Source organism: Vespa mandarinia, chromosome 10, assembly GCF_050613455.1.
Source record: "Vespa mandarinia isolate Hongniang chromosome 10, ASM5061345v1, whole genome shotgun sequence".
NCBI lineage: Eukaryota > Metazoa > Arthropoda > Insecta > Hymenoptera > Vespidae > Vespa > Vespa mandarinia.
In genome coordinates this window covers 1,660,004-1,932,500 of record NC_140819.1, presented here as the reverse complement: position 1 = coordinate 1,932,500, position 272,497 = coordinate 1,660,004, and the positions used below count along the sequence as shown (strand labels likewise).

The window sequence follows — 272,497 nt, the reverse complement described above, 5'->3', positions numbered from 1 at the left end:
TTGTGAATAATCGAAGAACATTTTCAAAATATCGATCAAATTTAATTGATTTATTTTATGTGCATAGAAAAAAAAAGACGAAAATATATTTCGTTGACATTCGAACGAAATAGATAACGCGCTATATTTCATCTGTTCATATCGACGGACATCAGAGAGAACGTTTCAAGATTGAATGGAAAAACAAACAGACGGATATAAAAATAGAGAGGTGCAATGGCATTTCTTCTGTCTCGATTTCGTCAAAGATTCTTCGTTTCGCCCGCTCCGTTGAACACGCTCTCGAGAGAACCGCCCACTATTACCGTTTAAATGAATTTCATTCTTTACTCCAAAAAACGATTTCACTTTGAACCGCTTGTCGTATTCCTGTGTAAATGGACTATGAGTAATATTTATTTTATAAATTTGAACAAACAAATTGTTTATCTTTCATTCGTATAATAGATAAGAGTATCTTAAGATTAAGATAAAAATGAAAAATTTTTTTAATAAATAAAAAAGATATTGAATGTATATCTTAAAAGATGTTTTACATAGATATAATAATTATTAGATAGTCAAAACTGATTGCTATTATATAAATGATATCGTAATTATGTAATACTGGCTAATAGTAGTGTAGTTTTTTTAATTCATCAAGAAAATGTAAACTGACATTTGGAAATGGATGAACGATAAAAGAATTAGCATAAATGAAGAACTTTATGACTAAACGTAGAGAAGATTCCAAATGAATTAGGATTACATCATTTTAACGGCTCTAAGAGTCTTTGAACTCGATCTAGCATAAAGTATAAAGAAAGAAACGAACGGTTACGCGATTTTTCTTGAATAAATGCAATCGATTGGAAACTATGTAAAAAAAGAATGACTCTCCATGACTCTAGATAAATCGTTTATCTTGCTCTTTGTTATAGTTTCATTCGTTTTGCTTAAAAAATAATAGCTGGATTTCATCCCAAATTCGGTTCTACGTGAATGCTACAAAAAATGGTTCTTTAATCTTGATAGTGTTAACTATATTTTTATTAAAATAGTGGAAATAAATACTTATCAGTAGTTTGATTTTAAGTGACTGAGTCATTGAAATTGTGACGAAAGTTGTAGATGACAAGCAAATTATAGGTATTATGTAACGAAATATACTTGAATGTTATAATTGCTTAGTCACGGAAGTATAAATCTATTCAAACACCTTGCGGGATTTAATAGATTGATCTGATAAATATAATATTTATATGCACATATATTCAAATCGTACATTTTTTTTAGTTTACTGAAATACATGCATTTTATCTGCGATATGTTGTAGAAATTAATTACTAAGAACTTTGAAACCATATCATTCATTCGAAAGTCGTAGTGATTAAAAAGATAGCGAGATAATAATAAAGAATAGAACTATATAAAGGTAGATAAGTGGCATTATATTCACTAATTATAAGTTAGAAGACACTTGAATATATATATCAGTTATGATTAGATTCTGAAGTAAAAACTTATTGTATGTGAACGTGCATATATGTAAAATACATAATATATATAACCAACGTATTATTCGAATGAGTTTCTTATTGTAAATAAGTGTGATTAAGCCACAGTATACTTACCTGCGTATAGGAAATACAATCGAGGAATCGTTGTTTCAAGACCGTGTGTACTTGTCGTGGACGTTTATTTTTCTTTCTTTATTCCTCTACATCGTATTGTGTTTATTTAAAAGTTAAAAAAAAAAGAGATCATGAAATCATCAATCATTACTATAGTAACATATTTTTCGATTCTCAATGTAGGACTTATTGACAGTGCAAGAATTTTGATTATCATTTCAATCCCTTCTTATAGTCATCAAATTGCCTACCAATCTATTTGGAAAACTTTGAGCTTACGAGGTCATCAAATTACCTTGTTAACTAGCGATCCAATCCCCGACAAAAACTTAACAAATTTCAGGCAAATTGACATTAGTAACAATTACAAGTATATACGAAGTATTAACTTCTTAGAAACAAAAGGCAAATACTCGTGGCAGACTATCTTGAACAAATATTTTCATGAAATTTCAAGTATTTTAGCCGAAAAAATTTTCGATCATCCTGATTTCAAGAAAATCTACGAACTTAATAGCGGGGAAAAATTCGATCTTGTGATAACCGAAGCCATTATAACGCCATCCGTTTATGTTTTTGCACACAGATTCAAAGCTCCTTTGATAGGTAAGCTTAAGAAAACTTTTTGACTAAAAGTGAAAGAAGTATACATGGTTAAATTGCAAATAAGTTAAATTATTGACAAAAGACAATCGAACGACAATTAAACGTCTTATTTTTTTGTTCAGAATACTTAATTTTTTGACTAATTATTAATTCATCGCATAATTGTGATCATATTTATAAATTACTACAACATGTAATTTGATTAACAATACGATATTTTTTTTAAACAAACCTTTGTCTCTAACAAATTAATATTTGTATGAATCAGTGTTTCTCCTATAATAATTTAGAGGAAATTTACTAATCGAGATACAAGCACGTATTACTGCGGAACTTTGTCATTAACGATATGATAAGCTATAATAAGAATGGATGAATTTTATTATAATTTCTATAAGATTTATAGGAGAATTGTATTCTGGAAGGAATTATTTTACGTTTACTAATTGCAAAATTATGTAAATAATGTTTGTATTATAGATTCTATTAAGATTAATTTCCTCTTATAGATTAGAGTTAATATTATTTTAAATAATCTTATAGAATAGAGTTAAGACTAAAATTATCTTATAGAACAATACATATATCTACTCCAACCAAAAAAATACTTTTTTTTTTATCAAAAATCTAATTTTATTACCTGTTAAATAATAAATTCAATGAAGTAAAATCTTTCAGAAAAATCTTACATATATTATCAGTTTCATCTTATATAATTCAATACGATTAGCGAATAAAATAGTAAGGTAGTAATATTATAATAAATTATTTGTTATAATTTTCTTTTATAAACAAAGGTACCGTAAAAATTATTTATTTTATTACTAATATAATTGTTAATAATAAAATCTTACAAATATTTTGAATGAGATTTTAAAAAAGAATTCTTATTATTGTGTTTCTATTCAATTTTAAATTCGTTTTCATTTTGTCTCATATCTCGGAATAAAGATCCTGTTCAGGGGATCAAAAGATTTTTTTATCTCAAATCTTTATTTTACTTTCCATCTACTAAATTTTAACAATTCTGTTGTTTATAGGTACATATTCATTAGGCCTTTTACAAATGTCTCATTTTGCCTTTGGTAATCCATTATTACCATCGCATCCTTCAACTTGGGAGATTGATGTCACTGGTTCGAATGTACCTTTTTGGACAAGAGTAAAAAATTACGTTGCAACGTTGTGGCACGTAAAAGTAGATTGTTATAACATATTCTATAAACCTCAACAAGAAATTGCAGAAAAGTATCTGGATAATATACCTTCTCTTAAAGATTTAGAAAAGAACATGAGTATCGTGCTTGTTAATCAGCAAGAAGAAATTTCGTTTATCAGGCCCAACGTTCCCAATATTATACATTTTGGTGGTTTACATATAAGAAATAAATTGAATCCTTTGCCAAAGGTAATTTTTTGTGTAATTCAACCAATACTTTCCGTAGTTATTTTAAGATCAAGTATTGATTAAATCTTTCTAGGCATTACAAGAATTCGTAGATAATGCATCGAATGGTTTCATTTATGTTAGTTTTGGAACAAACGTACATCCATCAATGTTCTCTGATAAGTTGAAAAATATATTTTTCGATACTCTTTCGAATTTATCGATAAAGGTTGTGTGGAAATTCACGGAAGATTTTCCAAAAATACCTAACAACATGCATGTCGCAGGATGGTTTCCACAACAGGAGATTTTAGGTAATATAATTTAGTAATTTAGAAATAATTTTTCAATTCCTCATTATGAACCTATATATTCTATAGATAATATTTAACATCTTTGTACTTTATCTGTTATAAAATGAAAATATAGCACATCCGAACTTGAAGCTGTTCGTTTATCAAGGTGGACTTCAAAGTACGGAAGAAGCTGTATATTCTGGTGTACCTCTTGTTGGAATACCAATATTAGCTGATCAAGACATGCAGGTTAATAAGATGGTGAGTTTAGGGGTGTGCAAGAAAATCGATATTTTAGAAATTACGAAAGAAGTTTTAAACGAAGCGATTATAGAAGTCTTAAATAACAAAAGGTAAATTTATAATTATAAAAAGTTCCCTAAAAATTAGAGAAATTTCTCTGATAATAAGCAAAGGATAAAGAATAATAATAATATTTTTTCTTCAGTTATAAAGAAAATATGTTGACCCTTAAGAAACTCATCAAAGATAAACCAATTGATATGATGGACAAGGTCATTTGGTGGATAGAATATGTTATTCGCCATAAAGGTGCGCCTCATCTGCGCTCTAGCATCGTGGACGAACCTTGGTATCAAAGATACAACACCGACGTCATCGCCTTTTTATCTGTTGCATTGTTTAACATCGCTCTCCTTAGTTTATATATCGTTCATAAAACACTAGTACTTATTATAAAATATTACTCAACATCGGTGATGGATGAAAAGAAGAAAATTAGTTAAATGAATATATATAAAAAAGTAAAATAAGATTTTAAACTGTTTAAATAAAGTTGTAAAAAAATGAGACTTGAGCCAATAAATAAATATAGAAATCAAAATTTATATATATAAAAGGCTTTAGTGTTACTTCCATATCATTTATTTGATTAAATTTAATTTTTATTTTAATAAATTTTATAAAAATTCTGTTATCATACGCAAGCGCCAAGTGTCGGTTTATCGATCGCATAGAAATTTCATGAGACACAACGTATCGAGAAAAACGAGGCCATTGTGACTATGCGAAAAAGTTATATTTGGTGAAGCATTGGAAATTGACACAAGAATGTTATCGCTTATAAGTATTCATTAAATATGATAAAGTTACAGATAGAGTCTTCAGTAAAATTTTATCGTAACTATAAAAATTTTCATAGTTATATAAGAAATGTTAAATATTAATTAATTTGCAAAGAGAGCTATAAAATTTCCATTTTGCGTCATTTATCATATTAATATTACTTATCATAATATATGCTAGTATAAATTTCATGAACTTCAAAATATTGAATTCACGTTATATTTGGTGAAACATTGGAAATTGACACAAGAATATTATCGCTTATAAATCGTATTTAAAAAAAATGATAAAGTTATAGATAGAGTCTTCGCTAAAATTTTATCGTAACTGTGAAAATTTCCATAGTTATATAAGAATATGTTAAATATTAATTAATTTGCAAAAAGAGCTATAAAATTTCCATTTTGCGTCATTTATCATATTAATATTACTTATCGTAATATATGCTGGTATAAATTTCATGAATTTCAAAATGTTGAACTCACGTTATGCTTGTAAACTTATCTGATGATTACTTTGCAATTGAATTTTTTTCTTACATACAAATGACACACAATAAACGAATCTATCTTTTGATTTATCAGATTAAGAAAATGTAAAGATCAATGAAATACAAATGAACGATTTTCTTAAGTTCTATTAAAAACTTACATTAGAAACTAAATGATTCAAGTCGATAACAAAAAAAATTACGTTTCAAATTGGACTATAAGATTATAATGCTTCAATTACTATGCTTCTTTGCCAAAGAATATTTGTATATAAGACAAAAAGATGATGGAAACGAAGAGAGAGAGAGAGAGAGAGAGAGAGAGAAAGAGGAAGAGGGAGAGAAAGAGAGTAAGAGAGAGAGAGAGAGAAAGAGGAAGAGGGAGAGAAAGAGAGTAAGAGAGAGAGAGAGAGAATGAGAGAGAGAGAATGAGAGGGAGAGAGAGAATGAGAGAGAGAGAATGAGAGAGAAGAAAAAGCAGTGAAATCTTTTCGTACAAGTAAAATTTATTTTTCCAATTTATCATCGAGGATTACGCTTCGAAAACAATTTAACCTTCCCGATAAAATTTTCTGAAGAAAGAAAGATAGATAGATAGATTGATAGAGATAGAAAGAAAGAGAGGGAGAGAGAGAGATAGAAAGAAAGAGAGAGAGAAAGAGAGAGAGAGAAAGAGAGAGACAGAGAGAGAGAGAGAGTGAGAGACAGAGAGAGAAAAAGAGAGAAAGAAAGAAAGTGTAAGTAAAAGTAAAAACGATGTAGGAAGACGCGAGGGAGATCGTCGTAACTCCAGCATCGAAGACTTTACGATGTGACAGCAACAGAGAAACGAAGAGGCGTACCAAAAGATTTCCAATGTCCGTGTCGTTTACTTTATCCTTTCGCTAGGAACTCTCCGTGCCATTATCAGTAGAAATCCTTTTTTATTCTTAATGTAGCATTCCCAAGAGGTTATCATAAAGAAAGAAAGAAAGAAAGAGAGAAAGAGAAAAACATCGAGATCAAAAAGGAAAAGGAAGATACGTATAAAGGGCTTCACTCGAAATTCATCTTCTAGAAGGATTTAATCGTTTCTTTGCTCGACAATATTCCCTTTCGCTTTTTTCTTTTTCTTATCTTTAAATCCATCTTACGAAAGATAAAAATCTTTAAAGGATTCACAATGTCATGAACCGATAATGGCACGAAAGTTATTTATTACGAAGATCAACTGAAAGATCACAAATAAAATGATGGCTGATTCGACGAAAGTATTTATGCGTGGAGAAAAGAAAATATAGAGAAAATTAAAAAAGAAAGAATAAGAAAGAATGAGAGATAAAGAAGGAAAGAACTAAAGCTATACCATGATTTCGTTTAATGCAATTTAAACGCCTGTTGTTCATGTTCGCGTGTCGTTATGGAAAAAGTTTTACAATTATTACGAGCGAAGATGATTGTGTCTTCTTCTTTCTCTTTCTTTCTTTTTTTATTTTCATTTCCCTTTTTTTATTTTTGCGGCTCACAAATAACAACTTTAATTTAATTCGGTCTAATTGTAAAACGAGAAGTTATGCCTCGAGAAAGATTGTTATTATTTTGATATTATACTAAAAAAGATAAATGATAATCGATTTTTTAGTCTTTGTTAATATTTCTTGCAAATGTTCACGAGCAACGAATATTATCATATGATCGATCTTTTCTTTTATACCAATGAACGTTACTACATGAAATCAGCCGGTGAGATACGATCGAGTAAATAAATAGACATGACAAATAATCTACATTCGACGTTGATTTCATTTATGTGGTGCGCACGATGTGGTTAGTTGATTTACAGAGATATAGAATTGTGGATATTCAATTCGTTTTCGATAACCATTTAATAGTCTATAATGTAATTATATAGATATTACATCGTAGAAATGTAATTCAATTTTGCGGCGACGATAAAAGCATTAATTTAGAATGGACGGAAAAAAAGCAAGCAGTGAACTTTCGCCTATTCGATGCACTCATCATTATTCATATAATAATTACTATAAAAATCTTACATTCTTAAAATAAGTTTCATTTAATATAAATTTTGCCATCTTTAAACGAATAAAACTATCTATCCGTTTAAGTTCAAGATTTAAAAGAAACACATTTGAGTATTTGTGAACTTGCTAGAACGTATTGTCGTATAAAATCGGTGTAATCAAAAGTACTATACTATCTTCTGTGGTGAATTTTTTGGTGGAGCGATTTTGTAGCTGTCGCCTGAGGCATCGACGAACGTGATATGGATACGCGTATAGCGTTACCCAAGATAATTACGCGAGATTTTGCTTGCCGAAGCACGATCTGTTATTTCCTAAACCCTTTTACTCTTTCTCTTTTTTCTTACCCGCCAGCTGCAACCGCAACAGAAAGCTATATAAACGAAATAGCCTCTCTTTCTCTCTCGTATTTCCGTAGACAGCTTTTGTTTAACTCCTTATTCCGTGATACGAAATTCAATCTATCTTTCTTTCTCGTGAATTCAACTATTTCTTTCGTTGATTCATCGCGCCATTTAACTTCTTCCTTGTTTAATTATTTTCATGGTCTTTTTTTTATTAAAAGATTAATTTTAATATGCAGTTATTGCTACTTACACATGTATGTACATTTCTATAATATTTATCTAAAAGATCTAAAATATATTATCCTTTTATTTTGTTATAATTATTTTTAAGAAAACTGATTGATAGTGTTGCGTCGGGAGGGGCGCAACTACTTGTTTTCAGATACTCGTCTCGCATCAGACCAGCGATGATAGCCGATTTGCACGGAGGATCTTTCTCTTCTTCCTAGTTGTCAGAGTTATAGATCTGCGATGAATAAGAACGCGGCATTAGGATACCGATGGATGAAGGTCGTCAGCAAAATGTCGCTCGTCGCTTTCCCGTAAATAAAATGAGAAAATGCACGTTCTTGTAAAGGATCCTGTGTAGCTCGTAAGATAGATGCGCGATAATAAATATTGCGCGAATTGATGTTATCATAGTATATTTATTGAAATAAGATACAATTGTTGATGCCCTTGTATGATAACGTGTAGTTAGTTGTGTTTTTGCGTTTTAAATTATGCTGGATACTTCCGATTAAGGCATAGCCAGTGATATTAGTAAAACTTGGCTGTTTTATTGGTGAATGTGAATGCTTTGATGCGACTATCTATCGATTTCTGTCGAACTATCCACGAAGGCATTGATGAATTAGGAAAGAAAAATGGAAAGAGGAGTTTAAATAAAAAATGTTCGGAAAGGAAAAGCAATATCCTTATTCGTCGTGGACCTGTCAGGATAGTTCATCCGAAATGTTGAAACATTCTCATGTGTGACCCTTTGTCTTGGTGACCGTGTGGACTCATGAATATTGCATTGATATTTAAAAGTTAAGCACCAGACAAACTCTTACCTCCTCGCACTTAGGTGTCTATTTTCACTATTTATTATATACACATATTCTTACCATATGCTCATTTTCCTCTTAAAAGTAATTGTTCACTTAAAAGTTTTTTAATAATATTTGCTTTATTTGCTCGAGAGAAAATAAATTTTATATCCATTTGAAAACCACTTCGAGTTTACTTTCAAATATTCAGTGGCATACTCATTGAGGGGCTTACTATCAAACAGAACTCACAAAACTATATTTATTTGACATTTATCCATGCTTATCTATGGTTATTTATTCTGCAATGAATTTTAAATAAGCGTGAAATAACGTCCGAATTGATCTGTGGTCGAAAAAATTGAGAAATGCATATTTGCATGTAATAGTGTACAGCGATCATTTTCGATAAACGTATATATGTGTCCATTACACTCAAAGAATTCATTCTCATATTTCCACCATTATTTTTTCACAGACATTTTCGTACTACTACTAACTTCTCTCAGAATACAAAACCGATTCATATTTCCAAAAAACTCTTTGATAGTAATATTCGTTTATTTCTATTTGAGAGCATGTTTCAACGTAATTATTCTCAGATATGTAGTTAAGATAGTTCTATATTCAAATGAATCACTGCCTTAATTTTCACTCTCAGAATAATCGTCTTTTGCGTATAACATTCTGTTGATTAATGACGAGAGCGTTTTTAAATGCGCTTTTCGCACCGAACCACCGATGATAGTCGGTTCGCACAGAGGAAATGTCCCCCGTCTTGTCCTTGTTGTCCGAGCTATAGACCCACTGGTCGCGATGAATATGGGCGACGTCACTATGCTAAGATATTGTTGTAGGCCGTCAGCAAAATACTACTCGCCGCGTTCCCGCAAATTAATGGTAGAACGCGCATTCTTTTAAAGGATCCCATGAGAAACGGAGAAATAATTGCACGATATTAAGTGATACGCGCTATGTAAATCTCTCCGTGTATTTGATTAGATAAGTTACAATTTATCGTGTGACTTATGTATGATGTGTAGTTAGTTGTAATGGTTGCTTCTGAAGGTGGCTTGAGAGCTTAGATGTTGTGAGTCTGAAAGATGTAGCTTGACTGCTTTTTGGTCTATTTTAAAGTATCCACGTAAACTTAAATGAAATTGGTAAAGGGCGGAATTTAACACATGGAAAGGGAAATAATAAATGCCTATTGGTTGGGGATAGTTCATTGGAATGTTTAAACATTTCATGTGTGCCCCTTTATTCTGGTGCTCTTGAAGATTATAGGGTGTCAATGGATATTTCTAGGCTAGGCGCCAGACAACCCTTAGCTTATCGAACTTAAGTTTCTACTTTTACTATTTATGTATTGGCCGGGTTGACATATTATAGAAACCCAGATACTTTACTAAGAATGCTTAAGCTCAGACAAAGGTGACCATGTGTTTTTTATCTATGCGTTTTATTTAGCTAATAGTCAATAGGTTCCCTATTTCCAATGGTGTTATATGATCCTTAAAAGAAAGTACCGTGAACAATGAAGAGACACACGTGTGCGTCAACACATTCTTCTTTCACATCACGCATATTACTTTTACCTATATATTTTTTATCTATACAATACATATCATTTTCATTCACATTCATTCCTTCACGCATGCTAGAATAGTGTCAGTTGAGAGGCTTACTCAATAGATATTAATGCATTCCACTTGATTAGGGTACGTTGTTAAGGAGCATGAGAGGAGAAGGAAGAGAAAGCGCTAATCGATATAGAATTTCGCGCTTACACCTATGATGACTTGTCGACGGCTATTAATTATTGTCGCCATTAGTAAGCTAATTTCCAAGTAATTATTCTAATTTCTAAGGTAATCAGACTGCGAACGATGGATAATTTTTAAGCTATCTAATTGACCATGAAAATTATTAAGGCATTTATGATAAGTGAGTTGTCAATGTGTCTTGATAAGTAGCATAGTTCTACATATATTAGTGATACCTAACTAGTGATGATAATGTTACCTATATATAGATATTACATTCGATTCTAATAATAAACAGGTGTCCGTGATTAGCATGTTCAATTTATAATCAATGATTAAGTACAAGTCACATTAATTTCTACCACACCAGTTTAATTATTATCTATGATTCGAATATGATGATTACTATTATTGTTACTGAATTGTTGTCGTAAACTATTATAAAATTAGGAGTGATGAACATCCTTAAAGTCTTCTTTAATATTAAATTACTATTTAATTAAATTTATAATCATATTCTTCATAATTTTACATGAATGCCCTTTTCCGAACATTCATGTTTCAAATTAGAAAGAGAATACGCATTTGAAATGTTTTATCGTTGTTATTCAATAGAAAGATTATATAGTAATATGTCAAAGGACAAATAAAATAATTCAATATCTTATTTCGTATTCTTGGCCTTTCTTATGAGAAATAATAATAGTTACAAAGAGCTTGTGAATACAACATGGAAAAAATCGGAAGTTACAAAGAATTGTCATTCGATTCGGCAAACATTTTCCTCGTTAATCGGAAAATCGGTATCAATTCGATTTAAAACGTTTCTTCTCAGTACGATGACGGAGATTAAATCTTTTTTGTTTCATCTTATTCCTTCACTTTTCTGTTTTTATCGGAAATCGAAGATGGGAATTTCATTTCCTAGTCGACTAACGAAGTTTACTGTCTACTTTCTCTTTTGTCACTTCTTAATGATCATATAATATACTTGAATAAAGACAATAGTATCGATAAATGAACACTCATGTAAACCATCTGATATGTACTAATTTATTTATAAATGACTGAATACACTAAATAATATATCAATGATATATTAAGATTGTCTTAAAATTCTAATTTATGTTCGCTAAAATTTCTCATCGAGCTGATTGAGTATTCTTTAACGACAGATTTTATCTTTAACGCTCAATCACGCATAAAGATGTATACTGATGCTTAAATAGGGGAAATAAATCATGTGAAACATATGCATATATACAACATTCTAAATTATTATCGGCAAATTAAATTTGATTTCTCCAAATTATAATAACTTGGAATTTTAAAGAAAAATACTTCAGAGATATTATTATGGTTTAATGAAATATACATAGCATGTCATTAAGTTTTATTAATAAATAATATAAGTATATAAGCATAATAAGTAATAAGATAAGTCAATATTTTATTATGTAACAAATATATAAGATTCTGTACCTATGTACAAACCATTTTTTTTTTGAAGTACAATATTTTCAATTTTATATATATGAATAAAATCAAACGCATATTATAGTGACAATTCATAAGAAAATACATATTTTCCTTTAACGAGCAAATACAATATTGTATTTGTTTGTATTTGGTATAAAATTAATTATTTTCCGTTGTTTGATTACATTTTTGTACCATTCCATTGACATTTTGGGAGTTCTCGTTCTGTTAGGAGATGCAAAATCAACTTGGACAAGACCGAATTTTTCACTGGAACGAAAAAGTATCGTCAGCAAACATATTTGAAAAAATACTAAAAGTAGATAACTTTTATTTTTAGTTTTAAATTAATAATAAATATTACAGGTAGCCATTTTCCCATTCAAAGTTGTCTAGCAAACTCCAAGCTGTATAACCTTTAATGTTACAACCATCTTCATATATAGCTTGCAGCATAGCCTTAAGATATTCAGAAAAATAATTAATTCTTATTTTATCCATCAAAGTACCATCGTCGGAAACACCATTTTCCGTAATAATAACTGGTGGATTATTGTATTTATTTTTTATTACATTAAGAATCTTTCTAAATCCCTCAGGAACGATCTAAAAACAAAATTTTAAATTTTTAGTATTGTACATTCATGATACTACATAATATTCAATTACGTTTAGTTCAGTATGTTTCATAAGTTTATTTAATTATAATATAATTTTTAAAAGATTAGTAGTTGTTTATTCGATTAATGGTAGAAATCAATAAAGTTTTATTGTAGTATTCATTAAAATCTTAAGCTAATAGAAAATATTAACAAAACGTTAGGTATTTTTGAAGTATGATATCCGATTATTTTTATTTTTATTTTATCGAAGAGAAAATTAAATATTCAATAAATTTATAAAGAAAAAGCTATCAGTATCGTGGCATGAAAAACCACGTAATAAAAATGATCAGGTTCGAGAATAAATGTATATATTAAAAAATATTTCATTGATTTTCCAGTATATCCTTCCGATATCAATTTTCTTTTCATGGAACATTCTCGCATTGTTTAACACAAAATCGATTGTGAGCATAGGTTTGTATAAGTTTATATCGTGGAAACTGTGTTTATGATAAGCATGCAATCATAATCAAGCTTTGAGCGTTCTTCCACGGATTAAACATTATGCATGAATTATATACTGTGTAAATTATTTATAAGAAGAGACTTCGAGCAATCGTTATACTTAATTGCCGGAGATATATATTTAAAATAAAGCAAAAGAAAAGGTGAGAAAGAAGAAAACCAAAAAAGAAATCGTTAGATGTATTCGCTTGAACAGATAATCCGATCGAAAGAAAATCTCTTTGTAATAATAAATTAGAATTACGAAGTAGTGTTTATAAAAATACTGTTTAAAGTTGACCTTTAACCACGATGATCCAGAGGATGGCCATTTTGGATCGTAGCTAAATTTAACTCCGCTCTCTGCGTACCAAGGATCGTTCGGTCCCTTTGGTACAATTTCGACCAGATTAGAAGTGTAATGATTTAAGGCGAAGAAGTCTGAAGTTCCTCTGTGTTAAAAAATATATAGAAACTTGTATTATCGTAAGTATAATATTGGATTGGCAACTAAGTGATTGCCGGATTTCAAATAAGAAGGAAACGACAACATCCGCAATCACTTAGTTGCCAACCCAATAGTATTAAATTATTGTAATATCATTTATTAGTTAAAATACATATCTACTGTATATATTCAATCCATTCTGGTGTGAATTCGGGCAATTTTGATTTGGAATATCCTTGAATCTTACTATTTTCTGCTATACGATTCTTCATAATTTCTGGATAATCACCGGTTTTCGAATAAATTGGATGACTTAACCATCCGCAAATAAATTGATAGGCTATCTCCTCCGCTTCCAAATCATTTTCATCCTTGGCGAAGTATGCGGAACACGATACGACGATAGAGATCAATCCTTTTTGTTCAGATCTGAATTCTTTGTCGTACATATGATATACCTTGGCGTGCGCTTTCAGTATATTATGCATGCATAAATAAGATCCAATTTCGGTTAAATTTTTCCCTGAAACCATCATTCAAATAATGTTTAACGTTTAATTTTATCATGCATTTGATATATAGATGTATAATGTGTACGAATTTTAATTTGATTATATTTTAGACTTACCTGGAGCTTTCATAGTTGAGCCGTAACCTTCTTCACATAATATAGCTGGTTCATTTACGGTATAGAAAACTTTTACTTTAGGACCAAGCTCTTTGAAAACGATCCTTGCGTAATCAACAAAATATTCGATGATTAATTCATTAGTCCAACCACCTAATTTTTCCAAATTTTCCGGAAGATCCCAATGATACATTGTAACATGTGGTTGAATACCCTTTGCAAGTAGTTCGTCGATAAGATTTTTATAATAATTAAGTCCTTCTTCGTTCACTACGTTAGAAAAACCGTTTGGCAAGATTCGAGACCAGCTAAGTGAGAATCGATAAAAGTCGGCCTAAAAGTAATGATAATTCTTTTATGATTCACTATTTATTTAATCGAAAGATTGAAATTAATTAAATACGTACAGCTATATCGCTAATTAACTGGACATCTTCTTTATATTTATGATACGAATCGCAGGCTACGTCACCATTGCTATGATCCCTTATTTTCGATTTATTGTCATGAGTAAATACATCCCATATATTAACACCTTTACCTGTAATTATTTCATATAATTTAATTGTTTAATTTTTACCATTTTATATTTGCATCATTAAAGAATTTACTATATTCGATTTATAATTATATGATATAGGTAGTGATTAAATTAAAAAAAAAATATTAGGATTCACGAAAATGAGTCCTTTTTCTTGCACAAGTTTGTAAGATTCACGAAAAAAAATTGAGTCTTCGGATGGTCTAAAATGGAATTCGGAGTAGTAGTTTCTTCCGCTTTCCTGGCAACTGCTCTAAATCACTAAGTTGTCCAGGCCTTTGGGTCAATCTTTTCACGAATGCCTACTTATTAGATATGAAAATGTTCATTTCTATAATACCATTAGTGTTCCAGGCTCCTTCAATTTGATAAGATGCAGTAGCAACTCCCAGTTGAAATCCTTCAGGGAATTCCATATTCATGAAAGCTTCAGTCTGTTTCAGCATTGATCTGAAATTATAGACAAACAAGACAAACGTAATTAATTTATATTATATAGAAAAATTATATATATATATTAAGAATATAGAAAATAAGTACATACTTCGCTACAAGCAACATACATACTGTCGTCTTTAAAGGAAAAAAACATTTAGTAATAGCCATTACAAAGTTTATTAGTTCGTTAACAACGTAATAATAACTCTTCGTACTATAGACTGATTGTATCCAAGGTTATATATATTTCACTGTTATCAATATGTCAATTTATCTTATACTTATCGAAGATAATAGATCTTTTCTTAAAAAAAATGCTATAATTGACTTTGCTAGAATTAAAAATTAATTTAATTAATCTCAAATAATTGTAGATATTTTAATAAAAATTTATCATAATTAATTAAAAAAATTTTATCAGAAAGATAATGATAGCAGATACATAAGTTTTCAAAATATCTGAAAATAATTTGCAATTAAAAACGAAAGCTTAATAAACGACATTTAAATTAGTCACTGTTCTTTATTAATACTGATAGAAATAATAATTATAAGTGAAAACAATATTCATAAATAATTAACTCGGAATAGTTTAATAATCTATCAAGGTGTTTTTTTCTGTATGGAGCTATTATCATGTAAGTAATTGCAGTTAATATTTTTATTTTGAAAAAATATTACAAGTTTATGTTAGTTGATAAGAATTATTAAACTGATAAGAACTTTATGATTAGTCTTTATTTAGCACTTCAATAAATTTATACAAAGAACTCTATAGTTAGATATAAGTATTAAAAAAAATAGTCTGCTTATAACATGTAGTTATGTATTCTATTATCTTATCTTACTGTAAAAATATAAATATATTTTAACATATCTATTTTGATAAATTTTGACATGTTTACCGTGAGGTATTTCTATTTCCATATCACCTTTTCTTTATCTCACTTTTCGACTTCCTGTTGTTATGTCTATGTTCTTGCGCGTTATTTTCTATTCGTCGAACCTCGTCCATTTCGACCGAATTAAAAATCTCTCTTTAAATGTCTTATGGGCTATTATATCTTTTATCATTTGTTTATCATCTTGAGCAATTTATATCGAACATCCAAATAAACAGTACATTTATATAAATGTATTATCACAAACTTTTTTTATTTTCGCATTTCTATTTAGCATTGATAAATGTTTATTTATTTGACAATTCAAAATTTTCCATAAAATAACGCAATTTCATATTCTTATTTGCTAATCCTGATAACTTTAAAATTATAAATTGAATTTAGTATTATAATATAGTATTAAATATATATAGTATTAATATATAATATATAGTATTAAATATATGAATGTATGTCGAATAGATAGTTGTCTCATTTCATGTTTCATTATAAAACAAATTTTACCAAAATATTTATAGAATTGAATGATCATGAATAGCAACTGCTACTTTTACAGATATTGTTTTAATTGCTTTGAAAAAATTATAACTAAAGAATCATAAATAATTAAAAACTATATTTTCCTTTATGAAAATTTACGTTCCAGATGTGGTATCATTTCTAAAGGAGGGTATGTTCAAGGTTCCATATTTTATTACTTCTCGCCACCAATAAGCAGATTTTTTCAACGTTCTCTTCCTTTCCGGATCAGTGAAATTGACATGAACAATTCCAAAATTTTGGCTGCAAAATAGAATGATTGTGATTCATCTTTTTTTCGGATTTCCTCGTAGAACTAATACCAATTTGTCTTTGTTTGACATCATGACATGTTCACGATAATATATTTTATTGATATAATCATATATTATTATATATTATTATTGTTAAAATATATTATCTTATGTGTACATGTTTGTATATTTTTATTTATTTAATTAACAATTAGTTCCGTCAATTTTGTTATATCTAGATTTCTATATAAATTACGTTTTATTAACTTGAACAGTCAAATTGCAGTCTAATGATTTCAATTTACCTATATCCACTTGTCCATTCGAAACTGTCTATGAAAGACCATAAGAGATAACCTTTAATATTAACTTTATAACGATTTATGGAAATAAGCATCTCTTTTAAGTATTTTTGATAATATCTCACTCTATCATCATCGTCGATGGTATTTTCGCTGGGAACACCATTTTCCGTAATATACATGAGCGGATTATTATATTCAATTGCTAATTTTCTAAGAATGAAACCAAATCCTTCTGGTACAGTCTAAATGTAAAAAATATATTAGTATTCATCTGTAAGAGTATTTTAAATTTCCAACTTGAACATTATTTATAAACAATGAAATATTCTATTAGTTGTATCATAAAATTATGCACGTTTTTCCATATAGTACGATTATGAGGATGTGATTAGATTAAATTAGGTAAATTCACCTTCAGCCACGGAATAGTATTATTTTCCCAAGTAGGATCTTGATCTTCTATTAGTCCTTGATCATTATAGAATGAAGGTTCTAATTCAACGTCTCCCCGTTCGACTCTTGCAGAAGTGTAATGGTTTATTGACAAAAAATCGGAAGCACCGCTAAAAGAATGAAGAGATTTATGAAAACAATTACAATCTGAATGTTTGATTAACATTCGATATTGTGATTAATTACCGAATATAATCCACCCAATTATCTCCAAGCTTGAGTAATCGAGATCGTGAATAACCTTGTTTTTGACTTTTCATATCTATCAAATTTTTCATTATATTAGGATAATCACCTGTTTCAGAATATATAGGATGAAGCATCCAACCTATTGAGAATTGAAATGCTATTTCTACAGATTCTGAATCATTTTCATGCTTTGGATAAAAATTCTTTACTTGAGCATTGATACCAACTAAGCCATTATAAATATCTTTGAATTCTTTCTGATACATTCGATAAACACGAGCATGAGCCTTTAACATATTCTCTCCACAAATATATTCTCCAATGCCGCGTAAAGACGATTTAGAGGGTGCATGAATTCCCGTAGTATAAACGTTAATACAATTATCCGATGGTTCGTTCAACGTTATGAATTTCTTTACTTTTGGAGCGAATTCCTTGAAAGCGACTCTAGCATAGTCTACAAACCAATCGACCACGTGTGGATTCAACCATCCTCCAGCATCTTCGATTACTTGAGGAAGATCCCAGTGATAGAGTGTTACGATAGGTTCAATGTTATTAATCAATAATTCATCGATAAGGTTATGGTAATAAGTAACACCATCTTTACTAATGTTGTTAGAAAAACCAGTTGGCAATATACGTGGCCAGCTTATGGAAAAACGATAGGCCTTCATCTATTAAGTACAATATAAATTAATCTTTTAATGATAAAATAATAATCGTGTTTCAGAGATCTTGGACTAAGAAAATCTATAATATTTGTAATTCAATCATACAACAATATTTCATACTTACCCCGACATATTTCAACAGCGATACATCTTCTCTAAATTTATGATATGAATCACTGGCGATATCACCGGTATCGTTATTGACGATAAGTCCATTTCTTTCGTGAGAGAATCGATCCCAAATACTTTCTCCTTTGTCTATGTTTTCGTATCACAAAAGAGATAGAAAGAGAAAGAAAAAAAAAGACAAGTTGGAAAAGTTTCGAAGATATAGTCACAGACTGACAGATTTGAATTTAAAAGAACTACCGCTAACGTTCCAAGCTCCTTCGATTTGGTATGCTGCAGTCGCAGCGCCCAGGAGAAAGTTCGGTGGGAACCTCAGGTATTCCTCATTCTCCTCCGACAAGTTGTTCCCCTGCGTGGATCTAAAAGAGAAAAAAGAGAGAAAGAGAAATAGATATATATATATATATATATAGAGAGAGAGAGAGAGAGAGAGAGAAAGAGAAGAAGCGTGAAAAGAAACTTTAGAGTTTCGTTGGTCGAACTAGTAAGTATTTTATCGCGTATCGATCGTACTGAAATTTCAATAAAATCCGATTTTTGAAGAAGTTTAATTTGCGGTGCTGTTTCTCTTCTTTTGTAGATTCTTCCCAAATCTAATTAATATTCAATAGGTTGAATAAAAAAGTTCAAAATAGTCATAAACGATTTTAATGTTAAATAAAATTTTAAATAACAATAATTCTTTTTGTTTGTTCCTTTCCAATTGGCAATAATATGAAACTGATAAATTTTCATTATTTTTATGATGTTAGATTTATTAAGTAAAATAATAAACTTACGCGACGAAAATAAAGAGAATAATAATTTTCCTTGACATGATGCGTTTCATATCTTTCGTGGAACTGTTACAATTACTTTAGTACCGTCTTAAATACGTGATAATCATTGAACTATATTCGTTGAGGTTATCGAAATAATTTAAAAATGTTTCCAATTTGAATAAGTGATTTTAAACACAATAACAGAATAAATTTACGAATTTAATTACTTTGCTTTCTGTATGGATTAGTATAATATTATTCCTCGTAGAAACAATTAGAAGCATCTAGAAGAATTTCATATGTTATTAAATATAATTGCTCGTAATTAATAAAAAAACCATGTAAAACATTAATTCATAATTATAAATTTCTAGGATATAATTTTTGCCGTCAGCGTAGAAAGATGATTGAAATATAAAACTCATTCGGAGACACTTCTCTCTCTCTCTCTCTTTCTCTCTTTCTCTCTTTCTCTTTCGTTTTTCATGCTCGGAAGTTGACTAAAGAAAGAAGAAAAGGTTGGAAACAAATTAAGATTCTTTATCAGAGGTAGAATACGAGATGGAACGAAGTCTCTTGGTTGTTCGGGATATCGTCACCATGCACCATCATTCCCGTTGAGTCTTTTATCGCGCCTTACATTTTGTTTCACCAGCACCCATTTACTTTCATCCTTCCTCCTCTTTTTCCGCTTCCTCATCTTCACCTTTACGAGAAATTAAAAGTGAAAAAGGATGCTGACGGCAAAGAATAATGCACTCAGTTTCTAAAAGGACTTGCCTGCCACATTGAAAGATTTTCTGGCTCCTCCCTTCCTATCTCTCTCTCTCTCTCTCTCTCTCTCTCTCTCTCTCTCTCTTTCTCTCTCTCTTTCTTTCTCTCTCTCTTTCTTACTCTCTTTCTCTCTCTCCCGTGGGAAAAATCTTCTCGCCTGTGGGAAATACGTATCCTGACAGGTAATCTGCGCGAAACATTCGGTTCAGAGGTTATATAACCCACGGATAGAGAAATACGTAGACAAGCGAGAATTTCGTTTCTACGTTTGTACGAGCGGAACGTATCTCTATCACTTTCTTTCTCTCTTTTTCTTTCATGTTCTTTCATTCTCACTATACAGTTTCTTTGTTTTCCCATACAAATGTACCATACAAAATACATCCTAACTAAATCTCGTTCATCGTGACGCTAGGCTTAAGGATGATTTCTAAGAAAATGGTTCAAAGTATATTCTATCTTTCCTATTAAATTCTATATAACGATATACGCTTCTCCATATTTATCTATCACCGTTATATCTGTTTCCTTCCGTATTTTATTCTACTTCTGCGAGAAAGAATGGTTTATCGACCTCTATAGATAAGTAAATAAACCATATTTTTGTAATAAACAGTAAGCGACCATATTTTCGTATTAAGTAGATATAAAACTTTTATTATAAGAGATTTCGTTAAAAATGAATTTATCTAAGCAGATTATTTGTAAATAGACGATCATGATTCTTAAGTTAGCGTATATGACTCAAGCGAGATTTTTATTTAATTCCATTTGAATGAACGAAAAATCTCGAGAACCATCATTGAAATTGAATTTACTTCATATTACAGTTTTAGATCTACAAATGATACAAATGATAACACTATAAATTTTTCGTGACGTTATTGTCCAGATAATAAAGTCGATATATTTTTCTATTTACCTCACCTTGATGGTTGGTGTAGTAGACACGAATAAATAGGGTTTCATTGATTGAACATCAACTACGTAATGATGAATCTAGGACATCAAATATAATTGATCTAAACATTTATTTATTAGACTTACTTTGCCCTGTCTTTTTTTTCTTCTTTCTTTCTTCTATTTTTTCAAATATCTTTTTACTACTTTAGGTTTTAACAATTTGTTCATTTGGTTTTAATTTGGAATACGACATTTGTCGAATTGGTTTGGCAGATAAAGTCGATAAGAAAAGCAAGATTACGGTGTAAAGCAGTATTTTGTTGGAAAGGACGCAATATCACAGTTTCTTTGAATTAAGAACAAACGCTAAAGTCTTATGTATAATTACGACTGTCAAAGGAGAGATAAAGGAAAGTCGTAGGAGACAGTAAATACGTCGTCTGCATTTTGAGTATCGTCGGAGACACACCAGTAAGGATTTGAGCAAGTTTAATCCGCCTGTCTGTCTTTCTATCTTCATTTCTCTTCATCTACGTATCTCTTAGAAGGAGTAAGAGGTAGAATCTCGCACGACGTAAGATTTAGATTCATTAAGGTGCTTCTTCTCACTTCTCTCATACTTTCTTCGTTTCTCTCTTTTACACTCTCTGCTTTGGCTTCTCACTAGTTTACCCCCTTATCTTAACCTAACAGGCTATTGTTCGCATAATGCTAACCCCACGAAATATTGCATCAATAAAATTGCCATGAATAAGTTTACGGTGGCATAAAATTGCTATCGTAGTTTGAGTTCTTTTGAAACGGGTACTTCCTCGATCAAATAGATTAAATCAATTATATTTGAAAAGAGGAAGAATCTATTGAGAACCATTGCACTTAGATCGACTAATTTCTAGAGTATGTATTAATTTTAAAATTTTCAAAGATAGAAGGAATGGTAACACTGGTTACCAGTTGTTTCATGAATAATACATTTACAACAATAGGACAAGAGTATTCTTATTATCGTTAAACCATGATGATTCTCTATTTGCTCGTAAATATAGCAAATTAGATTGGTCGTAAATAAATTTGTACGTATACGTACAAATTTACACATACCACACTATAGATGTACATATATCAATGATTAATGATTTCATACGAATTCCAACAAATCTAATTATGCGCAACGTTTTGTTGCTGACATTATTCATGCACTGTAGAATTAAGATTTAATTCTGTCAATTAGCTTTTTATATATAATATAATAATACAATCGAGTTATTAACACAATTTACGAATGAACCGCACATGTGGTCGAATAAACGTTAAATTAATGATCAATTGATTACGTTAAAAAAAATGTAAATTGTTCGAGTAGAAAGGAAAAGACATGTTTGCTGTTTTAAACGCACGTATATCATATAGACCAAAAAAAGAAAAAAGGAAGGGTAAACTGTAGCAGGTGACGAAGCTATAGATAAACGAAGATGTAGAATTCACGAGTAAAAAAGAGAGAGATAGAGATAGAGAGAGAAAAAGAGAAAGAGAAAAAGAGAGAGAGAGAGAGAGAGAGAAAGAGAGAGAGAGAAAGAGAGAGAGAGAGAAAGAGAGAGAGAGAAAGAGAGAGAGAGAGAGAGAGAGAGAAAGAGAGAGAGAGAGAACGATAGAAAGGGTTCGTACTGTACAATAAACCATTCTTCGGGAAGCAAAACACGACGGCCGGCGCCGGCACGGTCGAAGCCTAACGTGCTGCTTCATTATGCGGTGCGACGTGGCAAAGTGCCAGGGCCTTTGATATAGAGGGTGGCCACGTCGTACCACCAACACCACTACTATCACCACCAGCATCACCACCACTATTACAACTACTGCATTCTAGTCCTCGTTCATCTATCGACTCACCCTTCCGTCTTTCTGCCATAGCATGATCAAAGAGTATGTGTATGTGTATACGCGTTTGAGGAGGAAAGACAGAGAGAGAGAGAGAGAGAGAGACTCGAGAAGTAGTTTGTGTGCTCTGATGATGCTCACTAGACTTTCTTCGAAAGATACAAGCGAAGAAAGAGGATGGAGATGCTCACGAAAGTAATTATACGGTTCCTACGTGCGGGACGATCGGCTTCTTGGATTAGAGGAACAAAACTGGTCAAAGGGAAAAAGTCTTTTGAGTTAATTTGACGGAAATTTTGTTTCTACTATTGTTTCCTTTCTTTTTTTTTTCTCTTCGAAAGATCAGTTCTTTCCTAACTATAGTTTTGGTTTCTTGTTTGAGCCACGAAATCGCGGGCACAAAGAACAAACTCAATATAACTTGTTGCTGAACTACGGTGGTACAGTAAAAAGTCATCAGTATTAATCTTGCGCCGACTTTCTTAAGTTATCTTTTGGCCGATAATTTCATGCGAGACTTAATTAATTTTAGTCGACTTTCCGAAGAATGTTATCAAGTTCAAAGACCGTAAGACGTTAGCTTTTGCTAATCACACCACAATGACTTTGTTCAGTCGGATGGAATTGTAACAAAATTTTCATTAGATTTTATTCTTAGATTAGTTCATTCAATTAGTATTATAAAATAAGATTTACTTTCTTACATTAATAAACTAGTTTAGTTTATTAGAACTTAATTCTTATATCTATATATATAGAGTGAGAGAGAGAGAGAGGAAAGAAATACATCTCGACAATCGTTCTCGTATTCTTGAAAATAGGGCGGTGGAAATTAATAAACCTCAACGCTTATATGTTTCGAAATGTGAGGCGTTACTGAAACAAAGCGTGAAAAGAGTTCACTTAAAAGTGGCAATGGAAAGATCGTATTTTCTTGTGAGTATTAATAGTTCGTATAACTACTAGCGTATAAACGCGATACAATACATCGATATTATGAATCTTGAGGTGGAAAGCATTATTTGCCCTACTATCTCATAAAAACAATCTCGAATACGTGGATAGCCAGCGGAACTATTCTAAAATGCTTAAAAATGGACATTCAGTCAAAAATATTTCGATGATTAATGTAATGTGTTTTGGTTGGAAGTTTTCTTTTATCGTTTTTTAATTATCTTTCTATTTATACATATGTATGTATATAAACGAATCATCAGAACTTGTAAATACAGTCAAAGAGATTTTGTTATTAATTATGATAGTCAGTATCTATTAATCGTAATGAATTTTTTTGAAATATCGTAATTCTTTCAAATGCATTTAAAAAATTAAACTAAAAAGAGAACAATTATAATAGACAGGAAAATTGATCATTTTTAAATTGTTCGTTCATCATCGATAAAGTAAAACGAATATGCTCAAAAATATATTTTGATTTAATTCGCTTTTCAGTTAGCATTTATTATTTTTCCATTAATTGGACGAATCTCTGTGTAGATTATAAATTTAATAAACGTTGATTATAATTTCAAATTCTATGTAGATAGATCTATTAATGCAACACTCAAGTTTTATCGATGAAACATAGATACCGATTTACTAGTACTTTGTTATTAATCCCAATCGAATATCGCAATAGGTATGTAGGAAAAGCTCCGTTTAACCAAAACTCTCCGTTAGGATTAGAAATCGTTAGAATAATCCTCATGGCCCTCGGGGATTCATTAAGTGTCGGAAAAACGTTATCAAATGGAACACCGGAAGGTGTTTAACGTCTATCTGCAGTATATGATAATTACTATGCAATATGTGGCATATGTACATAGGATCGATAATTATCTATTTTGCGAATATTACTCGCAACACCTATTGCATTCATAGGATTGTAAATGGTATATCGATATCGGATATTGCAAAACACGCTTTTAAATTATATGCTTTTCATGCTGAAGGTACCTAGATACATTAAAATTTATTGTTTCAAATAAAATTCTCGTTGGATCTCTTTTCCCTTTTTCAATTCGATATAAAGCTTTTCCAACGAGCATTAGGACACGATGGAAAGAACCAGGCAACGATACATCGTCTTTTTTTTTATGTCGAGTAACGCGTAGGAAGTTTCACGAAATGGATGATAAAGAGAAAAGATGACATTGGATAACGAAGTTAGCCAACGTTGTCTGTGTGCTACAGAACAGAAAGAAAATTGGCGAGTGTCTTCTCGTCGACGTCTCGCGTTTTTAGAAAAAACGTTCGGAGATGCGCAAAAGGCGAATGCTTGGAAGAAGAAAAAAAGAAAAAAGAAAGTGTAAAAACGTGGATAGAGAGAAGTTGGTCAGGAAAAAGGGGAAAAGCCTTCGTTGCTTCGAACGCTATAGCAGTTGGCAACGTCGTCTAGAAAAGTCGACCGTTTATTTGGAGACTTTTATTTTCGCGAGAAAGAAAGAGGGCAAAGAGAGAGAGGAAGAGGGAGGAAGAAAGAGAAGGTAGAAGGGGCGAGTTAACAGTGGTAGATCGAGTTACCCGAGGCGCTTAAGGATGCGACGCTCATAACAAATGGTGGTTCGTCTTACGGCGAGCTACCAAGCACTTATTTTGCATACTGACGGATAACTTTAGACGAGACGATGATGGCAACGTCGTCTCCTTTTCCATACTATGTTAAAGTAGTACTCGTACAATTAATGTCAACCATCCTCGTTCTTCTTCGTGAATAAAAATCTAAATCGGTTTACGGACCGATAAAAATAGACATGATTTTTATTACTTAAATATAAATTTAAATATTACATTGAATAAGCAATAGATCAAAGACAGAAAGAAGTTAATAATAGTATAACGTATTGTATTAATATATCATTTTTTTCTTTCATTTTCTTCTTTCAGCTTGATGTTCAGTACTTTTGTAAAACTCTGATAATAGCAAAATTTTTTCGTGATATTCACAGATTTTGCAAATTACATTAGATACGCCGAGAAAAGGAAATTATATTTTATTACATTTGAAGGATTGCATGTTAAAGATTTTATTCATTTATTTATATTTACTGTACATTTTTTAGATGGATTTATAAACTTTCGAAAAAGTATACGATGATTCCATTTCTTAATATTTTAATGTTTATTTTAATAAAATAGAACGAGTCACGATGTTGCAGTTAAATGTGAGATAAATCTATCTATAAATATAACATTCAATTTATAGAAATATGATCCCGATGAATATTCTTTTTTCAACAACAATATTATTTTTTTTTGCCATATATTTAGTGATATTTCTAATATTTAATGATATTGAATGATAATTTAATATCGTAATTTAACATCGTAATTTAATATTTGATAATAATATATTTAATAATAATATATTTAATGATATTGATATTTCTAATTTCATCAACACAATTTCCATAGCTACTTCTATGATAATATCATATTTAAATATGAAATATAAATTAATTTAATATACTTGGCTTGATTTTGTAAAATTATTATATGAAATAGTTCCAATATTGATCGTATTTGTAATTAACCATTTATAAACTTAATAGGAATTTATTTGGGGATCTAGAAGCGGCATTAAGATGAATTATTTATTAGAACTCGTATTGAAAGTAAAATTAGATTAAATCCAAGAATTGTCTAGTTAATGCGAACTAATGACAGAAAGGAGACGTTATCAGAAATACACTAGGAATAATTTCCAACCGACAGATTCTCCCAAACGATCTCCCGCAGCTATAATATATCGAATGTGTTGCAATTATAAATGTGTTAGAGTTTTTGCTTGCTCATGTAAATATGGATTGCTTACTTAATGTTTAAGTTGACCAAAATTCGTACATTTAAATAAATAATAAAAAGAAAATCTTTAACAGTAATACATTAGAAAAATCAATTAAGTCTTTTGTGTCCTTTCTTCTTTAATTTCATTTGTCGAAGCGATATGAGTAGTAACGATGGTAGTAATGAAAGCACGAACGAAAGGCATAACATTGTCCGACGTTTATGATTTACGATCGACATGCGGTCGATGATACCTTTTCTTTTCTTCTCTTTCGCGTACGTGGAAAACACGTACACCCACTTTTCACTCTAATAGACTCAACCTCCATCATCATGCAACGACCTTTCAAAACGCGTCAAAGAGATTCAAGATGGAAGAAAAGAGCAACTCTCTCTCTCTTTCTCTCTCTCTTTCTCTCTCTCTCTCTCTCTCTCTCTCTGTCTCTCTCTGACTCTTTCTTTCTTTCTCTCTCTCTCTCTCTCTCTCTTTCTCTCTCTCTCTCTCTTTTTCTCTCTCTTTCTCTTTCTCTCCTCTTCATCTTTCTTTTCGTGCTTGCCGTTAGAAAATCGAGGGTGGTTTGACTGATTCTGATTTTTTATGATGAAGTGAAAGACCTCTTTCGATTTCTTTTTTTCGTGAAAAGCATTGATAGGCTCTCGCAACAAAGAAATAACCCAAGAAAGCAGGATATAAGAGCTTGAAAAATACTAAACTCTGACGGGTTTATATTCCTATCAAAATGTTCTTTTATGTATTTATGTTTTTCTGAAAAATAATAAATCGCAATCTTGGATTGATGATAATATTTATATTTTTAAATCGTATCTGCCATCTTTTTTTTTATCAAATGTTTTTATTTATTTACATATCGAATATATAATTTAATATTTCAATATAAAGTGAAACATTTTCAATAGTGAAACATTTATGACGATCATTCTTTCGTGTTCTTATATAATGTTCATATCATATTGACCTAGTTTATGAAATACGTTATGCAAAAATGTGGAATATATCAAACGGCTGATGGTCAAAGTGCGTGATGGATCAAATTCTAATCGATAACAGCAAAGCGTACTAGTGAAATACGTTTACATAATTTATTTTCATCTTGACGCATAGAAAATATTGCAATATTATTATAAAATTACATTTGAAAATTGTTTGAAATAATATTTCTAATAGAACAAATAAAATCTTGTAGAATCTTATTAAGGAAAAGCAATTTATTGATAAAATTTAGTCTTTTTAATAATAAGGAATAAATTGTTTGATTATTTAGAAAAAAAATAGAGTATGAAGTATTAGATTTATATAATTTTCTTGCAGATTTTAGTCGATAGAATTCTATCGGAAGATAATTTATTTATGAATTAAAAAAGTGAATATATTTTTTATGTATTATCGAATGGTCTAACTTTACGCACATTAAGGAATTTAAACAGATGCTTTTTTATAATATCATAAAATGATTTTCAGACGATATTCCATGATATCGTTGAAATCGTCGGTATAACGGGAATTTTTATCAAAAGCGTCGCGTCTCGTCGTGAAAATCAAGAAAACTTTTCAAGTAGCCGACCATAAAAGTAGCGGCAGTAAGAGAGAAAGAAAGAGATAAAGATAGACTAAGAAGTAAGAAAGAGAGAAGATGGTCAGAGTCGAGTTCAATACGATTCCTTTGACCTTTTTGCCTTTTACCATCGTCACTTTGGCCTCTGCATTCATCCTACGGTATATTAAAGCGATTCTTGGCTCAGCTTTTTGATACAGATCCAAGAATACTAAAATTTAATGTTTCGTGCATTCTGCTAGGATTCTAAAGCCGCTGTCTGTCTATAAAATTTCTAATGTAGAGCTGTGACGTTTGGCACCGTGAATCTCAAAATGTTATCATTATTGTCCTATTGTTCTCTGTTCAGTACCCGAGAAAATATACTTTAAGTAGATTCCAAGAAACACGTTTGAGATTCATGACATCAAGAAAATGTATCGAGTAATATAAGTACTTACATTTCCTCTTCATGTAATATCATAAATGATCTTCTCTTTAAATTCTTTTCTTAGATTTTTTTTCAAGGAAAGCAAACTCTTTGAGAAAATTTCTTTGAAAATATGATACATATTCAGTAATATCTTTCTTAAGAAATCCTTTGCAAGTTCGAAGCAATCGAAAAGAAATTCAGTGTCGCAGTGAAGTTCCTTTTTATTAAAACGAACAAATCTCTATACTTGATTCAAAGTCATGCTTCAATATCTTCTTTATTAAAAGGCAAGTATTATATATTCTTGGATTCTACAATGTTTGATCGATGAGATTTATTACTAGTAACGTTTCCATAAAAAAAAAATTCAGATCAAAAGTTTCAAGATAAATTAGAGAATTAGTGTCATTTAATATATCTAATGGATAATGCAATTCTCATTAAGATCGAAGAAATGTATTTATTAGAATATTCAACATTAGAATGTTCAAGTTTCGAAAATGGCGTTATTGCGTTTGAAAAAATTACACCAGTCCGGCAATTACTTTGACTACCTCCAAAAATAGATCAAGTACGAACACGATAGCTTGCATTCTGATGCGATAACAACCACTTTAGCATTGTTTCTCGAACACTATCGAAGTCGTCTTTTCAATGGTATAAATTATAATGTACCATTTCTTTATCTTTGATAGAAAATCTTTCATTTCTTGAATAGTCCAAGTCATTCGATCAATAGATAGATATACCTATTATAGGTAGATAGTACTCAGCTATCTATAACTATTATTTGTAAACTATTTGTTGACTATTTTGAGATATAGATTGTAACAAAATGAATGAAAAGTTAGGTACAATAAATTGTCTACAACCTAAAGTAGATTACATCTTAAACTTTAAACTAAACTTTCGAACGTAAGTATGCATCTTTTTCACAACTTCCTAACTTGTCTCGACGCTCATGGTGTTTCGTGCTTTCCAAGTTTAGATCTTATCTGAATCTGCAGTTTCGTTTTGTAATTTATTCGTTTCCACTTTCATCGAAGCACTCTCTTTGACAATAAATTAGCTAGTGGATCGTAAAACGTAAGTTTCTAACGTGCTTTCGAGCTTTGTCGAAGTGTACAATGTCGCGGTGTAGAAATGCGCATGGTTACGATGCCGCGACAAAACTTGCTAGAAAATGTATGTAAATAAGGTTTACATATTCAGATAATGCGCGAAGTACACAGTGCCGCGGTGAACAGCCGGTGAAGCCTGAACCAAATCGTAATTATGCAAAGAACTGATGAGAGAACTAGTGTGAGTCTCTGTGTAGCCGAGAACACGAAGATAGATTTATATTCGAGGGATCGCGAGTGAGTTGCTAAAATGTTTAAGTTATTCGTCGAGGTGACGCCAAGCTAGACGATTTTCGAATTAACCGATCGATTCGAAGTTCGATCGTTAATCTTCTTTAAAAACCTTTGCTCTCAAAGTTATTGCCTTCTTCATTAATGCCAGGGAGTCAGTAGTTATCGACTGACAAATGGATGGTGAACGATCGTTCATAGAGAAGAAAAGGACTTATTAAGGTACAACAAAAATTTATGATTTTTGGAATTCAACAAAAACGGAAGGATAGAAGAATTTGAATGATATATTCGGTTTTTTTTTTAAACGAGAAAGCACAAGGAGAGTAAAGTTCTTAAGTTTTTTATTCGAATTTCGAGGTCAAGATAAATAAACTTTAATAGGAACATTGTAGATTAAAACTTTCTCTCTCTTCGTATTATATCAGGAGATTCTAGCAGAAAATATACGTCGATATTTTCTTTTTCCACGTTAATGCCAAATTACCGAAAGTTCGTACTTTTCCCACGCAAGCGACTTCGCGTATTCCATTTATAAAAGAGAGAAGATTCGGTAGACCAAGAAATCTTCTGGAATCCTTTGTAGAAGAAACAAAAAACGATCGATCGACCGAGGAATCTTTGAGGATCCTTTATAGAAGAAACAAAGAACGATCAATCGATATTTTTTTAGAATGGCAGAGGTCATGGTTTCAAACTTGTTTGGAGTATAGTACCGAGAGATATCGATATAAGAGATGCTTCGTGTGAAGGGTTCGCTGCTTGGAGACAATAAGACATTTCTTCTTTCCGGAGATTAAAACGATATTTCCTCGCTTTTATTCTTCTATATTTCTTTCTCTTCTTTTGTTTCATTTTTCCACCTTCGTACAATATTTTTAGGAAATACTTGTCGGAAGAGCTTTAAAATCTCGTTTCCTTTTCAGAAACTTATAAGACAAGATCTTCCTTTACTATGTTTTACTATTTATAGAGAAACTTCGACACATATTATTGGGTTGAAATTTCTGTTGTTCTAAAAATAAGAACTATATTTCTATCTACTCTCGTAACATGACAATTACAGATAACGTGATTTCCTGTTCTTTTCAAGCTGGAAAACATGTAATCGGTGTTTCGTTCGATTCTGACGACGTTCCTTCTCCGAAAAGCAAATCACGCGCTCTCCTCCCTTCTCACTAATACTTTCTATAGCGCAGCCGGAGTCGCGAGCGGGTTGATTCGATCTACTTCCTCGTACCGTCCAAATTAATCCCGTTTTAATCAAGAACGAACAACACCCGACGATTTCGCGTAATCGTGCAAGAGAGAAGATCGGATGAGGAGTAGCGGATAGGAATGGAAAAGAGGATAGTGAGGTAGAGGAGTTTGGAGGGGGTGGTAAACCGTATCGATGAGATTTCACGTACAAACGGCACTGGAACGGATTCGTCCGATCGTACGGAATTTCCTTGTGCCGGGGCGCAACGACAGTGCAATTTTTTCGTCTATTAAACGAGAATTCGATTGCCGCTTGGCCGGGCCAGCTTTGTCGATTCCGCGATGGCGCAGAAAGCTCGCGGCCATCGCGCATTCTAACCCACCCAATACCCTTTTCACCTCTTTTTATCTCTTTCTCTCTCTCTCTCTCTCTCAATCATTCTTTTCTCTCTCTCTCTCTCTCTCTCTCTCTCTCTCTCTCCCTCTTGCGAAGCTACATTATCAGGCTTTCCTCTTCACCGTCGTCGCCCTGGCCTGCACGCAATCTCGTTTTTGCAGGCAGACAGATGGAATTTGCATTTTGGATTCCAAGAGAGATAGATAGATAGAGAGAGACACAGAGAGAGAGAGAGAGAGAGAGAGAGAGAGAGAGAGAAAACGACGAAAGCGATACGGCGGTGGCTCTCGTCGGTAATAAGATAAAGCCGCGAATGGCTCGTTCGAGCCAGCTCATTCAAAGTGTTGCCCGTCCTTCGCAGTCTCTCTCGCCCTTTCGCCGCTGCTTTTTGTGCATATAAACCGATCACGAAATTTCAAGAGGCTAGCCACCATTGACCGTGCGAACCAACTTCCTACTATTATATCGCGCTTTGTCCATTTCCTCGCTGATGGATTTTCCAAATTTTGCACATCCATTCTTTGTGTGCCCGCTCTTTCTCTCTCTCCCTCCCTCTTTCCTTCTCTTTTGAACTGTTCAATATACATAGTACCTATACACATAGTACCTATATATGTATGGAAATATATATAAAACTTTTCCGGTTTTGTATATCCACTTGATAGACTTGATATAATTTGATTATATTTTTTATTATATTTAATAAATTTATTTTAATAAATATTTTATTTAATAATTTATTTTATTAAATTTATTATATTTATATTTGATATAATTTGAGATTTTGATATAATTTGAGGGAATAATCTACAAAATTTAGAAACGCAAACTACTATTAAATTTAATTAATGAATTATTTATTTTTTAAAATATCTATTTTATATGTATAGCAAAGAAGAATGAATTTGTAAATACGGTAAAAATGGACATAATGAATAGAAACTGTTGTTATTTGCAAGAAAGCACAACACATGAATGGAAATTCCTACGAATGGGTTATATCATAAATACCGCTTAAAATGCTTTTCGATAGTACATAAACGTTTAAATAAATTATTCTAGAGCAAGCCAGGCAAGAAATAATCGTCAATCGTTAAGTGCATTTTCATGTAACCTATCTACTTCGCTTTCTCATAAGTATCATTTTCGGTGAAATAAACTTTAGGATTCAGAATACTACATAACAATGTGTGCCAAAGGGAAAAAACATAAATAAATTCTTATTTTATGAATGATTATTTTTCAAAATTTTTCAACGATTAAAGTGTAAATAAATCAATCATAAAAATTGAACGGTACGACTAAAATTTGAAAAGAACAGTAAAATGTTTAAGAATGAAAGAAAGTTAGGTACGAATTTTTACAAAATTTTAATGTCATATTTATTAAAAAGTCGTCGATTTCCTTGGATTACGAGCATTCAGCATATTCTAGAGAATTTTGCAAATCGTGAGAAAACTTACTTCGCAATTGATCACCAAAGTCGCATTCGCATCGTTACGGCAACGTCGTCGGCAACGTAGATGATCGTAGTGGCTGCGGCTTTTAATCAAACTACCTTATAGCACGTACAAATATTTGGCCAAGGAAAACTAGTCGGACGAGATTATCGGCCGAGATGGAGGCGGAAGTGGAAAGTGCAAAGTGCGCATTCGGAAGAACGCATAGATCAGACCAGATTGTTGACCAGCCCTGTACGAGTTCTTCCACTATTCACTCCACTCCTTCTAGTTTTCCATCACAAATATTCTATCATTTATTTGCAAATAATAAGAACGAAAGGAAAAAATATAATCTTCATGATTTCACTTTTCAAATAAACAAAGAGCAATGATTTTGTTCCAATTATTTAGCAAAATAAAAGATAACTGTTTGAAAGTGATCCTTTTCATTCTTTCAAAGATGTTTGTTGTCTGTGTTTGTGTGATAATAAATTTTGTACGTATTTTCAATATTATTGGGAATATTGTTTTCAAAATCAATCTAAAGCTATTTACTTTTCATTGAACTCCGTAGATTTTCTCCAAGTAAATAATCAAGGGACGAAAGAAAAAAAGATAATTTTTAAAATATCATTACTGAATTTACGATTATTTATCGTAATTGTTTTATTTTGTTTACTTTTCCATCATAAAAATGTCACATTTTATGGCTTACGTAAAAGCACGTTTTAAATATAAATAAAGGGAAAAAAGGATACCGGAGGAAACACGGCTTTGGAATTCGTCGGTAAAAGTAGACACGTGAATTCGCGACGATATACGTGCGAGAAATCCTGACTGACGTCGGAGCTCGCAATTCGAATACCAAATCGCAAAATAGTCGCATTCAGCATCAAAGAAAGATGTGCGTGGGTAGGCTGCTCTGAGAGTAAAATGAAACAGGAAAGAAAGAGTAAAGAAGAAGAATATATGAAAGAAGATAGTTTTTCGCGTGAAAGCAGAGTTATTCGTGAATTTAACACGATTTTATTATTTATTTAAAAACGAAAATCTTTCCGTACTTTCTTTTACTCTCTTTCTTTTTTCATCTTATATCATTAATCCTCTCGCTCCGTCTCAATTCAATCATGAACGTGAAGCCTGTACCAATCAAACTAGATTAATTACAGTAAAAGATCAAGGAACTGTCAATATTTATTATTAATGTTTGTTATTAATATCGGTATCGGCGATATTTAATTGTGTGTTTTTTTATATTGAAATATAGATAGATATATCAAGAAAGAAAGATTATCAAACTCATAGACAAAATTAAAAAACTGATAAGAATTCATTTGATGAATCATGTATCATTTAATTTATCTTTATTTGCAATTATTGTAATTATCTTCTTTCATTATATAAATAAATTTTATTTCATATAGATTCATGAAATGTTTGAGTAAGTCCGACTGAAAGAAAATGTTAAATCGCTTAACTCTATTTTTTCAGGTTAAGAGCAAAAAACCTCTTTGAGGAAAGGGTAAAAGTACAATTTTTCAAGGGTGAACCAGCAGACTCTACAGGTGTACCGTGTGACTCTCGTACGCATATATCATTGGCGCACACCTCTTTCGCTCTCTTTCTCGCTCTCGGTGCATAAACAAAAGAAAGTACCGCCGTAAAGAATCGGCATCTACCCTCTCCTGGCCTGACTCCACTTTCCTCCACCCTCTTCAGTTCTCTCCAATCCGCCCTAGCCCGCCCCAGTCCGCCCCAGTCCGTAACGTAACGCAGGAAACAAGACACTTCGCGCTTAAATAATGCATGAGGAAGAATATTTACTGCCTCGGAGGCCGAGTGTATAGCCATGCGTTGCACACAATGCACTTTCAGTGGCGCTTGTATCTCGTTCGTGGGTGCGAGTCGCATTCAACTGCTCGATATTGCATCGAGATAGCGTTCATGTCGCTTTTTTAGATCGGTGAACATTTTCGACGTTTTCGAAAATGAATAAATCTTTTGAAAATTTCATTTTTTCTCGAATTATCGTTTTTATTATGAAATCTTTCAATTACTTCAAATTATTTCTTAAGGCTGATAATATTATATTTATGTAATAAAAAATAAAGAAACAAAAATTCGTAGCGTCAAAAATATCCAATCAAAAAGCTTCTGACGGTCGAGAGACTCCTTAAATAAGTGACAAGCGTGTCAGAAATAATTTATCGCGCAATAGTCTTTGCCTCTAAAAAACAGGTCGAGTCAAGAAATAAATTATTCAATAGAAGGAAATGGTTCTGAAGGGTAAAAATTAGTAATCTGTTCGGTTTTCCATGGTAAATTAAGAAACATTGGGTTCGACGTTAACACGTCGAGGTTACTTTTACTTTCAATGTATTACCCTTCGTTTTTCTTTTTGCAAATAGATGAGATTTCTGAGAAGTAAGAAAAATGGGTATTATACAGGAACGATGGGTTGAAGGAACACAAAAAGGATAGAAATATCGCTCATAAGTCATCGTGTGAAAAAAGATCGATGAGGTGTCACCGAAGATATTTATGTCGATTCGGTCTCATGACGTCACAAGTGTTAAGGGAGTAATCAAATTTTAGCTCGGGATGTCGGTAAACACGTTGGATATTTAACGAACACTCAAGCGAGCCCCTTATCTTCAATGATTTTCAACTATCGGACCGAAGCGACCGAAATAAAACCTTAGATTACATTACGTTACGTTATATCATTTTCTATTTCCGAAGAAGAATTTCTACATTCATTTCTTTTACTTGCGATCTTGACGAGAATTCGTGAAAGTTGATTCAAGTGCCCAATCCCAAATAAACCGTTCCTTTTCCATCTTTGTTCTTGAAAGATTATTTAAAGTTCGTCACTATTTTTTTTTTTAATAGATTTATAATATAAGAAAAAAGAATTTAATGACTGCATTGATATAATTTTGCAACAATTTCTCGATACATCGACTTGAAGTTAAGTATGAATTTGAAAATAAACTACGACATAAAGGATATAAGTTAAACGTGAAGAACACTTATACCTTTGATCATGACGATAAATGTAAATATGAACAGCAACTATATTTGACATTAGCTATAACTCGAGTCTTTACTGACAGAGAACGATTCTCTCGGTAAATCAAAATCGAAGAATGTATGTATCTGTATTTTTAGATAAACTTATATAGATCGAAAAATAGAAATTGAATTCCGTTTAGAAATAGAGTTGGTTACGACTATCGAATGGTTTAAATTCATTTTATCAGTCTGGGGAAAGAGTACGTATTCCGAAGCTTGCAAATGCAAAAGGAGTCTGACATGAAAGAGTAAAAAGGAGAGAGATAGAAATATCTAACTTTTAACACTTTTGGCAATTTTGTATCTATGCTGCGCCGTCTCTAATGGTCTCATCTTCATAATTTTCATTTGCATTTATATTCCGTTATTATTCCGGAACGCGAAGTTTCACTGACATAATGGCATTCATGTGATTATTTTAGCCAGTGTGAGTGGAGAAGAAGAGGACTGCAACGTTACGCCAATGCATGCTCCGCCACAGCCCTGCTACCGTACAGTGACGTAAATTACGCCGAAGTTTCACGGTAAGATTAATACTCATTACGCCATTCTACGAACACTAAACGCTATGACACTTTAATCGTCTGTAGAATATACGTGAACGTCACGTAGAAAGAGAAAGAAAAAGAAAAAGATGATAGAAACGAACAAGAACGAAATTCCTAAACGAGCCATTAAATCGTCCCATTGAGGAATCGCAAAAATGCTCGAAAAAAATCTCTATTTAAAAACTTTTTGTCCTATTTTTTGTCAAGATATGTGTGTATCGCAGAAATGTTAGTATCAATTTCAAAAAATACATTTAAAATGGAACTTTACAGAAAGTAGTATAATATGCAATCGAAGAAAGAATAAAAGAAGTATTCGTAGAAATTTTTCTTTTTCTTTAGAAACTTTTTAATATTTATTTATATATATATATATTTATTTATATATATAATAATTTAAATATTTATTATCTTTCATTTTATTTTAATATATTTTATATTTTTTAACATTCTAATTTTTAACACTTATCTCATAGTTAGATAAAATATCATAAGATATACACCGTATATTTAATATCTCGAACGAGTTGAGGGAAAATGCTCAGAGATTTTCTTGGCGTAACTAAAGATTCGTACTTTTTTTGTATCTTTAACCCTTCCTTGTGAGCACGGAAAGGCGCGATAAAATTCACAAAATGGAAAAAGAAGGAAAGATAGAAAAGAAAGAGAAAGAGAGAGAGAGAGAGAGAGAGAAAGAGAGAGAAGGCAAATACGAAGGCTGCTTTTGCTATCTCTTTTTTTAGCTTTAGTTCTATCTCTATCGCAAACCCGAGACCGTTTATATTTTCTCAGCAGCGCGTTCAGACGAGGTTGCGTCCTCATTTACTTTGGAAATGAAGGTGTTACGACGAGAAGGACGCAGGACCAAGGGCTTGCTTTTTATTGGAACGTTCTACAAAGCCATTTTGCATTTTTCTTTCTTTAAAGCAGTACAGCACCCGTCATCGAGCTTTGCTCTTTCCACGTGTAGAATCCTTCTTCATACTTTCCTTTCTATATTCTTTCTTTCTTTCTCTTCTTTTTCCTATTCTCTTTCTTCGTCCTCCTTTATCCTACGTTCACTTCTGTTCGTCTGCACATCGAGCAAATTACTTTCCGAGTGGCTCCTCCAGTTCATTGCTCGTTGCTCGTTGCTCGTTCGCTTTCATTTATCTTTCCCATTCGATCCTTAGTGTGTCTCAGCCTCTTTCAGGATATCCTCTCAATGGATATCGACCATTATTAATCTCTGAAAAATCGAGTGGTAATCTCATATCGAAAAGTTTTAGCAAACTATACTTATGCTATGTGAAATATATATATATATATATGTGTGTGTGTGTTTCTTTTACATGTGTGATATTGATCGCCAATTTTTTTCAAAATACTAAATCAAATTTGTTCACTGTATACACTAAATCTAATGGTATAACTTTTGATTTGTGTAGATTTGAAATACTTAGTTATTGCTTTTTACGTAATTTCAATTTCTAGTACTTATACCAGATTTATTTGCAATAACGTTTATATAAGCTTTCAAAATATACCATAAACGGATTTTATCGATCGAGATACGTGTATTAGAACCATTAAATTCATAATTGAAAGCAATTTTCGATGAACTAAGTCGTTCAATCACAGAAACGTTTATCAAATAATATTATAATAAGAACAGAGCTAAAAGAATAGCTTAATTGTTATGTTACTATGATTATATATGATGTATCGATTTCGTATCTAAGTTTCATTTATTTTCAACTTCTTAAATCAATATGAAAAAGACTATGATATTGATTGAATGAAAATTATATTTATAATATTATATAATCGAATAAAATTATACTTTATTCTAAACATAGTAATTTTTAACGATTTACATCTATTTTTATATTGAATTTGAGCCTTAATCGTAGCAGAGTACAAAGTAATATTTTTCATATTTTATAGTCCAAGAATTATAATTATAATTTTTTTTCTTTTCTTCGAAAAATGTATTTCATGTTTTTTAAATAGATATAAATAGTAGGATATTTACCAAAACTGTTAATCATAGATTGCTAAGAAGCAAAATTTGTGATAAAAGCGATTAAAAAATGAATGTATTTCGAATTCGTCTAATTACAGATATTAATGTACATAAACTTAAACTATAACCTATTGAAATATTTATATATTTCAATATAGATGTATGTTTGATACCAAAAAAGATAAAATAATAAACTCCAAATAATAAAATTTTTGTTAACAATAGTATCAGAACCATTGAATAAAAGAGAATTATTATTGAATATTAGATATAATTATTATTATTATTGAATAAAAGAGAAATACTTGAAGTTTGTAAATTTTGAAAATGATGAATAAATGTTTTCAACGTAACAGAACATGTCGTTGTGTATATTCCTGGAGACGTTGTCGATTTCTTATTCCGAAGTAAACGATTAATTATTTATTTTCCCATTTACCGAGTGGTATACCCGGCAATATTCAACCACCTTTCTTGTTCCCTAGTCTCATGGCGGTGGATGTAGCTATGCGTTTACGTCCCATCGTGTTCGTCATATACGTTGTACTTTGGCATAGTCGGCATGGCAGACAGTCTAATGTATTCGGCGCCTTAGATATCGATATATACAGTATCATTATATAGATACATGAACATAAGTGACACATAAGTTCTTGATATGAAAAATTTATGAATAGCGACTATGTAAAGACCAAGCATGCTTCTAATAAAGCTTTTAATCCTTTGTCTGTCCACGAGGTTAATGCACATCGAATATGATATAAGTGACTAACCAACGAAAAAGTTTTCAAATAAATAGATTATTTAAGGTTTTTCGAGTTAACGAGAATTTAATTCTTTTGTAATCATAGGTGATACCAAATATGCTCACATTTCTAAAGATCTTTTTTCTTCTACAATTTTTGTTCTTATCATTAACTGATCTTTATTTGTATCTTCACGCAAAATAGTAAAAGGTAAACAATGTTCGTTGTAGTTTCAAGGAGAGTTCGATAACGTGGAAGTTTGGTTTGCTGTGTCTTTCGGCTCTGTCGAGGTTCGTTTGCTGTAGTAACTGCATCCTCGAATGAAAACAAACACGTCGTCTCGCCGTTGGATATAACCATCGTATTATGGTATCATCGTTTGGGCACAGAGAACAGCTAGCAGGTAGAAATTAGCATTCTTGCTAATTCAATGTTAATTCCAAGAGCACATGCATATACATACATGCGCCCACATACATAGACAAGCCTTAACTGTAGTGTACCTGACTGAATCTTACAGTATTTTAATCTTTATGAAGAATTTGACAGCAGACCTCGTGACTTCATCTTACGATTTTCTCGTAAATGTTTCTAAGATGAGACATGAGCGGACGTTAAACCCGTCTGTATCATATGAATTCTTCTTGGGAAGAGATTTAATAAAGAATTAAATATTAAAGATAAGTCTGATTTTACAAATGGATGGGTTTAACTCTACATTTATTAAGGGATCTGACCACCCATAGCGCTCGAAAAATGGATTTATTTTTATAAGTCTACAAACTCAAAAGTATCAAACGAACATTTTTTATTTCCGGCCACATGGTAGTTTATAGCTTAAACAATATGTCATACAAAAATTATTTTAAAGTATTAGAAAATAGTAAATAGTAAAAAAGTAAAAGTAGATCTCTGTAGTGGCATTTTTGAAAAAAAAAATTATTTTCCTATTCGTTAATATTGTGGCTATAAAGTTGTATACGGATTTTTTCTTATCTTGAGAAATGGGCTGTAAGTAAACGAAATACTGTTTATGCAGAGAAATTTGACAATAAAAGAAATTAATATTAAAAAAAGTAATTTACGTATCGCAAAAATCGTAGGCTACTTTGTAGATAATGTATCTGAAAGTATTATGTCCAAATTTCAAGTCAATCAGTCCGGTAGTTTCCGAGATTTCTTTCAGATTAAATAGAAAAACATAGTTCCGAGAAAAATGCAGAAGAAAGTCAATGTCCAGTTACTTGGGTGATAAAGTGCTTTCTTTTTGCTTACATTTAATCAGCGATTCTTGGCCCTTATAATGTTCTTTCAGCAGCAGAATGAGTATCTTGAAATCCTTTCTGAGATGATCTGCGAGCTTGGCGAGCATCTTTCATAATTTCTTGTACTCGGATCTCCGCGATATCGTAATGCTGCTTGTCGACTTTCATTCGTAACATCGATGCCCGATTTGCAGATGCATCAAGTTCATCACTGACAGAACGCTTTTATAGCCATCGTACACAAACTTTACAGTACGAAGATTTAACTATTAAATTTATCACTTTGCCCGAGTAATACTATTAATAATCGTCGATACGTAAAGCGAAGAAAATCCTTGTTTGTGTCAAGTTCCATCTTCAGAAACAGTCATACCTGAATCTTTTCTCATTTTTGCTGTCAATTTTTGTACCTCCTTCACACCATTTTCCATTGCCATCTTGCATTCTCTGCAGTAATGTGAATGTGCTCGATAACGATATCGTAAAACGACTGGTACATCGCTTTCGATAAATCCACAAAATTCCACAAAATTTTTCTATTCCTCGTGAATCAATTCTTAAAAATAATTTGTCTGTTCATGTCATACGCTTTATTTTTTATGAGAGTCCACGAATGCTCGATTCTATGAACTTCACACCGTTCTATGCCTTACACTTTACAACGTTACTGATTGCAGATAAAACAGTGACAAAGTTTAGAATTATATACACATACAAAAGGACACAATAGAACAGATATGTGAGCCAAGTACGTACGGGTCGAATCGCACGACTCACAAGTCGCAGCTGTCCAATCGTATTTAGAAACATCTATAACTCAATTTTTCAAATTTTAATATGGCTTAAATTGTTCGCTAAACTTCAAAGTTAATAAAAATGTAAACAAATAATCGATTTTTTCAAACTTCTTTGATCAAACCTCTTGAGATACATACTATCTCATTAATGGATTTAATGCTTAGAAAATTAGGAGTAATTGTAGCGATAATTTTTCTTTAGATTTTTTCGTAATATTTAATTCAATAAATGTCGCTGTGTTAGTAAGAACGAAATTCGTTCCGTCGTAAAGCTCGGAAGTGAAATGCGATAATGTCGTATAGTATCAAGAAGGAAAGAAAATTGTTCTTTAATGAAGAATTTCGAAGTACCTAATCAATTTTATTGTACGAAATCGGAGGTGCGAAACTACAGCGTAGATTCGCTCATACCGCTTACACAACTCGCACGCAACATAGATCCTTTCTAGCGATACCAAGTGGAACGATCTCTCGTGCCACTTACAATTTCCTTTCCGAGAAAGTCGGTTTTATCTTTACTCGTTGTAGATGCACACGTCGGAAAAACGATCTTTAAAAGGTTAACACGATTTTCGAGGTTTATCTCTGTCTACCTCTAATCTTTCGAGCAAGTATCATACGATACGTTGTTCTCCTTCAAGCTTACGTAAACTTTACACTATGATGTTAAGGATTTTCGGGGATTACTGTATAACGTCTCGAAAGATAAATCAAGAAAGAGAAATTCGTATTTTATAAGGAGAAATATCTGACTGAGAATTTTAGACGATGTTTTAATATGCAAAGATAGCTTTAGATTATGAACGGAATAACTTCAAATAATTTCTTATTTTGTTTATTTTTGTATCTGTATATATGTATCTATATATATGAATCAGATATTAAGTAAATTTATAGAATATATTGTATACGATGGAAAAGCTGAGTTAAAACTTTATCACATTTTAAAACTATGTAAATTAAATCCTTTCAGATTGGTGCAACATCACCGAGGGAATCATTAAGTTCTATGTGTTTTACATTGAACAAATCCTTCAGAAGAGATAAATGATATGAGAATACGTGGATGGCCTTTTGTTCGTACTCATGATATATATGTAGCTATGCGAATTTATACATAGTATTATTATGATACAATTGCACGAAAGTTTTTAATAGCTAACTTTATTTAAAATTGTTTGACTATAGAGAACGCAAGGATGAGATCTGAAAAATCATGATATTGAAAGTTCAATATAGAGGATTGTAGTTATTAAAACATATAATGGTATCAGATTTCGAAATATATTTATATCAGACGATATATACACAGATTAAATATAGTTTGTTGATAGAAAAACTAAATTTATATTCATAGATAAAAAACTAATAAAATATTTTGTCTACGAAAAAGAAACAAATACATCCACGATGATAAAATGTATAAATCATAATTGATGAAAGTACATCAATATAGACACATAATGATAAGTAAATATAATATATATTTAGCAAATGTGCTTATATATTAGAAATAACGCAAAAAATAATCAACGTACCAATTTATAGTCAAGGATCATTATAGACTTTTGGGTTCCTGGTCGTACAGGAGACATTTAATTCATGTCGTAATTTCCAAGAAAGAGAGAGAGAGAGAGAGAGAGGAAGAGGGAAAGAAATAAAAACAGAGAAAAAAAGAGCATCATCAGGAGCAGACCGGATGCTGCAATTCAATGTAAGGTACAACATTTATGACTGGGAAGGGTTTATGCTTTAAGGACGATCTACGTGGTGCTTTCCTTTCGTGATTTACGACATCGTTAAGTGGTGCACGAGTAATTTTAATTGTTTCGCCACACGAAAGCCAGCTCTCACGCATGAACACAAGCATGGAGAAGGGGTTAGCGCTACCGAGAGACAATGCTAGCCGATTAGGTCGTCGTTGTTCTTCCAGTTGAAGATCCGACACTCACAGTTTGAACGTTATCGCTGTCGTAAACGAGCTTCGAGGCCGATTTGAAAGCGAGTTTCCTGCGTTACGATTCTCTCGGCGAAGTATAAAGGAACGTTTAACGGGACGTTGGCTGAACGGCTTGGTGCGTGGCTGGGCGAACCGAAATGAAGCGCTTACTGAAATTCGGTTTCAAAGTGAGATAACAGCACTTCCGGTCAAACTGTCCCACTATTGTGGTAATTAACGAGAGTCCCTTATTTAAGCGACTTGGTTAGTTTACGTTTGCTCTAATAGCCATTGTTCTAGAAAATTCATATTGAGAATCGACCGTATTAACATCTCTTTCCAAGTAATTACAAGTCATTGAAATCACATTCTCGCAAGAAAACTTTAACGATAACAAAGATAAGATTGTTATCTTAACTTTCTTAATGTTGCCATCATGCAAGCTGTATCGTATTTATAAGTTTAAAAGAAATCGGAACTTTTTACTACTTAATTAAAATTGTATCTAAGGACTAAGATCAGTCGTGACAATTTTTTTCAAACGAATATTGATCCATCTGCCGTGTTTGAATGTATTCTCATCGAATATGAAATATAACTATTTCTATCTTTACACATTCTATCATTTCTAAATCCTATGTTACGTAATTACACAAAATTCTTCATAATTTTTCATTTATTGGAGCATCAATATTTCAATCTCGTTATTTCGAAGAATCGGGAATGATTGAGTTAATTGAATTAATTTAATTCTTATCCACAAAATTAACAAAAATATAATTTCATATTTATCTAGTAGGTATGTATTTTATGATGAAAAGAAATTCAATTAATTTATATTAATTTATATTAATTTATATTAAATCCTAAAAAAATTCGGTCTGTGAAATTCAAATAAATACGATCATTCGATTTGCTCTATTAGTTTTTCAGTTGATGCTACGATTTGTTCTTATTCTACTAGACCGACCTTCATATTCGTAAAACGTATCTTCCTTCTTATCACCGTTTCATCATTTCATCTCACAAAAAAGGTAGATGGGAGACATCATAGCTATCTCTAAAAGCACCTAACGTAATAAGATTTTTTTTCTGTGGTAACGTAGATCCATGGTCCTCTCAAATTCTTCCATCCATCGAACATCGTAGACCCTAAGATACAGGAGAAAATGAGAGGGTGAAACGGTATTCACGAGGGTGAGGGGGTGGATAAGGTCGACGGGCTTTCCTCTTCTCACGCCACTTCCACCGCTTCATGCATAATTCCAATATGTGATAGAAATTGTACGGTAAGATAGAAAGAGAAAGAGCTAGAGAGAGAGAAGAGAGGGAACAAGGGAAAGAGATGGAGTCTCTTGAATAACTTATCGGTCGCTTGTTATCGTGCGCATCCGAGGTCGAGCCGAAGGATAAAGGTAAATTATTTATTACCTTTCGAAGACAGACCTTGGACATGAAGAGGAAAAAGAAAAAGAAAAAGACCAGGCTGAGAGAAAGACTTCTTTGATACACCATATGATTACTTCAGAGAATAATGCATAATCCAAAAGAGGACAACGTTCAAATTATGAGCGCTCACGAGCACGGCGATTTCCATTTGATGCTGACTATACTAAAGAATACTCGAACAAAGAACCATTTTCCCTTTACTTTTGTCCACTTATAGATCTCGTATATGAAATATCTAGTATCCCTTTTAAATGCCATGGTCTTCTTATTTTTTTTGTTTATAAATAATAAAGTTAAAAAATTAACATCAAATTTAAGAAAAAGTTAATGATACGCTGATGGATTTAATAAATAATATGGAATTTCATTTATTTCAGAAATATTTCGAATTGTATATAATTCAACTATATATATTTTCAAATTATAGAAAGGAAGCTCCTCAAGTTGTTTATGATTTCCGGGTGGTGAAGTTGGAATTATACTAAATTAAAAGATTCGGAATAATCACCGATATACGACGATGACGTCCGTTGGATCGCTTTTTTCATCGTTAATATTCGATGGAATTTTCCATCTAACGAGACGTCAGGGGGTACCACCCCCACCTTACCCTCCTCTCCCCATTCCCAATTCGATTCCCTCGAAGAACTTTCATTCTTTGGCGAAATTCAATTTCTACTTGAATCGCAGATCCTGCCCTTTCTACCGAACGGAAGGCAGCTAATTAAAACGCCTCCGAGATTTGCATTCTTCGATGAACCAAACTTGGCCTCCTCCGTCTCATTCCCCTTTACCGATTCCTTTGCTTTCTTTTTAACGTTAAAACAATTCAGGTTTCCTCGCTAATTCTACTCATCGAGATAGTCCGCCTGGATGGAACGTTTCGATGAAAGGTGAAAATTTTTAAGAAATTTCTAATTAATCGTTTCTATTTTATTTTCTTAGGGACATATCTGTTGAGCATATTGTTTAACGAATCAAAGAAATCGTTGAATTTTGTTATTTGTAGAACATTATACGACATCTTAAATCTTCAATTTATAAATCTCATCAATAAAGATTTAGCAAGGACCTATTAATCAAATAGATACCTTTGAGATGTCGATTTTATCGAAGTAACTTTTTGGTTTGTCGATTACTTGGTATCATGAACAGTGATACATTTCTGTTAAAAGTTAAACAACGTTATCGAATGAGGATTTAAAGATTCTCTGGTAAGGTTTGGCATTGAAGCGAAAGCTAAAGGAAACGGTACGTAGTGAAGGGTCGATAGGTCGAACGTGGGTAGGATTCTGCCGGGATTCGAGAAACTGCAATCCATCTTCGTCCTATGGTCGAGCAACGGTTCAAGTAACGGACCAAGTGTTGGTCTTCAGACCGGTTCGAAGCATACTCCTCCATCATGTTCACCGATATTCTCATCTTATTCTCCCTCTTCTCCCAGGTGCACACGTACATACACGTATATGGACCTTCTTGTATTTCCTTTTACCGGTTTTCTTCCTGTGCTTTTCTCAACGATCCGCTTCTTGTTCACCGTCTGTTCCTTATCTTTAACCATTTTCCGAGTCTAAAATCTCGACTCGACTAATGATGCCCCGAAGGAAAAATAACAGCTTTAGCTTACCTACAATTCTCTCTCTCTCTCTCTCTCTCTCTCTCTCTCTTTTTCTTCTATTTTATATATTTTTTTTTATTGGTATAGACACTTGAAAAAAGATATCGAAAAAGAATATTGAGTATGTACCAAATGATATTAGCATCAAAGTGCATTTATTGGCTTAAAAAAGTTTTTATTACGTTAGTCATGTTTATTAGAATTTTGTCCTTAAGACGAAAACATGTTAATATTATTCTCTCATTCACGTAATTTTCGCGAGATAATTCACGAGATTAAACGGTCTCAGAGTGCTTGGACTCTAAAACAATTTACTCACATCACATTTTATTAGCCATGTTTGTATTTGCAGGTTCAAACGCAATAAACACATTTGTTATCCAAACAAAGACGTCCTTAAGCAAACATACTGTGCAAAACTAATTAAAGCCGAATTAGAATGGGAACCAAAGTACCATTTATCTAACAATAAAATTATTCTTTTAACTATCCATTTTCCGTTGCTAATTAGGAAAAATGTTTATAATATTCGGGAAGAATTTTCAATCGATCTGGGATCAGTCATTCCCTTCTTTCTATTTTTACACAAAGTCTGCCTACATTTCTTCTCTTTTCTCTCTTCTATTTCCAAAAATTGTCGGATGGTTTTGCAAGGTTGTAAGCTGTGACAATATACACAGTTCAATCATTGCTACGAATGAAGTAACACCTAAGATTGACGCATATCATTCATTGGAAACTAGGATTCACCAAAGATCAATCCTATAAGCATCCATCAACGATCATGACAACTAAAATCGTCAATTATAATTTAAGACTCATCAAGAATCTTAATAGCGATTAATGCAATATCGATTGTAAATCTTCTTATCATATAAATATGATAACATATAATATTCGATATTAGTGTCCAGTATTAATAATTTACTACGATCTTTGAGTGTCTTCGGCATTAAGTTACCAAAGGATAAAGCGTTGCTACTAGTGCATATCTTACAAAGGAAACACGGTAACGTGCGTACGCTAGTTGAAGTTCATTCTTGGCGTATGGATAATTATAACAAAGTATTTCGTAATCGTTCGATTCAAGTTCTATCCAGGTCAGAAGACTTAACAAGATAATCACGTTTGGCGGGCATATTTCACGAGCATTCTACTGTGTAGCCGATAAGATACGCTAAAGGATATTCAAGCATTTGGATTCATCTTGTCTTTCCACAGTTCTCCATTCCCACGAAACGTTCGAGTTCATCTTACTAATTCGATAATTATTAACGTATCACTTAACAATGTCTACTATCATGGAATGTAATATCATTTACATCGTTTCTTCTAACAAGACAGAAGACAGAAATGTATTAATCGGATGAGCGTGCACTTTTGTTTCTTTCTACGTATATTTTTCGCCCCAATAAATTTACCCCTCATCGATTATAATACATCAACCGATAGAATAAAGACAACAATTTTGGATTAATTTGTACAAAGAGAAAACTTGTGATTTGGGTAAATTTATTTCGCTTTCTAATTCTTTTCTTCTTATCGGACATTTGTTGTTTCCTTGAACTACAGAAAAGAAAAGGAAATGAAAGAATAAGTCTGCCGTTTTTCATTTTCCGGAGCAAATAGCTTGAACCAAAGTCAGAGCTGCCATCGGTATCTCTAAGCCCGTGCATTTCTTTCAAATAAACAAGATCCTTTTCTATGAGCAAACCATTAATCGCGCGTCCACGGACAAAGTGATACAATCCGTTGAGGTAGGTCGAGCAATAATAGATGCTACCGCTGTATTTCGAGTTGTTCGCTCCTTCTTTCGAAGGGTTTTTTACTCAATCTCATTTGCTGGTGCATTCGAGCGCGTCTAACGAACCTAAATACTTTTCCTCGGGTTGATTCGGGTGGCCGCGAACCAACTCGCAAAAGGTTATCGCTGTGTTTCGCCTCTCCTTCCTACTCGAAACGCTACTAACTCATTCTTTTTCTTTTTATTTTCGATCCTCTCTTTTCTCCTTCACCTTTTCTTCTTCTTCATCTTCTTCTTTCCCGCTATTTCATTCTTCATCTACCTCCTTCTCCTTCTCTTACCGATTTCTAGCCTCTACGATCCTTCATCTCCGCCCCAATAACCTCTTTCGTTCGACTCCTTTCCTGCCTTGACCAAGTATTTCCTTCGCGAACCAAACCAAGCAATCCTTCAAACCCACACCACCTATCTGAACCTCCTTTTCACCTGCACGTTTCAAAATTCTTTTTCTTTTCTACTTTCCTTGGTTTCTACAAATCCGGATATGCTCGACGAACCATAAGAATGACTATTTCCACGTTCTTGTACCGACATTCTTAGATGACTTGCTTCATATCGACGACTAAAAAGTGTTTGCATTTTCTTCTTTCCCTTCTCCGTTTCTTTTTTCTTTAAGTATTCGTCTATATTTTTATTTCTTCTAGTATACGATAGAAATCGGTTGTCTTTGTAAGTATATATTGTATTTTCGAATCTTCTTTTTTTTCTCTAGCAGATAAAAAATCGTCTATGAATATTTTAAGTAATATTACGAGTTTTATGGATCATTTTTTAGAGTTTAACTTAGAATTAAGTTATCAATCTTCAAAAAATAGTACGATAGTATTATAATATAGATTTTATTGTATCTTAAACATTCGGGGAGTGAGAACGGTATGTTCCCTTTGATGCGATATAAATCGCATCTTGCACTTTCTATGTAATATTTTTCAGAAAACATTTTCCCTCACATAACATTTATTCTTTCTTATCACAGCTTATAAAACACTTTAGTATAAAGGAAATACCGTTCTTGTCTTACGTACTGCCTATACTTATGGCGAGATACTTTAGCAATATGATATTATAAAGTCTAAGTACACGTTGTAACGATTCTATTTCGTCACCACTTAAACCAACACGATCAAGCATCAAAAACAAACTCAGATATGAGAAAAGTTAATAGTTATATTATATTCAATGAATAGAACAAAAATATGTGACAACATATCGTATTGTATAATATAGAACAGTGTAGTGTTCATATCAAGTCATCTGTAGTGTTATAAAAACTATATTTTATTATATATATAATATTTTTTATATTGTTTAACTTTATCTTTTACCTATCTTTCATTTCCTGTAATTGAAAAATTAAAAAAATTAACCGTATCAAATACGATCTAATTACAACTTAGTTTGATTTATAATACAAAGCAAATCGATTAGAAAGTGAAAAACCTTTACGTACTTTTTAAGAGTTTATAGAAAAAGAAAACCTTTACTGATACATTCAAATGATATATATTTCCTCGCAGAACTCAATCTATAACGATCTATAGAAATTTCTCGTTTTATGTAACGAGGATTTCAACTTCGTCGAATCATTTGAAAGATTTTCCCGTTCCTTTCGTAGAATCACTAGAACGTCTTCGAAAATCGCGAAAGTAGTTAAACATGGAAAAGAAAAAGAGAAGGTCGAGTTTGAAGTTCGAAGGAAGAAGGAGTTTCTCGGAAAAAGAGGATCCGTATTTGATCGATAGCATCGAAGATAAGATCTCATTTAAATTAAGTTTCTTTCGGGCCTTTTTCTCACCTTTTACCTTAGAACCTCGGAGATCCTCTTCTGTAACAAGCTTCTCCCTCGACAGAAACATTGGCTACGAGCGAGAATGGTCTTATCAGATCCGGTCTGCTTAATACTCTATTACCGAGTACAAAAGCGCGAGGAACGTTCAGTCGAATTTTAACGAAGTCGATAGCTTTTAACTTGACTTCCTCTAAATGTTAAATTCAAAATTATGAACACAAGTTTCGCATTCGTTCTGTCAACTATCAGTGGACAACTTTTGAAAGAAGTAAATCGATATGATCAATGTAAAAAGTAGAAGCTACTGAAATTTAATATCACATCATTTGACAGCTTATGTATTGATAATGAAAATTCAACGAAAATAATGTAATACAATATATTTCGTTCTAATTTTTTAATAAGAATTATATGATTTAAAACTATCGGTATCACAAATCCATTTAAAACACTTGTAAGATCGTTAAGGATCGTAAAGCGTTCTGATCTCTAATCTTGGTAATGAATCTCTGCTTGAAATCGGATCAATCTGGAAAAGACAAAGAGAAGAGTGCATTGGAAAAGGAAAGGCTAGGGTGATCTCTTTGGCGCGACCTCGATTTGCTAAACGTCAGACGTCGCATTCTCAAGAAAGAATCTTATCAGCAGTTTTTCTGTAAGAGACAGAGAGAGAGAGAGAGAGAGAGAGAGAGAGAGAGAGGAAAAAAAGGGAATATATTCTACCTTGCTACTTTTTCTCAGATTCTTTTAAAGTGCAATCTTTTGCGCAAATGAGGTAAAATTGAAGTGCTTGGAAATAAATGGGCTATCGCAACGGGCACTGCGTCTGTCTGCGACAAGGGAAAGCATATTGAACGTAGCTGCAAATTGGAAGCTCTAAAATAATCTCTGTAATCTTTCTTCCTCCGCTTTCTATCTGCCTTCCCTTTTCTTACGTTATGCCGTTCCCTTCTGTCTACTTCCTTCATCTTTCTTTTTCTATCTTTCTCTTTCTATCTGTCTATCTATTTTTACCCTACAGCACATTCTTCGTCTTCCATGTATCCTCTTCACTCCTCTTTCAGCTTTTATCGACGAGATTGCGTGCACCTGCAAGGCTTTCATCACTATACTAAATCTATGTGTGTATATATGTACCTAGCTAGCTACGTGTTGCTCACGAAAGGGCTTGCTGCTGGTTTGATCATATCTACCAGCTTAGAATATCATGGCTTCCTAGCTGGAAATGAAACAAGCGTTAGTTCTTTCCCTCCCATCAGTTTTACCGTATGGCGCGTATAAAAGAGTTGCAAGTAATAGTTGTTGTCCCGCGAAGGGAATACAAAAAGAGAACTTACGAAAGGGAAAGACTATGCACGAAATTATCTTGTAAACTACTTTGTTCTCTCTTACGACGATCTTGTTTTTCCTTGTTTTTCTTTCTCTTTTATTTTTCATTATACAAAGGAATGTATAGTCGTCTTGAGACGAGATTAAGAACATTCTATAATCCCCTTCAATTTCTTTTTTAATAAATTACATAAATTTCGATTTAATTAGCGAAGTATACGAATATAGGACACTTAGAATTTGTTCGAATATATTATCAATTATTCGTCTGAATTATTTCCAACATCAGTTGCGTTTCCTTTCTATATATATACATCATAGTCTAGTTATACGGTTTATCTTCTACTAGGAAACAGCTATAACGTTGATTCGTGAATAGGAATGATGGACTACTTTATTTACTGAGAAATGGGATACTACGAATTGCCATTGACGTCCTCGTTATGATAAGTATGTATTGACATAAGTGCTTTTATATTGTATCGTTGCACTTTAACATTTCCAATCGATTGTGAGATGTAACAAAAATTGAAAAAATTAAGATCAATTTTGTTTATTTGATTAATATAGGTTTCAAAAATGGAATAATTTATATCAATGAATTTAATCCATTTTTCGTTTTGATAACTCAATGCTTATGTAAAGTCACACTTATCGTCATAAAAATAGTAGCAGTACGTTTTCTCTTTCAAAGCTTCTCATGCAAACTGGATAATCGTCTATCGTACGCGATTTACTTAGATCGTGAATATCGATATCCTTTATCCTGTGCAGAATATCCTCTCCGTCCAGATCCCACGAGTATTTATGGAAGGTCTTGGCCAAGAACCGATGTATTATCGATAGTATGTTAGGGACACGCTCGGTGGAGATAGGATAATGATCCGATAGGATGAGAGTTGGGTTGAACTTTTGAACTTTATTTTCTGATTTCAGTGTATTATCTGTTATCGAATCTTTCCAATATCATTTTCTTCGATTTATAATAACATAATTATGAAAAAGATACGGAGAAGAACGTATTATTCTAACGTTTATATTATAAATTGTAGATTGGATAAACTAACTCTTTTTTAATAAAAACTATATGAATTTATAAAATTGAAAAAGTACAATTCAACAAACACTGTAAGTAAAAAGAAAGTTCTTAGCAATACTATCAGAATTTATGCTCGGATTATCCCATAAAATACTTATTTTATTGATTGTATTCTTGATAAATAAGAAATAGAATACAATACGGCTAGAATTTAAAAGTGAACTTCATAAAGTAATATGCTATTTTATAGAGTTTAAGTTGCATCTTTGGAATATCGTAAATATTCGTAAGCTATCACGCAGCTCGTTTCGAGAGAAAATCTTTTCTGAAACAGGGTATTCCTTGTACGGCCACATTATAACTCGATTACGTGACCGCTACGAAGAGAGTAGCTCAACGTCATTCTATCTTTGCTACAAACTTTGATTACGAAATTTACACTGATGTTAGTAACGATAATAACTCGTTATCATGCTTTCTTGAAGGAAACAATTGGATATTAAAACACTTGAATGATTGTTAATTTTTCGTCATCGTTTATAAAAATGTGTTTATTTTCTAAACAATATTATATATATTTACAATCATATTCAATATTTCTAAGTGTTTTGACCAATAAAACGATCGAACACCAATAAGAATTCCAATAAGAAAATGAAAGCTTTTCTCGTTCAAAAGTGGTGGTATGAAAGGGGAATTGGAAAGGACGGTAGAAAAATCGTTACGACGAAATCGCACCGTCCATAGTGCAATGTGTATACGTACATACACGTATAAAAGTGTATATACTCGATGGAAACGATGCTTCTTCGAATTCATTTGCTCGGGGTTAAGATCGAGCGGGAAATCTGAGCTAGAACCGCTTTTTAGATTGGAAAACCATTCGAGCCGAAGTGTGCGATAATTCGACCTGACCGGAGCTTCGAATTCACCATCGAACGAATTCAACCAAAGCTTTCGAACTTGGGAAAGAAGAAAAGATGAGGTGGAGAAACCGAGCTTTGAATTTTACACACCCGACATGTCCAATGTTCGATACGGTGTAAACGACCGTATTAGGTTGAATATATCGTACAAGAGAAAGAGAAAGAAAGAGAGAGAAAGAGAGAGAGAGAGGGAAACAAAGAAGGAGAAATAAAAAAGTTCAAGAAAAGAAAAAAGAACAAACAAGAGAAACAAGAATAAACAAGAAAAGAAGAGAATAAACAAGAAAAGAAGAGAATAAAGAAGAAAAGATGAGGACGTGTGTTCACCGTTACCTCTATATTCGCAAAACTCTAGTAGCACAATTCAAACCATTATTCTGCATTACCATTTTGTCGATACTTTTCAATAGATATTTAAATAAGACTGTGACTACTTGGAGCTGAGGCGATTTTTCAATTGCTGTAATAACCAATTCTGAATAGCTGCATGGCTCAAGCGTTAGCATATTCTAGTAGATGTAAGTAAAGGAAAGGATAGCAAAAGAGATATAAAAAGATAGCAAAGAATGAATAGGTTTTGTGAGAAAATAATCTTAAAATGGGTTATCCAAAGAAGAAAAGAATTGATCTTGCTTCTTTTTAATATTACGTAATTACGAAATCGAAAGATGTTGTGGTTTTATCTATAGCTCATCATTTTCAAGATTGTGATACTGGATGCTGATGGAAAACATATGTACTAGAAAAAGATAAAAGACGATGACAGTAAATGCATCGAGTTGGCGAAGACTACTTGGAAAGATTCGAGCCGTTTTACGATGGATTTATATCAGCCGGCATGAACCGTTAACCGCTTCTCGGTTCGTTCTTGTCAAGAGCGATTTCTTTCTAAGATCGAGAGGTTGACTCTCGATTGACCTTTGCATCGATCGTCAACGAGGTTTCGAAAGGTCGAACAGAATCCATTGAAGCTGGAAAGTCTCTTTGGAACTCGATCAAAAGAATGTGCTATGGACTTTCTTCGCGTATAATCTGTTAGACATTTTATATAGTTTCTCTCGTTGTGAAAAATTATATAAACTAACTCCAATAGCATTTTGTTTGACAATTACTTTATTACATATATCAAAAATCGATATTTATGTAATATTATTGCATGCTAAACATATAACATTTCGATAAATTAGCTAGTTTATTATTCTATTCTAATAAACGCGAAAATGAATGGTGGAAATTGAAAGATAAGTTAGATTCGAATGTAATCGATGATTAATTAAAAAGCTAACTCAATTAATTATTCAGTTAGGCGATAATACGTGGGGAAGTTGCGTGTACAGAGATCTAGGATTTTCGCGGAATTTACCAAATGGATCTCTCTCTCTCTTTCTCTTTTACTCTTACACTATTTCCTATCGAATGAAATGATCGGCGTTCCGCGGCATTGACGGTGGCGATGGTAACCTCCTGGTATGAGTCCAAGCGTGATGGAATTGGTAGATCATGGAATGGTCGCGGCAATGACACCGTGAATCCGACGTATACTGGGAAACGAGTTGTTGAATTGCCCATTGATTGCCTTCGCTTGCCATTTACACCGGATAGCATTACGTGAGATCTGGCTACGGGTGTTGGAGGAGGAATCGAACGAGGGAATAAGCTATAGCTGCATCGACACCATAAATGAAAAGCTCTCTTTGTCTGTTCTCGCTTATCCTGAATCCTGGAATTTAATCTCTTGTTTCCTCTCTCTTTCTCTCTTTCTTTCTCGTCCTTTGTTTTAGTCTTGCTCTCTCGTCCTTTGTTTCAATCTCTCGCTTTTTTTTTTTAATTCTCTCTCTTTCTGTCTCTTTCTCTCACTCAATCACACACTCACTCACTCATACACACACACACACATATCATTCTTTGTTCTGTACTCAACTTCGAAGTAATTTATAATGGATTATTTAAAAGTTCGATTTAATAAAAAATTGATCGAAAAGTTAATTTAATAAAAAAATTACATTTGTCTCAGGTTTTTGATGATTATGGATATTTATCAATTCTAGTTTTATAATGGTTATTTTAATGCTAGCGATGAATGAATAATTCTTAATGTCAAAAATTCGAAAAAACCATATCCTTGTGTAGATCTTCAACTTCAAAAATTCATTGGATTCGTTGCTGGAGTAAACACTGTTTTCGATATTTTTTGTAAAAAATAAGTTTCGTATAACAGTGCCTTTTTAAATTAGCGATAAGAAAAAGTGAAGGTTCTATCCTCACTACAAATTTTCATAAACATGCTTGAGTGATTGTTTTGTTTCCATGAATTAACCTGCTTGTTTGTAGACAAACAGTGATGCTAGGATCGTTTGGTCCATTCACAATAGAATATTTTTTTAAACGTTACATAATTCATAACATATGTTAAATATAAAATAATATTAATTAAATATTCAATACACTTAAATCTTGAACTTCGGGTTGTTGCTTGTCCAATAAAACAAACGCTCGATTTTAATGGTTATCGAGTCAGTATTATTTTATATTTCGACAAATAAACATTGAAATTCTCTCTTTTCATACAGTTAAACTTAAATAATGTACACTTTTAATTATTTTGCACTCATTTAAACAATCTATAATGTACATAGAATACAATTAACCCATTTACTGCTATGGACGCATATATGCGTCCAGCAAAGGCTATCAATGTGGCTTATGAATGCATATATGCGTCCGGCGAAGACTTTAGTTGTTTACTATTGTCTCATGTATATGTTTAGTCCTCAGCGATTGCATCTCGGGTCGCATGACACTCAAACGAAGCACTTCAATTTAGAACAACTCGCAGTCAAAGAGTTAACCAATGTTTGAACAACAGTATATACAATCGCGAAGTAGAGTCGATATCGGTCGCGATAAGAAATTCATTTACAGTTTTTTATTTTCATCTAAGTTTTTTATCATATTTTGAAACAAGATGTCTATCGTCCAAGAATCAATGAAGACTTAAAATAAATAAATTTTTGTATAAAAATTTTCTCAATAATTTCAAATGATTTTTCATTATAACAATGATATTAATAATTCTGTTCGTGGTTTTTTTTAGAATATTATTGCAATCGTGCGTGAAACAACGAAGGAATCGAATGTTGTATTGCTAAAATAGAAAGGCCAAAAACGACGAATAGAATCAATGTTGATCACCGTTTATAAACATTTCGATAATGATAAGAAACTCATCTTAGTTAGCTTTTCCTCAATTAATAATAAGTGTTATGTATAATAATAATTCATATGTAATGCGAGATACACCATGGTGATATTAGGGTTTACTCCATTCGAAAGAAACATAAATATTTATTTTCTTATATATGTATATAAATTTTGTTCTATTTAATTTTGAATTAATATCGCAGATAACTTATTTTTTTTTGTTCTTTTTTATGTTTTTGGTGTAATAACAGTTTTTCTTCCTTCCTAAGAAAAAGAAAAGGGAGTTCTTCGATGAAAGTTCTTATAAAGAAAACGAAGGAACTCTCCGATCGCGTGACTACTGTAATTGCTGTAAAGTAGGTGTGTTTTGAAGCCATACTTTAGAGAACTTCTCTAAGTAGTGAGTGAATTTTTAAGTTTCTTCTAAGATTTTGAAGTTTCTCCGATCACTCAATCATGTCAAGGACGTGGTGATTGGTTTTAATTAATTTGTATAGAAAAGCGTAGAATGAATATGAGTAATATTTCTTCGGAAACTTATTAGTGATTATTTTTTTATTTTTTTATTTATCCTATGTTATTTATTCTGTAATATTTGTTGGATAAAGTTTTCTGATTTCATACGCGTTTATAATTATTTTCATTTTTAATATTTCATTACATTGTTTTATATTTTTCCCTTACGAAATAAGTGAAGAATTTGGTATGTTAATCATGCAAATTTATCAATGATATAAAATACATGTTTTATATCGTAATTCGTAGCAAACTAATTATACACAGATACATCGGTATCCAATATTCACTAGTTTTAATAAAAAATAAATAAGAAAAAATTCACAATCGCCAGTAAGACAATCGAGTCATATCAATATCATTAGTTATGTCTCAATCGGAGATATCCAGCATAATCTAAATCACAACCACACAATTAACTATACATTATTATACAAGAACATTGACAATTGTATCTTACTAAAACAAATATGCTTTGATAATTTCAATTCGCGAAATATTTATTATCGTGCATCTACTTCATAAGCTTCACGGGATATTTTAAAAGAACGCGCGTTCTCCCATTAATTTGCGGGAACGCGGCGAGCAGTATTTTGCTGATGGCCTTTAACGGTATCCTAGCCTAGCGCCGCTGCTCTTATTCATCGCGACCAATGGATCTTAAACTCAGACGATTAAGAAGAAACTACCAGAGAAGAGATTCTTAAGAAAAGACTCCTTGCAAATCAACTACCATCGCTGATCCGATGCGAAACGCATATCTGGAAACGCTTTCGTAGTTTGAGCCTCTTTACGACATACAGTTTTTATACCTACGCAAAGCGTATATAAAAAAATACTTACATAAGCTTATACATCGATACTGTAGGCGTGTGGTTGTGACTATTTTTTCTTATTCAGCTTGTAGTTCATATTTTATTCATATCTATCGTTGAAATCACACACTTTTCAAGCAAAAGATAATGAACAACTTTAATATTTCCATTGATTTAATAATAATATCAACAGTTAAACTCTGTTTAGCATAATATTAAATATCGAGATAGAAATTAAGTCCATCATAGAGGGAAGAGCAAATCTTTACATATTTGCTTATATTCGTGATTTTCTATCTACCAATATTACTTTCATTTAACAGAAATTTATGAAAAAGACTACGTTGCAAGAAAGATATTAAATTTCTTAGCTACGAAACGGTTGAATCTCGGGTCAGGTTAAGAGAATAAGGTCGCTTAAAATCCAATATTATGTCCTGGCTATATTTAAAAGACACTTAAATTTCAAGCTACGTTGAGGATAACAAAAAGAAAGAAAGAAAATAAAAGAAGGAAAGAGAAAGAACAAAAAAAAAACGAAAGTCATAGAACAATTCCATTTATGTATGTAGCAACATCAGAATGCTTTCCGACATACCGAAAAAGGAGTAAGAGAACTAGAAGGGGTTACGTGTCTTTCAGGACAAGGATCCACCTTGCTCATCCACCCGGAAATTGGCCACATCTGTGTGGATACTCGTTACTGCCAGACTGGAGTCCATGTAGTCCGGCTTTATCGGCAGATACGAACGACGAAAAGGAAGGGCTAAGAGAAACAGAGTGAGAAGGACAGTCTAATTGAACTCGAGGAAAACTGCTTTGGAAAGCGTCCTGTTGTTTCTAAAGCATTGTTTTTCTCAAAAAATAACGACCTACTTTATCTGAGAGTATAAGCGTGATAATCGCCCTTGGCTTAGAACTATACGAAAAACAGGAAACAGAAGAAAGTAGAAAGAGTGAGAGAGAGGAGAATGAGGAGGGAGAGAGGGAGAGAGTTCTTTTTACTTCTCACCTTCGTATCGCGAAGATATTAACGTTCATAAACGAAATCAACGGATTATCTTTTATTGTTTGTCGTTTTCGTTATAACGCAAACTCTCCTCTCCTTCACCTCCCTCACTCTTCTTTATCACGAGATTCTTTTCCGAGGTGTAGCTCTTTGTTCCATTGTTCGCATAACGATTTGTGTCCCTGCTTTTTCTCACATAAAGTAATAGCCACCTTTCTCTTCTACTATGTAAAGTTTTAATAGAACGAATCGCCATATTAATTTCACTTGGTACCATAATTTCTCCGACGATTCGGTATTTTACGAGCTTTTAACTTTTTTTACGACTCTTCCATCATAACAAAAGATTTTATAAGTAAAAAAAAAGTACGATTTTTTGAAATATTTGAGAGAAAGAAAATTATTTTCAAACCGAAAAGAAAAGGAATGAACTTCTTGTAGAAGAGAGAGAGAGAGAGAGAGAGAGAGAGAAAGAGAGAGAGAGTAAAGGATTAATGTCCTGTTTCTATCTTTTTAGGAAGAGATGAAAATCTGATTGAACAAATTGTCAACGCGTTTACACACTGGCTAAAGCTGTGGACAACGTTATACCATCTTATACTACATCCAAACGTAAACTATACTAACTCTAAGCGCATTTCTCTGCAGATATTGTCTTAAACCTTTTGCCAAGGAATTGTATCCGAACGTAAGAGGAGCAGCTGTTGATGTAGCAACAGAGGAAGGTTTTCTCTTGTACACACATACATACACGAGTTTTGTTAGTTTAGGAGAGTGACTTTAATGATTGCGACGTTAATCGCGTTTCCCTTTCTTATAAGTTTCCGTGTTTTAGTGATCTATCCTCGGTGAATGAAAATATTCAAAGAAAATGGGAAATGGGAGATACTACATAGTCCTTTTCGTGATTTATCGAAGAAAAAATATTATCTGTTTCAAATAGAAATTATTTAAAAATATATTGTGTCAATTGTATATATATATATATTATTTAAAGAAACATTTTAATATACGCATATCATTTATTTATATATCAGTACAAACGTATTAATAAGTTATATATTTCTGACTCGTGAAAATCTTTAAACAATTATCATTTAATATGATCTATAATTTTTCAATACTAATATCATAGATATTAAAGATTTAAAGAACGTTCTTCATAATTAGTCAAATGCATCTTATTACTTTTTCATATATATATAACCTTTTTAATTCTCTACTAAATTTAAAATCTTCGTTCTCAAAAATATTTTACAATCGATAGGAATCGAGCACGTTTAATGTCTACTAGTCGTTCGTGATTAACATAAAGGTCGACGATTCGGAGAGATACGTGGAAAGTTCAGAAGCTCGAGATTATAGAGTTACGCTTAAGTGCACTGATCGTATTATTGATAGTAGATCGGACGATAGTAAATAATATTCACCAGTCAATATATTTATTGTGTTTATACAGGCCACGGTAAATTGATATCGACAGATATTCATATTGTAACGAAGGAAGAACTGTAAGAACGATATTTTGTTAGCTCAAAAAAGGAAAGAGAAAGAATACGTGGATTAAACGTCTCTTATATCATACGTTAATTATGTATTTACATGTACGTAAATATGTACTAGAATTTGTCATTTACATTACATGGAAACATTCTCTCTCTCTCTCTCTCTCTCTCTCTCTCTCTCTCTCTCATCCTATTTCGTTAACTCGTCAAATGGAGAAGTTAGAACACAAAATATGAGTGAAACACATGAAATGAGTGAATTATGATGTAAAACACGAAAGGAGAGAGAGAATACAAATATATATTTGGTTTATGTGCTTACTACTCATTAGAACAAGTTATGCATGAAAACATTTACTTCTTAATTTTCATTTATTTAACTATGAATCACTTTACCATTGCAACAGAATCTAGAATTGTTTTTGTTCTAATATCGAAACTCGCAATTTTTGTTTTACTTCCTATTAAATCGTTGAGTTTTAGTTCACAAACTATTCAATTAAACAATCATAATAGAATTTTTATGTAATAGTAGATATAGATCGATTCAGTTATAACCAAAAAAAATGGCGAGTTTCAATGTGTTTTAATACGTTTTAATTACACTTCATTAACATCGAAGAAAATTAATTTTTATTTGTTGACATAGTTTTCTTTCGTTTATTTTTTTCTTAATACGAAAGATACTTTTGCAAGAACAACTAAATTATATTCGTTGAACTGAAATTTTTCTATCGGTACGTGAACATATGTGTGTTGGAGTACGTAGGTAGTCAACATGGAGTACGATTACTACTCAGCTTTATATCGCTCGTGACACTCGAACGTGTCGACTTAACGAAGCTTTTGCACGTAAACTAGTCGGTTAACACGAGCAACGATCTGGCGGACTTTTGCTGGCGCTGTTACCAGTATAGATAGCATCGAATTTGGCGTCTGGTAGCACGACTCCATTTTTTCCCCTCGATATGGGGGTTATTTTGCCAGTTCGGACGGTTAAAACGCATTTGCTCGTAGAATCTAAAAAATTCCAACACAGGCCGTAAATGAAACGCAAAAAGCGTTATGCTGGCTCGTTCCCCGAGGAAATCACTTTACTAATTCGTATCTACAATTTTCATTCAAGCTCACGAGTTTGTTTTTCATTTTCGTTTCTTCTGTTTTTCACAATACAATTGAAATTCTATTTAACATAGTTGCAGTCATTGCTTTCAGAATTCAACAATAATCGTTATAATAGAATAAAGAAGATATCAATGATTTATTTTTTTTTTAATTGTCTTTCTCTTTATTGGCCTCTTTCTCTCTCTTTCTCTCTCTCTCCCTCTCTCTCTCCCTCTTTTTCATTTTAAAAATTCCTCGAAGATTTTAATTATACGTTAGCATAATTTAAATATAATAGAGAATACGTGCCTAAAAATAATGAGCAAACTTTTTTAATATACAATAAACAAATGAAGCTTACATCATCATTCACTCCTTTCTAAAATATTCCGTCGCCTATAAAGAGAGTAAATTTTTCGAATATATTTTTCAATTATTGACGTTTGAGTGAAATACTTGGCGTGAAGGGAAATTTCCCAACAGAAAGAGAAAAAGTGAGAAAGAGAGAGGGGGAGGGAAGAAAGAGGGGGAGGAGAGAGAAAGAGAAAGAGGGAGAAAGTAGACCGTTCACCATTTCTGTAACAAAAAATCCGACTAGTCGAACGATGCAGCTTAAGTGGGATTGTGGTTGATATGTATTTCAAGGAATAGAAATAGGTAGATCCAATAAACATTATTGACATTGCGTCGTAGGAAAAACAGTTAAAGAAATTAAATTATCTTATATTCGTTATAAAAAATATACGTAAATACTATTTCTGTATTAATATAATTATAAAGAGAACAATCTTATTAATATATTTTATTTGCAAATGGTTCGATATTAACATTAAAACATTAAGTAGTTTATACGATTATTAGAGTTGCTTATTTTTCACAACAACGTTCAGATTTAATTCATATAAATTCATCAGATACCGATATTTATACGAGATTACATGACAATACCTTAATAAATTAAAATAGATAAATTGAATGGAACAATTAAAGAAGACACTGAACTGATTAAGAGATTTAAGTAATCGTAGAAAAAGAAAAAAAAGCATATATAACGGGTGTTATGATTACGCTTGACATTTTATAGGTGAAATCGTAGGTTGGTATGAATACTACCAACGGAGAGACAAACAACCTGACGGGATTTTAATGTTCGCCATAAGGGTACCTGATTGATTATCGAGAAGTTCGATCATTTCCGTTCGAACTTCGTTCGAATACCTAAATTGGCGATCGTTGTAATCTGACTGACATTGATGGATGGAATATTTTATTCGGTTATAAGCCATGAATTATAGGCATTTCACCCTCTATTTCCCTCTCGCTCTTTCTCTCTTTCCTGTATGCGCATACGCCTTGTTTCCTCGCATGAATCTGTCATCAGGTATGACGACTTTATTGTGATGAAATATCCGAGCGATGAAACGGAAAACGCGAGCGTATTTTAGCGAACAAAAGTGCAGTCCCGATATCGACGTTGATTGGGCTATCATATTTTACTAAGTAAATATTAATTTCGATATAAATAAACCACCTGGGTAAAGGTAGACAGATATCATATAGAAATAAGTCAACTTTCAAAAGAATCTTTTTGTGTAATATTTGCACATATTTGAATCATTAATTCTACGCTGAATGAATTTTTATATTTTATTGAAAAATATCCTATCAGAAAGAAAATTACCTTCTAAAGATAATAAAAATTACCATCAGAAAAAAAAGAAAAAAGAAAATAGAAAAATCAGAAACAAAAGTTATAATAAAAGATTTTCATATGCATAATACCATGCGTTTAAATTTATTTACAAAAAAAAAATATATGAACAAGTTATATAACAATAGAATGTTATTTACTTATAAATACATTAATTATTGCTAAAATTAAATAGTACTTCTTTTTTTTCTCGAAAATGTAAAACCTACAACTAATTTTGGTCTAACACTCGTAACAGTTTCACCAAAACGACTTTTAAAAACTGAGCTTACAATACAAAAGTAAGTCGATTATTTTAGTAGGATTTTCTTTTTTATTATATAAATAAAATCAATAAAGTGTATATAAATAAATATTTAGCGAGAGTTGAAGAGGAACAATTAATTATTATAACAATTATTATAAGAATTATGTATCACCATTAATACGTTTTAAAGTGTAGGGTTAAATTTATGACAAATCAACTTCTAATAAATTTCTCTTTATTTAATATTTTTAGAAGCAGTAAATAAAATTTAATAAGTGTTGCTAAAGACGTAGTTTGAAATTTAATGCAACGTAAATAGTTTATTAATAAACTTTTACACCAATATAGCTTATCAAATCTATGTTGTAATTAAAGTTTAGTCATTTTACTGTTATTTCAATTTAGTGAATTACGACTGAAATATCTAGTCTTGCATCGAAGACAGCTCAAGTTGAGCATTCCTTTGATAAATTCTTTAAGATATCTTGTAGACAAATCACTCTATCGAATTCCTCCTGAAGTTCCCTTGCTTTCAAGAGATATCTACCTACGTGTTTAGAAGCGAACAAATTCAAAGTTTCTTGATAAGTACTTTCAACCTTTCGATGAAAAAAAAGATGAGCTCATTTAATCCTTAATTTAATTACTATCTCACGAAAATGATCTTCTTTCATTGGCGAACATTATATAAATGTTTTATTTTATTATACAATCTAATGACATTGAATATAGTGAAGAACGCAATATATAGGAAAATTGTGCTCTTATATATAAAAAAAAACATAAATAAATAAAAAAGAGAGACGAGCTTTATCAGTAGAAAGTTCTTAAGCAACGTGCCTAGTTTAAAGTCCCTGCAATCACCCCGAGAGAGAACTTTTCAGTGGTACTATCCATCATGATCGGTCTTACGTGTGTTACTTACAAAACTATGCTTGATAACACGGCTCATTGACGCTCCTGTCTCCAGATTTGCAGGTTTCTTTTGATCAATCACAGGGGAGATTAATCATGGCGCTCCTGTCTTGACTAAACTCGTAAATTCTGTTTTTCAACCATGCTCGATTCGTGTTCTCTATTATTCATTAATCCTAGTAACGTCGAAAAAAGATCGTTCCCTATCGTCTGTCGTTTCTCATGCGGAGTGGACGGCAATTGGTAATTGTCCGCATCGATTCAACTGATAAATTAAAAGACGAGGACTTTTCTCTCGGTTCTTCCTTTTAGGTATTGAATCCATCGAAAATGCCAAATTACTGACGTGTTCATATAACATTTTTTTTATCATATCTGAAAAAATTTCCTTTGCGACAAAAGGAAAAAGGAAGAGAGATCCAAGGAAAGAAAGAGAGAAGAAAGGAAGGAAGAAAGGAAGGTCCTGGAAAATATTTCTGGCTGGTTGGTGTCAGACACGTACTGGAACTCTAGGTACAGTGTTACATACCTAAGTAGCTCTCAGAGCCATAGCACTTTGGTAAAACACCTTGTTCCCACTAAGAGAGTATTTAGTATGCGAGCTGAGCTTTGAACAGATTAACTTAGCTATCGTGGAACATGCTGCTTCCTTGCAAAGGTTTTGATGTTGACGTTGCTCGCGTGCCACGTGACTGTCTCCAAGAGATTTCGATTTCACCAAACGCGATCGAGACGAGAGGTTCAAAGGCACCTAAAGAATATTTTCATCGAAAACATTATACATCTTGCACTTGTTGATGTAATTGAAAGATTTTGAAAAAAGAACGATCCTATTTCATTTCTTTTACATCGCCATCTTAGTTGCGTTACATTTAATTTTATCATCGAGCTAATATTTATAAAATTCTTTTAATAAATTTAATTAATTTTTAATTTTCATTACCATGTATCCTGGTCCCGTTTTTTTCAATGAACATAAGGTTTATTGAGATTTATATAGGAAAGTTAATTTATATAGGAAAGTTAAATATCGATAATTAAACAAGAAAAAAATTGAATTTTTTCATTTATTGTGATTAAACTTATCGATCTTTGTAATAAATACATTGCAATTCTTTATTTCAACAAAGTATAGTAATTGAAAAAATGATAAAAATTTGTATAACTAAATATTTCTCTTATGAATTTCACTTAAATGACTCATTACGTTGATTCTTGATTCGTTTATTGTTTGCGAGTATGTTCGAATAAAATCAAAAGTTCGATGTTTCTCGTTTGGATTAAAATTATTGTTTACTCTGTTAGATACATATATACATATTCCAGCCGCTTGATTTTTTTCTCTATTTCTCTTCTGATCCCTTTATTTAAAAAAAGCCAATCGCGTTACTTGCGAAGAAAAATAATCGAAAAATTTTAATTCATCTCGTATTACTTATCGTGAAAGAGACAGAACAAGCAAAATAACGCAATTTCCCATAATAATAATGGAACACCATTTCGTGTACTATTGTTGTTTTTCTTATTGATTTATTAGAAATTTGAACAGAGATTTCTATCATTTAAACAAATGCAAAATATTTAATAATATTTTGCGTCGTAATTTAAATTTTTCTTTTACTTTTTTTCTTAATTTTCTTAATTAACAGTAGAAAGATCGAACAAAAAATATTGTCTCAAGATAGCTCCTTCCTGAATAATCTAGCATGGTAATGATAATGGTTCCAAAACTTTCTTCAGAAGTAAGAAATATAGTTGTTTTTCTTTCCGATCGAGTGTAACTTCTTATCGGCTTTGAGGAAAAAAGGGCAGATACATCAATGTTGCATGGCTCGTATCCTTCATAATAAAGGTAAAGTGCATTATGTATAGATTAATCTACAATAAAAATTACTTTTATGTTTATTAAAATGCAACGCGGTGTAAAATACTTCTGCAAGTATCGTATTTAATAAAACGGCTAAGTGTTCGTTTCAAGAATCTGATAAAAGCTTTTTCATTTTTTTTAAATATACTAATACTTATATGATAGACTATGTATGTTTGTGTGTGTGAGAGAGAGAGAGAGAGAGAGAGTTGATTCTTAAAATGGATGACGTGAGGTGAAGAATTTGCACGGATCATTTTACGTAGATAAAATATATATCCTGATCGTGTTTATCCGAGATCGCATGGGAATGTGCGATCGTGAAATAATGCAGAAGAGGAATACCTATCTACATCGAACAAAAGGATAAGTTAGAAAGAAGAAAACGGTGAATAGTCGACTGCAGTTTTTGTGATAAATTGCACGATCTGGTATCGGTGTACCAGAGGTGAATATGAGCCATATGTTAAAGTTCAAAATACACTCAGAAATAAGGTATCCGGGTGCATATCCGTTGGAAACTTCTGACACTTTAAAGCGTGCGCATACTGCGTTCTCCGTATCGTGTACATGAAGGGAACGACAAATCACACAATCACAACGTGCGTGGCTTACTATTCATTCGATTTATTTCTTGTATCCCTTACCTTGTGAAACGTAGATATGTTTAAAGATGTTTATTTGGTAAACGATAAGCGATACGTCATCGTACCTACGTTTTGAATCTGGAATCGAATTTTTCATGAAAATTACACTGCCTCATGGTCGATTTCGCGTACACCAAAAAAAGATAGAACGATGGAATAAAAATATATATAAAGAAAACTTTGGAATTAGACGTTTATATATTTAAAAATTTTCATTATACTTACACGTATTAATAATATGTACATATTATAATGAGACGTGAAAAATATTGTGCTGCAGGACTTACTCTGAATTATTACTTATCAGTCACAGGGAAAAAAGTTTAGCAAAGGTTTATGGTTATCTCAAGAGTAAACAGCGATAAAAAATTAATAAAAACAAAAGGAAAAAGGAAGGAGATAAATAAAGAAGAGGTACAAAGACGACAGAGTTGTCAAGGAAAGAATAGAAGAAGAAGAAGAAGAAGAAAAAGAAAACAGTAAAGATGGAGAAGAAAAGTGGAATACAGCAACGGCAGCATCCGCATAATATATTGAGGAGGGCTTGATTCTGGCAGCGCAAACTACTTGCTAACTTTGTAAGACGAGCTACGCAACTCTGACGAAACTCTTTGCCGACTACTTATAAACTTATCTCGCACAGTACGCCTTTAAAATGATATACATACATCCTTTCCTTCTCGTAAGGATAAACGATAAGGATTACCATGGAACAGCCTACAAAAACAAAAAACTACACGTAGGTAAAGAAAAACGAAGAGGATCATTCAGAAAGAGCAAGCAAGTGTGCTACGTCGTTTCCGAAGAGAAAATTAGTTTTTTATGGTCGGCTGATTTGGAAGAACGATAGAAGCCAAAAGAATAATGGGGCTCTTTTCTTTTCAACTTTCATTCTTTTCTTTTCTTTTCTTTTCTTTTCTTTTCTTTTCTTTTCTTTTCTTTTCTTTTCTTTCTTGTTTTTCTTTCTCTTTAGCAATCGTCATGGTGGTCATTGATGTCTCTAGAAGCTTTCAGCGTTTCATAATTAGTCGTATTTATTTCTATCTAGAATAGGTATCGTGACAAGGCGAAAATATCTACCGAACATCTTTTGGAATTTTTAGCTGTAGATAGAAGAACAGACCGGAGACTGGAAGTAAGTTTTTCACAAGACTTTCCTCGTTCATCCTTTTTCGAAGCTCTCTGTTATTCCTTGTTTCTACTTTGTTTCTTCCTTTTCGCTTTCAGACTGACACCGGAGACAAATCGACGTCACACAGTGGTGCTATATCTCTACTGATTTACAACTATTTTTTTTTCTCTTGAGCGCTCTTCGGATTGTCTAGCGAGATAGCGTATTTCAAACGGAGATCGATTTATTTGTATTCGCCTTCGTGCTTGGTACTTCAAACTTCGTTTTTAAGCTCTCCTTAGATATAGATTTCTCTTTAATATTTTATTATTTATTAAAATTATTACTTTCATTAAAGAAATGTTGAAATCAATTGGAAACAATTCGTTCCAAATACATAATGATTCAAGAACGAAAAGTTAAATATTCGAATGTTCATTGATTCATGTTTTCATGTAAAAAATTATAATAAATAAAAAAATGTAGAGTAATTCTGCGATTATTTGTACGTGCATGTGGTATGGTACTGGAAATCGATGCGTGCTCTAACGGTAAAGCGTAGAGAATCAAACAGAGAGAGAGAGAGAGAGAGAGAGAGAGAGAGAGAGAGAGAGAGAGAGAGAGAGGGAGGGAGAGAAAGAGAGAGAGAGAGAGAAGCAACATCGTATAAAACACATACAAACGTAAATACATGTACACATGTTTCTGCATTCGATCGTTCGTATCGTATCTCTGCCTCTTCTCTGGTCGCTCGTCTATTGGTCCACGCATGTGTTTGTGTTCCGGATATTTCGTGCATATATGCACGTGTGTTTCTCGTTTCAGATAACTTTTCCGCGCGAGGAGGTTAACGAGGGCAACGTGGAGGACAGCGAATGAATATGGATGAAATATGCATTGCTTCGTTATTGTTCATCGGGCGGCTTAGAAAGCTAGTACTTCTCTCTTTACGCTTTACTTTGTATATTTGTCTCTCTTCTATTCGCCTTCTATTCCTCTTCCTAGGGTTCGGCAGGTTTCCACTTTTCATCACCATATATAAGTTAGTATTCAATGGTTATACTGGTAGATCATACTCAGGAGAATATTATCTCTATCTCTCTATCTTGTTTCCCTTTATCATCCATTTTCATCTTTGTCTATCTTATCATTTTGAACTATAATGAGTCGTTTCTGATTTTGACATAGCCGTTTATAATAATCCATTAAAATCAAGAAAAATAAATAATAAATAAAATATTGTGAACATTAATTTGATATTTTAACCGGAAACCGTTCAGGAAAATAATATATGCCATAGTCAATATTGTTTACAAGATAGTATCGTTTGGAATATTGCTCGCGATGTCACAATTCACAATACATTTTAGTGGAATATTTTTGTTTCATCATGTTTTTGTTTTTTTGCCGTTTTTTTACATCACTTTACATATCCGTTAAAATTTTATATAGACAGAAAACGAGAAATGTTTTTTTTACGATAAATAAATTTATTAATTGAAAAGAGTTTCAAGTTCTAAAGTTGAAACTACAATGATATTGGAATTTGTTCATGGGATTCGACAAATTTTCGATCTCTTTTCCTTTATTATAGCCTCATTTTCAAAGTCACGCATTGGAGAAGAATCAAAGGTATTGCTTCAAATTTATTTTTCTCACATTATTCAAAAGAGGAATGCGGCAGTTTTTGAATGAGTCCGGTCAAGCAGTCGCAAGAAAATTTCACTTTTGGCAAGCATCATATGGAAAATGTTGAATAGAAATATCCTTGAATTCTTTATCACTGGAATCAGGAAAAAATATCGATTGAGGAATATTTTGACGTCAATTTAATTATGGTTAAGAATAAAAAATAAATAGTATTTGCTTATAACACATATTTTTTCTTGGATAAATTAGTAAACAAGAGATGAAAAAGAAGTGTGATAAGACGAAAGAAAAATAGAGAGAGAGAGAGAGAGAGAAATTTAATAAGGTATAGACCACACAGTCACATACATAATATGTGTTTTTCCGTAACTATTAACTACGACATCGGCCTATTCTGTATCTGCTTCAGTATAGTTGAAACAATTTCATATCAGAAAGTCTCATCATTCCATCCTATCCTCTTTCCATGATTCCAATCGTATTTTATCGATTTCGAAAGATCATTGGATTTATTCGATCATGCTTCATATATCATATATCCATGTGTTGCGATAATCTATAATAATAATTGCAACTATATTTTCTTAATCAATATATTATCATATTTTCTCACAATATATGATAATTATAAATTTATAAAATATTATAGATCTGCGGAGGTCGATGTACATAGTATCAATAAATGTTTCCAAATGGAAATGATTCATGTAGCATGTTCGTATAATTATGATTGGAGCAATGGATTTATTAAAGTATCTGAATCAAAATGTTCTCAGAGGATAAAAGAGAAAGAGAATACGTATGTTCGGAAATTTTTATATAGATAAAATTTCTGCAAACAACCTCTTTATTTCTCATATGTGAGCGAAGGAACTTTGAGATCTGGTCAAACCGTAATGTTCATATAGATATATAGATACTATTTGTTCGTGTTACATATACAAATTCGAAGCAATTAATCGTGAGTGATATTTATTGAGTTCCATCTCTGTTTTTTTGATTCAACTTTATCTTTTAATTTTTTAACTCCTAAAAATTTAATCCTAAGATAACAAATAGGATTTCAAGGTGAACTTGTAAAAAATGGATATTACGAATTAAATTTTTTATTACGACACTATTAAAATCAGTCTTAATTTATTGCAGTACTATCAAATATAATTCGTTCTGTAGATTGAAGTAGGAAAGAGAATGCAATATTGTCCTTTAAATTCGGTACAAGAAAGTAGTTTCCTTTATGAAAGTAATATGGTAATTTACGGGTCACTTCTCAGGACACCTAACGTTGTAACGTATGAAACTAATTGTTTATCAATGCACAGCGGGATTCTTTGGCATTGCAGCAAGAATACACGAAGATAGAAAACTCGTTAATAAGGAAATAAATATTCATGTCCAGCTTACGTACGCGTTGACAGAGAACTAATTTATAACTTTAAAACAGCACTTCATCGACATAGCTCTTGACAGGTTCGTTATTCATAGAATAAATAATTCATGTAAAAGAAAGAAGGAGGGAGAGGGAAAGGTGTCAGCACCTAAGCCGAATAATCATAAAAAGCGTTTCAACTCTTTGATCAAGGTGAGACGGCTTTGAAATGTCTAAAGGTTCACAGAAGGAAAAAGGAAGAAAAATTTACAAAGTCGTTCTGAAAAACCAGTTAAATATTCATAAACTCTCGAAAGATACACACCTAAAGACTCATCGAAAAAAATAGTTGACGTTCAATTGTTACACAATTATTTTATAAAAATATTGTCTGTGAAATTTTGCGGAATTCCCGTCTACTTTCAACAACAAATCTTTTTATATACTGTCGTCATATCAGAGTCTATAAGTATTTTCTTTTGAAAACTATACTTAAAATAAAATACATACACATCGTTGTTATAAAGACATCGTTACATCAATAATGACATGATTATATAAGACTCTTGCTTCACGAATCGATTATTTAGTGGATCGATTTCAAAGAAGAAAGCTCGACTTGCGAAAACAAATAGCAGAGCTTTTGAGCTTTCGGGATAAGAATCGACAAGGAACGTGCCGAGCTTACTCGGAAGTTGATTTACGCGCGCTCGTAAGACTCTCGACGTTATGAATATATCACTGTCATATCGATGTAGTACTGCAGGTACCTACTGCGCTTGAAATTAGTCGCTTGACAAAGTACTGCAGACGGAGTTTCCAAGTTTCTTTTTTATATTTTTTGCGCACTAATAAGAATGCTTCTGTAACATAATATATAATGTCTCTGTTTTCAAAATATAAGAAAGTTAAAACATAATATACAAATATTATATTTTACCGATAGATAAACTTAATAGCGATATCTATTAAATTAAGAATCAAAAAGATTTTTTGAAATAGATAACAATATCTATTTAATCAATCTAATGAAATATCATATGTAATTTCGATTAGTTTTAATAATTTTTTAATACATATAAATTAATGTAACAAACTTTTATTTTATCATGCAGATCTAATTTGAATAGTATATAAGATAGTTTCACTGTTACTAACTTGATCATCAGAACTTATTGTAGTTGATAGCATGACAAGCATAGAAGGTAGTTTCTTGGAAAGTATATAAAAGAAGTTGAAAAATCGATGCGAGAATACCGTCTGTTTCGTCGCGTCTGCGACTTTTTGCCTAGAAGTTCGTCGAATTGGTAGACGAGACACCTTTTAAAAGCGTCGCAACGACGTTAAACTTTGGCATCGAATTCCTTAAATCGTTTTACGAATATATTCTTTTTTGTTGGATCGTTAAAAAAGATATGTTGTACGTAAAGAAAAGAAGAATAATAGTTGAGGAAGAAAAAGAGAGATTTGTAATATAAAACAACCGTTATATATATATAAAGAAATAATCTTTAGTTACGATATTGCAATATAAGATTGTACACATATCTGTGTGTAAATATGAAAGAACTAAAGTAAGCTATTTATCTGAGAGAGAAGCGGAATTTTCTTTTATCTCTAAACAGCTGAGATTTCGAACGCATTGTGGGTAAGGAATACAAATACATTAGATAGTATTTTTAATAATAATATAATATTTTTAGAATAATATATAAATACATTAGATTGTATTTATATTTTTTTTAATACTTCATGCTTGATGTTTATATAATATTACTTTCGTGTTTCGAAATTGTTGAGTATTAATTAATCTATTTTGACAACGGACAATGAGATTCGTTTACAATTCGGTCGGTCGATTTTTATTTATTCTTTTTTTTTTCAATTTTCATTCTTTCAGAGAACATCAAATTAATAGCGTTGAATATGTATACAAATTTGACTGAAATTTGACAACATATAAAAAGAAGACGTCGAAGTTTATTGAGAACACACAATCTTAATCTTATTTCGAATTTATTTCTTATTATTTCATATATCGCAAGAAAATTTTAATACATATGCGTATATTCTGAAACGTAGTGATACGATTTCAGAATAGCAATAAATTTTCCTCTGGGTTCTCAATATTTCTGTTACCGAGTGACACCTCGTCGCGAGCGTTGAATCGATAATCGTGTACACTGCCAACGAACACGCTCGATGAATCGTGAAATTACAGATGGCTACATATATATAGATAGTTCGTTATGATCTAGAACTTTGACGATACACGAAAATGTAATCCATGTATTGCCATTAAGAATCAATAGAATATTTCTATATGATAATAAATGCAGCATCATAGAAAGGTATGATATTAATCCAATTATAATCAGCATTTCAGAGAATGAAATTTTTAGATGAAGTTTTAACATCTTAAAAGATAACCAAATACCGCAAATAATTTCATCTTCTTATACTTTCTTTTTTTCTTTATATCGCGACAGTTAAACGCTTGCCTTTTTAAAGAACCATTCTATTAACGAAACTATCGATCAAGCTCATGTCGACAACGTAATTACGACATACTGTGATCTCGCACCTTTCTTTCACCTTTCGTACTTCGAAAAAGGTCTTTCACGGTTATACATCGAAGTAGCTCATCGAATTATGCAAAACGTTGTTCTTCCCCCCCAAGAACAAGAAGAAATCTTGTAAAAGAGATAGTATAGTATAGATGTAGTATGGTAATCATTGTAAGAAAAGACCTTGATTGTCTGTAGAAGGAACAAGAATGAGATAGAATTTTTAAGATAATTTTAAATTTACATTATTACAGAGAAGGAAAATTGTATTTTTGGAATTGGTCTAATTTTTATAATTTAAAATTAGTAAGAGTATACGAATATCATGTGTTCTATCATGCGTTATAATACAATCGAAAATAATTATCTGTAGCAATTGCAAAAATATGAAGAAAGTGTAACACCTGTAAAAACATGATTATTAATTATTTTCCTGTTAGTATAGTGATAAAAATATTCATAAGATAATTCAGTTATTTTTTTTTAGGTAGATCATCCTATACGAAAGACTTGTAAAACAACATAGCAGATATGGAAAGAGAGTTAAAGGTGGGGGATTGTATGTAATTGACCTCGGCAGGAACAAAGCTTACTCATTAATCAACGGTGACGTACGGTTGACGTCACGTCCCACGAGCCCTGTGCAACACAGACGAGCTTGCCGGTCCATTTATTTACCATTAACGGCTCATTAGTGCAACGGTACTCTCGCCTGTCGATCTCTTGCGAACGAACGTGCGTGCTTGCTTGCTTGCTTGCTTGCTTGGTTGAGAGCAAGCGAGCGAGCCGATGTGGTTGCTCGTTCACAAACGATGATACTCTTTCAGCTTGCGAACGAGTATCGGCCTACGGTTTTCGAAATACCGCCTACATCGTCGATGAGCATTTTAGTAGCGGCTAGATGGTATACCCTTTGCCATCATCGTTGCTGTTCACGACGATTATTCGCTGGTTTGCGTATGTGTACATTCATTAGAATTCACCAGAAATTCATAGAATGCTACGAATTTGAAATAGAATTCATCATTAATACATTTATAATTACATTGGCATGAACGAAGAAAGAAAAATATTAATTAATAATAATCTAAAAAAAAAATGTCTACTGGAATAATGTTATGTTTGGATATAAATTTTCGTTATCTTCCATAAGTAATTTTATTTATCATTTTTAAAAATTTGTGTTATTATGGATTATGCGAATTTGAACATTTTTCGATTGAATTCGATATACAGAAAGAAACGTATGGTGCAACATGAAAATAAAAACTAATATGTCGAAATGAATTTTATAAGAAACGAGAGAAGCGACCTAGTCCACGATTGCAAGCGTACTATCGTTTATCGTCTAGTCGAGTGGTGGGAGTATCGATTCTGCTGATGCATCGTTCCTTCCTGAGTGTTCCTCTTTTTTCGAATTCTTTAACAGGAGGGAGTACAAGGAAAGGCTTTCAAGAGTGCAGAGAAGCATTTTGCAAATCATTCTGCATGGCACGATCTTCGCAACGTTACGAATGCGTTCTTATTAGTATTCTCGAATACTTGGAAAGAATCGTGACTTTGCGAAGTATTATTCATTTTTCTTTCTTCTTTCTCTGTCACAAAATTTTTCCCTCTTTTCTACATTCCATTTGCAAACTGAGTCGCAGTACGCCGTAAGCGTAAATATTTTAATTGTCACGCTTAAATGATATTCCAGATGCTAATATAACAAAAGGGTCATATAAAAAGTCGTAACGCATCGTCAGGAGTAGTATACGGACGTGTAGCGTAAGGAACGATAAATGTAATATGCCAAAAGATCTTAAACGTTAGAATAATTTTTACATCGGCAAGTTGTATTCAAAGTTCAGTATCGTAAAATCGTAGGATAAAATTTCAACTTGTAATGGATGCATTCGAAAAAAGGAAAGTTGGTTCATTCACATAGTAGTCCTGTTTCGTTGAAAATTCTTCAATGGAAAATATAGAACCTCGATTAAAAAAAAGAGAGAGAGAGAGAGGGGTTTTGCAAAAGAAAAGATCACTCCATGGATTCTTGTTGAAGAAATAGAAGTTGAATAAAACAGTGGAAAAACTGAGTAAGAAGAAGAAACAAATAAGAAAGAAGGGATATAAAATCTCTAGAGTATGTGGTCCAACAAATAATGTGTGTATTCAATACACGTAGCGACGTTATGGTAATAAAAAGAGGTAATAACTTGCTTTAAGAGAGATCTACGAGGTGTCTCGTGTCTCCAACTTCCTCCATCTCTTTTTCTATTTTTTCTTCGTTGCCAAAAATGGCCATACCTTTCGGCTTTCTTCAAGGAAGAGATAAAGAGAAAGAGAAATAAATTGAAGACAATTACGTAACGTCGTTCGTAACGAGCATATTAAACGTACCCACGCTATCGTTCTTTTTATTAAACTCTTTGAGACAGCTTTATTAGTTTCTCAAAATAATGTCGTGGCTGTTATTATGAATTTTTTGCTACGTACAACTTTCAAACGATGGAGTACTTTTAGGGTATTAGTATAACATGACGACAAAAACAATCGTTTTCTGGTGAAAATGAAATCGAAGGAATGAAACATATTTTCTTATTTGTACGTTTCAATGAGTATTATGAAAATAATGTCGAAATAATATATGCTCGATAATAAAAATACTTTACTTGAAGTTTTGGAATTTACTTTTATACTATTGTAAGAAGGTTTTTCTCTATTCATAGAAATGTAAAGAAGATTTGTTGTTCCATAACACTATGTATATACATACATACGTATACATACATCATGAAAATGTCCTTTACAATGTTCGTCTATTCTTTTACTTGGAGACAGTACGCGTAACGTGTTTCTGCACAATTCCAATGGGGTGCAATCCACAGTGGTTTACGGTACATAAAAATGCAGAACGAAACGATACCACGATTTTATATCGTGATGCTTCATGCTCGTTTCGGTTTGCCACGAAATTCTCCGGAACAATGCTACATAGCCGATAAAGTTTTTTCGATCTGTTATCTTTCTCTTCCGACCATTCTGTAAAATTACTTTTCCCAAGGTAGTCTAAATATAAAAAAAAATAACGATCACATGTTATACGATCTTTTTATGAATTTAATTATTATTGTTATTTCTCGATTCATCGATTAAATGTACCTATTGCTTATTAATTCTTATAACACGTTGATAATTTTTATAAACAAATATTTTTAATCAATTTAGCAAAATTTTACACAAAGAGAAACATATTGAAACTTTCGTCGCTAAATTATAATAAAATTAAAGACAATTGGAGTACTAGTTCGAATTGAATTTCTTGCACTTTGTTTGCTGTCAGAACAAACTTGGAAACCCGAGGGAAAACTCGAGTAATCGTACTAAAATCTCGAAACCGATTCTTCCCGGTCGAACGAACGTATCGTTTCGTTTCTATTACGCATGGTGAGTCCTCGCATCGCTTTCCTGTTGATCGGCCTTTCGGCTTCCGTCGTTTAAAACATTTTGGATCTCGCGCTTGGTAACATTGAGCGAGATAGGATTGTATGCTGTGCTGTGCTGTGCTGTGTTATGCTATGGAATGGGAGGTTAAGGGTCATTAGGCACGTAAAGGCGTATTCTACGTTCGACGAATCCTGATCACGTAGGTAGAGTCGATGCAGGACCAGGTAGATCCATTTTACGTTTACCGTCTAGGTAGTTGTTGTCGTTGCTAGCGAGCTATCTCCCACGCATGCTCTCATTCGTTCGTTCGACCATTCGTGGAGCCCTCGCCAGGATAATGTCCGGATTCGTATTCCCACGTGGTGCCAGGATCATGTAGATCCGGCTGCCATTATCGGGAAATCCGCCCATCGAAAACGTGATACCTACCTTTCGCGCCACGTAAATCAAACCGCATCGTCAGCGAGCGCGAGATATTCCCAAACGCTTTACTCTGACCGTGATCTTTCTAGACCGCTCCAAAGTATACGAAAGTATTCTCACTTTTCTTCTCTCTATCTTCTGAATAATTCGTCCCATCGGTATCGGAACTGACGCATATCACGTTTTTAGTACACACATCGACGATCGAAGAGAGAGAGAGAGAGAGAAAGGGAGAGGGAGAGAAAGAGAGAGAGAAAGAGGAAGAAGGAGAGAAGAAGAGGGAGAGAAAGAGAGAGAGAAAGAGGAAGTAGGAGAGAGAGAGAGAGAGAGAGAAAGAGTGAGAGTTCATCGGATTTAACGATAGGATATTTGCTTCTACGTGTGAGCTTTCGATCGCATTGACAGAGGAAATACTTGTTTGCAGTACTCTTTGTAAATAGGATTTTAGAGATACGATTTTCTTTTTTTCTTTTTTTTTCATTTTTTAATTTTTTTTTTTTCAAAGAAACCTTTGTTTTCAATTTTTATCATGCACACAGCATAGATATATTGTACAAATATGTAATCTGTTTATTCGCACTTGTCATGTTCAATAATAATTCTTATCTACGATACATTTACAATGTGAGCGAAGAGTTGTGGTTATTGCTGTTTACAAAATGATATCAATCCGAGAGTTAGATTTATTGCAATTTTAATTTAAGCCTAATCGAAACCAGTTCTATTGTTCTTTGAAGACTTTAGATCAAGCGTCGTAGGACTATATTAATTCGATTCGATTAATTGATAAAATACTTTTTAAATCGTATTATTTGCGTATGTTATTTTGTTAGAAATACTGTTTATATAATTCTCAGATTTGCTTAATGGAAAAGGTGATAGAAACTTCTTTTTCATTTTTCTTCCATTTCATTTTTTTTTCTCTTCGTCTTCAATTATATTTGACATTACATTAGATATATTTTCTTCGAACTTTGTTTTTTTTTCCCTTTATTTTCGTATCGAGGCCATGAAATTATGAGTATAGGTGAATGAGACCTTTATTGGAAATGCAATATGAGATGTACTGGGCGTTGTACTTTTTCCCATTCTCCATAATTCCATTTGAGAAAGGAATTTATTTTATTCTTAGCATTTCGTGTTCAGTCACGGGATTTCTAGATAGAGCCGCTGTAACGGCCCGATGGAAATATCATCGGCTTCTATACTCTCACGTCTATGTATCGACATCAAATCTCGGATGAAAGGGATTTTTTGAACGTTTTCATATTGCTTTGTAAAAAAGGAAAAGTTATATTGTTGGATCCTTGGTGACGGAAACGATCTTTTTCATCAAACGTTATTTTGATTCTAAAGACTTTTTATATAAAAAAAAAACGATTTATAATTTTTGATAAAAAAAAAGAGAGAACATCATTATAATCGAGTAAATTAAGAGGCTGTAATATAATGATATCTGTGACAGCGAACGTATTAGGCATAACTAAAATTATAAAAATAAAAATCCAAGATAACAAATGCTGTTTCGTATTAATCGTTTTTGTCGTGCACAGAAACAGAACATTAACCGTAGCTTATTCCGTTGGGAAAGCTTTTAGGTTGGGAAGGTGTGTGTCGAATGAAAGAGAAAACGACGAGTTTTTTTAACGATAGCCATGATAAAATTTAACGTATCTACATCTGCTTTCCGTTCTTTTTTTGTCCTTTTTCAACGATCTTTCGTCTTTGCCTCCCTCCTTCCCCCCTCTCTGTCTCTTTCTCTCTCACTCTTTCGTTTTTTCTCTCTTTACAGCATCCTATCTTGCGCCCTACAGTGTTCCAAACCCGGGCGACAAAATAAGGGCTATTTCAATTGTGGCGCGTTAAACCGCCGGCAATTACCGTTAAAATTACACGATACTTACTGGCGCACCGAAATTCTGCATTGCGGCGGGCTCCATTATTTCTATGGTACTGTGGCATAGGAAGTATAGGGTGAGGCAGCAGAGAGGCAACCAAGGGCGTGGTAGTAGTATAAAGATAAAAAGAGAAAGAGAAAAGGAGAAAGAGAGTAAGATAGAAAGCGTTTGTACTCATTCATTGTGAATCGAGCATAATGTTAACGACTCTTCAAAATCATCTACGTGCACTTTTTGTCTGAATATGCTCAGGTGTGTAGAATGAAAGAGTCACTGATTTGCCATCCTTTTCAAAATACAACATATAATTTTTCTTCTTAAATCATTTTTGTCAGAAATATAAAATCTTTTTGATTCAAACTTGGAATAGAAAATGAAAGTATTTTTTAGTATTTTTTTTTACTGAGAAAAGAATTTATATGAATAATTGAAAGTAATGTTAAAGATTAAAAATTAAATTTGAAATTAATGTTCGAATTTTGGGAGTTATATTTAGCGAAAAAAACTTAAGATTCTCAGCTATAGAGATGATATAAAAAAGTTAATTAGTCATTGATTCACGTCATTTGTCAATAGATTCGAAGAAATATTCATATCGTATATTAAATAATCTTGCACGTATTTTTTGTTTAATCCGAATTCCTTATAAAACAATTAACTTTCCGAATGTCTAAAATACCGCTATGGTTTCGCAAATAAAACACCTTTCACAAGAACGACCCTAATTCGAGAACGCCCGGGAGATCGATGAGGAGACTTGCGTTCTAGAAATTCTTGTCATGGTTTGTTCGATATCTTGGTGGTGCCTGGAGTAATAGAAATTTGCGGTGCGAAAATTCGGGCTCGTTTATAAGCCACGATGACAATAGCTGGTACGACGATAATTAAATAACGAACCGCGAGGGTAATTGATTGAGTGCGAACAACGGTGACGTTGTCGTCAATATTGGTATCGAATAAAATACGCAGTGGAAGTGGAAGTGGTAAAAGGAAAGGATATCTAATAGAGGTAGGTGGTTTAATAAAGCATCAATCCAACAGACTCTATATGTATATAAACATACACTTTATTATGATAATTTATAATTGTTGTTATTCACAATGAGTATGCGTGGTTAACGTACTGTAATTAGATGTACAAACTGGTCTATGGAATAATAACCTAGAGAGACTAATCGAATTGCGACTAATTATTGCACACGGCCAACGTTTCAGCGTTTCCGTGGCGATCTCTTCTCATTGATCGGCGTGATGACATGTTATTGTAATTTCATTATTTCTTTTATCTTCCTATTTGATGACAATGAGCAAAACGTTTTAATTTGTGCTCTTCCTTCCGCCCCCTCTCTCTCTTTCTCTCTCTTCTCTTTTCTCTCTCTCTCTCTCTCTCTTGTTCTCTCTTTTTTTCTCATTCTTTTATAGAATTTAACATCAAATGATAATTGATTGTTCTCTCGATTCTCAAGAGCGGTAAAATTTTATTGAATCTACAATACTGGTCGAATTCCTTCGAGTGAACGTTTGTTGTACAAAACAATTCTTGTTTTCAATTCTGTAATATGTTCGGTATAGTGTAAATATATGAATGAGATATGATTGTTTTATTTATAAAATTAAATTCAATATCATGCATTTCGAGATGTACCGTATTCTATTAGATTATCCAACATATTGATGTTTCTAATTTATCACATTAATTCTAGAACACATTTTGTCCTTTCCTTGTTCGATTCGATTTACTATAAAATGAGACCAGATATGATAAACGAGAGAGAAAAGAGAATGATAATAAGAAAAAGGATTTAATTTAACTGTAAATTATAAGTAAACGATTATCTTAGATCTTTCGGAGAAAGATTTAATTTTAAAAGAACAAAAGTACAATTTGATTTTATTAAGGTCAAGTAAGCGATTTCGTTTAACGTTTCTACAAGAGAAAATCGATCGATTACACCTTTTAATATCGATGGATTTTTTGTTTCTTTTTTTCTTACGATATTCCTGTTCTTTTCGTGTTAAAATTTTTATATTCTCACAGGCCGGAAAGAGAAAAAGAAAAATATAAAGAGAAAGAACAAATATTTTCAGAAATCGAAATGTAAAGAGAAAAAGATAATGAATAAAGATCAATTTAAAAAAAAATGTATAATGTTTTGAAAATTTTATTTTACGTACTTCTCACATTTTATTATTTTCTTTTTTCAATTTAATTTTTGCTAATTCAGTTTTGAACAAAATAAATATATATCGATATAAAAGAAAAAAATCGAATTGTTAAGAAAGATAATTTCATGATGTAAATGAGTTTGTATGATTTATAAACTAAAAAATAACAAGCAAAAATCAGTTCGTTAAGAGAAAAATATTCAATTCAGTTTATTTTCGTATTGGTCGTTATTTATTAATAGAATATCTTTTGCTAATGAAGGGAGAGAAAAAGAGACAAAGAGAGAGAGAGAGAGAGAGAGAGAGAGAGAGAGAGAGAGAGAGAGAGAGAGAGAGAATGAGAGAGAGAGAGAGGAGGGATATAATTACTGATGGAAACTCTTCATAATAAGCAAGAAAGGCATGTTAAATATGTGGAACAGTGCACCTGTGAAAGTACAATTTATTTGCATTTTTCATGTTTATCGACTGGCGAAGAGGATAACAAACTATACCATCAGCATATTAGTGACCGAATATTACGAGTGTATTATCGATTGATCATTAAAACGAAAGGTAAAATATACTTGGCGTAATTAAAATGATTGTCTGATACATTATAATCAAATATAAAAAGTTATTGGTGGTTTTCAAGAAAAAGAACTTATTGGTTTCTTTCGAAAAAAAAATATAATTGTTTGATTTTTAAACGAATATTTTTTATATTTTTATTCTCATAAAAACAAATTTACATTTAAATTTGATTACTTTTTTCAAGATTGACTCAATCAATTAATTTAAAAGTCTATATTTTTTATAAGATTAAATATTCAAATAACTATCATCACCGTCAGTTTGAATAATAGATATTTTGCAAAATATATAGGACAGCAAATTTCTTTTATCCGACTTAATTGTTCGAGATTATAGCTCGCGAGTTGTTAATACGATATGTTCTGTTATCTCAAGTACGTATAAACGTTGTAAATAAACAAAAATTAAGATAATTTATCGAAAAAAATTCTTCATGATTTCGCCAAGATATTTCATGTGTTTTATGAAATGAATATTTCATATTTATAAGATCATATACCTGATTTCGTAGCATCGTATAATAAAATTTCTTAAAAATAATTATATACCATTATTCGACATTTTATTTACATGCTAAATATTATTTTTAACATAATATACACTTTCATATTCGCTCACGTGCATGCATACATATAGAATCGATTATATCGAAGCAAACGTTAGTCGATTTTGTAATTTCTTTCTGATTTCTCTTGCTGTTTTTTTGTGTCCACCTTTTTCTTTTTATCTATCTATTTCCTTTTTCCTTTTTTCACATTGCATAGATATATGACCAATCCTCTTGCACAACTTTTTATCCGTTTTAAAAAAAAGAAATCTAGTTGCCAGCTTGTAATTTAATTAAATCGATTATCTCACCTCGTTAACCTTTATTATCGGGAATCAGGGATAAATGAGTTTTCGTTGAAACGCATCAATAGCACTGATTAACATTTTTGAAAGGGAGAGGAGCTGCGTCAAATATTTCATAAAGTAACGCAAGACTATACATATATTAGTCTTATCGTTTCGCATGGGATATTCAAGGAATTAGGTTGTATTAATTGTATTGATTTTTAATATCATACGATGAATTTTTACATTGCACCTTTCGCGCATTATTTTTATCCGTCGAAGCCAAGAGCCATTTAAATATGGAGATTAAAAGTATCGTAAAATAATCCTGTCCTATCCTATTATTTTATTAATTACGTTGTGTGTGTGTGTGTGTGTGTATGTGCGTATGTGTGTGTATGTATGTATGTATGTTTGTATATCTTTTCCTATATAATATATATATGTTCTTTTCTTCATTTCAGCTTCCTATGTGTAACATATTATAAAAATATGTATGTGAAATTCTGATCGCACTGTAAAACGAGTTCCTGTTCCTCGTACGAGGCGTATACTGTCTTCCTACATTAAATGTAATTTTCGAAAGATTTATTTACAAATTATACAAAAAACAAAACTTTTATCTTTTAAAACACGTTCGATGTATACATTTTAACGTTCCTTTTAACATCACTCCAATCTTCAAAAATCGAATACGACGAGTCTTTCTTGAGAGAAAAGAAATCATCTTTTTAGAGATCGAAATGCGTGAACCATAGAAAAAATAGATTTTATAAATCAATAATTATCTTCTGCAAAATTGTTATCGTAAACCAAACATTTTTGATGATAGCGAATAAATAAATTAATAAATACACGTCAGCAATGTATGACGTGTATATTTCGAATCACGAAAAACGAAACGAAAGAAGAAAATTTACAAAGCCTCTGCGGTATATCATATATATATATATATATATACTATATATACAAGCATTAGAATTTTTTTTACGAAATGTTCGAAGTGAAACGTTTTCGTGTAAAGCTCAAAAGATTTTTTCGCGTCTTTCTTTTCTTTCTCCTTTATCTCCTTTTTCTCTTTTTTTTATCAAGTCTTTCATCTAGTTTTCATACAAAAGCTGTACGAAACGCCTTAAATCAATGATACCATTCCTTATATCCTAAAATTGGCACCGTGTATGTATAGTATATGTGCACAAAGTTATAATTTTTTTATGTTTGTGTCAGTGAAGAAAGAATGAAACTTGTGTGCGTGTGTGTGTGTATGAGAAAGAGAGAGAGAGAGAGAGAGGGAGAGAGAGAGAGAGGGGGAGAGAGAGGGAGAGAAAAGAGAAAAAATAACGATCAATTAAAAAAGAAAAGAAAAAGAAACGAAGAAAGATTCGGAACGAAACAGAGAAAGAAAGAGAGAGATAGAGAGAAAGAAATAAAGGAAACTATGTTACTTTGCGTGACTTGTAAGCATCTCGCATAGTGTTACTTTTCGTGTGAAAAATAAATCTCCGGTACCGATACTTTTCGAGTTCTTCTTTCCTAAGAAGAAAAAAAAAAGAAAGAGAGAAAGAGAGAGAAAGAGAAAGAGAAATAGAGAGAGAAATAGAGAGAGAGAGAGGGAGAGAAAGAGAGAGAGAGAGAGAGAGAGGGAGAGAGAGAGAATGAGAAAAAAGAAGAAAGTAGATAATGATATTTACAATTACGTGATATCTCTTGGCGGATCCTTTTTCGCGTTTCTCGTCGAGGGAGATCGACTTTATTGTTCGTAAAAACGAGTTTCGCTATAGGAAAGAGCGACTAAGTTCCTCCTGTTCTCATTGAATTGATAAGGTTTTGTTGAGAAAAGAAATCAAATACAAACGCATTTAATTTCTATTTCGTTTCTGTTTTCTTTTTTTTTTCTCTCTATACTTAATCTCATCCTCAAAGTCGATCGCTGTAATATATAGAAAGTATGATTAGTTTGACGTATTACGATCGATCGACTACAAACAGTTTATAAAAAATTTATAAAATGCTTTGTTTGAATTTATATGGTAATTCATAAATTAAAATAAACGAAAAAAGTAAAATATGAAAATGTGTAATTATTTATTATATATAATGTAAATAATAAATTATAATTATTGAACTCGTTTCATTCAAACGCGAACTTGTGAAATTTCTTGCATTTACAACTAAGACACCGGAAGGATTAATTGTCGTCGTAGCAACTCGATCTCTTTGAATCGTTGATAAAAATTCATTTTACAGTTTCGGACCTTGTAAGAATCTTGTTTAGCATCGTATTGTCAAATAATTACACAAAAAGAAAAACTTCTTTCTTTCTCCCTCTCTGATTTTCCCTTTCACGCGCTTTCCCTTCTCCTCCCTCTATTTTCTTCTTTTAGACTTTTTTTTACCTATCTTTCACCCTTTGGTCTAAACTCACAAAGTTCCATTCGAAGAGTCTGGGCCAGTGTCCTCTCTTGATTGACAGATAAAAAACACCACAGATAAAACACGTAGAAGACGTAAAAACGATAAGAGACGTTGAAACGCGTTTTCTTTGTTATATTTCTTTTTTTTTCTTTCTTTCTTTCTTTCTTTCTTTCTTCCTTTCTTTCTTCTTAACGTACAACTATAAAACAGTTTCATACCACTCACGAAATCGCGGGTCGCAACGTTCACCGAGAGCGGATAAACACTCGCGCTGAAAATCCTTCTCTTTTTTTTCTTTTTCTTTTCCCGCTTCTTTCATTTCTTCTTCTTCCGAGTATCGTAGAAGCATCACGTTCAATCGTAAGACATTCGTTCGACAATAAAAACCGTGACTAAAGTGTCTCAAGAAGATTTTGAACCAAAAGTGCTGGTGCTGTCACACGAGATTTTCCCTTTCTCGCTTGGCGACAGGTCCGTACACTGCAACGAGGTGCCCTTTCCAATTGTTCGGACTTGTTGCTGTCTTGTTCCAACTGCACCGACACGCTCGCGACACGAGGCGTTGAACAATTCTCCTCCTACGACAGAGGATAATTTGACTTAAATATACCGTCATCACGAATTGATCTTCTAATTCTAAGTTTCGTAGAATCTTTGAATTTAAATTACAAAATGTAATAGTAAAGAACAAGATTTAGAACTTGTATGAACGTTATTTAAAATCTAATTATTCCAAATCTATCTAATCGATAGATTTTATTCAATATATAAAAGCCATTTCCATAAATTCGGCTATATAAAAATAATGAATATTGAATACGATTGCGAGTACGAGAAAAAATAGAACTCCTAATAAGATTTTTTTGTAACAGTCATCATCGTAGTCTTTCCTGGCCTATTTTCCAAACTCGTTCTACTTGACACAAGTCGAACGAATTTGCAATAATTATAAGGGCTAACTTTGGCGAAGACGAAAAAGAAAATTGAGGAAAAGAGAAAATAGAGCTTGTAAAAGAAACGAAGGAAGGAAGGAAGAAACGCTACGATCTGAATTGCGTAAGTTTTTACGAGTTGAATCTTTAATGACTGGAACGAATCGTGCTCGGGTTTTTTCTCCATCCCGTGAGAAGAAAACTAGTGAAAGAAGGAGGGGAGAAAGATAGATAGAGAGAGAGAGAGAGAGAAAAGAGAGAGCAAACGACTCGATAGAAAGCTGAATTCATTCGATCGAAATTATAGCGATACTACGTGACCAGGGAAGTTTAATTAATCTTTTAAAGGGGAAACGCGCTAGGGAAATGGCCAAAGATACCACTATGTCGATACATACCAAAGCTTTCCAGTAGAGGAAAGACAAGATCCTTCCAAATTAATCGTACTTTGGTAGTTTTTCGTGAGAGATAAATGATTGGTAGCGGTTGAGGAATTTTTATCGAGAAGAAATTTGCTGAATTAAATAAAGCTTCTACGACAGTGTACATATATATATACATACATACATATATATATATATATATATATATATATATATATATTATACATATTATTTATTTAAGAAAAATTTATTTTAATAATCTTAACATGATATACTTGTAAAAATATTATTATCGAATAACAAAAAGACATTCACAATTGTTAATCGGAAACGAAGATATTGATTAAATCTTAAACGCAGAAAATAAAAAGAACTAGAACGACAAAAAAAATCGCTCGAAATTCATTCGATTGTGGCTAATAATTCGATTTGTTTATTTGAGATACTCGAATAAAGGATTTCCGGATGATGATAAATTTATAAAAAGAGATCGGAAAAAGGAAAAAGACCAACGATAAAAATTTATTGAAATGTCGCATAGTAAAGTTGAGATCTATTATATTACGTGTCTATATATTTATTATGCTCATAAAATTGTGACCCGCTTTTGTCCGTTTCTCAATTCGCATTGGCACAACCTTCGTGCCTGTTACACTATCGTGGCTGTCGTTATCGATACATTATTAAAATTTATTATTTGCCGTGCTTTTGAGTGCCCATACGCACATAATCACACGCAATTCATCTAGAGCGAGAAGTACTCTCTCTCTCTCTCTCTCTCTCTCTCTCTCTCTCTCTCTTTCTTTTTATGTCTCTTTTCTCTTCTTGCATTTTTTATATTGAAAATATATATCTCATTCTCGTTTTATATTGTTCATATCAGGTCAGCCGAAGAATCTAATAATTTTATATTTCATCTTATTAATATTAAACTTAGAGTTATAAAGTGAAAGATCGTACTTACCGATAGACAAAGATTTCGTTGGTGTTGATGAGCTCTTTGACGAGATTCACTCTGAAGTTGCCACGCACGAATATAAAGATCACCTCGATATATTAAGCCACCCCTTTTCGCTCGTAACATCAGGTGCCATCTGAAACACAATTATATTATCGATTCGACGATGAACAAATGTATTATTCAAAAATAAATAATTCATGTCTCATACACAATTATCTTGTCTAGAAATATCTATCATATGATAATATTTCATTGTTTCTAGAAAAAAAGAAACCAACAGCAAAAAGAAAGGAACAAAGTCTATCTATTAGCCCATTAAATCAAGTTATCATTTTCATAATCAAAATCTAAGTCTAAAAAAAGAAAAAGAAAATTTCTTCTTGTCCGGCTTGAAATAAATTCATCACTGACTACCCATCCGAGTATGCTCTTATAAAACAAATTCGTAAAGAACATACCCTTTTTATGCGTTACTTTGCGGGCAAATTTATTCACGGATCCCTACCATAGATTATCTCTCTTTCGCACATGCGCATGCGAGAATATCATATTTACGTGATGGAGAAGAGGGTGAACGGGGTGTTTGCATCTGGAGAGTAGGTCGACGCTCGTCGTAGGGGTTATAGGGGTTGCTGAGAAGGCAAAGGCACACGATTCTTCACCCCTTCGATATGTTTGACCCGTGACTTTCCGATGATACTTACCATCTTCTCTTTGTTCGTCCTTTATACGGATCGATCGATTTTCTTACCCTCCCTAATATGATCATTCACCGAAAGAAGAATTCATAGCTCATTAATTCCCGGTCCAATCATCCCTCTTCTCTCTTTCTCTCTGTTTTTCCTCATAACACCTTTCACATACGTGCTTTTCGGGGGTTAAACTTTCAACAGAGAGTTCGTCAAATGATTATCGATTATATCGCCTTTATTAAATACGAATAGTAGTATAATAGCGCAATAGAGTGAGCGCTTTGACACGAAAAGCATTACATTCGATTAGTTTGTTTCGGAGGAGAAGATGAAAGAGCGATTAAACGCTCGATTACAAACTAACTTTAGTCGTTTATGAATCATACCATCACCATTGACAGAGAGTTCAATGGTCAATAATTTTCATGATTAGCTTTGAATTTAAATTACATATTATCCGATATATGTGATACGAATGGATGCAAATACGTAATAGTTTACGTTATTCGATACACGATTCTCTCCGCGTCTGTCGTTAAATAGTCAAATTAGATCGAGAAAGCGAGTATACGCTATTAATATTACTACAATTTTGATTTTAATGATGTTAATATCAAATAGCTATTTTCTTATAATTTTAGAACTTAACTTCCTTGCAAGCTTAAGTTTTCCATTTAACGAAAAGTACCTATATTTTGTTTTCTTCTTTTTTCCTCTCTCATTTGTTTTTTATTTGCGAGAGAATCGACGTACTTCCACATGCGCAGATTTACCTCTTTCTATTCAACTGTCTTCTTTCTCAAGCATTTAATTCTCATCAAAAAACGTTTAGTTTCCCGCGTACCTTTTGCACGTAATTTTCATAACTGCCATTTATTTTATCGTATGTAACTGTTGTAAATGCGTTTTTATATCGTTTGAATGATTCATTGCAACGAAAATATTAGATGACTAAAATTCATTAGAAAATATTTCGTTTTTTTTGCCACATTACTTTTTAATGTAGTAAACGTTCATAAGCATAATTTGTTATAAACAGATAATCTTTATAATTTGTCATTCTTAACCATTTCGTTATTTGATAATAGTTGGATACGTAAGAGAAAACATAAAAAGTAAAGAATGAAAGCAACCCCCTCGAAAGATTCAGTCAGTCGTGTAATTTAGATCGTTCGAGTCGAACTATTTCATTTACACAAACCCGTTTAAGATCGTCCTGCAACATTGACAATAGAATGATTTCAAGCCTTGCAATCAATCATTCGATGATGTAACATATATAATTTTTTATTTGCCATTTCTCGTCTACAATTGCCTTGCTCGTTAAAAGAGCTTCAGGAAATTCTGAAGAAGGAAAAATCGTCATTAATAAACAAAGGAAATAAATCTTTCTTAGAATTATGAATGATCAATATAATAATTATATAAAGATAATAAAGGTAGTGTTGATAACTATAATGATTTTTAATGGCATTGTTCATAAATAAACTTAGATCACAATGGAAGAAATGAAGCAAAAAAGAAGACTTAAAGATTCTTCGAACGATAATTCGATTGAATTTTTATAAAAGTTTGAACGACCGGCAATTATATTTGTAATATGGTCAAGGACAGTAGTTTAGATTGTGACAATGATGGTCTTACGATCGCGTTTTGATGTTCGTTGCAATGAATTCGGCAATGGAACAAAGTCCAGACTCGACGCAAGAGTGGTTATAACGAAGTGGTAACACGCACAACTTCAACCAGTGATATCGGCCATATGGTGGCTCACCGATAGACCGGATGAAACACGGTACTCCATGAATTATAAAATCGCCATTTATGTTGGAAGATAAAGACCACTTCGGCCGATAGAAAGGGAAAGAGAGAGAAAGGTAGAGTGGATGAGAGTGGAAACGCCTCTCGTCGTAATATCGCATCGAACGTGTGAAAACGATAGCGACGAACTTGATTTAAAAGTATGGCTAACTGCGGTATGTTCTTTTTGTATTTCCCGTAGGAGATATCACCTGGTCCCAAAACACTCTCAAATCTCTCGACACAAGGGTCGGTATCGTTATCGATAGCTATCAGGGTCGATATCATCGATCTCGAACGATTCTCACTCTCTAATAATAGTGCAAGACTATCGTTGACATTTTTCCACGTGACGACTAGCTCCTGCTATAGAGCTTAAAAATAGCGTCGGTGTTGGCAGTGTCACAGAAGCGAACGCGATAGTGTCCCGTTGAAAACAGATACGCATTCGGCGGCCGGCGGTAAATTTTCGATTTATCGCCGCGCCGAGCGCTTAATGCAACAACGACAACGTTATCGCCGTATCGTGACATTATTTCACGGATGTTGAATCTTTTTTCGGATTTATGTTGTTCGTTCCAAAATGAAATGCATGGAACGCAGCTAACTTGCGAATATTTACCATTTCTCGATCGACACTTCGTATCGAATATGGTAAAATTTCGAGTTGCCACGATGTGTGTGAATGTGGTTACGTGCGTATGTGTATTTGTAATCTGTAAATGTGTGAGGCAAGAGCTGGAAAAATAGTTTCGCCGAAAATTCATTCCAACGAAGTATTCTATTTTTTCTCTCGTCAACTAATACGATCAAAGAGAATGACATGCACATACACAAAGAAAAAAAGAAAAAAAATAAAAGAAGTGTGAATTCAACAGCGATATTGACTGTTTCAAAAAAAAAGCTGACTGTTTCAAAAAAAAAGCTGACTGTTTCAATGAGATAGACATAAGTTAAATGAGCGACGAAAAATGCTTTTCCTCACAAATTTGTCAATTATTCGTTTTGCGGTAAGTATATCATTTATTAAGTGTTATTTCGGTAAGAGATGTAGAGTACATTGAACTGATAGAAAAATTATGAATAATAGAGACAGACGAAAAGAGAGAGAAATAATGATAGATACATATATGAATGAATGGTTTTGCAAATACATAGAATGTGAGATTTACCTGTAACGATCAAAAGGTCTGCTAGCTTTCAACCTTCATCAATCAGTTGCCTCTGTTCACCGTCATCTCTTTGAAAGATGAGAGAGGAAATAACGTATGAGCGTATTACTTCCGGACCACCGTGATAACGCAGTAACGTGCTTAATGTTTGACCGATACAGATTCTGCAATATTCGTTGGACATGAACCAAAAAGCTTTATCATTTTTGTTTTTTTTTTTCTTTTTTGTATGTTTTTTAGCACTCGAATATCTCAATGGAAATGATTGAGGTCGAGGGACGGTCACCTCGATCCATTGCCTTTTTAAACAAGAGACAAGGGAAACGAGTTTTTTTCATAACTATACTACATTTCAGAGAACAATTTTTTGTACAGTCAGTATATCTATTCGGAAAATTTTTATATTTTATTGCTTTTGATTAAAATAGTACGCATATATACGACGTATTGGAATTTGTCAACTAACCCATGGTATTTTATATAACAGTATTATTCTAGCAGTACATATATGTAACTACAGATATCTGCTTGTATATTGCGTTACGTTGACATATTTTAATGGAGATGTATATGTATTTATAAACATGCAAGTGCTAAAAGTTCTAATGGAAAAATGTTTAATATTAAACAGACCCTTTTATTCTCTTTTTTCCTCTATCATCGAGATAAAAGCCCATTATTAACGTTGATGTAACAGAAAGAATTTCGTCAACGAGTGAAAAATTATTTTTTCTGAACACTTATAGCTTCTTACACAAAAACCACCGATTCAATCTTTGCACCTTTTTTCTCTTTTCAAATACTACTACTACGAACGATGTTAAATATTTTTTATAAAAGTACTTCTCTTTTTATCCCTATACTATGATCTTATACTATGAAATAAATTTTTTCTTCATTCCCGCATATTTTTCGAAAATTTATCAAATATGCCTGCGTTTATTCAAAATAGTATAAATATATATTAATACAAAATCACATAAATTTAATCTTTATTTTTCACACGATGACGGAAGCTGATGTAAACGATTGGCCCAGAGGAAATGTCCTATTTGAATTTGATAAGAAATAACATAAGGGATATAAATTTTCGTTTTAATTTATGTAAATCCAAACATTGCTTTTTACAAATGATAATAATCGATGGAGATAAATCCAATATTTTATGTCAGATTATAATGGAAACATTTAATTACAAGGGAAAAATATTAATCTTGCTAGAAATTGATGGCACGTTAATATGTACCCCACTGATAAGCAAACGCAATACTGTGGAATACAACGTTATGCTCGATTACTGCTTAAATATTTTAGAATATATTTAATAAATGTAAAAGTATAAAAGAAACAATATCACATGCTGTTCACTGACCCGTTTTGCTGTTACGCTATTTGTTGGTTGCTCTCGCTTATTTCGTTGGTACGTCACTCCCTGAACATTATCGCTGTTTCGCTGATACGTTGTTTTGTTCAAGACCATGATTCAAGACTGTTGCCCATTCACTCTCGCTGCCTTTTATTATTCTCTCTCTCAATATCCCAAGCTCTTTTCTTTCCATAATTATACGCAGCTTGTGCATACATGCACACAACTAATTAGTCTATTCATTAGTCTATTTCATTTTTTTATTCATTATCAATCGGCTTAGCTCACATATGACACATATACATACACACACTACTCTGGAATCTTTCGTCTATTTGTTCATCCATTGATCGGCATATTGCACACACATATACACGACTAGTTAGCTCTAAAACCTTCTTATCCACAATATCATACAATATCTTCAAATCATTGCTAATGTTTTACTAAATAATAATCAACATGAATTTGTTCGTCAAAATTTAAGTACAATATATAAAATTAATGCAAGCGTTATTCGATGTTGAAAAGTTGATGGTAAAATTATCTTTGAATATACAATATGTAGATTTGAAAACATCTATGCCAACAATAGGTTTTATTAAGTGCCAATCGAATAATAGTTCATCTTTAATATTCATTTCAAATAAATGTTTCAAATCCTTACGATCTCGATCGAGAGTAGGAAAAAGCAACAATACGAGGTCGATTTTCAATATTTTACAAATTAATCAAGAAAAGTGGAAAAGGCAGTAAAAAGATTTGTAAAAGCTATAGCTATAGTGATAGAATTGTTTTTTTTTTCGATTATAGAATGTACTTACATTGTGGGACAAAAAAAGGAGAGATCGTTGTAATGCGATTACGATTATTGTGTCGTTTTCTTGACGCGTGTGCGCGCATGTAAACGCGAACATGAGCACGCACCCTATCGATCGTAGCACGTGTCATATTGCCTACGAATATAATTCACTACGGCGTTACGTTGGAATATGATTTGTATCTCGCAGAATGGTGAGTTACGAGCTAAACGTTCTCCGTGAGTTCCACATTTCTTTTACGGAACAATTCGTACGATGAATAATTCACGGATTCGGACTGAAGAAATAGTATGGGACTACCATAATGAAATGTTTGGAAATATGTAGGGAGATTTGAAATATTTACATGAAGCCATTGTGTATATAAATATATACATATACATATATACATATACATATATGTATATATATATATACATATATACATATATACATATATACATATATACATATATACATATATACATATATACATATATACATATATACATATATACATATATACATATATACATATATACATATATACATATATATATATATATATATATATATATATATATAGATATCTGTATGTTCATATACACACACACACATGAAATATTTTATGATTGCTTAACGTAACCATTCTGGAGAAGAGAATATAGAAAAAATAAAATCTCAGGAAAATCAGGTCCATTCAACGGATTTTTCGCATCTTCTTCGTTCCCCACTATCGAAGTTATGTCGTCAAATGGTTTGATTCGTATTTATATTGGAAATGCGAAAGGGATCGAAATATTTGTCAAACGACCCATATTGAAAGATTCGTCAAGCCTTCTCTACATTGTCATTGGTTTTATGAGTAACATCACTAACACTTTAACTGAGTTTTATAGAGCTCTTTTCTAAAGCTTCGACCATGCCTATGTACATCTACTTCTCTTAGGTTCTCGAGTGATCTTCCTTGCTAAATTCGTACGTACTCGGACGCGACATCGAACGAGAGAACGCACGGCTGCGAAAACAACGCGAATTCTCGCTGGTAAATTTACCGTCCGCGTTTTATAGACGCTATTTGCAGAACTTTGGGCAAAGAGAGAGGATTACAATGCTGCGTACGAATGCGAGAGAGAAAGTGGTAATCGCGAGATCGAGAAAAAACACTGGAAAGCCATTTCAGCCAGTAAACGCTTGAGTTAAGTGTGCTGGACGACGAAAGTCGTATGGAAATGCGTGCCCGAAAAGTTTACGTTTAGTTTTCAACGAAAAATGGTATTGAATGACTGGGATTATTTTTCAACAAAATTGCACCGACATTTTTCCTTCTCTAATTTAACAACCCTTACTTAAACGAATTAATTATCAATTCAGAAAAAAATATAAGTCATAAATGTTCAACAAATTTTTCTACGTTTTTGTTGTTCTAATTATAAGCGTAATATTGGGAGAACGAACAGTTTCTATATGTATTAAGAGAGGTCGGCAAGATAGTATCAGTTAAAAATTCATTATCTCTTTTATTATGACCATTTCATCGGACTAATATCAAAATTGCATGCTCACGACTTTCAGTAGGTTTAGAAAATCCAAATTCATCGTATGCTCATTAATTCCATTCTCTGTCTCTTTCTCTCCCTCTTTTCTTTTTTTCTTTAACTTTTTCAACAAGCGACTGATATTACAAGTATAGCCGAATCGAACCAATGTTATATTTATAAACGCAGCTTCGAAAATATAAAAGAAAAAATAAGACTCACCTGGTTATGAGTTGATGCACTCTCGGCCATTGACCTCTCGACCTAAGAATCCTCGCTGTACCTACGAGCGACGATCTATGCGATGGTGAGACCTCCATGCCCTTGAGATAGTACTTCAGAGAGGGTAGCCATTTTCCTGGAAAAGAGACGCGAAGAGGCGATTTGGCATGAAGTTTCGTGCCATACTAAACTCGTCGGGAAAACTCACTGCTCGGTTCTCAATGCTGCTACTGTTACTACTCTTGGACTACTAATGTCGAGCTGTAATATCGTCGAGTCACTTACGCGGTGAACTTTCGGCTCTGGGGATGGTAACATAAAGACTCTTTCACGTCCTTTCTCACCCCTCTCTGTCTATATATCTCTATATATCTATTTATTTCTCTCTCTCTCCCTCTCTTTCTCTCGCTTTCTCTCTCTCTATCTTGCTATTTCTCTTTCTCTTACAATTCCTATTTCTCTAACCTTCATTGTTAGTTTTCATCGCTCACTTATGTAATGTGCAAGACAGGTTACTCACCGTTTTGATATAACCATGTAGCATACTCCGCGAGATGATCCGGACTTCGAGGTTGCAAACGAACGACGTGCCTTAGAAGAACTCCCGTTGCGGGACCGGTTGCTAATCTCGCGAGGACGAGGTATGCTGGAATATAAGCTGGATCTAATGATACGCACTTCTGCAACATCTTGATGCACTCCTCCGTCCTATTCGTCTTCCTATTCGTAACATTTTTAATGATCTATTGTGAAAATCATATAAATTTGATAATTAAGAATATATAAATCTTATTATTGTAAAAAGATTTACGTTTATTTTTATAAGTTACTTGAAATCACACGCATTCTATTGTATTTTTCCTAAGAATAGTTTTACTAAGAAACATTTTTACATGTTATACTTAAGCAAAATTATAAAAACAACTCAATATAAACTACATAGATGTTTACTTACATAAACACTTACAAAAATAGCTAAAAATTATTGAATTTTTGTAATGTAAATTTATTGATCATTTAATTTCTAGCAAGTAGTCGTTATAATTAATCATGTAAAATTAGGTACTTAAAAAATGACTAACAATAAAATTAAATAGTAACTATGTCGCGAATTTCGACATATACAGATTAATAGAGAGTGGTGGACATTAAAACAGTCAATGGATTGATTGGGCTTGTAAGCTTTATGCGTTTTAGTATAGGTTGCAGGCAATTTCGCAACATACGTTCGAACGAATTATAGTCGTGTGCTTCGCAGTAATTGACTTGACGCTTCGTAAAAGGCTTCGTAATGATCGTGAATGACAACAGCAGGAGTGACAATCGATAATTGCATTCTTTACCGTTTATACTCATTGTACAAGCGTCAATATAGTGAAAGGTGAAATCGATGAGTCGTTGAAGAATATAAAGGTTTAAAAACTTCATTTCGGAACAAATGCTTTCATATATTATAAACGAGTTGATATAAAGAAAAATTATGGGAAAGAATCTCTTTGTTAATACTTTCCCTAGTATCTCTACAATGATCTATAAAACCGATATATTCAGCGAATTCTAGGAGAATGGATATTTTTGTGGTAGTGATGGTTTTATTTTAAATTTTCTTTACATGCACAAGTTAAACTAAGCCGCGAGAAAATATTATCGGTATGGTAATACATGGTATGAGTTCTCTGATGAAAATTCTATTTACAAAAAAATAATGGAAAGAGAAAAGAAAAGAAGAGAATAACGAAATATAGGTAAAGAGCAATATCCCATGCAGAATATTTTTCCACGGCATACGGGTACTAGAAGATAATTTTGCGATGCATGGGGTTACTGATTTACACTCGCGGGGGTGTTCTCCTAGCGCCATTAATTAAACTTTAATTTATCTAGCAGAGAGCGTTAATTAAACTTTAATTTTGGCCGTAGCTTTGGAGTTATCGCCTTGTGTAAATTTACCATTAAAAATAAGTGCTATATATTCCTTAATGAACAGTTCGTTATGGTATACCTCGTAGAAGCATTTTGTATCTTGTTGATTAACGTATTTGATACTATATGCAATCGAGAATGAAATCTGTTATACGATTTATGATTGGCTCCATCGTGGCGGACAATATTCGAAATTGAAATGTCACAAAAAATGAGAGCGACACAAAGTACAAGAGAAAAAGAGAGAGGGAGAGAGAGAGAGAGAGAGAGAGAGACAGACAGAGACAGAAAGAGAAATGTTTTATTTACCCATCACTGACCTGTACAATTGTCCTAAATTGTAGTGCGCATTGACGTGACCAGGTTGGGCGTGGATGGCGGCCAGAAAATGTTGCTCCGCTTGATCGCCTACCGTCAACGTCCCAAGATTATTGTGAGCGCTCGCGTAAGTTGGCCATAACCTACGAACATGAAAAATCAAATTTATTTATATTATCAAACGAATATGTAGCTTTCATTATAATCTCAATTAATGGAGGAAAAATGAGAAATTCAAATTAAGAAAATTAAATTTTATTACGAAAAATAAGTACAAGGAAAGATTTTGATATTAAAAACTGTCGACATTTCGTTGGCTTCGTTCTCTTGGAACTTTGGAACTGCCCTTGTTAGGAAAGTTTCGATTGTAAACTTAATTATATGCAAATATTAGCCACTCTCTCGAATGCCAAAACGTGCGACAACGAGACTAGAATGGCCGCCATTGCAGTAGCGTCAGCTCGTAATGACTGTAGTAACACGAACGAGCTAGCTTGTAATCCGATTACTAATCGTATTACAGTAGACCGCTAAACCACGGCGCTAAACAAACAATTGTAGTACTTTTATGTCGCAATTATTAGACAATAGCAATGTTATATTCTGCTTTAGTGATGATCGATGCGAGAAGTTGATTTTAATGATAATTTTATGATCCAACAAAGAAATCTTCTTTTATAAAGTATGATTATTTGTATCACGTTTTTATTTGCATCACGTTTTGGCGAACAAAATTAACAAAAGATAAAAATCATGCAAATGAATTAATCTCTGTCAAATCTATTAACTTTCTGATGATTTTTGTTGTTCAATAGAAATTGTACTTTTGATAATGGAAATAATCGTTTTCATCTCGTGAAATGTGTACCCGAAAGAGCACGCTTGCCAATTCGTGTAATCCGCGAATACAGGATTTTCTTATCATGATGATCGAAACCCGATCGTCCTTTGTTAATACTAGGAAGCGATAGGAGATAGCGAAACTATCCTCGACAGAACAACGTCCGTCTATTTGTGATAAGCTGTCGGATGTTCACTATAGTGTTTCAATTGAACGAGAATTCTCAATTGTGAGACTAGTGGGATTGATAACGAGACGAAACACACAGAATAATTGGATATAGAGAAACTAACTCACAGATAACAAATTTATGTATTATGTAAAAATATTAGTAAAATGTGCTTGAAATAACGATGCAGAAGACTCTTCGAGAATTAGTGGAAAGGAAATGAAAATATTAAAGAATCTATCAGAAATTCCGATGTTTATTTTATAAATAAATAAAGAATTTAGGACAGTAGAGCTTCGATAATTGAATCTCGTCTTTGACTTAAAATAATACGAAAAATCGATTTTTACAAATATAATATTACAACATAAGAAGAAGAATAAAAGGTTATGGAAGGTTAAATAAAAGATTAAACCATTCGTTATTTTATTATAATAATGGATAGTTAGATTCACCCATTTGTAAATATAATCTACGAATAAAGTAGACTAATAAAAATACTTCATTAAGAACACTTAGAAGCATTTCAATGAAATTACGTTTTTATAAAACCTTATGCTATCGCTTTAACTGCAATAATGAATTCCATCAAGGAATTCCACCAAAAAGTGCAGAATCAACGATGGAAAAAGAGAAAAAGGTGTCGACTTTATCTATCAGCTCTTTTCATTGCATTTTTGTTAAAATATCTTTTTCAAGAGCATCGTGCGGCTATGCCGTTCATATCTCCAGAGTGTGAAAGGGGCGATCCCATTTCGTTCGTGACGTATCGCCACGAGGGACAAATTGACATTATTGCAAGCACGAAAAGTTATTGGCTATGCGAACGTTGAATGTCTGCCTCGTTGATAGATGATAAAATATGTGAAAATTTTGTACAATGACAAATTGCCACATATGTCCTTTGTTAGACGTTGATCAATGTTAATCTTTTACCTATCTCTCTGATTCTCTCTCTCTCTCTCTCTTTCTCTCTCTCTCTCTCTCTCTCTCTCTCTCTCTCTATCTATCTATCTATCTATCTATCTCTCTATATCTCACTTTTTGTCTTTCTCTTTTTCTCTTGCTCATCAATGAAAATCGTCGGGTATCGTACTCACAAAACGATAGTGACGATGCGCGTTCATTAATTATGTATAACGAATGCTTTGTATTTACGTTACAACGATTCGCACTCGCTGGGTTCGCTTGATTGCAAGCGTGAGTTTACACGGAGACTATATACGATGAATATATAATCCTTCGTTATGATGTACACTACGGTTCCAATGGATCGGTATATTTTTTCGATGAAAAACAAAACGTGTTAGATTCATGATCGATGATATCAATGATAGTGTATTAGAACGTGTTGTTTCCAAATGAAAATCGATATTGTTCGAATGCATGTTAGTTATGGATTAAAAAAAGATTTAACTCGTTATTATTATCAGATAATTAAAATGTTCAAATGCAAATTTATTAAAATAATCGTAAATTGGTAATAAGAGTTAAATTAAAAATTTTATATAATAACAATACCTACAAATTTCGCCTGGTATTCAATACTTTAAAATCGAAAGAGGTAATCTTTCTTCAATGTTATAAGTAAGATCAAGGTATTTCTCTAAGGCTTTTGTAACTACAGATTACATTCCACAGAGCTGCAAAATTCCAAAGTCCTGACGGGAAAATTGCAATGCGTGAAAGATGCGAGAATCGGTGTGGTGAGGAAAGCTTATCGAATTCCTTGAGAACTCTTACGGTGTTTTAAAAAGCAAATACTCTTTGCGTTGTGACAGCATTCAACTCCTTTTGTCCTGAAATTCCTCGAACGATTTCTCATTCGTTCCTTTTCTCTCAAGCTAGCGTTCCTTGAAAGAAGGGTTCTTTGCGAAGAATGCAATTCTTTCGACGAGGATAAGTCACATTCATTTAAAGCATTAAAAACAGGCGCGAGTAGTGTTAAGACAATAAAGAGAGAGAAAAGGAAAAAGAGAAAAAGGAAATGACATATTTCTGGATCTAGAAATTTAGAAAGTTACAAAAACTCATTAAAATGTGACAATGTAAAAAGTTAATTTTGCAAATTAATCTTGTTTCAAAGGCGTTAGATATTTTTAAATTGTTTGTAAGTTATAGATGTTTCGTGTAACACATACGAACTAATAAGAATAAATAGTACTTAAAAATTCATCAGATGAAAAGCTACAAAAACGAGATAGAATTCGGATTCTTTCAAATGATTGTTTGTCAAATATCTTCTTCATCGACCATTTTCTAAAAGTTCAACGGATCTTAAAAATACATTCACGTACGTATCTATATCTACTTTCTCTCTTATATCAGCGACGCTATCAAAAGTCTCTCGAAAGCGATAGCAAGGCGAGTTCCGACAAGCATCTCCCTCGAGAAGAAGAACGCTAAAGAGAGTACGAAAAAAGAAGTAAGAAAAAGAGGAGTAGAACTACGCGATGCGTCTCACGCTTGCGAGACCAAACTCGAGATCGAGTTAGGAGAAAAATCTATCGGCTGCAGGTCTCGAAACTCAGTTAAAAGTTTTCGGGTAGCAAGAAAGTGAACGAGCGTGCAAATATGTTTGAATGAGTGTGTGTATGTGTGCGTGTGTATGAAAAAGAGAAAGTCAAGAGAAGTGAATAAGGGAAGAAAAGATGGTTAGGAGTAAGGTGAGCGTTTCACGATGAAAACGCTTGGTCGAAAGACGAGAAGGTTGAGGTCTTTCGAGACATACTTCAAGCTTGTACTATGAAGTTAGGAGGGAGAGGGTGAGAGAAGGGAGGAGAATTGGCCAAAGGTAGAGAATACGCGAAGTATTTACTCGATGTTTTTGAAAGACCCTCTTTAAGAAGTTAAAATTTTCATATGGTTTTATTTAGCTGACTATAAAGTAAGCTATTATTAATGGTTGTCATTCCTTGTTTTCCTGATTCATTGTTAGCTCACGGTTAATAATCGATGTGCTATTCTTCGAGTTACTTCCTAAATGTTGAACATTTTTAAAGTTGTCATTCTCCAAATTCATGTACTATTCAAACACGTAAAGGGCAACGAACTTTTAATTAAAGCTATTGTGTCGAACATTCCAACTATGCAATTTACTGGATCATAAGATCTATCAAATTTCTGTTTTGCTTTTTTTTACTCGCAAACAGATAATACTAACAAAGAAAAAATAATAACACCTGTGGTTAATTGCTAATTTTTTTTTCTAAGTATGACTACTATTATCCGTTAAAAAATAATATTAAAGATCTTACAAAAGTTTGAAGAAGATAAGTTTAATTTTCTTCGTGTACTTAACGTTAATTTCAATTTCATTTTGTTCAATTCATCGAAAATTCTTTTTAAGATTTTTCGTTCGTTTTAAGATACTTTGAAAGAATTGGTTCTACATGAGTTTGTTGAAATCAAGAGTAAAAGATGAACCGAGAACAAGCCAGTCCAGGCCGGTCTCAGGAGAGAGAACCACATAGAAACCTCGATATTTACACGTCAGCCGATGCTACCCTGTAAAGTACTCGCCGGGGTGCCGCATGCCAGGAGTGTCTCTTTATTGGATAATAAATAACGTGTTTCATTTATAAGAAGGAGATAAAGCGTAGAAGCGTGTGCTCCCCAGATAGATCTCTACCTTTGGCTTTTTCCTTTATCCGTATCACGTCATTCTTTGCAATTTCAAAATACCAACTATTTTGTGGATATCTACTCTTTCGACTTACCCTTCTTGTTATGACGATATCTATTCAATATTATTTTATGTAAAAAACATTTGCATGCTGATTCGATATATATGTGCATAAAACATATATTTCATAACTTACAAATCTTATTTCATTCTATATTTTAAAGTAGGATTTATTAAAAAAAATTTATTTAACTTTAGTATTGCAATAACAATTTTAATAAATATAAATACTTAGTAAGTTGTAAGATTAAAATAAAAAGTAATATTCAAGTCCAAACATTATCTAGTATTCTTAATATCGATATTAATTACATGTATAATACCTATATTAATTTACACATTACATATCCAGAAGTTCATGTAAACATAATACAGTATTAGAATATTATTTGAGGCAAGAATATATAATAGCTAAGCAATTCAATTTAGATCAACTTGTGACTGTATTATCCATCTCTGTTGTTTGGCATTTCGAATCATATTACATCATTCAACATATGCGATTATGTTATCGAATTACGAAAATAACTCAGAATCATAGCGTTTATAGGATTGTCGATAAATAATGAAATAATGGTGCCATGGTGTTGCCGTCGCGCAAGAATGCCTTCAAATGATTCATTCGTGAAATTTATGTGCGTTCAAAGCAATTACGTGATCAAAGGATATTCCGGTAAAGTGCGATGTAATAATTTTAACTATAGAATGATTTTGAATGCGTAGTTTAATCGTTCTGCGCGTTGATAATAATCCTTCTTTCGCAAATCCGTTTTATAAATCAGATAAAAGATGGTAATGTACTCACGTTCGATATACAAGGTCTGTCATTACGATTGATAGATATTGACTTTATACAGCTTGCGATCTTGTGTGAAACATGGAATAATAATAAAAGCACAGTGACGTAAAACCATGCTGACATGATGCATTATCGTAAACACACCTATATAATAGGTAATCTATAAAACTCCGATGGCTGATCTATATTCTTCTTCTTCATATCGACAGTAACGTAGCGTAAAAGAGAAAAAGGTTGTGGTTTAAATATTTATATATTAAACACTGTAGAAAGAGGAAGAACAAAAGATAGAAACCTGAACAAGTTTAGAGCGCAATAAGATGACATAAAAAATGCGATGAAAGTACAAAATATCAAACAAGCTTTAACATTCCGACGTCCGAAGAAAATAAAAAAAAAATAAAAACATAATGAAAGAAATAGGTAGAACTAACTGTGACGTAATTCAATGTACAAGATATATAAACAGATAGATAAAGAAACAGAGAAAAAGATAGAAAAAGAGATAAATAGAAGAAAAGAAGAGCAGAAAAATGGAACAAAATACTGACAGGCAGAATGTGCTTCGAAGAAACGCACTGCTTTTCCTGGTGAATGAAAAGTAAACAGAAAAGTCTTGCCTTTTCCTGATTTCTACTTCTAGAAACTACGTTTCTTTCATCTCATTTTTCTTTTTTTCTCATTCGGTCTTTTTGCCCATTACACGCCGGCTCCTTTCTTTTTTCATCCATCTCTTTACTATACTTAGAACACCTTCAGCTATTTTTCACAAGCATTAAAGCAATAAGTACTTTACGATAGTACAATAAAAACTTTATAAAAATGAATTATCTTAAAGAGAAAAAGAAATGGAAAACACCATAATCTTTCAGCAATGCTCAATTTTTAGTCGTTTACATAAAGTATCGTTTTCCAACTTCTTATATCTACTAAGTCAACTAACGTCCATGCTACAAGTAATTTTCTTGGAAGTAAACTGAAGACTCAAGAAAAAACTTTCTAATACCTACGTTTTTCTAATCGTAAATTTCAAGATGAGATAATTACCGGTACGAAAAACGCTACAATCGCAAAAACATTTCAATCATGATTACTATACGTTAAGGAATAATTAACAATATCAAGTTATCTAACATGAATGCTAATTCCAACGAAATTCTACAGTAGAAGAATGTCATACGTTGAAAAAGGGTATAAAAAGTGCTTACAATTAGAAGGAAATTGCTAGTTAGTTAGGTAGTCCGATTTTTCAAAGTCGATACTCGTCGACGAGACAAGTCTATGTTGACGAACCCACGTTGATGGTGATGTGGTTAGCTAGGAACGAAGAAAAGACTTCAAAAAAAAAAAAGAAACAAAAGCAATACCAGCGTGCAGTGGCTAGTGAGTTCGGCCTAGGAAATGAAACCTACGAGTGAGAGGAAGTGGATTGGGTTAGAGTGTAGGTGAAAGAGAGAGAGAGAGAGAGAAAGAGAAAGAGAGAGAGAGAGAGAGAGAAAGAGAAAGAGAGAGAGAGAGAGAGAGAGAGAAAGAAAGAAAGAGATTGCATCCGTGTGTGCGCGCGTGCTCGCTTGTGTGACGACGAAATGCAATTTTCATCTGCCTGCCGACGCCCATCGTCGGTTGCATCGGCTGCAGCTGCAGCTGCTGCTACTCTCCTCGTTTACCATCCTCTTTCGTTTCTCTCCCCTCTTCTTCCTTCTCTATCCTTCCATCTCCATCGATTCTACTACTGGCAAACCTTTCGTTCTCCACCATTCCTCTCCCTCTTTCTTTCTCTCATTCTCTCTCTCACATACTCTCTCTTTCTCTCTCTCTTTCTCTTTTTCATTTTCGTTCTCGATCTATCTCTATCTATTAATCTCCCTTTTTTCCAACGCTTGTCCACTTTCCCGATGTGTTTGCCAGACTGATTGCATTTTCGTGGACAAATATTGTGGTATTATGACAAAGCTGATTGGTGAAAGGCCACAGGGACTCACGCCATCTTTCGTGTCATTCGCGACGGCTAACTCTGCACAGTCGATTGCATCGTACTTCGAGCCATTAATTGGATTTAAGCGCTTCCTTCATTCTTCGATCACGCACCGTCTTATCGTATCTCTTTCAAAAATAGAGTTTAATTACAATTGCATTATATATTTATATATATGTATATATATTTTTTTTTCCTGACAATTATTCACTTTGATGACAATCGTTAAAGATTTGTTAAACAACTTTCTAAAATTATTTTATAATAACTTATTCGAATTGAAAACTTATTATCATCGAAAATTACTTAATTCAGAGAATAATTGAAATATAAAGAAAAGAAAAAAGTTTGTATGGTATACAGTTATGTGTTGGCCTCGAAGTGATAGAAAAAGAGAAGAGACAGTGATGAGGGGTGTGTAATAGAGAGATTGGAAAGGGTGGGAAGGTAAAGAGAGAGATGGGTGAATTTGAAAACCGAAACAGAGAACGAGTGCTTCCCACACCTCCTCGTACGCAACCGAGCTGCGGCTAATTAATGCACTTTTGTTTGTTTGCTACCACCCTGGTCTGACTATGCACTAGGGGCCTGCTAAAGTGGTGATGGTGAGTAGTGGTAAGAGTGGTTGCGAGTACGGAGAGGTCGAACCAACGGTAGTTCGTATACCCTCCCGCCACTTTAAGCTACCAACGGTGGCACGTACAAAAGCGTCAAGTTCCCTTCGCAGCTGCACCCCCTTTTCCCCTTTTAACCTCCCTTTCCTTCTCTGTATATATTCGTATATCCTTTCTCATTACATACCTATACATATACATACACTGACACCGTCCACCGTGGGAGTAGTAGATAACACAAACGACGGGCTGCGAAAGCTCATCCAAAATAATTAACTGGTGATGATGAGAATGCGATATCCGTGAGTCGTTATAGCTTTCTATCCTCTGAAACCTCTTATTAATACTCACTCAAGGATCATCGAGCTAGTTCCGATCTCTTGACGTTGAGAAAATGGATAAGTAAAATAAAATATAGGTTGATGTATAAGTATCATTATATTGCATTACGTAAACGGTTTCCCTTCCTTTCATACTTTTCCAAAACAAGATATTATATAATTGTAAAAAATTTGCAAATTAGTTCTTACGAATAATTGAAATGAACGCGTTAGTCCATTAACTAGAAAACTCTGAGAATAGAATTCGAATGGCGTTAAATCGATTTTCACATTAAGGAAGTAACATTGTAGAATGAAAATCTAATATTTTCAACATTGAAATTTTATTCTAATTCAAGATGTATTTCATTCTCATAAAATATTCAGTGAAATCTTTCATTCCAATTTTAAATGATTTTTTCTGAGTTTCTTGTGTTGTATGATGTCAGATTAAAAGAATATATTAAGTGAAACAGGTTCACATTATTTTATACGCTTGTAAATTAATATTGCATTGCTGTTTCTAACTTTTTTTTTATTACTTTAGTAGCACAAACAATGATATCTTTGTTCGTCTCAGTTAGCAGAAGTGAAATGAGAAAAAATAATCTCATTTGATGACGCACCCTCTCTCGTTATTATCGTCGTGTCAATACAACCTTTTCCTGAGATTTTTTCTTCGAGAAAACGCATAATACCAAATGCTTTCCGTGCGAAGCAGACGGCAAAACACTCGATTTTACGGACCGATAATGCATTGAGTGTTTTTGTAAAGGTTGTCGTTTCGCTTCAGCTACCACGTAATATCAAAATCTATAGTATGAGTCTGTATGTGTAGACGCGTGCACGACGAAGGAAAAGGGTGCGCAGAGTTAAAAAAAAAGGGTGCATGAAACCCTCGTTGCGTCGCCATGCACGAATTATTTAATTGGATGATGCTTTTAATATGTCTGTAAACGGTAAATTCACGGTCGAATTAATATACAATATCTGCTCACGAACTCGAACGAATGGAATTGCAAAGAAAACATAGTTTTCCAGAGTTACTCTTTTCAACGACACGTTGTCTGGGAAGAAGCCAAACGAAGAGACAATGAGAAAAGGAATAATAATGCAAATGCTACTGCACATCTTTACGCTTTTTTATTTTTCCATCTCTCGAACTTGTTATGGAAAAATCATATTGCTTTTTACTTGGACCCTAGGACCTTAGGACATCGAATGAAAACAATTGTTTATTCTTGATATAAAATTTACAATTCACTTCATTTGCTCCAATTAAAATATAAATGGCATGTTACCTGTGATTATTTTAGTATATAATTTATAATACTTGTTTTCTCATTACGACGAACGTACATGTTTGAACAAAAAGATAGCATACGTGTGCTATCATTAGATTCTTAATGACACATCCAATGTAAATTACCAAAAGATTATATTCGTGGATTAATACATTACAGGAAAAAGAATGATTGAAGTAATCGAAAATAAAGGAGGTCTCATATATTATAAAAAATGTTATACTTTTTTCAATTCATTTCGTTTTTGTGAAATATACATTTTATTTTTGAAAATGTGTTATTATTTCGACTACATTTGTTTTAGAATTTTCTTGATACACTTAAGAAAGACTTTTTGTTTGTAATTATATTACTACGAATTATTTACTATTATATTATATAATTACTATTATATTACTACGAAGTAATGTTTATATACTATTCGTCATATTTAAAGAATTTCATAGGTGATTTTCTTGACAGAAAAATATATATAATATATCTTGTAATTTCTAATAAAATCAGCAAAATATCTAAATTCTTTTATATGTGATGAAAAGGATTTATACAATTAACGATGTATAAACCTAATACGATGCGTAAAATGTTTTCGAAAAAATAACTGCACTTTGCAGCTGAATCATCTATAGGAGTTATTTGACTGGTTATCGATACAAAGAATAAACGAAAAAATAAAGAAATATGTTCATACTGTCGGATAATTAAGATTTATATGTTTGAAGTATATACGTATGTCGTCAGATAAATGTTTTATTGTTATAATATTATTTATATCTTGTTACTTTTAACATCCAAAGCGAACTTTTTATCGTATAAATATTTCACTGATAATGAATCGATAATGATTACGAGAAAAAAAGATGAGCACAAACGATCATTAAAAGTTAAATTCTTTTTTAACATAGTTCTTCATTTTTTAAGTAGTCAGAAGATTAGTTATGTAAATTAAATCGATTGACATGCATAAATATGTTATTAAACTGTGAAGTAAATGCGTCGAATATTTCGAAAAGAAGGATAAAGAATCTCATAGTAAAAAACAATTGGAATCACAAGAACGTTTACTTTTTGTTCCTGGGTTTCTTCATAAAAGTGAGATGACATTTTCTTACTTACCAGAGGGCTAACTGGTAATGGAGAATTGCACGGTTCGGTTGTGACGTATCTCTTAGGAAGTTGGCGAAGTTGTAATGCATCTTGGCATTGTGAGGCAGAGACCGCAAACCAGCTCTGCAACAAGACGATCCGAGGTCAGACAAGACATAACCTCTCGACCTCGACACAACCTAACCACCCTCGTCATTCCGTATCTATGTTAGTTATGTTTTGCGTTCGCTGTGCATGGCCCAATCACTGCTAAGCGATGCCACGAAGTCATCTACATATAGTCTACATGTTGTGTGCGAGCATGTATACTCTGGCTCTCAGCCAGCATTCTTGTCTCGGACTATACGATTACCTTTACTCTTAAGTTTAGATGTTTTTGTATTATCATAAAATGCAACAGACTCAGAGATCAAAATTTGCTTTTTATTCTGAAGTGTTCTTTCCAAGAATTAAATGGATTCTAATATAGATTATTATAAAAGAATGAATGTATGATGTATACTTTAACTTTACATAATATCATAAAGCGTACCTAAGTAAAGTCTCTCGAGACGTCCAATCATTATTTCGAAGAAAAGTTCTGTAGCATCCTAAAATAAGAAGCAAGACCACCCCGGCTGTAATAAAACTTCTTCGCCGTGGTAGAGCTGTCCAAATCACTTGAATACCATACACAACTAATAAGGTCCATCCAACGCTAGAAAATATCAAACAAATATTGATCAAACGTTAAATTAAATACATAGTTTCATAGTATATACCATTTATTTTTTTTATTTAATTTTATAATTTTAAATTTAATTTATAATTTTAAATTTATAATTTGAAAATTGTATATTAATTATTAACATAATACTATTAATATTGTGTAATTACTGTTTACTAATATGTACAAGCGTAACAACAAGTGTAATAACTTTACGATTTTATATAAACGAATGGCAGACACCTTTATATACAAAAGATTTGGTTTCGATTGGTATTAAAGCTTCAGTATTACCTTGGCATGTACAGTACGCGCTCCGCAACGACGAATCCGACAGTTAAGAAAAGATTAGACGCAGGTAGGAACGGTAGCACCAGGAACATCCAACCAAGGATAAGGGGCGGGTGCCTTTGTTGCTGAAAACCAAAAGTGTTTTTTTATTCATTACTATTTATTGAAAAATAATATGTATGTACGTATCAATAATATAATATCTATTTTTATAATATACAATGGCGTAAAAAAATTTTATTTGCATCAAATATTCTCGCTTTTAATATTACCTAAAAAAAAAAAAAAAAATGATAAAAGTTTATGAATTCTAAATTATTAATATAAGATCATAAATGTAGAAAATAAACATTATTATTAACATTTATATAACCTTGAATTTTTTGTGTGGTATTTTACTAAAAAATATAAGCATTACTTTATTTTAGTCATCTTTATACACGTACAATTTATTTACTTTGAGTATTTATTACAATATTGTCTTTTTTCGAAAAAGAGGGCATTGTATTCGATTTGGAAGTATTTCTTGTACATAAATGAAAATCAAATGATGAAACGACGCTGTATATGATTAAAACAACATTTAAAGATTTATGCATGATATACAGTCCAATAGCGCACATTGTTTTTACAATTGCTTGAAACGGTATATAATCGACGATGTACTGAAAATACACAGCACTTTAGAAGTTTCACTCAGAATGAAGATTCTGACGATATTATTGATTCCCTTATTTTGGGAAATCGTTTCAGCTACTCCGCCATTCAGAGAAGTTAATTTGATAAAGGACGAATTAAGTAATTTCAATAACCACGAAAAGCAGAGAAAGATTTCTGACCTAGGAACGGTCATTCCTGATGAAGGCAAACTTGAAGCTGATGCTACGAGAAGCGAGCTCTGTAAAAGATCTCAATTTCGAAAGGTATCTTTCAAAAGTATCTAAATGTACAATATTCCTACGCTTTAATAAAACTCTTGTATATTACTTGCGAAGCTATATAATTAAAATTCAATTTATTGTTAGGATTCCGACTCTTCCTTAGATGAAGAAAGCAACATAAATATCGAAAATTTCGGCGATACTTTTTTAAATGGACTTAAATTTGGGAAAAAACTTATAGATGACATAGTACAGTCATTTTTTAAATTTATTCCGCAATTTAATAGTAAAAAAGATTTATTGAGATTTGAAAAATCGAATCAATTAATAGGTGATGTATTCAAAGACGAACTTTATGAGATACAAAAAAAGGGAAATACGAAACCACAGAACGCAATAGGTAAAGTTCAAGATATATTAAAAATTATATAATTGATTGATAGCCTTTAAATATAGTAAAATTTAAATTATAGAATATAAAAATATAAAAACATTTTACAGTTGACAACGAAAAAGGATATACAACTAAATCTGATAAAAGTTTAAAAAGTATGTACAATTTTAAAAATGAACAGAAGATAGGAAAAATCGACGAAGAAACACTTCATTCAATAATTCCGCAAATTATAACAAATGAAAATCAACGAAGTAGTAAATCAGGAAATAATGAACACTCTGATAAAAGTAATAACGATGAATTTGAAAGTAAACGAAGACAATTATACACTGAACCAACGGGTAATGTGTTACGAAATAAAAGAGATACACATATACCATTATGTAACACTCTTAATAAAGATAGTAAGAATTGTCTGGTAAATTCTAATAAAAAAAATGCGGTTCTAAAGAATAAACAACCATCGATCGTTGAATCTTTAAATACTGATCTTGGTTTTACAAAAATGATACAAAAAGCGAATCCAGAAACAGCGAACTTTAATGAGTTTCAGATAGACATTTCGGATGGTGAATTTCGCAAATGGCTTGATAATGATGCAGAATATTATTTTGATTACTCAGAACCTCTTAATACCTCACCGAAATATTCACCAATTGCTATCAACATGAAAGCGACATCGACTCAAACACCATTAAACAAAAAACCTGATAAATTAGCACCTATTAAAACATATGTTGAATCTGATTATAAAGATTTAAATTTGAAATGGCCAAATGACGAAGAATATGAATTTAACAAAGATCTTAAGAAATCTTCTAGAACGTGGCAGGATGACAGTGCTATTGATGAAACTATTCTTATACCATCAGAATGGGACTTAATCGACAAGACTATGAACGATAATAATAATGCTATATCCAATGCAAATTCAATTTCTAAGACAACTACGTCTAAAACAGCTAATCTAGAGGTCGTTTCTGATAGGAAAGAGATTTATATACCATCAGACTGGATTGTTAAATATAAAATGATGAGTAATAAAAACGATGACATATTATTTTCTAAAGTAGTTTCATCTGCTGGAACTCATGCTGGAGCTAATTCTAAAACTGGAATAGTTCTTAAAGATGAATATAAGCCACTAAAGAGTATACAGTCGATGGTACAGAAAAGCAACGTTGGTACAAGCAGAAGTGGTACAAATGATGCTATTTCAAAATCTAAACAAGTAATATCTACTGCAACTGAAGCCAAAACTTTTGTTAATGGAGAAAAACAAAAATTATCAACATGGGGTGTCGATGACACCATCGTGAATGGCAAAAGTAATATAGCAGTTCCTGCAAAGTCAATTATATTTACTAAAGCTAATATTGGAAATGTCACAAATAGCGAAAACAACCAAAAGCTAATAAAGTGGAATATTAAAAATACAACTGTCAATGATAAAAATACTACTATATCAAATGGTAAAGCAACTGCACCTGGCGCTGTTTATCCTGCATCAGATGCATCTAATGAGAGTAAGCGTGAATCATCTCAATATACCATAAAAAACAATCAAATCAATTGGTTACCTAATAATCCAATTAATAATATGTCTAAAAATGAAATAAAAGCCAATGCTATTGCTAAAAAAGAAGTCAGAGCTCCAAGAGAAGATAAAAATGAACAAATAAGAAAAACAGTGAATCAGAAAAGTATATTAAGTAATAAAAATAATTCTGCAATAATTGAAGAAGGAATATTATCTAAAACAGTTAATTTAGGCATTGGTGTAACTTATCCGGCGGAAAATTCGAATACTTATGAAATTCAAGTACCATCGGAATGGATTGTCAAATATGAAAGTCTTAATGATAAAGACGATTCTTTAAAATTCGCTAAAGTAATATCAACCAATTCTAATGTTAGGAATAATAAGGTTATCGAAAATACGTCAAACTGGACAAACGAATCAGAAGTTACAAAGCAACGAAAAGACAAATGGTCTGGTTTGAAAACAAATGCAAAAAGCTCAGTTATACAAGCAGCTGCCGTTTCAACAGAGAAAATAGAAAAATTACCATATAAGAGAGTCAAGGATAATACACAAATTAATAAAGTGGTAGAGTCTACTAAAACAGATGCCGAAGCTACAGCAGTTAATAACAAAGATAAAGAGCAATGGAACAACAATGAAAAAGTTCCAAGTTTAAATAGTCAGTCAGCTATGTCTGCTGCGAGTAATATTGAAGTTGCGACCACTACCAAAAGTGAAAAGGAGCAGTGGAAATGGAATGACACAGATAAAGATCTAATAATTAAAAACGATATTAAATCAGATAATAAAGCAACTACGTCTGTTGAAATTAATGCGGTTAATGTCGCAGGAGCTACTAATAATAAAAACAGGCAATGGAATTGGAACAGTAACGAGAAAACTCAAAGTATGAAAGATAATGGTATATTAAATACTAAAGAAACCACATTTGCAGCAGGTAATAGTAAAACAGCTGCGTCTGTTGTAAGTAATAATAAATTTGCAACAGCTACTCAAAATGAAGAAAAACAATGGAACTGGGTAAAAAATAACAAGGTCGTGAATATGAAAAATTATGATATATCAAATAATAAAAAAACTGGAATTGTCGAAGATACTTATGATGCTGGAGAAGCTATTAGTGATAGAAAGTTTTCATGGACATCTAACGAAAAGGAAAAATACAGTTTAACATTAAATAATAAAGCAATTACAACTGATGCCACAATTATCGAAAAAGACAAGCAGAAATGGAAATGGGATGATGAACATCCAAGTGTACAAGACAATGTTTTATTAAATAATCAAGCAAAAGAGCTTACTGTGGCTAATAATATAACTATGGCTGGTACTGAAAGTGAAATAAAGCACAGAATATGGAACTATGAAAACAAAATGTTAAGTGCCAGAAAAGTTATTGCATCAAGTAATGAAACAATTGCGACTGTTGAAGTTAGTGCTAATTCTGAGCCAATTATCGAAAATGACAGGCAACAAGAGGAGTGGAATAATAAAGAAAACGTTCAAATTTTAAAAGAAGATGGTTCTTCAAAGAGTGTAACAAACTCGTCTGCGAAAGCTAATGCTAATGCTGTAGAATCTACTCTAAGTAACAAAAAGACATGGAAATGGGACCGCGCTGATGAAGTTTCGAGTGATAAATATGGCTATTTAACAGTTCATAAAATGGAACTCACTTCAGGACCAGATGTTATAGCTGCTTCAGCTACTGATGGTAACAAACACTCATTAAAGTTGAGCGACAAGAATGAAAATTTTAATCAAAAAGGAAATATTATATCGAATAGTAAAGTTATTTTATCCGCTGGAGTTACTACTAATTCTCAGGCGGCAATTAAAGACGAAAATTTGCAATCGATATGGGACAATAAAGAAAACGCTCAAATTGTAAAAGAAGATGATTCTTCAAATAGTGTAACTATTTTGTCTGCGAAAGCTAATGCTAATGCTGCAGAAGCAAGTTCAAGTAAAAACCAAACGTGGAAAAAGGAACACGCAAATAAAATTTCGAGTAATAAATACGGCCATTTAACACCAAATGAAAGAAATTCAGCTTTAGGAGCTAATGTTAAAGCTGTTGATTCTACCGTTAGTAATACAAAATTATTAAAATTGATTGACAAGAATGAAAATCAAAATGAAGAAAAAAGCGTTATATTAAATAGTATGGCCACTGCGTCTTCTGAGGGTAGTGCTAATTCTCAGGCGGCTATTAAAGACGAAAATTTGCAATCGATATGGGACAATAAAGAAAACGCTCAAATTGTAAAAGAAGATGTTTCTTCAAATAGTGTAACTATTTTGTCTGCGAAAGCTAATGCTAATGCTGCAGAAGCAAGTTCAAGTAAAAACCAAACGTGGAAAAGGGAACACGCAAATAAAATTTTGAGTAATAAATACGGCCATTTAACACCAAATGAAAGAAATTCTGCTTTAGGAGCTAATGTTAAAGCTGTTGATTCTACCGTTAGTAATACAAAATTATTAAAATTGATTGACAAGAATGAAAATCAAAATGAAGAAAAAAGCGTTATATTAAATAGTATGGCCACTGCGTCTTCTGAGGGTAGTGCTAATTCTCAGGCGGCTATTAAAGACGAAAATTTGCAATCGATATGGGACAATAAAGAAAACGCTCAAATTGTAAAAAAAGATGATTCTTCAAATAGTGTAACTATTTTGTCTGCGAAAGCTAATGCTAATGCTGCAGAAGCAAGTTCAAGTAAAAACCAAACGTGGAAAAAGGAACACGCAAATAAAATTTCGAGTAATAAATACGGCCATTTAACACCAAATGAAAGAAATTCTGCTTTAGGAGCTAATGTTAAAGCTATTGATTCTACCGTTAGTAATACAAAATTATTAAAATTGATTGACAAGAATGAAAATCAAAATGAAGAAAAAAGCGTTATATTAAATAGTATGGCCACTGCGTCTTCTGAGGGTAGTGCTAATTCTCAGGCGGCTATTAAAGACGAAAATTTGCAATCGATATGGGACAATAAAGAAAACGCTCAAATTGTAAAAAAAGATGATTCTTCAAATAGTGTAACTATTTTGTCTGCGAAAGCTAATGCTAATGCTGCAGAAGCAAGTTCAAGTAAAAACCAAACGTGGAAAAAGGAACACGCAAATAAAATTTCGAGTAATAAATACGGCCATTTAACACCAAATGAAAGAAATTCTGCTTTAGGAGCTAATGTTAAAGCTGTTGATTCTACCGTTAGTAATACAAAATTATTAAAATTGATTGACAAGAATGAAAATCAAAATGAAGAAAAAAGCGTTATATTAAATAGTATGGCCACTGCGTCTTCTGAGGGTAGTGCTAATTCTCAGGCGGCTATTAAAGACGAAAATTTGCAATCGATATGGGACAATAAAGAAAACGCTCAAATTGTAAAAGAAGATGTTTCTTCAAATAGTGTAACTATTTTGTCTGCGAAAGCTAATGCTAATGCTGCAGAAGCAAATTCAAGTAAAAACCAAACGTGGAAAAAGGAACACGCAAATAAAATTTCGAGTAATAAATACGGCCATTTAACACCAAATGAAAGAAATTCAGCTTTAGGAGCTAATGTTAAAGCTGTTGATTCTACCGTTAGTAATACAAAATTATTAAAATTGATTGACAAGAATGAAAATCAAAATGAAGAAAAAAGCGTTATATTAAATAGTATGGCCACTGCGTCTTCTGAGGGTAGTGCTAATTCTCAGGCGGCTATTAAAGACGAAAATTTGCAATCGATATGGGACAATAAAGAAAACGCTCAAATTGTAAAAGAAGATGTTTCTTCAAATAGTGTAACTATTTTGTCCGCGAAAGCTAATGCTAATGCTGCAGAAACTAGTTCAAGTAAGAACCAAACGTGGAAAAGGGAACATGCAAATAAAATTTCAAGTAATAAATACGGTTATTTAACAACAAATACTGCAGAATCTACTATAAGTAACAAAAATACATGGAAATGGAACCGCGCTGATGAAGTTTCGAGTAATATATATGACTATTTAACAGCTAATGGAATGAAGCTGACTTCAGGAGCAGATTTTACAGCTACTGTAACTTCCGATGATAACAAAAAGTCATTGAAGATAAACGATAAAAATAAAAATCTTAATGAAAAACCAAATATTATATCAAATAGTAAAGCAATATCATCTACTCAATCTATTACTGATGTTGCAGCCGTCTTGGAAAATAGTAAGAACCAATGGGAGTGGAATATTAATAATAAATCTCAAATTGTAAAAGATGATCTTATCATAAATAATCAATCAACTACATCTGCTATAAGTAATGCTAATGCCACATCAATTATTGCACGTAATAAGTTGCAATCAAAGTCAAACGACGAAAGCAACGATCCGAGTATTAAAAACGATGTTACATCAAAAAATAAAACAACAGGGTCTATTAAAGCTAATAGCGTAGCTGCAGTAACTATTGAAAATGAAATGAAGCTGAGAAAGTTTGAAGACAAAAACAAAAATCTGAGTATCAAAAACAATGTTTCAATGAATAATAAAACAACTATTCCTGCAGGAACTAAAATAAATGCCGCAACAATTATGACAGATGATCAGCAGCAAAGGAAGCCGGCCAGTGAAGACAAAAATCAGAATGTCAAATATATTATATCACCAAATAAAGTAATTCCATCTACCAGAGCTGATGGTGATGCTGTAGCAACTAATGCAAATAGCAAGCAACTATTAACGTTTAACGATAAAGACAATGCTTCAAGTGATAAAAATGATAATATCTTAAATTTAGAAAGTGCTGCGTCTATTCGAGCTAATTATGAAACTGCTGATGCTACTACTTACGAGAATCGAAGAATATTGGGTGATAGAAATAAGAATCCAAAACTTAAAGTCGATGTTACATCAAATACTGAAAAAACTGCATCTGCTAGAACTAATGAAGAAACTGAAACTGGAGTTACTCTAATGACAAATAATGATAATAGAAAAATATTTGGTGAGAAAACTTCGGAAATGAGCAATCTTAAGTCAATTTCTGAAACATTCCCATCGACTATTGCTACAGCAGAAACTAATTTGGAAAACAAAAACAAGAGTACATTACCTGAATATAATATTAATGTCAAGAAAGAATGGGTTCGTAAAGATTTCATATCTAATTCGATGATAGTTGCATCAGCCACAGCTGCAACGAAAGCTAGTTCTACTCACCAAAATAAGGAAAAATTATCTGATGGAATTGCAGAAACATCTGTATCGAGTGTCATCAACTTAGAAACTGATTCTATAAATGAAAACAAGGAAAAGCTTCAAAGCTTAAGATTAAAAAACAGTAACTTGATTGAATACGATAATTCTACGGCAACTTTTGGGACATTTGCCAATAATCAAATAGAATCTAATATTTCAAAAGAAGAAGAAAACAAACTATCTGATCAGAATAATAAAGCCAACAATTCTAAAGATAATATCGATGCGATGACAGTTACTAAGACAATTGCATATACCGTCAATAAAGGAGATATCGATACTCTGAGTAAAGAAGACGCTAAGCTCCCCGAATGGAAAATCAAAGAGACAAACGAACAAAGTCATCAAGATCTAATATCTCACGGGAAAACAATGGTATCGGCTACAGCTCAAGCAAGAGATGACTCTGTAATGGAAGATCAGAATAAACCATTAAATAAAAAGGTTGAAAATAATAACTCGTATAATAATGATCTTTCAATTGTAAATATATCAACCGCCACAAAAGCTAACTTTGATCTTTCGATAAAAACTAAAGGTAGTCAGTCAAAATGCAACAGCATTTTAAAAGATACAGAAATAAGTAAAAATTCATTGGAAAATACAAAAACGTCAGCATTAACTAATATAGAAGCAGAAATGAATTCTGTGAATGAAGATAAAAATAAACAATTCGATCGAAAAATTGATAGTAAGAATCTAATGGATAATTCGAGAGTTATTATCGAAGCGATTAAATCAATTAAAGCTGAATCAAATTCTGTTTCAACAAGTAATGATATAGATAAACAAATAAAGTGGAAATACAAGGAGGAAGATAGTGTTAATGCAAAAGATAAAGTGATAGATGGAATAATTAACAACGAAAGTAACAATCTTGCAATAATTTCTTCGAAAGAGAAAGATATAATTAACAGCCTGAATAAAATATCCAATGATCTTATAAATTGGCTTGTAAGATGGAAATTGATAAATGTTAATGCTGTTAAAAGTAATAATAATGAGCAACAAAACGAAACAGAATTAAATTATTTGAAACTTGGAAGTTCTAATGATGGAAAATATACAATTGATGAATTAAACATTCCCACTACTACTGACGATAAAATAAAGGTATGTTGTGTCCTAATTCTGTCTTTTCTTATAAATAGGCATACATATAGAAATAATAGTCATTAATACTTTTCTGTATGATGTGTTTATAATGTGTTATATATATATATATATATATATATATATATATATATATATATATATTATATTATTATATATTATATATATTTTTATTTATATATTATATATATTTATACCTATGTTATTATATATTATATTATTATTATATATATATATATTATATTATATATATATTATATTATTATATATTATATATATTTTTATTTATATATTATATATATTTATATTTATATTATTATATATTATATTATTATTATATATATATATATTATATTATATATATAATATATATATATATATTATATTATATATATATAATATATATATATATATATATATATATATATATATATATATATTATGTACATGACATGTTAGTATGATATGTTAATTAACTTCATCATTTTTTTCATTCATCGTATATAAGATAGATCTTTCTAAATATAATCTTAAAATTTATTCATTGTATATAAGAAAGTTGTTATATTATATTATATTATAGGGATCAGAGAAAAAAATAGAAAAAATGGACGATGATGATCTCATTGTAATAAAAAAACCATACGGTCGCCAAAATACAATTGGTATTACATACATTAAAGATTCGGTACCTCCCATGGTCATATATAGAGTGATTCCTATAAGTGTATTTGAACAAGTACGTAAGTTAATTAAACAATGGGAAATAATTTACACAGAGTATGCCGAATTAGAAGTATAAAACACGTGAGGCATTCTATACAATATTAATATCCTTTTACAATTACTTTTTACAAAAATAGATTTTTCATTTCATAAAGAAGTGTCATTTCATGTCACAAATAATAAAAAAGATCATTATCATTTGTTTTCATATAGTATTCTAACAGTCATTTTATTTGCAAATGACATTTGAAACAGAACATTTTTATGTAATATAATAAATGACCATTAATTATTCACTATAATTTGGGAAAATATGCAAAGCAATTAATTAATGCATGTATTTTCCATGTTAATAATAGGAAATAAGTAAATGATATAATATATTTGCATCAGCGAATATAGATATGTAAATCAAAAAGCGTAATTTAATCGCTCCCGTTAATGTTATCACAGGAAATATTTGTTTAGATATGTGAATTTTTTTTACTTAATTCTTTGTGATCATAAAATTATTAATGAACACACAGCTAGTCGTCGTAATAAATTAACATTTTTTTAAAAATATGTTATTTTTATAAAGTTTGTAAGTAATTATAATACTGTCAAATATATTTTTATATATATCCAATTATGATTATTTATCAAAGAAAATAAGAGAGTGAATGAAGAAAATAAAATAAATAACAAAAATAAACGACCCGTTCATATGAATTTTGGAACAAAATGTAATTAAAAAATATAAAAGAAAACAAGGAACAAAAAAATAATCTGTTATCACTTATAAACCTACATATTTATTTCCGCGAGAATATTAGGCAGAAAAATCGCAGTGTAAAATTTTAATGAAAACAAAGCCTGTATAGATTTAATCATTATGTGCTTTATATATTTTAATGAACAGGACAAACATGGAAATAAATAAACGTACTATTATCTAATGCATTTAAATGTTTAAAGGGTCTTGTTAAAGTAGAAAGAGAATGATTCATAAATGTCGTCTATGTAATACATTGCAAAAAGAAGAAGATATAAGAAAGTTTCTAATTAATTCATCTGTTGGTTACCAAACTAATATCGATTAAGCATCCTTATATGATAACCTGACTAATCCAATAATCACACATGTTAGCCCATTAATGTTAATTCATGTTTGACTTTAACCTTATCGATAACACAAGTCTAGACGGAAGTTTAGCCTGTGGTTTACATTAAAACGCTGACTCGTCGAAGCATGATTCTACCTTCGGAATGATCGCTTCTCTGAATACAGTATAAGATATAGATATGTACATACATTGGAAGTAGTAATGCTTGGCTTGTTAACCATTCTTGTAATTTATCGCGATTTGAAAAATCGATACATAACAAAACTCGCTAAACCAACCACATAACTCTTTACATCGTTCAAAGGATATCGCATCAAAAAAGAACAAAATCCGTATATTTTATCTCATTAAAATATGTATGTCTATGCGAACCGTTTAAAACGATATATGAAACCTTAGCTTAAAATCATTACAAATTCGTGTTCAGCTTGTAACAACTCTTTTTTTTTTGTAAGAATGATAACCAACGAATGGAAGCACTTACATACGTTCTTAACTCTCGACGCGGAGTAAAGATATGACCTCTTTCAAAAAAAAAAAAAAAAAATAGCTCACTTGGAGTTCTTACCGTGACTTCAACTACGGATCTTATTCGTTGCTTCGTAGAAAGATGGACATTAAAGCCGCAGCTATGGTCTTCTTCAAGAAAAGGGTCATCATAAAGTCATACACTTTAAAGAGTTCATCGCGTCGAACACGACTCCGTTTAAGTTTATTTCTTTACGATTCATGATCCTTACGAGAATGGCGATCCATAATGGACAATTACATTTTTATTATCGTGATTATATTTCTATCACCGAACATATTATAACGTCGATAAGGAATGATGCGATAATTAAATTAATACGTAAATGAAAGAATTAAATTTGAGAGGAAAATATGTTTCGAAGATTTAAATAAATTTTCAAGCAATACAACACAGACATATAATCCAGTAAACTATAGATTCTTGTGTTACGACTCTCGAAATTGGTGTGACTTCATCATCGACCGCTATACGGTCCGTCGTTGGTTGAAATACGAGCAACAGGGACGCAAGATCGTTTCGAAGGAAACGTTTTGATGTGAAACAACTTTTAGAGGCCGTAACTAGCAACCACTTCGCTCGATGTCATTCGATTACAATCGCATCTGAGATCGAAAATCCAGTAACGTTGTTTAGTATCTATATACTCTGGATTACAGTGTTCATAGAGATTTTGTAAGAATTCAAGTAAAGTTCGAATTTTTTACAAAAGAACTTTTATGACATAGAAATATAATGAAACGAAAATGCACACAAGTTATTTATGATCGCGTACATAAAATATATGTATATATAAAACTTACCTCAAAATCCGTAAAAGCTTTGTACGTGAGAACTAAGCAGCCGCCAAAAAAGAGACACGTCGCCAGGTTCCTAGTATCAGCTAAAGATGTAACCAGAGGAACGGAACCCATTTGCCAATCATGAGAGAGTGTCACAGGGCATAGGAGTAGCCAACAGTTCAGCGCCGCCAAATAACAGAACGTTAGTAATCTATAATGATAAAGTGTGAATGTGTGATTAGAAGCAAATAATTTATTATATGATATATACTTTATCATATGAAAACGAATTCTATCATATATATAGGATATTTGTATTGTGTATATATCAGGTAAGTCTATCGTTAAACAAAAAGATGAAAGATTCTAACATTAATTAGCTATGTGTATGTGGATATGGGACAAATCGGTCAGCAATTGAAAAGAGACTGGTCTGTCCTTTGTAAGGTGCCTTGTTTATGAAAGTTAGAGAAGGAGCTGAGATTGGGAAAGAGAGAGAGAGAGAGAGAGAGAGAGAGAGAGAGAGAGTGAGATGGAAATGCAGTATGGATGAGATAGGCAATGAAACAAGGAATAGAATAAAGAATGATAAGGATTATCGAATGCGTATGTACGAAGGTAAGTGAGGATGAGAAAGACTACGTGAGAAAAGAACAGAGGAACAGAGGGACAGTCTTGAGTAGATCAAGCGAAGAATAACGATAGAAGGTCCTGAGTGGACCATGTATTGAGTAGACCAATGAGAAGTGGAAAGATCAGACCTGAATGTCAATCAATCAGTCAGTCAGAGTCCATCTATCGTTACGAATAATTAGCGTTAAATCTGTGTTATTTTCAATAAACATTTAATTATATTTCACTTATACTTTACTATATCTCTCATAGATATATGTATATAACGATATTCTATTATATAACGACTTTGACGAATAGAGAGTTTCATCGATAGTGCTTCTCTGATCGATGAATCTACATCGTAAGCACTACATAGAAACCAAACCCCCAATCCATCGTTATTCGCGATAGCTTGATGCAAAGTGCCAAAAGATGTCAATGGTTCTTTTCTGCGAGTCACTCGAGAAAAAATGAAAGCGATCGAGGATCATGGCTCGTAAAGTAGACGAGCTTCAACGTACGGTATTGTTCTCACGCGTTCGTGGTGAACCGCGAGAGAAAACCATTAGGAAGAAGAAGAAGAGGATCGTCGCGTCTAGTGCTGACGTTGAATCTTTCGTTTTCTCACTATCAGCATTCACCGATATAATCACCGATATAATACCCATGATGCTCCATCATCGAGGCTGCGTATCCTCGACATCGTCTTCGATGAGGCCGATGCTCTCTCTCTTCCTTTCTCTGTCTCTCTCTCTTTCTCTCTCTCTCTCTCTCTCTCTCTCTCTCTTTCGCTTTTTCTCTTCATCCTTTACCTTCTTCGTTTCTCTCCTTCACCCACTCGGCGTTGTATCGGCTCGACGCCCTCAGGCTGGCTTACTCGGCGGGTCTATTGTTTCACGAACAAGCCCCGTCGTATGACGACGAGTCGCATAACATGCCGGCAAATATTCTCGTCACTACGCCACCCTGAGTGTTAATACCGACGAAGCGTGATCCCCTCTAATTGTCCTCCGTACCAGCTGCGGATTTACTGAGAAACGTGCTTGTTTATGAGAGACCGACTACTAGACCAAAGGAATACGAGGAGAATGCCAAAAGCGCCGTGGCAATGTATTTCACTTGAATTTCTTAGAGATCGAGACATTTCAGAAAGATTTGTCGAACAATTTCTCACGCCGATTGAAAATTATATCACGAAATAAAAATATAGTAATACCCGTATTAAGACTGACATCAATATCACCGTTTATTTCAACTTCGTATCAGGAAAAATCTCAAAACATTGAGATTTGGTTCAAAATAATATTAACATATTTAAGAAATATTGCTTTATTCTTATAAATATCAGAAGTAAATAATATACAAGTAAAAATTTTTCTACTTAACTTCAATATAAAAGTTAAGATTTTTATTCAAGAATTTCAATTTCTACCAATTTTCATTTGTTTGCCATCCTTACAAAGCTGTACAATTGCCAACTTGTTTTCACTATATTTTATACCGAATTATTAACGCTTTGAAAGAGTATTCTTAACTTTGCTTTCTATTGAAACTGAAACACTCGACGTGAAACAAGTGAAGTAGCTTAGTTGCCTGCTTCAATTCATCTACCGACATTGTTGCGTGCCGAATTGTCGAAAAGGTAAATTACATAACCAAGATTAAGTTTTTTACTTGCGCGTCATAATTTTCTAATTGTAAGTATCCGTTTTGTGTTAATGACGTAATTAAAAATAAGTATTACTTGAAAATTTCTATGACGAGTTTATAAATGTTGATAAACGCACCGGAATAGCATAAAAATATTTGTTGATTGTAGTCGAAACGAATGTACCTGAATTCCTATTTTCTGACATTTTTAAAAGATGGAGGTTACATTTGCGCCAACTCACATTTCGAGATCACGAAGGATTAGATGTTCAAAAGAACGAACAGAGTCGATTCGCATTAGTTCAAACGTTTTCGCACGAGTCAACCCGAATGGTGCAAAGTGACATAAAACCATCGAATAGAGCACGAAGCGACGCGCATGCTGATGAACTGCGAAGAGCTCTCTGAGCTTACAATCGATCGCATAGAAATGACACGTTTCTCTGCAATTTGCTTTTTGAATTTTTACGAAAGTGAATGTCGAGTTCGTATCTTTTTAATTTACTAATGATTCTTTTAACACGTGCCTCGTGTTAAAAGAAAAGTGTTAAAAACGAAGAGCGATAAAATTAGCAAAAAGAGAAAAAACGATTAAATTTTAATTGCACCTTCGTTTCGATATTTTTAACAAATATCTAACTTGTTTAAACGAAATACATTATAAAGAGTATAATTACTTGCTTTTTCTCTCTTAAAGTTTTTATCAACCTGGTAAATTTTTTGCTTTATCTTGTAACACGCGAATCATTAGATCTTGCGTGAAAGTTCATACTGTATCGAACATCCACTTTAAAAACAAAATTATTTGACAAAAATGGCAGTGAATGCACTGCGGGACCATTACCTGTATGACAGGAATGGCGACTCGGATGGAGGATACGGGATACATGACATCCCGAACTGCATTGCGGCATACTCGACTTCCCCTTGAGTAAAGATGACCTTCTGCTTTACTTTCTGAGACGGCAATGTGGCGCACGCGCTTATAAATATTTTCCAGCAATACTTTTCATTCACAGCATGAAACATTGCTCTACGTTTTATAGACTTTAACACTTTCTCTTCTCTTTAGGTTAAACCAAATTTATCATTGTGTATAATAATCGGTTAGATGCTCTTTAAGTGCCTCGTCAATGAATGTACAGTTTTTACTTATTACATTTTGATATTAAAACTCTAATATATAACGTAATTAAAAAATAATATCGGTAGAAAAATATTCTTTAGAAATTTAGTCGGTGTCAGATGAATATGAGAATTTACGTTTTGCACTAAAAGTTATCTCCATTGATTCGTTCTTTTTTTTTTTAATTCTTATTATATTCTCACTAACGTCAAATATTCTATATCATCGTTATATCGATTAATATCAGTCCTCGGTGTTCCCAATAGCTATGAAATAAAATCGGTCAGGTATACCGGTGCTTGGAAAAACAATGACAATAATGTATTTCAGTTTCCCGTCACCATTGATCCTTTTTCTCAGCATAATTTTTTCTTCTCTTTTGAGTCGGTCATATTTTTATTTCGCCGACATGATTAATGGGCCAGTCGGAAAGAAACGGAGACTCGAGTAAAGGCAGAGAAAGAACCACGGTCGACCCGAAACGTCAAAATAATAATTCTCGGCATACATCAAGCGCAATGCACGTACCGTAACGTAAAAGGATAGGATTTCCTTCGAAGATGGTCTTGCGAGCACGCGCGCGCGTGTTTTACAAAGGATGAAGAATTCATATATGGGCTTTATCCTTCTTGAATATGGTAGAAAATGGGTAGAGATTGAGATAAATCTTATATATCTGGTTCGAAAGATCCGTGAGACCTTCGACTCTTGATAAGATCTGTATTTTTTTTCATGGATTTCTACGATCGATCAACGGGCTTGCTTTGATATCATAAAAGATATATCTATATATGAGTTTATGGTGTTACTCCGAAATCATTAATCATTTCTCTGCAAAGTCATGAATGAAAAAACGATTTTCATGATTATTTTGAGCGATTATTGCCGTGAATAAATGCATACATTAAAAATTATATATTATCTTCCTATTTCTCATTTTATTATTATTGTCATCATTATTATTATTATCGTTTATTTATGATCTTTTAATTTTTTTTATTTTAGTTTCTTTATTTCCAAATATATACGTCATCCCAATCAATCTCAAAATTCTATATGAAATTCTCTTTATAACAAATAATATTAGCAATATATGTAATTTAGTTAAATGGCGGGAATCATATAATGATAAAGTAATTGAAATTTAACAATTGAAAACTCACTTAACGATTATTGATATATTAGTGTTAGCTAAATTTCATAAATGTTGAGTTTTTCAATGATTCGTTACTTCTTAAAACTTATGAAAAGTTTATCGATGAATTCGAAAGCTTTCTCATTAAATGGATATCCAATATCCTCTTATGGGGTTGCTATAAGTTTTATATAAAGATTTTCGTCGTTGTTACTCCACTGCAGTTCATTGCGATTATGGTGGGAAAAGATTGTAAGACTATTGTAACAGGTCGCTCTCTACTGGATTTGTTTCAAATTGGTATATAACTTGGTATGCGAGAACGGTAATACATCCCGCACGTATTCGTATTATGAGAGTAACGCACTTGGAGTTTTATGGTCATGAAATTTGAACAACGACTAGAGCATGCTATTCTGAAACGTAATAACCGTACGTTATGAAGCGTTATTACGTTGTATTAGTATTCCGTTGGCTTGCCCTATCCTTACTTTTTACGCGTTTGCCGGCTATACGATCGAATTTATGTTGGCAAATCCTCACTCCACCACAATCTAAATGGCACAGCTAACCGAAGTGTCATTTTTTCTTTTTTTTTCCTTTTTTTTTGTTTTATTCTAATAGATCAATGTTAAAGACGTTAAAAATCAGGATGAGAAATTACGTATACGTTGGTAACATATCACGTTGATAACATATAATTTTTGAACAAATATATTCAATTTTCTTTCTTAAAATGCAGTTGAATATGATAATATACAATAAATGAGTAATTTAAAATCAAACGATTTTCGGTGTACCATTCAAACAACCATAAAAAGAAAATATGAAAAAGCGGATATATTGGTTCGGTCCAATCGAAGCGGGAAAACGTTGATAGCCATGCAAGCGAAACTTATGGAAATCAGAGACGGATAGAGGGATGGGTTTTCGACAGTACGAAGAGCGCAATCTGTTCTTTAATATCGACGCTTCAATCCGCTCGGCGAATTCAAAGCGGGTTCACATTTAACCACAGAACTGGCCTTTATTAACCCCTCTCCCCCTCTATCTATCCTATCCACCAATCTCTGTCGCTCGAAAACGCCGATTTCGAAGGTCTTCCTGAGAGGACGTTTGTTCCGTGCGAATTCTCGTTAGCTGTAATTCGATAGTATGTCACGGTCGGTTGGAAGTACTCCGCAATAATTTTCTTTCGAAGCATCGTACTGATTCATGGCGAAACGCGGTGTCGTTAGCCTCTAATCACGCCATTTCATCGATCGATTCTCATCCCCCTACCATCTTCCTCGTTTCTCATCCCTTTCCATTCGCCTACTTAAACACCTTTTCTATCTATACGCATACACACTTTTGTTGTACATACGTATATGTACTATATGTATATCTATTTGTATATATATATATATATATATATATATATATATATATATATATACGTATTTATAGCCATGTGTGCATTTACAAACTTTAATTCTTCATTAATTTTATCATTTTATGGTCATTGACATAGGCACAGTTATCGGCACAATCATATGTATTATAATAGAATCATTATTTATTGTTTCTAAAGTTTTTATATCAAGTGAAATGATAAAACGTTTAAAGATGATATTGCAAAAGCAAAATGGATATATTTTATCAGATTAAAATTATCTACAATGATGTATAGCTTTGGTAAAGGAAATTTAAATCAAAAGTAGGTTATCGTTTTTGTGATGTAACAACATTTGTTTATTTGATCGATTTACAAATATAATAATCTTATTACATTCGAAGTAATATTATCTAAAGAGCAAAAGTGATAGTTCTGGATTGCACGATAGAAATTCAATCACGATGAGATAATTTGTGAAACGAGAGGTGCGAATTGAAAACTTTAATTGATACTACCATATTAAGTTTCTTTTCTCATTGGCTTTTTCTCTCACTCTTCTTTTCTACCATTTTACGCAGGAACTTTGATCTTTTACGGAAGCTTTTAAACTTATACGAAAGCAATTTTGCTCAATCGTCAGCGTGAAGTAAAGAGTTATACCATGAATGAATTTATAAGTATTTTTTATTTTCCGAATCCTAATGATTAATCGGAATGCAAAATTAATTCATCGTATTTTTCTTTTAATTTGTGATTTAACATTGTAATTAATTAAGAACGATAATATAGATCATTTACTATTCGCAAAGGTAGAGTTTAAAAATTACTAAAATTTTCGTCGACAATTCCCATACATCATGACAACTTTCTCTCCTTCGTGAAAGGAGTTGATAGAACACACGCGACAATCTATTACGGTTGACTTAAAACGAGCGACATCGCTGACTGGTACCTGACAAAGTCCTGACCCGAGGTGTATCGTGGTACATTCGTGAAGAATCGTCTACGAACCAATGAAGCACTTCGAATTGAAGTTCCTATAAATCAATCAGGTTCATAGAATTGACTCTTCTATTCGGAGACAACGCAGACATCTTCAATTGTATCGTGTTTTATTCGTTGTTATTCATTAATGTGTTCTACATACCGATGCCCACATACCAAAAAAATTGTTTTGCGTCATTCTATTTTAATAAAAACTGTAGCGATAAAAAAAAACACCAAAATAAAACTCATAAATTCTCGAATTGAATAAAGCATTGAATTGCAGTACGAATCTATACATTTGCTAACGAACAATATAAACTTCATTCAAAACGTTTGGTTATTTTTAGTAACCGGCCCATCATCGGCTAACCCAACTGGATCTTCGTTAACGATAATAAATTCTCACACGGAAGCAATCGTACATTAATCGCGGATCGTTGTATAAATCGATAGCCGGCTTGGGACGATCGCGAAACCACGAGAAGAGTGACGGTATCGGAAGAGGGTTCTGTAATGGAACTTTGTTGGCAGTTAATCTTGCAGGCCGGATGGGCCCGCTTCGCTGGGCACGATACACTTCCGTCTCACCGGATCGTCGGTAAACCAAGAGAGAGATGTATTGCGTTCTAACACGAAATCAAATGTTTCCTTTTCGTTCTCTCTCTCTCCTCTCTCTCTCTCTCTTACTTTAACTATCGGCTAATCTGCACTTTGTGAATCCTTTTCATCGAGTCTTCCCGATACAACTATGTTATATGTACGTTACATTGTCAGAAGAATAGTAGAAAAGTCTTCACTTTACTGTCTTCATAATATGTGCTTAACTAACAATAAGAAATATACAGAAAATGAAAGATAAATTAGTAATAGAGGTAACTAAATAAACATTGATCGTTCGAATATACAGAAAATTCGGTCGTCAATATATTATTATTTCCAAGAAAACATTGAGAAATTTTTTAATAATTCATCTTTTTTCTAACAACAGGAAAGTCTCAAATCAATCGATTTTGACACCTTTCTATTTTACCCTTTTTTATTATGCTACATGAATAATTTCTAATCAATGTCCCAACTATAACATGTTTGTATGATGTCATATAATAATTAAGACGAATATAGCATTCCAACATTCAACAAATCGTATATGTCAGAGTGCGAATAATTTAATTACGTTCACAGTATTAACACCACCGTAGTCGTTCGATGTAGGAAGAAACCATAAATGGAAGAAAAAACAAGAGGCGACGAGATCGATGAGAGAGGGGTCGCGGATAAAGCGTGAAAACCAGAACGAACGGTAGCGAGCGTACCAGCGTGTCTCGTTCCTTTTGCCAGGATATAGCATACCCGTACGATATGATCATTTGGCGAGGTTCCGCGACGAGTATTGGCCGGTGGATTATTTTACAGGTAGTACACAAAAATACATCGGAGGGTTTATTTTCGATTATTCAGCGAGCCGTATAATGTTCAGAAAACAGGAGAGATGGTGGGGGTATCGTATACGGGTGATTTGTACGCAAAGAGAAAGAGAAAGAGAGAGAGAGAGAGAGAGGAAGGGATTGAAGGAGAGGATGGAGAATGATGGAAGGGGTGCGAGGTAGTGGAAGAGGGTATCGGTCACGTACAAATCGATATCCGTTATCGGAGAAAGCACCAAACACACATATACATGGACAACATATACAAAGAAATATGATGGTATATATTCAATATATCCCTATATATATTCACATGGAATAAAATGTTGAGGTGTTTTATGAGACTCCGGTAATTATTTTTATGACAATCGCTAACGTTTATCGCCATGGTTTAAGATATTATTTCAATAAAATCACAGTTATTAGATTTCGAAATCCCACCTAGAATGATAAGTGGCCATGACGATAGTAAGGGTTGACATTACTCGTGAAAAAAGTTACTTGATATTCCACTTGAATCGAAAAATTATTTTTCTTTTCTTTTCTGTATGTAGCTGGAAAATGAGTCAGAGGTAAAAAATAAATAGATATTTATATCACGTAGCGTCTATTGTCTATTGTCTATTGTCTAATGTCTATTTACATAATCATTTTTACATGATAGAATGGAATAATATTGAAAATAAAACTAGAGAACTAGATTATTGAGTGAAAAAAATTAAATAAAATCATTGATGAAAATACTTTCAGATATTAACCTATTTCTTTTTTTTATCGAACGCCTTTTCTCTATAGCGGTATTGTTTCTCTTTCTCTTTCTCTTTTTCTGGAATATATACGTATACACACAGAACTACATAGTATAGTACACTCAGGTATAGAGAACGAACACAACTCTTTACTCTTCTTCGAGAATTGACCTTTCTCCTTTCATTAATGACCTAGCTCGTATTAATTGGTCCCTTGCATCCCGTTTAATTAAAAGCACACACAAACATCAACTCTCTTCTCTAGAATATCTTTCCCACTAAGAAAAGAACAATTACTTATATTGTGGGCAATAGCAATGACGTGTACGATGCTAGTCCCGTATTGTTGATACGTTGATTATTATTTCGAAATACGATTTATTTTAATTTGGTAAATGAACCTTATTCTTTGTTTTTTTTTTAATCATAATAATATTCTTGAAAAATAATCAATACTATTGATATAATGATAACGGTATTATTAAACTATTCATTTTTAAATTTATCTAAAATTGACTACGGCAACAATAGAATAACAATACGATTTATTTTGTAAAAATCAATAACAATAAGAGTTTGCATTAATTTTATATATATAAAAACTATCGTAATTGCTTTTTATTCGCAAAGACATCTGTACGAAATCTGAATACAGAAATAACTTCAATTTAACTTATCAGAGAAAGATTGATATAACAGAATAAGAAGTAGGATATTAAGACGTCTGTGATAAAGAAATCTCGATGAATAAAGTTCTTTGAGAGTTTTCGCTGGATTCCTCTTTCATTACAATGCACGCGTATGTTAGAGAAAAGCGAAGAGATAAAGAAAGAGAGGGAGAGGAAGAAAAAGGAAAAGGAAGGATGGAGAAATGGGTAGAAAAGTACATGCTAGAAGTCACTGATGGTGACAGTGATGGTAGCGGTACGGGGCAAAGAGAGAAAATTAGTAGGTGGAACCCCTTGTGCTAGATAATTTGTGGTATGCAATCCCGGCCCAACCGTGCATTTAGATAGATAGAACGTAAACTCTACTTCAACGATTATGTTCGTGTTAGTAGAGACATTCGCGGTAAGACTCGTTCAATATATGGGCTTAACGAAATAATTCTTACTTTTCTTCTTCGAAGTAAAGAAGAAAATAACAAAATAGATCAATTTATTTTCTACTTGTGCATTATTTCTTTAAGAAAAAAAAACAAGAACAAAATTATTCTATTTCTATTATATTTCATTTTGAGAAAAGAAAAAGACGGAAGTACTTTATCGTTAGAGAAGATATTTTCTTCTTAATAATATAAGATATGAAAATTAATAAGTTACAGATATAAATTATGGGGAATAAGATAATATCTCATGAGATACGTATAATGTTCAATTAAAGTCAAATAAACGAATGAGATAGAAAAGATAAATTTTCGTGAAGCATACTGTTGTAACTTTAAATCAGTTGGGTGCTACGTTGCTACCGATAATTCGTAATGTCCTACCTGTTGAGTCCAGTTCAATGACTCGTGTAACGGTTTATGATACAGAAAGTTAATGTTCGATGATAATTCACTTATAAATAATATAAATTATTATCTTCGTATTAACTCGTTAATCGAAGATTTTAGAACAAATGTTTGCATAATAATCTTATTTCATTAGAATTTCCTTACTTAGGAGTATCTTTGCTTTTCATTTATTCAACTATATCTTCTGTCAAGTTGTAATCAACGGAAGATGTTGATAGAGATAACGGTATGCGGAGCTTGCAGGACATGCTGAAACATCAGAGCTCGTTGCGCAACCACGTGTACGGAAATACATCGCTGAGAGATGTCAACGACATCCCTTGCGGTCTCAACATCATGCATGTAGCGGCCACAGAATAATGATATATGTGCGAGAACTGGAAAGTACGTATGATACTCCGATTGACATTACACGTTCGTATTCTAGATTTACTTTCAACACTTATACTTCAAAGATTCTATATTTGAAGATATTGAAATTATCGTGGAACGCATTATTTGCAAAAATCATACTGTTATAAATTATAAATGCATGTTTGTTAATGTGAGCAATAAGTATTAACATCTTATTTTTTATACTATATTAATATTTACCAGTTGCTGTATATCCTATGGAAATTTACACACCAATAACAAAGTCTAAGAACAACTTGACCGCATGCAAAACCATAGAATATACAAAATTTATGCGCCAACGTTGCCACGACCCACTATTGCAGAGCTGAGAAGCTCGTCATAAATGCGTGCCATGCAACTTTAAGATGTACAAGTTCCTATTTCTCATCTCAGTTGCTCGACGAAATTTCAAAATTTCATATAAACTACATATACTCATAATGAATTGATACATCGATGAAACATTCAAGTTATTTTGATTATTTCATTTTACGTGAAAAAATGGTACAATGATAACGCGATGTTTTGTATTTGTTTGATTCTATATGAAATTTAAATTTTTCTTTCGAATATTCGTATTCGGAATCCTTTACTTCTTTGAAATTACTTCGAATACAATCTCATTTATTGTGAATTTAACAGAATAGTGAAAAGCACTTTATAAAGATATAACGCTTATAAGAAGATACGAGAGAATGAAGTCTCTTCATTATGATGCTACAATCCATTTGTAGCAACGGTAGACGGTCTCCTTCTTCGAGTATAAGAGTGAATGAAGGACTTCGTGTGGAAGGAGAAGCATGCCACAAGAGAGGGGTTTGGGACGATACGCGTTGGAAAGCAACGAAGCGAAGTTAAGTAGTCCTTCTTGTATACCGCAAGCTATAGCGCCTCGTGGAAATGGGCTAAAGCGGGTGGAGTGGCAGATGCACAAAACTACAAACCACGGGGATATACTACTGTAGTCGGTTGATTCTAGGCGGAACTACCTCAAGGCGTTCTTCACTCTACAACTGTGTACTGTCCTCCCTTGAGTGTCGACTAATTGGATACTCTGTAGCTGGCATATCCGATGATGCTTTATTTTTCCTACCTATCTCTCCACTACTATTTTTTTTTACTCTATCCTCTCTAGCGCCTCCTATCTATTTTCTCTTTGAGGTTATACTTTAACATTATCTCTACGAACGAAATAGTCTGGATAAGCTCAAATCGTTTTCACCAAATACATCGTGAAACTTGTGAAAATCGTATCTCTCGTTCGACGTAATAGCAGTAACTTAATTACTTGGTAAATTATTCTCGAATATGGAATAAAATGTATCCGTCCGCTTCTTCTTTGGTTTGCTTAAATCCAATCCTAATGAGAAGATTTATTATATTCTTGAATTTGAAAGAAAATGGGCGTAAAAAAGACTGTAGAAAAAAGTTTTACCATGACGTTCGCTATTCTAAAGTTTTCAGCGTATACTGGTAGGAAAGAAAGTTAAGATGTTCTACGGTCCCAGTGATAAAGAAGACCCAATAACATCACGGTCACTAATTCTTTGATGTCGGCCGGAAAAGCCGTTGAAAAAGCCACAAAAGCTGTTTGATATCATCTAGGTGCCTTTGTTCCACCGCGAAGTATAAAATTTTCTACAGCCTGGAAACTTGTCAGAGAGTGCTTTCCTAGACCCTCCGGATATAACTAATTACGTGCAGTCGACAGCACCTATGCCGCAGCTTTTGCTGAAGACGTTTTATTCCCACATCAGGATCTCCGGTGATTCGAACAAAATGAATACGAAAAATCAAAACTCTTCATATTTTACTTTACCAAAAAAAGAAAAGAAATAAAAAGAAAATGTTACATAACGTCATATCAGTTTGAGTTCGTCGTCAATTAATTTAAAGATACCCTCTATAAAGATTGAAGCCTCTATATATAAGATGAGGCAATAACTTTGATCACCTTAAATATCTCCACTATTTTTAGAGATATGGAGAAACTTTCTTTACAAACGTCGTACATTGATTAATAAATCTTAAAAAAAAAAAGCAATATAAAATTTATATTAAACATTTAATTTTAATATTTAATAATTTTCAAAAATAATTATAACAAAAATTTAAATGATTTCATTATAGTTATATTTTTATTACGAAAGAAAAGAAAATATTTAATTTTAAAAATGATTAACAAAATAGCTTTTATTATACCAATATTATTGCAATATTTAAATAAATAAAGATTTAAAAATGCTTTACAATGATATTTGTTTTAAGTCTCTACGATTTTCTGTTCCGAAGATATATTCAAAAGATTTCCATTCATAATTCATATAGTACAGTTGTCGAGTAATAGTAATAGTAGTAGTAGTAATAAGCCGAAATAAATTCTCGGAATTTATGTAGGTCAGTGTGTCATCAATGAGACAATTGAATGAAATTATGTCGGTTACTAGGTCAAAGTGAATGTATTTGGTATAATGAAAATATCTCCGGAACTAAACATCTTGAATCAACTATCATTTTAAAGCGCAGAATTTTCTTTATTTTTTGCATATTATTAATAATTAATTAACAATTTCTTATAAACTATTTTTATAAACAAATTCTTACGAACTAAATTTATCTTATTCTTTCCAAAAAAGAATCACATGAGATAATAACTGATTTATAAAATTACATAAATTAATAAATAATTGATAAATAAATTATTTGTTTAACAAAGAAACAATTTTTACAGCATTATTAATAGCCACATCTTTCATTTAATGAGAATATTCCTCGGAATTAAACATCGAAGAAACTTGAAATAAATATGCAAAATAAATGCATGGTAATCAAAGAAACTATAACTAACTATTAACTATTTACTCTTATTTTATACTACTACTATTTACAATAAACTAATAGTAAATTTTAAGTAAACTAATAGTCGTCCCTCTACATGATTTCTTGAATGAACCAATATTCAAATTAAAATATTTTCTAAAATAAAACTTGTTCGACATACATGGATTAATATTTTTTTATAGAGATTGTTGAGTTGTATCAACCAATTTTATTAAAAACATATAATTCTATTTAGAAGAACATAATTGACCTCCACATGTCCTTTAAGTTTCCATCTACGAAAAAATTATTACTGTCATATTATGGCCACTTTCGCACCTTATGACTTTTGTAAACAAAATTTCCTGATATCTCTACAATGAACCGAAACATTCAAGGTGATTAATATTATTAATCACGTATATATTATATACGTGCTATACGATATACAGGGTGGAACGAAAGATAATTATCTTCGATAGCAGAGTATGCTAGAAATTAAGGAATAGACAAAAAACAAGTAATAAAAAATGTTCAAAGTCAAGCATTTAAATAAAAGAAACGAAATAAACTTTTTTTAATAATATCTTTCATCGTTGATTTAAGATTTTTAGTTTTATTACAAATTTTACTAGATAACGCACATATCTATGCATTCTATTAATAAGTAAATCCCGAACCCAAACCCAACGTCAAGATAGACGTATCGTTAAGCTGTATGCTTTCTGAAGCGACAAAGAGATACTTTTTCTTGATGTTTCATGTATCTTGAAAAATCACCGCTTGTTGTCGAATGTTTTTCCAGTTTTCTTTCGTGTTTTTGTTGCCGGCAACAAATGTCGCCGCTTGTTTCCTGTATCCATTCGGAACGGTAAAGATCAAAGAAAAACAGGAAATACGTAGCAACAGAAACAAATACTTCTTGTGTGTGTGCAAATGTAGTCTTAAAATCGAAACGAAACACATTATATTGCTTCAGTTTAAACAAAATGTTTCTATAAGTTGATATTTCTTGGAAATGTTTTGAAACATTTAACAAGACCGGCAAAAAGTTCTTCGCTTAGTTAATTAAGTGAGCGCACACCTTTAAATTACTACATTTTACTCAAAGAACCTTTCTGCTTATTCTAATCTATTAATCTCTAATCTGTTCTATTCATTGTATGTGATTATTACATACATATTCACTGATATAAAATAGAATATTAAAAATAACACTGTTTTTCAACCATAAATAAGCTAATTTATATTTCCTTGTGCTGTCAATTTAAACAAAAAATCGCACGGGATTGTTTGAATATTTTAAACGAACTATCCGGACACGCTTATGACTAATCAGAGATCAATACTTCCCTTTTCGTACATTTTTTACTTCTAAACTTCTTCTATGCAATTTCCCTTTCCCTTTCCCTTTTTTCCAAATTATTTTAACCGTCTTGCCCGACAATTAGTTTTTTCAAGTTACGACACAAAATCGAAAGTCACAATGTAACATGTTAAAGCGCAAGTTAGAATTATCGAAGCAAAACTTAGAACTCTAATATATCGCATAGCGCGACTCATTAGTAAACTCTGTGCATCATAATAATTATAAGAATATATTGTTATATTATTATACTTCGCAATCTTATTTCAGTAATATACAAAAACTAGGTCTCGTTTAAATTAATTTCCATTCGAGGGTTTGATGATCGAGTTTTCGAGAACAAAGTATAGTTCTTAGGCCAATTATGTATTCCCTGACGTATGATTTTACAATATCATCAACGCGCAAAGTTATTCTTTCATAAATTAATTTATAATTCTATTTCAATAAAATTTAAGATTAACCTGATAGTTTATTAAAAATGATCCTGTATAAATCTATATTTTATCTAATTAATTCGTAAATTTAGATAAAATTATCTCTCAACTAAAACTTGTCTGGACATTCCGTGAACAATGCTAATTATAGGCATCTAGGTGTATATTATCCGTGAATCTTTACGATAAACTCCTAGACGAAGTTTCCCGACGCTTGGCATTCCTACCAGTTCTGTAAGCAGGTGCTTGAATGAAGCATAAATTGCGAATGGGGAAGTACACAAAGTTCATCCGTAAGGAAGGAGGGTTGGACGTGCTTATAGCAAAAAAGAAGCTCAGTATATCCGTAGTTGACTAGTGGTATTAACTGAGCGTGACAGTGTTGGTTTTGGTAGTTGCATAGGCGTAAAAATATAGTTGAAATCGTAAATCCGTCGGGTTCTTGAGTTAACGTAAAAAACGTTTTACAGTCTCTTACGATTTTAATGTCCCTTCTACTTTTTTACGTACTTGACTTTTTTCCATTTTTTTTTTTCTTATTTATCTTTGATCCTTTTTTCTTCCTTTTATTTACCATTCGTTTAGCATTTTACGTACATTTTTGAAATAACAAGGAAACGCTTCCACTAGTTGAGAAAAGAGATACTAAAACGAAAGTCTGAAGCATCCAATGCTTTTATGCTTTTGACGTTAAAAAAAAAAAAAAGAAAGAAAAAAATGCATACACATACATCCGAGTGCAAGAAGTACTTACTTATAGATATCGCTTTGATATTAATCATTTAAGAGTAAAATAAAAAAAGAATTTTTATATTATTTTTAAATACGTTTTCAAGTTAAATAACTTTAACCCGATAAGATGAGACGAGGAAAAATAACAAAAGAGCTTTATTCACTCTTGACAATCCTGAAAGTAATAATGTTTTCTGAAAATCTATAAGAAAAAAGATCTATCAGAAGATCCATCTATCTGGTATCGGTTTAATGAATTCCTTTTAAAATTACAGATATACTACGATCTTACGAGTATATAACTTTTTTTTTTACGATGTTACTAAGAACGAGATTACTGAGATCGATTCAGTAATGGTTTCGAAAGCTTTTCTTCTCTTCTTTCACTCTGTTCTTTGTGTATAGTGGGATAAGCAGAGTCAGGTTAACACGATACACTTACAAGACACCTTAAACTGATAAATGGTTTGAGTAGGAACTTTCTTCGATTTCGAGCTTGCGATTCGAGAAGATCGTGAGCCGCTCGTTTTATCGTGAAACTTTCGAAGGGTAACGAGAATTAATCGCTCGACGATGAGGCAAGCCAACGAAAATGGATCCGTGGTTTGAACGTCTTCAAGAGTTAACTTCGGATGATCGAAAAAAGGCAGCTGTTGTGGTATCAACCGATCGATCAGCGGAGACAACACTAGTACGACGCGGGGTTCCTTTCTTCTTTTTCTTTTCTCCTATTCCTTCTTATTCTTCTTCCGACAGGATCACGTTGACGATTGGAATCCGAAGCTCGAAGCTCTGCTCCCGATGGCACGTAATTTACGAGAAAACTTCGGTCTGTCCTCAAAGTAAATCCCCTTTTCTCTTCACCTATTGACGCTCTGTCTTTCTAATGGTACCTGGTTTGAGATAAGGACCAAAATGCCTATGTCATGTCTATCCAATGACACCACGATCCAACATTTATACATACGAAAAGTGAGTATCCAAACTGACTCTAACTTTTAGAAGGCTTAATCAAGCGTTTCTGTCTCGCTATTTGTTATAACAAAAATATCCTTCTAGTTAGTTAGAATCATCAAGAAAATCGCGGTAAATTATTTTTTAAATCAAAATCCTTTTATTGTTTATATGTGTAGAAACGATTAATATCGCGGAAAGCAATTATTTCTTTCTAATTGCTTTCTAGCTACAAATACGATGTGAAAGTACAGAAGTTTGTAAAAGCTTTGTTCAATCGATGTTGATATCTTATTAAATTCGTGACAGATCTAAAATCATATTTCATTGAGACGAATAATATATAATATAATATATAAATATAATTATATACTCAATCGCAGGTGAACGTGTTATTTGAAAAATAAATTTATACGATATAAAATAATTGTGCAATTATTTTATATCATTTATTAGAACCGTTAATAGTAAGATAAAGTGTCGACAAAATTGCTAGTATTTCAATCCAGGTTACAAGGAGTACTTTGTCAATACTGTCAGAAAAATTAATTTATCTCTCGAAATCTGAAATACTCTTTATCGACGAAATACTCTGTATCATTGAAAATCACACGTCGAATGCAATATATTCAACATGATTGGTAAAATTACAATATATTGCAAAATCAAGAGGAATATTGTTTAAAATAAAATCACAGTTGATGGACTTCTTGCTTGAAATTTAATTATTCAAAAATAATTTTTTTCAATCATTTAAATAACAAAGCGTACCTATGGTTAAATCATTAAGATTATTTATCTGAATAAAATATGGTAGCTTATGCTGCATTACAAATCAATTGATTTATATATATATAAATTTACCATGAGAGCGAATTTATTCATAGTAACAGCAATACGCCAGGCAGAGACTTTCGTTTGCCGCATATGTCTTTAAAAAACCAGATATTAAATACGCAACCTGAGTAGAAAGTTCAGCAACTTTTTACGAGAAAAGTTATGTAAATCGTTTATCGCATTACTTCTTCCGCTCTGCAATATATTTTACAGTGTCTCCGAGCTAAACCTTCCCAAAGTTATAAATCTTCGGACGAGCAAACGTAGAGAGGAATTTTCGAGTTACAATGCGATATAAATTCCAATGAACGTTCTCGGTCAGTTAAAGAAAAAAGTAAACTTTATACGTCTTGCGACATATAAAGGGCTTTACTTAATATTTAATATTACTATTAACCTTATACGATAATACTGCAAAAGAAATAAATAGTGCTTTGAGCGTTTATTTTTTGTTTAAGTTTCATTTGAATCGTTATTCATAACAATTGTTGAATTTTCAAAGTGAATCTGTATGAATAACTGATTATAATGACTTAGCATGATTGTGTAATTTTAAGTTTCTCGCAGTTATCAAGTCAGATGTAAAACTCGATTTTTTAGTTGAGGAAATTAACTTCTTATAGTTACTTCCTGTGAGACTCATCGAGTTTAAAAACGGAAATAAGTTTTGGCCAATGTAATGAGTTTTGGTTTGTATGGAAGAGTTTAAATTGTTACTATACTATAACTTCCTGTTCTTGAAAAATAAAGTCACATTTTTATTTAAAGCTTTTTGTTTAAAGCTTTTTTAAATGTAACATTGGAATTCTCATTTTATAACTTAAATATTATCGAAACGATTAATGAAAAGCCATCGTTTAATTATCAATCGATCTCAACGACGTATGTAATGACTCTGAAAGCGCTTTGACTTAGTTATACCATTGGCATCTAATCATTTATACTCCCATGTATAATACATCGTATACTGCAATGAAGTTAACTAAAGATGGAGAATCGTAGAATTTGGATATACCTAATAGGAAATGTACCTCCATAAAGTCGATCTGATAGGCGAAATAGCAAATTCGAAACAGTAACAGATGAAACAGCAAGAGATGAAAGAGAAAGAGAGAAATGGAGAGAAATGTAACACGTCGAGCATATTTCCTAGTAGACGATACGCTTATCATCATTAATATTTTACGCAAAGCTACTACGGAATACGTAAAAACGATGCGTGTATAGTAATGCAAGGTGTATTAGTGATATCATTATATACGGTTATGAAAACGATAAAGAACAAAATATGAGAAAGAAGAATAGAGGAAAACAAAACAAAAAATAGAATAAATGCTCTAAAATTAAACATTATGAAAAAATTACGTTAGTGTGTAAAATCATCTTTAACGTAACCCTTTAACGAGCTCAAGGGATCAACCTCATACACCATATATAATACTTCGTGTATCCACTACTTTTCCTCCCTTCATTTCTCTCCATGTAACCTCTAAAGCGAGAACGCTTCAAGTCCTCGTTGGTTAGTATTCATAGTAAGTCGGGGGTATTCGTTCGGGTATCACAACGAGGTAATACTTTATTCTAATAACGATCCTCTCAAGGGAATGTTCCTTGTATACGAACATCCAAAATTCACTTTATCTATCGATACTATTTATGATATCTACATATATGTAAAAATCTATTCAATGATCGGATATCTGTTATGTTGTCAAAGAAAAGTAAATATAATGTAAATGTTATACAAATGTCGTTCAAGATTATGGAAAATTTAAACGTAATATATATATATATATATATATATATATATATATACACACATATATCTAAAAATGGTATGTATACTCGGAAAAATCATAGACATTATTTTTTACATTAGTACAAAGAAATATCAATAAGCGATAATTTCATTGTTTTAAAATACGAGGCTTGATTTTTATATCGACCAATAGCAGTTCTTATAAATTGCCAGTCATGACGTTAGTCATTTTCAACGAAAATAGAGATATATTAGGATCTATTATAGTTTATTTTCAACAAAATTTACGAAGATTCAAAAAAAGATCGTGAGAAGAAATATAAATTTGACGGAATAATATAAAAATTTTTGATATCTTATATTAAAAACTTTCTAAACTTTAACTAGATCATTTATTTTTGTTAACTTAATAGGCTGAACTATTTGTTTAAATTATCGAAATTAAAACGAATTAAAGTTCTTTACAACATTTCAATCAAATATTTCTATATCTTATTCATGTCTTTATTTACTCTTATGAACAGTACTAGCCTTATGTATTATTCTTATTCGATTTTATTCACGATACTACAAGTTTACTTTATGTCCATCAAAACGGCCACAGTATAGGAAAATATACTAGTTACGATTCAGTTGCACACAAAATGATGTTTAAACGTGAAGACAGAAGATTTAATATAATTTTAAGCTATCTACTGATTGTGAAATAATAGTCTATAAATATCTATTTTCTAAGAAGAGCAAAGCGTTCACATAAACGTCATATTATTCTTTTAATGAAACAGAAGACCAAATGTACATACATATATATATATCTGTATATATATATATATATATATACATATATAGAGAGAGAGAGAGAGAGAGAGAGAGAAAATAAAAGAACATGACTGAGAATGTAGCGACTTGCTAGGATATCCTAAGAAGACATGTAACATTTGTGATCCTTTTGCAAGGTCAAATATCCAACATCTTGAAAGCAACATGTCGTAGACTAGAGCAATCATAAATTCTGTAAGAAGGTTGCTACATGCGACCGAATTATACATCTCATAAAGTATTCCGAACCAGTTTCTAGAAAGTAAAGGGAAAGTATTTCGTATAATATTCTAGTGGATCTGACGAAAAGAAAGAAGAGAGGAGTTGGAAGGTGGAGGGTTTCGACGAGATTTGGTAAAGAGAATTCGAGAGATTCGAGGGTGGAAAGAAGAATAATAAGAACGAACAATACGCTGGAAGAAGTATCGATACGATGCTGATACGACGAAACGGTTAGGGAGAAATGAAATAATATTTCAATATGCTAAAATTATCGAACGAATTCACCCCTCTACTCGTTAACTGTAATCTTGAAATTCGAAACTCTCGTTTTATTTTTTCTGATTGATCCTTTTGTCTCAGGGAGCATTGATCTTTGTATTGAACACCTTGAATAAATTATAAAAATAAATTGAATATATTAGAAAATCTCATTGTTTATTGCGAGACATTGAATGATTAATTACAATCTTATGTTTGACAATAAGATTGCGTACAATTCGCATTTATATCGATGGGATTTAATAAAATAATTCTACTGCCGAAGAAATAAAAAAAGGAAATTCTCGACCCTTCCGTTATACATTACTAAAGGCCCCGATATTTTGTCGAGCTTCGATTTCCGAATATTGCAGATTCCTCAAAGCGGTCGACGAGAAAATTTCTCCTCACGTAACTGCAATTTATCTTTCGGACAAAGTAGCCACATGTTTTCGCAGATCGCTATGAACTGATCGTAGGCGATCGAAAAACGATACAGGATTGCGTATTGCTTTGCAAACGAACGATTCGATCTTTCATTTTATCGTGCAACTGAAATCATCAATACAAAGTCAAATACACTTTTCATCAGGTATTATCTATAATTAGGTGACGTCTATCGTTTAATAGCTATATTTTTTAGATTGTGATATTGTTTTTGTTATTATTATCTGCTTGGAAGATTTATTTATTTTACTATCAAAAATAATTCGCTGTGAGGAATTCGATCATCTCATTGAAATATTATCAGACTGAATAATGAATCTCAGTATAAAACGTAATACAAAAACTAATCCGATTAACGAATTGTAATAACTCACGAACAGCATTCTTTCAAGATTCCCAGAATAGGAGGCAATATATACGGGAAATAAGAGAATGGGTATAGTTGGACGACTGGAATAAATCGAAATCGGATTCCTCGGACACATTCGTCGATGCGTAAAATCTAATCGTATTTTTGAATCTTTTCCTATGCTCGTTCGTGTGAGTCGAAAAGTTGAAGCTATAATATACAGAATAAGTCGAAAAGAGATGCTATTCCCGGTAGAGGGCGAGAATCGTACTCTCGCTTCGCCATTAGATCGATCGGAAGACGAATGGAATTTATTTTCTACCTGACCGGTCGAGTTGTAAAATCAAGAAAAAAGGACTGACGACGGAAAGGATGATCGTGATAAAAGATTGTAGGAAAAATCAAAAAAGTTTGAAATACGACTTTCTATCCGTTACTCAAATAAAAATTATACTTTTTCGTAACTAACAAAATATTTGATTGAAATTTTTCCAAGACTAATTGATATTACCTTAATTTTTTATTATTTACGCTTTAATGGATATCCTAAACATCATGCAAACGTCACTTCTTTTCTTGGAGCATCTTCAAAGCGAAAGGAACGTAAAAGTTTTGTTCGAAATCAGGGAAAACGAATCGAAGTTCGTAAAATTGTACGAATACCGTATACTCCTGGCCACTTGGGTTTCGAGTGGTTTACTAAGATATTTTCGTAAAAGTTGTAGAAGAAATTCTAGGCTCTCTTTGAGAAGTGAAGGCGACGCCTCGAGTGGAAAAGAGTTTGATTCTTCCTCTTCTAAGTCGGTCAGAAACGGGCATCAGAAGTGGAGAAGTTGGTAAAGAACGCTTTTTCGGTTTAAACCTCACGAAGTAGTACTGATCCGAAAGGGCTTTTTGAACGAGCAATCGAAGAAAAAAAAGAATCAGATAAAACTTTCAGATATCGTTCGTTTCAGTTCATGCTTTTTAACAAGCATAGCAACGAATATTTAAATTCATGCACAATCTAAACATAGATTTTTATCAATTCGATGATACTGTAGGATAAAATTATTTTCTAAATATTCTTTATTCTCTTAAAATATTTGTTATCCCGAAATAAAAATTTTATTTTCATTTTACTTTTTGATGCTTGAGAAGATTGAAGAAAACCACCGTTAAACTTTTGATCTGTGATGATTATCATATAAATATATCGTTATATAACTCACCTAACGTGGAAACAGGGATGAAAAGCTGCAGGATTATCCTGTGGCGAAAATTTCGGCAAAGCACCGTGAAGAAGGGCGAGCCTTACTACCAAAAGTATCCCGAGCTGTGAAGAAAGAGAAAAGTTGATCAGTTTCAATTTCGTTCTTTTATTCATACTATCATAAAAAAATAACTTTGCTGCTTTTTAGTAAAAGATATGATCAGATTTGATAATCAAAGTAAATAATATTATTTAAAAATTTTGATATAATTTGTATAAGTAAAAATTCAATAACTAGATATATTGAACAAATACTATATAAATATTAATAATAATATAATTACATTTTAGTTCAACTAATCTTATTCAGGCTACTATAATAAATGTTGAATTTGTCTGTAAAATATTTGAAAGTTTTCGAATTCAATTAAACTAGTCAGAAAATATCATATTTAGATATCGTCATTGTAGATGTTGGATATAAAAATGTTTGAAATTATTATATTTTTTCTCTACTCGGACTACAGAGTTTTCACGTGACTATGCATATTTTCTATCTTTTTGTATCGTCGTTGTATATGCTTGGCCAATCGTAAACAACTACTCGAAACGAGACTACCTCGTTTAACGTTAAATGCGAATTGCGAATGTGAAACGTTACTACAATATAACGGTAATATTTATGCGTTGCAATTTAACGGCTACCCCTAAATATTTTCACAAATAACGGCAATTCACGTAACTCTTTTCGCGTGACTTAAATTCGTTTAACGTAATGTGTGTCCCGCTTGTGAACAACCTCACTCGTTGCCTTCTGGTAATTAATACAAGAGAATATCGATCGTTACAGTCGAACAAAAATATCTGTTCCATGAATAATGTAACGGTATAATGTTATAAGGATGAAGAAAAAATAAAAAGCTTAATAAAACATGGTCATGAATTAATATTTTTTCGGATCGTATACCTTTGAAGTGATCCTTTAACTATATCACACATTATATGTCTTCAGCTTTTTTTAATAGCAAAAATAATAATAAAGATTATTGTATATTAATACGAATCACTTTTGTAAACGTTTTACGTGCTTTCATGTATTTATTTGACATAATTATAAAATGGAAATTACAAGCGAAAGTATAGAGAAAAATTTGCTCTTTGATTTGGTCTTTGTTTGAAATTTCTTTTTATCTTTATTTTTAGGTTTACTAATAATAAATTAATAAAGGTAAAAATGCTAGAAATTAAAACTGTAATTATGACAATAAAAATATCAGAAACAAAAGGAAATCGAAATCAAATAAGAAAAAGCAAAAGAAACATTACACATTAGCAATGACAACGGATATTTAAATTGTTATTTCTCTACTTTTATTTTTATTGTTTTTGTATAAAATGCACAATATAATAAATTACAAAATGTACAATATAATAAATATTTTTATAACATACACGAATTTTTATCGATTATTTTTATATAAGCTGACTACATTTTTGTATGTAAAACAACATCGTAAAAGAAAATCATATGGAAATACATAAATTAAAGAACTATTAGTGTATATATAAAATATTTAAAATGTATGAATCAAAAAATTGGGAAAAAAATAATATCTCTCTAAACATATATTCATGTGATATCGAACGAATCTAAATCGAGTGTCGTATTTCACAATAGCGGTATTCTTTTTCCTGTAAATCCCTGAACGAATGATCGAATTGCAAAAGTACATAGTTTGACTCGTATATCGAATATCAGTGACAAGATATCTTTCAGAATGATTTCTATTTGTTTTGAAATAAAAATAGGAAACAATGATATCCTAAATAGAAAAATAATTGGATACCTAATTGTAAATAACCAAACCACGATTTCTTCTGTTTTACTTTATTTTCATATTCTATAAAACGAATTATAATATTTATATCGAAATCCTTTCAATTGAAAAATTTCACGTGTTTAAGAAAGAAAAGGAAGTGATAGTATCATTCCGTTTCTTAAACTTTATCGATATATTAATACTTAAGTAGCAGTCGAAATATTTTTTAGAAAAAAGGTCCGCACTGAATTTTTTCATGAGAACGTCAAAGAACACAAGTAAGCTTTTTTGTCCGTAGGACTCGTTGCTAACGTTGAAACGTCGTCACGTTCTCGCAAAGGCACAGCAGAATTCGTCGTCACATTTCCGTCACGTTCCACGGTAGCTCGCTAACCCAATAGCCGGCTGACTCGTCCTCGAGCAAACCACTCTCCGTTCTCAACTCTGAGAATTCGGAACGAATGTTAGCAGCTCTTTCGTCTTCTTCGCTTTCTGTCCACTATCTCTCTCTCTCTCTCTCTTTCCCTCTTTCTCTCTCTCTGTCTCTCTCTCTCTTTCTCTCTCTTTCTCTCTCTTTCTCTCTCTTTTCACGTACTGTCGAAAATACACTGGTAAAGGACAAAGAAAGAAAATAAAGGAAAGAAAGAAGGAAAAGAATCTAAGAGGAAAATAACATGAAAAAAAGAGGAGAGAAAGATAAAAAGAAAGAAAAGATCTCAAAGAAGTATAAAGAGATAGAGTTGGAAAAAAAGAAAGAAATGATATAACAAGAAAATATATTACTTGAGAGAATTCTAATAAAAGACAAGAAAGAGTGAAATAATAAAAAAAAAAAAACTAACATAGAAGTGGAAAAATGTCATTTTCTTGAGTCATATTTATATCGTATTCGATATATACCGATATTGATATCGTGAAACATCTTGTTCTTTTTAGTTATCCGACATTGCTAACCATTTGTTTCTAAGGGATGTATATGAATTTTTCATGTACTTTCCATTCTATTTATATATGTAGGCGTATGAGTATACATGTATAAAGTATCCAAATTATTTCGAAAAAACTGACAATTATTAAACAAATAAACATAATAATAGCTCGTAAATAAGTAGTAAAGTAAAGAGATAAAACAGATATCATAGGAAAAATCATTTTGTCATTTATATGAATTTTATTATCCTTTTAATAACGTTGTTTTAAAATCATATTTAAACATTTACATTTACAGAATACATAATCCCATTTACGTGAAAAAATGTGGAACACTTTCTATAACATAGTTGTCTTCTTGGTCTATCGACGGACTCCTATAGAATATCATATTACGTTGCCGCAAGACATCGACTGACCTTGCAGAATGCATCGAATCGAATAAAAATTCAATTTATACGAATGTTCGGTGCCACACTAAACGACTTTACGTCTTTTTCACAACAAATTTTGAGGATTCGAGGATTGTCTAGTAATTTCACGTTCGAATTGTGTCAAGAGATCGATTATTATTGATGGATTAGGTTACATCAAAGTATTATATTCATGGTGTTCAAATTTTATTTTTCTAAAATGAAATTGTGAACTTTGTTTATTTTTCCTTCTTTTTAACATCCTTTTCTCTTTTTCTTAGAACGCATCTTCGTTCTTCAATTTCTTCTATTTTTTCATTTTTTCATTTTTTGTTCACAAAAACGTTAAAGAACGACAGAAAATCATTCGGTGATTACACACTCGCGTTCTTATTTTCACGTGCATGCACTGGATATATCAGAAGGGTGATTTTGTGCCGTTTGCGGTGCATTCCGGAACTATTTCTCCCTTTTCTACCCTCTCTTCTCTTTTCTCGTTGTACGGCTTCGAATCGTTGGAGAGGTAAAATGTTTCCTGTCACTGTATACATATTCGTAGAAGTGAGAAACATATACTTTCGTGCTTTTCTCTTTCTCTTTTTCACTCCTTTCCGAAAAGACACATACGGCTTCCTTGAAGCCAATCCGTACTGAGTTACTTTTTTTTCAGGCTTATCGACCAAGTATATTTCTTTCTATGTCTGCGACATGAATTTCTTTTACGCCTTCTACTCTAGTTTCTTAGAAACTGCGCTTTGCAAATATAGAAAGGAACGAACGAAATTTAAGCAAAAATCTGCATCGAATAAAATATAAAAACATAAGACGATTATTAATAATCGATGAATGATAATTTAGATTTATTTATTGATATTTGTAAGATATATAAATTTTATTTGTCGATATTATGATATTTAAGACCTTATATATATCCATAATTAATAGTTTCGAAGTTATTTCTAATCTTTCCAAGAATAATCGATTAAATCAAGTAGGCCATAAATCGTACGTAATACTAATATTAGCGCACTCGAGAATGGTGAACAATCTGCAAGGGTAAATCGAAGTACCTTATGGTAATGTTAGGTAAACACATAACAGGTAAGAGGTAAGTCAATCGAGAAACAATAAACATACCAGCACACAATCGATAAACAATGTGTGACTCTAATGTATTTGTCAATTGATTACATTCGCCAATTTGATAGAATCTTTGTTAACAAACTTACTAACATTAATAAAAAAACTAATAAAAAAACTAGGGCATAAGACGACAAAAAGTTTCAATTTGATTAATTGTGAATCGATGTAATCTATTTTTTGATGGTAAAAACGATAATTATCGAACTTTAACGTAGATTAACGTAATTAAATGAAAGAATAATAATCGTAAAATAACAGTTAATGAAATTTCCGTTTTATTAAAATTTACTGAAGAAGAAATAAGAAGAATTAAAAAAGTAAAAGATTTTTTAAAAATTCTACCATTACTATTATTAAAAGGTAAAAAAGATAGAAAGAAAAAAGATTTTTACAAGAAAAGTAAAGAAGAAAAAAGTTCTATGCGGCCTAGCTCTAAGAAATGAAAGACGGAAATATGGAAAAATAAAAGAGTATACCGAATAAGAGAGATTATAAAGTAGTAGATAACTACATGAAAGGTAGTCTATGCTTGCACACCTTCTTTGTTTCTGACATAAATTAACATAATTCAGTATCGCGTTCGACTAAGAGACGATGTGTATGCGCACGAATCTCTACATCGGTGGTCTGGCGTATTAATAAACGCTAGCTTGCATGCTTTCATGATTTTCTTCGATACAACAAGCGTCCATGTCTCTAGTTCTGTCCGTGCTGAACGTAAAAAGAACTTTCCTAAGTAGATACTACGAGAAACGGCTTGAACGACGAAAAGACTTTGTATCGACTTACGACGGATTTCAACTACTACCACGTTGCCGTGACACGATTTCGTTTAGTTTTACTTCATTAACGTTCACTTCCTTCGAGCGATAAAATGATTTATAGTTGCTTACAAAGCGATGATAATATAACTTACACGCGTTCATATTAAATATACGATATGGATAGATATAACTTACATATCATACGTCTGATATATAATAATATTAAATTATTATAAAATAAACAAGCAGATTAGAATCTTGGACAATTTATAACGACGTTCGCTTCAAATCTTGATACTATTATCCATCAGTTAAATATGCATTAACCAAAAGCGAAACAGAAGATGTTGCATCGGACCAAACGTTTATATTGCCAAAAGTCCATTATTTCATAGATACAGCATGACAAAGCCGTTTAAATTAATTCACAATGGAGCTACGATGAGGGTTTACGCCGCAAGTCCGCCCGTTTCTTAACTATGAACATCGAGTATACGTAAAGCACGAGGATTTAATAGCACCTCGTAAACTTCCCCGAGGGATTACGCCGCGGCGATGTAACGCGTGATTGGTCCTCGTGACCTCGGCACTTTCCTACCTTCCGAACTACACATTCAAAGTCACCCCCTTTACCTAACTACCACCACTAGTATTACGATTTTCCTCGTCTCTTCTCCTTTTGCTCCCTCTATCTCTCTCTCTCTCTCTCTCCCTCTCTCTCACTCTCCTCCTCTCCCTCTCACTCTTTCTCTCACTCTCTCCCTCTCTTCCTCTTTACCTCTCTCTCTTCCCTCCTCTTTCCTTTCCCTCTTCTCGCTTCATCAAACGGAATTTTCAACACTACTCGAGAACCCCTTGCAAAACCGACAGAATTCGCTCTACCGGATAGATCCAGTTATCGATAGAAGTTTGAATCTCGAAATACACTCGTTTAAAAATTCTTAAATATTCGCCAAACGGTCGTCTATGAAAATCCTTTCACATAGAGAACATTCCCTTTGGATAACATATTTTCAATTATTTTTCAGTGAAATAGAATGTATAAATAGCAGAGTGTATCTATTTGTTATTTTTTTCTTTTTTTCCTTTAAATGAATCCTGTGAAAATAAACTATATCTCTTTTTCAATTGATATATTTAAGAAGGATTTAGATGCGTTGGTTAAGAAAGTCCTGTTTGTTTTTTCTTAATTATACCTAAGGATCGTTATTTTTTCTATCTAACGATACATCTTATGTTGACCACTCTTAATTAGGTTTACCTCGTTCTTTGGTCACCCTGACCTATACCAATTTATCTTAGCCGTTTCGTAATTCGGGCCATGCCATTTATTTTCCGTGATCGTAAAGGGAAATTCTCTGGACCAGTTGTATCTGTGTTAACGATCGTTAAACTTACTCGAAGCACGAGAGGCTGTAAACATCGGCGGTCGACTGGTGGGTTAAACGATAAAAACGAAAGATATCGGTCGTTAAGAATTAACGATGCGAACACTGAGATCGTCCACTAATACGTAGGATTAACTAAGAAAGATCTGCTGTTTTCTCGGAGAAAAAGAGAAATCAAATGTCTCGCTTGCTTAATTGACATGACAAAGTATTAATGAATATACAGTGTTTGAAACTCATTGTTATATTGTTATAGGACACAATAAGTATTCTGATCCGTTCTATGTTTCTATCATGTAAACATTGAACTATTATGTAAATAAAGGTCTCCTTAGTTATCAAATTCAATGTAATTAAGGATTGAATTCTAAGGAACGAAATGAAAACAAAAAAACCAATTAGACTCCGATTCTTCAGTCAACTAAGTTTTTCAATGATGGTAGTTTTAATAATCTAACGATTCTTTCTCCCTCCCTCCTCTTTCACATAGTAGTAACTTACGCCTCGGAATTTTCCATAAATTCTTTTAATATATCAAGCAATGTGCGTTAAGATTAAGTAGAGTCAAAAGCAAAGAACTACCCTTTTTGCTAAAATTACAAACGTTTAAATAAATTACGAGTTAGAACAAATGCAAACTCTCGTCTTAATGTTCATCAAACTTTTCCAGCAATCGACACCTTTAAATATGACTTTAAATATTTACTATCCTAACTAAATATTTAATATATTTCTAAAGTTCCTCTATTCGTTGTATCTGAGCGTTTGGTTTTACAAGCCAAATATCTCGGACCTCTCGAATTGTACCCTTAATTAAATTCTTTTCTGAAACTTCAAAACATTGGTATTTCCAGTTTAGATTACCAAAAAACAAACCAACAGTTAATAATTCATTCCTAATAAATAATCATAATTTTGTTTTTTACTTTATAAATTTTATTAAAAAAAGAAATATTAATTTTTAACATACCGATCAAGTTATTAAACAATGACATACAATTCGATTTACCATTTTCAATTAACATTCCATCGTCTTTATATGTAGACATCGATACCACCGAGTTATTTCACGTAATAATGTTGCTCGGAAATAAATAATAAAAATTATAAAAGCTTCGCACTGTAAAAGTTTCATAGTAGCTTCAATGTTTTTGTCCAAGCTAAATTTTAATTTCAACTATCAGATATACAGATTAGATATAAAAATAACATTATTGTATTAACTGAATTAGCACGTTACCAAAATACTCTGGTCGCTTTCTTTTAAATGTTCTCCCATTTTTTTTTCTCAAACGTAATAAACAATTCTTCTTGATAGCGAAACGATTGCCAACGATATAGCTTTATATATTGTATATCCATCTATCTCGATAGCCCAGGTTTCAAAGTGAACTCAATGAAAATTGAACGTCGGTGGTTATCGTCAAAGTGGTTGGTCGATTAAAATTTCACGTCGATTTTCCGTATGCAATACTGTATTTCTAAAAGCAATCGTCATTAACGAGTTGCGCAAAGCTGAATATAATGGTACTTATTTATCAGCGGTAAACGTAGTGCTTATCGGCGGAATTATATTTTTATCGTGGCCAACCATCGTAATTTTGAGACCGCCGAGCCTGTCGATGACACGTATTTTTCACTAACTCGATAGGGTGTTCGCAATTCATCGAATCGTTTATCGATTTTCACTCTTTCGTTCATTTCTCTTTCTCTTCCCTCCCACCTCTATCTCTCTCTCTCTCTTTTTCTCGTTTTTATATTTGATTACCGATACCTTCCTTTATCGTGACGCTTACCTATTATCGTAATTTGTATCACCGGAAAATGAATTAAATGCATGAAATTAAACACATTATTTATACCTCTTCGCATTAGAAACATGATTTTCATTGGCCATTATTACAAATGAATATTAAAACGCAAGCCAAACATTTTTTCAATTCGTCAAATTTTTTATAATTATAATTCAGACTGCCAATCCTATACATGTGCCTTTTATAGTTGGATTATGAAAGAGAAAAAGAAATAAAAATAAAAGTCTCACACATGGAATATATAAGCACACGATGGAAGAAAGGGTCTACAGTATACATTAGGGGTAAACGGATCTGACGACTCTTTTTGCACTACTCTATTCATCGTACCTACTGTCGATGTAGACATTGTCGGTAATACAATAGTAACAATACCATTTATATATGTACATACATATAGATACGTGTATGTCACGTAAGAGTCCTGAGAATGTGAGTGGGCGATAGCTGGACGTCTGAAAGTTCTGTACGGCTTCTACGCACGACTGATTCTGCGCGCTTGGTTAAGAGGATTTTTGACTCACCCCTATTCGACCACAACACTCAAACTACCCTTCTTTTCTCTTTCTTCTTTTATCCATTGCTATATAGGCACCACTCAGTTTCTTTCTCTTCCTTTTTTCCTTTTTCACTTTCTCATATACCCTTGTACACACACACACACACACACACACACACACATACACGCACTGTATCTCTTTTTCACATGTATTTCTATGTCCGGATACGCAACAATTCCTTTTCCGTTGTCCTTTGATAATACGATCGGTTCGATGAGTTTGCGAAAGCGATGTTCTATTTAATGAACAATTCCATTCGATCTTCTACCACTAACGTTTATTGATAGTTAATGGACTAATAGCTTAGGTCGAAACATTAAAGGAACCGAAATTGAATTGTACGAGTATCTTATCTTATTATATGTCCTTTTTGATTATTTTTTTAAAAATCGATTTGATAGTTCGATATTAAAAGGCTCAAGACGATTATGGTATATATGTAAATCGAATGCCGAATAGTATATTGAATTTGTTAATATTTGATATGTAGTAAGTTATCGATAGGGATATACATAAATATATCGAAAAGAAGGAAATAACTTACGGAAACTAGTAAAGCGGCTGCACGCCTGGAAAAGTGTCGTGAGTCTTCGTTCCATCGAGCTTCGGAAATAGATCTGAAATAAAAAATGTAGATATTGTGCGGAATATATTTTAATGCTCAATGTAGTATCAATTTAATTTAAAAAACGAAATTTTAATTAGACCTGGTCATCACATTTTCGCACATGCATATTAACTAATTTGATCTTTTTAACTTAAATACTTAATGCTGAATCGCTTTTCAATCTGTCACTTTTTATCACTCGTATCAAATACGAAAATTTGCATGGACCTTAATAATTTATTCAAAAGAATAGTTTTATTTTTGAATAAATTATAAAAATACGTATGAATAGGAACTTTTCAGAAATTCATTATGCAAACCAGTTACTTTTAAACTCTATATGACAATTATGTGAAAACGCAAGCGTTTTTATATGAAAATTTCACGAGATTATACAAAAACATTAAGTTCGTTATTTAACTAATTAAGCGTTAATTAAAATTTATCATCTGTATCTTTAAACAGAGCCACTATTGTCCGTACTCTTTGATAACTCAAATGCATTTTTATCTTATTACGATTATTAATTAAAATACTTGATGTAATATCGATCAAACAAGATTTTTTTTTTTCAAAAGGTGTATCACAAAAATATTATTCGCAAAAAGATGTAATTCTTACTGTTTAATAATCTACAAAAGTCATTTAATGATCATTTTCTTATAGTTTTAAATAAATAACCATTTTTATATAACATAGTTTATAAGAAGTTAAGTCCATATTAACGAAGCATAAATTTTATTTCTAAAAATGAAGAACCACTATCGTTATCGTTAATTCGCATGGCTATGAATGTGTTTCCGCACTTAAACTCACCTCCTGATTGAATGCCAGGAACGGCAAAGGTCGTAAAGAAGGTTTAGGAGTAGAACTGTAACACCAGTTTCCTTAGCCAACATTGACAGGGTACCAAGACACACACTGCTCCACACATAGGCTGTCTGCTGACTGTAACAAAAGCAATTCCCTCAGGTTTAATTAAATAGGTTCATTTTATGAGCCAAATCACTGCTAAAGAAGAAATGTCAACAATTTTCTCGTAAAATGTCAAACACATTACGCGTTATATTTATGATTTTCTTTGAAACGATTGTATTCTCGATTGAGAACAAGTTTACATTGCTTTCATAAAGTATAGTACAGTATCGTATTTTCTAATAAGACAAGGAATAGGACATGCATTTATTTCATGTGAGTAAATACTTTAACGAACAAAAGTATCTACAAAACTATTTAATTATGAAACCTCTTTTTCTATTCTCTCATTTTCTTTTTTTGAACACTTTGCATTCGACTAGACTATTGTTTCGTTCCGGATAGCTTCGAAAAGAACAATCATACATTTTCTCACAAGAACTTATAATTAAATATTTCGACTCGTCCAATTAAATGCTGAGCTCTATAGATCTATATTTAGATGCTCGTTAATATCTTTTGTATGCTTCATCCTTACTTCGAACAAGTTTCCACAACGAATGAATTATTATTAAAGAAGTTGGTAGAAACTTGACATTCCGTTAAAATAGTTTCGAACGATTTTTTTGTTCAAGAGAGAGAGAGAGAGAGAAAGAGAGAGAGAGAGAGAGAGAGAGAGAAAGTCGAAGAAAGAAACTAAAGGAAGAGAAATGCCAGTCTTGAGAAGTTGTCCAAGAGTGAATGACCTACTATGAAACTTACGCTTCAATTTATTTCAAGTTCTGTTAAATTATTTTTATTTCGGTATTAAGCCGTACATATGTTTTTATTGAAACTTTTCCTCAAATGAAAAATGGTCTGATTTTTTTCTCTCTTTTTTGTTTCTCCTAAATTCCTTTAAGATGAGATCGCTTACGAGAAAATAAAAACGTCGATGTTGATAAACAATTTTCACCAATCTTCTTTTCTCAGAATACGATAGATGTATTGGTATACATGCTCGTCTAGCATTCTATGTACATAAATCAACGCCGAGAGGCAGATCCGTTACAAAATGTCATTCGGGATTTCGATGGTGACAGATAGAGGGTTCAGGAGGCATGGGTAAAAGGTTGAAGAGTGGAATGACGTGAAACAAGAGTGCTTGACCGAATAAACTTGAATATATATACGGGTTTAAGACGAAAAGAACGTATTGTACTTATTAAGGTTTCTAATAACATACTTCGTCGATATGAACTGAAAAATTGATCTCAACAAAGTTATAAGTGATCTTCAGTTTTTAGATTTCAAATAACTCGTTTCTATTCTCTTCTGCTAAAAAGAAATACAAATTTTTGTAATATGAAAATATAAGAATATATTTTTTTAATTATCAAAGAACTTTCATAAAAATTTCATCCAAGATTTTTATAATCTTCAGCTATTTTTATAAAATGAACATCATTTCGATTGAAAAATACTAAATCATACTTGATTTATTCAGGAATAGAATATCGTTTCTCAAAGACATTCATCGACTACTTATTGAACAAGAGGGTCGTCTTTTAATAACAGAAATTTGATTGTAATAAACTCTTCGCTGTGAACGTTGCTACCTTCATATAAACTTCGTTTAGTTGATAGATTCAATGAAGCTACAAATTAATGATGCACTTGTAATTTACTTAACAATGTCCCTTTAACGCGTTCGAGGGAGTTCCTTTTTCGGACTTGTAATGAGATCGAACCAACTTTCAATACAATTATTAATAAGTAACGACATCGAGAGCTCGCTTCAAAATGCTGATTTTCACGTTCACTAGACTTTTATTCTTTCAGTGAACTTTTTAATATTAATTAAATCAAAGTAGAAATCTTTATAATGTTATATAAAAGACATAGATGTTTAATTTCATGAAAGAGACCTTTTCAATCTATGCCCATTTATATACATAAAGATACTTATATTTCTTACTCTAGATAGAAAATGTAATTATATGTCTTAAGATTAATTTATATAAAATTATGGCACTTATCTGATAAAAGAAAAAAAAAGAAAATGAAAAAGAACAATATGAGGGTTATTTGTTGTGGCAAGGAAAAAGGAAGAAATGGAGAAAAAGAGGAAAATGGAATAAGGTAGAAATATATGGCACTATGAAAACATAGGTTTAATAACGTAGACAGATAGAAACTATACACACATTCCATCGTTGAATACAAGAATAAACAGGAACAATGAAAAAAGTGGAACACTGAACGTAGTCGTGTTCCTCGTTTGCTCTTTCGTATATATATCCGTGATTCATTACTTAAAATGATGACGGTTGACCTATTAACCTTCTTTTTTTTGTTTTTGTCGCACTCTTTGATTCCTTCATCACTCTCTTTTTTATTCTCTATTCGATCATATTTTATTCCATTTCCCACTTGACATGTTAATTTCTAAAGGTATATATTTTTTCGGGTTAAATTATCAATAATAATGGAAAGGGTCATTACGATATTCAATATCATAGCGAATGATTAAATAAAATCAATTAATTAAATTCATTGTAGATGTATAGGACGAAGTTGGAAATAAATGCAAATATTAACTCCTTTATTTTGCATCTTCATTTACGAAAATTAATACTATCTCAAGATAAAACTTAGAAAATATCGTGGCATTGTCATTTAACAATTAATTAATCTTCGATTAAACAATGAAGAAACTATGTAATTTCTGTCATAGTTTCATTCTCTCTTTCTTATTATCGTTTATAAATTTTAAATTAGTATTTTTAAATTAGTATTATATCCAATGTTTGTTTGAATTTTTAGGAAAATATGGCAATAATAAAAATAGAATAATGGACATCATCCAAACGGTTAGCTTTAAAAGAGATTTATTTATTCGCTTCTATAATAAGACAAGGTAATCGTTTTAGTTATTTATCTTTCGTGTAATATAAATAAACTAATAAAAAATCGGACGGTTATTTTAATTTAACGTTTCTCAATGTCACTTCGATTATTCGTAAGGTCGACAACGAACGTGCGCGCGCACGCGATGCTTTCTATAAAGCATTTACCAGCAAACTGATACCTTCGTTTTTCTTTCTTTCTTTCTTTCTCTCTCTCTCTCTCTCTCTCTCTCTCTCTCTTTTTCTCTCTCTCTCTCTCTTTTCCTCTCTTTGGGAATATCGCGAACGTTTACAAAGAAATGCATAGAATTTTTTAACGCAAAAGCTTAGGAAAAAAGTGGGTCGTCTTGCATACAATATGAAGCAGACAAAATGTGAGCAAAATTCCAAGAGATGTCTCGTTTTAGTTTCCTGCTATAATGATTTCTCAGACGAAAAACCTAGTTTCTCTTAACATTCAGATACGATGGATTTACTAAGACACGTTTCAGATCGCGCAGTATTCAGAAAACGTCCCAAATGTATCGACGAAATACAGATAAAATCTTGACATTTACAAGCTACATTGTTTATGTATTTCTATCTTATAATGTAACTTCTTACACTGAATAGAATACTAAGAGTGTTTATCATTGATTTATATAATGCAAAAAACATTGAAAATATTCCTTTCATTTTTCTACGATTCATTTTGAATAAATAATCGTCTTATTTTTGATCAATATAGGACATTAAATATATAATTACATCAGAACATGTTGTTTTTCATGATTGTTACGTTCATATATCAAACAGTCCATCGATGTTACGCATTATCTGTAAAATGGAAGATCGATGACCCGAAAAAATTGATGTCAAAATAAGTTAAACTTACCCATGATAAGCCAGGAAAGAGAGCAGGAAAAAGATGCAGGCGAGAACATCCGCTCTCCCGACGATGCCAGTCACCTGAAATAAAAAGAGAAGCAAAAATCTTGAAATGTAATATCGTAAATGGCATCCGATTTATCGACTTTTCTTATATCACTTCTTTCTACTATCAATGACATTTTTTTATATCTTTTCTAATAACCCATAAATTATTACAATTACTTTGTGAACAACACGCTGATATCATAGATATCTATTGCTTTTTATTTCGAAATTTTTGTATCATTTATATGCTTAACAAGATTAAAATTAAATATTTATTATAACCATAAAACGTTAAATTTAATCGTGGCACTGTACTAATTACGATGACAACGACGAAATTTATATTACACGTCAGAAATTAAACGAGTCTCTACGTTTTCGAAAGAAAAGAAAGAAATGTAAAATAAGATGAACATTAAGAACGAAATAGAAAAATCAGAAAGAGTAAAAAAGTGAAAGAGAACCCTTAGTACGAAGCTTATCAGCGAAAACATCGTCAGTGAATAATCGTAATTCCAAAGGATTTCGGAGAACTAGCGCCGGAAACTGGACTTCCTTCCTTCCTTCCTTCCTTCCTTTCTTCCTTTCGTTCTTTCTTTTTCTTTTACTCCTTCTTTTGCTTCCACCCATCCAATTGCAGTACCAGGTGCACTTCGAAAATTTACGGAGCCCGTCTATCACGATAGAGTATCCCGACTTGCCATCCCTAACGAATTAATTCCGCGGGGTAGTTCCTATATAGCGCGAGAGAACGAAGGCGAAAAAGGGAAAAAAACAAAGTCAAAGAAACTAAGATATAAAGGATCGAGTCAAAAGGAAAAGAGTTTGAGAATATGTAAAAACGGTGAGAAATCAAGGGATTTACTCGAATCTATCTTATTACGGTGTGAAATTATGGTCTTTCTTTTATTACCTTCCTAAACAGATACATCGAATAAATTTTCAATAGTTCTTTTATTTTCTCCTTAGCTGAAAAATGGCATTTGGAAAGAAGCTCTTTAAATGTACGATATACTTGAAAACGAAAACTAATTTATACTCTTTAACGTAACACATCATTTTATTTTATATTATCAGGTATTCGTTCTTAAATTTCGTCTACGAATTCAGTCATATTTTAGTAAATAGTTCAACGACATCTATAAACAGAATCCATTACGGATAGATATTAACATTATCATTAAATTGGAAACTGTAATTACTGATACGAGAGACAGTGATGAATATTCACTTTCAATCGGGCAAGGGGCATGTCAAGAAGTAATTAATCACAGAGTTAAAACGACGTGACAACAAAAGTGGGTCATGTATTTACGCACTCGAAGAAAAAACAGACATCGAATCATAACTCACGTTCCTATAATTTCCAAGTTTAGATCTCATTAATATATCTACAATCTATATATATTTACAAGATGTCCTGTCTAAAGTTTCGAGCATGATTATTGGCCAAACTAAAATGAACAATGAAATAAAACAAATTATTATTATTATTATTGATATATCTAATTCTGTGGGTTACAAAAGATTGGTAGAAATCACGCACAAAAGATAATATTTTATCAATGTCAAGATGGATAAAAACAGATCATGGAGTATTTTATTGAAGGTCGAAGAACCATGATCGAAGGTCCTACTTAAGATAACAGAGATTATCCTTACTACCTCGTGATAAATTTCTTATGTGCCCTCGGATATATTGGAAAGGATAACTGACAACATACCAAAATATCAAAGATTGTTCCAATCGACCGTAATATGATAAAGATTTATATCGGGACATATTTATAAAATGCATGGAATGGTTTCAAATATCATCAATTTAATTGCTTCATTTGTTTCTTATAAAATGCCATATATATTATTTGGTTATTATCGTAATCGTACATTTTATGTATTTACAATATTGATTCCAAGTATATTTACGACAATAAAACAAATGGTAAATACAATAAAATGGAATAATACTTTTTTTATTTTATAATTATTAATACATTTATAAATTTTTAGAATAAGATATGAAATATTTATATTTTTATAAAATGAATGGAAAATATATATTTCTCGAAGAAGGAAAAAATATTTTTAAAATTCTTTGAAATACTTAATTGTATATCGAAATGATTTCCCGAGAAATATACCATTAACTCGATAAATCAAGCCGAACTTTTTATTAAATTGTATGGAACTAGATCACGTTTTCCGACGAAGATTCATGTTCGTCGATATAAAAGGTCCTCGCTTTTCTTTACCTTGTAAGAAAGGTTGGAGAAGGATAACCATCGAGAGAAGCGTGCGTTCGGCCAACTCGTTGCTAGTTTGCTCCAGTTACTGTACTTAGCTCTAACTCCATTACCATCTCACTCGTTCGAGAGTTCTAATTGATTATATGGAGCGGTAGTTCCCTTGGAGTTCGCTCGTTACTTGGAGGCTGCTCATCCACCCTTCTTATTTTATCTCTTCTTACCCTCAACTTCTCTTTCCTTCTACTCTTTCTACGCCGACCATCGTATCTTTTACTTGGAGGAGTTATATTTACGAGTTACGTTACGAATAAACGACGATAATATAGAAAAGATACTTGGAGCCTAAATAAGTATAATAGCTTGGTTGCTAGAGTAATCGACTAACTTTTTCTTTATGATCGTTTTTTTCTTTCTTTTTCTTTTGTTTTTTTTTCTTTTAGAATCAAATAAACAATTTTTTTAGTTTACTATTAAAAGTCTATTTTTCTAATATAAATAAAAATTATTTAAATATTTCGTAATCGTCGCATACAGCTGTCTTTTTATATTTGTATTTACAATTAGAAATATAGAAATATAGGGAAAAAATCTACTGTGGATAAAATGCCCTTTTCGGTTGGAAACACACATTTCACATATTCACACGCACATGGTTCCTAAAAGTTTTGGTATAATTTCATCTCTTTTTTACGGCGAGTGCACCGTTTAATTGCCTTCCAACGTTTAATTCTCATATTTTTACTCGGTAACTGGGGTTGCGTTCAACGGTGACTGATTTTCCATTGATAAACTTGTTCCTTCTTGTATTAAAGTAATCAAAAATCTAGTATTCAGGGATAAATATGTGTTAAAGATCTCTTATAATATCTCTCAGTAAATAAATATATTTTAATTGTGCAAATATAATAAGAAGAAAAAGAGTGGATCATATTGGTAAAATAAAATATAGAGATGAAAAATTTATCAAGAGAAAGCAAAACGAGAGAGGAAAAATTCGAAATAGGAAATTGAACAAGCCTTATCATTGTGAACTGTCATTCTTTCTTCTGTTTTTGCTCTAACAATATCTGACAACGACATTTCGTATGATTAAAGAGCTATTATTCATAGCTCGGTAACCCTTATCGATCGATAAACCTCTATCATATACGAATGCAATGCGTGTTTCGAATTACGTCGAGAAGTCGCGAAAAATATTTTTTAATATTATAAAAGTCTGATAATAATAATTAACAAAATGACGAACTAATAGTCAATCGTTATTATATATTTTTATTTGCAGATCTTTTCTTCTTTTCATCTACGAATAAATATATTATAATATAAACGAGATTTTTAAATAACGGATCACAATAGTTTGTAATTACAATGGGTGACAGAATATAAATATTGTGAAAAATGAAAAATGTTCAAAATTGAAAAAAGCATTTGTTGTCAAATTTTCCCTTTTTCCTTTGTGTTCGTAATATAGATAAGTTCGTATACTATCGGAAAACAGTACATATATCTCGTCTATGTGTTTCTTTATAATCGTAGATAAGAAATCTTTCGTACGGATAAAAGATCGACGCGTATATCTTGTTAAAGCATCGCAAGCTACTTCCGGATCTTTCTTTTCATTCTTTTGTATGCATTAAAGCAAGAGTATAACGATCAAGTACATAAAGTAGAGGATAGATCATGAGGATGAAATGTATCAGCTCTAAGGCTTGTATTATCTTTCACGTATAAAAATAAATGGATGACGAGTAATATTCGTTTAGAAAAATATAAATTTTTCGTATAACGTTAAGAATTTCGATTTTAATCATACGAAAATCGATGGAAAGAATGAAAATAAGCTACGATAACAAAGAAGATAAAAGCAATATTCAAGAATCAAAATTTATGTCGAATAGCACGATCCTTTCAGCGAATCTTCAACATAGATCTCTTTTACGTTGTACGGTTTAAAAGGTTTAAAGGCGTAATCCGAATGGAGTGGCACAGTGCACTCGTTTGATCTAATTAACGTACAACGAGTGTACGTGATCGCGTCTTTCGCGTAAAGATAAGAGAACATTAAATGTATGAATATAAAGAGAATGTTAGTTCCATTGATAAGATGTCAATCACACTGTCATTATATTTTAGTACAGTAGTATCCTGAGGTATCGCTGGCTTTGGACTAAAAGGTGAATTATACAAAGAAAACAAAATTATATTAATATAATCGGAGAAAAATCTGATTATGTATATCATAAGGTAAATGATCGTTGTTATTAATCAATTAACTTCGCAAAAGATATTCAAATATCTTACATTTGTATCACAAAATGTATCTTTTTTTTTTAAGAAATTCAATGTTTTGAAACTCTAATGTTACAAGAGACTTTATTATAGTACATTTTAGATAAGAAGTCAAACGATGTCATTAACCTTTCTTTTTATTTGTCCTATGAGAAAGAAATAATAGTCATGAAAACCGTCAGAGAAATAAAAATGGAAAAATGTATAAAGAAAGAGAAGAATAAAAAGAGATTAGCTATCTTTTGAATAAGAAAGAAAGAGTACAAGAAATGAGCTATCTTGCCAAAAATCTTTAATGTTACAGACGGCTTATTTAAGAACATTAAATCTGCCGTCTGATAATATAAGATTGTCACAATTTGGAATAGTGCTACTATTTTCTTAATTTCTTATTTACTTTCGTTTCCAACTATATCCTGACAACGACGTCGTTAACCTCGTCTAAAACTCGTTTCGATGGTTGGCAACAGGAAAGGGTAACGGAGTGTAAACGTTGAAAACGAAAAGAACGACTAGGTATTTTGTTTCTCTTTTCATTTCTTTTGCTTTTTATTTTTGCTACTCATTTTCTCTCATTTTATTACGATGAAGTTTATAACAGTCTGATAACTTTTTCTTTGAATTCTCGAAAGTGAAAATACGATTATTAGTCGAACGAGGAAAATCTTACATTTCTAACTACATTTCGCATACAATGTTCTTACTGAAAGTATTCCCTTTAATTACTGAATTTACTTCTCGATATCGCAAACTCAAAGTGTTTAATTGAATTCTCCTCGATAGCGGTCGGTATCGTGCACTTGACTACACTTAATAAGTTTTCATTAAGAATAAGTGCATAATCGCTTTTCTCCAAAGTTGTACTTTATTTTCTCTAACTGCTTGATGTTATCCTTGTAAAAATAATTGCTCTCTATTCAACCATTTCTTTCTTTTTAAATACCGTAGGACTCGTGATAAAACTTATATCTTGTATCTTGACGTTAAGATTATTTTTCGTATTAACGTTAAGAACACAAATTGTGAAGATTTTGACGTACAATATCGATCATCCGTAATTGCAAATATTTATTATGTGCTATATTTACCAATCGAATTGTAGCCGAGTTGAACGGGAAAGGAATCTCTTCGCGATAGCTTTGGATCTGTTACTAATACTATTACAGGAAGAAGGTAAAGGAGAGAATTCGCAATGTACGTTCATAGACGGCGTTACCACGCTATCATCGACGGCATCCACAAAGCGGTTCGAGCACGCACGGACGGTTCTGGTTTCTTGAAGGAGAACCTAATAACCAGAGAACGTCGTGTTCGAAGTTCCTTTCCTTTCTCCTAGGAAGAAGGTCCAAGTCCACGTTTCAAGCCAACAGCCAATCCGATCGCGAGCTTCTACACCCTCGACCCTTTCATCTCCTTCTCTCTCTCTCTCTCTCTCTCTCTCTCTCCTCTCTTTTACTCTTGAAAGTTTCTCGTTCCGTAGAGCGGCAATATCCTTTAATGAAATGTCTAATCGGCCGTACGAGACAACCACATCACTATCATTCCCAATACTATCAAAAGATTTTTCTCCGTTTGTCCACAATTAATGTTTTATTTTCTTTTTTTCTCAATAATCTTCCTTTCTATTGATGTTCAAAGATTTATTTATATATTAGGAGAAAATTGCCGATCTGGCAAAAATAAAGGAACTATAGTTAATGAAGAAATACTATAATAATTCGTACTTTTACAAATACGAATGTAATACGTCAATCATTTATTAATTACTTATTTAATTAATGGATAATTCGTTTCGTCAATCTGACGTGATTACATTTCATTTTTTTTTAAGTTTTAAAAAAGATATATAAATATCTTATTTTCTTTTCATCACTCATTTGTTCTTTATAATTATTCATTATTCAGTTCACAAATAAAACATGAATTGTTTTCAAAGAGACTGTCGATAGGAAAGTATTAGCGATTGTCATACAATAATCTATGCCGTAGGTATTATCATTCTATTCGAATATCTAGACCATATCGCATTTTTGAAAAAGTTTCGTAACATTTAAAGATTCTGGTCTTAGAAAATACCAAAGAAGAGGATAAACGTAGCTACATAAATATATAATATAGCTATAGCTAGATGCACATATATACATATATATGTACGTACGTACATACGTAGGTACATAAACATATACGAGAAAGCAAAGCTTTCGATAAGGAACGGAGAAAGAAAGTTCGGTTGCCTACAAGCCGCCTTTAAAAGGAGAGACGTCGATGTTGGAAGGAGCTCTGAGAAAAAAAGGAAGAAAAATATAGAAGCATGGATAGTGGAATAGGATAGAACGAGGAATGGAAGATGTGAGAGAGAAAGGTCGAACGAAGTAAACACTCCTCGAGCCAAAGCCCTTTTCCCAGGAGAGCTGGCAAGCCTCTTTTCTTGCAACTTGCATAAAACCGTTTCCCAGTTTCAGCCAGGCCGAATTCGATGGACTTTCCTTTTACAAACAACTAATGCCGTGGTCTGAAAACTTGAGCTTGCGTTTCAAATTATACCGTATATGCACCAGTTTCGTAACGCCCATTCATCGAATTACATTGGATTTGTTGTTACTTCGGCAACATTACGAGCACTCTTATCGTGAAAACACGCGATAAATTTTCCAATTTCACTTCCAGGCACTCGTACATTCGATATCGGAAACGATAAATTATGAAACTCCTAATACAATAAGATTATTTTCACTGAATACTTCATTGATTTTCCGAATACGAAGAGAATTAAAAATGTGTGTGACGTGAAAATGTACGAGTTTCTTTCTTTAAAAATATCTCGATGAGTATTGAAAGAAGGAAGGAAAAATCGATTTCCAACACTCATAGAAACGTCTCTTTCATGGAGCGACGTAGAATAGACAAGATTACGAAAGTTAAGACCCTCTTTCTACGGTATTGCTAAAGGGCCTACCCTCAGGGTCGATAACACACCACCAAGAAATCTAGTGCAAAAAAGATAGGAGATACCTACTATCTTCCTCTATATTTCTCTTTCCTACTCGTTTCAAGTCCAAGTACTGAATTCATGGGGACGAACAAGTGACGTGTTCCAACAGCTCAAACGTTTGCGTACTATCGAGATAGTCGAGTGAGTTACGTTACTTTTCCCTCCGTTTTCAACGCTTTTCAAAGCTTTCTCCCATTTCGCAGCACCATCGTATATTGTTTTCTCTCTCTCTCTCTCTCTCTTTCTCTCTTTCTCTCTCTTTCTCTCTCTCTCTCTCTCTCTCTCTCTCTTTCTTTCTATCTCTCTTTCTTTCTCTTTTTGGAGTTACGCTATTACTCGTATTCCACAAAATTCACTTACACATTTTATCTTTCCATAAGTACAAAATAGATTTCTTTTCTTTGTGTTCTAAGCAATTTTCTTTCATGATTTTTATATTTCGAAAAATCTGACCTACATAATATGATATACCTGTTCCAAAGAAATAAGAAATCAAAAGAACAGATCATTACATTTTGATAACGAATAATTACTAGAAAACTTATCAGTTAATTAGAAAATATTTTAGTGAATAACATTTTACAAGACAATTTAAAAAAGGAAAGAGAAACGAGATTGTTTTCCAACAATAATCTTCAATTTCAATGTGGAAACAAATTTTGTCATTCCGTAACACCATATGTAATAGATTCGAATCCAAATAACGCTTCGGTTACTACAATTTGAGATGCTTTTCAGTCGTCATTGCTAAAAGAAAAAAAAGTTTGTTTGAGAATACTTTTCTCTTTTTCAATTATCGTGCACACCTGCGTTCCGTATAACTCTCCCTTTTATTCTACACTTTTCGCCTCTTTTCTTTTACGTCAATGTAAAATATTCGATTTTATAGCACATCGAATATTCAAATACTTACGAACTCTTTCATATTACTTGATTATATTTCTTATCTTTTTAACCAATTTTCTTTCTACCTATATATTTTTATTAATCTTGAAGTTGACGTTTAAGTGATTATTTATCCATATATATAGATTGTAAATGCGATAATTTTAATTTTCTTTTCTTTATTGTACCGCATAAAGAGCAAGTTTTTAGCCTTAACGAATAAATTTAAACTTCTTCCCGAACACTTCGAATAGATTTCCAAATGAAGAAAGATCAGAGAAAAAAGAAAAATAAGAAGATGAAGAAACTAAAAGAGAAGGAAATTCTAGAATTTCAACGTTATGAATCGCGCAATCAGAACTGAAATCGTTTTGAAGTCAAGATCCCAGGCAGCTGATGCCCTTTTACTTCCGGTTCTTCCAGAAAAGGTTAGATCCAACGATCGAGGTTTTAACTTGGTTCAAGGATTAACTTTCCGTCGAAACGAATTTACTCTCTTTCAATCGTTCCAATTCCTTTACAATATCCAAAGCGAATCAGATTCGGAAGTTCTTATGATCTCTCTTGCCATTTCTAATGACGATCAACTTTATCAGTAATCATCATTTTCAAAGGAGATAGAAGTAAAGTTTTGTAACATGGGAATGTTCTTCTTCACTACTCCCATTTAGATAATCCTAATATGTGACTCTATCGATGATCAAATAATTGTGTAGCTAATTTGTTAATAAATATAGGTTACATATATTTGTTATCAATAATACGAATGGAAAAGTTAGGAAAATGTAAAAATCGATATTACTTTTTTTAGAATATAAAAAAAATAATAATAACGAAAATAAGTCAAAAAAATCAATCTACTTGACATCCATGAAAAATTGTAAAATAATATCAAACGAAATCAATTGCTAAAAAAAATATGACTTCGAGATCTATCAACATCGGAAATGCTTTTCACTTACAAACTCATTAAATTGCAAAATATTTTCCGAAAGTCCTTTTCGTTTTAAAGTTTAATCAACATCCTTCGGGAGAATCTCACAATGCATTTTCAACAGTGTCTCAACATTAGGCTTCAGGAAAGAAACGAAGTCTAGAGAAGAGGAAAGAGAAAAGTTACCCGTTCGATCAAGAAAAACGAAGTTAGTTCTTTCGCTTTGTGCGAATAGATCGCGCATCGAATTAAATCTATTACGATCGAATTCCATATATTATCGATGTTTCATAGTGGAATATTATAAAACATTAAAGTTCCAAAGAAATAAAACGATATCTGATCTATTCATCGAAAATCAAACAATATCTAATTTATCAAATTAATGTGAAACATCGAATTACAATTAGTACAATATACGATTATCAATATGCAATGTTTATAATTTGATCTAACGAAAAAGATGTGATTATTAAATTAGAAGAAAAATGAACTATTTAAAATGAGTAGTGATATCCGTGACATTTAAATTTACACGAATAGTAAATCATATTAGAAATTATGTTCTAAATTGAATTATGATAATCAATCATAAATTATTAATATAAAATCAAATTTTGTACATTTCTATTATAAACGTATTAATTTGAATAAAAATGCTGAAATAATTCTGATGTGATGCCAATCTGATTCTAATGCTGATATTCATAAGTGTGATACCAAAACTGGAAATAAAAATGATCGACGCGTAAATGAAAGGGGAAAGCATAACCCATAACAACAGGTGGCCGGAAATATTGAAAAGAATCCTAAAACTTGTTTCTTAAGACCTGTTCGATTGATGGTTCGATAGACGTGCGCAATTCTTCTCATTCTATTCACGAAATATTCGAACTTACGAGGAAATTTCTTTCATCGATAAAAAGAAAAAGAAAAAAGAAAGAAAAAGAAAGAAAAAAAGAAAGTAAGTAGATATATCCTATGCCCACTTCTTTCCTCTTTATCTTTTCTTTCTCGAAACGAACGATCCCGGTGGGATTCGACGTGTAAACGATATCACTGACTGTCCATTGTTGCCGACCGATAATTCTTTCCGCTTCGTCGCCAAAAAGTCGGGAAACTTTCGGCTTCCGGACCCGGATTCTTTTCCTTCATAAATCAGAGATAAATCACTTTTAAACTGGTTCTGTTAACTCCAGGTCGTCGTGGACTTGGATAGGCCACTAACGTTCCCAGTATCACCAGCACCGTCATGACGCTATCGGAGTCACCGGGATCGCCATCCTTGAATTCCCTTTGGTACAAGAAGGATCGTTGGAATCGATGAGCCACGAGATAATGAATATGTCTCCTAAAGTCTTTTAAAGTTTCACGCAAAAAAAAAAGAAAATTTTCTCGGAAGAAAGAATTGGCTAAGGGGAAAAGGACTGAACGTCCACGATTAACATAATCGAATCGAAGAAACGCTCGGAAGTCCCTTCGTCGTTTCTTCCTTCCTTTATATATTAACGGAGTCTCTCTCGCGGAAATTTCTATTACCCACTTTATCTACTTTCCCTTGATGCTTTCCCACGAATTGTCGTTAGACAACTTCTTGCGGTCGGATATTCTACATTTTTGTGTCCTATCAACGAATCATCGATAATAGAAAATTCCTTCTATAAATCTATGCACTTGGAAATACGATCAATGTCTTTAGAACTCTATTTATTTCAAGAAGCTTACCTATCGATATCTGATTTCTGATTATACTATCCTCAGTTATTATGATTATATCTCACATAGTAATATCACGTATTAGAAACGCTTTGCAAATAATCGATAAGTAATCCTTCGATTATGTAATAATCGCGCGCGCGTATTTGATGTGAAATACATTACAATGTGAAACTTGGCAACCTACCGAGAATACAGATTAATGTAGATCTCTTGGATTATTTAATAAATGATGGAATAGTAATTATAATGGATTCCTTCAATATAAGACTTCTTCTAATTATATAAGTTACATAATTAACATCATTAATTTTATTAATGACAAGATTTATAATAATCTTTGTATAATTAAATTTTTTCGTATTAAAGTTCTTCGTATTGAATATTGTAATAAAATACCGTACTGATACAATAATAATTCTATGATCCACTATTCAGTATCTCATATATTCGCTAAGTTATATAGACCGTTGAAAACGGATCGAGTATTTCGGAAGTGACTATTCCCTTTTCCCTTTAAGCCTCTAGAAGATAAAGCTCTCGTTTTCAAAGACATCCACTTCTCTTTACCTCCAATTTCTTCGTTATTTACGAGACGTCCGAAATGACTCCCAGTGTCGTTTTCTTCTGAGTTTTCCCGCCCTCTCGATATCCTTAGTTCTCTTTCTAGACGATCTGTGCTTTCTCCTTTCGCAGATCGACCTTAAAGTAGACATATGCTCTACGAAATGTTACTGCTTGTGGCTCGCTCCATAGTATTATTGTTTGTTCGCACGAATTTTAGATAAAATTCTTTGGTCGTTTTCTCGGAAATGTTTTTTTCAAGGCACACAAATAGGTACGGTACAAAAACTTTTTACAAATCACCGATACTTTTAGCGAATTTACATCGATAAAGTTTCGATAATTATTCAATGAATCGATATCGAAATTCCTTAGAGTCATACGCATTATTCTTACAGCTATGAATACAGAAAGTGTTTATGTAGAATCGAAAACACAAATTCCGTTCACCTGTATGAACGTATCGAAGATTGTTTCGTGCACACCATCTTGCTTCTACCGAATTGAAGTTATTTTTGAAATTATTTGAAGCAAAAAATTCAATATGTAGGAAACAAAAAGTTTTCTTTAAAAAAAAGCTGGTAATTAATAAAAGAAAAAAGTACACCTGTAAAATAATATATTAGTAAAATATAGAATTAAATAAATATCTATATGTCAATAATTTAAAATATAAAAAATCTGTGTAATTACTGTGTAATTCATTATTTTTTTCGTCTTAATGAATTCAATTATGAAGGAGAGAATTACGTATTTCATTTGAAATGGATTATATCTTTGTCAACCAGATACTATGATATTCATATAACAAGGGATTGAAAAATAGTCAAGAAGGATGCTTTTCAAAGCAATGGAAGCGTCTACGATTTTATGAATGATTTCATGAAAATCAACGGATCGAACAATATGTGGAAAATGTTCTGCTCGTGATGATCGTCCTTTACCTACTTCAAAAGTAAATAGAAGATATGTTCATACCGCTCAACTTATCTCCTTTTCCGCTAAAACATTCGCCTTCTGCCAAGGTTCCATAACGAACACCTCCTTCATCTCCCTTTTTTTTCCTAAGCCGATACTCCTCTCTTCATTATTTGCATACTTTTTCTCTAGGCTCTCTTTGTTCTCTTTTTCTTTCATTTTTCTTCCTTTCTTCTTTTTTTCTTTATCACTTTCTCGCTTTTGCTTTATCTCCCTTTCCTTCTTATTTAAATATGAATTTCCTAACGTAAATTTCTATAGAAGTATCCAAAAATTTTATTTCATTTTATTTCATCTTATTCCATTTTATTTTATTTTATTTTCCATTTTTCTTCTTTTTCTTTTTTTTTCCACTACGTTGTACCTATCACTTAAACGTATCTCTGACGTTCACGTTAATGTACGCAACAATTTCGATTTTAATACTCCTCTCTTATTCCCGATAAAAATGCAGAACACGAGGGAGTCGTTAAAACGAAATATCGATTACTCGTGACATTTCAGACTGAATAGCGTTGCCACACGAAAAGCAACACGGCGAACGATCGCATTCTGACACGTCACGTTTACGTTACAACGTTCGTATGTTGGGACACGCCGTAGAACACGTCTATCACGTGCTTACTTCTAAAATTAAGTATTTCATCGCGAAGTGTTAACTGCACTGTCGTCTCTACAAAGTGACGACGTACTATATAGATGTACTATAGACAGCCTACATTAGCAACGACGCGGTTTAACGGTGCGTGTAACTCAGAAAATTATGCGAGAATCGTACCTACCGGAATTAAGCACTAACTTTTCCGCACTTGTTACTCAGAGCTTTGAATTTCTACCCTCCAACGCCGGCTGTCGTAACTTCCGTTAAGCTTTACTTCAACCCGTATATTCAACGATATTATAAGAAATAAAATTGTGAACACTGACAGGTCTGCTGAAAATTACTAAAATCTTCTTGAAATTCGTCGAATGTGATTTAACATTACTTTCATTCATTATACGTTCCATTACCCTTCTTTCAGGAGATGGGCTACGAAATATGTAAATTACGTTGTTACGTATACTTAAGAGAAAATCAGTGGATCTAATTTTACGTTTTATTTATAACATCGAACATCGTCGATACCTAGAAGGGATAAGAGAATATCGAAGGAAGATACGATACTCTCGTAAAATGTTATCGGCTAAGTTTGCATTTTCCTGAAAATCTTCTAACGGAATATTGGATAAAAATGAAAGGTAGAAAATTATCGGAAAAGATAAAATAACCAGGTAAAACTCTGTAACCGTACGTTAATATCATTAGCTCTCCGAAATTTAAAATTCGCGCATATGTATTATATTATATACCAACACATATGTATGTACCTATTACGTGCAGGAACTTTTAATAAAATATGCTTGAAATGTTTCGGTCAATTCTCATGAGAAAAATGGATGAAGAGAAAGGACAAAGTGAAAAAGTCTTGAGAAAAAGGTTTCGAAGTCCATCGACTCTCAATTATGTAGACGGATGAACTCTTCGAGGCTTTTGAAATTCTTCGATATAAATGGCTGGCGTTTATCACCATTTTCGATACCACCGGAGTTAGTGGAGTAGGAAATGAACTAATTCAAAGGCAGCGACCCGATGTTCCTTTAAACGAACAGGGAAGAAAACGATGAAGAAATGGGAGGAGAGGGTAAGGTAAGGAAACAGAGAAAGAAAGAGAGGGAGAGAGAGAGAGAGAAAGAGAGAGAGAGAGAGAGAGAGAGTTAAAGGAAGCATATCGATCGGTGCACCTTTAATAGAGGGTGTTTATCATCGTTTCAAAACTTTCGGAACTCTTTCTTCCAACATAACACGAATGACTAAGGGGTTAAATTACAGACTCTTCATTTTCAGCGAGACGGAAAAGCATCTTTTGTGACAAACGACCTTTGTCTTTAAGAATATATAAATATATTTCTCTTAAAACTAATAGCAGTTATTACGTAACTGCACTATAGTTCTTGTATCTGGAACCAGCATGATTTTAACTTTCAACTTCTTTTACTTCCGTACCAATGTGTAAATCAATATTCTCTAACAAATTATATTTTTTCTTTTTCTCCACTCATTGAGCATCCAATTAAAAAAAAAAAAATGAAAAGAAAAATGTCGGGTGAACAAATGAACCGAGAAATATCGACACCAATAATTATTATTAAAAAGCACGCAATAATTCTCATCCTATTTTACATTTCTATTTCAATGCCCGATGTTATCGTACTATTTATATTATTAAAGAAAAAAAAACAAAAAATAGATATCTAATTGGTAGAAAGACTATTGATCTAATTAACGATTTAATTGAATTTTCAGCCTATTAAATCTTTTTCAAATCGAAAAAAAAAATAAGGAATTGCGAAAGGGTGAAGTTTTACAAGAACCCGATCAATCACTAACGCACGACCGACTTTCGATCATTAACGGGAGTTAAGAACTATGTACCAAATGAAATCTCACCCTACAAAACGAACAAGAAAACCTGAAGCCTTGTTGATCGATCGATCATCAGTATTTTCCGAATCGTCGTTGAGCAACCAATCCCAAAGGCTTTTCCATTTCCCTCTTTCTTTCTATGTCTCACTCACTCTTTCTCTCTCTCTCTCTCTCTCTCTCTCTCTCTCTCTCTCTCTCTGTCTCTCCTTCCATCTCTTATTCTCTTGATAAACCAGTTCACTTTGCTATTCCAAATCAGCCCGAGTCCTTTGTCCGCATCCGTTTACATTAGGATCGAGCGCTTCGACGGCGTCGCACTTAATTACCGAGTTTCCTTTCAGCACCTGACCAAAGGCTTAATCCGACAACCGGAAGCGAACTGCGCTTTCACGGCTTGATCATTTTAACAGACACCAACTAAGCGATGCTAATCGATCGAGGAGTAATACCGTGCCATTCGTAAATATCTATCCACTTGATTCGCACGATCCATAGGTCAAGCTAATAAACTATAACGGATTAAATTCTACGTTCGTCTTATGTACGAAAGCGAAACTGAATATACTTTCGACACGATATCAAGGATGACGTTGTTTTATGGAAACATTAATTATTCTTGAAAATTGTTTATTTTGAAAGAAGATATCGCATGATTACGTACTTGGAAATTTCTCATTGTTAAAAGAAAAAAGAAAATTAATCATGAAAGGAATTATGTGAATAAGTAATATTACTTTGAAAAGTTTGATTTATCTGGATGACGGAGCTGTTATTTACAACAATGTTATGCCATATTTTAAAGAAGTACACAGGAAAAATGCAAAGAATGTTTAAGGTATATTTTAAACTATGCAAAGTAGAAAAAGTTGCACCAGTGGTGACTTAAACGGACTGATCATTATCCAGATTTAACGGGTAGCAAATAATATCTGATTTCTTCATCCGACACACAACGTGATAGCCGAGTAATCGCGGTCAGCGAAAGACAGACGCACACGCAATAGCGATAATGCACGCACCTGATGTAAACGGATGCGGTGCGTGACCGGCCGAGTTGGCTGCTCTCGTAATGAGTGGTTAGAACGCGCGAATCGATGTCGTGTGCCATTGGTAATTCTCTTTGATAGAGATCAATGAACGATTTAATAATTTGATTGGTCAAAGGAAAATACATTTTTTTATTTCACGAAATTATTTATATTATTCCTGAGACTATTTTCAAAATATTTATGAAATTAAAATTGAAAGGAAAGATGTATTAACAAATAAATCAACGTATTTAATACAAAATGTACTATACAAAAGTTACATATAATCTAAATTATATAACGATTTATGTAAATACTATTTCGGAAAATCTTTCATAAGTGTATACATATGACCTAAGGAATCCATAAATTTATTTTAATCATTTCTTATAATTTACCTGAGATTAAATCCCATGTGTACTTAAGTTTTCAAAAATTATTTACAAATGAAAACATAAAAGATCATTTTCAAGGAAATGATGCTATTCTCGAAATAGATATAGTTCTACATCCACCTCTATTCGCAAATATACTATAGACTGTTATCGTTTAGCAGGCTTTACTCACTAGTTTTGTCTATGAATAGAAAAAGTTTGAGAGAGTAGATAGGACGTGACACTAAATCAGAGATCAAGCTATGTTCAGGGCGATTTTGATATCAGACGAATGTGTCATAATCCTTTGTAATCACCGTCACGTCGATTCAGTGGTGGCTCTCTCTACCAAGCTCCAATCCCTTTCCGGTCATCCCTTTTCACTCTCCTATCTTCGACCAAAAGTCTCATCGTCTGAAATAGCAGATAGCCTCGACAGGGCCAATGAACACAACGGACCGAGCGTTATGCGCTTAACCGAAGCAGGTTAAGTAGACCAATGTCGTTATCATCGCCAACGAATTTCATTGTTCACTCGTACCCTTTCATCCCCTTCTGCGTTCATTGACTGCTTCTCCTACTGATCTTCTTGACGCTTCGATCGGCTTAACGAAAATCCGATGTTACCTGCACTTAATATCAACGTTGCACGTAAGCAGATATTTTTAACGAAGTATCCATTAAGGCCGATTATTAACTATTAACAAGAACCCTCATCCTCCTATAGAACTCCCAGTAGGATACTAATCGTTTGCCATAGTCGTTTACTCGAATCGAAGTTGTCCTTGATTTCGTGAGAATGATTTCGTTCAACTCGATATTCTTTAGCACTATTTAAATATCCGTTAATAAATAATCGTTAAATTTTCTTATGAAATCGTTCGATTACTGTAAAACGGCAAAAAATATAATGTAACTTTCTATATCTTCATTCTTTCTATTTAACTGATATTATGTTTTCATAGTTAACGATACACTACATTTGTATCTTCAAAAACCCACTTCAGAAAATGTGAGAGAGAAAGAGAGAGAGAGAGAGAGAGAGAGAAAAAGAGGGAGAGAGAATATTTAAATTTTAAGTATTGAAGAATTACTCTAAAATTAAATAGTATGTTTTAATTAAAACATATTTAAATAGAATAGAAGGGAGTGGTTTAAAAGAAAAATGCGTTTTATAAGAAAATTCCTACTTACGGCCTCGGTATGAATAGGATGAGCGGCAAATAACAAGCCGGTCAATGCCGCGAATCCAGGACGAAGTGACGCCACGGTTAAGCTCACTCTGGTCACTAAAACGCATGCCGCGGCATGTAACGCGACGTTCGTTGCGTGATACCACGTTGGCGTCAAGCCTGACATCAGATAGTTCAATCTAAAAAGGGAAAGAAAGAGATGTTAATTCATGCTTTTATCGTACGTTTTATCATTCCTTCTTTTTTTTTGTTTAACATGAAGAAATTATCAAAGCATGATTTAAATATCATAATTTAATAAACAGTTAATAATATTTTTAAACATATATATTATAGTAACATTGTTATCAATTTCATAAAATATTTATTTTAAAATTATTATCTTTCAGCAGTGATTCTTATATATAGATTTACCAGAAGGAACTGCCTAAATAATATAACGAATCGAAGAAAAAATAAATAAATGGGCATTTTGGACACATCTGAACTGAGACTGCATGATCTTTGCCAAATCCATTTGAAAAATCTAATCTTCATTCTCGGTGGATAATCGCATTTCGTCCGATCTTTGCCAAATCACTTTATACTCCCAACACCCTTGTATATACACGTACGTGTACATGTACTCACGATGAGAGCAAACGTTTCATGGAACAACCCTGCTTTGAATAGAACGCTCGTCGTGATAAGCAGCTTCGCTTCTGGCTCTTGTCCCTGGAAGGCAAATCAGGTCGAAGGTATGTATGCCGAACACATACACATATACATACATACACACATATAAAGAGATAGAGAGAGAGGAAGAGAGAGAGAGAGAGAGAGAGAGAGAGAGGAAGAGAAACAGAGAGAGAGGAAGAAAGAGAGAGAACGAGAGAGAGAGAGGAAGAGAGAGAGAGAACGAGAGAAAGAGAGAGGAAGAGAGAGAGAGAACGAGAGAGAGAGAGGAATAAAAGTAAAGCAAGAAAGAGCAAGGGCTGAAATAACAGAAAGAATAGGTAGTGCACAAAGATTCGTGCGCCTGGGTGAAGAGATGAAAACAAACACCGTAGTTGCTGACGTGGCTGAACAATAATTTTTGGAGTCTGCAGACAGCATAAGTTTGAAGTTTCTACCCATGGAACTAAGTTTGGAACTGTTCCAGGTGTCAAGGTGGAAACGTATCCTGTCGCCTCGTTGGCCCCGAATCAAACACCACGATCAAATTCATCCTTATATTCTACTAAAATTCACCTCTTCTTTCTTCATTCTTATTGATAGTTTTTCTTATTTCCAATGTATCTAATATTATGAAGAAAACGAAACGTTTATACGTATCTGAACGGATATACGCATCTGAATTTTTTAAGTTTCTAATATTGAAACTGCACGTTACGTTGCTCGAAGATTTTTAACGTATCCAAATAAAGATTAAAAAGAGCTCAAAATTATCCACGTGTTTGCTCGCATGAACCGCTCGAACCTTATGCTTCGAGACTCGGGCTATCTGTCGTGAAATGAAGTATGGACTGGCAAGTATATTATCGCTCTTGAACGTCGGTCAAATGTTGACAGAGTACTACTATCCTGTACGCGTGCAAACAAAATCTAGGTACGAGCGTTGCTTTTGCAGGCAAAGGATTAATATTTTCAACATTTAAATGGCTCACTTCAACTAATAAAGTTCCCTTTGACTGTTCAAATTTAACAGCAATATTGATATTTATAGAAAAATGAGATGTTTAATGTCAACCAACGTATTTTCCTCGATTATGAATAATTTTATTAAGAAATCAGAACTTCTTCGATAAATATACCATAAAAAGTTTTATATCTTGAAATGATATGATAAAAGGAAAATTGTGAAATAAGATTTTAAGCAATTTCTCTCCTGTGCAACACTTTAATAAGAATTATTCGTTTAGCTATGTTTTTCAAGATGTAAAAGAAAATGTGTATAAAAAAAATAAAATGGCGATTAAGTAGAATCGTTACTCGCATCTGACCATAGTAGGAGCTGATACTAACCGTCTGACCACAGGTGCTCTCTTACTACTGACCAACCACGGCCGGCTCTATTACTATTGTTCGACCACACCAGCTTGTAACTACTGGATGACCACATTCGCCGAACGATGCTTATTCGCACTCTGTCGTTGTTATCGATCGCCATCGTCCTACATTTCTATTGAAAAGAATATTACAGCCTTCGAAGAAGATATGCCTTTAATAGTTATCCAACTGATTCGATAATAACAAAATCTTTGTTCCTTGATACGATGATTCACATCATAACGAAAATTGAATGAAATTTCTTAATAATTAATCTTATATAAGATCATTAGAAAATTCATTTCTCATCATAAAATCAAACGTAATCATCTAATTACACAATTTGCTTAGATCTATGATAATGTAAAGTATTACAAAACACGACATACATTTAATATTTAAAAATTATAAAAGATCTTTTTCAAGCATCGTATTTCGTCATATTATATATTTATGAAAGTTTGTACAAACAACGATAAAAATCTTCAAAAAGCAAAGTTTAAGTAAGCTCGCGTAACGTTGTCGACAAGACACCTAATCAAAGGGTTTAATTAATTAACGACGTTATATGTAACGAAGAGATAAATTGTCTTGTAAGCTTCTTAAGAAATTGCTTTTTTTTTCTGTCTATTTCTCTTTTTAGCTAAAGATCCTTTTTGAAAATGGTATATAATGAAAAGGATGAAAAAAAAAAAAAGCAGCGAACCTCATCATAATGAGACATTAAAGCCTTGAAGGATGTCATTAAATCTGACTAGCTCAGTTTATTCTCGACTACGTTTTTACCAAAGATGACTCCCTTTCGCCCTTTCGTACTTTTGTCACTGCCTTCTTTTCCTTCAACGAAACTTCTCGAAATACAATTCGAAGTAATAGTCCTCCTCAAGGTCCTTAGCCTTTTAATTTAAAAATTGACATCTTTTTAAACAGTATGCCCATTTACATATTTAATATCCATGAAAAACAAAAGATAGCAACCATTAACTCGTTTACTAATTGCCGAATAAACATGAATTTCGTATAGTTTTTTCTTTTGTTTTGAAACACGATATGAACATTAAAAAGGTCGAAAGAAATTTTTGCAAAATTTCAAGCAATTATGGAATGGAAAATTTCAAACACGGATTCCTCTAGATTAAGTTTTACTTAAATAGGAATAATTAGATTTATCTAAAAGATAAGAGAAGTGATCGAAGTTCGAAAAATTTTATTAAAAGATTGTATCTTGAAAATGTTTATCAGTCTTTTTCGACGAAGAAACTTAGGCATATACAAAGAGGATTTATGAAATATTCAATGATTTATTTGATTGATTCTCTTCCCAAAAGATACGTGATCAGGAGTTTCGAAAAGTATATAGCAACTCTCTTAAATCATTGAGTTCCTATCAATGTATCGAAATCGGTATCCAATGTTAGTATATTCGCTACACGAAAGAATTTCGATAACGTCTTACCTGGCTCTCCTGGGTTTGTCTACTCTTCCGGAACGATAATCGGTTCTACTGGCTATAGAGAGACTACGGAAAGCCACGGATCTACAACGGCAAGACAAAGAAAAACTTTTATTTCCGTTCCCAGAGAAACTTCCTCGCGCGTTGGGTTTTCTCTTTTCGAAATATTATCTATAGAAATTCCATTAGCTCACGCGGACAGGATACGTGTGTCTCTTGGATATAATAGAAATTTTCTGAGACTAGTTTCTCCTTGTACTGGTAATTCTATAAGTTAGGTATCCACTTGTTTTAAAATTTCTGAAAAGAAAAAATTTTCAATCTTTCTTTAAGTTTTCCTTTGTTAGATTTTAATCGTAATAAAATAAATATAAAATAGAAAAAAAAAGAACTTAGATGAAAACACTAATTAACAAATTATATTCTTATATATGTACATTTTAATTTAAAAAAATACATCGAAATTGAAAAGAAACGTTGTTCGATTGAATCCTAACAACCTCGAACTGCTTGGCTATGTTCGATTTATCGGATTGCTTTACCTTTAACTAAGAAAATAGCAACGAAGCAAAGTCTCGATCTTTTCCAGTAGAAAATTTCGCTCTTGGATTTAGAGCACTACGGAGTGATAAAGGAGAAGGAAGAACGATAAAAGATGCGGTGAGCGTATGGGTGCAAGAAAAACGTAACCGAGTCCGAAGTTTCAGATACAAGGCACGTACACCGTCGTTCTTTTGTGGTCCGCAAATTCGAGGGTACATCTTCGAAACGGGCAGGGTCAAATCTAAATTCTTTCCTCGGTTTAACCTCAACGTTCAAATACATGTATTTGTCTCCTAATTATTTTGTCGCTCTAATTATAAGTAGAGTTAAGAACTTTTTCTTACTAATGAACTCACAACAGGGGTCATCTTTCATCATGCAGGGGTCATGCATCTTTATCTTTATTTGTATTATGAGTTTTTATTTATAAAAATTAAAAAATTTTGTTTGTGTTGTACTGTCTATCGTATTAAAAACCTTATTAACGATTATCCTAACAATTAAGAATTGAAAAAATAAAAACTACTATAAAAGCATAACTTTTGGTAGGGTTCTATATTTTTTATCAAACTGCTCCTTGTCTGGGCAATAAATTTAACTTCGAGTACGAGGCAGCGACAAAGACATTTGTGCAAACACGGATAATACGCTTACACTAGCAGAAATTCAACACTATCGTAGACAAATTTTTCCTCTAACCAAACATTGTCTCTTTTCCTTTCTACGTCAAGTTCTTCCATTTACCCTGTTATCCGTTTTAGTACCACGACTCTCATATCTTTCGAACCTTTCCGAAGCTTACACCGACGCTGTCTCCTCCTCATTTTACACAGCCACGTATCTAGATCTGATAATACCATGAATTACGAGCGCTTATGTGCCTTGAGTGGTATCATATATCAACGGACGAAACTCATTCCTTTTACAGATTCTGTATTGGAAAATATGGCGTGTCCACGCCGAACGTGATGAAGGGCTCTCTTCCTGCTTTTGGAAAAAGGTACATACACATTCGTATGCACGCACGTAAGTGTACTTAAGTACACATTTACACTCGTTCAAGCAATAGACCTGAAATAATACCTTATAATGATTATGCATTACACCACGTCATGTCTGGACATATATTTTGAAATTACATACTACTCTCTTTTTCTCTCCCTCTCTCTTTCTCACACTCATTTTCATCAAGTTATCAATGTCCTTGCGTGTAAAGCTCACACTAATCGAACGGTGCCGACATTACGAACCGTTGTACCTTTTTGAAGAGAGAAAGAAATACGTTCTTATTTTAATGACTCTTTTCCATTTTAGCGAACGATCAAATTATACCTTGATTGTTATTAATGTCCATGATGCTGCATCGTACTCGAACTTATTATAAGGACAGATCAGAGCACATCCTTATTTAACTCAATTGCACATATACGATATGACATTCAGTGGTTAGTACAATTTAATTTTTACATTGCTGAAAAGTAATTTATTGATTTATAGTCTAATAATAAGTCCAATCATTTTAAAGAATATTTCCGCTAAAACTGTACATGTTCGATTTAAAAAAAAAAAGTACCTACTAATTTCTGTGCAAATTAATTCGTATTCGAACATACTATAAAAACGTTGCTATAAAATATATAAATGAAACTGCAAGATTAAATGTTCGTGGAATCGTAGAAAAAAAAAGAACAAAAAACAAAAAAGAAGATTCTTTTAAAAGTGTAATTTGGAATGCTGCCACAAATCAATGATATCGGACATCGTTGATGCCTCTAAGCGAGAATCCGACTTACGGATTGTTCTCAATCCTCTGCATTGGTTTTCGCTTGGAAACACTCGGGGTCGGTTTCATTGCGGGTAGATTAGTTTCACGATCGACCGTGTCATCGTGCCAGGAATCGTTAAGAAATGCTTCTAATTGTGAGCTTTTGGTAGGTTAATGAGAATGAAATTTGGAATTCACTATGAGTCTTTAGTAACTGATGCTTTTGGAATGATATATTAAACAATAATAATATATTTGTAATCTTATTACCATAAATATTTTAATAATAAATATTAAAAATCTTAATTTGTTATTTACTTTCTTTTAAAAAAATTAATACATACTGAGTTGATAATAATGATTATAGAAAAAATATAGAATTCGAAAACATGTCCTATGTAAAGTAATAAATCATTAGAAAATTAAGTAAAATACCAGCTATTAATGTCACTAACTATCGGAATTCAAAGAAAAAGAAAAAGATAGGTATTAAACTTTCGAATGGCTCCATCCATCACGAAATCCCATCAAGCACGACATCCACACCTTTACGACCCTCCTTAATCGTCTCCTTTTATCGTCAACGCACGATCAGCTCGTTTAAAGCATTTACGACGAGCCTACTCTCTTTTTCAGTCGTCAAATAAAGACGACGTAAAGATAATAACAAAGAAATGACCGAACAACATAATTTCATTTTCCCTAGTATGTTTTCTCTCTTTCTCTCTGTCTGTCTGTCTGTCTGTCTTTCTCTCTCTCTCTTTCTCTCTCCGTCTGTTTGTCTGTCTGTCTGTCTCTCTCTCTCTCTCTCTCTCTGTCCGTCTGTCCGTCTGTCCGTCTGTCTGTCTTTCTCTCTCTCTCTCTCTCTCTCTCTCCGTCTGTTTGTCTGTCTGTCTGTCTCTCTCTCTCTCTCTCTGTCCGTCTATCCGTCTGTCTGTCTTTCTCTCTCTCTCTCTATCTGTCTGTCTGTCTATCCGTCTTTTTTTCTCTCTGTCCGTCTGTCCGTCTGTCTGTCTGTCTCTTTCTCTCTCTCTCTCTCTCCATTTCTCTGTCTGTCTGTCTTTTGTTCTCTCTGTCTCTTCGTCTGTTTGTCTGTCTGTCTCTCTCTTTCTATCCGTCTATCTGTCTGTCTGCCTCTTTCTCTCTCTCTCTCTCTCTCTCTCTCTCTCTCTCTCTCTCTGCTTCTTCTTCTTCTCTTTCACTCAAAGAGCTATCTAGGAGACTGTAAAGGTAAAGTTCTCTTCTCTGCCACGAAACTAATTGTATTCAAGCTTTCTCTTGTCTCTTACAATCAGCATTAACTATGAGGTCTGAACGATTCGTTGCAATGAGAAAGAGGTGGTACTCGTAAAGGTAATAGAAAGACATAGGAACGAGAGAAAGAGAGTGATAAAGGGAAGAAGAAATAGTAGAGAAGCGAACAATGTAGGACGAAGCTTATTAACGTCCTGGTCCTGTACTACCATAATGAAATTTGTACGTTTGCGAGTGGACCAAATGATGCATCGTCACGAAGAAAAATGGCTGAAGGACCATGTATTAAATTTAATCAAGCTCCGAATGAATGAAAATTTTCATTTTAATCACGTCCTAATTTAGATTCATACGAACGAGTTGTGGGGGAGGAGGTATAAAATGGACTCACCTTATTAATTTTGCTCTGTAGTTTTCAAGATTTTCACATCTCATTTTCTCGGTAATTTTTTAACGAAATATTAACGTAATTGGCATTTCTTTACCTAGTAAAAAATGTTATGTGTATTTAAGGACATTCAATCGGAAATACATTTTATTATTTATTTTCAGTTTTCGATAGTTGATTAAAATCCATTAAAATAACAAAATTTGTCTAATTAAAGATACGCATCCGTTATTTATTCCTTATAAATAATAGCATACTACTAACGAATTAATCTCGCGAGTATTCAATTTTTAGACGTATTTGCACAAATTAAAAGACGTAGGAATCGGATTTACAAGCAACTGTAAAGCTCCCGTTTACGATTCTGCTCATGCACAACGACGTTCCAGATTTTTGTTTTAATTTACGACCTCACTATGGTAGCTCGTAAATATACGCCAACGCATTGCGTTCGAGCTAACAGCGTGCGTGCATGTTCTGAAGCTATTTCCTTCGACATCGTTAACCAATTCAAGCAAACACGATCAACGTCCAATTTAAAAGCATCTACCATTTTCTTGAAATTATTATTCATGTAAAACTAAATTACGTTATTCTAAACGAAACGATTTTATAGACTTCGTGGGATAGGATAAATACGCCAAAATGGATTAAAACAACAAAGAAACGAAAATGGCAATTTTCATCGTTAGCCTGACATTACATTTCGCGATTTTAGTCGCGTGTCTTTGAATGATAAAAAGTCATATATCAAAGAAGAAAAATCCTAGAAGAACGAGACAGCCAACCGAGAAGCGTGATCAAGCAAAACGTACATTACGTTGGAGTGGATTTTTCAATCGCACGATAAGGCGACTTCTGACTCTATCGCAACTCGAATGAGCAAAATCACGCGAAAGGGCGGAGTCGAGTCGACGGTATGACGTAATTTTCTACCTCTCAAAGAATTTTCTTCATTTATCTTACATGTTCGATCGATCGGTTTTCATAAAGAAGACAATGTACAATATTTCGATATAAACAGTTTAATCTTCGTTTGTTTCGATATACAGATCGATTTCTAGATAATCCTCCTATGAAATAAATTCTTGAATTTCTTCGTTTGTATATATGTTGGTACTATGACGCGCACGCAGTCCTCGAGCTATCCGAGCTATATCCTTCTCCGGTAATGGGTGGCTGTTTGCAAGGTGGAGGCGCGTATAAATTGCCTCGCAAGAAGCTACGACTGGGAAAAAAGGGACGAAAGAGACTCAAATGAAAGAGAAAAAAAACGAATAAGAGAAAAAAAGAAGAACAAAAGGAAAACGAGAAAATAGAGGAAAGGAAGGTAACTTCTCTATCCTCCCAGGATATTCAGGGCTATTCAGTTGCCAGCCAAGGAAAGAACGAGACCTACAATTCCGCGAGAAGAATACCTCTGGGTATTTAAGGGATAAAGTGCCACGCCAAACTAAACGTCTCCCTGCACCCCGTGTATGTTCCATCTCCTTATATCTATTTCGGTTATCTCTACCACCTACCACTGCAACTCAGTAGTACGGCAGCGTACCAAAAGCGTATGAAAGCTAAGCTTCACAAGAGACACATGAAAAAGATGTACCTACATACATATATGTGTGTAAATATGTGTATGTGCATGTGTGTGTATATATATATATATATATATATATATATATATATACATATGAAATAGGAGGAGACAATATCTTTTCTAACCGAATTGAAATACGTTTCCCATGCCGGATATAACGACGCTTCGAAAATAGAAAGACGTGGCTCGATCGAGACTTACATCTAGTATCAAGTATGATCACAATGACAATGACAATGAAAACGCGAGGATATACATCTGAGTTTCCTTCTTCCTCGAAGGTAATCTTACTCAACGCAAAAGCCGCAACAGCTCTATCCGACGGATTCACCAAGGATTATCCCTTTGAAATTTTCGCATCAACTGATAGAAGAGTTGTTTAAACGTTCTTTCCGTTCTTTCTGTACTCGACAACGCTAGAAAAGTGTAACGATTTAAATACTCTAAAAATATATTTAGCATATTTTATATTATATTTCATGATTTGTCAAGAAAGGAGGACATCCCATTTTTATTAACCAGTTTTCTTTATATATTAATCTTGTAGAGAGAAAGAGAGAGAGAGAGAAAGAGAGAGAGAGAGAGAGAGAAGAGAAAGAGAGAGAAAGAGAAAGAGAGATCAAGATTGTAGCAGTTAGAGGTTGGAGATCTAGACAGCTGTATCATTCTAAGATTGTAGAGCCTCTTTTAAAGATCACACTAGGAAGTGGCTGTAGATCGCTCGCAATGATCGCAGTTCTCTTTCCCTCTTTCTCCACTTCACTTCTTTATCTATCATGTTCCTTCTCTATTATCTCTCTGAAGTAAATTTCTGACGTATCCTATTCTAGTTCTCTTTCTTTCTCTCTCTTTTTCTCTCTCCATCTCTTGCTATTTCTTGCATACATTACCCAATATCACATCATACACTGTTACACGAATACTAACCTATTTATTTTCATTTATTCAGTAATAAATAAATAATAATCCAATTTCGCGGTTACAAATTTAGTTATGCATTTATAGAATTATGTGGCAACAGTAACTATATATATATATACATATGTAATAATTATGAATAATAATTATGAATGGGATAAAACTGATTTGAAATAATGATATTTCATATTTATCCGTTTAATCCTCGAATATGAACGATGTTCAAATATCCATTCGCTTAAAGCGAATATGATTCGCAACGATGGAATATTCACAAACGATTTAGTTAATGAGTAACTTTAAACAACAACGCTGATTGTCGGATACTAATGATATCGAGAAACAAATGTTATAAATATTATCGAATAATTGTAAGAGCACCAGCTGGATTCGAAGAGTATTAAATTAGATTTGAGAGAAATATTATAGATCATAAAGATATTAGAAAGGTTCTATTAGGTTGGTGCGTATGAAATGTCGGATTTTCTTTAAATGTGAACGTTTGTCTCCCTTTTTTTGTTATGCTTTTGTTTTTGACATAACCTGGTTTATAGTCGTACTGTCCATTGCCAGAGTCACATTTTAGCAAAAAAGATTTTCTCAAAAGTGTTTCCTTTTGTCATTTGCTTTGAATTTTGTACCGATATGAATTCAACCGATATTCGTATAATTTTCTTGTATGAGTATAAACTTGATAATAATGCTGCAAAAGCTGCACGCAATATAAACCAGACGTTTGGGGAGAATACTGTGAACAATCGAAAAGTGCAGCGTTGGTTTGAAAAATTTCGGTCTGGTGATTTTTCCCTGCAAAATGAACCGCGTGGAAGACCCGAAATGTCTGTGAAAAATGATGCTCTGAAAGCATTGGTGGAAACGAATCCAACTGTTTCTTCAAGGGAACTTGCTGCCAGAATGAAAGTTGACCATACAACAATATTGTGACATCTTTCTGAAATTGGCATGGTGAAAAAATGGATAAGTAGATACCGCACGAACTAACCGAGCGAAATAAGCTGGATCGCTTGAACGTATGCTCATCATTGCTAACCCGATTTAATTGAGATCCATTTTTCGATCGGATTATTACTTGTGATGAAAAATGGGTTCTTTATGACAATAGGAAAAGGTGTGCTCGGTGGCTTGATAGGGATGAGACTTGTGCTCATACTCCACGGCCATCACTTCATCCACGGAAGATTTTAATCGCAATTTGGTGGAATGTGACTGGAGTAATACTCATTCCTTCGAACTGGAATGATAATTACAGCCGAAAAGTATTGCCAGTACATTGAAGAAATGCATGAAAAATTGAAAATTATACGCCCATCACTTGTTAATCGGCATGGCCCAATACTTCTCCACGACAACGCTCGGCCGCATACATCGTACAAAGCAATTGCGAAATTAAATGAATTATAATATGAAATTTTGCAGCACCCACCTTATTCACTGGATCTTTCATCAACCGAAAATAAACTTTCATTTATTTAAACATTTAGAACTGTTTTTACGGGCTAAACAGTACGAAAATGAAGACAGTCTGAAAAATGCCATATTCGAGTTCATTTATTCTAAAGATTAGAATTTCTTCAAGACAGGCATCTATGCATTAAAATCTCGTTGGGAAAAGTGTATTGAAGTAAATGGAGCATATTTTGATTAAATAAACAGCTTTTGGAAAAAGATATGTAGTTTAATATATTCACTTAAGAATCCGACATTTCATTCGCGCCAACCTAATATTCATCGTTTGACATATAGTCTGGACCAATCGTGTATGCGATTAGATCGTACGATAATTATAAAAATTATTTATTAAATTTTGAATATTTTACGTGAAGCCACATTTACTGTTAATAAATATAATGTTAATAAAATAATGTTAATAGAATAAATGTTAATAGATCTCCGTTAATATTGAAATGAAAAGAATGGTGACGAAGAAATAAAATAAATCATTTAGCACAGAAGAAAAAAATAGGCTTACATTGAACTGAACGCCTGTTCCGTTCCGTAATAAATTTTTTTTTTCTCTTACAAAATGTTCAAAAAAAGAAAAAATCTAAGGATCCGAGGAAGTACCGACAAATTTTCAGTTGGAATTCGCAGAAATTTATTTGCGATTTATCATAGACCGCGGACAGTCGGCTATAAATTTTCCGTATATTTCAACGAATTAGCGTCGCAATGGGTCACGCGGGAACGTTTCCCGACTTTACGAGATTGTCCTCAATAATTATGCGTCAGCGTAACGACACCATTCGTATATTAGATTATTATCATACATTAAATTTATTACCATGACGATTATATCGTTGCTCGATCGAAGTCGACATTCGTGAGCTGTAATACGCCATAGTCTGGCTGGTACAACTGCAATATTTTCGTACTACTCGTGCTACGTTGAATGACGATAAATTCAGAAAATATAACATGGTCACAGTTTGTCGAGTAATAATTCTGCACGCAAAAGATAATTTCGTGACTTACATTTAATTATTTCAATTGCCTATTGAAACGAATATAAAATATACGATTAATCATTAAAGAAAAAAAGAAAAAGCACAACGACAGTTCTATAAGTAATCAAATTTCTTATCCAGGATTTCCCTCGCTTTGCAATTATTTTACAATCTCAGAGAATATTGAATAACACGAAATTTTATCTTAAAAAAGAAAGAAAAAGAAAAAGGAAAGAAAAAAAAGACGACAATGATTTGAAAGAACGATTCGTTTGTCATACCTGTTGTCATCGTTGTCCTGAAGAAATTTGCTCGTAGTTCGTGTTCTCATTTCCGTAAAACATAACGGAAAAGTAAGTTCGGTATAACGAGGCCGGTGTTCGTTAGGGGATTTTCAATTTTTCCTGAAGTTATTTCCACGCTTTCACGCGTAGTCGACTCGGTCGTGAAGCCAACGGCGCTCGGCCCAAGTATTATATACTTTAAATTCCAAGTCGAACTTTCAAAGAAGCGTGCTGTGTCAGTTCAAGATGGGAACGTGTCGTCGCAACCCCATTCTATGTTTGTCCCGAGAAAAAGCAAAGTGCTGTGGAAGGTCACGTAAGATCTCGAAAGAAAAAGTTGTACATACGAAAAGTTACAAGAAAAAATATATGCATATTTCTTTGCTTTTACACTTTTAATGTTTCAAAATCGCATTTAACATTGGTATCTAAAGAAAATCTATAAAATCCTCTTATCGCTTTTTGTTTATTCACGAATACTTACGAAAAAAAAAGGTAATGGAACTCTTTTGTACGAATCAACCGAACTAAATCTAATACACCTTCAAATGAAACTCTGTCCCAATTCTCTGAGATTATTCTTGAAGAGTTGACTTCCCTGACATCGATCGCTTTTATTTTGAACGCATGGTTAATTTAAAATAATCCTAAATGAAAAATCAAGAGCAATGCACACTTATCGGAAAAAAGAAGGAATTTTTTTTAAAAATGTTCTCAAATGAAAAAATAGATATAAGAGCTGAAATTTAAGCATCCTGACCTTCCTCATTATTCGAGATTAAATCGTCGATGCTGAAAAACTTGCATTTAAACTGTAAAATATTTGTTCTTCCATTCTTAATGAATTTTTTTACCAAGGAAAAAGAGTTATATTATGCTTTATCATAGAGTTCAATATTTTTAGGAAACTATCAATAGCTGAAAATCAAAGTTTAATTCATCATCGGTGATAATCGTATTTTTGAGAAATAAAAATAAAAGTCTAGGTGTACGATAATAGAAGCACTTGAAATTCATGCGGAATACTTGGTGTTACCTTCTAATTAACGTTGAAAACTAAAGGAGGTAAAGAAAGGAAGAGTAAAAGCAATGGTATAAAAAAAAATAAAGAAAGAAAAGTGAAGGATTTCTATCATACATGAGATGTGTATATTGTGATGCTTCAACCCTTCGCAAGAGCAGTTCGTCCAGCCGGACACCTGGAAACGCCCTTATCAGCGTCCTCCAGAGCGGAAGAACGAAACAAGGCCAGCCTCATTATAACGAGAAGCGCAGACTGGGCCTCTCATCTCGAGGATGGTGTGTATTGTCTTAGGAAGATGTTTCTACGAGAATACTGAAGACCATTCTTAAGGGAACTGGAAAAAGCACTTACCGTTCGATGAAGCATATATCTATAGTATGTAGAACATTTTTTGAAGAGAAATGAAGACACCCGTCTTAGTAGACAAGATAAAAGCTTAGAAAACGAAAATAAATAATAAATAATAAATAATAATAGTACAAAATACCAATCAAAGTAAACTACAACTATTTAAAAAAATAAAACTGTTATCCTTTTTATCAAAAGTCCTTGAACTTTAATCTTTAAAACGAAAATGAGAGTATCTTACTTGTAGCATAGTTTTTTAGAAATTCCATGACCGATTTCAAAGGAACGATCAAACCGAGACAAGAAAGAATGCTCCTTCCCGTTTTTCTTTTCAGCTCTCGACGTCTAAGTTCACGCGTGATAATGCTTTAGCCGTCTCCTCCACTATCCTTCAGACGAGTCGTCGTTCTATGTAGAGTGAGAAGGTAGAAAAAAGTAAGTGGAAAACTGAAACGGATACATCGTTTCTACGTGTCTGGGAAGTTTTTAAGCTCGCCTTTAACGTCCGTCCAACGTGGCAACGTTTTCCGCCTCGCTTTCCAGGCCGGCCGAGTTACGAAATAAGAGAATTTCTTGGGTTCCTTTCCACCTAAGTAGACATATACATTCAACAAGACTTTCTAGGATAGCCCAAACTCGTATATACTCGACTACATACTATATACATATGTATCTATGGTACGTAGGTAGATTTTAAATATGAGCGTATACACATATATACCTTACCTATATAAACGTGAAATACAAGCACGCATGTATACACGCACATACTAACTCACGTACTTGCCTCTAACGGACGAAGCCGCCACAGCCCACAGGCGTGCTGTAAAATTAGCGATTAAAACTTTTCGTGGCTAATTTCTGCCTTCCTCGCGGACGGTTGACCGCATTTCACGGACGAGCTCACAGCGAATTTCCATTTCTGCGAACCAACCGACGACGACTCATTGGTCTTAACTCAAATAATTTCACTACATTCTCCTTTTCCATCCATCTTCTTCCTTCTCCCCTGACACTAATTCGTCTTACAAAATCCTTCCCAACTTATTCCTATTCCTCTCTATCTTCTTCTATTACTCATTTCGCTTTTTCTTCTTCTTCACCTTCTTTTTTCTCTTCCTCTTAAGGTCATATGAATCATCGTTATCACCTTCTTCTTTCATCTTCACTTGTTGCCGCGTGCATTTATGCAAGAAATGAGAGGATAGAGAGAGATAGAAATTTTATGAACTTCTCCTATCATTTTCGCACAGCTCTTTAAAATTTGTTTTGAGGAAGACAGAAAGCGTCGAGTTTATCTCACGAACTTTACAAACGAGCTACTTGATAAATATTTTAGATAGTTAAATTATGGAAAATGAAGTCATTCTTTTTAATTTCTTTTCAAGAATATCAAAATTTTCGATCGAGTTTGTTTTAATTTTCTTCTACGAATAAAAATTTTTATTCGAACGGACTCCACAGGAGCACTCGTAAAATAATGAAAATTAATAAAGCATCTCTTTATTACGATAATACTTCTCCTGGTGCAAAGTTCGTACGAATTAGTACTAATGAAGTTAGTTAGAAGCAATAGAATGCGAATTAGAACTAATATAAATTATGCTTTTTATTCCCATTACTCTCTCCCTCTTCTCTCTCTCCCTCCCCCTTCTCTCTCTCCTTCTCTTTCTCTCTCTCTCTCTCTCTCTCTCTCTCTCTCTCTTCCTCACACTCTACTCGTATAGTTACTCGTAAATGCGATTAAACGAGAGTTTTAAATTGTTGAAGTATTTTATTTTCTTCAAAATCAATCTAATGAACATCACAAAACTTTACCCGTTTTAAACGAATATTATCAAAATAAAATTATATTTACAGACACGTATAAATTCACAGTATTTAAATAAATTCACAATATTTAATTAATTTCAGATATTCTAAAAAATGGAATTCTTATTGTGAAAACTTCAATGAACAAAAGTATTTAGATCGTTATTTATTCTTCAAGTTGTAAATATAATTATTGATGTAAATATAATTAATGTAAATTTTGTAATTTTTATCATTCGTCCTTGCTAATTTTTTTAAAAAGAACATCATGCATAATATGCAAAAGATAACGAGAAATACTTCCAGTTTGACAGAAATGTTTAATCACGTAGAGGAATGTAGGTGATATGCAGAAATTCGAATTACGTTCGTATACGATTACCGATGTCTGGTGTTATCTAGGGATTAGCATTGATAATAGTTGGCCCGTTCGGGATATCGCATTTCACGACTGAATTTCCTTCGACAGGCGGGGCGTTAGATTGGGAAGTAGGGACAGACCAATTATCGATTATTATCCATGCGTACGATCCTACGGTAGAGATGTGCTCTTTAATTCTGTAAATCCTTAACTGTTATTTCATCGATTTGAAATTATCTTACGAAATAATTTTTTTTTCTTTTTTTTGACGATATTGAAAATTCATAGTGAAATTTTATAAAAAAAAAAGAAATTTAATACACTTTATAGCTTTTATAGCTTTTAAACAAATTCGTATGAATTAAAATCCGTAAAGGTTATTACATACATACATATATATATATATATATATATATATATATATATATATATATATACACATAAACGTAGAGAAACGCAGAGACGTTACAGGAACGTCAAAGAAAATCTCATTTCCATTTGTGTTTCTTTGTATATTCTTCATAGAAATATTTCCCCTTAATAACGTACATTCAGAGACTGAACGCACAATATTATGTCTCCCTATAACACGACCAAAGCAAAAACATTATTCATTTCTCTTTGCAAATCGTAATTACGATTCACGCCGGCATCAGCATAATTCTAGGAAAATACCTGTTTGCACAAATATGGAGAAAGAAATAATATGCAGTGTCGGCTTTTTTCATGGTCTGATAAGTAAAACATATAATGGCCATACTAATGTACGAACGCGTCAAGAGTTTTGATTGTTATCACCATTGAAGTTAACATTGTATCGGGTTTATGTATTTCTGTCATTTGTTTTATTCTTCCCACCTCTATCTCCACAGATTTCATGCATGATAAAATGAAACCTTCGTCCCTATATGTGGTCAGAAATTAAACTTACTTTGAAATCGTCATATTTATAAAAGACATTTTTTTATATTCATATGCCATAGTAATTGTATATAATTATTTTCTTTTACGAATAAAAAATCTGTGATAACAAAAAACAGATAAAAAGATAGAAAGACAGAAATAAAGATTCTTATTTACTCAAAATTTTGCTTAAACAATTTTGTTTTATACTGTATGAGTTGATCAAAAAGTATTTTAATTTCGGTGATATCGGTAGATTACAAAAACTAAGAAAGATTTTTATATAATATTTTATATAATATTTGTTGGAGTCACAGTTTATCGTATAATATCGATGTAGTTAATGTAAAAGGAGCAAAAAAGAAAGCATTAGAGAAGAGAAAAGCGAGATAGTAGATACGTATAAAACAGAGAAGAAAGAGATGAAAAATAATACGATGAGAAGGGAAAATAAAGACGGAAAAGAAAGAACGTGGATAACGGGAAAGAAGGACGAAATTGCAAGCTTTGTCTCGTGTCGAGAGAATAGTAGACGAGTCTTATCTGTTCTATATTTCTTTTTCTCTTCTTTTTTTCTCTACTTCTCCTTCGATCCCCTCATTTTCGTCATCTCCAAGACTCCTATGAGGTTTTCGAAGAATAACTTCGAGTTCCATCCGTCTCCATGTTAGATCGTAAATATAAGAGTGTGGTTTGTGCATGTATTCGTGCACGTGGTGACATCCAAGACATCCAAGTATCTATATTTCGTACAGCAAGAAAACTAGGTCAACCTTCATAAATCGATAGTAATCCATGAGGAACCCCTACAGAGTTGTTATCTTACCTGAAAATCGACCAAATGATGTCACCTTTGACGTCCATCAAAGAAACCTTTCCGTCAACTTTCTCGTAAAATTTATGTGTAAGCCTGTGTTTATGTGAAGCGAACAGAGATAAAGAGTGATCGAACGAAAAATCGTATAAATGATAAATATGGGGTTATCTATCACAACTGAAGAAAAAAGAAAAAAGAAAAAAAAGAAAACATAAAAGCCGTATAACTATATTCTGTTATTCAAAAATTTTATAATAAATTTTATTATAGTTTTTGACAATAAAATAGATTTTAAATATCCTTTCATTAATATTGTTTCATCGAACTTTAAAATTCGATTAAACGATTGAAAAATATTCTAATCTATAAATATTTCCAAGTATTTTTGATTTCTATAAACAGAAGCAAAATTGTGCTGGATAATTAAAGAATAAAACGTGCATTTAATGAAGAAAGTTGTTGATGAGACAAAGAGAATCGAAGACTGCTGAAATAGAAATCAAAATGTTTTATCAGAACGACGATGCTCTTGATACGATCAAGACTATCGGCAAACTGAATGTTTGTTAACAAACTTGAAAATATAATAGGAAGATCGAAAGATCTTGTTCCTTCGCCAATACTTTTTCATTAAAACATATATAAATACGAAGAAAGTTAAGGAAATTTATTTTAAACGGTGTAAAATACTTCAAGTTAAAGATAATTTTGTTATTAATTAAATAATTTTCTTCAAATATAAATTTCAGAAAAATTATTTAATCGACAATTCATGTAAAAAAGTAATCAACCGAAGTCAAGAAAGAAGAATCAATGAATAATTAATAATTTAATATTCTTCAACAATTTTACAAAGAAGAAATTTTCTTTTGGAAATGTGAAAGAAAACACCTTGGTATTTCGGGCAACTTCACGCCAATTCCGAAGACAAAGTCACGGTTCATTTGCGCCATCTCCTCCTCCTTTACCCTCGGTCTTACGCTTCAACTTAATTTACCTACATCTTGTTTGTAAGAGGACAAGGGTACTGGAAATTACAGCGATATTTCCAAGAGTCAAGATAATTTTTTTTCCTTCTAAACGAGAGTTAGGCTTTTGAGTTCCCACAAAATAAAATGAGAGAAACCTTGACCATGATAAATATTAAATACGATCTTTCACTGCAAAACAAACGTCTTTATTCGAACTCAAAGAAAAAGAAAAAGATACGAATCGATGATACGAACCCGAATTTATTCAGATTTTTTTTTCTCATTATATCGTGATTTTTGTGTGATTATTATTTCCATTAAAATTTAATCATTAATAAAACATCAATTATTTCGTTTCGATAATGTTTAAAATTCTCAAATTACCTACCATCGTTATAAGACGATCTCTACGAGAAGAAACGAAAATATTTAAACCGTAATCTTGCAGATTACTCTTATGTTCAGAAATTATGTGAAACGATTTGAATTTCAACGAAAGTTCACCTTGTCTGAGTTTGTCTACGTAAAAAGAAAAAAGAGAATAAAAGAATAAAAAGGAAAACTTCGATACAATGGAAATAAAATATAATTACAAGTCTTTCAATCGTAATTCCTTAGAGATTTCGATGCTGAGAAATAGAATGTGACAGATGAAAAGGTCAATACATTAAAAATAAAGTCGAGAAGTTGAAACGCTCAGAAATGCTGAAAGATCTGAATAAATGTATGTAATACTACTAAGCACTGTTAATGCCGTATAAAATAATTCATAAATCGCGAAATAAAAATGAAAATCCAAGAAAATTAATTGCGATACGAAAAATGGAGGAATACCAAGAGAATTGAAACGGAAGTTGTATCAAATATATGACCTCGAGATAATTTTTAAATTAACAGAAAAAAGCTTTATACTTGTTAAGAACGTTTAAGTGTTCGTAACGAAATTCGATTGATCAATAAAAGAGACATTTTTCCCGAAATTCTTTCTCGGTTTATCCGTTCTCTATAAAAATGTACTCTTCGAAAAATTTCAATCGCGAGAACGACTTACTGATTTATTCTTCAACAAAAGAATTTTCGTTCAATGCCGTGTTGCTTCGTCGTCTACCATAGATAGCGAGAAATTAAACGTTTTCACGTACCCACCCTTTTCACAAATATCTTCTTCGTTCTTTCGTTCCTTCCTTCGTTTCTTCCAGAAATCGCAAGAGAACGTGACTAATGACGCTGTTTCACTCGGAAAGAAGAAAATTCTGTGGTTCGCGAAAAAAAAAGAAAAAGAAAAAGAGAAAGAGGAAGAGAAAGAGAAAAAGAGAGAGAGAGAGAGAGGGAGAGAGAGAGAGAAAGAGAGAGAAAGGAGAAAAGTAATAGATCATAAGGCGTGTCGGACAATTCCATAATCTCCTTCCATTTTCTCTTCTCTTATTTGTAATCCCCAACGTGCGTACCATGGAAATATTTTTAAAAAATCGATAATGTTCTGAACGATGGAAAATCAGAGATGAGAGAAAACAAGAATGTTGGATATATGTGTAATAAAATCTCGATGGCATGATTAGAAATTTTCTCGACTGACAATGAAAAAGAAATGAAAGAAGAAATGTTGTAGAAGAAGAAAACAGGGTTTCTCGAAAAGTTAGCGAAAAATCGAAATAAGAAGATTGAGAAAGTTTCTAATCGCGGGTTTATCCAACGGTCAAGAAATATTTCTTGACGGGGTTGGAGGATGGTAACTTGTGGAGTACGAAAAAAGAAAAAAAAAAAAAGGGGATCTGTGAAGAGAAGGTTAGCGATGAAGGTGGGCGTGACACGATCAATCATTCCTCCCAGTTATTCCGCGTGTCTTTCGCTTAAGCTCGAACCCCTCGACGCTATACTCTACTACCATAGCTACTAATCTTCCCTTAATAAAACAGGCCAACAGTACATTGGCCTTACTTTCTATCAGCTAGTTATCATTCCTTTTATTTCTCCGTTTCTTTATCGATTTTCGATCAAATTCCTTGAATTATAATTGATTCATTTCTTCACTGTCATTTCTTAATGGTAATAAATTAATAAGCTAATTATAGTTCAAGTTTATATATATATATATATATATATATATATATATTTTATATATAAATTCAAATATATATGAATATTAATTTATATAAACTTGAATTTTTATATTAATTAAGATATTTCCAAAAGTTTGAAAAATTATTTTTCTACTTCGTGAAATGCGTTAAATATAAAATAATAATACAAATTAATAATATGTTAGAATATCTCCCATTAACATATACTTGTTACCGATAGAGAGAAAGGGAGAAAATCTAGAAGCATGCTGAAATTGTGATAAACTTCAAGTAATCGATTACGAAATTGGTCAATTTAGAAAACCATATACCCTCAAACCTTGAGATTTCGTACTCAACCGCAATATCGATCACTATCACTTCCTATTACAGTTTGTAATACATCTGGAAAGCTAAACGGTGATCATTCGAGCTCGATAGTTTGCTGATCACGTTACCCTGGTTTGTCTTCCTTTATATCAGTTTCTAGAATCTTCTATCTCCCGTTAATAGTTAATACTATCGAGACCAAAGTTGGAAGGAAAATTGATTCTGATGCAGGTCATTGTTCTGACTGAAATGAAAAAATTCTTTTGTTTCTTCACTGTAATGAAGAAAAACGAGAAGTGCGTGTTACACTGACGAGCTACTGGATCATAAGAATAATATCATGTAGGTTTAATTAACATGTCATTGAAATTAACCATTATGACTAATTACGAAATGAAAGTTTTATTTTTTCTGAGGAAGTAATTACGAAATGAAATAATTATGTTATCCTCTCTTTATTACTTTCATTATATAAATTTAACATTTCTACAAATAAATAGATCAATGAATAAAACTAGAATTTATTATTAATTAGAAATCTATTATTACTAGAAATAGAATTTATTATTTTTTTTATAAATAAATCATATATACAAGCAACGAAACAAATGGTTGAACCAATCTGAATATGATTGAATCGAGCAACCGTCTATTCAATTTGGTATATAAAAGCTCTTCGGATTCAGTAATTCAACATATTAGATTGAAAATTATTACGGAGGATACGGATAAAATCTATTTCGAATGATATGAAAGCTGAGATGGTACGAACTAAATATTCGGATAGACTTCCAACAAACAGAGATCATCCTTTTCGAAGTAGAAGAGGATTGCACGTGTCGAGCGTTCTTAAAGGCGGAATATCACGGCGGTCACTCCCGTAGGCTCGTCTCTTTCTCATTTGAGGAACTTTCATCGATCCTTCTGAGGAAAGAGAGACGGTGGATTAGAGTATTAGCCGAGCGTGACGCAGCCAAGGCTATATCGATCGGAAGTAATCGATCAAACGATCTCGCGTTGCCAGCTGAGGTGTAGAGTGCCTGCGGCTTTATTGCGTTACACGAGTGCTTCTATCTCTTCTCCCTCCCACTCTCTCTTTCTCTCTTTCTCTCTCTCTCTCTCTCTCTCTCTCTCCCTTTCGTTTATTTTTCTTTTCTTCTTTTTATAATCGAAAGCAGGAAGTACCTACCTAGCTTTATCCATCGCTTCTTCCTTCGCTCTAGTATTACAAGAGCGAAAAGGTTATCTATCGCGCATAAGGGTGCCGATCAAAGTATTTGCGATCAAAGAATTTCGATGTCGAAAATCAAATAAAAGAGCACGAGTTATCGAAAATTATTGTTTCCTACGTGTAACATTTCATTATATTCGACGATAAGACTTTTTTCCTTCCTTTCTTTCTTTCCTTTTTTTTCCTTCCTTTTTTTCTTTCTTTCTTTAAAAATATATCTATAAAAATATATAATGATCTCATTAGTTGATCTTAACGACGATTTTTTTAGATCGTTAAAGTCTAAGAAAGATTACTACAAAGTGGTGTTAGAAAAAGGAGGATTATCCGAAAGAAATCGTCTTTTGGCTGACAATAGAAATCACTTTGTCGTTGGTCGATCCTCGAGAACGTGAAAGTCGCAGAAACAAGGTCGACTTCTCTTCTCTCGACTCTTTCCTTTTATCTTCTTCGAAGCCGTAAAAGAACTTTTTCTTTTTTGGCTTTCCGCAAACGCGTCTCTATTGTATCGTAGGAGTACAATTTCACGCAGAGGCTAAGAAAAGAAAAGAGATAGAATGAGAGAATCAGAGAGAGAAAGAGAGAGAGAGAGAGAGAGAGAGAGAGACTCGTTGCAAAGATCGAGACACTTTTATCTAAGGTTCGATAAACTTCGAAATTAAATTATCTTGAAAGCGAAACATAGTTTTGCGATAATTGCATTTATCGAAATACAATTAATATCGTATTATTTTGTTATTTTCCTCCTTAACTCAAATTTTTCGTTTAAATAAATAAATTATATAATATCAAACTGACTAGTACAACTTATAGTTAATACAAATACAATAGTATAATTTATTCTACTATCTTATAATTTATTCTAGATAAGTTTTGTAATAAAAATTAAATAAGACATTAAAAATACATGATTAATTTTTGCAGATTTTAAAAGCACAAGTTTAACTTGTAAAACTACAAGCCTAATTACAAATCAGAAAAATCTCGAAAAAGACTAATTAATTTTTAAATAGATTAGAAACCTTTGACCCACCCTGTATATTATTCTCGTATCTCTTCGTTAATTTTTTTTCGATTTCTTTACCACAAAAATCTTCGTCAAAAAAAATATTTCTTTTGAATGTTTCTTAACATTCATTTGTCGGTAAATTTTTTATTCATGGTCGTTTAACTATATAACCTTTACATTTTTAAGAAAAAAAGAAAAGCTAATGCAGTGAAATATCCGAATATAGTATAATTTCGCACTTAAATTATTTCGCTCTTTCGAAATCTCCATCTTCAAAAAAAGTAAGTACAATTCCGTAAAAAAGTAAGTAAATACTATTCCAAAACATAGCCATACGTTTCGAAGTATATCCAAAATTTTTCCATTTTATCAATTTCTTGTCGTCTTTTCATTGACCAATTCTACAAAATGTCTTCGATTTGACGCCTTTTCTCTTTCTTTATTTTTTTTTTCTTCTTGAGATTATAGATGCAAATACGGTATATACGTACACGTAGAGAGTAATTTGAAAAATTCGTGACTTTTTTCTGAATTTATAAATATCATTCTTAAAGTACTCATTCTTCAAATGTTTTCATTCGTCGAAAAACGTGTTATCTACAAACGATATCTGAGCAAAACTTTATCAAATAATTGATGTAAGATCGATCGATCTGACATTGCTCGAACAATTCTTAATAGTTGATCAATATCACCCCAGAAAGTGCGAGAGAAAAAGAGAGAGAGAGAGAAAGAGAGAGAGAGAGAAAGAAAGAAAGAAAGAAACAGAGAGGGAGAAATTATGAATTGGTTGGATATGAGAACGCGGAAAGGGTTACCCAAAACGTTGGTTGCAGATGTCGGCTACTAGAACGAAAGCTCATTCGTCACAGCGAGTCAACGACAAAACCACTTTTATTGTCCATCGACATTGCTAACTACCACCATGTAACGCTATTTTTCGAGAATAAATATCAATCTTTCGAGGGCTTGTGTTGTTCGTTATAATCCGAATCTCGCTTCGATGCTACCAACTTTGCTATTTGAGTATCGATGACCCTGCCTCTCCTAAAATCACGATGCCCTTTTTATTTATTTTTTCTTTTAACACGAATACTCATAAAAAAAAATTGTCGAGAAGAGATTGCAAATCCTCGTTTATTCTTTTCGAACGATTTTGTAACGGAATGTGATTTAAACGTCTCTATGTTTTTCCGTTTCTTTTCTTTCATATCTTCGATATTCCTATCCTGACATTTGAACGTGTATCAATGTTTATACATTCTTGTTCAAACTTTACTAAAACGTCATATGACATTTTGTATTTCTAATTATTTCATTCGATCTGTATCGAATAAATTCTACGATCGCACGTAGGATCGCTCAGAGCAAATATCAATAACAAATAAAACGATTGGATGTTTCCATACCTGTCCATTTTTCATGTTTGCATTTGATTATACCAACAACATATTGTACAATGCATTTAATCCTTTGCACGAGAAAAAGAATTTCTTTTTTTTTTTTTTTTTTTGATAGAAGAAGTGATAATTCAAAGTTACAATAAAAAAAAAGGACAAAAACCATAAAATAAAAACTGACAGTGTAAAGAATTAAATAATGGAATGTGTTTTTAAACTGCTGTAACAAGATATAGCTGTTATTCGAGAGGAATTACTATGTATTCCGAGAAAAGAAGATAAATTTCAATACTTAATATGAAAGAAAAAGATAAAGGAACAGTCGTACTTAATGAATTTCGGAAATCACGTTCTAGAAGCAATATCATTCTGGAAAAGGTGCACCGTTCCAAAGCGGAAAGACGAGTATTCGCTCAGTCCTACCTCCGAAAGGGAAAGAGGAACTTTCGATAAATCTTGTAGGTTCCGTACGACAGGGTAGGAGGTATACGGATCTGGTTTCATCTTCCGTTATACGTAGAGGGAACACGAGAGCTAGCTTTGCGGGGGAGCCGAATGTAGATGGAAGGGGTAGAGAAACGGACGAGTAACGATTTGTATTCGTCAGAGGAATACGAAAGGCTCTCCTTTCTATCTCTCTATTTCCTCTCTCTTTCTCTCTTATATTACCGTCCCGAGAGTCTTGTTCTCAGAAACTTCGTCTTCTCGTTACCATTCATCATATTAATAAACCAAATTCTCCCTCTTCGAGGGAAACGAGATCAAACCTTGCACTAGTTGTCGTTCTAGATGTTACTTACATATATTATGTAGTATCTATATAAGTAAGTATAACCTAGTTAAAAGTAGTCGTCCAAAAGAAGTTAACGTCATCGAGAACTCTCTCTCTCTCTTTTTCTCTCTCTCCCTCTCTTTTTTTCTCTATTTCTCTCTCTCTCTCTCTCTCTCTCTCTCTCTCTCTGTCTCTATTTCTTTCTCTCTTGCTTTTTCTCTCTCTCTATGTTAATTTTTTTGTAACGTATAGCTATTATCACAAAATGAAAGAGAATAATTTAAAACATTACAATGTATCTATTATAATTATAAAGAATAATTTATTCATTTTTTTCACTATACTATCTCTCTTTTGTTCACAATTTTCGATTATATAGAAAACTTAAAAGTATTAAAATTATCGGATAAAATAATAATAGCGAACAAAGAAAAAACGGAAAAGCAAGAAAGAATAATAAATAATAAACTTATCAAAAGAAACCCTTGAGGCATCTCTCTTTCAAACTTATTTATCGCATAAAATACGAAGACATAAGTATGTTCTCGATCGATTCCTTCGAATATCAAAAGATGAAATAGTCGAATTTCGCGAATTGTAGAAAAGCAAAAAGTTCTTCGTAAGACATGTATTTGTAAATATGCGTGAAATTTGGCATAGATTTTCCAAAGTGCTTCAAGAAATATTCCTTCGAATTTTCCAAGTGGAATAGAAAGCGATTGCGCTACTTTCTCTCTCCCTCTCCCTCTCTCTCTCTCTCTCTCTATCTATGTATCTATCTATCTATCTATCTATGTATCTATCTCTAACTATCTATATATCTATATATCTATTTATCTATCTCCTTTTCCTGTACATCTCTTACCACAAATTATCATTGAATTTAATGGAAACGAAAATGAGAAATACCGACGCGCCAATTACTTTTCCAATGCTCATTTCGTAATCTCATTCAACTCATAGCCAGACCGAACTTTCCAGTGCAATTAGCACGACCGAAATATTATCGTGCTAAGTAAAATTACGTGCAATATTACAATGATTATAAAGGCAACGAATAAATATACAATATGTAATACAACTATAATCCATAAAAGAATATAGGACACTATTTTTTATTAAATTATTGCTTATTCGCGTAAACGTGAACAAGCAAAGAAAAGGGTCTCCTTTAGGAAAATTACCAACGAATTCTCGGAATTGTCCCTCTTTGGGGGTATCATCCCTCCTAATTCATTCACGCTCAACGAAAGCGGCTGCCCGACAGATGCGGAGATAGGCTTAATGCATGCAAATGTCGACGGAAAGCAGAAGCTGAATTCGTGCCGTATCTCCTCCTTTCGTCGCTTCGTCGTGCCACTCACCCCCTTCCGCCACCTACAACTCCACCCTTAACTCTCTTTCTCTCTCTCTTTCTCCCTCTCTCTGTCTCTATCTATCTATCTATCTATCTATCTACCTATCTATCTATCTAACTTGGTCTGCGACTCGTATGAGAAGCTCGCTTTCACTAAAATCCAAGCTCCACTCGATGGAAGGCAGAGGCAAACTCTGTGAATACTACGGAGCAATTTACCGATTACCCTTAATTGAAGACGATGACTTTAGGTTGGCTTCTACTAAACGCTCTTCCCCAAGAATGAAATAGGCGAGGTTTTCATGGAAGAACCTATCTTATTCGTGACTCACAAATATTTGAGAATGAAATCAAAATTCGTTCGTTCTGTCATTTTTCTCATTTTCTTTTTAGGAAAAAAAAAATTGGAACTTTCATGATTGAAATATGTAGAAAGAGAAATTTCGTAAATTTTAACGAACGCGTTAATATTCATGCGAAATAGTTTTAGTTATCGATCGTACATAAAAATAAAATGAATAAAAGTTTTAAGACATTACGAAATTATAACGAATATTCTTAAAAAGTGAATATGTGAAAATGTGTAAAAGAAAAAAGAATGATCAGAAACACAACACGTCGTAGTCGTTAAAACAAGATAAAATACTATTAAAGAATACGATTGCTTCCTTAGCTCGTCAATCAATCGACCGTGATGTATCCACGAACGATCATTAATCTTCATTATGAAAGACGGAGTTTTCAATTAAGCGAATTGCTTGTACTTTTTGCTTCTATACCGAGGAAGGGGAACGAAGGAGAAAGCTGGACCAAGCACTGCGTGTCTCTTCCATCATTTTGACAGTGAAAGAGAAAGACAGAAAATACAAGCGTATAAATTTTAGAAAAAACATGAACGAAACGCCAAACAATAGAGTATTGGATAATTGTAGTTGTTACTAAAGAACTTTCTATCGTAAACAAAAACAACTATGTAGAGGAAACAATTTCCTTTATTTCTCTAAAACACGTTACTTCTCATTCATAAACTTTCATCAATTATTTTATTATTTGGAAATATATAGAAATGGAAATTTCAAAGAAGACAAAAAAATATGTAAGTACATTTCTAAAATAGAGTTAAAGCTCTTATTATCGATAAGTCTCTTAATCACATTGTTATCAAAGCTATTCAATCATAAAATATTATCGACCAATTTGTTACACAGGTGTTCGAAGACAAAGTAAAAATCTGAGTATTATATAAGCTGCTCAGTTGGAACTACCTATAGGAAAATTCGATACGATAATGTAAGTGCGCATGCTGGTTAATTCATGAGAATAAAAACAAGAAAAGAGTATTACGGTGAGAAAAACATAAGGGGAGAGAGAGAGAAAATGTTAAAGAAGAAGAAGAAAAGAGAGAGCCATAGCCAACAAGACCGAATAAGTCTGTGTATATACGTTGATCAATGTAAAAATCAAAGGCTCGTCTTCTCTTCTTTCACTTCATTGATGCGAGAAAAATTTTAATTTTTTTCCACGCTTTCCAATAACTGTAAATAATTCAATGTATCGCAGTTGAATGAATATTTAGTTAATGATCATAGTTAATAATGTTTCATTCGAGATTAAAAAATTTTTACTATCATTAAATCGCTTTCATTGATAAAAATAGGAAATTCAAAAAACTGATAATTTCTGTTTGCAAAATTTGTATAGAAAATCGTATGAAATATTTTACATTTATTTATCTTGACGGACTTCGAAAGTAAGATCGAATAAATATATTTAAAAAAAAAAAAAGAAAAGAAAAAACAAGAAAAATCGAATAAAACAAGCTATCCTATATTTATAATGGAGTTTTCCCGTCAAAACATGATTGACAGGATTCATCAAACTCGAACACTCTTTTACCTGTCTGTTATGTGCGGAATTAAAGTCAACACAGTCAACGAGTATACTATAAATAAAACGAAAGGATCGATCAAAAGCTTAAACAAATTATACTGAAAATAGCTTTCAAATAAAATTAACTGTAAAAACACAGAAGTGTCATTCTCTGATTCATTGTTAATCTTCAAAGAACAATTTGCTTACATTTAGACATAGTGGAGATTACCACAAACCACTTTACTGAAAATATCGTATATACTATCTAAAAAAGAACGAATAGGAATATAAATAAAAGAGATAAAGGAAGACAGAATGAGAGAGAAAGAAAGAGAGAGAGAGAGAGAGAAAGAGAGAGAGAGAGAGAGAAAGAGGGAGAGAGAGAAGGAGAGAACCTTTTAATCACCAACACGGCAGCCGTAACGTTAATGAACGCTCGACAACTTTGCCATATGTTCGGTGGATATTTCGAACGTAGCTTCGTTTATGCATATGCCGACGATGGAGGTAGGTGATGGTGGTAGAACGCGTGAATATTTGTCAGAAGTTATCACAACGTGTCATCGCACCAACTCTGACTGCCAGTTGGTTTTGTCGATGCTACCGATGGCGGCTAGAAAGGGATAGAAAAGAGAACATAGCTTGTAATGAAGGCTGCACACAACACATATACACACACACGCACGTATATATATGTATATGTCAAACGCGAAACATATGTCGAACTGTTATGCCACGCCGAAGTCACGCCAAACCAAATTCTCTGACCGATTCACGAAAATCCATCCAGCGTAAATTATGAATTTACTGCTTTCGCCTCGGATTTTCCTCCGAGTTGCCTTTCTACAAAAGCCCGATATAATGTTCAGAGAATTTTAAAAAGAATCTTCTAAATGAACATGAAACAACAATCGAATTGATGTACACCGCTTCCTGTCTGGGATTTTTGTTTTTTTGAAAAAGATATTCAAAAATATACGACCTCAACGAAATGTACGTTATAACGAAGTGTCCAAGAAATGAAAAAAAAAAATGCTTCGCTCTGATAAAAGCTAACGAGAATTCGTTGAAAAAATTGATATTTCATTCGGAAAAAGCAACAATTTTAATTAAAAGAAAAAAAGAAAGAGCCAATGTTGAATAAACAAAGTTTTAGGGATTTTCATATCCAAAATTATAGTACTTAGTCTTCATTACATTGTTTCCTTCAATACAATATCAAGCTCGTTGCTGACTTCATTAGTGAAAATAAAAAACTGAATATAACTCTCGTTACTCTACCTGCCTAATTTCGATGTTCTTCTAACAAAACTTTATAACAAACTAAAAAGATATGTATGTGTATCTTCACAAAGTGGTAGTCGAATAAGGAAGAATATTTGATCACGCTAATGTTAATGACTTTATCTTTCAATGCTATCATTGTTATCGACACGGAAGCTTCTTTAGCGAAATTATTAATAAAACTTTCTGTACACGTTTATATTTCGTATTTGAGAAAGTTCTCTATCTCTCTGTCTTTCTATTTCTCTCTATCCCTCTTTCCCTCTTTTATTTTATATTGAAAACGAAACATTCCGACTATAAAATAAAATCGAAAAAGTTCAACATTGCACGCACTTTGCCAAAATTCCATTATTTTAAGAAAAATATTAATAAACGAAAATATCTGCGGAATAAAATTAATATATAGTTATCTATCTATTTAATTATATAATTATATAATTAATATAGTTATCTATCTAATATTTAAGAATATTTACTATTTTAAGCGTTTTTTCTCATAATATTGAGAATCAATATCGATAAACGAGTGTAATAAAAATTATGAAATAAAAACATCGAGATTTATCCACGATAACTTGTACGATCATCGAAAAGTTTCTTCTTTTATCGAAAGATTCCTATTGATATAAAACATGTAGGATCAAAAATAAAAGAAGATCGAATGATGCTGAAAAGCCATGCTATTCGCTATTTCTCTCTATTTCTCTCTCTCTCTCTCTCTCTCTCTCTCTTTTCTGTTTCTAGTTCACTCTTTTTTCTTTTTTTTTCTTCTCCTCTTTCCTCTTCTACGTCTTCATTTTATCCATCAAGGATTTAATATTAACGAGATTCTGCCATTTCTTTTTCTTTTTTTTTTCACGTGGACCACTGAAAAGGCATATTCCCTCGAGATCGCGAAGGGTCGGCGAGGATGTTAAAGTATCTGCAGATTGAAGTAACTTTTTCTTCCCTCCGCCTATTAATCCGGCAGAAAACTTGGAAGGTAAACCATCGAGGATGTTGGTCGTATGTATCGTTGGAAATTTTGAATAAAGATCGCCCTTCCAATCTCAACTTTGGCTAATAAAAAACATTTTAATCGGAAAAAAACGTCCATCCATCGTTTTGTATCTTTTAACGAATTACAATAGAAAACTTAATAACATACATAACTAATTCTTTCGTTTTCTTTTTTTCTTTTTATTAATTAACGATCGATCATGGTCTTTGAATAGAAAGGAAGGAATAATTTGCTTACTATTTCAAATCCAGGCTAGAATTTACGAGCGAAGGATGAAGTAGCAGGTGGAGTACGTAGTCTCGTAAGGACAATGTGACGTGTAATAAAAAGGATCGAATGATAGCGCAGGAAACAATTATAAAAAGGAGATATCTGACGAAGGAAGGAAAAAAAAGAACAACAGCAACAGAGACAGCGGCAGCGGCAGTGGCAGCAACAGCAACAGCGGCAGCAACGACAACAGCAGCAGCTGAGATAAGAGAAAAGCGAGAAGAGAAAGAGAGAAGAGTTCGGTAGAAGCCGCAGACATAGCCGGAAAAATTATAATGGAGGAAAAGAATAGATATAATAGCATCGTTCTGAAAAGGAAAAAGAAAGGTGGAGAAGGAAAGAGAAAAAGAAAGCGTAGTCGAAGGAGAATGCGAAGGAGGAGAAAACGAAAGAGAAAAAAGAGAACGGAGAAGGGAGAAGGGAAAAGGGAAAAGAGAAAAAGGGTCGAATAAGGATAAAAGAAGGTAGTGCCGGGTAGAGAAGCGAGAGCAGAACGATTTGCGCAGCGCCAATTCATCAAGCATACGACTCCATACTACTGAGCAGACCAGCAGACCGCGGCGAGCCATTTCATCGTTCATCCTCATCAACAATGCTTGCCAAGAATCACGGTGGGTGGGGCCGAGCCCCCCAACGGCCGCTGAAACAATTCCGTCTAGGTATACGATTCCACAAGAGTCGCATTATTCCTCACGCTGGAAGCCACCGAAAAGCTACTTTTCTTTCGTTTCTTTCTCTATTTCTTGCTATATTTTGTTCTCTCTCTCTCTCTTTCTCTCTTTCTCTCTCTCTCTCTCTCTCTCTCTCTCTCTCTCTCTCTTTCTCCTTTCTATTTTCCTTCCAGATTATTTTTAAGAAATTCTTTGCTAAAACTCATTGTGTGAAAATAATCATCACCCAAAAATTGACATTTTGTTAATAAAACAAAATAAATATATTTAAGATGAACTGAATACTGATTGTATTAAACAGAAAAGAGTAGTACGCATCTCTGAATCAGCCTATTTTGTGCATTTATAAGATCGATTTAATTGATTTATTTACTTATGTATATTTAATATCTGAATAAATTTAGAACAACATTTTACGAAGGAAATTATATATTTTCTTCTTCCTTTTCTTTTAGATTGATCACGTTGATACGTTTGTCCGACGAAAAAGCAACGGCAGGATTTCCGGTATATGTATGTATCCTAGCTACAGGATTTTCATTGCACTGTTTCCTGTCTTCCCATAAGAAAGGGATATAAAAGATAAAAAGAAATAATGTGTGTGTGTGAGAAAGAGAGAGAGAGAGAGAGAGAGAAAGGAGTATTCCTTCCCTTCATGGCTTCTACAGCTCAAGCTTGATTGAAATGGGTGACTTGCCAAAATTGCGAGCATTGTGAATCGTGTAGCAAGCATTGTCAGCCCAGACAAGGCGGATTCGACCACGACGGTAGTTTATTTTACGGAATACGTCCGCGTGAAAAATGAGACGGGAAACCAATTCTCGTCTTACTTCACTTGGAGTCTCCTTTTTCCTTTTCTATTAGTTAACCACGAAGACTATGCTATGTTATCCACAGGCTGAACGAATTGTCGACATTCCATAATGCTTCTTACGTTTCTGTTCGTGTCTTATAAATTGACCTTAGTTGACGAACAATTGAACAACAAATAAGACGACGAAGAGAAAGTTCAATAAAAGTACCAACTTGTCAAACCATTTAAGATATCGTTTCGTCTAAATCAATAATGTCAAAATTATACAAATCTTGAAAAATAAAAAAATACAGTGTAAATATATTTTCTTTCGAGAATCTACCTGTATAAAATGTACATACTAATAATATTTAAAAAAATCAACAAAGATAAAAACGTGAAAGAGAAATTACATTAGTAATTTTTGCAATTAAATGCTCATCACGAATAATTTAAATTGAAAGCTAAAGTATGGAAGAGAAAGGAAAGCGTTGAAACGAAATGTCATGTGAACGAAATAACGAGAGAACGCACACATCGCCGACAGATTTGGTGAACGACTGAAACGTTTCTTTACGGTTGACGAAATAATTGTTATTAGAGAACCACGATTATCACGAACCCGAGGCATCGAGACGTTCGAAATAAACGTGATGGTGACGGATCGCGTCGGTGCGTTCAATAGGATTTTCCGAAGCGCAGAAATAATTTCTTTCGAACGATTTAACCCTTTTCGTTTGATATTCGTAAATCTCGTTCAGCGGGGTGCAGCTTAATGAAAGATCACAGCAGAAACCGCAAAGGCGTGGCTGAAAATTTTCGGCCAGTGAAATGTAAAATTTGTTGGCGAATATAATCCTCTAATCAAACATTCTTTGACGAAGCGTGAACACTCGTATTTCATCTACTTTTTTATTACAATAAACGCGTTTCATCCTAATCTTGAACATTGTGCATTGTTATTATTTCATCACCGAGAACGCTATTTTTCGCGTTACGTGACGTCTTGGTTTTCATTTGATCTCTTTTTTCTTTTAATTGTTTCTGGTACTTTCAACATCAACTGTTTTTAACGATCGTATTATCTAAGAATAATTAAAGATAAATAACTCTGTGATTTTTATTTTTTTTTTTTTAATTTCTAACGATCCTAGTAATTAGCTAACTTTTTCTATTTCATTTATATATCTTAAATTTGAAAAATAAGTTTTATGATTCTTTCATTCAGCTCAAAATATTCTAGTGGTCGATATTCGAAAGAAATTGGTTCATTACAATATGAACATAATATAATTTTTCCCAAATATTCTGATTTATTTCTCACGCGTCATATATCTAATAACATAATAAAAATAGTAGATATATGATATGATAACTTAATAATGTAAAAAAAATTGCTGTGTTTCCGTTCGTATACGTATGTACGTAGATATATACAATACATGAAATAATCAATGAAACATATATTTTCAAATAATGTTCATAGTCCAAGATAGACCTCTCTCATTGTGAATTCCTGTCGTCTGGAGTCTCATTAACTTCAAAAATATTCTCAAACACGTTGCTGGTAAAATAAATGCGAATTCTCGCTTATGGATAATTGCGAAAGATGAAGCTGGAAGTTTATATGTTTAATAATACCGTAACGCTTCTAGGAAAAAAAAAAGAAAGAAGAAACGGAACAACCACAACGATATACATGATATACACTATTCTCTCTGGCATAACTTGGATCATGCTTATGGCAAACATCCATCTAGTCTGGTGAATACATAAACGTACACTATAGTCCCGACAGTGTTTAAACTAGAGATTAAAAAGCAATATTTTTCACTTTTCTGTTTTTACATTTCCGTCCAAGCTTCTTCTTCTCCGTCTCTATGACATCGTTTTCATAGAAACATTATCTTTAAATTTGCAAGTCCGTCACATTTTCATTACATGACACAATATATATCCATATATATATACATATATATACATATATGTATATATATATATATATTATCATTATCAATATGTGATTGTTAAATGATATTGAACTACGATGCAATAAAAAAAATCACTATTCTTGCAAACTTAAAAGGAATTTCTATTTAAAATTTGATTCAATATTATTATAATTAAATATATCGAATGCAACATGAGATTTTTCTTTTGCAGAAATTATCTGTTTCTCAATCTAAAATAGAACTATGAAACTATATTCAATCGATTGTTATCGGATCTACAATACACATAAAGCAAAAAGTTATATATGTACTTTGAAACAAACCGAAGTTTCATATTTCTCGTTCGGAGCGAAGCTCGTGAAATGATGAAATCTAATATTTTTACCAACGATTCGATCTCTTATTCCAGTTAGAGTCATATAGCATTCTCAATCCGAAAATCAGATAAACAAAAGATGAGTTTTAAATAGAAAAAAGATATAGATTGGTAGATAAAAATAAAAAGGAAGGAAACAAGAAAACGTTAGAAAGAGAGAGATAAATTTTTCATTTGTGTAGGTAGACAAATCTTATTACTCCATAAGTAGATATTAAATATAAAATATCTTTTGTTTATCTTTGAAAATACAGATAACAATATAGAATCTACCTAAAAATCATTTATAATATATAATAATTCCAAGCGTTCTACATATGTTATCATCAGACAATAAGAAAGATGAAGGATGTATGTATATATGAACAGTTTAATAAATAATAAGATGCTTCTGAAAGCAGCTTTACATTACCATGGATTAATAATTAAAATACCCATTAATCTATCTCAACGGGTTGCGTCGCATTAGCTTTCTAATGAAATAATAAACAAGAGCGGTTACCATCACGCTTACCTGGATACGAAGGATTCGAATTAACTAGTGCGCTTGCAACGACCTGCAATAATTTTCTCTTCCATCAACGTTCAACTTCGTTCGATATAGAAACAAAAACTGAAAGGAATTGTTGAAAATAACAGAATTAATTATTTTAGCGTGTCCAATTTCCGTCGAATTTAAATATAATAAATTAGCTTTATTCTTCGAACGAATAATTTAATGTTTATAAATGAAAAAGTAATTTTCGCATTTTTCATGATATCATAATGATTATTATAAGGAATATTTTAAAAATTATTCACTTAAGTAATTGTTTAAAATAATATAAATGTATGAAGCATTAAAAATGATTAAACGTGAGATTTATGAACATGAAATTCCTGAAAGTAACGAATAAACTCAATTATTGAAATTATTATGATAATGATTATGATGGTAATGGTGGTAACAATATTAGTATATACGTGTGAGAAAGGTAAATGGATATATTTTCTGTTTTTGCATTCTTGTGTATAAGATGGGAAATTGTATACAATTTTCAATTGTAAATTACGATAATATAAAAGAAATTGAAAAAGATAAAGAACGATAAAAAATCTAAAAGCAATAAAAGATCATAATCCTAATGTTTTATAGACTGTCACGTACATCTTCTGTGAAAGCGGAGATGGTAGAAGGAGAAGTAAGAAATATCCAATGCGAGGAAAGATTTTCGGAATTTTTATGTCGGAGAGTATTCACGGAAAAATTCAATAGAATTTGACGGAAAAGCGTATTCACGAACAGTTACGAATACACGTGTGTATTTGCTATCGTCGGACGTGTCTCAATAAGTGAAATTGCATATTTCAGGAAGAGACACAACGCATTCTGCTTTTATCTTCGGCCCAACTGCAGAGAAGACAGAGAGAGAAAGAGAGAGAAAGAGAGAAAGAGAGAATGAAAAAGGAGAAGAGATAAGAAGAGGAAGAGAAAAGTAAAGGAAGAAATAAAACGGAGGACGGAAGAAAGAAAGGAGCGAATTCTTGTCCTCCTGCACAACCCTTTTAACTACCACGTCCGTTTTAATAGGCATAGGTTTTACTTGCACGACGTAGACATGAGGACACGCGGAACACACGGAATGATGCATATAAACGCAAACACGTTTCCCCATTGCGACGCATAAAGAGAGAAAAATGCGCTGATGTAATTTATGAAATCTCACTCGTTGCATACAAACGAGCTTGAAATTATTCACGATACGAGCACGACCTCACGTCAAGGCTTCTTTTTTTGCAAATAACGGACTGCTCCTCCACCCCTCCTACTTATTTCGTACCGGTATTAATTTATATAAGGGTTGAACTTGACATTAAAAAAAAATAAGGATGAACGATGCATGCAAATGTAATTAAAGGAGCTGTTATATGTAAACATTCGAGGATGAGGATGTAAATGTAACCTTAACAATTTCGAAATCATTTAAATGATAGTTATGACAGTTTCATTCATCAAGTCTTATTTCATCTGTCGTAATTAGATGGTCTTCGTAATAACCGACTGTTGTGGTGAAATAAAATTAAGGAAATAATTTTAATATCCATATATACATATTCGTTCTTTTCCTTTTCTTTTTAAAGAGAGTTTTATAAATATTCCGAATTTTTAAAGGGACATATTCTTTTTCGGGATTTGGAATGAATCGATATTATATTATACTTAATGTACTACATAATTTCTCGTATAATTATTCAAAATAAGGTATTCAATCGTAAATCCAATCTCGTCAACAGACAATCTTTCACATAAAATGCGTATTTAAGCATTTTTATTTTCTCCTATTCTGCAATAGAACTGGAGAAAATGCACTAAAATTGCAGAATCTTAATACACGGAAACAGAAATCGTTCCTGCATAACGACGCGTATGCAGCAAACTAACATTGAGGAAAACTTGCTAGTATTTCTCTCGCATATTTCACTAAGCTCATTGAGCTTTAAGTAGAAGTACGTATACGTATATATATATATACATACACATTTATGTATATGTATGTATATATAACATATATATATATATATATATATATATATATATATATATATATATACCGAGTACCTTATTTTATTATAAATGACGTGACAAAATATCTCCGATTCTATTGGTTTTATAAACAAATATTTCAACTAAAATTTGTTAGTTATTGAGGAGAAAATGTAATATTTGTTGCAATTAATTCCTATGGAGGAAGTAGGAGTCTTGTTAAAATGCAAATGCTATATCATGTTTGTTTTAATGTAAATAAATATTTTAAACCTACCAAAAGTTGTAAAAAATATCAATAGGAATCCAATAAAGACCTACGTTATTGTTATTGTTAGTGGTATTATTATTATAATTTGTAATTTGTGATTTGTGATTTATGATAATCACCTCAAAAAAGAAAAACTTTTTGCTTAGATTATGACTCACTAATCGAATTGGTTTTTCATACACATTAAGATCTATGTAATCAATAACAAATTAGCATAATCAGTTAAGAATAATCTTCTCATAAAAAATTTAAAACATGAAAAAATTTAAACGATTCCTTTGTAAAAATAAAACAATGTGACTAAATAATAATTCAACTCAAAGTGTTCTTATTTCGTTAACCATTCGAGATCGCTATGTATAAAAGAGACGAAGAGAAATAGTGAAATAGAGAAAGAAAAATTGGATGAGAAGAACGAGGATAAAGAGGAATAGAACGATAGAGAAAGGGATTTAGGATGGGTAGGAACGCGACATGATTACTCGACGCCGCGCAGACACAAAACACGCACGTGCAGCCTTTATCTTCTATCGTAAAGCGACACGATGCCTAAGCTGGTTTTACGCTTTAAACGACACGTCGAGATAAACGGTCCAAATGCGTTTCTCCTACTCTCCGAAAAAAGTAGGTATTCCATGCGAGACTTTAATCAAGCTCATACCATGCCAACGCAAAAAAGAGAAACCAGTGGCCTCGATCATGCTTGTTTCTGCTAATGAATCCAGGAAACGAGGCTAATTTTCATAATCATCGAAACGGAAAAAAGAAATAGGCAAAACCATTGTAAGTCCACTATTATAAGTCCGCTAAAAAAAATCCGAGATATTTCTTTTTTTTTCTCTTTTTTTTTTCTTTTTTTTTTTTTGAAAAAGTTGCTTTTTTATCTGTTTCAAACCAAGAAAAAAATTGACTTACATTTGCTATTAAAAGGATTTAGTGCAATATTAAAATATTAACATCCTTGTAAAAATTCATCATGGATCCAAGAAGCAAGCTTCGTCTTGACAAAACAACGTTTCTTTCAAAGAGTATAAAATATAAGAAGGACGATACGTTTTCCTATCTCGAACATCGATGAAATAAATCAGGAGCAGGCCAAGAACGGTCCATTCGTCTTGGCATCTATCTGATGCATCGTATCTTATCCTAGATGTCCTTGGCACCCGAACGAGCTTATCGGCCATCCTCATTGTCACGAACGATCCTAGGCATGGTACCTTGTTGGAAAATGGCGTTGTCAGTAGGATAAGACAATACGGGATCCTCGCACGTCACTCGGAAATGCGTGTTAAGTCACGTACGATCCTGACGGAAGCAAGTCTGTCTAGATTTATACATATACACACGTGTCCAATACATACAAACACACACAGTTCATATCGTTGACGTATGAACATTTATTTGGAGACAAAGTTCATGTTCGTGTTCGTATGATACAGATAGATAGATAGATAAAAAGATATATATATATATATATATATATATATATATATATATATATAGAGAGAGAGAGAGAGAGAGAGAGAGAGAGATTAGGAAGGAAAGATTTGAATATCAAGATGCAAATAATAATCACGTCAATTAAGGTCTTAACTGACAAGATGGAACTGCACACGATGATGCCATAGCATGGAGCACGAAACGGCATTGACCGCAATGCAGATAATTTTGTGTTAATTAGAGGTACAAGATAGAAGCAGATGGAGAAAAACGAAGAGAGTGCATAAGTATTGGGAAAGTGAGAGAGAGAGAGAGAGAGAGAGAGAGAGAGAGAGAGAGAGAAAGAAGGATGGAAAATGTTGACTTAACGGATTATGATTTTCTCGATTAAGCTTGGAATATTGTCCTCGAGTGTGATTAAATTCTATTTTCGGATTCACTTTTTTCTTTTATTCTTACTTCCAACCACGTAATTTATTCGTCTCGTTATCCCTTAGAATTGCATGCTTAAAGTCAACATCAAACAACCTGAACGAGTAAATCTTTGCGATCGAATTTAGCTTCCTCGATATCATTCGTATCGGACTAGTTACTTCCTTCGTGTCTATAGCAACGAACTGTACAAGTTCGTGAACGCCGCTGAAACTTCGACTGCGTCCACGACGACGTGTCTACCATTCTACACTTCGTAGACACGTGCAAGTTCTCTACCAAGATCGTAGATCCCCTTTTCTTCCTCGTAAAACTCAAATATAGTATCTAGCACGTTCTTATGTGAAATCCTTCGAAATCTTTTATTCGGAAGAATGAACGAGCTGTACACCTGCTGCCACTAGACCAGAAAAAAGTAATCGTTCGGCCATTTCTCCATTGGAAATTATAGCGAATCTGAAGCGACGATTTTATGATTGGTAGTCAAGAAAAGGATCGGAATGATCCGAGATATTCAATTTTATTGCAGAAATGGGGAAATGATTTTATATAATGATATCAAATTTCATTTAATATAAAAATAAAGCATTTTAAAATTCCTTTAAAATAACAAAAGTAAGATTTTTATCTCAGAGAGATGAAGGAAATAACTAGTCCGATACGAAGGATATCGGGAAATTCGATCGTGAACATTTTTTACTTTTCTTTATTTAACTCGAAGCAATATTTTTATTGTTAATTATTAATTTAAAAAGAATGCTCTTCATAAAACAAACAAGAATTGGATATATTAATTTTCAAAGCATACCTCTGAATAAAACTCCAATGTAAATCCTTGACATGTTCGTTTGACCACAATCTACCTTACGTGGTAGCGAAAAGAACGAAAGGAATTACGAGGGCGAAAAGATACGTTTTAGGAGAAAAGGCTAAAGAGAAGGGGAATGGAAGCAAGCGAGCAGTGTGGTCGGTAGAGACGCCGTGCAAATCGGGTTTATCGAGCGTAGCCCTCAGGGACCTTGGCAGCCTTTTCGTGGCGCCTCTTTCCGAATTACTCGGCAGGGAAAAGCTAGGGGATGCTAGTACTAGGCGCCGAGATTTGTTGGATGTATGCCGAGCCGATCCTCTACGATTTATCGTCGCTTCCTCGACTCGCTTTAAGAGCGAAGAGGTCAGGCTGTCTTCGCAAAATTCATTACTCCCACGTCACGACATTCACCTCTTTGCCACACCATCACCCATTACTTGCACTCATTCTCCCTTTTTTTTCTTTATTTATTTTTCTCTATTTTTTATCTTTTTTCTTCTTTCTTTCTTTTCTTCTATAAAATGAGATCTTCAATATCAACACCTTTGGCAAGTTTACTTCTTCAATGGAGTTTGTCCAATTTGCAATTTACGTATTTGTTGTTTCATAGATTAGTTGTTCCTATCCTGATGTAACTTGTAACAAGTTCTGACAAGGAACTTCGGAGTCTCAGCGAACTGAACTGGCACGTTTAACAACATGAATAGATTCAGACATGATAGAATATAACAATGTTTCGAATCGATTTCTTTTTCTTTTTTCTTTTAATAACGAGATGAGAAGTAGTACGTCAGTTAATATTACGATATTACGATAGTACGATAAAGTGTCAATGTGAGTGTGATATTTGAAACGACACTCACTCTTTTTCTCCTCTTTATCAAATGCAAGAAGACCGGTAAAGAAGTACGTTAGCAACTTTAGTAGAACTTATAATACGAAAGAACTCGTTAAGACGCCCTGGACATCCAAACGACCTCTCGTTAGCATAATCTGCAAAGTTAAAAGTGTTCTGAATTTCTTTACAAATAAATACAAGAATACAAAAGCGAAGGAGCACAACAACCATCTTATCTTTCTTAAACGTTCGCAATAATTATATTGTTCGTTTTTTAGCGCTTTATCGAGGGCACATTTTAAAGAAAATTTCAATTTCGATGGAAAATATCCAAAAGATATTCTATTATTTCAAAATAATATCTCACTAATTATAAATGTATTTGTTGATTTCAATCGATTAATTCGATTAGCAAATTTTTGGAATACCTTTTAAGAAACTCCATTCTCGAGAATAAGTCATTATTCTCAGAATAAATTAATATCGTCAAAGAAATAATTAGAGATCTTTCCTCAATCTGTCAAAACTATTCAACGAACACCAATTACAGAATACAAAATTTTAAGTGAAATAAATTTAATTGATAAACGTCAATTCATAATAAAAAAAATATATATATATATATATATATATATATATATATATACTCGTCTATTATTGCTAAAATTTGTAAAATCGATAAAGATAAATCTTTAATTTTGGGAGTAAAAGATTGCTTCAAGGATACGTTTGAATGCATGTTAATGTCATATGATATATTAGGGAAAAACATATACAAAAAAAAAATCTCAGTGACATTTTGAAAACCTCAGAATAGATAATGTTGGCAGAAAAATATTTTTTGCAACGTATCCGTAGTTCGATATCATTCGAATTGCATATAAAATATTTTTTATATTATGCATATTACAATATTACAATTGAAGGAGGTATTTAGATGGCTATCTTGAGACGAGACACTCTGCATATAGATACACCGGTCGAGAAATGTGAATAAGCCCACACCTCCTCGATGAATACCGTTTTCCCCCAATTTCAGCCAATTACGAGAATCCAATTATCGTCGCACCATGGCCACGGAATCGAAGCTGTACTGTTCGCGTTATACTCACGTACATACAATCGAAACACGTTTCAGATATCGCCGTTGCCGATGCGTGCTTTCCATTCTCTACCCTTCTACCCTCTGACCCGGTTCTCTCTCTCTCTCTCTCTCTCCCTCTCTCTTTCTCTTTCTCTTTCACTCTCTTGCTCCATACATCCACCAGCATCACACAAGCTATCCTCCGAAACAGCATCCTCCCATACCCTTTTCGCTGTTTCCCGGAAACGATGTCATACGTCATTGCCGGTTTCATTGTGACTCTCGTGTAGAGCGCGAACTGTAGGTAGTAACGACGGATTCGAGCGTGAATTCCACGACGTACTCGATTGCGTTTCGAACTCGGCATTTCAATTTCATATGACGACCCCCTTTATTCCTTAGTCATGTTCCCCATATAGCTACTTTTTGCGGCATTGATTGGCGTATATACGAACATCTATAAATTTACGATCCATTTATGAAAAGCAAAGCTGCCCGGACAACTATAGATGCCTATATCAATCTATAGTTGTAGTATATAGTCTATAGTATAGTAATATATCTAACTTATATGTTTTACTGAATGTGTTTACTTTATCTATGAAAGAATTCAACGATATTCATACTTTTTATGAAAAGGTCACATGAATAAGAATCAATATCAATTTATGTGAAAAATTAGATTAAAAATTTCATTAGTTGATACATAAAATACATAAGCTGGATATATATTATCAATTAATAAATTTGTAATTAATGTAAGGGAGAGGAGTAGATATAGGTCAATAGAGGTTATGAGTGATCTATACAACCAGTAAATATATAGGAAAGCACGGATGAATATACTGCATCAATAGCTGATTCTGCTTTTGTTTATAAAGGTTTCACATATTACAAATCCTCTAATGAAAAAGGAAAGTCCAATTATATCAAGTTTTTTCAGAATTTTCTATACGTACAATGCACTATTGCTTATAGCAAATAAAGTATAAAATGTAATCAAAAAAATACATTTGTCGTAACTACGATAATTTTTAATATTTTTAAAGATCTGTATACGTTCATCTATTTAAACAAGAAGACTAAAATTTATTACATATTCCATTTTTCAGGAAAATAGAAATATTATTCCAAAAAATTGATCAATTTCTCATAAAATGATTCGCCAGTTTTCTTTTGTGTATAATTGTTGTACATAAAAGACTGAAAATTCTTTTTAAACTGTCTAAATTCTGCAAATTAAAGAGTAAATATAAGAGAAAGGAAAGTTTACTACGACTTTGTGACGTAAAAGTTCTAGAAATCCTCTCTCTTCTTGGTACGAAACGTCCTTTGCATTTGCATGAAAAAGGAGACGGACCTTCGAGCAACTAGAATACCTATAAACTTCTCCCTAAATAAATGCAAATTCTTCTTAGAACGCTCTTCCAATGAAAACTAAGAAATTTACTTACGTAAATACTGCGTTATTGTACGATGAAATATTCCTTTGTCGTCATGCTCGAAAAAATATTCTGACATGGGATTAATCGTATCAAAAATTTAACTTGTTATTATAGATTCCCTAGATTTTTAATTATGTTTGTAATAATTCGTTTTCATTGTACTATGTAAGTTTCAGACCTACACAATCTAATCAGACTTATTCATCAGACTTACATATATAAAAGATTAAATTGCATACGTTTTCGGAAGGTTGCTAGATAATTGCCTGACACTAGGTAGGAAAACAATTACCGACTCGAATTAGAACTTGGTGTGTCACTGTGCGAGTTCTACAATGCATGGCGATGGCGTGCCTCGGGATAGTAAGTATTCTCCGACTATTTACTATGTGTTATTGATCGATTGATCGAAAGAAGATAACGAAATTCACAATTCACCGAATAAATAAATAATTTGAATTAATATCGATGAAAGATGAATAAAAAGTACCAAGTTTTTTATGAATATTTTAACATCTTATATCTCTTATATCGCTGGTATAATAATTATGAAAAATAACTGCAACAATAATATTTAAATATAAAATTACGTTTCGAAGATTTATCTCGATTTGTTGAAAAAATAACTGTAACGTATATATCACAACGTATATTCACTTTTAAAAACTTTTATTTTTTTTTTTTTTTTTGTTACGAACGAAAATAACAAGGGGAAGGCTTCACTTTTTCTTCTTAGCGCAACTATCATTTCACTATCAAGTAAACGAGAGGGGGATCTAAAGAGAGCTCTCAATGACACTTCCCTCCCGTTAGTGAAATCGCCAAGACGACGATATTGGCCCAATTCGGAAACGGCCGACCCTTTGGAAGGAAATGGATCTTGGCAAGAGGCTGCGGCAGAATCGAATCGAACCTAATCCAGCTGACCGCAACAATTTCACCCCCTTACCACTGGCAAATCGAACTTTCGAGTTCCGCAATACTCGACTGCCTTAGTACTCTCGCAACTTCGATCGAAGTGTAGAATGCATGTATTTTAATTTAGTAATTTAAATGAACAAAAATGAAAGTTTTCAAAAGAAATATTGTATACAAATGATCTGTCATAAATGTAACATTTAGATCTTGAATCTTTCTAATTATATTCATTTTATATTGCGTTTAAAATTATTCTTTTTATCTAATTATTCTTATTTTATATTGCGTTTAAAATTCTCTTATTCTCCATATAAATTATCTACTAAAATAAAATTTTCTTCATAATTCTTTTCTAATCTCCAATTATAATCGTACAAAATCGATATCTACTAGACAAATTCCTTTCTACTTGCATACGAAGTTATCTTTTCTTGTTGCGTTATCTAATGAAGACACATTCACTGTTACGGCGATTACAAATATTTGAATAAAATAAAATAGTATAAAACGTAAGTCCTAGGAGAGAAAGCATTTGCAATCATGACTATTCTACTTCTCTTCTCTTCGCTCGTGTTTTACCATCTCCGCGAAAACGTTGAGCTTCGCTAAGCTTCGCAGATAACGCCAGCGTCCTCCTTCCACGTTGTTCCAGGACTTTAAACAGATTATGCGCGGTGCTGTTTAAACGTAAATTGCTGCTCTAACTGGTCTTTCGTCGAAGGACCGCACCTGACATCGTCTTTACCATGAGATTTTCCTGGGATAAAAACTGACGTAAAAGAATGGACGAATAAAACCGTAAAGTCTATTTTAAGAGTTAAACGTCCTACACAAAAATCAAACAACCAAGAATAATATAAAATAAAAATATAGAATAATATAAATAAAAATTTAATAATAACTACAACAACAACAACAACAACAACAACAACAACAACAATAACAACAACAACAACAATAATAATAATAATTATAATAATAATAAAAATAATAATAATTATAATAATAATAATAATAATAATAATGATAATAATAATTCATTTTCTTTCGTTCAAAATGTAATTATATAGATACCTATGGTGTTAACAAATAAAACGGACAAATACAAATAATTTGTCTGCGGTGGCTGAAAGACAATTCGGGTAGGTCTGAGTGAATAGGATAGTGAAGTGATTGGCGGTAGACATTAACCGACAATGAGCCGTTCTATCGAAGGACCTTGCCATTAGTGAAGCCACGTGGAGAGTCGAACAGCTTGTAGTAAGTCAAATAAATTATCTGACTAACTGCTAATAGTTTTTCATTCACGATCTACAATATAGAGACGTGAAAACATTCATCAAAACAAGATTATATTAATGAAAATAAAAATCAAAACGCGATTAACGTCATCAGTTAGAGTTAAATCAGTTTAAAGAAAGTTTGGTGACATTAATTGATTTTTTAAAAGACTTTAAAGTTATTATCTTAAAGTAATGGTGTCGAAATAAGTAAAATATAATGACAAATTCTTCCATCTAATAGTCACATAAATTTCAATTGAAATCCCATGCAACTAAATGGTACGATTTCTTGCAAACATTGTTACGACAAAATCGATAATTACAGAGTAATTAGGATGAGAATATACAAGAGAATGAGAAGAAAGGACGTGTATTCCCTGTTCTACTAAATCCTGCAAACGATGGAATTCATCATTGGTCTAAAATCATTCTTTTTCACCCGGCGAGTTCTTTAACAACGATCTGCCGACTACTTAGAGAAGAAATAAAGCATAAAATAGAAGAAGCAAAGGTAGAAACGGAGAGAAAAAAAAGAAAAAGACAAGGCCCGGATCCAAGAAACAGCCTTGGCTGCCTTCATCCTCTTGGAAAATGCAGCGTAATGGCACAGGAAAAGCTGGAGTTCGTTGTATTGTAATACTTAATGAAGCTCGGCTCGCAACGACTCAATATCTACGGTGCGACGGAAGCAATGGAAGCGTAGCTGGTGCGGATTACAGCGACAAGAGGCCATATATTTTATATTACTCGGTTTACGATTGCACGAGATTAATGTTACGGTGCCCTGCTTATACCGAAACGCTTTATTGCTGCGTATAAATAAAATCCTTATGTTGTCTCGAAGTTCTTCTGTCGTTTTTTTTTTTTTTTCATTTTTTCTTTCTTCTTTTTTCTAGAAATGTTTCAGTTTTAATGGAACTAAAAAAAAGAAAAAGTAAACGAATATAATGAAAGCTTGAGGAATAGAGATACACAGAGATAGAGAGACAGAGAGAAAGAGAGAGAGAGACAGAGACAGAGACAGAGAGAGAGAGAGAGAGAGGGAGAGGGGAAGAGAGAGGGAGAGGGGAAGAGAGAGGGAGAGAGAGAGAGTGAGAAAATGAAAACGTCATGGCGATTCATTGTCACGCAGGATGCTCTTGAAAGAAAGATAAAGATTATGACTTTATTCTTTCTCCTTCGTCCATCCTTTCCCATCTCATATATAAGCTACATAGAAAATGTTAAGTTCGTTTTCGTATATTCATTCTACTGCTTGATACGCTTTTTTAGAGAAAAAGAAAGAAAGAAGACAATGTAAAGAAGAAACTTTATTCGCGAAAAGAAATTCGAATGTGAAATTGAAAAAAAAAGTATTGAGCAGATATTTTTGAATATAACATACTTACGTCATAGTAACAATAGTTTGTTTCTATCCATGTAATGATTATCGTAAACAGTTTTATAACATTGAAATATTATAATAATAACGAGATAGTGGTATCAAACAGTATATTCACGATATACAAAGACGAAGACAGGAAAAAAATTCTTTCGTTTAGGATATTAGAATTTACTATACACTGGTTATTTTTCCACGAAGAAAATGCTTTTACACATGGTTAGAAACTTTTTTACGAAAAATTCAATAAACGTGTTCCACGAAAATGAATTGAATTTAAATAAACTAGAAAACTTTATTATGCAAATATAATGCCTTAAAGTTCCAAAATAGACTGTAATTGGATAATATCGGAAATAAATTATGATTATGATTATTATTATTATTATTATTAACATTTTCGATCTAATCGCTTACGCATATGCAAAAATTGAATAAATTGTTTCTATGATTTTCTTATTTTTTACGAAAAAAATTAAAAAAGAAGCAATTGTTTTCGTAACAGTGATTATAACGATATTCTTAAATATCTCAAATTCTTCAATACCTAAGAACAGAATTGCAAAACACAATAAAGGTAAGCCAAAGTAAGCGAGCAGAAAGCGGCGATTCCAAAGGTTGCTGCCCAAGGGAATATGCTATCGAGGGATTTGTTAAGATGCGGTCGAAGTTTTGCGCGTACTTGCGCTCGGGAAAGTTAACGGGAAAGTTACGTTAAAGGTGCAAGTATGGAAGCTCGAAGAAAACGACCAGCATCTGGGTTGCTAGGAAAATAACGGAAAAAGAATGAAAGGTAGGAACAAAAAAAAGCATACGTAAGACGATAACGAAACGGCTTTTTACATGATGAAAACGTAAGATACAAAAGACGAGTTTCCTTATCGAAGAGAAAAGAAAAAAAAACAATAAGTGCACTTTCAGAATTGCATCCGCATCATAAATTACATTAAAAAATAGTCGAAATTTTCGAGCTTAACAATTTTAAAGTATGAACAAATTTTTAAGTGAATACAGACAAAACAATGTCAATTAAATTTTAATATTTCAAGGCTACTGTTGAAAACAATTAATACTCAAAAAGTATTATCATCGTTTTATGAACTTAATACAATATTAAAAATGGCAAAATGTGTCTCTTGTAAATTAACAATATTATAGGATGATAATCAATGAAAAAAAAGTCTGATATAAATCCAACAAAAATTGCCAACTGAAAGTACTTTTTAACTTGATTCGACTATATTTTCCTTTCATTATTATAGCAGTGAGTAAAAAAAAAAAAACGTAATTATAGTTTCAGCTTGGGTCAAAAAAAAATACTTTCAAATACAATTTCTATCATTTTATTTGTACGTAGCCCATTCCGTATAAATACGTATGTATGCCGATAGCCGTTTGACAGTCGGATGTTAGTATGAAAGAAATATCAGACATATTTACGAATAACGTCGATTTCTCGTTACACGAGGAAATGAACAAAAGCGGAGATGCGTCAACGAGTCTATGCATACTCATCGAACGAACATTTGATACTTCTGTAAAAGCGAGTCAAAGCTAAAGAACGTTATTCAATACACATTCATGTGTACATTTCAAAGATATGTGATAACTTTGATCGTCCCTTAAACTAATCATAAAATCGGCAATAATGTAACGAAGAAAATTTGTTTAATTGTAAGATTATAGTTTATACCATAATTTTATCGATCCTACTAATTATTAAAAACGAATTAGTTAAGAACTAAAGATAAATATGTAATTTCTACAATATGTGAAATGTACGCTTTATCATCACAAACATTGGTTTAAAATATTTAAAAATTGAATTATTACATAATTATTATATACATAATTTATTTATTATTATATAAAAATTATATACGTAACATATAATCATTAAATTATATTACATAATAATATTTCGCTTGAACTCAATTATTTCCTTGTTCGACAATAATGAATAAAAAAGACAAGCCACATTTTGACACAGCGAGATGTTTCTGCAGTTAAATAATTCTTTTTTTTCAATATAAATATATATATAATATATAATATAATATATATATATATATATATATATATATATATATATATATATATATATTAAAAAGTATCCATAATACTTCGTGCAAAATTTATTGAATAAATTTATCGGCATAATATCGTGATAGCATTTTACAAAATTCGAATTCTTCAATTCGATGAACTACTAAGCAAAGCTGAATAATTCAGATTTTCTAAACTATTCATACAAGGAGTAATTAGATTCGTAGGGAAAATTTAACGTAGAAAATTATTCCATACATATGAGTAGAAATACATGCGTTACTTTATTACCAAGATAACAGTAAGTAAGTATATAACGTGGCCGTTGTAAAGGAGTGCCTTACTGTCGCGACGATACGTCAATCAAGAGCCTTCATGTACGCTCAACCTCGTAGCTGTGAACTAATTACGGCAACGTAATTAAGTAATTAACTATCTGCCGGAAAGCTCGCAGTAACGTGGTCTTCCCTTAACTTCGTCAGCAAACGTGTATGTGCATGCATGGGTCCTTGCAATTTCCAGAATTTATCCTCCAGTCATACCATTAAATCGTCCAATTTTACTAAACCGCGACACGAGATTTGCACGACTCATTTGTTAAAGGTAACGAGTCTCGAATGAATTTCTTCAATTGCTTACAAAATTGAATGAAATTATAATTTACTTTCAAAGATGATATCAAGCGTTTTGTAATATAAAGTCTAAATTGGAAACATTCAATACATTTATTCTTGTTAAGTCGAGAGGTCGACGTCGACGAAATACCTCGAATCATTCAAACATCGTGTCTTCCAATTAGTTTGGACAATCCATACCCAATTAGTTTGAACAATCCATATTCTATAATAAACAGTATAGAAAAAAAAATATATATATAGATATATATATATTCTCAAATCTATCATAGATTCGACCTTTACCACGAGTCTTCATGATTTTATAAAATCAATCCTCTTCTGTTTTCCACTTTGTTAAACGATAATATAGAAAATATCGAGTCTACAGTCAAGTTACGAATCGGTTTAGTTATCGGAAAAAAAATATATCAATGTGTCGACGTATACTCGTAGGAAACCTTATATTTACACCACTAGTTGATGAAAATTCTGGATTATTTTTCCACAAAGTAGAAGATTTCATAAAACTAAATTCCATTACTAAGCTCATTTTCGAAAGATAAAAGAATCGAAATTATACGTATACATATTGTTAATAAAATGAACACAATGAAATGTACAGAAAATGCTGCTTTACATCGATCGCACGAAAAAGCGTTCTCTAATCCATATATATATATATATATACATACGTATAGGTATATAGATGTATAATATATTTACGTACATGTTTGGGCGCACACACACCATCGATTGAACGATTGAATTTACAATACTTTTTCACGGCATCTTTTCTACCGACAAGAAGTAAGAGTCACGAAATGTGCGTTTTATCCGTCGTGCCTTTCTGCTCGCGGAAGAATCGCAGCACGACATTAAGCTCCGACGATAAGCGCGTAAACGACCACTATTCCTCTATTTCTCTCTCTGTCTCTTTCTTTCTCTCTCTCTTTCTCTTTCTCTTTCTCTCTATCTATCTATCTACCCATCTATCTATCTATTCCTCTCTCTCTTTCTCTCTCTCTCTCTCTCTCTCTCTCTATCTGTCTATCTACCTATTTATCTTTCTATCTATCTTTGGCTTCGTAGTATAAAATCGAACGGCGATACATTCGCTGTGCCAACACCGTGCCGATGACGAAATTATCGCTTCTCTATATCCGCGTGTTTCAAACACCAATGAATTTTCCTACTAGTACACCATTACCACGCTTTTAATAAATGTAGCACGCTGTAAACTCCAAACTTGCTATAAATAATATCTGTTCATTCGATAATTTCCTCCTTACCGATATCGATTAATAATAATCGAAAATAGATACCTACATATAAATCGATATTATAAATTTTAAAATTCCAATACTATTTCTGTCAAATTATGTAGATATTATATTACATGTATGTATGTATGTATATATATATATATATATATATATATATATATATTCGTACATCTGAAATGCTATGATATTTAAGTCATTTACGGTTATGTATTTTTTATGATACGGCAACATATAAAAAATTCGCTTTGATAACACTTTCTTAAGTATATGAAAAAATAATTTACTTTATGTTAGAATAATACAATAATAAAAAATTCCAATTAGAAATAAATAATCTCTTATTCCAAAGTCATTCATCAACTGATTATACAATATCTTTATGAATATACTACTATGTTCCAGCAAGAGGATGAAGAAAACAATCGCATCCATTGATCAGAATTATAACGTGAAGCTTGCTCGAGCGAATCCGTGTCGATCGTGTGATTACGGTTTAAATGCCTCCCCAAAACTCTCCGTTTCCCGTTCGATCGTACGTGGGATCACCATAGAACACGCGAGAATCGATGAATCCGTTCGTTCGCTTAATGCGCGTAGAACATGCGTCGAAACGCATTGGAATCCGAACCCAGCCACGTTTCGAAACGAAACGCTCATAGTGTCTCGTGAACACTGGAAAAGCATCGCTATAAATGTGTTCGAAGCATGCAAGATATTAAATCTATTGAAATCGCAGTTCCTACGACGAAAGAACCGAGGACTGTAAAACGAGTGCGTTCACGCGCGCGCGATTTTCATTTTTAGATACTTATATAGATGCACATATACATATGAATATATATATATATATATATATATATATATATACATATATGAGACAGAACTATAAATTTTAGCACAACGATGGTATTGACGAAAGTTGAGCAACCAGAGGCAACGATTTTATAGAACTCCATATACAAAGATTTACCGGCAAATATTTGAAAGAAATGCTTTTGAATAATACACTCGCAATTTCTCATATTCGCTGCTTCGTCGATGCGATATATATATGTACATATATATATATACGTACGTATTCCTATATCGTGAATTGTAAAGCTAAGAAAAGAAAAAATTCATTGTACCAATTTCTCTTTTATTAGCATATATTACGCGAGAATATTTTGTAATAAAGTAGCAAACTTTCTATAAAGATAATATGATAAAAAAATATTTGATAGAGTAAAGTATATTAAAATTGAAAAATAATTTAATTACCTTCTATATTCTGCTGTAGAGAACACATCACGTCTATATCGTAAGACTTATCAAAGACAACTAACTCCCAAAGGAACTTCGTGAAGGTAACCTACTGGATAAACACTAACACCAACCGCGTACGTACGAGTTCGAACAAAGACAAAACACAAAATACGTTCTCGTTAATTAGAAATCTCATTTCACCTTCGATATATTTATATGACATTGGTACATATATGTATTGTAACAATATATTCGATAATGATGGATAATAATAAATACGTTCGAAGAAAGTTAAGGTACGAAATAAAAATAAATGAGAGAATTATTTTTTAAATATCTCTTTCAATATTAGAGAAATATTATTTTGTATCATTCCGTGACGTCTTTTATCTCATTCTCTTGATTTTCTCTTTCACGAAATCTTTACTTCATCTCGTTTCATCGTCGGTTATTACATACCTCCAAGCAAAGTTCATGAATCCGATAAACGTACGAGTACATCGAGGAAGACAAATGCGCGTTTACGATTCCTCGTCACGATCAAGTTAAACTAACACACCAACATAGAAATGCTCCCGTAACACCGACCATATCGAGAATTTTTCTTTACCACTCATTTACTTTAAAGATACAACGACGACAGAAACGTATCTACCGTAAGAAATACAATTGAGATAAAGAAACGAATTGCAGTTGGAATCGTGCGACGAAATTAAATCTTCGATTGATTGCTTAGAACGAATTGATTATGAATCTTGATTCTTTCATCACGAAAATCTTAATAAGATTGAGTATCAATAAAAAATTCATTCTCCGATTACATTATTATAATAAATTGCGTCAATTTATTTTGTTGTAATTATTGATCGATTTTATATGGATTCAAGATAAAGAAAGAAAAAGAAAGAAAAAATTAAAATTTTATCGCACGTTTTTATTCTAACTGATCGTTAAAAAATAAAAAAAAAAAAAGAAAAACTTTCAATTCTGATCGAAATTAGAACTCCCGATTATCGTCATCTTTAGAAAACTTAACGACGATCGTCCGGAACACTTAAAATGAAGCGTAAAATCTTCAACGCTCTCGTACTTTTCTCATAAATCATCGTCGAACTCGTTCTACGTGAACTTGACTCGTTGATCGCGATTTAACCGACACGATCGCGTAAAACGTCTAGCAGGAAGATCGCTCGATCTCGAGGCACGATATTCCAGCGGATAACTACCATAAACGGCTTCCTGAGTATTCCCTTTTGCAAAATGCTCGACCAGCGAAATACTACTTCACGCGAAACGAGTCTTACACGCGAGAAAGCCGAATCCTGATAGCTTCCTATTCATTATCTTGCATTACATCGACCGAACTTGGCCGATCGCCATCCTCGTGCTTTCAAAATACTTTCTTGCAAAGTGTACACTATCTTAAATCTATTAAAGGTCTCCTAATCTTTCTTCACAGACAAACGAGGAGAAGAGATTGTTACCTTCTTCTTTCTCTCTTCCACCTCTCGCTCTCTCTCTCTCTCTTTTTCTCTTTCCCTGTCTCAGTCTTTATAACAATTTAAATTCTTTTTCAGACTTTCCAGCATTAACACGATCCTATTTAAACGGCTATAACGATTAATTCTATTACATCGGCCGTACGAACATTTTTCGCCTATTGGTTTATTCGGGAAAGCGCATTTCGTATTCGTCTGAAAGTCCAATTCAGGTAATCGCTCTCTTCTCTGCCTTCTTTTCGAAGCAACTTTCGATGAACTCTGCTAGAGTATTGAAAAGCTGCAGGACTTTGATGATGCACAACGACCCTTTCAGCTTTCTCAGAGATCGCATCGACTACCCTTCCTACCTTTCTGTCTCTCTATCTCTCTTTCTCTCTTCCTTTTTCCTCTTTATCATTCTCTCGATTTCTCTCTCTCTTTCTCTCTCCCTCTCTCTCTTTCTCTGTCTTTCTATCCTTCGCCACTCACACTCTTCTTTCTCCCGTAGCCGTACACACACCAAGAGAAAACCGCCATAGCAAAGCTCCGTCTCGTTACGTTTCTGTTTGCTTCGGCCTCTACTGGCGATAACGAGATAAAGCTGCTGTAGACGACGACGAGAACGACGAGGACGTCTTTGCCTTCGCGTTTTCCTGAATTTAGCCTCGCCCGACCCCCTACTAGAACCAACACCACTACCATCACTACCAACATCAGCAGGTAGTACCGACTAACTCGACGACTACCACTTTCTTCGGCTAGCAGCTTCGAGTCTCGTCGGTACGATGATCACGAACGTGCCCGCTACATCGTTCCGTACAACCGCGATCTCCGCTCGTTGAAAGTGACTCAAGCGGAAAGTACGGTGAAGAAAAGAGTGTGTGTGTATGTGTGTGTGTGTGAGAGAGAGAGAGAGAGAGAAAGAGAGAGAGAGGTGTTGAACCAACCGCTTTCTCCATTGTTAACGTCCTGAAGTGAAGCTGAGATTTCTTGGTTACGATGTGTGCATTCTAGACGGTAAAAGAAAAAAAAAGAAAGAAAAAAAGGATAGTGAGAGTTTCCAACTACTCGGCCTCTCGACATAGCACGCTATACTCGCTGAAGTCGAAACGCTCTCTTTTGTAAAGTTTCTATTACGTTCTTTCTTTTTCATTCTATTCTTTTTCTTTTATCCTTTCTTTCTCAACAGAAACAAGAGAAACGGGGAGGAAACGGAAGTAAGAGAAATGTTGTTATCATCATTGAAAGAATAAAGCTAGTTCGTTAACGATACATAATATAACTAGCTTTTTCGATGATGGATCGTTGGAACAGAAACTGATCACTCGTGGAAGTGAAAGAGAACTTAGAGCAAGCGCGATTATAACAATCATTATAGTGCAACTACAAAGATGTCTATCCGTTCTTTCATTTTCTTTTCTATTTTCTTTCTTGTATATAAGCGCGCGTGAACAAGTAAATGTTCCTGAATAATATCGAGTAATTTATTGAAAAAAGTACGTATCTACATCTATTGATTTTTTTTTCTCACTTATTGGAAAATGTATTTAATTCTAAATAACGTAGAAAACGAGAGAGCGTTATTTAATAAAATGATATTTTCGCTTTGTTCGCGAGCTACAAATTTTAATGTTCGAATAATCTAAAAACGCCTTGCGTTGTTTTACAATTTTTTTAATTAACAAGTTAATTTTAGTTCTGTTAGTCTCCGCTGTTGTAATTATTCATAAAATATGTATATTCCAGTTTTCCAATTGTGATTAATAAAAATTTTCTGTTTCATTCTAATGTTACAAAATTCATTATAACGAGAGTGTTAAAACTTGCAAATAACGTTTCATTCATTGTTAATTGTCGACATTTTATATTTTATTTTACATTTTATATTTTATTTCATGGATATATTTATGTGAATATGTATATATATGATATTTTCTTTTCTTACAACTGTCCATTTACTAAACCTCAGAACTGCACATTTGTTTCATACAAAAGAAAAGAACGTGGAAGAGAACAAACGAAATAAGAAAAAACACGTAAGTACAATACGTCGCGTATAAATTTACATCCCACAAGAATTTTTAATTATTCTTAAGACGTAAAATAAATATTAATTCTCGAATGAAGAATTAAATGATATTTTAAACATTAATAACATTTCTCGTATTTCTTTTAACTCGTTTGTTATATATGTAGATGATAAACAAACAAAATAACATGCATAGTAATCGTTTTTACATATTAAACGTTTGTGAATACTTTCGTTAACAGTTAACGTGATCCCAACAAATGAAAAGAGAAGAAACACCAAAAATTTATTTGAATAGTTATATCTAGAATATTAAATCTCAAAGACATTTTCAATTCGTAAAGCATTAAAATTATAAATAATAATATCGATGTAGATAAAATTTGTAGGAACAAAGCGAATTTTCTCCCTATAATACAATGCATTTGATTATTATTAAAAATAATTCTGTTAATACTGACTGGATCTGATATCGTATAATTACCGTGGCAAATTGGTCTTTTTATTCTACATAAATGTGAGAATTTATACAAATAAACGACTTTCGGTAGTTTTCTACTTTTCCAATAATGCTACCTAATTACGAATTAGCTGGCATTGAAACGGCTTTTACCCTACGCTGAGTCCTTTAGTCCTTTAATCCTCGATTCGACTAAAACAACAGGCAACGATAATGGAAACCTTGAAACTAATCGTAAGAATTAAAATCTTACCAAAGAGTAAACGTGACATTGAAAGTTTATAATGAAAAAGAAAAGGAAGCTGAAAAAAATTATTATAGGAATAGAGATCATAAGTATATTATCATGTCTATATATGTTGGACGCGCATAAAAATAAAGTATAATACATAGTTTGGTAAAGCAACCGGAAATACAGCGGAAAGTTTAGAACGATGCGAAAGGCGCTGGGTCAACCGGTACGAATGCAACCCTGGACTTTTGGGGTCGACCACGCAGTTTCATTCGGGCACTCGAGCCTTCAAAGCGGACTAACGTGAGCAATGTCCGAGTTTCGTGGCAATAAAGAGCTAGGTATGTGAAAAGAGAGAGAAAGGCAGAAAGAGACACACAGAGGGAGAGAAAAAGAGAAAGAGAGAGAGAGAGAGAGAGAGAGAGAGAAAGATAAAGAGAAGAGATAATCACCAGAAACAGAGATGGGGAATGAAATGTGCACGGTTGAGAAAAAGAAAAGGATAGAGAATTTTGTTCAAAGGCTAATGGCAACCGGAAAAATTTTTGCGATTGCAACGGGTAAAAGAATTTGAGTGTGAGCGCCAAAAGCAAAAGTCGGTAGAATCACGACGAGGACTATACTCATGATTCGCAATATATTTCTTTTCAAAAATTAAAACATCTCTATCTTTGCCTGATTAAAGCAACATTCAGCTGCTCTTTTCGGATACAATTTAATATTTTTTCATAAAAAAAAATATAATAAGAAACATATTAAATTTAATTCTTTCGATGGCACGAATGACGAAGTAAAAAGAAGTCAGGAAAAATTTGAAAAGAAAGAAATTAATTTGTAAATTCATTACTCCCAAAATTTTCGTCATTTAAAATAATAAAAAGAAAGTCATAAATTTCATAACAAGTACTATCACATTTATGAAGCTATTCTTATTATAAAATAACAGAATGGAATTAAAACAGAAATAAAATAGAAATAAAAGAAAAAACAAAAAATTTGATTTCATGCTAGTTTCACGATAAGAGCTCGTCGTTTGCGTTGAACGGACAAGACGAACGCCGCGTCGACGTAAGGATTAAGACGTAAAGAAGGTTACGAGGTGCTTACGTAAACTACTTCGACGTGGCGCCATCAGAATCGTTAATATCTCATAGTACGGAGATAAATGTGACTCGACATATCCAGTGAACACACTTTTTCCTTCTCCTTGCTTACTTCGACGTGAACTATTATAGATACGTTCCACTTATGGTAGTATGCGAAACGTAGGATCCTATCCTTCGTATAGCCTTTTCCTTTCGTGGCGAAGAGTAGTACGTATGTAACTATACATATGTGTGTCTGTATATACGGGCAAGTAGGTGAGTAGTGCTGCTCTAGCAAGACCCCTTCTCCTTCTTGTGCTACACCACGAAGTTGGCAAGAGCATCTGGAGCGTTAAGGCGGATGAGCGATGTGCCGGTGTCTTGTGGCGTGATGGATCGTCCAATACCAGCCAATATGCAGTATTGCACGTGGAGTGGCAAACTGGTATCCATGCATCAAATCGAAAGTGGTATGGGGTTGGAGGATAAAAAGAAAGAAAAAGACAGAAGAGATAGGGGTTATATGGCATACGATTCGTATTGTTGTAACATGCTCTACCGATTCACCTAATCCTTCGTCAAGGATTTTCTTTTTTGTTACAACATCTGTGGTAAACTGTCTCTGCCACTATCGAACACATACGTTACATTAATCGGATTCATAATCCTCATTTTCAATAAGAAAGTAAGACGAGACTGTAAGTACTTGCCATTGTATCGCGACACGATGAAACATCAGAAATCTATCTATTGATTAACAAACGTTCCAGTAAATACAACATGTTATCGAAGTCTGATCTTTTTGTGACGTGTCCGTAGTATAAAATAGGCGTCATAAAAACAATAGGAAGTTAATAAGTAGAATAATCTTGCACCTATTGAAATACTAACGAACGAAGAAACTCTAAGAAGCTTACTTCTGAAACACTGATCTTTCATCTTTTAATGTATAGAAAATATATAGCACTTTTTTTATCACAGAACCAAGAGAATGTTACAAAATCAGAAGAAAATCAACTTAATTGTATAGTGACATTAATCGATTTAATATAGTACATGTGTATCTTAACTACCAATTTAAGGTTAAAAATGTCTTAATATTCGAAACATATTGAAAGGAAATTACACTCTAAGTTTATAAAAATCATACTCACCGAAATGTAAGAGTAGTAAGTGGACGATAACTCTTGTGGCTATTGACATCTTGCATCGGCGTACCCCAAAAATCGTCCTTTAAAACGTTAGCGATAGGGGTTTGAGCGATCACATCCTTGTTCCTTACAATAGCTGGGATATCATCGTGCACAAAATCTCCACCAAGAGCGTTCAGATAACAACCAATCGCGACAAGGGTAACAGCCGCATAGATGCACCATTCCGGTGGTTCGTTGCCCTCCGATTCGTTGCAACTACCACCAGCAAAAGAGCGATTTCCAGCTTTTCTCGCGTTTTGGCAGCAAAAAGCGACATTATTGCCGCCAGCCGTAAAGCCGTTGTTACGCCGCCTCATAACTTCACCGGACCGCCCAAACGATCGCGATCGTTGAATTTGACCAGCACGCTCCTTCTTCCGCGTGACTCACGGAAACGATGGATCTCATGAGGCTCGATGATTTTAATTTGTCCGATATCAGTAACAGAAAATGAAATACATCTATCACCTCCTACTTAATACGTTCCAAGAATTTTAATGAAACTACGTAAAGATTATCGCTGCTATGATGATCTCTGTCGTCAATCTTTTCTCGCGAACTTTTCCCATCGGACGTCTCTTCATCGCGAAGACAATGCTTTCTTAACGATGACAAGCTCATTCGTTAGCCCTTTGTTTGTTCCTCAAAAAATAATCGAGCATTTTAACCTTTCAATGCACCGCCGACGGCAACGTTCGTTCTTCATTGAAGCGAGCTCGATGAACGATTACAAGGGTTCATTATTTAACAGCCAAACCGATGTCCACTAGCAAAACACTCTACTCTCCTTTACGATACTCTCTTTTTAGAAGCATAATATCTTACAAATCGAAATAGATCGTTCTTTCTGGAATTTATTCATCATAGCAATTCGTTAAACGTATATCGCTTGACTTTTTGTCTTAGCAATTCATCATACAAGTCGATTTGCGGATGCTTTCCAATCAAGAAGCAATGACCAAATCGATTGCACTCGCGTGCTTTCGACAGGCAAGCACCGCAATAAATGCAATGCTTCTTTGATCCCTTTTCTCTTTGCGCGATCGACTATTAGGATCGATTCATTGTTCTCTCTCCTGCAATTGGATACCTGTTATTCGATCGCTTTAATCCAAATAGCATCAGCTGCATATCTTCCTAAAGCACCTTACAGAAATCCGCTACGATAGATTCGATTGGAAGATTCCAACCTTTCGAGAAGAATGAAATGGAATCGTTCACTCCGCACGATGACGTCGTTTTAATTACAATTCTATCCAACACTATCTCGTAGATCCCAATTCATCCATTTTCTAATGTCCACCAGAAGAGAGAAATTTAAAGGAGAACTTTGGTGAACACAAATCCTCCAATTACACTAATCTCATTCCATAAATTTTCGTGAACGTTCCTGAAAGTCGCGAAATTATTGTAAGATAAACGAGAACGTTATAACTTATAAAAACCTCATTTGGTCACAAATTTTCTATAGATCTATGGACAATCATTCGTATCTAACTCAAAACACAGTATCAAGAATTTCTCCTTTCTCTCCAACTCTCACCTCTTTTTTTTTTCTTCGTTTCCTTCGTTGTATTATTTCTCTTTCCTTCTCTTCTTCTTTCCCTCCTGTCTTTTTATCTAACGGCTACTCTTGCGCACTACCTAACCCTTCCACTCTCCCATCTCCCTGTCTTTCTCCTTCTCCTTCTCTCTCACCCTTTCTCAACCCTCGCACCACCGAACGAATCGAATTTCTAGTGGAGTATCGCAATAACTTTTCCGGTTTCGCTTATCGACAAGGATTGCATCTTCTCTCGAACGGACCCTTTTTGATCCCGGAAGACTGCTCGAGGCACTTCCAGTGACTCCTCTTCTACTTTAAAAAGACGACCACGTTTTCAGATCAAAATGAAAAGAAGAATGGTTCGATATCGATGATATCGTAACCTTGTTTGCACTTCGAACTCGATCGGTGATCGATATCTTCGATTGATTGTCCTTCTTCCACGATAGTACTTTGACCTACTATTCAAAGATACATGCACACAGGAAATACGTGTCACAGATTTACACGGACACCAGCGTTTTATTAAAGCACAACTATGATCGACCCATATTAACGAGAACACAGGTTGTTGTGGTTCTTGTTTTTATTATCATCATTATTATTACAACTCAATTGATCGTGTAGGATCATTGACCAATGATCATAATTATTATCGATATTAAACTTTGAAATCCAACAGTTTAAAACTGTCATTAATATTTGAATAACTTGTAAAAGAAATCCGTTTATAAAAATAGAGCTGGCATATAAGAATGAAAGACAAATTTTTTTCTCTTGATTTTTAATCCATTCATAGAACGTCACAAAATACCCGATAAAGAAAAAACGCGCGCATTTTTATCATCCTACGTCACATGTAAAATAACATCGCGCGAATCGTAACGACGAAGATGACAGTAACTACGGCGACGTTGATAATGATGATATCGATATCGACGCAACGACGATAAACGCGAGACTAAAGGACGACGGCATCCGCCCGGTTATATACCCAGCGCACTCTGACCCGCAAAGCCGCGCCCGCGCACCAGCCACCCCCAGGGCTTTCTGCGTGCGTGTCCTCGTGCGATCCCTCTCTCTTTTTCTCTCTCTTTTTCTCTCTCTTTCTCTTCTTCCCTCTTTCTACCTTTCTGACTCACCCACCTTCGGTTCAAAGTACAAGAAGAGTCGCGTACCTACGTCCAATATCTGTATTTGTTTACACTACTAAAGACTTCGTTTTGAAAATAAATTGTTCGTTTGTACTAACACTTTTTTGAACTCTTTCTCACGATCAATAGTTCTAATGCGTTTTGTGTCACGTGGCTCATCGATGATTTAAAGTAAACGTTATGGCTTACAACACAAACGTGCTATGAGTATATAAGATACCCGATAGAACACACCTCTCCCATTTGCAATGCTGTTTAATCGTGAATGTACTCATAAACCATGGAAACGAATATAGTGGAAAAAGAGGAAAGATTATTTATGATTTAAAAGATAAACGAGTTCGGCTGTCGTTCTTACTACCTCCTTTGTTACATTTACTTACTTGTGGCAAACGGTGTCCAAAAATACTTATTTAATAATGTATCTAACTCGCGGCGATATGTTTTCACATTTTCACGTAGAAACGAAACAGTTTTAACTATCGTGAAAAAGTATAAATACCATAAAGAACGATTATAATTCCGATTAGTGCTTCAAAAATTTTCTTGAAAAAAAAAATAGAACGAATATATTTGAATTCTACAGGAAAAGAAAATTTTACGTTCAATAATACTAACGAACCTAATAGCAACCTAATACCAATCTAATACAACTAAAGATTTTGAACAGACCAAGGACAATACATCGAACATTAACGATTCGATAAAAAACCCTTATCTAAAACGCTAGTCTAAGGTAAACAAGCATCCGAATCGAAACGGTGAGAGCAAAACATACGTGAAATTACATCAAGAATGACCTGCAAAACGAATGACTTTTCAAAAGAATCAATTTCGTCGCTCGATGCAATCATCTGATCAGGCGTTAACACTCAACTTCATCAACACTCGAGATATAGTAATACGAAACTCAGTCGAAAATGAGTTAAGCTTTCTAATAAATTTCGGTTAAACGAAGCATGGCTAGCTTGGCTTTAGATAGATAGGTGGAGAGGGATTTCATCAAAACGCCGTAGCTCTGTAACAGCTTCCGAAACTAGAACTAAAGCATCACCACAATAGGAGTTCCATGGATAATCAAAGGTGCGGGACATTCGGCTGGTTAAAGGTGCAGTGTGCACACGGAGAATGTGAAGAGAAGGGTAGTAAAGGTAAAGATAGATAGATAGATAGAGAGGGAAAGAGAAAGAGATAGAGAGAGAGAGAGAGAGATAAAGAGTAAGAGAGAGAGAGAGAGAGAGAGAGAGAGAAAGAATGAGAGAGAAAGAGAGAGAGGATGAGCGACAGAAGACAGAATGTATTTAATTAATGTACCCGAACAGCAGTGAGCACAGAGTACACAGGTTCTACCAACCAAGCTATCCACTCTGGACTTCCTCATTTTGTGTGGGCGTATGTGTGTAAATGCCTATCTATGTGTGTACCTACGTCGTTCATCTGAATGTGTGTGTACATATACAAACCATCGAATTTACCGCAAAACTCATGCGTTTCGTGGTGGGACTAGACCTCGAAAAGACAGAGAGAGAGATAGATAGATAGATAGATAGATAGAGAGAGAGAGAGAAAGAGAGAGAGAAAGATAAAGAGAGAGAATTCAGGAAAGACACCAGCCGCAATTTCCGGTAATGTCGCACGAGAATGCTTTGACGCGGCCGCGGCCAACATCGAAACTCGTGTTCACGAAATCCAATGAAAATTCGCTACCCATCTACTGTTTGTATGCTCTTCTACTCTCGAACTATCTATCTCTTTCTATCTACATCACTAGAGTTTCCTTAGGAAGTAGCTTCCACCCCTTTGTCGACCACTGTAGGCGGAGTTCTAGGCTTACGAGAGAAGGGCGTAAACGTTCGTGTGGATAAGAGAGAATCGAGAATTCCTTGTTCCTAATACCACCGACGTAATCGAGATCCACCTGATTATCTTCCATCATCGTTCGTGACATTTCTGATTGCTTCATGTTAGATCGCTTATTGCACTTTCCTTTTCTTGAGAAAGAACGTTAATTTCTTTCTTTACATTCGAATTTTGAAAAATCGTATTTTAGAAATATTAACAATATTTCTGATGTCATAAAATTCGTATTAACATTTCAAGAAAAGAATCGAGACTTTTAGTCTGATCCTAACTATGAGAAATCATGGTAATCCGACTAGCAAAAGTCTTTACTTGCATCACTGTTCAGTACAATGAATCAGCTATTAGATCTGTTTCCTGACTGTCTTATCCAATGGCAAGTATTTCCTTATGACACGTTCCTAAGTTGCTGATTCCCCTCGGGCAATAAACCAGTACCGTAGAGCTTGTACACCACAGGCATTCGGAAATCCTTGAATGGTGCGAACAAATAGGTTTCCCACACTTTCTCTTTGCAGTGTACAAGCGAAGGGCGTAGACATTGTGATAGGAGATAGAAGAAATTTCTTAAGAGATCTGTCACGACGTAACAAGACCGTCTTAGACCATGTCGGCAAGGATACCAAATGATTTTGTTCGACAGAGAAGAAATCGTCGAAGAATGTTATTGCTTCTTAACTAAAAAACGCTGACACTTCTTCGAATGGGATAAATCTAAAAAAAAAAAAAGAAAAAGAAAAATGATATATTTTTCAAGTGTATCAAATACTTTCGATGAAATAACAAAAAAAAAATAAAGGAAAAATATAATGAATTTATTAAGTGATAACTAATGAAAGATAATTATAAAAACGAGGTCAAAGAAATAAGAGAAAATTAGACGATTTCCACTCCAATTACTCGTTTCGTTTTATTTCAAAATTGTTTTCTGCTGGGCGACGAGTTCTTTCAGTTCGATCGATTTCAAAGTTCGTTTAGACGTTAATACTGATCGACGTTCAGCAGAGAGCAACTTTCGACTCAAAAGTTTACGTGATCATATAAGATGAAACGAGACGACGAATGATTTCGACTTCTCGAGAGCTGACCAAACAGCGATACGTGGATTCCAATATAATAAATTCACGCTTTCCTTCCGATTGACTCAATGTTACTGCCGGAGCAACCATTGCAATTTCTCAGTAACTTAAATCGCATATCGGTCGAAACCCAGAGCATGATAAAAATAAATAAAATACTATAATCGAATATTTCTACACATCGAATTACTACAAGAATTTTATTAAACCTTAGAAACGATTATTTATTTCATTTTATACGGAATCAACAAAAATTATAACAAACTAGTCAACTCTATTTTTGACTTTATAACTCTATTTTTGATTTTATATTGACGTTATAAACTTTGACTCAAACATGATTGATAATATAACAAAGAGATATACGAACCGTATTTTGTAAATTCCTATTCATTTACGATAAACATTTTGTCCACTCCGTATTATTTCCATTATTGATACACGCATTAATGCCGGAAAACAAAGAGAGTGAAAATACATATATTGTGTAGACCTAGACATGCTCTTTAAATAAACATTTCAATAAATCGAACAGTAAAACAGGAGGAAACAAGAATCGACATTTATACTGGCAGTACGCGTTATAACATCTTCCGGTGGTATCGTTCTCATACTTCCACTATTTCCACCCATTCATTCCTTTCTTCTCTTTCCATCTAACTTCGTAATTATTTACAGGGGAACAATTTGTATCGAATATTATCACAATTCCAAAATACGCAAACATTTGCAGGAGTTTACAGCCCCTTTCGTTCGTAGGTACGATCCTAGTGAGAGAGATAGAAAAAATAGTCATTAAAAATGATTGGTTATGAAATAGAATACGATACGATAAAAAAAGAAAAAGAAAAAAAAAGAAAAAAGAATTTGTTTTGCAACAACTAGTGCTTAATGCAATACCAGTAAATGCTAGGTATCGGAAAAAATGAACGATATCCAAGGAAAACCGTCGATGCGCCAGGTCTAAATCGAAACTTTTCCAATTTCCAGGACTTCGTATTTATAAGTTCGCATGCCTTTCCTTTCTTTTTCGCAGATTCTCGTACTCGTAGTCTACTACTCACCCTTCACCTCCCCACTCTAGTCATAGTCGTACTTTCGCGTGCTTGATGTACGATTCCTCGTAGTAACATAAGTTCCAAGGTAGACTTTCGAACGCTAAAAATGTATCCCGAGAAGCTAACCCCGACTCTTTCCATCGATGTTTCTTTACGATCTTAAGGAAAAAGTAGCGAATTTAGCTTCATACGAAGAAACGTTTCGTCGATTGCGAACTAAAACGCTGATCCAATAGTCATTATCGATCGGCGTAAGTAGCAAGAGAATTTCAGGATTTTAAAAATTCTTAGGAAATGTTCGTAAAAGTTCTTAATACTGCCTCAATCCGAAAATCTAATGGTTACGAAGGTAAAGCTTAAGTCAAAATCAATTCTGTTAATTCACAATTATATGCTGAAATCAAAACTGAACGGAAATAGTAATCATCCCAGGCCGAAATTTTGTTAAGTATCGCTTAACACTTAACATATCATAAATGAAACTTTATTGATCAATACTCAATGGATGTTGTGCAAGCTTTCTTTCTATTAAAGAGAAATCATGTTGCATGATTTCTCTTTAATAGAAAAAGTATATTTTCTGTTAAAACCTATATTTACAACGACGAGGTTACTCGCTTGATAAAGATGTTTTGTAAACATCTTTAATGGCAAAAAATATAACGAATTCGACGCTTCAATTCACACAAATAGATTTGGATTGATTTGTATATATACAATAGTGAGCATAAAAATAAGAAAATATTTATTCTCATACTAAATTGCTAATATAATCTTAGATTGTTTATATTATAAATATTATATGTCATTAGAAAATGCATTTTATAGACATTGAATAACTATAATTGTTAAACTAATTTTACCTTTATTTTCAACATAAAATCAGATACACTTAGTATGGATATTCAATAATCAGCAAGCAACTATTAGGGGGATCGGAAAGTAATGTCGCTTTCTTAAATTAAACTCAAATGAATAAATTTTTAACAAGTTTTTATTTTTAATCATAATCAAATATCGACATGCGCAGAAACGACATTATTTTCCGGTCTACCTAATATATAAGAAAACATTATAGAACAAAAATTTGTCAATTTTATCTAACACAAAATGATTTTTGTAATATAATTAAAGTTATTTAATACTTCGTACATTACCAGATAAAATAATAAGACGTTTGATGTATTTGTATATTTCATATAATATAACAGGATATATATTCATTTTACTCACTCTACATATTAGATATGTCGTCTAGATTTTAATCGGACAGTATGATAGAACGTTATTACAAAAATACAATTATTTGAACAGAAATATTTTTTTAAGTCAAAATTAATATGTAGTGACCTTTTTACTGTATAACATCTAATAAGCGATTAGGAATTGATTTAAACAATTTTTTTAATATATTTCTGTTTTAAAAGACTCCAATTTGTAACAATACTTCGTTTTAATTCCATGACGTTTTTATATTGTTTTCCATTCTCATAAACACTTCTTAAAAGCTCTGCCTATATATTTTTAATAATATTAAGGTCGGTTGAACGGACTACCCACTCAAGACATATTACATTTTAGAACTAAAATAAGTTTTAACACACTTTGCTTTATGTATCGCAGCATTATCCTGTTGAAAAATAAATTTACTGCCTGAAATATGAGCCGCGTGCTTATTTAATTGATCGTCTATTAATATAATATATTTTTCGCTGTTTACACGGCCTGAAAAAAATTTATATTAATTTTTCTTTGATATACAACATCTACACCATAACACTTTTTTTTTCTTTCCTTAGATCATAGAAATAGTAATACCAAACATCAGAACCGTTCAAATTAAATTTCCTTTTGTCGCTAAATATCACATTTTTCTATTTCTTTTTCCATAAAACATAATCCGGAGCAAACTTTAAATCAGCTTCCTTATGTTGCTCACTTAGAGGGGTTTTCCTTTTAATTTTTTTCATTTAATTTGTTTACTTTTTCGGAGAATACATCGCACAGTTCTTATGTTAGCTAAAACACCTGCTTTTTCAACGATTTTTCTTACAGTTCTCTTATAAGCTACGCGTAATATGACACGTCTGTCGCGTTTTGTTGTAGCACGAGATCTACTCCTACTTTTCCTTTTTCCGTAGATTTTTAGATTTTTAAGAAAATTATATACAACATGACGGCTTCTATTTAATAACTTTGCAATTTTTTTGATAGAATAATTTTATGACAGCAATAACAAGATTTCAATTTTGTTTAATTGTTTTCCTTGACCCATTTTAACATTAATGGCACAAATGTTCTAGATAAATGAAAGATTTACACGTCTACTTCTAATCGCTGCTAATAGATTACTGCCAAAGTACATAATAATGGAAAATATTACACGCGTTCTATCATTTTGACCAAGATTAGCCTTTGGAGGATATATCTAATATATAGGGTGTGTAAAATGTATATATATCTTATTGTTATATGAAATATACAAATATATTAAACGTTCTATTATTTTGTCCGATACTTACAGATAGATCCAGAAGCATAGAATTTCAATTTTTCAAACTTTTCAATTTGTTAAACTTATGAATGATTTTCTATGGGCTGCACGTCCTTTTAACCCAAACTCATTCAAACGTCTCCGCACTGCTAAAATTTCAGCTGCAGTTTTGGAACGTTTTCTAAGAGCCGATGAATTAAACCATCAATGCGAGGCGTTGTTTTTTGTGATCTAGGACCTCGTACCTTGTTAGAATAGTTGCCATTCTCATCTATATGCTACAAAGTTTAGTGACAAGCAGTAATGGAAGTACTCAAGCGATTTGCAATTTCACGAAGTTTCACATTCTGTTTACGCAATTGCAGAATTTCTCGTCATATATCCAATGTAATGTGCTTGCTTCCACTCATTTATTTTATTTATTTATTTTATTTTATTTATTTCATTTAAATTACCAACCAGAAAATTAAAAATAAGCAAATACAGGTTAAACATTTCTAATTTAACGAAATACAGACATTCACAGTACAAAGAATTTCATACAACTGATAGTATTATAATAAGACGTTTTCTTATTTTACGTGCTCGCTTCAAATGTGCTGCTTATCGTTTATCGTCGTAGACGTCAAAAAGTAACTTTAACCAATATGTATTCTATATCAAATTCTACCTTAGAATATATACTTTTTGAAAATATTGACTTTATATGTATTATCATTTTATATGCAAAAACAGATTAAGTTTAAATTCGCAAAAACATTTTTCATGCAAAAACATTTATATGCTCGCCACTGTATATATCGTATCTTTCATCAAATCTCGAAATACCATATCAGCTGATTTCTGCACGGCGGCGAATCTAGAGAAATTAATTTACATCGACCACTATGTGAAGAACGATTTTGATCCAAACAAGTACTCGTAAACTTCTGAACGGACAGAACCTTTCGAACTTGAGCATTTCGACTTCTTCAAAATTCAGTATTGCTCTTGAATCGCTGAATAAAGTGTAAAATCATCTTGGATGATTTAATCATTGTAGAAGGTTAAATGACTTTCTTATATTACGGTTAAACTATAGACACATAACTATTATTACTAATAAAGTAGCTTTATGACCATGATTTAGAATATAATATAACTCAAATAAACGAACAGTATTTAATATTCACAGTCTGATTACAATTCAAAACATTTTGATTAATTACTCATTCTAAACAAATATTATTTTTGTAAATTATAGTTCTTCGAAAGCTCTTTACAATCTTCACGAATTGTTACGAGTATTAATTTCCCTAATTAAATAATGTGGTTAAATTTTACTGTTTGTGAGCACCATTCGGTCCGAATTGTTGAACTTCGTCGAATTTTCTACAGATCTACTCCATTACATTTAATTCATGAATTTTACAAGAACGGCCTACATGCCATACCATTTTCAGACATCGAATTCGAAAATATTCCTTATATAACATAAATATTGTATTATTTATTTTTCGAATTTCATTGGGTGTTTTTGATTTGTGCTAATTTTTTTTTTTTTAATTTTCATTTGACATCTGACAAATGTAGAATATATACTTATTATTACGTACGTATTTATGTACATTCATACATAAGTAATTATCGCGAAAGCAAAGAGAATTCATTTCGATCATGCTACGTACTGGCGTGCCTGCTCGAATAATCATACATAATAAAATATCTCACAACGATGATTACTATCGTTATTTGACGTCAGAGAAAATCGTTTTCATGATTCGGACAAAGGCCGATAGTTCGCAATCACCGCGGTTTTCTAGATACATTATTGCATGTATGTACGTAGAAATATACATATATATAAAATATTCCTATAATTTATCCATAAATACGTCCATTGTAGTACCGATTTGGCGCCTACACCTGTCACGGGCTATCACTTCAAATCTCGCGACGAGATCGAAATCAATTCAATCGATTGTAACGAACGTTCTAACAGTGTGGTATGTGGTGGTGATAGTGGGCAATGATGGGAGTGAGAGAATAGAAGAGTACAATAACTCTCGAACAAAGGGATGTTCGATAAAATCGAGTTAAAAGCCTCGTACAGAGTGTTAATAATTTCACAGAACGTAGCTATAACACATTATAAATTTTATTGAGATGAATTTATAATAAAGATAAAAAGTTGAAAAAAAATGACCGCGTTATAAAGTAATAATCTAGAAAATAAAACTGTTCTTATGTTTCATTAATTCAATATCATTATGAATAGTATAATACTTATCGATTTACTGAAAATACAGATCGTAGAATTCGTACGATTGCACTTCGTACTTATCCTCAAGAATTCACCCTTTTCCTATTACTCGCGCGCGTCGAAAGTCGTGATGGCTATGGCGATGATAGTGGGGATATGTAGAAGAGACGGCGAGCTGCGGTAGGGAGAATTTAAGGCGTAAAACTTTCGCAATTACCGGATGTTCGGTATCCTTGAAAAGTTGAATAAGTGCCATGGATGCCTAGCACTGAACTCCACCCTCCACTTTCTCACTCTCAACCTCTCATCCCTCCAACCCTTACTCTCGCTCTTCTGTTTCTTCTTCGACCCTTGTCTCTTTTCTGTCAGCTGCGAAATCAATTGAATATAAAAAAACTAGAATGTACGATGTAACGCATGCGTATGCAACGATAAACTATAAAGGATTTTTTTCACAAAGCGCATTGTTACATATCGAGTAACGGCAGCTTTGTCTTTTATACTATCTCATATTTTTATATGTATTCCTCTTTCTCTCTACATTTTTTTCATCTACTTCAAATCAGATCTTTTTGCTATTCTATATATTAATATCGATTGATACTAAAGATGAAAATCGTCGTTTTTTTATAGTTAGATATCAAATCGTTCGAAAAACTTTTAAAATACTTATCTACTTTGCCTTGTATTACATTGTGAAATATACCTAACGTTTCTTTAATTATATATTTTTTATAATTAATATCATTTATACGTTGCTTCTTAATTATATCAAATAACTTATATATATATATATATATATATATATATATATATATAATAAATAAATCTATAAAACTCGTAACATGAACGGAAAATTACTAATGTCCTTTTCGATTTAACGAATTCGTTTACTGGTACCTACTTACGAAACGGTCTTGTTAAGTCTATCCTTTACAAACTAACAAACGTGAAATACAAATCCTCTTAACTTCTCTCTCGGAAAACCAGAATTTACGATCGTACGGGAGAATTTAAACTATGCGGCCTTTCTTCTTTTTTTCTTCGTCTTGTATTTTTCTTTTCTTTTTTTATCTTTTCTCTTATCTTTATTTTTTACGAATGCCAAACCAAATGCTAGTTATAAATCTCCTTAACTTTCATTTCGAATAAAGAATAACAGATCATAAATAACATCGAAACAAGCGTTTCTAGAAATACATATTATCATAATAATTATTTTTTTTGTTTTTAAATAAAAATTGATGAATGAGAAAATAAAAAGAAACTCGTTACAAAATTTTATTTTAAAAAACTTCGATCGATTTATATAAAAACATCGAGATAAGAAATTTAACAAACCGTTTAAATCTAAAATGACCTATGAGTCCGCGAAAATGATGGAATAAACATGAAATAAGTCATCGTTCGACCTTCTCATTATCGCGGAATGTAAGAAAATTCCAAGAAATTCCGTAGACTTCTCTTCGAACTTTTTGTCGCTTAGATAGGACAAGGACGAGCGATATACTCGGAAGGTCGCATGAATAAGTCAAGAGAGAGCCGCTGGTAAATAAAGGAATACCATGGACGGTCGCGAGCCACGCCAAGACACTCATTACGTTGTCTTACAGACGTACTATATTGAATTTTTAATCGTGCAACTATGACGGAGAAAAGAAAAAAAAGAGGGAAAAAAGAAGAAGAAGAAGAAGAGGAGGATCATCTACGCGATCTCGATGCGAAGAATGAGAGAGTTTTGAAAGTAGCAAAGGGACAAAGAAAAAAAGAAAGAGAGAGAGAGAGAGAGAACAACTTAACTTTGCGTTTGGCAAGTAAAAGCTGTTTCACGAATAAGCTGTGTTGAAATCCTTGGTCGCGAATCTGTAAACGTGCTGACTACGAACTGCATCGCGTAATCGCGTAATTTACATTGCAAAAGAATAAAAAGAAGCGTACTGTTTTCTACTGTCCTTCCTTCTCCAACATTTCCTTCACTCTTTTATCTCTTCCCTTCGAGTCACGAAAACGTTAAGGAAGAAAGCAATGAGAGCAGGAGATTTCGCCGTAACGAATGCAACGAAGCGACAAGTCGACTGGCGAAAAGGGCTAAAAACGTCTCAGATGTTTATCTTCTAAGTTACGCGAGACATCAAATTGCACGAATATACCGTGTCCCTGCATTTTCGAATCACAACAAGTCCCATGTTATTTGAAATTATGACATTATGTCCCTAATCCTGCAATGGTTAAAATATGTTTTTCTTTATCTTTCGTTTTTCTCCGAATTGAAATATGATAACCTTTTTATATGTCCAAGAAATTTATCATTTTATGATATATCATAATAAAAATAAAAATCTTCCCGTATTTTATACGTTAAATCTTATAGTATAAATTATATTCAAAATTAAATTAAATTTTTATTTATTTAAAGGATAATTCTTATCTTACAATCGATTTTTCAGATACTTACCTGATCGTTAATCTACGATCTCAAAGTAAACTTTTCTAGATATCGGAATACAATCTTTGAAGTAACTTCGATATACTTGATCTATTTAATGATGATATCAACATTTTAAACAAGAGATCGTAATTCGAAGAAAGGTAAGAAGAGAAAAGAAGAAGTTGTACATCGAATAACAGCGAGCATTAAGATTGCGATCGGCATTAATCACGGCAACGAGAACGTATCGCGTAGCTTCTCTTTGTCTTACGACTCTATTCATTTACTCGTACAAGGTATAGAGTGACAACGGTCTCTTCAGCGTGATATACTTTATCCTTTAACACAGCTACTCCGTAAGTATTATTCGCATAAATACAAGAAACATCAAGTTTTCCGACAAAAATACATTGGATACATTAAAAGTGTTTATATATCCAATTAGTTGAACATCGATTGAATATGTATTCAATGAATAAAGAAAAACAATGATTTAACTTATCTTATTATAAACCTAATCTTCTCTTCGTAGTGCTCTTCGTCCTGCCTCTCTCTCTCTCTCTCTCTCTCTCTCTCTCTCTCTCTCAACAAACGTATATCTGATGGCCCAGTTCGCTAACTTGCTTCGTAACACCAGCAAACATATCTCCGTAATAGATTTACCCATGTGTCAAGCTAACGGTGATAACAGCATAGCTATCACGACTGTTGCGAAGTTTCTAGCCTTACTTTTGCATTGCCATTAAAAATAAAAAAAAAAAAATAACAAGAAACATGAAGTTTAGAGATGTTTGTTAAAAAAGAGTTTATGGGTGGAAAGACACATCAACAAAAATATAAAAACAATATCACGAGCTCTCTTATTACGTATATAAGTATTATATGATGATGTATAATAATGATGTAAAATGTACACATCGTCGTTGTAACTATTGTAGTAATAAAAACTTAAAGAATTATTTGAGATACAGAGACTTATTTACTGTGTATGTAGATAAAATAAAAATAGAAATTTTTAAAAATGCAAAAATAAATTTACTTACATAACTCATTCTTTTATTTAATCGAGTTAATCTTCTCGAAATAAAACAAATTCAACGGAAGTACCAGAATATCTGATTTTCATTGGATAACTCTTTTAATGACCGAGCAAAATCCAAATCCGTGGAATTTTAACGAACGCGCACGATGATTTTCGCTTCCATCTGCGCAATTCCCTGAGTCTTTCTCTCGCTTGTAAGCGAGAATTCATTAGAAAGCCTCGAGGGAATAGCGTTTAAGGGGATACTATCGGGTTAACGGTTCGTTCGTTTCTATGCTAGAACTGTGAGAGAAAGAGGAACAGAAAGAGAAATAGAGAAAGAAAGAGAAAGATCGCGAGAGAGAGAGAGAGAAAGTAAGAGAGTGAGAGAAAGAAAGAGAGAGAGAGAGAGAGAAAGAAAGAGAGAGAGAGAAAGAGAGAGAGAATGCGATGGTTTCGGACATTTGGATGGTTGGAAATCAGTGATTCGCGGTGTACGAGCCATAAAACTCAGTGTACACCCCATAAAAATATCCGGGACGTGCGCGTACAAAGAGAGACCATCCGATTCACCGACGCGCCTCGCGGTGCTATTTTATTTTCTACGACCCGCGTGTCACGCGGCTTGCAGGACATTATTCGAAATTAATTCCGCGCGTGGGAAATGGCCGTGCATTCCTCGTCGTTGTCGTCTCTCTCTCTCTCTCTCTCTCTCTCTCTCTCTGTCTCTCTCTCTCTCTTTTTCTCTCTTTCTCCACTCTCCCTTCATCTCTCTCTTTCACACACACACTTTTTCGTTCTTTACCTTCTGCACACTGGATGTTCATATATCAGTCATCGCGTGATACGTGGTTGTCTACAAATCTACATTCCCTCGTTTTATCGTAATACAATAGAATCACTTTTATTCTCCAAACTAATACGAAAATGTATACCAAAAATTCGAGAAAATGTATTTTTATATACATACGTATATTTGTATTTTCAGTTTGATAGATGGTCGAAATAGAAAATGTACATGCAATAATTAAATTACGTTACATAAATTGCGCATTTAAAAGTGTATAAATTTGCCAAATAATCGAGAACGAACTGAACTGTATAATGTTTTCGTTCATATTATTGTCAAGACGAGTCTACAATGCTATTGATAAACGACTTACGAAAAGGAAATACAAGTTGCTCGTAACTCATACAGTAGTGTCGAAAGTAGTATGTAAATATAAATAGTTTTAAAAAATAATACTACAAAACGTAGCATGTTAAGAAACGATTAAGTGATATAATGAGTAGTATCGAAAGTATACATAAACTATTTGAAGAAAAGTAAATACTTTATCAGCGATATCATTAGCGATTAAACAATAATATATAAACTTCCTGCCCCTCGCCATCTAACGCGTAATAATTATCTCAATCCATGGCATTATTCGTTTTAACGTACAGGATTACCGAAGATTACAGGAATATCTATTTCGCTCGTCAGTGAAGCACTAAAACTCGCTCGAAAGCGATTAAATCTGCGACAAATGAGGATTCGCGTGAAAATCCTCTTATTTATTTTTAAAATATGTTTATATAATCATATATATAAACTTTTCATAAACACGATTGATTATGAACTACGGAAATTAATAAGGAGGATAATTTTGGACTTGATCAAAAAAATTTTGCTCTTTTCTTCCACGTAAACTAATTACGATCCTTCAGAAAAATATAACATCGTTCTAAACAAGCGACGATTACTAGGATCGTATCATGCGATCGAATGCACAATGGAAAACAAATTGCAACACGTTGCTGTATGAGTTATTAATTCCACGCGGTTGCGAAAATGAGAGCCGTAGGGAAGCGTTTTAATTAAGTACAGCGTGTATATCGGACATCGCCGATACTCAACACATGAAATTGTTGATCAGAAAATTAAAATCAGATTTCCTATCTAGTAAAGTATCTTTCGATGTATGAAAACTGTCCTGTTATTATTCAAATATTCTTCATTTCTGTAATAACAATGTAAATAAATAGAATTGTTAAAGTCATCAATGACATATTGAGATTAAGTTTCTTTTATATTTATTATATCATTTTTATGTACTACATATATATATATATATATTTTATGTCTTGAATTTTTAAACTACACTTATAAATTTAACTATAATAATGATCTTTTATAATGAACTATAATATTGAATGGATTGCTTATATATGATTTTGTCTTCCAACAGACGAAGGTTATAATCGAGTAATTTTATCGATCGTATTGTAACATATTACAGTAAGACAGAAAATCGATTTGTCTATTAATTAATACCGAGCAGATGCCATTTAATTCGCTAGTAGTCGAGTTGTCGACATAACTCACTTAAGATGCTCGCAATGCGGCATATCCTTCGAGACTGACGTAAGCCAGACGCGTCCGACACAATGATGTGAGGGTAGAAAGCAGTAGGAAGCAGTAGGAAGCAACATGGAAGGAGAAATGGATGGAAGGAGGGAAGGGGAAGGAAGTTGCACACGGCAGGTGGTGAAACTAATAGGACGTTTCTTAAGGCTGAATTTAACTGGATCGGGATATGAAGCGGCAGCAAGTTCAATGAGCAACTCGAGCAGCTAATGGAGCAGGCACTTATGGTTATTATATCATTTCGAACGTTTCAACGACAGTAACTATAATCTCATGCAAGGTTAGCAATTAGAGAAGACGTTTTTGGCAACTGATCTCATTCACACCTATATTCACCTAGTATAACGTGAAAACTTTTTATTACGCATAAAATAATAATTCTACACGTTTTTGGCACCGTGTAATGATGTAAAAAATTGTTAAAGTTTTCTTCTCGTCTTTATTATATTGTTATTATTATATGATCATCGAGATAATATTATATTTTCTTTTTATCGTTTCTTAATAGTCGCAAAATTTGATAAACGCAAGCATACGATTCATATTTTCATACGCGTCAAATTTATTTAAATCATATTACGAATAGGTTTCGATTTATTTTTCTAATATCCCATATTCCTTTTTCTTATCATTTTTCTCAACGTTAAGAGATACCCAAGATTACGCAAAACGTTCGTAAGACAAGTATATTCAATACATTCGAAACTAATGCGCGAACCAAGAGAAACCATCCCATCTAAGAAGGAAACTCACTAAATCCCTCGATTTGAAACAGGCTAGATAAAACTCGGAGTCTCTTCCATCGATCACAAACGCGTAGATATACTGGAAAGTGAAAGAAATTGTTCAATACGTACATGTATACACGTGTATCTTTTCTTTCCTACGACACTTTTATCTACGCAATGGTATTGGAATCGGTCAAGCTCGCTCGAAAGGATTTTAAAGGTTTAAAGCCGTGTCCAGGGTTTGATTGAAATCAGTTTGTCGCTATTTTATTATACTGAAATTGATGCTGCAACGTGAGCGTGCATTCATGTTGAATCCTTTTCTTTATCCCTTTATCTATATAAAAGATTTACTCTCTCTCTTTCTCTCTCTCTTTCTCTCCCTCTCTCTCTTTCCTCTTGCTCAATGTTATTCGTCGCCGTTAAACTTGACACTTTCATCGCAGTAATAAAAGATAGACAGGGCAAACGTACCCTTTCACAACTCTTCTACCTAACTTTGCACCTACTACGTATGTACTACGTTAGCACGCACGTGCGCCAAGCCAGCAATCCGCTGATATGCACGAAATGTCACCCTTACAAGTACCGTTGCGATCTCGTAACTCTCCAATATGACGTAGGTGATACCGCAAAAGTCAGGATGCGTTACACAACCTTGCAACAACAATGTAGAGAAAGCTAGAGAGAGAGAGAGAGAGAGAGAGAGAGAGAGAAGAGAGAGATAGAAAGGACCAAATTTCTCTCCTACACATAAACATAACGCCAGTACGTGGTTACGCTCATGTGTATCTGCCTCTTACGCGTTTTGCTACACCGGATATGTGTTTTGAACGCGGTTCTCCTCGAATATGTATGCGCATACATACGTACACGATGCGGATGATCGTAAGCCCAGGGAAACGACGTTCGCACCGTAGTTTCTCGTGGTTTTCGTCCGCTCTAACATCGAAACGCATTTCGATGTCCCTTTAGATAGGAATGTTGCTTTCGTTGAAATAGCTAACCGAACGACCTTGCGCCCGTTTTCTCCTATACCTTAGCCGATCCCCATATATGAAAGTACATACATACGTATCTGCAGTCGTCAAAGTTTCTCTATTTCCGTTTTACTCTTTACATCATCATATGTATGTCTTCTTCAGGATTCGATAAATTTGTTATCGGTGACATTCGACAAATCAAAAATATTATTATTTATAGTCGCAAAAAATTCTTTAAGTTATTTATTTATCTGTATACGAAGAATCTGCGAAGTAAAACTTCAAAATTTAATTTGCCAATGATTAACTAAACATCTTTTATGTTTCTATTTTCATATGTTCATAATTCATCTTTACTTGTACAAGTTAAGCCTAGTTAATAAAATAAAGAAATAAAGACGAGTTAAGCTAAGATTTTTACGAAGAAAAGGCGGTTGCGCGCGAGATAAGAAGAAGAGCGGGTTACCTTGTAAAAAGCGCAGTATAAAAGCGCTACAATACTAACGGAGTACGTCTGTAACTGACGTGAAGGTCCAGCTCGGGGCAAAAATATATTTTACCCACGTCGACGCAACATGACTTTACGATACATAGATACCTAAATACATATATATGTGTATATATATATATATACACATACATACATCATTGCGTAACGTTACTTTTACTCCCATGTAGCGAAAGATGACAGTTTTATTTACATTTGTCCGATTCAAAAGCCGGAAGAAGTCCGACTGCCTTGTCCTTGATGAAAAAACGATTTTAAAGAGGAGGTCAAAGTCATTTTATCACCTGCCATTTTCAGCACGATTTTCATCTCGAGTAATTCAAGTCAGAATAATATTTTGCATATGCAAGAAATATTCGCAGACATTTGAATTTGATGCATAAATATTACACCAGACTATACTATACATACAAAATGAGAACGACATAGAAGAAGAAACAAGATTTAATACTTATAATATTAATAAGATTTAATACTTATTGAAAGTATTAGATACGTGTATATTTAATATTGCTATATAATCGAATTCATAACGGAATCAATAACGAAATTCATTTATGTCATGTCACGTTCAAGTATTACCTACTTCGTGAAGATCCGAATTACGATGACGTGGAGTAACGTTAAATCCAGTCAATGAAGGATACAAGTCGAAAATTTGATGAGAGATCCTCCGTTTGTTGATTTGAAACTGATCAATGATACACGCGTTAATTACCAACCAGCAAAAGCTCATTCTCACCGGATTGACCGGTCAGTGCCGTGACAGGATTACGTATCTACGTTGTACATACGAGCTAGAGCAAGGATCAAATCCAGCTAATATCGCGTATGAATTATGAATCTGTATCGTGCTTAACACTGGAGAATCAACTCGGTAATGGTAGTTATCCGATAGCTGTAACAACAACGGCCTAATACTGATCGATCTAACGTCTGGACCTTCTAGTGACGTTATGAACACATTATGGATTCAAACTTAAATACCTATATAAAATGATTCTTATGAGTTAGAACGCGTACGAAAATATAAAATAAGACCATATATAAGTCATAGTATATTGAAAATATTTCAATTGATAAATTCATACAAATCGAATTTTGTTTAATCGATAAAAATTGTGAAGAAATTATCTAAAACGGTAAAGTAACGTAAATACATTCTACTAAAGATTTATCCTCCACGATTTTAAAAGATAAACTTATCTAACACTATTCCTTTTACAAATGCTATTTTATCACATGTCAAATCCGTGCATACCTACTTTTTCGATATAAATCCTATACGCGTTAACATTTATTTAAGGTATCATATGTTACATCGAAGATGTTAAGTTATTTCACGTTACTGTGTATATGTATACCTACATATATGTATGTACATTCCTACTTGATACCAAGTACGTACTTGATCAAACACTGATTTGATGAAATGTATATTGGTATATTCTAAACTGCCATGTTGATCAATATGTAAAAGAATGATTTTAATTCACATGGCTAAACAATTTTATTACATCTTCTTTTAAAAATCCGTCATCAAATTTTGGACATAAGACATAATAAACATCAAAGAGACGCGAGAAAACGTAGTTTTAGTCTAGAAAATGCTTAAATAAAATTACTATTCTATACTTTTATCCCCAACGCTCTGACTTAACTTTCATTCTCTGTGCATCTTTCCATCTGAACCTCTCATGAAAGATAATGGATTATCTTTATATTACACATTTTAATACATGTATTAAATTAATACTACAGCCTTTTGGCTAAAATAATGTCGGACAGCGATAGTGTTCATTTTTTTTCTTTTGTATCGAGTCATAATACGCTTGCGTTTGATGAATGTCCGTATCGATAAAAAAAAAAAAAAAAAAATCGTCGTGATAAAAAGACCACTTTTAAAGTACTGAATTTTGGTTTCGCTCGCTCGAGTATCGATAGTCGAGCGTTTCCCCAATCGGATACAGAAAGTGATGTGATTTCTACCCCATCCGAAATATACCCTCAGGAAATATTTGAATAAAAAAAGAAGAAGAACTATTATTGAACGAATATAAAATCACTGCTATAAATAATCGCGAACAATGCGAACCGTTAAAAATCCATAACTTGAATAAAATCGATGCGAGTTTCGTTATTCTTCTGAAATTCTTGAAACGAGGTCGAAACTTATACTCATGATGAAGAAGAAACAGAAAAATTTCGACGACCTTTCAAATGTTGTAAATTACAAAAGAATGCGTCACTCATCCCTTTTACTTTCTTCACTCTCTTCCTCTTTTTATCTTCTTCTTTACTCTCTTACTCCTTTCTTCTCTTGCTTTTTTCTTTCTCTTTCTATTCCCTCTCTCTCTCTCTCTCTCTCTCTCTCTCTCTCTCTACGATTTTTCTGACTTACCTACATTAATCTTCTCTTCTACCGCGAACGGTGTGAGAGAAAATAAGATTGATGAGCAACTCACCTTAATTAATGCAAAGCCTTCACCGTTGAGAAAGTACATCAAGCACTTAAACGGAAGCTCAATTATTGTGAAGGCTAATTCAATTTTAAAATGGTCATACTTGAATATATATATATATATATATATATATATATATATATATACATTTGACTTTTACTATTATAAATATAAGTTGGATCTATATCTGTTATCATCATGTTATAATAAGATTTTCATTTGTTAATGACAAAATGGAATTTTAATTCTATAAAAGTATTCCTTGTCCCAGTTATACATTTTTTATATCTATTATTTTCAAGTACCTCTTTCTATCTTTCTCTTTATTGTTAAAGTAACACTTATTACAGTGGATAATTTAGTGTCGGTACATGGGTCTACGAAAACAGTCACGATATAAGGAAAATATATGCGTATGAGTAATCCGGGATGGAAGATAGCAGTAGCAGTAACAGTAGTTAGTAAGATTCCGGTACAAAGGATAAAGGAACGTTATTTGCTAGGCTTTGCCAACAATTTAGATCACCTAAGAGAAAAGAGAAATTCGGATTACATAGAGACACGTATTACTAAAAAATTATTATTAACGATCCCTCCTCTTTCTCTCTTCCCCTCTTTCCTTTTCTATTATCTCGACATTTCTTAAAGAATCTTCGAAAATTCAATACGAAAAAAACGTCACAAATTTTTTGATTTTATAAAATGTAATTATATTTTTTTAAATATCTTTTATACGAAAGAATCAACTTTACCTATGTCAAATTCTATTGCTTCAATTATTAAATCCAGCCCAATATTTGAAAATGAAAATTAAGATTTAAGAATGATAAATCGCAATATATTTATAATTTATAAATTATCCTTAAAAAAATTGTCAGTATATAAAATAGAAATTATCAATATAATAAAATAGAAACTCTTAGAAGAATAAAATATTGGAATAACAGTTATCCACTTTATGAAATTTTTATCAGGCAGATGAAAAATAATTCATTTCGAATGAAGCAAAAAAAAACTCATCGTGACAACTTCTCAAAAGAAATTTTTATTCGAAACGTAAAAGAGTTTCGCAGATATTCATCGGATTATGAAAAAATATCATGTCTATAGTTAATTATAGTTAATTATAGTTGTTGCGAGTTTCCATGTTCAATGATAAGAGCTTTGTGAATATGGCGCATAGGATGAGAACTCGATAACCAAGGCGCACGTAAAGCGATAGCGGGATAAAGTTACTAGCAGAGTTTAATTAGGTACGTTAACATCTAAGATGATAAAAAGTATCTACAAAGTGATATCGTCAAGTTTTTCTTGAAAAGTAGTAGATCGGACTTTCCTAGATGCCTTTGAATAATACTATTCTTTTTAATCAAGGTGTATAACTGGATGGTTCCTTTTTAATCATTTTAACTTTTGAAACAATATTGTCAATTGAAATATGCTGTTTAGCGAAGCATATTTTGTTTTAATAATAAAAGGACTAACACACATAAAATGAACTTAATAATCACAATACATGATCAGGCTCGTGGTTGAAAGCTTAAGAGGATTTGGAAATATCGCGTAACTTTTCTTTGATAAAAGAAACATTGATTTAAATATAAATCGTCTAAAGTTGAACGTAAAATATTTGGCAACGAATATCTTCGACGTTATTATGCTATGAGAAATTTGATTTCTTTTATAAGATATAGTAACGAAAATATCTTGTAGATCCATCGAACAAAAGTTGTATATTCTATACAACACGTCGTTTCAATGATATATCGTAACTACGTATTCGTTGCACCATTCAAAAGGCGATATGATTTATTCCGAAATCCGTCCTATACTATTTTCTATACGTATATCTTTCCATTTGCATGTTTTTCCTTTCAAATATCCACTAAGCTAAAGAATCTAGTATATTTTTATAAAATCGAACTTATTTGAAATAAGAGAAGCATAACTTATTGAATTTTCATTGACAGGAAAATAATTCATTTCATTGAAGCAAATACATAATAACGAATTGATTATCTTGAATTGGCATTATTACATATTACTAAATATTTTATAAAAACATAAAAAAAATTTATATGACCATTTGAAATATTTTATGACAGTTTTGAATGAAACTAGTTTATTTTCATGAAGAAGAGATACATGTATATCTAACATACAAAGAACGATATCGATCCCTTTATGTGTGAATGGCTTTTAAAATATTTCTTTAATATCAACGATGCGACAGAGTTTTCCTTTCTTCGATGCTCTTTTCATACTATATAAGTATCATGCTTGTTTTTATTAGATCGCACTCCCATTATACATCGGGCAAATAAATTTACGTAGCAGCTATATGAACATTACTCTCACTTATAAGAACATTTTCTTATCCTACCATATGTTTTCATAGTATCCATATAAGCTTGCATAGAAGTTGTAAAAGATCTATACTTAAATATATTCCGATATTTTCAATAATATATCACTCATATTTATTACATTTTTGTGTCTTTATTTTATACATTTAAATCCTCAATAAAAGTAAATTGATAAAAGATACCTCTTAAAGCTTTCAAAGATAAGCTGGCGAGAATGACGTTTCTGAGGAAACGTTCGACCTCTTGGTTGACAAGGGTAAATGATGTTTAAAATAAACATAGTATATAGAACCTTGACCCTTAGTCAATAGGCCTAGCTATGAACCAAACGAGTAATTAATCTCAACTGATCCTCCTATCTGCATAAGCCTAGATTACTGACTGCTTGACATATGAGACTTCGATGAAGCTCAACGAGACTGAAGCACTATCGGTAACAAGACTAATGGTGCTTATTCATAGCCCAATATACCTCAAATACGTTAACCGAACTATGGTTTCTCATTAAACCGCAGGGCAATTTACTTTAAAAGGACCGCTGATATCCTAAGATCCTATTTTAATCCCCATTTACGTCGAGCACCCGAACACTCTCGCGATATATTAAAGCTATTTCACACAACTCACTTACATATATCATACAGCTAGTATATATATACAGAGTTCTTAACTCTCACGCGATGAATAACATCAAAGGTACTTCGTTAAAACATCTGAAAAATATTGAAAAACGAGAACCCTCGTGAATAATGAAAAAAGGGCAGAAAAATAAAAAGAAACAAGAAAGGGCATTCGAATTATTCGAAGGAATTTAAAAGTCTGTAAAAAATAGTCTCTCTTGTCGCGCAATTTCGGTACTCAAAAAATCAAAGAAACTACTATTCTGAGGTGTGAAATGGTTTCCGAGTCAGAAACGTTTGAATTCGAGGACTACATGTCGCGACATTTCACATTTCTACCTCTTTTGTTCGAGTCTCTCACCCTTTTTGTCCATGTGCGTGTTAGTATAACCCTATAAAGAGCGTGTGTGAGGGTCACATAAACAAGTGGAAGTGAAATCAAGAGAGAGAAAGAGAGAGAAAGAGAGAGAGAAAGAGAGAGAAAAAGAAAACAAGAGAAAATGAGAGTGAAAATCGCACGAATGGAAGATGTTCTCTCGAAATACCTTTTGTGGTATTCATTGTTTCACGTTCATAAACGTCAACGATAGCATGAGGTGTTTTGTTTGTACTTCTCTCTCTTTCTCTCTCCCTCTCTCTTCCTCTTTCTCTTTCTCTTTTTCTTTCTCTTTTTCCCTCGATGGCCAACAAACCTGCCAAATTCAAACGCTTATTTGTTTCACGCGTGTCACCATAAAATTCTGACTGCAAAATAAAGAGAGAAATAGATAGTAAAAGTTCGATTCGTGTTATACATATATGAACACATAAACCCATGAGTTTATTCGTATTATTACATATAACATAGTATATAGAATATATATGTAACTACACAACAATATATTATCGTTATATGACTCTTGGTAAAGTAAACGTTTATAGCTATATATAATGTGAGATGTTACTTTATTAAAGTAATGATCACGTAAAAAATTCGATTGATCGCCTTGAGTGTACTTTTAAGAGTGAACGATTATCTATTAAAATATTTTTTCATCAATTATGATTGATGTTCCATGAATAAATTAAAATTCTATTGTAGATATCTTGCTGCCGTAACGAGTTAGTTAATAATTAAAAAAAATATTAATTTCAAGTTGTATAACGTACTCTTTCGGTGCAATGATAAATATTTAGAATCAAAAAATTAAATATAATTGTTTTATTTTATAATTAATTGTGAATAAGAATCGTCGAAATAATATAATCGTTATCACCGTTAAATTCTTTACTTTATTACGAACCATAGTCAATAATAAATAATTATCTAGGTTCAGTGAATCGTCGGTAAGATCTAATAGTCTATGCGGTTTGGTTCCGTTGAACCGATTCGATGGTGTCACCTATTCGCACTTACCAGAAATGTTTCGCTTGACCAGGCGTGAAATTACGAGAACCACAGAATGTGGAAATGCCTAATGTCAATCGCAATGTCTACTAGAGATTTTATGTTTCACCACGTAATTAAAAATAATAAAATTCCAATTGAACGATACTACTTATATCTATTGTTTCTTTTTTATCATCATTCGTAAATACATATAAATATATATATATATATACTTACATTTTATATATACATTCTATATATACATTCTATATATACATTCTATATATATATATATATATATATATATATATATATATACATTCTACGATCAGTGAAATAATGCTAAAAATTGTCATTAAAGGATTTTAAAGGATTTTACAAATTTATTGGAAAAAATCACGTTTTTTATAGGAAAGAGCAAAAGTTCAGAGAAAATTGAGAATAATAAAAAAATAAAAATCTCAGTTAAAACGGTAAATGTTGAAGATCCATGAACTCGTAGATGCGGATAAACTCGGAAAGAAAGAAATGCTAGAGACGTGATAAGGGATGATGAAGGGTGGAGAAGAGAAGGATCATAGCCTGAGAGAATGAACGAAATCGCTGAATATTCACACGGCAGATGAATCAAATCGGTCCAGTCTGAATATTCAAATGTCTGTGGGGATGATAAAAATTATTCCCGTCGAACGGTTACCCATACTATAACGGCGTAGTCTTCGTAATCTGCGGATCTCGTCGCGGGATAAAGATTATCTTTCTTTTTCTTTTTTCCCTTTTCTCTTCTTTATCGAACAGATGCTACGGTATCGGTTTCATGCGATGAATCGAAAAACGCCATTCTCATTGTATTCTCGAACTAACTCCTTTTTTATCCATTTCCTTTCATCTTACTCTGAGCTCCAAAACAAGAAATAATTTCTTCAACGAAATCTGTAATGTCATTTTTTTCCTTCATTGAGGTTATTTATCAGTACAACATTTGATTCCTTTTCTGGAATATAACAATATACCTAGTTAAGAAAATATTAGTGACAAAATAAATACGACCTTCTTTATGGGGATAAAAAGAGAAAGATTAATTTGAAGTTTTTAATAATATGGAATTGATGAAGGTTCAAGTTAAAAAATGATTATTTAACTTAATGCCAATACTATACAAATCTAGCATACAATTCTACACCACTATTCGACGGATCGAATTTATTATAGAATTATATATATCTAGATATGTAGAATTAGGACAGTATAAATTCTTGAATATCTAAGAATATAACGGTCGAGACGGTAATATTGAAGCTGTTTTCTTTCATTCTCCAGATTAAGATGTGTTCAGAATGTAGAAAAGTGGCAATCTTCGATAAGTTATTTAATTTAATTAATACAGTTATTACATCCTTTTATTTCTTATCATTTTTATATTTTATATTAATAGTAAATAGAATTATAACATTTAACTAATTAATATTTGACCGCTGCAAACTATTCATCCTAAATATATAATATATATAATATAATATAATGTTTAAAACCCAGATAATAATTATGAATAAGTCGTAAAATCGATTAACTTATATAAGCACACAATAAGATAATGAAGGTAAACCGGAAACCGTTGTTTTCACTTCATTTCTTTCATGAATTATAAACTTATGTATATGTATCGAAGAAAGATATTGATCTTACTATAGAGTGTATTAAAAGTTCGTTGGAGGGACAGAAATGACATATCACATACGCAATTGTTCATATCGGAAGATCGTACCACATAAACATTGTTCTAAAACCATAGCACAACGTCATCGAAAATTCATATGAAAGAAAAACACAGACGTTGCTCGCGGCGGACAACCGACATTTCAACCTGCGAAAGCAAAACTTTCAATGTCCACTGTAAAAATTCCGTTTCAACTTTTAAACACAAAGACAAAAAGTATTCCATCTGCGGGCTGATTTTTTAGCGCATTATTCGCTGTAGAACTGCAGAAGAAAGTCTTCTTGAAGGTGTCTTTTAAATCGAAAGTATTTATTCAAAGTTACGAGTACTCCTTGAATTCAAGAGAATGTCAAATTCTATTTTGATACGTTTCTAAAAATCTATTAGACATGAGTATTACACAAACAGTAAATTTATTTAAATAATACAAAAGCTAGAAATAAATTCTGAAGAAAGAAAGAACAAAAATCTCCATAGAAATGTCAATATCAACATTTTAACACAAACTAATTGTACAGAAGAAAGTAACAGAAAAGAAGGATATGTTTTAAAATAGCGTCAGAAGAAACATTAATACGTAGGAAGAAAATATCATCGATGTTCAAAATAACAACGAATAATTTAAATAATGGATAATGAAATAAAAATGATACTTCCCATTTTCTCGTAATCATATATTACAAATGTTGATTTGGATTGAGAAAAAAATAAAATGTTAAAACTACGTTACAGAGAATATTATGCTTTATATTGTATGTCATGAAACGTGTACAGATGAATTGAAACAAAATATCGAGGAGATGACGTGAACCACCGATGCCCCGATCAATATTACTGGCCGATTGTTTCGCAATTACCGTTACATCGAAAATGCAATGATAATTAAACGCTGACAGAACTGTGAAGCAGAGGGTCGGTAAGGATATCGGAGGGAATCAACGTGTACGATAGTGGAATTGCGGGAGTGAGAATCAATTATTTCGATGACTAACGAAGCGTACCACCTGGCTTTCTAGTAATTGGCAGCATAATATTCTCAATCGAATGCACGCGTACCAATTTTTATTTTTCCCTTGTCTCTCTCGATCTCAATCCCTTGCGCTTCACAAAATCATATCGCGTACAAACATACACAAAGATATATACATATATAATCGTACATAGACCATTACCGTGAATTCTGACGTTAAACCTGTTTTATGCGATTATTGGCAGATTCGATAATCTAATTAAAACATAGCAAATGATCATGTGATTATTAACGTATTACCTCATTTGTAATGTATTACGACATTTGCTGAAATCATTCTATTTTATTTCTTTCTCTTTTTCTCTCTCTCTCTCTCTCTCTCTCTCTCTCTCTTTCTTTCTCTATTATCCTTGTTTATTTTAATGGAATACAACTGGATGGATGTTAAAATGAAAAGTATATATGTGTATTGGTAGGATATAAAACAAGTAATACTGTGAGTACACTCGACAAAAGCATATTTAAAGGATGAAAATCAGAATTGGCATTCAATCCATTCAATCCAATTACAATAATTTCCTTTTTCGTGTTTTTTCACTATTCCACGAATGATATATAGAATGCTACATAGGAAATATCTCAATGAATTTTCAAATATACAAATATGCTTAATACCCAAAAAGGAAGAAGTGGTGATGCAAACAGGTCAAGAATGTTTCAACCTTAGTGATCATGAGATTACAGGATTTCGAGGTATAGAGGACTTGCGATTCGATGTATGTAATCAACGGAATGAACAAGTGACTCTGGAGAACGGTAGGTAGATACAAACCTCGCGGCAGTAACTACAGTTTGACCTATCCTTTCCCTTTCCTTATCCTCTCTCTCTCTCTCTCTCTCTCTCTCTCCCTCCCTCCCTCTCTTTCCATTCCTATTCACGGTGTGGTCATCTGAATAAACCATGAGTGCTGCCTTAATGACGGAATCGAAGGTACAAACGGTCCTCCGTCCCCACGCTTGAATCACTGACGTTGCTCGACATCGGTTGACAAAGATAAATTGCCCTGGCTCTCCGAGCATGTTACCATGAGGAATCTAAACGCAAAGCACCCCTTATGTAACGCACCGTTAAAGCGTGATTCCATTCGGACCGACTCGATGTACTATAAAAATAAGTCCTGGAAAGGATTTCGTGCGATCGGAAAGCCATTACCAACCTAAGCTCGATGATCCGTACCAAGACTATCTTTATATGTTACGTTAGATTTCTTTAATAGTTGAAAAAAGGGAGTTACTATGATTGTTAAATTACATTGAGTGAATTTCCAGGACTTTCGAGATTATATTATTATAGTTCAATATATCATCATCTATGAAACATCTTTTTCGAGATACTCGATTTTGAAAATTCATAGAACACGTGGTTGCTTATCATATGTGCATCTATGAAATATCAATGAAATTATTTCTGTTATATCGATAGTATTAAGTTAGTAAATAAAAAGAGAAAAATTTTCCAATGAAAATAGTTTTTTTTCACATTTCTACCATTTTTTCTTTGGAATATATTGTCATTCATAATGCATGATAATATGTTTATAATAATAGTAAAAAACTACATAGCGTTCACGGATGAGTCATCTGTGACTAAGAACGATAAAAATTTTACGTATGCCTTGTTTTAAAATACAAAGTTTTATCTATCTTTCTATAAGACTTATAACAATATTTAACAATTTTTATAAACAGCATTTAAAAGTATATATATATAAAGCAATTTTAAAAATATAATGTTTGTCTATCCTTTTAAAATATTTTTGAATGATTATTTGGTAATATATTATGAATAATTTTTTATAAATAACTTTTAAGAGCACGGAATATTTTTATTACTATTTAACCATATCTTTAAACAATTATATAATAATTTATCGTAAATAATATTGTTCTATACCAAAGAAAAAATATAATCATGTATCAAAAATGTTTATATCCAAAGAAAGAAAATTTTAAATAAAGATATAAAGATATTTAATGTAGAAAAATCTATTATTAATTATTAAAAAAGAACTATTAAACGATGTCGAAATGATCGAAAAGGAAAACCGATAAGGGATGGAGAACAATGACGGCGATATCAAACAATCGTCTGTTCGTCGAGTAAAAAGAGTTTGCATGAGTTCTGTGTCTGTCGGGGCAGCACCGCTAACAGTAGACTTGCAATGCCCTCGTATATTACGCGGCGAACTCAAACATAATATCCTGAAAAGCACTCGTAACTCCATTTCGTGGGTGCGCCGCGAGTGTAGCTCGTACATAATCCACCGTGGATGTTTTGCACCACCTCTCTCATTCTCTCAATCTCTCTTTCTCTTTCTCTTTCTCTCTCTCTTTCTCTCTCTCTCTCTCTCTCTCTCTCTCTCTCTCTCTCTTTCGCTCACTTCCTCGCGTTTGACAGATGTTTAATATTACTGCAAAGTTTCTAGCCGAGCAGTATACAAGCAATACACGCTTACGACGGATCTGCCCGACCGATTGCCTCCTCTAAACTGCATTTTACCTCACGTTTACTTCAATGCTTTGAATTTAAGAGAAAGAAACGTATGAAGGTGAAAGAGAGAGAGAGAGAGAGAGAGAGACAGAGAGAGAGAGAGAGAGAGAGAGAAAGAGAGAGAGAGAGAGACAGAGAGAGAGAGAGAGAGAGAGAGAAAGAGAGAGAGAGAGAGAGAGACAGAGAGAGAGAGAGAGAGAAAGAGAGAGAGAGAGAAAATGTGCGAAAATGCAAACCAGCTACCAATTTACAAGAAATAGAAAATTTCCCAAACGAAACATTAATCATTACTGATATTCAACAATGTTTTCATCGAATAAACATAGTTTAAAGCACCTATGTAACATGAAAAGAACAAAGCTCTTGTGTTATTCTCGATATTTTTTTTGTTTTAGTCGTTAATAAAATACGCTGCAAAAAAATATAAAATTCACAAATGTCTCAATGTAAAAATCTAGAGTAATACCATTTTACATGTACCAACGGTTTATTAATTCACATTTTCACGAACCAGATACGAACATTAACGGGTTCCATGAGTTATGATATCGGTCCATTTCAACCCAACATCGGTAGTAATCCACTCTGCCAGACGAATGGCAGCAATTTCTCGATCGGGTATTTCATGCTTTTTGCACCAATGTAATTTCTTTACATACATTTCGCAGTTATTCTCGCACGACACAAGGCCATCCATCCATGTTCCCGATAAAATTATGATAATGCAATGCACAATGGGATTTCGAAACAAGTTCGATTAACAATTACACACTTAAATTGTACACATTTAATTATCGTTTTTCACGTACACATAATTACGTAGTTCCAAACAGAAACTGTATATCCCATATATCCCATTAAAATATATTACAGTCTCGCTTTAACAATGAATGAAACAATAGTTTTGTATATAAAATAAAAATCAAGAAAAAATTGAATTGTTAATTAATATTCTGGCATTATGAAATTTCTAGTTTATAAATTACGCCATTATAATAATAATTAGATATAATAATAATTATACATAATAATAATTAGATATAATAATAAATTATTCATAATCAAATAAATCCAAGGGACACAATTATCAATAATTGATAATTAATATTTTTTTCGTTCATAATCTTATTTTACAATCAATTTCGATGGTAATAGATAACAAATAACATATTTCGATCTAAAAAATATTAAAAATATATTAAATAAATGATTTCGAAATGAAATTACGAAAAATACTTTCTTACACATAATAATAGTAAATGGATGTAATGATATTTCTTCTTATTTTCGGAATATTTAGATCATCGAAAATTTGAAAAGCATAACCATTAGAAATTTTATTCATGACAAACGTAACTTTGACGTCTGACATAGGTAATTGACAAACAGCCTAGATATAGACTTTGTCTACGAAACTTTCGATAAGTTTTGGCCGAGTTGCACGTATCCAACACGCATAAATAACTTGCAGAAAAGCGAAGAAACTTTTCAAATTACGACGCCGTATACTGACGTTAAGAGAACGAAAGACAGGATTTAAGTGAGAAAGAAAAAGAGGGACGCCGAAAACTAATGCACGATTGATGAAGATGCACTGCCTCTTTTTAGTTGATACGAAAATAAGAGATGGCAAGACGAATGAATTCTAAGAACAGAGAATTTATTTCTTTCCTTCTTGCGACAATGTAGCTCAGCTAGATTCTGAACTTCATCTATATCAACGATAACTACTTTCAATGATTTCTACTACTTGCTTGTTCAACGGATCTTGATTGTTTTCTTTCTGGATTATAGATCCAATTATCAGATTTTAATGAATGAAAAATAACAACTACCAATAAATATCTGTAGTAGCCAATAAAGATATCCCAATATTATGTTAGAACATTGTATTACGCAGTAAAATTATATAAAACATACATAGCTGCATATTTATTTATTTGTATTGTATATTTATCAAAAATAAGATAAAAATTATCGAAAAGTATAAGCTAATGAATATGAAATTAAGCAATGAAATATTCAATACTTGATATGAGTATATCAGATAATATTCATTAGAAAATACTATTAGTGTAGACTCGCTGAAATACTTTATTAAGTACACTGAAACTGAACAAAAAAGAAGTTAGTTGTGAAAATGAAATTAATCATTGGTTTGGCGTTATTCTTCAACATTTTAACAATACAACACAAACTGGTAAATAGTAAAAGATTATTTATCATTGTGCCTGTACCCTATTATAGTCATCAAATCGCATATCAATCATTATGGAGGAAGCTTCACGAACGTGGGCATGAACTCGTGATTTTAACTTTAAATTCGATTAAAGATCCAAATTTGGCGAATTATACAGAAATCAATTATAATATTAACTATGAAAATGTACAGAATATCTTCAATAAAAAACTAAACAGAAGATTTACAGAAATAGAAGCTAATATGCTTTTAGATACTTGTCGTCATTATCTTATTGAAAAACTATTAAAGATTCCAGATATTCAAAAATTATTTCTGTCTGAGAACAATGAGAAATTCGATGCAGTTATGGTGGAGACTTTATCATCTCCGATTTTCTATTTACTAGCTCAGAAATTCAATGCTCCTTTAATAGGTAAGATGTTGAATATAATATCGGCAAAAACGATATGACGATAAATTAATATTTTTCATTAATTTTTGTTCAATATTTATAAAACAATTGTGTAATCATAATTCTCACAGGTATCATGTCGCTACAGTTACGTAATTTTGAACGATATTTTTTGGGAAGTCCAATATTGTCATCGCATCTTTCGAATTGGGAAATAGAAGATATCTCAACTAATCCAACTTTCTGGCAAAGATTGAATAATTTCATAAACACCTGTTATTATGTGTATTACTGGTTTTATATATTCATTCCTATTCAACAAATGCTAGCTAACAAGTATTTAGGAGATAATGTACCCAGTATCATCGAAGCTGCACAAAATATGAGCCTTATCCTCGCCAATTCTCACATGATATATTTATATTCCCGACCAGAAATACCCAACGTTGTTTATTATAATAACGGTCATATTTCCAAAATACCGCCAACTTTGCCCACAGTACGAATTTGATATAAAACTTATAAATAATATATTTCCATTATTTTAAAATATGATACTTACAATTAAAGAAATTCAAAACAAATATATAAATCAAGATTTTTTATTTTAACTGGTGAATTTATTTTGCACATTTTATTATCCTTAATATTACTATTTATTCTATTATTTTTTATTCAAAATTTCTATTTGCTTTTAGGATTTACGTATATTTCTTGACAATGCTACAAACGGATTTATATATATGAGCCTTGGTTCAACAGTAAAATATGATTATTTGATGGAAAATACAAAAACACTATTTTGGAATGTACTCTCCAAGTTACCTTGGCCGGTAGTATGGTCGCGGAGTGATGCAGATAGCATTAAAAATTTCTCATATCACTTCGATAAAATATTCATTTCAAAGTGGGTTCCTCAGCAAGGCATTTTGGGTAAGATAAACGTGGTATACAATAAGAACAAATATTTTAGAGATATGAGAATAATAAAAAATAAAACAATAATATCAAAAGAATTTTTATGTGGATCGTCTACGTAGTAAATTATAAAAGAAAATTGTGATAATTTATTTTTCCTTTTCTCGTAGCTCACCCCAATATTAAATTATTTATATATCAAGGTGGCCTTCAAAGTACCGAAGAAGCTATATATTATGGTGTGCCACTTATAGGAATACCAATAATATTCGATCAAGAGTATAACGTAAAAAGAATGGCTACTTTCGGTGTCGCGAAACATCTTCATCTGATTAATATCACCGAAAAAATATTTAATGATTCAATTTATGATATATTTAATAACAAAAAAAGGTAACTATCAATGCCATTTAAATTCATATGTAAATATTGTTATGAAGAAATTTAAAGAAAAAAATTGTTATTCTAGATATAAAGAAAAAATGTTAGAGCTTCAGAACATCGTCAATGACGTTCCTTACGATACATTGGAAAATGCTGTGTGGTGGATCGAATATGTTATACGTAATAAAGGAATCCCGTATTTACAACTTGACGAGAAATATAAACCATACTATCAACGATACGATATAGATATTATCGTACTCTTATCAATATTCATCACTTTTCTAATTCTTTTTCTGCTATATATTGTATTAACAATCTCGTCGTATATAATAATACATTATCGATTCACAAAAGAGAAACTTTCTTAATGTATGTTATAAATTAATACAATTTTCAAAGTGTTATCTATAATCAATATAAACTTGTATTCTATTGTAATCAATAACATATTAAATTGTATTATTTTAGATTTATACTTGCATTTATTACGCCATAAACAACGTTATATTACATTATGATTTAATTTTGTCTTAATATATATATTTTAATAGATACTCATCTCGAAATATGTCTCATAAGTTTCTTCCTTTTTTTTTTGATGCGAAATCAATAGACGATATTTGTTGTTTAAGGTTGATTTACTGTGTTACATATATACCGTTCTGTTCTATTACTTTCTTCCATCTCCCAGAAAGCCTCATTATACCCTCTTTCCAAAATTGTTGAGACTTACTTGCAAAATATTCATCGAGGTGCGTTTTTATTTCGCTTTCGGATTTGTGACATTTATCACGGAGAGAATTTTTTAATGAGAGAAATCAGATGGGGCAAGGTCTGGAGAGTACGGAGGATGAGGTAGAACGTTCCAATCCAACTATAAGAGTTTCTGTCTTACAGCCAACGCAACATGC

The 272,497-nt window shown here is 32.6% G+C and overlaps 5 protein-coding genes across 12 annotated transcripts; 2 read left to right on the top strand and 3 right to left on the bottom strand.

Moving 5' to 3' along the window:
• Positions 1–1,458: 1,458 nt before the first annotated feature.
• Positions 1,459–4,719, top strand: LOC118444693 (UDP-glycosyltransferase UGT5-like). The gene is made up of 5 exons (XM_035873210.2): positions 1,459–2,219; positions 3,260–3,627; positions 3,701–3,920; positions 4,036–4,255; positions 4,351–4,719. The coding sequence occupies exons 1-5, from the start codon at positions 1,745–1,747 to the stop codon at positions 4,646–4,648; spliced, it is 1,581 nt and encodes a 526-aa protein (XP_035729103.2). The 5' UTR covers positions 1,459–1,744; the 3' UTR covers positions 4,649–4,719.
• A 7,303-nt stretch (positions 4,720–12,022) lies between these two features.
• LOC118444694 (myrosinase 1-like) lies at positions 12,023–15,526 on the bottom strand. Of its 2 annotated transcripts, XM_085659788.1 has the most exons (9): positions 15,396–15,526; positions 15,192–15,301; positions 14,718–14,851; positions 14,311–14,644; positions 13,863–14,205; positions 13,536–13,686; positions 12,699–12,731; positions 12,490–12,584; positions 12,023–12,395 (listed from the first exon to the last, which is right to left on the bottom strand). In XM_085659788.1, exons 1-9 carry the CDS (start codon positions 15,455–15,457, stop codon positions 12,239–12,241), a joined length of 1,419 nt encoding a protein of 472 aa, XP_085515914.1. In that variant the 5' UTR covers positions 15,458–15,526; the 3' UTR covers positions 12,023–12,238. The 2 variants fall into 2 exon arrangements, with proteins under 2 accessions (XP_085515914.1, XP_085515913.1); XM_085659787.1 differs by having other exon boundaries at positions 12,490–12,731.
• A 1,243-nt stretch (positions 15,527–16,769) lies between these two features.
• Positions 16,770–19,587, bottom strand: LOC118444695 (myrosinase 1-like). 2 transcript variants are annotated; one of them, XM_085659719.1, is made up of 8 exons: positions 19,494–19,587; positions 18,955–19,073; positions 18,710–18,843; positions 17,909–18,588; positions 17,682–17,832; positions 17,392–17,511; positions 17,270–17,297; positions 16,787–16,974 (listed from the first exon to the last, which is right to left on the bottom strand). In XM_085659719.1, the coding sequence occupies exons 1-8, from the start codon at positions 19,541–19,543 to the stop codon at positions 16,916–16,918; spliced, it is 1,341 nt and encodes a 446-aa protein (XP_085515845.1). In that variant the 5' UTR covers positions 19,544–19,587; the 3' UTR covers positions 16,787–16,915. The 2 variants fall into 2 exon arrangements, with proteins under 2 accessions (XP_035729105.2, XP_085515845.1); XM_035873212.2 differs by having other exon boundaries at positions 16,770–16,974; positions 17,270–17,511.
• A 61,023-nt stretch (positions 19,588–80,610) lies between these two features.
• LOC118444692 (protein O-mannosyl-transferase TMTC1) lies at positions 80,611–238,610 on the bottom strand. 4 transcript variants are annotated; one of them, XM_035873204.2, is made up of 15 exons: positions 236,083–238,610; positions 176,720–176,897; positions 159,015–159,088; positions 155,154–155,285; positions 154,275–154,347; positions 144,918–145,021; positions 121,752–121,941; positions 109,416–109,537; positions 108,948–109,112; positions 108,425–108,538; positions 97,604–97,744; positions 95,881–96,080; positions 95,361–95,496; positions 87,774–87,903; positions 80,611–86,072 (listed from the first exon to the last, which is right to left on the bottom strand). In XM_035873204.2, the coding sequence occupies exons 1-15, from the start codon at positions 236,436–236,438 to the stop codon at positions 85,887–85,889; spliced, it is 2,301 nt and encodes a 766-aa protein (XP_035729097.2). In that variant the 5' UTR covers positions 236,439–238,610; the 3' UTR covers positions 80,611–85,886. The 4 variants fall into 4 exon arrangements, 3 of the variants coding, with proteins under 3 accessions (XP_035729097.2, XP_085515881.1, XP_085515880.1); XM_085659755.1 differs by lacking the exon at positions 236,083–238,610 and adding an exon at positions 177,349–177,426; XM_085659754.1 differs by lacking the exon at positions 80,611–86,072 and adding an exon at positions 87,602–87,706.
• Positions 238,611–269,775: 31,165 nt separating this feature from the next.
• LOC118444785 (UDP-glycosyltransferase UGT5-like) lies at positions 269,776–271,976 on the top strand. 3 transcript variants are annotated; one of them, XM_035873404.2, is made up of 6 exons: positions 269,780–269,887; positions 270,179–270,302; positions 270,413–270,780; positions 270,980–271,214; positions 271,370–271,592; positions 271,669–271,976. In XM_035873404.2, the coding sequence occupies exons 1-6, from the start codon at positions 269,828–269,830 to the stop codon at positions 271,952–271,954; spliced, it is 1,296 nt and encodes a 431-aa protein (XP_035729297.1). In that variant the 5' UTR covers positions 269,780–269,827; the 3' UTR covers positions 271,955–271,976. The 3 variants fall into 3 exon arrangements, with proteins under 3 accessions (XP_085515811.1, XP_035729296.2, XP_035729297.1); XM_085659685.1 differs by having other exon boundaries at positions 269,776–270,302; positions 271,403–271,592; XM_035873403.2 differs by having other exon boundaries at positions 269,776–270,302.
• Positions 271,977–272,497: the final 521 nt, after the last annotated feature.

Bases quoted from the DNA above. Each gene is read 5' to 3' on its own strand.
- LOC118444785 (XM_035873403.2), top strand. From the start codon at position 269,828: ATGAAATTAATCATTGGTTTGGCGTTATTCTTCAACATTTTAACAATA. The intron at 270,781-270,979 runs GTACGAATTTGA...ATTTGCTTTTAG, and splicing joins TACCGCCAACTTTGCCCACA to GATTTACGTATATTTCTTGA. The intron at 271,215-271,369 runs GTAAGATAAACG...CTTTTCTCGTAG, and splicing joins TCCTCAGCAAGGCATTTTGG to CTCACCCCAATATTAAATTA.
- LOC118444695 (XM_035873212.2), bottom strand. From the start codon at position 19,543: ATGAAACGCATCATGTCAAGGAAAATTATTATTCTCTTTATTTTCGTC. The intron at 17,833-17,908 runs GTAATTAATCAC...TCATTCTTTTAG, and splicing joins AATTGGGTGGATTATATTCG to CGGTGCTTCCGATTTTTTGT. The intron at 16,975-17,269 runs GTAAATTGAAAT...TCTATTTTGCAG, and splicing joins GAATGGACAAGTGGATATAG to CCAAAATTTTGGAATTGTTC.
- LOC118444693 (XM_035873210.2), top strand. From the start codon at position 1,745: ATGAAATCATCAATCATTACTATAGTAACATATTTTTCGATTCTCAAT. The intron at 3,921-4,035 runs GTAATATAATTT...ATGAAAATATAG, and splicing joins TCCACAACAGGAGATTTTAG to CACATCCGAACTTGAAGCTG. The intron at 4,256-4,350 runs GTAAATTTATAA...TTTTTTCTTCAG, and splicing joins GAAGTCTTAAATAACAAAAG to TTATAAAGAAAATATGTTGA.
- LOC118444694 (XM_085659787.1), bottom strand. From the start codon at position 15,457: ATGGCTATTACTAAATGTTTTTTTCCTTTAAAGACGACAGTATGTATG. The intron at 13,687-13,862 runs GTAGATATGTAT...TTTTTAACACAG, and splicing joins GAATGGATTGAATATATACA to AGGAACTTCAGACTTCTTCG. The intron at 12,732-13,535 runs GTCAACTTTAAA...TTTTGTTTTTAG, and splicing joins CTGGATCATCGTGGTTAAAG to ATCGTTCCTGAGGGATTTAG.
- LOC118444692 (XM_035873204.2), bottom strand. From the start codon at position 236,438: ATGAGGCGGCGTAACAACGGCTTTACGGCTGGCGGCAATAATGTCGCT. The intron at 145,022-154,274 runs GTAAGTTATTTC...CTTTCTTCACAG, and splicing joins CAGCCGCTTTACTAGTTTCC to CTCGGGATACTTTTGGTAGT. The intron at 109,113-109,415 runs GTAATACTGAAG...GATATTTTCTAG, and splicing joins CGCGTACTGTACATGCCAAG to CGTTGGATGGACCTTATTAG.